The sequence below is a fragment of the Hippocampus bargibanti genome, linkage group LG08 (assembly GCF_051943395.1).
Source record: "Hippocampus bargibanti isolate YZ-2025 linkage group LG08, ASM5194339v1, whole genome shotgun sequence".
In the NCBI taxonomy this organism is placed as follows: Eukaryota; Metazoa; Chordata; class Actinopteri; order Syngnathiformes; family Syngnathidae; genus Hippocampus; species Hippocampus bargibanti.
In genome coordinates, this window is record NC_142741.1 from 12,127,149 (window position 1) to 12,415,506 (window position 288,358).

General features: G+C 44.9%; 3 protein-coding genes and 1 pseudogene across 3 annotated transcripts; 2 read left to right on the forward strand and 2 right to left on the reverse strand.

Moving 5' to 3' along the window:
- The first annotated feature begins 53,366 nt into the window (after nucleotides 1-53,366).
- On the forward strand, nucleotides 53,367-186,371 carry LOC148894551 (uncharacterized). The gene is made up of 3 exons (XM_089002593.1): nucleotides 53,367-54,535; nucleotides 184,248-184,744; nucleotides 185,953-186,371. The coding sequence occupies exons 1-3, from the start codon at nucleotides 54,171-54,173 to the stop codon at nucleotides 186,369-186,371; spliced, it is 1,281 nt and encodes a 426-aa protein (XP_088858719.1). The 5' UTR covers nucleotides 53,367-54,170.
- Nucleotides 110,890-170,749, reverse strand: efnb2a (ephrin B2a). The gene is made up of 5 exons (XM_089002702.1): nucleotides 169,939-170,749; nucleotides 146,497-146,780; nucleotides 117,738-117,830; nucleotides 114,487-114,597; nucleotides 110,890-112,392 (listed from the first exon to the last, which is right to left on the reverse strand). The coding sequence occupies exons 1-5, from the start codon at nucleotides 170,049-170,051 to the stop codon at nucleotides 111,986-111,988; spliced, it is 1,008 nt and encodes a 335-aa protein (XP_088858828.1). The 5' UTR covers nucleotides 170,052-170,749; the 3' UTR covers nucleotides 110,890-111,985.
- On the reverse strand, nucleotides 173,563-193,338 carry LOC148894553 (arginine and glutamate-rich protein 1-B-like). Its single transcript, XM_089002595.1, has 4 exons — nucleotides 192,786-193,338; nucleotides 189,591-189,816; nucleotides 186,986-187,069; nucleotides 173,563-174,964 (listed from the first exon to the last, which is right to left on the reverse strand). Exons 1-4 carry the CDS (start codon nucleotides 193,103-193,105, stop codon nucleotides 174,800-174,802), a joined length of 795 nt encoding a protein of 264 aa, XP_088858721.1. The 5' UTR covers nucleotides 193,106-193,338; the 3' UTR covers nucleotides 173,563-174,799.
- On the forward strand, nucleotides 181,495-183,026 carry LOC148894554 (general transcription factor II-I repeat domain-containing protein 2A-like; annotated as a pseudogene).
- Nucleotides 193,339-288,358: the final 95,020 nt, after the last annotated feature.

Below are 288,358 nucleotides of genomic sequence, written 5' to 3' on the forward strand. Positions count from 1 at the left end.
GCACCCCCCACAGAACTCCACAAGGGACGTGGTCAAACGCTTTCTCCATGTCCACAAAGCACATATAGACTGGTTGGGCGAATTCCCATGCACCCTCGAGGGCCCCACTAAGGGTGTAGAGCTGGTCCACTGTTCCGCGGCCGGGACGAAAACCACACTGTTCCTCCTCAATCTGAGGCTCGACTTTCCGACGGACCTGCCCCTCTAGGACCCCTGAATAGACCTTTCCAGGGAGGCTGAGGAGTGTGATCCCTCTGTAGTTGGAACACACCCTCCGGTCCCCCTTTTTAAAAAGGGGGACCACCACCCCGTCTGCCAATCCAGAGGCACTCTCCCCGATGACCACGCAATGTTGCAGAGGCGTGTCAGCCAGGACAGCCCCACAACATCCAGAGCCTTTAGGAACTCCTGTCGGATCTCATCCACCCCCGGGGCCTTGCCACATAGGAGCTTTTAAACCACCTGGGTGACTTCAGTCACAAGGATCAGAAAGCCCACCTCGGAGTCCACAGACACTGCTTCCTCCAAGGAAGGCGTGTTGGTGGAGTTGAGCAGGTCTTCAAAGTACTCTGCCCACCGGTTCACGGCATCTCGAGTCGAGGTCAGCAGCGCCCCACTCTCACTGTACACAGTGTTAGTGGTGCACTGCTTTCCCCTTCTGAGACGCCGGATGGTGGACCAGAATTTCCTCGATGCGGTCCGGAAGTCGGCTTCCATGGCCTCATCGAACTCTTCCCATGCCCGTGTTTTTGCCTCTGCGACCACCGAGGCCGCATTCCGTTTGGCTAATCCATACCTGTCAGCTGTCTCAGGAGTCCCACAGACTATATAGGCACGGTAGGACTCCTTCTTCAGCTTTACGGCATCCCTTACTACTGGTGTCCACCAGCAAGTACGGGGGTTACCACCACGACAGGCACCAACCACCTTATGGCCACAACTCTGATTTGCTGGCTCAGCAAGGGCGGTACGGAACATAGTCCATTCGGACTCAATGTCCCCCACCTCCCCCGGGACATGTGTATAGTTCTGCCGGAGGTGGGAGTTGAAACTCCTTCTGACAGGGGATTCAGCCAGACGTTCCCAACAAACCCTCACAACACGTTTGGGTCTTCCAGGTCAGACTGTCATCTTCCCCCACCAACGGAGCCTACTCACCACCAGGTGGTGATCAGTTGACAGCTCGGCCCCTCTCTTCACTCGAGTGTCCAAAACATGAGGCCGCAAATCCGACGATACAACTATAAAGTCAATCAGCGAACTGCGACCAAGGGTGTCCTGGTGCCACGTGCACATATGGACATCCTTATGTTTGAATAAAGTGTTTGTTATAGACAATCCGTGTCGAGCACAGAAGTCCAATAACAAAACACCACTCCTGTTCGGATCGGGGGGGCCGTTCCTCCCAATCATGCCCCTCCAGGTCACACTGTCATTGCCCACATGAGCATTGAAATCGCCCAGCAGAACAAGGGAGGGGAAGCGCTCTCCAGCACACCCCCTAAGGTCTCCAAAAAGGATGGGTACACTGAACTGAAGTTTGGTGCATATGCACAGACAACAGTCAGAACCCGTCCCCCCACCCGAAGGCGGAGGGAAGCAATCCTTTCGTCTACCGGGGTGAATCCCAATGTACAGGCGGCGAGTCGGGGGGCAATAAGTATGCCGACACCTGCTCTACGCCTCTCACCGTGGGCAACTCCAGAGTGGAAGAGAGTCCAACCCCTTTCGCGAGGGCTGGTACTGGAACCCAGGCTGTATGTGGAGGCAAGCCCAACTATGTCTAGTTGGAACTTTTCGACCTTGTGCACCAGCTCAGGCTCCTTTCCTGTAAGAGAGGTGACATTCCACGTCCCAAGAGCTAGCTTCTGCAGTCGAGGGTCGGACCGCCAGGCTCCCCGCCTTTGGCTGCTGCCCAGCTCACAATGCACCCGACCCCTCTGGCCCCTCCCATGGGTGGTGAGTCCTTGAGAAGGGGGACCCACGTTTCCTCTTCTGGCTGAGCCCGACCGGGCCCCATGGGTGTAGGCCCGGCCACCAGGCACTCGCCAACGAGCCCCATCTCCAAGCCTGGCTCCAGAGAGGGGCCCCGGTGACCCGCGTCCGGACAAGGGAAAACCAGATCCATTTGTCTTTCTCATCATACGGGGTCTTCTGAGTCGTACTTTGTCTGGTCCCTCATGTTGTCACCCGTGCAGCAGCATTTTTCTTTTTTTCCTGTCGCTCCTTTTCATTTGCACATGCTATGTTTAATTTTTCTAACAGTACTTCATCTGATGTGGTGGTGAGCAGGAGGAAAGGTTGCATGTCACTCTGTAACCCTGTAAGAACTGTGTGCAACCAATGTAGGATCATACTTCAAACCTGATTCGGCCACTTGAGATGCAAAAAGAATCATTTGACGAAGATCCATTGCACGGAGTAGAAAGTTCTGCGGGGAATCTTTATTAGTCTGCACTTCCGATGAGATCTGCTTGAACAATTCAGTGCCTCCTCTCTCCTGATAGTGAGATCGGAGAATCCTTCGTAAAGAAGGTAGGGTGAGGTTTTCTTTCCCTTCGAGGTAGCTTCTCAATGCAGACCTGGTGTTATGGCACGAACCACTGCATCGATGATCTCATCCCCCTGGTAGCCTTTACTGAGCCCTCTTTCTATCTGTCTGACCAAATTAGGAAATGTGAGTTTATCTTTTTGTCCGAGCTCACGTATTTGTCCAGATATCTTGAAATCTTTGCACCAGGGGGCAGTGTCTGGGGGCACTATGCTTCTCTTTCGCACTGCAGCTTCACCTTTTTCACTTCGTTTGGCTATTCCGAGTTCAAAATCTTTTATACTTTCAATCAAGTCCTTTACACGTAGCAAATCTGACATTCCTCCATCTTCTAGCTCTAATTCAGCTCTTTCAATGTAGTTTGACACAATATTAATTAGGTGGCCTCGAGTCTTTCATGTAAGTTGCTCTCTTTTCAGTCCAGATATTTGGATTTCAGCACATAACTCTGACAACTGTTGAAAATTCAGTCCAAATAACTTGCCTTTGATGTCCACCTGTAATTCCTCTAACTCCATTTTCGAGAGGGTACACGCAGTTTAACTGGCCGGATTCACTTCATAGTCTTCCAGTGCCTTCTAGTGGTGGATGTACGCACAGAGATGCAACCAGAGCACATGTAGAAAAAAAAAAACAGTAAACGGCGAGCCACTCCGACTGGGTTGATTGGGGATATTCGGCGCAAGCTTCTACCCACGGCGAGTAGACAACACTCGAACGCAAATATCCCAGCGGTGCCTCCAAAATGTTGTGCTCTCCACTATGGTAAATGAGATACGGTGTTGTGGGATCCAGAAAAAAAACCCACAAGACAAGCAGTGCGATACGTCTTGACTCAACAGTGGTTTACTTCGAATGCCCAGATCTAATGCAAACGTATGCGCACAACAATTTCCTGTCCAACGATCTAAATCGGTCCGACACGAAACACTAACCGAAGCAGGCGTTCCTTGTTTAAATAAACATTTTCGATATATATCATTTGTAAACCAATATAACTACGCGAATGTTACCAAAATACGAAATAAGATACTTTACAACCTGTCACATACAGTGCAGAGGTGCAGGGTCCGATTCCAGCTTTGGACTTTCTGTGTTAAGCGTGCATGTTTTCCCTTGTGTCTCGAACATATACACTGAATATACACAAGTGACTATAAACATCAGGAGAAACTGTGGGTACCCTTAGTGGTCTTTTAACAAATGTCAGAAGGAAAGAAAAGCGAATGAAACCAAAAATTCAGAAGATACAAAAAGGAGAGGAGTAGCAGTACCTTACATTGCAGGAGTTTCTGAAAAACGACAGTCCTTTGACAACACAAAATTCCTACTTATTTAAAAACGATAAACACTATAAGGAAAAAAATAGTGCATCCAAAAGATAGGCTGCCAAATGAAAAACAAAGTAATATAGTTTTTTCAATACATTGTAAGAATGAAAATTGTGAAGACCAGTACATTGGGGAGACTAAACAAATTCTAAAAAAAAGACTTTATCAACATCGCAGGGATAATACCAGTGGGCCTCAATCGGCAGTACACATGCACCTAAAAGCTAGCAACCACTCATTTGACGACAATGAGGTTAAAATCTTAGCGAAAGAACATAGATGGTTTGAAAGGGGAGTAAAAGAAGCGATTTTCATAAAACAACTAAATCCTTCACTAAACCGATATGGTGGTGGGAGGTTCAATTTGGATCGTTCATAAAACAGCCTGCTTAAGCAACATAGGATTAGTAATGCTGATGAGGTGATACCAGAGAAAATAGGGCAATCAGGCCAGTCGTTAGTCAGGACAATAGGAACAATCAGTCGAGCCGCAGGGAGTAGTCCTCTGCTCCCCCCAACCTGAGAGCAGCTACCTATCATAGCATAACAGTAGGGATATAAAAAAAAAATCCTCGTCTCACCCACCATGGGTGGTGTCTGTCCCCATTTCAGCTCGGGTCCTCTACCAGAGGCCAGGAAGCTTGAGGGTTCTGCGCAGTATCCGTGCTGTTCCCAGCACTGCGCTTTTCTGGACCGAGATATCCGATGTTGTTCCCGGGATCTGTTGCAACCACTCGTCGAGTTTGGGGGTCACTGCCCCAAGTGCTCCGACCACCACAGGCACGACTGTCACCTTTACCTTCCAGGCTCTCTCCAGCTCCTCTCTGAGCCCTTGGTATTTCTCGATTTTCTCATGTTCCTTCTTTCTGATGTTCCCATCACTCGGGACCGCTACATCCACGACAACGGCTTTCCTTTCCCCTTTATCTATGACCACGATATCTGGTTGGTTGGCCATTACCATCTTGTCAGTCTGTTTCTGGAAGTCCCACAGGATTTTTGCTCGGTCATTCTCCACCACCTTGGGAGGTGTTTCCCATTTTGACCTTGGGGTTTCCAGTCCATACTCCGCACAGATGTTTCGGTAGACTATGCCAGCCACCTGGTTATGGCGTTCCATGTAGGCTTTTCCTGCCAGCATCTTACACCCTGCAGTTACGTGTTGGATTGTCTCAGGTGCCTCTTTGCACAACCTACACCTTGGGTCTTGTCTGGTGTGGTATATCCTTGCCTCTATGGCTCTGGTGTTCAGGGCCTGTTCTTGGGCAGCCAGGATGAGTGCCTCTGTGCTGTCCTTTAGGCCAGCCCTCTCTAGCCACTGATAGGACTTCTTGAGATCAGCCACTTCTGCTATGGTTCGGTGGTACATCCCGTGTAGGGGCTTTTCCTCCCATGATTGTCCCTCTTCCAGCACCTCATCCTCTGTTCCCCATTGACTGAGACATTCTCTGAGTACATCATCCGTTGGAGCCTTCTCTTTGATGTATTCATGGAGCTTGGATGTTTCATCCTGGACAGTGGTGTGTGTGTGTGTGTGCGTGTGTGTGTGTGTGTGTGTGTGTGTGTGTGTGTGTGTGTGTGTGTGTGTGTGTGTGTGTGTGTGTGTGTGTGTGACGGGTGTCACAACAGTGAGTGTCTTCATCTCCACGATGCTGCCGTCTTAATAAGACCAGACGCGTGGATGTGTCTTTTTATTTCTTTTATTTCTGCAACACAGTATGGCAGAAGGGATGGGTGAAGTCGCATGAGTTTCGTCTAGTGATTAACATAAATCTCATCAAACTATGGGCGGGACTTGGTGCCACACTGTGCGCCGTTGCGTCACTTCCGTCATAATTTAATAATCTAGTGCACAACTGCGTTACATACACCCCACTTAAATTATGCAGAAGTGAGGCAACATACACACGGAAGACAATAGAAAGACCAACAGGCAAAATAGACAAGATTATCGGGAAAAAGATGTACAAGGAAGTCAATCATATGAATTATTCTTTAGAAGTGTGAAGGAATAGGGTGGTACAAAACCCATTCCCATCACAGACTAGTAGAAATGCCATTTACATTTCACAAAACATCACATAACTACTCCCGTTACTGGGTAGCCATAAAGATAATGGCGACAATTGGCACACAGCACAAGCTAAAAAAAAAAAAGAATCAAATGGTCATATTAAACCCATATTAATGTTGGCATCCCGACTCTCTGATAGGACATTTCACATATCAGCCTATCTGAGGGTTTAACTGTCCTACCACATTTTGTGAAATTGACGGGGCCCTGTGTGTCTTGTGGTTGTGTGCAAATGACTTCCTCAAGTTCAGTCTCATCTGGGGTGAGTCAGGAGTCGGGTGTGCTATATCAAACACCGGGTCTGTCGAAGGTTCAGTCTGTGTGTGGATGTCATGGCCTACTGACTGACTTCTCTCACTGACATCCCCTCGACATGCATCGGCCGTATCATGCTCTGTGGACAAGTGCTCATGTTCCTCTGCCTGAGCCGGAGACTGCATGACCCAGTTCTCAGTGTGCAGCTGAGTGTCCTCCTGATCATCTGGAACTGAGCTTTTGTCACTCCCACAATGTACGTCCCGAGAATGTCAAGAAGTCAACCAGGAGCAGCATACCATACCAGCTCCAATGCATACCAGCTCCATTGGAGCCAAAGTGCGGATATTCTCCAGGGGTGCCCGGGCGTCTGGTTCGAGGGTCTTACCCAAGATGCACCTCTGGCACTGCCTTACATGCTTCGTAATGTCTTTCTCCATCCCCGTCCAAAAGAACTGTTCACTAGCCAAAGAGAGTGTCCGAGAACAGCCCAGATGACCAGCCGTGTCATGAACAGCATAGAGGACTTGGTGTTTCAGAGACCCAGGTATGACAAACTGAACATCCAGGGTTCGGACATTGAGAGGGTGACCTCCTACAAGTACCTGGGTGTTACTCTCAACAATAAACTGGACTGGTCAACAAACACGGATGCCCTAATCAAAAAGGGACAGAGTCGCCTCTTCCTAGTCAGGAAACTGAGGTCTTTTGGAGTTCAGGGGTCACTCCTAAAGACTTTCTATGACTCTGTGGTGGCATCAGCCATCCACTATGGCATTGTCTGCTTGTCAGGCAGCATCACCACCCGGGACAGAAAAAGACTGGAGCGCCTTGTCAAGCGGGCCAGTTCTGTCGTGGGCTGCTCGCTGGACTCTCTGGAGGAAGTGGGCAACAGACGGACGCTAGCTAAACTAAAAGCTATTATGGACAGCCCCTCCTGCCCCCCCTGACAGCACTGGGTAGCTCCTTTAGCCAGAGACTATTACACCCGCGCTGCAAGAAGGAGAGGTACCGCCGCTCGTTCCTACCGACTGCTGTCAGGCTTCACAATTCTCAATGATCACATGTGAAAAAAACAACAACAAAAACTGGACACTTGTAAATATGGGTTCTCACAATACATCAAAATGCATTTCTTGATTCTGCACTATCTACAGTTTTTCTTATGGAACGGTTTTGCACATTTACATCTGCACAGTATACAGTTGACACTTTATTTTGTTATGCTTAGAATATCTTGTTTTCTATCCTTTCACCCCCACTCCTACCCCATCCCTTTTCAATTGCTGCTGTGGACTGCAAATTTCCCCATTGTGGGACGAATAAAGGTATTCTGATTCTGATTCTGATTCTGAAAGACTCTTCTGTTCATGTGGCGATCTTTCCTTAATCTGTAGAGTCCCGTCACGAAATTTCAGCTTCTTCCAGTGCCTCAGCAACAAAAGCACACAGCTCGTCTCAGCTGCCCTTTCATGTTTGGTGGGTCTCATATGTCGCTGCACATAGAAAATGACTCGGCTGACTGTAGAATCTTGGTGCTGTAGGTCACGTAACTGACTATGGGGATTGACAATTGAAGGGTCTTCTTCAGGTAGCTGTAGTGACAATGGGGTTGCTCCAGGGAGTCGAGAGGGACCACCAGTCTGATGGACGTCTAAAACTGCAGACACCTCATGCGCATCAATTGCACTCCCAGACGACTGATCAGGAGGTTCCCCCTGGGTAACTTCTCCATCATGGTCACCAGCCATGTGGACAGCCTGACAGTTGGTGGTGAAACGGAAAGCATCCTGTACAGTCTCATTCACGACTCCTTGGACTACATTGAGTAGGTATTGGTAGGGTTCTTTCACCAGGCGATGGCTCACTCAAGACTGAACGAAGGGTTTTCGACTCAGTGCACCAGCCACTATGTTGTTGGGCCCTGGGACAAACTTTAAGTCAAAGTCATATGCTGCTAGCTTCGACACCCACCTCTGCTCGCAGGCATCTAGTTTGGGCTTCCTCAGTATATATGTCAGGGGATTGTTGTCGGACCAGGCAGTAAAATGTCTGCCTTTTAGCCAGTGGGAAAACTTGTCACATACGGGCCACTTTAAAGCAAGAAATTCGAGCCGATGTGCAGGATAGTTCAATTGGGCTCGTGACAGCGTTTTACTGGCTAATGCCACTTGTCTCGCAACCTTGTCATCAGGCTGAAGCTGGGAGAGGATGGCTCCAATGCCGTCAAACGATCAGCATCGACAGCAAGGATGAAAGGTTTCTCAAAGTTAGGATGGGCCAACGTTACACTGTTTGACAGATCGTGCTTCAGAGTCTCGAAGGCAATTTGACATTCAGTGGTCCAGTCCGCCGGTATCACTGACTCAATGCATCCGATGTGGGTTTTGACCTTTGTCTGGCTTTACCACGGGTTTTCTGGCCTGAAAGGAGCTTGAAAAGGGGCTTGGCCTTGATGGAGCAGTCCTCAATGAAGTGCTGATAATACAACACCATTCCCAAGAAAGATCTAATTTTCTTCTGCGAGGGAGTTAGGCCATCATTGTCCATTAGGTCGGCCACCTCCACCCTGTTTATCGCTTCCACCTTTTCAGGGTCTGCCTGTACCCCTGACTCTGAGACGACATGGACAAGGAACTTCACAGATCTCCAAAGATAGTAAAACTTCTTCGGAGCAAGCCTCGGAACATGGTTCTTTAAGCGGGAGAAAACCATTTCCAGTCGCTCAAGCGCAATATCTTCTGTCGGACCAAAGACCACGAGATCGTCAAGATAGCACAGGAGGCTGGTGAAGTTCTTGTCCCCGAAAATGGAAAGCATCATCCGCATGAATGTAGCCGGGCTGTTCGAAAGGCCTTGTGGCATCCGGTTATATTCATGTAGGCCAAATGAGGACGAAAAGGCAGTGTACTTCTTATGGTCCTCAAACAGGGGCACATTATAAAATCCCGAGGTGAGGTCCATGGTGGAGAAGAAGACATTTCCTCCAAGTCCGGCAAGAGCCTCATCCTGATGGGGCAATGGGTGAGCATCCCGCTGTGTCCGCGCATTTAGCCATCTGAAATCCATGCAGATGCGCAACTCTCCATTCTTCTTCCACACTAGGACGAATGGAAATGCGTATTCACTCGTGGATTTCCGAATGATGCCCTTTTCTTCCATCTCATTGAGAGTCATTCTCAGCTTTTCATATTGACTGGCTGGCACTCTTCGATCAGGCAGGCGGAATGGTCTCTCATCCCGAGGTGTATCTTGTGAATTCAGAGGCCTCTCCACAGTTCATCCTGTTCCGTGAAAAGACTGCTTCGTACCTCTCAATAAGTTGGAAAAGTCTGTCCCTCCACGTATCGGAGACAGCACACGCATACAAGTCCAGATCATGTAGCCCAAGCTTGCCCAGTGCTATTTTGATGTCTTCTTTGGACCTTGGCCTTGCGGTGGCATTCTGAACAGATTGGGACAAAATTTGGATGTTGTCAGGTTCAGACAAGTCTTGTGTATCAATGCAGGGAAATACATCTGCGAGCTTTGTGTTTCTTCTCAACACCACTTTTTCAGTCGAGGGGTTGATGACCCTCACTGGTACCCACCCATCGCCCCACATCGGTGTGATAATCCTGCTAACCAGAATCTTCCTGGATCTGCACCTTAATTGGGTTGGTTCAACTTTGACCATGCTGCCAACTGACATCGGTGCGCAGGCGGGAAGCTTAGCCCAAACAAGATGTTCACTCTCAGGTTGCAACATCACACACTGCTGCCACATCACCGTGCCGACTTTGTCAGGTATCGTTCCATCCCTCTATTTCTCTGTGTTGGAAAACAGTGAGAAAAAGTGGTGGGAGTCAACATCAATAGTACTCCCGGGCTCTGACATGAGCCGCCAGTAGCCTTCAGTATTCCGCATCAGGTGAAGGATTTTCTTAATGGCATTGCTGCCAAGGATTATGTCGTCGGTTTGTCCAGGCACCACAAACATGGGCACAGCTATCTTGCAATTGTATACCACCATTTCCAAATCGCATATGGCCACATCCAACAATGACAATGTCATCTGCAGACTAACGTTTCATGTCAGGGTTGCACACTAGCAATCGTGCCATAGCCGACTCACTCAATGTGCATACAGTAGAGCCGCTGTCAATCATTGCGGTCAGGGAAATACCTGTGACAGTGGCAGTGGTGTAGAACAAACTATCCAACTTCAGGACCTTGTGTGTGCCTTGGAAGATAACCGTCTTCTCCGTGGGGACACTGGTAGTGAGGGACTCTAATATCGATTCAAGATCATCTGTCGAACTGTTGGGAGGGTCATGAACTTTATCCGCATCATACTCCCTTGGATGCGGAGACATTAGTTTCCCGACAGTGGTGATCTTGATGGCTGCACTTGTGTGGGGCAGTTGCGTCTGGAGTGATCGGGTGAAAAGCACAGAAAACAAAGTCTCTTTTCGCGACAGTGAATAAGCGCAGAATGGTCTGCGCTGGCACAGACAGCACATGGTAGCTTATTCAAACCGTCCACCATAGGAAGCCTTGACTTGCGTCTACCAGAGGCAGAGGGATTGTTAGCTCCTTGCAGCAAAACTCTTTCCAGCATGGAAAGATTTGCGGAGTCGGGTGGCCTGGCTGAATGGGATATTTTACCGTTGTCATGGCCCGCTGTATTCTGCAGCATTTCAACCTTATTGACATGAATGGGTGTTGCAGTCCTGGGATTCATTTCTGTCTGGTACTCATCCAGGATGGCTTGGACCTCACTTGCTGACCACTTATCTATAGTCTTTGACCTGAATGTCATGGAGAGGTCCTTGGATGGGCAATTTTTAATAAACATCTGTGTTACGTCGAGGGAAGAACAGTCCAAATCTTTGCCCTGTTCTCTGAGACGGTTGTCAGCAACTTCCGCAGCGTTGTTAAGCCTCAACCAATAGTCGTAGATGTCCTCCTTATCCCTGGGCAGTGTGGTGTAAAAGTCTGCTAGAGGGAGAGGTGAACAAGTGGCAGTAGAAAAATGCTTGCGGAGAAGGCTATAGATGGCATTTGGGTTCTGGGTTACATCGTCTCCACTGTTTCTTGTGCTAACCTTGACAACATCTTTAGCTCGACCGCTGATGTTCATGAGGATTTCCTCTGCCTGATGCTCAGGAGCTACTTTTGCTCTCCTAATGTAGTTCCTCATTAGGTCTTCCCACTCATCTACATTCATTTGATCATTGTGGTCACCCTTGAAAGTCTGGGGTTCGCGAACTTTCCTGTGCGGCAGTGTCAGAACTTGTGATGAATCAAGACTTTGTGTTGGTGTGTCAATGGGCGTGTCATGTAGGTGTTATTCATGGTAACGTTATGTGTTGGGATGAGGTGTGCAACAATGCTGTCTGCCAGCTGCTGGCGAATGTGTCTAATTATGTCACTCATCTGACCAACTACGTCAGGTGACTGGGGTAAGGGATCTGTCGCTGATGTGTCAGGAGTCTGTGCACTCCTCTGAGATGTACTGCACTGGGTCTGGGAAGGAACTCTGTCCCCACTAACATAAGTGGCCTCAGCTAGAACCTGCCAATTCCCCTCTACTACATCACTCTGGATGGGACTCCACAACTGTAACATGGTCGGGATGCCTCTACCTCTACCAATACACTTATTCAAAGGTGTGCTAAATGTCCCTTATAAGGAGCTCATTCTCAAACTTAACACAAAAAAAACTTACAGGAAAAAAAAGCACACCAATTGCAAAACAGCACCTCAGACAATTAACACACAATTTAAAGAACGGGGTCGACATACTGTCCACCGAGTGATAGGATGAAGACACTGTGCAGCATCACGGTCCCGGTCCGAAGTGGAGAGTCACTTGTGATCGACAGGTCACGGCACCAATGTGACGGGTGTCACAACAGTGACTGTCTTCATCTCCACGATGCTGCCGTCTTAATAAGACCAGACGCGTGGATGTGTCTTTTTATTTATTTTATTTCTGCAACACAGTATGGCAGAAGGGATGAGTGAAGTCGCATGGGTTTCGTCTGGTGATTAACATAAATCTCATCCAGATTGTTCTGGAAACTATGGGCGGGACTTGGTGCCACACTGCGTCGTTGCATCACTTCCGTCATAATTTAATAATCTCGTGCACAACTCCGTTTTATATATATATATATATATATATATATATATATATATATAGTAAAGTCTCGTTATATCGATATCGGATATATCGATAGTCCCGGTTATATCGATACTATTTCTATGCACGCATGGAGAAAATTACATGCAAACAGGGTCGGATATATCGATAGTCCCGGTTATATCGATATTTTTTCGGACTCCCTTGAATATCGATATAACGAGACTTTACTGTATATACCAGTGAGGATCAGTAGTTGTGAACAAAGAGAAGAAGCATTAGAAATGATTTAGTTTCAGTCAGTCTCTGCTCTCTGTAACTCACTCACCACACCATAGCTAATTCACCTGACGACAGATATGTTGACAGATGTTTCAAAGTCAACCCACACAGCCTGGCTGTGCAATGCAGTCTCCTCAGAATGGCATCCCATGAAGAAAGCAAAGATCGGTTGGCAACTTGTTTGGGGTGTATCCCACCTAATGCCCGAAGACAACTGGGGGAGGCTACAGCATGCCCACGACCTTCATGAGGACAACTTGATTAGAAAGTGAATGGATATCAGTCTTAATCTCAATAGATATGCTCCAATTTCTGCACCCCCGCCCACAAACAAAAGAAGCTACTCACAGTTGGTGAAATCTTGATGAAGTATTTACAAATAAATATACTAAATATGAGGTCTCATTCATCTCAATATATTTTTTAATTCTTGATCTTGCCGTATTTCCTACAAAATAACCTGGAGCATATAAAATGTGCAACAGCAAAATTAAGCAATCTCACATATTTTTAATTCATAAACACTCATTAATTACAGATCTCTCCCTTTCCTAGTCTCTTTTCACACACAATTATGCAGACTGGGCCAAAGGTTAATGTCCCCCCAGGGTTCCGCTGCAACCCAACCTTTGACCTACACTAAGATTCTGCTCTGTTACCAGCCTCGAGAGAGTATTATATGCTTTTCAACAGTTGGCAACTGTCTTTCATCGAATTCACTCAATCGAGAAAAACAAGCAAGAATACAAACACTGCTTATTTGTCTAGCCTAAGGGTCTCCAAATCAGGTACTCGGGAGACCCAATACAGCTAGTTTATCTGTTTGCCTGCTCAAATGCACCCGATTCAAATGATCAGCTCATCAGCACGCTCTGCACAAGCCTGTTTGTGATCCCCAGTTTAAACCAGGTGTGTTGGAACTCTGGAAATGTCTATAACAGACTGGAAATGGGGTCTCAAGAACCCAAATTGGAAACCCCTGGTCTTTTAAATCGATTTCTCAAGATTTGCTGTGGTAAAGAAAAAAATAACTGTCTCCCAAAAAATGGCATGGTATTGCACACAAGATTGTGTAACCTCTGTGTATGTACTGTTAGATGGCATGTTTGTGCCATAGCTACAATAGGAGGCTTTGTCTAACTATCGACCCGTTACACAGAGCTGGGCATTCCATCAGTATTGAGGGATGGTCTTTCAGTCCGTCACAGATGGATGCTCTGTTTCCTGAAAATAGACGATCTATGAGAACCTTAAAAACAGTGACAGACAAACAAAGCACTGTCGGAGTGGGATTTTCATCTGTCGGCGAAGTTGTCATCAGCAGGCCAACCTCCGACGGACTTCTCAGTGCATCACTGACGGACACCTGTATTGCCGGCGACTGACAGAAATACGGTGTGTCTATCTTGTGTGTTTGTTTCCATGTGTTAGTGAGTGCTTGTTTTTAAAAGGATCTCTACAGGGACTTGTGAGGTCCAGCTGTGATCGGAATGTAGGAAAACATCTAAAACTTTAAATTAGGAGATATAATGCAACCGTATAGTCTATTGATTTTGCTTTAGTTTTTCCAGTAAATTGGACTCTTGTAATTTTGCTTGTGTCCTCATTGTTCTATTACCTTGTATTTTGTAAACATCTTTTGTTGATTCCTCATTTTTCCTCAACCCTTGTTACCAATGATTTGTTTCAGACTTGTCGGCTCTGCGTTTTTAATAATAAGCATTTGTGTTATTTTGTCTGCGTCTGCATTTCCAACATCCTAAACATTATTCACATTGATACATTTTGTTGTGTGATAACTCAGGTTTTCCCAGCTCAGAAATGCACATGATGAGACTATGACCAAACTTAATCGGTGGTAGACCGATGAATTTGGATATCTATGCTTGTAAGCCAAAATCAGCTCGATGTTGTCCCTTTGACCCTGAAAAGGATAAATGATACAAAATCCATGAATATCAATTGTTTTAGGGATACAAATAACCTACGTCTGATTGATCTGTTGACTTGACTTTATGTATTGTCGTGGAACGTCAAAAGGTGAAACCTGACAGACAAGATAAGATCAGCAGCAGGAAAAGAACAAAGGAGTATATTGTTAGTTTTGTGTGCTTTTACCATGTCAATATGTTGGGACATTTTGCAACAACAGCTTTACTGTCATGCCACTATGGTAAGTCCGAAATACAAAATGAAGCAGATCCTAGAACAGCATCAGAGTCACCAGCATCATGATACAATATTAAATATGTGACCATCAAAATTATGTTCAAATGTACGGATTCTGAGATAAAAAAGCGGACCAAGATATTCATTTAACTTGTGATGTGTTTGACAACATGTCAATTGGAGATGAGGTGATGTCCAGCATTGGTTCTGTCCACACATCATCTCCCCAATCCCTTTATAACCGACCAATGAAAATCCCTGAAAAATTGAAACACATTAGACCGCGACTTAATCATGTCGATGGCTGTGTCATGAAACACACACGTTCTTCCTCTGAGCTGCTTTGCCAAATATATGCAGGAACTATATGGAGGAACACGTTGACTGGCCCAGACCAAGGCCGGACGATAATCATTTAGATGTCCAAGGAAAACGCCATCATCGATTAAAACGCAACGTGTCAAATGGAGATGTTTTCTTTTTAAACATGATGCCATTTCCAAATAATCTGTTTCCTTTCGATAGTGCATGTTCTTTTGATAACTATGAATACAATTGTTTGCTGCTTTAACAAGTCATTTCCACTGGTTTGTATTTGATGGTGAAAAACGTCAATGCGGTTCGTAGCTTCTGATGTAAAATGTGTCTACCAAAAGCTATTAATCAGAGACATGTTTTATATGAACCACACTTTGTTGTCATTGGAGATGAGAAAAAGGAGCTTGACTCTGTTATTGCTTCAACAACACGTTGAAGATTCATGTTTTGGCAAGGTGGTGGTGAGAATATGTCACCTCCATTCTTGGCAAACATCCCGGCGAATCTCTCTCGCATTCATGCGCCCTCTTCACGGAAGCGCTGCCGCTGCTGCACCCGCCACAAACTTATAGATCAGCTGGTGAAGCTAAAAAGCGATCTGAGACACATTTCACCCTCTGCTCATTACCGAATGCACGGAATTACTGCGTTGCGGTGTGCTCTCGACACCGTCGCCTCGTACTTGACGACAGTAATTGGCACACCCACTGCGCCAAGGCATTTCTACCCTATGTGCCTTTTTCTACCTGGGGTCGATCTTAATATCTTGAGGGAATTTCCCAGATCGGATGAGGCACCCCCGTCGTTGCTCCCACAAGGATTGCTTTGTTGAACGCCCGGTCATTGTCGAATAAAACCATATTTTGTGGGATTTTTTTTCCTTTCAAATGACTTAGATTTCCTGTGTCTGATGGTGACCTGGGCTGCTACTGATGAGTACAATGCTTTAGTTGAATTTCTGCCACCTGACTGTTCATTCCTGCATACCCCGAGGGCCTCGGGCCGTGGTGGGGAACGGTGAGCATTTTTAAGAATAATTTTAAATGCAAACATTACACATTCAACACATCAACCATCCGCTTCAAAGCAACCAATTTTGAAGTTTGCCGCGCATTCCCTGTGCTTTGCATCTACTGCACTCCGAAATACTACAACGACTTTTTAAATGACGTTTCAACCCTTCTTGCGGAAATGAGGTTCAAATATGATCATAACTTCCTCGTGTGGGATATCAATATCCATGTGTGCCGCCCATAAAAACCACTAGAAAAAGACTTTTTTTTCCAAGATGGCGCCTGAGTAGGCAGCCATCAGCAAGTGCTCTCATGAGCCTTGCTTTTTTTGTTGGTTTTGTCTTGTTATTGTGTTTGCTTTTGTCACTTTATGTTGTTGTGAGTCACGTGGAACGGATACATATTGTTTTTCAGCATTTTTGGCCATGACAATCATCAAGGAGGAGACTGTGCCGAGCGGTTGCGCCTTTCGGCAGCATGAATGTGCCAGTACTGTTTTTGAATGGGAGGAATGTCGGAGCCATTTGACTGTCATCGCTGGACAGCTCTGGGGCCATTGTGTTTTTTTGTGCCTGTAATGGGCAGCATCTTCACAGCCCCGCTTTGTTCAGCGGAAAGGTCGGTGCTGTTGGACAGTCTGCGGTTGGATGGATGCATGGCTTGAGGAGCCCGCGATAAGAAGAAAGCAGCGTCAGCGCAGAGCGCCGATGCGTATGTGGAACTGTCGCGACTTGGAATTGAAGCGGATTTATGTGGGACAGGAGATGTGAGTCAATGTCTTTTCCTCAATGGATGCTACAGCTTCGTGTTTGCTTTCAACATTTAGCTTGTAGTAGACGTACAAAAATTCCACCATGACGTCCCTGATCCACTGCTGACATGGATGCTTTGATCCTCTCCTCTTTCATCTACAACTGCTTCATGTCATCACAAAGAGGGTACAGCAAGTCCTGAAGAATGAATGACTGTGTCTTCGTGTTGTCATATTTGTTTTTTTGTTTTTTTTTCCCCAAGATGGCGACGCGTGAACACGCAGCGGCTCCCCTCTCCCGGCAAATTGGCCTTTTCATGTTTATTATGTTTGTTAAAGTCATTATAAGTGCCTTGCATGCTGGGTTGAGAGGACAATAATTTCATCTGTGCTGTATGTCATGCATATTAGCATATTTGACCATAAAGCTGACTTTCACTTTGACTTCCTAAGACTCAGTGACTTTTAATTTTGTGCAACATGTGACCAGCCGACACACAAATAAGGACATATTTTAGACTTGGTTCTTGCTTATGAACTCCCAAAATTGGAAGTCTCCGAAAATGGGATTTCTGATCACATGGCAGTCTTTTTTTATGTAGTCTTATCATGTGCTGTTATAAAATCTGTCATTCCTGGCTGGAGACGTCACATATTTAGCCGTCTCACTGCTAGCCAGTTGTCCGACGCATTTAATAAATTATGCGTATCACCATCTAACGCAGAAAAACTTGTTTTAACTTATCATATCGTGCCATCCTGGATTTGATGGCTCCTTCTAAATCTGTTCTCCCAAAACCTGAACCCAAGCCTTGGTATAATGACAAAACTTGCACAACTAGATAGGGGGTCGTAAAGTAAAATGTAAGTGGAAAAAAGACAATTGCAGGTCTCCTATCAAATCTGGAAAGACTGCTGGTCTAAATACCAACTCACAGTAAAAGAGGCTCAAAATGAGTATGTGTTGGACCTCATTCAGACTGACGGTCACAACTCATGTATATTAGTTGAAACCACCGGTTCTATACTCAAACCCCATTGGCCAACTTGCTCGGAACCTTCACCCGAGATGTGCAACAGATTCCTTCAATTATTTTTTTTAATAATAATAATAATACATTTAATTTACAAGCGCCTTTCTGAACACACAAGGACACTTTACAACAAAGACAACACACAAAACAGTAAAATCATGCATAAAGCAATAAATAATAAAACAGCATAATAAATTAGACCATGTAAGCAAGTTTAAAGAGCTGGGTTTTCAGGTGAGATTTGAAAGTAGGAAGGGAGTCAATGTTGCGGATGTTGGGTGGAAGTGAGTTCCAGAGTTTTGGAGCGGAGCGGCTGAAAGCTATGCACCCCATCGTTGTGAGACGGGCAGAGGGCGTGTAGAGGTGGAGGGAGGAAGAGGATCTGAGGGCCCGAGTAGGAACGGAGATTTGAATTAGGTCAGACAGATAGGGGGGGGCAAGGTTATGGATGGCTTTAAATGTAAACAGAAGTATCTTAATTCAATACGGAGTTTAACAGGGAGCCAGTGGAGCTGTTGGAGGACAGGAGTGATGTGGTGAAATGAGGGTTTTTTTGTGATGATCCGGGCTGAGGAATTTTGGACTAGTTGGAGTTTATGGAGACATTTTTGATTGACGCCGAAAAGAAGTGAATTACAATAATCGATACGGGAGGTGACGAGACTGTGGACGAGGATAGCAGTGGTGTGAGGGGTGAGAGAGGGACGGAGACGATTGATATTGCGGAGGTGAAAATATGCAGACCGGGTTATGTTATTTATGTGGGAGTGAAAAGATAGTGTGCTATCAAGGATGACACCCAGGCTCTTAACCTGAAGGGCGGGGGACACGGTACAATTGTCAATGGTGAGAGAGAAACTGTTTGCTTTGTGAAGGGTGGATTTTGTACCGACAAGGAGAAGTTCAGTTTTTTCGCTGTTTAGTTTGAGAAAGTTATGAGAAAACCAGGATTTGATTTCTGAGAGGCAAAGTGTAAGGGATGCAGGTGGAAGAGAGGCGTCGGGTTTATTGGAGAGGTAGAGCTGGGTGTCATTCGCGAAGCAGTGAAAATGAATTCCAAATTTGCGGAAGATATCACCAAGGGGAAGAAGGTTTATAATAAAGAGAAGGGGCCCCAGGACAGAACCTTGGGGCACACCAGAAGACACAGGGGAGGACCGTGAAGTGAATGAGGTAATTTGGATAAACTGTGAGCGGCCAGTGAGGTAGGAGTGAAACCAACTGAGTGGGGTGTGTGTCACGCCTAGAGTGGAGAGTCGGTTGAGCAGGATGGGGTGAGAAATGGTGTCAAAGGCCGCAGATAGATCAAGAAGGATGAGAATAGAGAGGGAGCCGGTATCTGCTGCTATGAGAAGGTCGTTCGTGATTTTTATGAGGGCTGATTCAGTGCTGTGGCGGGGACGGAAACCAGACTGGAATTGTTCGTAGAGGTTATTGTGAGTGAGGTGAGAGTGGAGTTGACAGGCGACGGTTTTTTCGAGAATTTTAGCGATAAATGGAAGATGCGAAATTGGATGTAGGTTATTGAAATCATTGGGATCTGAACCAAGTTTTTTCAGGATTGGTGTTACAGCTGCGGTTTTAAGAGGGACAGGAACAATTCCAGTGGACAATGAGGAGTGAATAATAGCTGAAATAAAAGGGAGGAGAGCAGGTAGACAAGATTTGATGAAGACAGTAGGGAGGGGGTCAAGTTGACAGGTGGAATTCTTGGACTTGGTGATGAGGTCAGAAAGTAAGGAGGGATGAGGGAGTTCAAAAGACGACAGCAGTTGATAGGGAGTAGGAAGGTTGGGGGAGGGGGGGATACAGAGGAGCCGAGGTGCTGGTGGAGCTTGTTGATCTTTTCAGTGAAAAACAGAAGTAGTGCGTTGCAGGTGTCTGAGGAGTGAAAGTGTGGGGGGAGAGAGATAGGGGGTTGAATGATTTTGTTGTATAGGGAAAACAGAGTCCGTGAATTCCCACTGTTAGCATCAATCAGTCCAGAATAGTATTCCGATTTTGCGCGTGTGATAGAGTCCTTGTAGTGGGTGAGGTGAGCTGTGTACATGTCCTGGTGGGTGGTGAGGCCGGTCTTTCTGTAAAGTCTTTCCAGCTGCCGAGTTTTCGCCTTGGTGGAGCGGAGTTGGGCGGTGAACCAAGGGGCGGATCGAGTGGATTGGACTGACCGGGATTTAACAGGAGCAAGGGTGTTGAGCATGTGTGCAAGGTCCATGTTGTATTGGGAAACAAGTTCATCAGGGGGGGAGTTGTAGTCCGGTTTGAGGTTGGCAGCCATTGCAGTGAGGGTGACAGTGTCAATGTGTTGGATGTTCCGATAAGTGATGATGCGCGGTGGCTTGGGGAGAGAGAGTGTGATGGGAACGTTAAATGAGACGAGGAAATGGTCCGTTACAGGAAGTTCGTTTGCTGTGCAGTTGGCGGGGGTAAAACCACAGCAGCATATTAAGTCCAGGGTATGCCCTTTTATATGCGTGGGGAAATCAGAGAATTGGTGTAAGCCAAAACTCTCCAATGAGGAAATAAAGTCTTTGGTGAGGGGATGGGTGGAATTGTCAATGTGTATGTTGAAGTCCCCAAGGATAATAATATTTGGTGACAGAGTGGAGAGGTGTGTGAGGACGGCTAAGAAGTCTTTTAAAAAGTCACGATGTGGTTTAGGGGGACGATATACAGTGGCTATAACTGTGGGAGATGGACCAGAAATTTGACATGCAAGGCATTCAAATGAGAGAGTTTCCGGGACTGGTACTTGAGTGACTTTCCAGATCTCGCGGTAAAATATCGCGAGACTGCCTCCGCGGCCCGAGAGGCGGGGTTTTGAGAGGTAAACAAACCCAGGTGGCGTCGTGTCGTTCAACTCGGAAAAGTCCCCCGCCGTTTGCCAGGTCTCATTCAAACAGAAGAAGTCCAGCTTACGGTCACTAAGGATGTCTTGGATAAGACAACCCTTACCCGTAAGCGAGCGGATGTTCAGGAGGCCGAAAGTGACGCTGGTGGTGTCATTTTGAGGGGTATTGGCCGACCTAGCCAGGCCGGCCAACACACGGTGTTGCACGGAGCGGCTGTAACCTCTGCGTGGCCGGCGGAAAGATGACCACAGGGAGGTGATATCCTTGGAGTCGTCGAGGTGAAAGTCTCGACGTGATCCGCGGTGGATATACCTCCGGGAAGGGCGGCGAGCGATTTCCGGGAATCGGAAAATCGCCTGTGGCACGCTCGTCCACCGGGAGCGGAGTTCAAGCAGCTCTGACGCCGAATATTGCAGCCGTCCAACGGGTCGTTGGAGGAGCGACATGATAGCAACCAGCAACGTCCAGAGACAGGCAGCGCCCAGGTTAGCCCTCAACAGCGGGTACAGGTGGGTGGAGATCGTACGTGTTCTCGTCCGTGTTCTCGTTCGCGGTCCGGATAAACGACCGGAATCACGAGACGATCCGACAGCCAAAGCGGATTGGAGTTCGACCATAAGTTCCTCTGGTGACTGTCGAGTATTTCCAGTGGTACAGGAATCGTAAAAAAACAAAAAGAAGCCAAAATGTTTGCGGGCGAACAGCGGCAGCCAAAAGCGCGCCAGCGTACATTCGACCCGGAAGTTTATTGATAAGGTAAGGTAAGGTTGATAACTGCTATGACTCTTGCTTCTAATACCACATTTGACCCCTTTGTCAATGTTCCATGTTCAGCTGTGCTAAATTCATTTGAGGCTGTGTCCTTAATGTCACATCGTCGTCGCCGTCAGGAGCGCGCCCCTCCCCTCCTGTCTCCTCTTCCGCTGCTCCTGGGAGCGGGCCCCTCCCTTCCTGTCTCACCCGGCTCACGCACCTGTTCCCCATTCCCTTAATTGTGCCTTCTGGCTATAAAAGCCACACCTAACGTTCGGTCGTTGTCAGACTATTTCTGGAAGCCCCCCGTCACCCTTCCGCACGCAGGTCTGTTTATGGTCATCCACCTTCCTTATTCACGACGTTCTGCTGTTTGATGTTGCCCAGTAAAGACTCTTTATTTGAATCACTGTCTCCACCGTGTATTTCGGATCCGATCCCCGCTACCTTCCGGCGTCCCTTGAGTCCTGTCACCCCGCCTCGAGTGGACGTGACCATCTCAAGGTTGAAAGGCTTGACATTGTACTACCACAGCTGCCAAATATAATGCTCCCATCGCTCTTCATGTTATGAACCCTTTCGGTTCTCCTGAACCCCACCCCAATGTATGTCCCATACCCAACACAATGAACATTAAATTATTATTGGCTAATCACACTCACACAGTGCCTGGTCAAACAGAAACCTGCCAGCCTATGAAAATCCAGGACCACAATGGACATCATCAAAGCTACTCACTTCCAGTCATTGGAAAATAAAATAATTAATCATGGTCTGAGTCATTTTGTCTCAGGCATTCATCTGATAAGACCATTTCATTCTACTGCAGCATCTGGCCGACATTAAGCTGTGGCCTAAGGATCTGGCCGAGGTACACAGCTTCATCACAAGCTGAGAGGTTTGGCAAATGGCTTCCAGACCACTTGGTTATATGCCATTTCATGTTTCCCTCAAGGGAGCATAATCTCCATTCCTTCTGTTAGCATCCACACGGAAGACCGCCTTGACCAAAGCAGTCGACATCAGGTACGCAGATGACACTGGGCTATCTTAGGGCATTGTCATGTTGGCCGTCTTCCAACAAGGGGCTGCTCAATGGACACTAATCTACAGATTTATGTCTTCCCAAAGCCACCATAGCCTGCTTACCTGCATCTCGGACGCCAGGAGGTCCCAGTTGGCTATGAGTTAACTTTCACACTTTTCTTGCTGCTTGTCGAGGTGGGCTTTTGGATCATAACTGTTATCAGTTCGAAAATGTTTTTAAGTTTTGAGCAAAGCCATAAAATAATAGTTTTTCATTTTATCTTACCCATTTTTTCAACTCAGCCAAACAGCATTCTCCTTGAGGGCATTTCAAATGTATCTTTAAAACATTTTTTGAACCTGGGAAACTGTCATGAAACTATTTGGTTGTCTTTTGCATGCACATTTCATGATTGGATTTTTTTCCTGGTTCATTTAACCAGTGTTTTCTGTTCATATTCTGTTGGTACTCTTTTTGTCCTTGTAATTAAACTTTCTTGATATAGAGTTTTGTTTGGTGTCTCCTAAAACATTTGGCTCGTTTCGAAGTTTGACACAAACAGTGGCTTTTGCAAAAAGAAACGTAAATAAGGAAAAATAAAATATGTGATTATGTGAATTCCTGGCTTATTTGGAGACACTACCTCCCGTAACAAAACCTACAATTCTACCTGTTGAGATATGTTTGTGAAAGTGTGTGGATATTTGAGAAGGAGTTGTGCAGTAAAATGAGGTTCAGGTTTAGGTGACCGAATTCATCTATTGACAGGTTCCCATACAAAGCTCAATGACAAAAACGAACACACTTGCACATTGTAACTAGAACCTCAGGTATGATCAAGCATTCTGTTGTTGATTTCAGTCACACAATAATGCTGTTTTGTTGTTGTTGTTGTTGTTGTTGTTTATTTCATTTTGTATGTGTGTTTGATGATAAGTCTGTCACTGTATGGCTGCTTTATTTGGTGGTTGTGTTTCGGCCATCTTATGATGAATTAATGTCATTTTCCAATGTCACATACTTTTCAACTCAACTGATGCCTACTTGTTGCCCTGTGTTGCAGAAGTGAGTGACAAAATAATATGCATCAATGAAAGCAGATTTTTGTTGTATTGATAAAATATTCAATGAAATGGTTCTACTTTTTGGACTACATTTGGACTATGGTAGATGTATGCCGTCTCTACTAAATTACTATCATTTTTGTTTACAGGTAATAAACAATATACAAATAAAGTTTCACGCTAACGGGAGCTGTAAATACATGTGTTTATTATATATATATATATATATATATATATATATATATATATATATATATATATATATATATATACATATACATTGTGATGTCACGAGAGGCTGTGTCCTGGAGGGCAAATACATCCCCCTAAAATGGCTCCACCCAGAGAGAGTTTTGGCCCCATCTGGTGGAAGGCAGCAATTAAAACCACACACCTGCAGCTGATCAGGGCGGGATTGGCAGGCAAGGCTCTTAAGGCAGAGAGCCTCTGAGTGTGGAGCTTGGGGAAAGACAAGCTCGATTGCTGTGCTCTGTGAAGAAGTTGATTGCTGCGTGGAACTCATTGCCAGTTGGGACCACACGACAGGACACTGGATTTGGACCTTGCTAAGGTGGCTAGGCGACATGAGGAGGACGTCAAGAGGGGTGAGCCAGCCTCTCATGATATCACATATGGTGGAGGATGCGGGCACTGGACAAGCGTTAGTAAGTGCATGGACATTGATGGTTTGTGTTATGGTTTTTCTAAATTGAAAATATCCTCAATTACAAAAAAAAAAAAAAAATGGAGGACATTTTGAAAACCCTGCTTGCAAGTCAGGAAGCCCAATATCAGGCCAATTTGGCTCTCCTGGAGGAGCAAACGAGAGCCAATGAACTGAAGGCAGAGGAATTGCTCTTGCAAAAACAAATGACCGCCAAGAACATGCCCCTGGTGAAGGCGGGGGATTTTTAAGCCAAGATGGGGGTGACGGATGATATTGAGGGGTACCTGCATACATTTGAAGCAACAGCCACTCGAGAAAAGTGGCCCAAGCAGCAGTGGGTGGGATTGCTTGCACCCTTCCTGACAGGGGAATCGCTGTGTGCTGTCCTGGACTTGACCGCAGAGAGAGCAGAAGACTACGACTATTTAAAAGCTGAAATTCTCAGCAGACATGGGCTCACCAAGTTCGGGATAGCACAGCGCTTCCACACCTGGACTTTCCAGCCAGACCAACCTCCACGGGCACAGATCTACGAATTGGCCCGCATCGCACGGAAGTGGCTGGAACCGGAAAGGAGCACGGCAGCTGAGGTGGTCGAGGCCATTGTCGTGGATCGCTACTTACGAGCCCTGCCCTATGAGGCGAAAAGGATAATCAGTCAGCAGTCGCTGACTACTGCGTGTCAAACAGTGGCAGCGGTGGAGCAGTACCAGGCCACAGCGGAGATGCTGCGAACGACCAAGAGGGAAACCGGCAACACATCCCCACCCCGGACTGAAATGGCCCGCCCAAAATTGCCCAAGCCCGCCAACACAGCCAAGATTGCTCCAGATGGTGTCAGAGGTCCACCCAGGCAGTGACGGACGCCCAGTGGCACTGAAACCAGACAATGCTACAGATGCGGAGAGACGGGACACATCTCATGGCAGTGTGGAAAACCAACGGAAGAGTCCATGCCGTCCGTTGACTCTTCCAGTGCCCACCCTGCTCATTATGCCTCCCTCCTGGGGGGGAGTGACAGCTCACTAACAAGGCCCCCCACCTGTCCGGTGACAGTGAATCAACAGGATGTTGAAGCCCTGCTGGACTCCGGAAGCCTGGTCACCTTGGTGCGCCAAACGCTGGTCGATCCAACCAGGTTGTCTCCAGAGAAATCCCTTCCAGTCTCCTGCGTCCACGGAGACACCAGAGAGTACCACACTACTGAACTCACCATGATCACAACCAAGGGAATCATCCGCACAGTAGCCGGTGTGGTTGACTCTCTCCCTGTCCCCCTCCTGATTGGACGCGACTGCCCGGCCTTTCACCCATTGTGGAGAGAAACACAGGAAAGACTGGCCCGACTACCTCGGAAGGGGAGAGGTAAGACGCGTGTAGTGAATACCCAAGCCTACCCCTCTGATTCACTCTCCCCAGCCTGTGCTCTCCTAGGGACAGCAGATGCACCACCGGAGACAGAGTCTGGCCCAGAGACCGCCGAGGAAACTCCAGCCTCAGAAAATCTCCCGGCTTCCAGTAGTGATGAGAACCCAGGGACTCAGAAGCTGCCTCCTCTAACAGGCCGGTATGGTACAGCCCAGTTTCAGGATCCATGAAGAATGTGCAGGTTTTAGAGGGTGTAGTACTGGGGGAAAGGACAAGCCCCACATATCCCCATTTTGCGGTTGATCGGGGGCTATTATACCAGGTGACGAAGCAAAATGATGAAGTACATAAACAATTTCTTGTACCACAACCACACCGAGCTGCAGTACTGGACTTGGCACACACACACACCTGCTAAGGGGACACCTAGGGGTCGAAAAGACAAAAGAGAGAATCTTGCAACGGTTCTTCTGGCCAGGGGTGCACAAGGATGTGGAGAACTATTGTCGTTCTTGCCCCGAGCGCCCAAGCCCACATACAGAAACCCGCTCATTCCCTTACCCATCATTGAGACCCCTTTTCAGAGGCTTGGGCTGGACATAGTCAGACCTCTACCAAAAAGTGCTAGGGGACACCAGTATATTTTGGTTATGATGGATTATGCCACTCGGTTCCCAGAAGCTGTTCCCCTCAGAAAGGCTACCACAAAGCAGATCGCAAAGGAACTGTTTGCTCTCGCCAGCCGGGTAGGGATCCCAAAGGAGATACTGACCGACCAGGGAAGCCCCTTTATGTCCAAGGTCATGAAGGACCTGTGTGCCCTGCTCAAGGTCAAGCAACTGAGAACCTCCATCTACCACCCACAGACAGATGGATTGGTAGAACGATTCAACAAGACACTCAAGGCCATGATGAGGAATGTTATCAAAGAAGATGGCCGAAACTGGGATCAACTGCTCCCGTACTTGCTGTTTGCCGTGAGGGACGTACCACAGTCTTATACCGGTTTCTCACCTTTTGAGTTGTTGTACTCTTACAGACCCCGGGGACTGCTGGATATCGCCAAAGAGGCTTGGGAAGAGCAGCCGTGCCGACAACGTACCCTCATCGAGCATGTGGGGGACATGCGGGAAAGGATGAGGGCCATTTATCCGATAGTGCGAGAACACATGGAAGCGGCCCAACGACAGCAGCAAGCCTCCTACAATAGACCTGACCAGCCTCGAGAGTTCAAACCAGGGGACAGAGTGCAGGTCTTGGTGCCAACCGTGCAAGAGTGCAAGTTCCAGGCGTCCTGGCAGGGGCCCTTTGAGGTCATCGAACGCGTGGGGGAGGTAAACTACAAGGTGAGGCAACCTGGTAAGAGGAAACCTGAGCAGATTTATCACGTTAACCTCCTAAAGAAGTGGCATGCCAGAGAGGCGCTGTTTAGTTGCCTACCCCCCAGCGAGGCGAAGGAACCGGCCAGAGAAGACGTCCAGATGGGTCCAAATTTGCCCCCACACCAACGCCAGATGACCCTCGAATTGGTTGAGCGTAACCAAGACGTCTTCTCCTCCATACCTGGACACACAGACGTGGTGCAACACGAGATACGCACCATGCCTGGAAAAACAGTACACCAGCAGTCTTGTGCGACTGTTCTGTCAACCACCAGTTTTCATTCTTGCCAGTTTTCATTCTTGCCTTGATCTTATCTCTCAGGTCAGGCAAGCCCCAATGAATGATGAAATTGGGAAGCCAGCCCCAATGAGTAAAATGCTGAGAGATAAGATCATGGCAAGAATGAAAACTGATGGTTGACAGAACAGTCGCACAAGACTGCAGGTCCCGACATACCAACCTGTGCACAGCCTGGATTGATTACAAGAAAGCATATGGCTCGATGTCACACACATGGATCACTGAATGCTTGGAGTTCTATAAGGTTAACAGGACCCTGAGAGCCTTCGTTGCAAACTCGCTGAGGATGTGGAAAACCACACTTGATGCCAATGGCAAGCAACTAACGCAAGTGTCCATCAAATGTGGCATATACCAAGGTGATGCACTCTCCCCACTGCTGTTCTGCATACGACTGAACCCCACACAACCAGGATCTACAGCAGTGACATCGGGATGTCATTCAGGATGGAGAAATGTAGTCGGATGATGACTAAGAGGGGCAAGGTAGTCCACACTGAAGGGGTCTCACTCCCTGAAGGAACAATAGCAGACATTGAAAACAGCTACAAGTACCTCGGTATACCACAGGCCAATGGCAACCTCGAACTAGCAACAAGGAAAGCGGCTATGACCAAATACCTCCAGCAAGTGAGGCAAGTCCTAAGAAGCCAGCTCAATGGCAAGAACAAGACCCGGGCAATAAACAGCTATGCCCTGCCAGTGATCAGATACCCTGCAGGAATAATATGGTGGCCAAAGGAAGAGATTCAGACCACGGATGTTAAGACCCGAAAACTCTTCACCATGCATGGAGGGTTCCATCCCAAGTCCAGCACCCTGAGACTGTACACAAGCCATAAGGAAGGAGGCCGGGGACAAGTGAGTGTGAAAGCCACTGATCAGGATGAAACATCCAAGCTCAATGAATACATCAAAGAGAAGGCTCCAACTGATGATGTACTCAGAGAATGTCTCAGACAATGGGGAACAGAGGATGAGATGCTGGAAGAGGGACAATCATGGGAGGAAAAGCCCCGACACAGGATGTACCACCGAACCATAACTGAAGTGGCTTATCTCACGAAGTCTTGTCAGTTGCTAGAGAGGGCTGGCCTAAAGGACAGCACAGATGTAGCGGTCCCGAGTGATGGAAACTCACAAAGAAGGAACATGAGAAACTCGAGAAATACCAAGGGCTCAGAGAGGAGCTGGAGAGAGCCTGGAAGGTAAAGGTGACAGTCGTGCCTGTGGTGGTCGGAGCACTTGGGTCAGTGACCCCCAAACTGGACGAGTGGTTGCAACAGATCCCTGGAACAACATCGGATATCTTGGTGCTCAGATAGTGCAGTGCTGGGAACAGCACGGATACTGCGCAGAACCCTCAACCTTCCTGACCTCTGGTAGAGGACCCGAGCTTAAAAAAATGGGAGACAGACACCACCCATGGGGGGTGAGACAATGCTTTTTTTATATATACACTGCTGCAGAATGAAATCTTGACACACTACAACGGGATGCATATAGCACACACAAAGTGACCTTTCATACTGTTTCCTAGAAATGCACTGTAATTATGATTTTGCTCCATGTATTATGTATGTAAACAAGTAATATAATTTCAGATACAAACCACACAGGCACTCCTACAAACTGTCCAAATTCCGAGACTCGTTTTGTGTGAGTTTTTGGCAATAAACAATACTCTCCTTTTGGCTATCTGTGTACTGCGAGCTCCCAATTTCCTGACAGCAGGTGCAGTGTCAAGAGCAGTGTGTCTAGTGCAGGTAGAACTCCTGTTCCTCAAGAGCCTGTCCATTTTAGATATCTCTCTACTCCAATTGATTCAAATGATCATGGCCGTTTCCGGCATTGATAGAACTTGCTGAATCACTTGAATTATCCACCTGTTGACACACAAGGACAAGATCATGGCACATGCCTTCTAGCTTTGTTGGTGTGCATTTTTATTGCACGCTGTGGTTCGGATAACACCGAATCACCCACACTAGCAAAGAAATTACAGTACAACCAAACCAAAAATGACAAGTGTGAAAGCAGCCATGGATGCTTCCCCCCAAAGATACAGATTAGACAGTGGCGGTCCGTGCATTTCACACCTATGCCTTCAGTGAAGTCCTGCTTAGTCCGACTTGAACAAATATCCCTCGTAATACCATAATTTATGACACAACGGCTGGAGATATCATTTACAAAAGCATACGCACGCAGTACTGGGCGTGGCATCACCCTAATCGTCTACAACACAGGCTATTTTCCGGAGCAATTACACATCAATAAATCTATCAGCAATTAGAACTTGTCACTATACGTGATACTGCAAACACTTAAAAATAAAAGACAATTTAAAATCATTTGTCCACAAAGTTTTATTAAGTCCACCAAGAATATGCAATATTTAACAAGATTTTACGCTAAATTACAAAATGTCAGCTTAATATAAGAAAAACAACAAGACGTTCACAAAACGAACTATTTGTTGAAAATAAAAGTAAACAAATCTTTTTCATTTGTTCTTGAGAATAGGCTTGCCTACATGCGACAGCGAGTTGTCCTCTCCTTCAGCCATTGTGGGTTAAAAAAGCGAGTAGATATACTTGGTTTTTCTGCGAAAGTTTCCGGGTCTGATCTGTTGTCAGCTTGGTTGATTTGCATAGCGCTGCCTCCGCTGAGGACTGAGGTAAAGTGAGTATCCAATCACAGGACGCGTACGTCATGTTCAACGCGAGGCCCTCTAGCTGGCCTTACTGTGCCAACTCGTGATCTGATTGGCTATCGCAACTGTATATCAACTACATGTGCCCATTCATGTACTGAATTCTGATTGGATTAAAAAGTCTGACCTAAAACTACAACACTGAAAGGAGCATAACCAAATGGATATAATATAACATCAAGAAAACAGTATGTAGAATAATTTTATATATATTCAGAAAAAATACTTTTTTAATTAAATTGACTTTTATTATAAATATGATAATGATGTCTGATTATGTTAGGCCAGCAGAGAAGGCCTTGCTGGCCCTGACGGCCCACCACTGAGATTAGATATTGTGATTCAATAATAAATAAAAATGCCTGCTTATTCATGTACATGTCTATCACTGTAAATCAAGGTGTTAATTTGTTGCCGTGGGTCACATTGTCGTTACGGTTTACTCTCGAGGGCCCTTATGAATTTGGGGAAACCATTAGAATGTTTCATCTCCTCAACATATTCCACACAAAATGCACAACAAATTAATGAATAACTAGTTTTCAAATCCGAAGTCCAGAATAATGGCTTTTGTAGTGTACATACAACGATTTGAAATTTTGGTTCGGACTTTAGCAAGCATCATTGCAGCCGAATAAAATTATGTGGCGGGCCAGATTTTTCCCCCAGGCCTTGACATTGACATGTGTACTGTAAACGAACACTCTTAAATCAGCTACACACACACACACACACACACACACACACACACACACACGCACACACACACACACACACACACACACACACACACACACACACACACACACACACACACACACACACACACTCACACACTGTGGGGGCTCCTTTTCTAAGGACATTTATGTGAACTGTTGATAAAGCTCCAACCAGGATGGATAAACTAACCTTCCATAAAGCCAGACCCGGCAAACCACCAGCTCTACGGGTGGCTAAATTATCCGCCACTGACAAAATGTGGAACACCACTGGGCTGAGTTTTTCGGCTTTTTCACAGAGCTGTGTAATCCCCTCACCGGGCCAGGAGATATTCTGCATTACAGACCGCTGATCGCCCCCTTTGCGAAACGGATTTAGAGCTGTGTTCAGATTGGAGTAAATGCAGCAAATGTTTAAAAACAAAGAACTGGCACATTATTAATTATTATTATTATTATTATTATTATTATTATTATTATTATTATTATTATTATTATTATTATTATTATTATTATTATTATTATTATTATCTGTATCATTTTCATCATTTAATTCTCTACCCAGTTATTTGGCTAAATAATACAGGAAAGGCAGGGGCTTTCTAAGGTGACAAGAGGCAGGCCACCTTAGTTTGGTCAAACAGAACGGAGTGAACAAAGCGTTTTTTTTCAGATTGCAATGACAGTGTGTTTGACGAGATATGTCAATGCCAAATCCTATAAATTGTTCCTCAAATTGAATTGAGAACATTGTAGACTGTACTAGTATTCCAAATCAAAACACATACTGTATATGTAAACACATAAAATTCCACTTTCTAATTCCAATCCGTCTCTGGCAGGGCATACAGTCCATGAATTCCTTTCAACCAAGACCCTAGACTTGTGATTGTGATTTTCCAAACAGCATATGATGTCTTCTTTGGCCTCTCTGAAATGGAAAACACATGGGAGACAGAACACCCCTCCCCCATATGAGCAGGTTAAAGACATGTACGCACTGGTTGTTGTCCACTACATATGACCTTGTTGTTTGTTGTACAAAGTAACTTTTTGCCACCAGCGAGCTGATGAGAGCTATCACACTGACATCAACACACATCTAATTATCTTATTGCAAATTGTCTGTGTGAACACATACTTTGACAGTAGCAATGTCCCACTTCCTCTCAAAATACAAACCTGGCTGTACTGCATATTTCCTCTAGTGATGATTTATCGGGAATGCAGTGTTCACAGCCAGTGTGAAGGTTATCGTCTTCGAGATCAACCCATGCAAGGCAGCTGGACCGAATCACTGCTCATGGAGGTGCAAGATGTCAGCACATCGCTTCACATCTGCTCATCAGTGACCGTGTACTGTTAAGGCGGATGATAACTGTTGATTGAACAAGTTGTAAATTATTGAACATTAATCCAACGATACAAAGGTAACTTCAGGCTTTGTTGAAAGTTATACCAAAAACAGTTCACGAGTCCGTCCGAGCAGTATATCAAATCATGTGCATGCCGAGCTTCGTCCAGCCTCCCCGGACCCCCACTAATCACACACAGACACAGACACAGACACAGACACACACACACACACGCATACACACGCACGCACACACACACACACGCACACACACACGCACGCACACACGCGCACACACACACACACACACACACACACACACACACACACACACACACACACACACACACACACACACACACACGCACACACACACACACACTTTCCTGATTGACTGAGGTACACCAGGTGTGACTTATCTCAATCAGAGCACCTGTTGTATTTTCCTTGTGAAGGCTGCAAAGGACAGGCACAGTTAAAAGCTCTGTTTTCCCCTTTTTAAAAGAGAAAAGAATAAAGCTGTGCAGAAAACAAGCCCCCGAGCAAACACCTCAAAAGGACATCCAGTATGCATGATTCAAATTGTTGAAGCTTGTTTTTGCTTTTTTTTTCAGTTTATTCCAGTCATTTTCTGTTTGCTAAGGTCAAATCCAAGATGCAAATTCATACATTGCATTTGCATCACAAAATGAAAACTCATAGAATATATTTAAAAAGCGCAAAATTAATTAACTGTAAATTGTTGTTCTTTTGACTTCAAGACGGCGCCGCGAGAGTGGCTGCCTTTCCAGCAGCTCATGTATTTCTTTTTTCTACTTTCATTCCTTTCATCACTTTGCTGCTGTGAAATGTAAATTTCTCCACTGTGAGACTAATAAAGGCAAATCCAATCCAATCCAATCCAATCCAATTCTTAACTCATTTACTCCCAGACGTGCAAAAATGTGTCCACTCCAGTGCCAGGGTTTTGGTCATTGTCACTTGAATTCCAGGGCCCATGGAATATTGAGTTTTAGGACTACATAAACATTCAATACAGCGTTAGAAACCTTACATGCTCTTCTTTCCTAAAAAAAGAGTTAATTCCTAAACATTATGGGTCTGGAGTCATATGAGCTTGAAATGAGAGCGGCTGTCGAAAATACAATGCAATACTACAAATTGGTTTATATAGCGCTTTAACTCGAGCTGGAGCTGGAACAAAGCACTAACATGAAAAAAGAAGTGGAAAAGAAGAAACATTGCCAGAAGCCATGGTTTTATCGCAGCAAAGCATCAAAAAACAAAACCGAAACAAATTTGGGAATGGCGCTCTTTGTCATATTTTCAATTCCCAAATACATTTGTGAATGGCAGTCAATGAGTCAAAATGCTCGAAATAAAATAAGAGAATAACCGCATTACTTAAAATGGCAGAAGATACTTTGACAATAAACTTGTTAAAACCCATTCCTTAATATTGTTTGTTTCGCCGTCATTTACTTTTGTGATTTACCAACAATGATAAATACGTCTGTCTAAGCTCTCGGTCGTACAGGAGTGGCCCATCGATGAAAAGGTTTAGTACAGATGACGGCTGAAGAAACCTTTTCATCAACAATGATAAATGCATATTGCTTTGGTTGCCTGTATGACTTTCATGGAACTCTCAGTTATTCTGTCATGTTTATTGTCTGTGTTTTTTTCCTTCAGAAAAATACAAACAAACAGTATCTAGGCATTGGATTGAAATTCAAAAATCAATCTGAACAGTTGAACATAGTGAGTCAAAACCCACTCAACTGGAGATAATCCCGCATTAAAGCCTCAAATCATGGGAGCAGCAATTCCCGAGGATGTGTCTTCTGTAGAGATGGCAAACACAAAATCTATACTTCTTCACAAAGTTTCGCGCACTGAAAATCCCTGTAAAAATGATGCTTTGTGGTATGTTTAGAGGTTCACTATGATGACAGCCATTGCAAAATATATATTTTCTGCAAGAGTTCAAATCAAAAAGACTCACTGGTGACGAGACATCACATGTACCTATTTTGAAATAGGGCCACAGTAAGCGCATTGGGAAAAGGCAAATGAATTGTGAAATATATTTGACAACAGTCTTTTGGAAGAAAATGCTTTGAAGGAATGGTCTGTCGTGATGGTACAGCTTGAAGTCACAACTCACACAGCTCAAAAAGTGTGTCTGTTTTGGTGGACTCAATATTGCACTCTGCTTTTTGCAGATGTGCCGTGTTGGCTCCTTCAAGCAGAGCTCTGCACCTCTCACTGGAGCATTTTGCAGTCGAGTGTGAAGTGGTTGGGATGAAAACCAGCATGCCCGAATCTGAAACAATGGTCCCCAATCGGAATAGGGTGGACTGCCCTCTCCGGGTCGGGGAGGAGATCTTACCCTGAGTGGAGGTGTTTAGGTATCTTAAAGTCTTGTTCACGAAAGATGGCAAAAGGGAGCGAGAGCTCGATATGTGGATTGGTGCGGTGTCTGCTGTGATGCAGACTTTGTATCGGTCTGTTGTGGTAAAGAAGGAGTTTAGCCAAAGGGCAAAGCTCTCAATTTACCGATCGTTCTACAGCCCAACACTCATCTATGGGTTGTGACCGAAAGAATGAGATCCCAGATACAGTGATACCTCGGTTTACGAATCCCTTGGTTTACGAACTTTTCGGTTTACGAACGTTACATTTATGAGAATTTTACCTTGGCATACAAACTATTTTCTGGGATACACACAGAGCTGCTATAATGAGTGATGCGTCGTTCGCGAACGAGCCCGTTCTCCTAACAAGATGGTGGCCGACTGTTTTGAAAAAAAAAATGGCGTCTTCGGTTAAAGCCACGTGATTGGTCAAGAATGCAGCAGTGAGGGGGGTTTAAACATTAAAGAGACAGGAAGACGACAGAGAGAGTGAGAAAACACACACACACACACACACACGAAAGGGAGACGACAGCGCTTGAAAAAAAAAACAAAAGTGAAAACAAAAACAAAAGTAAAAATGGTGAGGAAATGGATAGAAAACAGTGACATTTGGACTCATTTCAACTTTGAGTGTAGATTGGAATGTTAAAATATCCCATCAATAAGGCTCCACAAGTAACCCGCACAAGCCTGTACACTTAATGCAAAAAGCTATCAACCCAGATAAACATAACACAATTGATGAGGAAAAAGGTAAAATTATCGCAGAGAAAGCACATCCAAGGGATCATTCCTCAAGATGGTGAAAGAAGAAGGCTATGTCCCTCATCAAAGTCAAAGTCAGCTTTATTGTCAAATATGCTAATATGCATGACATTGGATTGGATTAGATTAGCCTTTATTAGTCTTGCAGTAGAGAAATTTACATTTCACAGCAGCAAAGTTATGAAAGAAATAAAAGTAGAAAAGCAAAACATAGGAGCTGCTGGAAAGGCAGCCACTCTCGCGGCGCCGTCTTGAAGTCAAAAGAACAAAAAAAAACTAAATAACAAATAACATGACATCACAAAGAAACAGAGACATTCATTCTTAAGCACTTTCTGTACCCTCTTTGTTACATAAAGCAGTTCCAGATGAAAGAGGAGAGGACCAAAGTGTCTTACACCAGTGGATCAGGGACATCATTGTGGAATGTGCACGTCGACTACAAGCTAAATGTTGAAAGCAAACACGCAGCTGTAGCATCCAGTGACGAAAAGAGATCGTCTCACATCTCCTGTCCCCCATAAATCAGCTTCAATTCCATCCCGCGACAGTTCCATATACGCATCGGCGCTCTTTGCTGACACTCCTTCCTTCTTATCGCCGGCTTCTCAAGCCATGTATCCATCCAGCCGCAGACTGTCCAACAGCACCGACAAAGCGGGGCAGTGAAGATGCTGGCCTCTTCAGGCGCAAAAAAAAACACAATGGCCCCAGAGCTGTCCAGCGATGACAGTCGAATGGCACCGACATTCCCCCCTTTCAATAACAGTACTGGCATATGCCAGCGTGCAAGGCACTAATAACGTGGCTAAAAGAGACACATTTATTATACATAAAATAAAGTGTATTTTGTGTAGTTTCAAGGCTTATTTAGTAGAAAATTATGTTTTATTGGGACCTGGGAACAGATTATTCTCATTTTAATGGTTTCCTATGGGAAATTAATGTTTGGAATACACACTTTTCGCCATAAACACACTTTCTGGGAACCAATTAAGTTTGAAAGCCAAGGTATCACTGTACATATTCTCGCTTTTTCGGCTGAAGAGGCTGTGGGAGGGGTGGGTGAGATCGCCGGCTCTGCGGGTGAGGCGGGTGTTGTAAATGTTCTGAAGGGGGGGGGGATACCGAGGATCTTCTCAGCTGTCCTCACGATGCGCTGCAAAGTCTTACGACAGGACACGGTGCAGGCGCCGTACCACACGGTGATATAGCTGGTCAGGATGCTCTCGATTGTACCGCGGTAGAAGGAGGTTGTTATGGGTTGGGGCTCCAACTCTTTTGAGCTTGTGGAGGACGCACAGGCGCTGGTGGGATTTCTTGGCCAGTGATGACGTGTTGTAGCTCCAGGACAGGTCTTCGGATATGTGCACTCCCAGGAACATGGTGCTGCTCACTCTCTCCACTGCAGCACAGTAAATGGTTAGTGGAGCATGCTGGGGGCGCACTCTCCTGAAGTCCACAACAATATCCTTCGTCTTCTCGACATTCAGACGGAGATTGTTGTCCTTGCACCACGTGGCAAGGCAGCTGACCTCGTCCCTGTAGGCTGTCTCCTCATCGATGTTGATGAGGCCCACCACAGTTGTGTCATCCGAAAACTTTATGAAGAGGGTGGAGCTGGTTCATGATGGTGAGCAGTAATGTGTGAACAGAGTGAAGAGGAGGGGGCTCAGCACACACCCCTGGGGGGCCCCTGTGTTCAGCGTGATGGTGCTGGAGGTGTTGTTTCCAAATCTGACTGCCTGTGGTCTCCCCGTCAGGAAGTCCAGCAGCCAGTTTCACAGCTGATCCCCAGTTTGCTCAGTTTGTCAGTGAGCTATTGGGGGATGATGGTGTTGAATGCTGAGCTGAAGTCGATGAACAACATTCTGACGTAAGAGTCTCTGGTCTCCAGGGTGTGCACTGTGTGGAGAGCAGTGGACATGGCATCATCGGTCGAGCGGTTGGGCCGATATGCAAACTGGAAAGGGTCATGGTTGGGGGGGAGGGCAGCCTTGATGTGGTTCATAACTAGCCGCTCGAAGCACTTCATGAGGATGGGAGTGAGTGTGACTGGGCTGTAGTCGCGGCAGGTGGGAGACGGCTTCTTTGGGACCGGGATGATGGTGATGGCTTTGAGGCACGTGGACACAACAGCCTGGCTCAGAGAGATGTTGAAGATGTCCGTGAAGACATCTGAGAGCTAATCCGCGCAGTCTCTCAGGACACAGCCAGGAATGCCGTCGGGACGCGGGGCTTTGCGTGTGTTGGTCCCTCTGAGGGATCGTCTCACGCTCTCCTGGGACAGTGGCAGCACCTGGTCGCCGGGAAGTGGTGGGGTCTTCTCTGCTACAGTGCTGTTGTCTGCCTCGAAGCGGGCGAATAAGTCATTCAGCTGGTTCAGCAGAGTGGTGAAGTTCTCGCAGATCTGTGGAGAGGGCTAATAGTCTGTGATGGTCTGTCTGCTGTCTCTGAAGTGGTTGGCGATCCTCCTGGAGTGCTGTCTCTTGGCCATCCTGATGCCACGTGACAGGTTGGCCCTGGCTGTCCTCAGGCCCAGCTCATCGCCAGCTTTGGAGGCAGCGTTCCTAGCCCTAAGGAGCCTGTGGACTTCACCCGTCAGCCATGGCTTCTGGTTGGCCCGGATGGTGACAGATCTGGTGCCAGTCAGGTCATCCATGCACCTCCTCATGTGGGATGTAACAGAGTCTGTGTACCCTTAGAGGTCTGCGGTGTTGTTGTAGGTGGCCGCTTGTCTGAACATGTTCCAGTCAGTGTTGGAGAAGCAGTCTTTGAGTGCCTCTGACGATGCATCAGGCCACACCCTTATCTGCTTCTTGACTGGTTTGACAACTTTAACAAGTGGACTGTATGCGGGCATTAACATGATAGTGGAGTGGTCCGAAGCTCCTAGGCGGGGGAGGGGGTAGGCTTTTTAGGCTCCTTTGTGTGTGGTGAAAACATTGTCCAGAATGTTGTTACCTCTAGTCGGAAAGTTAATGTGTCCATGAAGTTGTGGAAACACGCTTTTCGGGTTGGCATGGTTGAAATCGCCAGCCAGGATGAGGAAAGCATCTGGGTGGGCTGTCTGTTGCTCGCTGATGTGCTGGTAGAGTTATTTTAATGCCGCGCTCCTGTTGTTAATTGAGCTCGTGGGACGTGAACTGCTACCACCAGTATGGCACTAAATCCCCTCGGCAGGTAGAATGGCCGACATTTTATGGCCATAAGCTCCATCAGTGGTGAGCAGTGTTTGCATACCACCACAGCGTTATGGCACCAGGCATCACTGATGTAAACACAGAGTCCCCCGCCGCGAGACTTCCCCCCCTCTCGACGAGCGCTCTGCCTGCCCGGAAACTAGTTGGCTGGGCTAGCTGGATGGCACTGTCCAGTATGCTGTCGTTCACCAGTGTTTCCACAAACACAAGGACACAACACTCACCCACGGTCTTGGAAGTTGAACGGAGAAGTCTGATGTAGTCTTTTTTATTGTTCAGCGAACGTACGTTAGCCAGCGTGATGGTAGGAATGGTCGACTGGTGGGGGCTAGCCGCGAGACTAGTGCGGATACCTCCACACTTCCCCCTCTTCTGTTTCCTCATACAGCGCTTGTGGCGCCTCCACTTTGGGTTGGGTGCAAGAGTGGGGGTCAATGTATGAGCCGACTCCCTGAGCAATCCATACTTGCGTAGCACTTCTGCTTCAGTTGGTTTTGGTTTTAAAAATGAACTGCCGATGTCGAGAAGAACCTTACGGGAGTACGTAGGCCTCGGTTGTAGCGAAGTATATGGAGACGAACATTTACACGAGTGAGACAAACATAATAAACACGAACACACCAATTTGCCAAGAGAGAGAGGAGCCGCTGTGTGTACACGGGCCGCCATCTTGAAAAAAAAAGTGTTTAATGCTGATGAAACTGGCGACTCCATTCCATCAAGCCATCAACGACAATCACAAAGGTAAATAATGCGACTTTATCATATAGTACATATTATTTCTTTAATTTTAATACCATAGCACATTTATTTATTATACATAAAACAAGGTATATTTTTGTGTAGTTTTAAGGCTTAAAAAATTAAAAAGTAGAAAATTATGTTTTATGGGGACCTGGGAATGGATTATTCCAATTTTAATGGTTTCCTATGGGAAATTATTTTTTGTAAGCCAAGGTATCACTGTACCAGCGTGTCATGATGCTAAAAGAAATGTTAAATAATTTTGTGTTTCGTGGATTTTGGATGGGAGAAAGGTGCGCATTTCTCCCCATCCAAAATAGTTGAGTTGGGCGACCACTAATTGACTCTGAGAAGGTGATTGCAACCACCTGGGAATGGCCAATTGCCGCTGGGACCTGATTGGCCAGAAGCTCAGGTGAAGCACCTTTAAAGCCAGCCTGAGCCAGTCACTTCGAGGAGGAAGAAGAGGGACAAAGGACAAGCTGGAGAGCGGTGTTACCTGTGGTCTGTTGAAAGCTGATATCAACTTCAAATAAAGAAAACTCACAATACCCTTCCTGCATCTAGCTGAGTGAACTTTTATCCTCTTTCCACCTGCTTGCTGTCTCGCCGCGCGACAATTGGTGGCAGTGGTGGGATCGTTTCACCCTGCATGAAGAAGGTGGGATCGTTACGCCTTGCTGAAGTGGAAAAGATAAGAGGAAGCCGAGAGGAAGAAGGTGGGACGAGTAAGAAGTTGTGTAGCACGGGCCAACCAAACTGGACTGAAGAGTTCTGAAGGGGATCAAGGAAACCAGAAGCTTGAGTTGCCCCAAGAGGATGCCGTTCTTCTTTTCCATGAGGCGTCTGACAGTTGCGAAGCCAAGGATGGAACTGAGCAGAGTGAGATGGAACCAGTGGTGAAGCCTAAGACTCAGACAAGAGGTGATGTTGATTGAACAGATCTAGAGATCAGATGCACCCAACAAGTAAGAATGGACATTCGACAGTCGATCTAGTCAACATTGTCCTCCTCTGGGACTGCACCCCCAGGGCGCTGACTCTCGAACATCCAGGCCAACGAACCTTCCTCCCGCACAAGAAACTCCCAAGTTGGGTTACCTAACATGCCCAACCTCCACAGTTTCATCATCTAAGACAAGCTGCAATTCCAATGCTTTCTGAACCCAGAATTCCAGAAAGAAACGGAAGATGCAGAACGTCAGGAGCTGGAAGAGGATCTCCAGCGAGAATAACGGCAAGAATTTATCAGGGAGAGATTGGCACCCTGGACAGAAGGTGTTAATATTGTTGCATATGGGATCAAGTAAGCTACTGGCAAAGTGGCAGGGCCCATACGCTGTGACTAGGAGAATAGGACCTGTCACATATGACATTCTCTGCCCTGACAACAAATGTTATTGCTGATTATTTGACAAGAATGTCTGAACTCTGAGGAGAGGGGGTGAATGATGTCATGATGCTAAAAGAAATGTTAAATAATTTTGTGTTTCATGGATTACTATGGAATACTATCCAAGATGGCGCCGCGGATGGCAGCCTCGGTCACACGCTCCCTAGTATTGTTCCTGGTTTTGTCATTTTCATTTGTTTTTTGCGATCCTACGCGACTCAGTTACACGAGGGAAGAGTTACTGAGCATTGGGGAATCCACTCTTGGACTATTTTCACCGACACACCAAAATCTACAAGGTTTTTCGGGGCTGCTCGCGAGCGGCGTAGCAGCTCTGTACGGAGCTTTGAGACGCCGGCGTAGGAGGGGCAAGCGAGCCGGCGTTCTCGTCAAGCTTCGGCAGCGTGGATTTCGAACGCCGCTCCCATCGATCCACCTCGCTAATCTACGCTCACTACCAAACAAGATGGACGAACTTCTGCTTCTCACAAAGACCAATAAAACGTTCGCCCGCTCTGCTGCGCTGTGCTTCACTGAGACTTGGCTCAGTGACCGCCACCCGGACTCCGCGCTACACCTACCCGGATTCCGTCTCCTTCGGGCCGACCGTGATACGGAGCAATCGGGGAAATCCAAAGGCGGTGGACTATGCTTCTACATCAACGAAGAATGGTGCACCGATGTCACGATACTCGACGCACACTGCAGCCCTGGTTTGGAATCGCTGTCTCTCAACTGCAAGCCATTCTACTCGCCACGTGAGTTCGCTTCCTTTATTCTCGTTGCCGTGTACATCGCGCCACAAGCTAATGCTAACGCGTGTATACAAACGCTAGCGGACCATGTAAACCATCTCGAACTGAAATATCCAGAATCACCCCTGATCATTTTGGGCAATTTTAATCAAACACGTTTAAACCGTGAACTTCCCAAATATAAGCAGCATATTGACTGTTTTACCAGAGGAGAAAGCATTCTAGATCATTGTTACACAGCACTCAAAGGCGCATACCGGTCTGTTGCGCATGCAGCATTGGGTCTTTCTGACCACTATTTAATCCACTTAATTCCCACATACAAACAGAAACTCAAATGTGTAAAACCGGTAGTCAAGACAGTTAAAACATGGACAGATGAAGCAAAGTTATCGCTACAAGAATGCTTAGACTGCACTGATTGGAGCGTCTTTTAAACTTCAACGGGCACATTCGATGAATACACAGACACTGTAACATCATACATCAGTTTCTGTGAGGACATGTGTGTACCAACAAAGTCCTTCCGCTCATTCAACAACAACAATCCATGGTTCACTCCCAAACTCAGGCAGCTTAGGAAAGAGAAAGAATCCGCATTTAAAAGCGGTGATCGAGCAGTTTACAAACTCGCCCGAAACAGACTGACGAAGGAAATTAACATCGCAAAGAAACGTTATGCGGAGAGGCTTAACAAACAGTTCTCCGCTAACGACTCTGCATCGGTGTGGAATGGCCTGAAAGCAATAACAAATTATCGTTTACCTTCCCCCCAAGCAGTGTACAACAATGGTATGGCTGATGAGTTAAATACATACTTTTGCCGATTTGAAAAGGACACTCCCATTTCCCCGGTCTGCCCACCATTACCAGAAACTACCGTATCTCCGCCCTCTGCCCTACAGATCCACGAACTGGATGTTAGACGGCTCTTCAAGCAGCAGAAGATCAAGAAAGCTGCAGGACCTGACAGAGTGTCCCCCTCCTGCCTGAGAGTCTGCGCTGACCAGCTGGCTCCGGTCTTCACACAAATCTTCAACAGATCCCTGGAGCAGTGTGAAGTCCCATCCTGCTTCAAACAGTCTACTATCGTCCCAGTTCCAAAGAAACCAGCACCCTCGGGATTGAACAACTATAGACCTGTCGCTCTGACGTCTGTGGTCATGAAGTCCTTTGAACGCCTCGTGCTGAACCACCTAAAGAACATCACCGGACCTCTGCTAGATCCTCTTCAGTTTGCCTACCGGGCAAACAGGTCTGTGGAGGATGCAGTCAACATTGGACTGCATCACATCCTCGACCACCTTGACAACACAGGAACCTACGCAAGGATCCTGTTTGTGGACTACAGCTCTGCGTTCAATACCATCATCCCAGAACTCCTCATCCCCAAACTTCTCCAGCTTGGTGTGTCCCCCACGATCTGCCAGTGGACCCTCAGCTTCCTGACAGGACGGACACAACAGGTCAGACTGGGAAATATATCATCCACAACACGAACCACGAGCACTGGAGCCCCGCAGGGATGCGTCCTCTCTCCATTGCTCTTCTCTCTCTACACGAACGACTGCACCTCAACGCACCCAGCTGTCAAATTCATAAAGTTCGCAGACGACACCACGGTCATCGGTCTCATCAAAGACGGCGACGAGTCTGCGTACCGACAACAAGTGGAGCAGCTGGAGCTCTGGTGCAGCCGTCACAACCTGGAGCTGAACACGCTCAAGACAGTTGAGATGATGGTGGACTTCAGGAAACATCCATCACCACAGCTACCCCTCACACTATCCAACTGCCTGGTGTCAACCGTTGAGACCTTGAAGTTCCTGGGAATCACAGTCTCCCAGGACATGAAGTGGGAGGTCAACACCAACTCTATCCTGAAAAAGGCCCAACAGAGAATGTACTTCCTGAGGCTGCTCAAGAAGCATGGCCTGCCACAGGAGGTGCTGCAACATTTTTACACGGCTGTCATCGAATCCATCCTGTGTTCTTCCATCACCGTTTGGTTCGGGGCCGCCACAAAAATGGACAAAATCCGACTTCAACGGACAGTTAGGACGGCGGAAAAAAATCATTGGCACCGCCCTACCCACTCTCGAGGACTTGCACACTGCAAGAATCCAAACTAGGGCGCGGAAAATCCTACTGGACCCTCCGCACCCTGCCCACCACCTTTTCCAGCTACTCCCCTCAGGCAGGCGCTACCGATCCATGTGCACCAAATCCAGCAGACATTTAAACAGCTTCTTCCCCCAAGCCATTAACTCTTTGAACTCTTTCAACAGTAGCCAAAATGGAACTGTATAGTGCCACTTAGCAGTTTTTTTTTTTTTTTTTGACAACGATACTAGTGCAGCGTGTTCTACCGGAAACAAATTCCTTGTGTGTTCTACATACTTGGCAATAAAGATGATTCTGATTCTGATTCTGATTGGGAGAAAGGTGCGCATTTCTCCCCATCCAAAATAGTTGAGTTGGGCGACCACTAATTGACTCTGAGAAGGTGATTGCAACCACCTGGGAATGGCCAATTGCCGCTGGGACCTGATTGGCCAGAAGCACAGGTGAAGCACCTTTAAAGCCAGCCTGAGCCAGTCACTTCGAGGAGGAAGAAGAGGGACAAAGGACAAGCTGGAGAGCGGTGTTACCTGTGGTCTGTTGAAAGCTGATATCAACTTCAAATAAAGAAAACTCACAATACCCTTCCTGCATCGAGCTGAGTGAACTTTTATCCTCTTTCCACCTGCTTGCTGTCTCGCCGTGCGACACAGCGACTGAAATAAATTGTCTTCATTGGGTGTCCGGGCTCTCCCTCATAGATAAGGTGAGAAGCTCGGTCATTTGGGGGAAGCTCAGAGTTGAGCCGCTTCTCCTCCACGTAGATCAGATGAGGTGGCTCGGGCATCTGCTTAGGATACCTCCTGGACGGCTCCATGGTGAGGTGTTCCGGCCATGTCTCACTGGCAGGAGGCCACAGGGATGACCAAGGACACGCTGGGGAGACTGGTACCCCGCTGGCATGGCAATAGGATTCCCTGGAAAGAGCGAAAAGAAATCACTGGGAGATGAGAAATCTGGGTGTTCCTGTTAAAGCTGCTGCCCCCGCGACCTGATTCTGGATAAGCAGTAGATCATCCATGCATGTGTCAGCGTGGGCTCCTGCATACGTTTAACTCCATGATGTAGAACAACACATGCTTCCGTCGACTTTTTCCTATTGTCTCTAACAAAGTCCTGAATGCTCCCTATGACCTTAAGTAACTTAATCCAAGAATTCTCCTTTTCAATATTCATCGTCACACCTTCAATTTTTCACTTTCACAATCATTAACTTGACATACTCAATTCCCTAAGTTATGTTATTTGCATAATCCCAACCAGTTCATGATAAAATACATTGAGTTCTCCCATACTGCTCTGTAAACTGGACTCTTCAACAAACAAAAAGTCCTGAAGCAGATTATTTCTCTTCTGGAGAACCAGACGATTTCTCATCTGCATTAAGTCCCTGTCAAGGAAAACTGGCTCCGGTCTTCACACAAATCTTCAACAGATCCCTGGAGCAGTGTGAAGTCCCATCCTGCTTCAAACAGTCTACTATCGTCCCAGTTCCAAAGAAACCAGCACCCTCGGGATTGAACGACTATAGACCTGTCGCTCTGACGTCTGTGGTCATGAAGTCCTTTGAACGCCTCGTGCTGAACCACCTAAAGAACATCACCGGACCTCTGCTAGATCCTCTTCAGTTTGCCTACCGGGCAAACAGGTCTGTGGAGGATGCAGTCAACATTGGACTGCATCACATCCTCGACCACCTTGACAACACAGGAACCTACGCAAGGATCCTGTTTGTGGACTACAGCTCTGCGTTCAATACCATCATCCCAGAACTCCTCATCCCCAAACTTCTCCAGCTTGGTGTGTCCCCCACGATCTGCCAGTGGACCCTCAGCTTCCTGACAGGACGGACACAACAGGTCAGACTGGGAAATATATCATCCACAACACGAACCACGAGCACTGGAGCCCCGCAGGGATGCGTCCTCTCTCCATTGCTCTTCTCTCTCTACACGAACGACTGCACCTCAACGCACCCAGCTGTCAAATTCATAAAGTTCGCAGACGACACCACGGTCATCGGTCTCATCAAAGACGGTCGACGAGTCTGCGTACCGACAACAAGTGGAGCAGCTGGAGCTCTGGTGCAGCCGTCACAACCTGGAGCTGAACACGCTCAAGACAGTTGAGATGATGGTGGACTTCAGGAAACATCCATCACCACAGCTACCCCTCACACTATCCAACTGCCTGGTGTCAACCGTTGAGACCTTGAAGTTCCTGGGAATCACAGTCTCCCAGGACATGAAGTGGGAGGTCAACACCAACTCTATCCTGAAAAAGGCCCAACAGAGAATGTACTTCCTGAGGCTGCTCAAGAAGCATGGCCTGCCACAGGAGGTGCTGCAACATTTTTACACGGCTGTCATCGAATCCATCCTGTGTTCTTCCATCACCGTTTGGTTCGGGGCCGCCACAAAAATGGACAAAATCCGACTTCAACGGACAGTTAGGACGGCGGAAAAAAATCATTGGCACCGCCCTACCCACTCTCGAGGACTTGCACACTGCAAGAATCCAAACTAGGGCGCGGAAAATCCTACTGGACCCTCCGCACCCTGCCCACCACCTTTTCCAGCTACTCCCCTCAGGCAGGCGCTACCGATCCATGTGCACCAAATCCAGCAGACATTTAAACAGCTTCTTCCCCCAAGCCATTAACTCTTTGAACTCTTTCAACAGTAGCCAAAATGGAACTGTATAGTGCCACTTAGCAGTTTTTTTTTTTTTTTTTGACAACGATACTAGTGCAGCGTGTTCTACCGGAAACAAATTCCTTGTGTGTTCTACATACTTGGCAATAAAGATGATTCTGATTCTGATTCTGATTGGGAGAAAGGTGCGCATTTCTCCCCATCCAAAATAGTTGAGTTGGGCGACCACTAATTGACTCTGAGAAGGTGATTGCAACCACCTGGGAATGGCCAATTGCCGCTGGGACCTGATTGGCCAGAAGCACAGGTGAAGCACCTTTAAAGCCAGCCTGAGCCAGTCACTTCGAGGAGGAAGAAGAGGGACAAAGGACAAGCTGGAGAGCGGTGTTACCTGTGGTCTGTTGAAAGCTGATATCAACTTCAAATAAAGAAAACTCACAATACCCTTCCTGCATCGAGCTGAGTGAACTTTTATCCTCTTTCCACCTGCTTGCTGTCTCGCCGTGCGACACAGCGACTGAAATAAATTGTCTTCATTGGGTGTCCGGGCTCTCCCTCATAGATAAGGTGAGAAGCTCGGTCATTTGGGGGAAGCTCAGAGTTGAGCCGCTTCTCCTCCACGTAGATCAGATGAGGTGGCTCGGGCATCTGCTTAGGATACCTCCTGGACGGCTCCATGGTGAGGTGTTCCGGCCATGTCTCACTGGCAGGAGGCCACAGGGATGACCAAGGACACGCTGGGGAGACTGGTACCCCGCTGGCATGGCAATAGGATTCCCTGGAAAGAGCGAAAAGAAATCACTGGGAGATGAGAAATCTGGGTGTTCCTGTTAAAGCTGCTGCCCCCGCGACCTGATTCTGGATAAGCAGTAGATCATCCATGCATGTGTCAGCGTGGGCTCCTGCATACGTTTAACTCCATGATGTAGAACAACACATGCTTCCGTCGACTTTTTCCTATTGTCTCTAACAAAGTCCTGAATGCTCCCTATGACCTTAAGTAACTTAATCCAAGAATTCTCCTTTTCAATATTCATCGTCACACCTTCAATTTTTCACTTTCACAATCATTAACTTGACATACTCAATTCCCTAAGTTATGTTATTTGCATAATCCCAACCAGTTCATGATAAAATACATTGAGTTCTCCCATACTGCTCTGTAAACTGGACTCTTCAACAAACAAAAAGTCCTGAAGCAGATTATTTCTCTTCTGGAGAACCAGACGATTTCTCATCTGCATTAAGTCCCTGTCAAGGAAAATTAATACATTCTAATTTTAACATGACAGATCAGTGAGTGTAACAACTCTGTCAAATGTTAATGATTCAAATCGATCAACATGATGTCATAACAATTAAAAACAAATGTCCTCAAAATTATTCTTCACTCAGCTGTCAATCTAATAACAATTCTACAAACTGGGAAAATTGATGCTATTTGGTATAGTATATGTCTTGTGCTTACACATAACTACACTGTTGAGCTGTGAAGTGTTACCCACAATAGCCCCCAGTGGATGGAATAAATCCCATTGGTTCGTCATGGAGGCTTTTCCATCCCACGACAACAACGCTAAAATTACCTGTCGCACAAGATTTAAAAAGTAAATAAATACATATTTTCCACCTTCTCTGTGTGATATTGCACACGGGACACACAATGAGGTTTTCTTGGAAGGCCATGCCATCTGACTATCCGAAAAATACATTTTTGCGGCGTAGCCATAGCTAGCTAACTAACTGGAGGGAGATTAAAAAAGACAACCACTGATGTTAAGAAAGGATGTAAGTTATTATGTAACAAGGGGCTGGAGGACTCATACTCAACCCCAAAGGGCATCACAGTTGATATGCCCTCCACCCTTTGCAAAAAGAAATCGTGAAAGACTGTTTAACCCTATAGCTCTACAAGTAAGCCTATACATTCACCGTCTGCGCATATTTTTAGCAATTATCTTCAAACGTGTATTGTATTTTGAAAAAAATCTCTTATTTGACTTGACAGCACCTTTCAGGCTCTAATGGCGATGATAACATAAATCCAGATGTGAGAGGAGAATTAGAGGTCATGACGATGATATTTGTTTACAAACATAGTTGGAGGGCTGTGGCTTAATGGGAATGGTTCCTGGTGCTAGAACTAGTAAACTGTGCTTAATTCAGGCAGAATGGGAACAAGATTCAAAGCATGTGTACATGGAACAAAGACAAGGAGGCAAGCTGGGGACGAGAAATCCAGATAAGGCTATCATAAGCATATCATGTGCAAACTTGACATATAATGTTGAATATCCGGGGGTCTATGCTGCTAATCAGTTTGATCATATACAGCTGCTGGTGACTTCATCATACCAAACCTGCAATCACACAACACACACAACACAGGAGAAGGGAGTCTGAGCTCAGGTTGCAGAGGAGACCTGACAGGACCCCCCCCCCCCCCCCCTTTCTCCACCGACTGGCGCCACTTGGTACACGACACAGGTGATCAAGTGTTGTTGATGGAGGTCAAAGATGAGTGTCCTGCCAAAATCAGTTCCTTTACTTTCAAAGGTAACCAGGTACCGAAGGCCTCTGTGACACACGTCCAGAAGCTTGTTAACAGTGTACGCAGGTTATCCGTCAAGCATCTACGTCAGGATTTTAAGGTACTCTGCACTCATAAAATCACTTGAAAGCAGACAGAGTAAGGGACAAAAACTTACAAGGGCCCCTACGAGAAGACTGCGCACTCCAGGCCTTTTTATTCAATGTCTTAGTCTCCAATGGAATACATGGTGAGTAATGTGTTTCCAAGTGTGGGTTTGTTCGCCTGACGATTCCTCTCACTGAGTTCTCCTATGTTACAAATGGGTCATGACATCAATCACAAGGAGTTATATTGTGATTCGTGTTTTTCCAATAAGGTAGAAGCACCATAATAAGTGTCTGGATTTTATCACATATGATCCTGGATCTGCTCTCAATATATTTGCAAAATTATTATAAAAATATTTTGGCAAAAGGGGAAATAATGCTTGTAATATTTGCATGTTCAACTAGTGATGCCTGGCTATAAACCAAAGGAACATGCGCGCTGCTGCAAGTCAGTCTGATGAGAGCCTACGAGATCCACACATGTCAATTGCCTTCTCCTTCCAACCAACACAGCTGTCCTAATAAAGAACCTCAACTCTATTCAGAAGTTGTTTCATTTACCGAACCCGCTTACACAAAGCAACACATGGTGTCAGAATTGGTCTGAAAGACCAGAGGACGATAAAAGGACTTGGAACGGAAAATTCCACGGAGGAAAGATATTGAGCACAACCCACAGCAGGAAACGGCAGAAATAGAAGCTTTACGTCCACCTACAGCTATGCAGCTAACAGGTAATGTGGCTGAAAACTGGAAGAGATTTAAGTCACGTTTTGAACTGTCTTTGTCTGCAATTGGAGCTGATGAAAGCTATTCAAAGATGAAAGCATCCATGTGTTTGCACGTTGTGGGAGAGGAAGCTCGAGAGGTCTACAATAACTTCACATTTGATGCTGAGGATGACAAGATGAAGCTTTCAAAAATAATGGAAAAGTTTGAAGCTCACTGCATTCCGAAACACAATGTGACGTTTGAAAGGCACAGATTCTTCACATGTATACAGACAGTTGGAGAAGCTATTGACCAATATGCAAATGAGCTAAGAAACAGATCAAAGACATGTGAGTTTGGTGGATTAACAGAATCACTGATCAAAGACAGAATAGTGTGTGGCGATACACACAATAAACTGAGAGAAAGGCTACTCAGAGAATCAGATCTGGACCTGGAAAAAGCCTTAGCACTGTGTAGAGCCGCTGAGACTGTTAAGTCACAGGCTAAAGAGCTGCTAAATGATTCCAGCTGCAATGTGGATGCAGTGGAAAAAAAATGCACACAGATTCCACAAAAACAAGACTGCTGATATGAAAGCAAAAGTGAGACAACCCAACAAAAGTTCGCTGACGAAGCCTCTTGGATAGGAGGCGAAACGTCCGAAACCTTCACTTTTGTACAGATGACGGCTGAAGAAACCTTCTCATCGATGGACCACTCCTGTACGACTGAGAGCTTACACAGACGCCCAACAAAAATAGGATATTCAAAGAAAAATGTACTCGTGGTACGCAACACCCCTCAAAGCAGTGCCCAGCATATGGGAAACTATGTAAAAACTGACAAAGAAAATCACTATGGTCGTTGCTGCAGGAACCAATAAATCAAAGGCAAGGTAGATACAGTAGATGATCATTATGAAGTGGAGGAACTTTATGTGAATGCTGTAAAAGATGAAAGAGAAGAAAGAGATTGGATCACTACGCTGAAAGTGAACACCATTCATCTAAAATTCAAATTGGATACTGGAGCCAACGTGAATGTCATTTCAGACACTGATTTCATGAAAATCAGGCCGAGACCAAAAATACATAGGGCAAACATGAAAGTAACAGCTTATGCGGGTGCAGTCATACCCATGAAAGGAAAATGCATTGTGAATGTGACACACAAAGGCCAATTACATAAGCTATCTTTCATCATAGTTCCAAAGGATGTGCAGGGTCTACTAGGATTGCCGGCATGTGAGAGACTACACCTAGTGAAGAGAGTTTAGGATCAAAGCATCTTTTCACCAGTGGATCAGGGACATCATGGTGGAATGTGCACGTCGACTAAAAGCTAAATGTTGAAAACAAACACGCAGCTGTAGCATCCATTGAGGAAAAGACATTGACTCACATCTCCTGTCCCACATAAATCCGCTTCAATTCTAAGTCGCGACAGTTCCACATCCGCACTCTGCGCTGACGCTCCTTTCTTCTTATCACGGGCTCCTCAAGCCATGCATCCATCCAGCCACAAACTGTCCAACAGCACCGACCTTTCCATTGAACAAAGCGGGGCTGTGAAGATGCTGCCCATTACAGGCGCAAAACATCACAATGGCCCCGAGCTGTCCAGCGAAGCCACTCGAATGGCACCAACATTCCTCCCATTCAAAAACAGTCCTGGCATATTCATGCTGCCGAAAAGGCGCAACCGCTCAGCACAGTCTCCTCCTTGATGAATGTCGTGGCCAAAAATGCTGAAAGACAATCCGTATCCATTCCACACGATGCACAACAGTACAAGGTGACAAAAGAATCAGAACACTTGCTGACAGCTGCCTACTCGGGCGCCATCTTGGACTCCTTTATAAATAATACAAATAGAAATAATAATGAATGATTTCTTTTTTTACACTAAAACCATCAAATTATGTTCTGTACGCTCCGTAATTTTTGTCTTCTCATGTACCGAATTTGTTACGCTTGTCCTTGGATTTGTCACTGGCTGGCCTTCAACTGACATGCCTCAGCATGCATGAAATGCATTTTGCGATCGTTTGGCCATCACGTTGAATTTGAATGTACTTGCAGTTTTAACAGGGAAAATCAATAATGATGATTTTGAGAATACCTTTATTGTTTTTATCTTGATCTTGATGATAAAGCATTAGCCCTCGCGCAAATATGACTAGCTATAGCAGAGGCGGTTTCAGGGGTCGCCGGAGGGAAATCAGCAATGGCAAACAAACGGGTGCAGACACACGCACACACGCACACACACATGCTTAAATCCTACTTCACGCCATAATAGGCTGTTGCACATTTGAGTCCCATAAAAAAAACAAAAATAAAACTGTGGTTTCTCAATATTGTTCATGCCTGAGTTGTAAACAATTCACCAGTGTGAATATGCGCAGTTTGGAGAATGGATAAATAGATGAAAAAGAACTCCACAAAAACATTTCTTGACACAAAAATAGAAAGAAAGTTCTAAACGAGTTCTAAAATGTATTCTCTGATTCAGGTTAATGAGCTGTTTGCACAACAGTTTGCATAGATGTCGATCAGAAGTGGGCTCTCAAAAGGTAGACTGAGATAAAATCTTCTTCTTCTTTTCCTCTCGGCTTTTCCCCTCAGGGGTCGCCACTGTGAATCAATGTCCTCCATCTATCCCGGTTTTGTGCATCCTCTTCTCTCACACCAGCTACCTTCATGTCCTCTTTGACCACATCCATAAGCCTCCTCTTCAGTCTTCCTCTCGGTCTCCTGCCTGGCAGTTCAAGGCTCAGCACCCTTCTCCCGATATAGTCACTCTCTCTCCTCTGGACATGTCCAAACCATCTCAGTCTGGCCTCTCTGACTTTCTCTCCGAAGCATCTAATATGAGTTGTCCCTCTAATGTAGTCATTCCTGATCCTATCCAACCTGGTCACTCCCAAAGAAAACCTCAACATCTTCAGGTATGCTACCTCCAGCTCTGCTTCTTGTCTTTTCTTCAGTGGCACTCTCTCCAGTCCAAACACCATGGCTGGTCTCACCACTGTTTTATACACTTTTCCTTTCATCCTAGCTCAGCAAATAAGAAGGGGCTCAGAGCTGTTCTTAAATATGCGCAACAAATATTTCATAAAGAGAAAGTGGTGTGTGGCCTAAAAAGTAAAAAATAATACAGGTAAACACCCTACAATAACATGAGAGAAACAAAAAAGCACCTGCAAAGGGCAAATAAAATATAAACAGAAATTGTTTGTCACAAAAGAACAAGAAAACCAATTCATAATGAATACAAACCAAGAATACTGTATTTATTTGAGTATAACGCGCACACGTGGATAACGCACACACCTAATTTTCAATTAAAAATCTATAAAATGTTGTCTCACTTTTTCTCAGCTCGGTAACAGTATATCAATTAAAATATGAAGAATACTGAATCAAAACTCTGGATATTGGTAATTTTGCAAAACAGCAATGCTTACCTCACGTTACAGTGTGGGCGAGGCGAGGAAAGGAAACGAAGCGTAGCTAAAGAAATGATAATCAACAATTAAGAAAAAGTAATGCGCATGCTTTTTTTTCCCCCGAGAATCAAAACTGAAGGGCACCTGAACAACAGCTCGACCATGGAGAGATCCATGGAAATGCTGCCCCCTCCTGCAAGAGATAAAGCATTAAATATATATGAGATTTTTTTTTCCCAGGCCTTTACAATGTGCACCCAGACTTTCGAGTTCTTTTTAGGGAGAAAATTTTGCGCGTTATACTAAAAAAAAATACAGTAAACTAACAATACAAAATGGTAATGAAGCCACAAGGGGGCACAAGCCAGTGTCTTGTTGTGCCGGTCCCAAGCCCGGAAAAATACAGAGGGTTGTGTCAGGAAGGGCATCCGACGTAAAAAAAATTGCCAAAATAAATATGCGAATCAAAACACTGAATCCCATACCAGATGGGTCGAGGCCCGGGTTAACAACAGCCGCCATTGGTACTGTTGACCTTCAGGGTGCCAGTGGAAAATTGACTACTGTTGGTCGAAGAAGGACAGGAGGGATGTGTGCCCGGAGGAAAAGAGAGAAATGGAACACCAAGAGTATAGAACTAAGTGTAGGAACTTTGAATGTAGGAACAATGACAGGTAAAGGTGGGGAGCTGGTAGACATGATGCAGAGAAGGAAGGTAGACATACTGTGTGTCCAGGAGACCAGGTGGAAAGAGAGCAAGGCTAGAAGCTTAGGGTCAGGGTTTAAGTTGTTCTATCATGGTGAAGACAGAAAGAGAAATGAGTTGGGGTTATCTTAAAAGAGGAGTTTGTTAGGAATGTCTAAGAAGTAAAAAGAGTATCAGATAGAATGATGAGTCTGAAGCTAGAAATTGAAGGTGTGATGTTCAATGTTGTTTGTGGGTATGCCCCACAAGTACGATGTGAGCTGGCGGAGAAGGAGCAATTTTGGTTGGACTTTTATGAAGTCATACAGAACATTCCGAGAAGTGAAAGGGTTGTAATTGGTGGAGACTTCAATGGACATGTTGGAGCAAGAAACAAAGATGATGAGGAGATGATGGGCTGGTTTGGACTCCAGATGAGGAATGCTGAAGGTGGTTGACTTTGCTAAGAGAATGGAAATGGCTATTGTGAATAATTTCTTTCAGAAGAGACAGGAACATGAACAAGAGTGGAGGCAGAAGTACACAGATAGATTACATTTTGTGTGAACGGCGCCATCTAAACGAAATCAGTGACTGCAAAGTAGTGGTTGGTGAGAGTGTAGCCAGACAGCATAGGTTGGTGGTGTGTAGGATGACGCTGGCAGTGAGGAAGATGAAAAACCCAAAGGCTGTAGTGAGGACAAAATGGTGGAAGTTGAACAAGGAAGAGTGTTGCATGACATTTAGGAAGGAGGTAAGACAAGCACTGGGTGGGCAAGAGGTCCTTACAGATGACTGGCAAACTACAGCAAACATAATCAGACACACAGGTCGGAAAGTACTTGGTGTATTGAGTGGAAGAAAGGTAGATAAGGAGACTTGGTGGTGAAATGGAGAGGTGCGGGAGGGTATACAGAGAAAGAGGTTAGCAAAGAAGAAGTGGGACACTGAGAGAATGGACGAGAGTAGACAGCAGTACAAGGAGATGCAGCGCACGGTTAAAGTAAAGGTGGCAAAGGCTTGTATGCTCGGCTGGACAGCAAGGTAGGCGAGACTGATCTTTACAGGCTGGCAAGACAGAGAGACAAAGATGGTAAGGACCTGCAGCAGGTTCGGATGATTAAGGATAGAGATGGCAATGTATTAACAGGTGCCAGTAGTGTGATGGTAAGATGGAAAGAGTACTTTGAAGAATTGATGAATGAGGAAAATGAGAAGGAACAAAGAGTAGAAGACGTGACTGTTGTAGACCAAGACGTAGCAAACATTAGCAAGGATGAAGTGAGGAGGGCGCTGAAGAGGATGAAGGGGGGAAAGGCACTCGGGCCTGATGATTTACCAATCGAGGTATGGAATGTCTTGGAGAGGTGGCGGTGGTGTTCCTGACTGGGTTATTCAACAAGATGATAGATGGTGAACAGATGCCTGAAGAATGGAGACGACGTGTACTCGTGCCCATTTTTAAGAACAAAGGAGATGTGCAGAGTTGTACTAACTACAGAGGAATAAAGTTGATGAGCCATACAATGAAATTCTGGGAAAGAGTAGTTGAAACTAGACTAAGAGCAGAAGTGAAGATTTGTGAGCAGCAGTATGGCTTCATCCCAAAAAAAGAGTACGACAGATGCAGTGTTTGCTTTAAGAATGCTGATAGAGAAGTACAGAGAAGGTCAGAAGGAATTGCATTGTGTCTTTGTATATGTAGAGAAAGTGGAAAACAGGGTGCCCAGAGAAGAGCTGTGGTATTGCATGAGGAAGTCTAGAGTGACAGAAAAGTAGGTCAGAACGATGCAAGACATGTATCATGACTGTAGGACAGTTGTGAGGTGTGCTGTCGGTGTGACTGAGGAATTCAAGGTGGAGGTGGGACTCCACCAGGGGTCAGCTCTGAGCCCCTTCTTATTTGCTATGGTGATGGACGGGCTGACAGACGATGTTGTGATCTGTAGGGAGAACAGGGAACAGGTGGCTGAGAAACTAGAGGTGGGGAGATATGCCCTGGAAAGGAGAGGAATGAAGATCAGTCGCAGTAAGACGGAATATGTGTGTGAATGAGAGGGATCCAAGTGCAAGAGTGATGCTCCAGGGCGAAGAGATAAAGAAGGTGGAGGATTGTAAGTACTTGAGGTCAACTGTCCAGAGCAATGGAGAGCGTGCAAAAGAGGTGAAGAAGCGTGTCCAGGCAGGCTGGAATGGCTGCAGAAAAATGTCAGGTGTGATGTGTGATAGAAGGGTTTCAGCTAGGATGAAAGGAAAAGTGTATAAACCTGTGGTGAGACCAGCCATGATGTTTGGACTGGAGACAGTGCCACTGAAGAAAAGACAGGAAGCAGAGCTGGAGGTGGCAGAGCTGAAGATGTTGAGGTTTTCTTTGGGAGTGACCAGGTTGGATGGGATCAGGAATGAGCACATTAGAGGAACAACTCATATTAGAGGCTTTGGAGAGAAAGTCAGAGAGGCCAGACTGAGATGGTTTGGACATGTCCAGAGGAGAGAGAACGACTATGTCGGGAGAAGGATGCTGAATCTTGAACTGCCAGGCAGGAGACCGAGAGGAAGACCGAAGAGGAGGTTTATGGATGTGGTCAAAGAGGACATGAAGGTAGGCAGTGTGAGAGAAGAGGATGCACAAAACCGGGATAGATGGAGGACATTGATTTATTGTGGCGACCCGTGAAGGGAAAAGCCGTAAGGAAAAGGAGAAGAAGAAGAACAATACGAAATGGTGACCACGAGAAAGTGGAGAGGAAAAATAAGGCAGAGAAAATAAACGGCCAGTCAGTTGTTGGCAGATGCTTGATTGTGAATCATGACAGGTGACTCGGTTATCTATTTGGTAGGCTTTCTGGTCACCTCACTGGGAAGGTGTACCAGGCTTGTCCCAGCGGAGGTGGCGAGGACAACCCAGCAGGCTCAAGGACAGTTTCTGCCATCAGACAGTCCGGAGACTCAACTCCCTCCCAGCCCTGCTCACCCTGCCCCTTCCCACTGCCACACTCACCGAACTCTGAGGAGTATACGCTACATGCTGTACTATCATCCTGAACTCTATTTTTTGTTCTCATTTTTTTCTGCAAGACCTCACTTCAAACCTTTCTTGTTTGTTTTTGCATTACTACATTACGTCACTTTACATACATCACTACATCACTTTCCAGATCACACTACCTCACTTTACATTCAGAAATTACATGTATTGTCCGTTGTCAATTGTATGTCTTTTTATCCATGTTAAAAGTGCCTTGCATGCCTTGCACACTGGGTCCGAGAGGACATTAATTTCATCTGTGCTGTATGTCATGAATATCTAAACTAAATCAGTGACTGGAAAGTAGTGGTTGGTGAGAGTGTATTCTTTCAGCATAGGTTGGGGTGTAGGATGAGCGGAGTAGAAGATGAAAAACCCAAAGGCTGTAGTGAGGACAAAATGGTGGAAGTTGAACAAGGAAGAGTGTTGCATGACATTTAGGAAGGAGGTAAGACAAGCACTGGGTGGGCAAGAGGTCCTTACAGATGACTGGCAAACTACAGCAAACATAATCAGACACACAGGTCCGTCTGTGTAAGCTCTCAGTCGTACAGGAGTGGTCCATCGATGAGAAGGTTTCTTCAGCCGTCATCTGTACAAAAGTGAAGGTTTCGGACGTTTCGCCTCCTATCCAAGAGGCTTCGTCAGCGAACTAAAATGTGAGACTTTTAGTTCGCTGACGAAGCCTCTTGGATAGGAGGCGAAACGTCCGAAACCTTCACTTTTGTACAGATGACGGCTGAAGAAACCTTCTCATCGAAAGACACACAGGTCGGAAAGTACTTGGTGTATTGAGTGGAAGAAAGGTAGATAAGGAGACTTGGTGGTGAAATGGAGAGGTGCGGGAGGGTATACAGAGAAAGAGGTTAGCAAAGAAGAAGTGGGACACTGAGAGAATGGACGAGAGTAGACAGCAGTACAAGGAGATGCAGCGCACGGTTAAAGTAAAGGTGGCAAAGGCCAAACAAGAGCCCTATGATTACTTGTATGCTCGGCTGGACAGCAAGGTAGCCGAGACTGATCTTTACAGGCTGGCAAGACAGAGAGACAAAGATGGTAAGGACCTGCAGCAGGTTCGGATGATTAAGGATAGAGATGGCAATGTATTAACAGGTGCCAGTAGTGTGATGGTAAGATGGAAAGAGTACTTTGAAGAATTGATGAATGAGGAAAATGAGAAGGAACAAAGAGTAGAAGACGTGACTGTTGTAGACCAAGACGTAGCAAACATTAGCAAGGATGAAGTGAGGAGGGCGCTGAAGAGGATGAAGGGGGGAAAGGCACTCGGGCCTGATGATTTACCAATCGAGGTATGGAATGTCTTGGAGAGGTGGCGGTGGTGTTCCTGACTGGGTTATTCAACAAGATGATAGATGGTGAACAGATGCCTGAAGAATGGAGACGATGTGTACTCGTGCCCATTTTTAAGAACAAAGGAGATGTGCAGAGTTGTACTAACTACAGAGGAATAAAGTTGATGAGCCATACAATGAAATTCTGGGAAAGAGTAGTTGAAACTAGACTAAGAGCAGAAGTGAAGATTTGTGAGCAGCAGTATGGCTTCATCCCAAAAAAAGAGTACGACAGATGCAGTGTTTGCTTTAAGAATGCTGATAGAGAAGTACAGAGAAGGTCAGAAGGAATTGCATTGTGTCTTTGTATATGTAAAGAAAGTGGAAAACAGGGTGCCCAGAGAAGAGCTGTGGTATTGCATGAGGAAGTCTAGAGTGACAGAAAAGTAGGTCAGAACGATGCAAGACATGTATCATGACTGTAGGACAGTTGTGAGGTGTGCTGTCGGTGTGACTGAGGAATTCAAGGTGGAGGTGGGACTCCACCAGGGGTCAGCTCCGAGCCCCTTCTTATTTGCTATGGTGATGGACGGGCTGACAGACGATGTTGTGATCTGTAGGGAGAACAGGGAACAGGTGGCTGAGAAACTAGAGGTGGGGAGATATGCCCTGGAAAGGAGAGGAATGAAGATCAGTCGCAGTAAGACGGAATATGTGTGTGAATGAGAGGGATCCAAGTGCAAGAGTGATGCTCCAGGGCGAAGAGATAAAGAAGGTGGAGGATTGTAAGTACTTGAGGTCAACTGTCCAGAGCAATGGAGAGCGTGCAAAAGAGGTGAAGAAGCGTGTCCAGGCAGGCTGGAATGGCTGCAGAAAAATGTCAGGTGTGATGTGTGATAGAAGGGTTTCAGCTAGGATGAAAGGAAAAGTGTATAAACCTGTGGTGAGACCAGCCATGATGTTTGGACTGGAGACAGTGCCACTGAAGAAAAGACAGGAAGCAGAGCTGGAGGTGGCAGAGCTGAAGATGTTGAGGTTTTCTTTGGGAGTGACCAGGTTGGATGGGATCAGGAATGAGCACATTAGAGGAACAACTCATATTAGAGGCTTTGGAGAGAAAGTCAGAGAGGCCAGACTGAGATGGTTTGGACATGTCCAGAGGAGGAGGTGGCGAGGACAACCCAGCAGGCTCAAGGACAGTTTCTGCCATCAGACAGTCCGGAGACTCAACTCCCTCCCAGCCCTGCTCACCCTGCCCCTTCCCACTGCCACACTCACCGAACTCTGAGGAGTATACGCTACATGCTGTACTATCATCCTGAACTCTATTTTTTGTTCTCATTTTTTTCTGCAAGACCTCACTTCAAACCTTTCTTGTTTGTTTTTGCATTACTACATTACGTCACTTTACATACATCACTACCTCACTTTCCAGATCACACTACCTCACTTTACATTCAGAAATTACATGTATTGTCCGTTGTCAATTGTATGTCTTTTTATCCATGTTAAAAGTGCCTTGCATGCCTTGCACACTGGGTCCGAGAGGACATTAATTTCATCTGTGCTGTATGTCATGAATATTAGCATATTTGACAATAAAGCTGACTTTGACTTTGACCTTTGACTTTGACTTATTTAAAAGGGGGCGTTTACCTGTTTCAACAGCAACGGCCATAGGTCAGTATCATCCAATCAAAATTGCGCTTTCTGCCAACTGCCACCCAAACAGAAAATGAACAGCGAAAAAGCGAGAATATGTACAGTGATACCTTGGCTTACAAACTTAATTGGTTCCCAGAAAGTGTGTGTATGGTGAAAAGTGTGTATTCCAAACTTTAATTTCCCATAGGAAACCATTAAAATGAGAATAATCTGTTCCCAGGTCCCCATAAAACATAATTTTCTACTAAATAAGCCTTGAAACTACACAAAATACACCTTATTTTATGTATAATAAATGTGCTATGGTATTGTCATTAAAGAAATAAACTCTACTGTATAATTCACTTGTTTTATTTACATTTGTGAATGTTGTTGATGGCTTGATGGAATTCAGTGGGAGGGAAAGTCACATTCCATTAGGACTGGAAGAAGGAGAGTTAGTCTATCTTTCATAGGCTTATGCCCAGGGACGGACGTCTCTTCCTATGTAATGAAAGTCCAGTTAGGCATTTTTTTTTTCCAAAAAAGGCCCGTCTAATCAGCATTAAACACTTGATGAGGAACGTAGCCTTCTTCTTCCACCATCTTGAGGAATGATCCCTTGTAAGCTACGGTAGCTTTATTGTCGGAACTGGCTGCCTCACCATGACACTGAATCCCTGTACGACGCTTAAAGTTCTCGAACCATTCGTGTCTCGCCTTGAAATCCTCAATAGATGACGAAGTGCCAGGTTGCCTCTTCACGATATCTGAGTGAATTTGCCGCGCTTTCTCTGTGATAATTGCTTCACTCACGCTGTCGCCGGCTAGCTGCTTTTCGTTAATCCAAATTAACAGAAGTTTTTCAACCTCTTCTATTGCCCGAGACCTTTGCTTAGACAACACGGAAACACCTTTACCAACACAAGCACCTTTTAAAGCTTCTTTGTTCCGAAGGATGGTAGCAATGGTCGACTTAGCATACTGATACGGGGCCGCTAAGTCACACAAACACACACCTCGTTCGTGTTTCTTGATGATCACCTTGTTCTGCTCGACCGTAATTTATGTTTTGTGTCCTGGTGGGACCTTTTTCGGTCCCATAACAACCGAAGTATCTGTGATAACGAATCCTTGGAGACAAATAGGGTGTGGAAAAGTAGTCCGGCAGCTACAGTGGCGCAGTTCGGCCGTGTGGTTTGGTGTTCTTCCGTCGAAAACTAGTCCGCCAAAAATTAGTCCGCCAGCCATCGTAGCACTCCGTGTGTTTCCCGAAAAATAGTTTGTATGCCAAGAATATATTATCGTGAATTTAACGTTCGCAAGCTGAGACGTGCGATAGCTAATGCGTTCGTTAGCCTGTATTTAGGTTTATCGGCAAGACATATGCAATAATCAAAAGAGCCATATATGGCTCGTGAGACATAGCTTCCCGACACCTGATCTCCTCAATGATGTGACAGAGAAACAGTTTCATCGACAAAATAATATTGACAATTGACTTCTCATGTGCCAGAGGTGCCCCTCTCTCCCCACTATGGAAACAATGTAGGGTTAGCGCATGCCATCTTCAATGTTATTCAGAGCTAATTGTGCCTCAATCTGTGCGCCCCAGGTTGCCATGGATGTCTCCCAAAACTCAGAAAGCTTCAGAATCACTTAATTTACTGACACTTATGAGCTAATCTTTGGTCACCATTATGGTGGCGAATGAATGGAAATGCAGGTGTGTGGCAAAAGACATGACTAAACTCACATAGACAGCAAGTTAACTTGAAGTATGGCATAAAATACCACCCTGCCCTGTCCATTCCCCTAAACTAATACTTCCATTGTTGAATTATATCAACAGGCACCGCAATCATATTAATGTTTTTTTTAAATATAGATTTTATCTTAGTTGGAAGCAAAACAAAAATGTGTGTCTGAAGTTGCTCCACAGAAAATGTTTCTCCAAAAGATAATTAATGTTACGCACTGTCACGTCTGCACGAGGCAAAAAAACAAAACGACCTGGTCGGACAAAAAGGAGCTGGATCTGAAGTACTCGATGGAGGCTGTAGATGAGTTCAAAAGGTTTTACTGAGACACACAGGGGAAGACCAAACAAAACGACAGCACAAAGGGAGCGTGACCAACCTGGCATACGGCAGTGGAGAATCACGAAAGGGAATACATCGGCGAATACAGAGGCTAACCGGGTGACTTTTCTAATCACAAGGCACATTAGTGAATGGAAATGAGGTGTGCAAGTCGGAGGAACAGGGAGGGGAGGGCCGCACACCTGACGCCAATCAGGATGTGACACGCACAATGGAAATTTAAGATGGTGATGAAAAGAAACCCAATTGTTCATTTCAAATATTGTCATATTTATATTGTTAGTAATAGCCTTGCTTCGGGTCACTGGGACTGACTTGCGAAAAAAAAATGCTCACAAATTTTCTAAGTTTCTCCTCAAATAGACATTTATTAGCAAAATTACTCCATAAAAACTAATTAATCTTGTCCACTCCACGATTTGCATTAATATGTTAACTTTCCACCCGCAATGTGGCAAAGTACACTGCAATGAATGAACACAATTGGAATATGATACCTTTTTTGAGATTATTTTTTTAGACAAAGGGCTCAGATAAAGGAGATACATGCTTGTGCAGTTTGGATTGCCGCTTCTTTATGGAAAGTTTTTTTTTTTTCTTCAGCTAGTGGTTTTTCACCCCACGGAGTCTGGGAGTTGAAGATGTTTATGGGGGTTGGGGGCGGGGGGCTTTCCATTGGGAATGCTCCAAAAGTAAATATGCTACATGTGTGCTAATACATGTGTGATTACTGCCAGACATAAGTCAGTCAAACATAAGTCAGTTAACCTTATCTGAGGTGTTAAAGAGGCATTCTGAGTAATGAGCATGATTCCCTTATTGGCATGTGTATTATTGTCTCATAAATATATACATAGTCCCTGATGTCATAATATAATCGAGACATGTCAGCCCATGGGAGATTACACCCCGCACCCTCACATGCGCAAGTAGATGATCAGAGAGTGAACACACACACAAGCACACAGACTGCACTCAGCAAAATAAAAATCTCATTATGCTCATGAACCTGAAGGTATGAGAGCAGTCTCTCATCTCAACCCGTGGTCTGGAATATTAAATGGCATTCTGCTTCTCTGCAACTCCCTGGCTCCCCCCGCTCTCTCTTCCCCTCTGCATACATATGCCCGCAACCCTCCCCGCTCACTTGCCTTTGGGATCAAACATACTCAGCACCCCAGGGGCACAGGCTGGAAATGAATCGAAATTACAGCACTCATTTTCCCAGGCATACATTATTATTCCTTTGGTGTCTTTATTTATTTATGTCTCTGTATTGCTGCTTAGCAGTGCCTGCAATATTTTCGCAGATGGTTGGACTGTAGGTAACATTAAGGGATAAACAAATAGACAATAGAGAGAAACACATAAAATTGGATAGATGCTTTGGATTTTAAATTAATTAACAAGGTTGGATCATATCTCTTGAGTCATTTTTAATCGGGCACAATAACCAGTGTTTCATTCTGTGAAAAGATCCCCATTGTGCACAGAAAAAACAAATATTCATTTATTTTTTTAATTTTCTAGGATGTTCAGGTAGCTTCTTGTTAGCTTATGTCATGTTGCTTATGGTGCCACAAACGGCACATTGTAAATGTGATAAATGGTAAATCAGCTAACTAATAAATAATGAGTTCTTATTAAAAAAAACAGCATCAGTGATGGATCAAGGAGGATAGAGTATTGATCTTAAATTATAACTGATCTCAGTTGCACCCAGTGCTATCCTATCTGCACAATCTGAAGCTATGACCAGTCCCTATGGCAACTAATGTAGTCCACGCTGTTCGGTTCTAATTCTTGTTTCTCATCTGGTTCGGTGTTCAACGAAGTTCTGTGATAAAAATATCAGCGAGGACGACAGATGGTGAACAAAACACTACTTTATTCTAGTGAAACAAAAAGAAGCACATGTCTCGTTGGAGCGAGGAGCTAAAAGCACAAAGAGAAGCACAAAAAGCACAAAGAGCACAAAGAGAACGAGCCCTCCCGCTCGGACTAGTTTTAAATGTACACCGCAGCGATCTGTTGTCCAATCAGCTACGGACAAGTTTTGGAAGTCACACAGCAGCGATCTGTTGTCCAATCAGCTACGGGCAAGTTTGTTGGGGGAACATTTAGACTGAAACTTGATACTTGTTACATCCTGATTTCACAACTATTCAACGAATGAGTTTAACAATCCATGTTGTAGACTAAACTAAACATGCAATAACATAATATGTACTAAGTCAGACATGGAATAACATAATATGTTTACTAATCTAAGCATGAAATAACATAATATGTTTACTAATGTGCATAAGCACTCTATCACACGCGTGTCATATTGTGTGTGTGTGTGTGTGTGTGTGTATATGTGTGTGTGTGTGTGTGTGTGTGTGTGCGTGTGTGTGTGTGTGTGTGTGTGTGTGTGTGTGTGTGTGTGTGTGTGTGTGTGTGTGTGTGCGTGCATGTGCGGGTGTGTGTGTGCGTGTGTGTGTGTGTGTGTGTGTGTATGTGTGTGTGTGTGTGTGCGTGTTCGTGCGTGTGTGTGTGTGTGTGTGTTGCAGTTGGTACTGCAATGTGTCTGTGGAGTCATCATAACACACTTTCCTTGCCCATCCTACTCCTCAAATCTCCATTGGCTGCTCTTAGTTCACACTATGGGCTGAGTAGGCATTGTGTAATTATTGACTAGTTGCCATGGACCTCGTATGGCTCGATGAAATGTGGTTCATGTTTCTCCTTTCAGTCATTCATCTTCCGATCCGCTTATTCCTCACTAGAGTCGCGGGCGTTGCTGGAGCCTATCCCAACTTTCGTTGGGCAGGAGGCGGGGTACATCCTATGCTGGTTGCCATTCAATCCCAGGGCACACAGAAACATTCACACTTACACCTAGAGGAAACTTGGAATGTTCAATCAGCCTTCCAAGCATGGTTTTGGAATGTGGGAGCAAACCAGAGGACCCGAAGAGGCCTCGGGAGAACATGCAAATTCCATACAGAGTCCGGAGCAGGGATTGCACCCACAACCTCTGCACTGTGAAGTCAACACCTGACTACCGGGCAGCCATATCATTGGTGTGATAGATGGAAATGAGTTAGGGCATGAGTTGTAACAATGAGTATGAACATATACCCTATGAGAAAAAAAATATTCTGATGACATGATATGGGTAGTTCTTAAAAAACGTTAATTATCCAGAAATTCCGAACATTATCTCACAAAATATAACTGAGTTCATTCATTAACATTGATTCAAGTAGAGCACAATCCATAATAATAGGGGGACATGGGAGGAAACTTGAATACCTGGAAATAACCCACGCAGGCAAGAACATGCAAACTCATATATTTGAACTGGCGAGCTCTGAATTGTGAGCAGTCACTTACTCACTACTCCCAAAAACAAAATGCACTTATTTATGCTAAACTACTGCTAAATGCTAAACTACATCAAGTAACAAATAGACAGGCAGACAGAAAATTATTAAAATGTTTGACTCAATTTGATTTGATACTATTTGTACATTTGTACTATTTGTATGGGGCGGCCCGGTAGTCGAGTGGTTAGCACACCGGCTTCACAGTGCATAGGTCGCCGGTTCGCATCCCGGTCCGGCCTCCCTGTGTGGAGTTTGCATGTTCTCCCCGGACCCGCGTGGGTTTTCGCCGGGTCCTCCGGTTTCCTCCCACACTCCAAAAACATGCATGGCAGGCAGATAGACCACTCCAAATTGTCCCTAGGTGTGAATGTGAGAGTGACTGTTGTATGTCTTTGTGTGCCCTGCGATTGGCTGGCAACCAATTCAGGGTGTCCCCCGCCTCGTGCCCGAAGACAGCTGAGATAGGCTCCAGCAACCCCCGCGACCCTAATGAGGAATAAGCGGTACGGAAAATGGGATGGGGTGGGGGGACCGCGCTTTCTCTGTGATAATTGCTTCACTCACGCTGTCGCCGGCTAGCTGCTTTTCGTTAATCCAAATTAACAGAAGTTTTTCAACCTCTTCTATTGCCCGAGACCTTTGCTTAGACAACACGGAAACACCTTTACCAACACAAGCACCTTTTAAAGCTTCTTTGTTCCGAAGGATGGTAGCAATGGTCGACTTAGCATACTGATACGGGGCCGCTAAGTCACACAAACACACACCTCGTTCGTGTTTCTTGATGATCACCTTGTTCTGCTCGACCGTAATTTTGTTTTGTGTCCTGGTGGGACCTTTTTCGGTCCCATAACAACCGAAGTATCTGTGATAACGAATCCTTGGAGACAAATAGGGTGTGGAAAAGTAGTCCGGCAGCTACAGTGGCGCAGTTCGGCCGTGTGGTTTGGTGTTCTTCCGTCGAAAACTAGTCCGCCAAAAATTAGTCCGCCAGCCATCGTAGCACTCCGTGTGTTTCCCGAAAAATAGTTTGTATGCCAAGAATATATTATCGTGAATTTAACGTTCGCAAGCTGAGACGTGCGATAGCTAATGCGTTCGTTAGCCTGTATTTAGGTTTATCGGCAAGACATATGCAATAATCAAAAGAGCCATATATGGCTCGTGAGACATAGCTTCCCGACACCTGATCTCCTCAACTGATGTGACAGAGAAACAGTTTCATCGACAAAATAATATTGACAATTGACTTCTCATGTGCCAGAGGTGCCCCTCTCTCCCCACTATGGAAACAATGTAGGGTTAGCGCATGCCATCTTCAATGTTATTCAGAGCTAATTGTGCCTCAATCTGTGCGCCCCAGGTTGCCATGGATGTCTCCCAAAACTCAGAAAGCTTCAGAATCACTTAATTTACTGACACTTATGAGCTAATCTTTGGTCACCATTATGGTGGCGAATGAATGGAAATGCAGGTGTGTGGCAAAAGACATGACTAAACTCACATAGACAGCAAGTTAACTTGAAGTATGGCATAAAATACCACCCTGCCCTGTCCATTCCCCTAAACTAATACTTCCATTGTTGAATTATATCAACAGGCACCGCAATCATATTAATGTTTTTTTTAAATATAGATTTTATCTTAGTTGGAAGCAAAACAAAAATGTGTGTCTGAAGTTGCTCCACAGAAAATGTTTCTCCAAAAGATAATTAATGTTACGCACTGTCACGTCTGCACGAGGCAAAAAACAAAACGACCTGGTCGGACAAAAAGGAGCTGGATCTGAAGTACTCGATGGAGGCTGTAGATGAGTTCAAAAGGTTTTACTGAGACACGCAGGGGAAGACCAAACAAAACGACAGCACAAAGGGAGCGTGACCAACCTGGCATACGGCAGTGGAGAATCACGAAAGGGAATACATCGGCGAATACAGAGGCTAACCGGGTGACTTTTCTAATCACAAGGCACATTAGTGAATGGAAATGAGGTGTGCAAGTCGGAGGAACAGGGAGGGGAGGGCCGCACACCTGACGCCAATCAGGATGTGACACGCACAATGGAAATTTAAGATGGTGATGAAAAGAAACCCAATTGTTCATTTGAAATATTGTCATATTTATATTGTTAGTAATAGCCTTGCTTCGGGTCACTGGGACTGACTTGCGAAAAAAAAATGCTCACAAATTTTCTAAGTTTCTCCTCAAATAGACATTTATTAGCAAAATTACTCCATAAAAACTAATTAATCTTGTCCACTCCACGATTTGCATTAATATGTTAACTTTCCACCCGCAATGTGGCAAAGTACACCGCAATGAATGAACACAATTGGAATATGATACCTTTTTTGAGATTATTTTTTTAGACAAAGGGCTCAGATAAAGGAGATACATGCTTGTGCAGTTTGGATTGCCGCTTCTTTATGGAAAGTTATTTTTTTTTCTTCAGCTAGTGGTTTTTCACCCCACGGAGTCTGGGAGTTGAAGATGTTTATGGGGGTTGGGGGCGGGGGGCTTTCCATTGGGAATGCTCCAAAAGTAAATATGCTCCATGTGTGCTAATACATGTGTGATTACTGCCAGACATAAGTCAGTCAAACATAAGTCAGTTAACCTTATCTGAGGTGTTAAAGAGGCATTCTGAGTAATGAGCATCATTCCCTTATTGGCATGTGTATTATTGTCTCATAAATATATACATAGTCCCTGATGTCATAATATAATCGAGACATGTCAGCCCATGGGAGATTACACCCCGCACCCTCACATGCGCAAGTAGATGATCAGAGAGTGAACACACACACAAGCACACAGACTGCACTCAGCAAAATAAAAATCTCATTATGCTCATGAACCTGAAGGTATGAGAGCAGTCTCTCATCTCAACCCGTGGTCTGGAATATTAAATGGCATTCTGCTTCTCTGCAACTCCCTGGCTCCCCCCGCTCTCTCTTCCCCTCTGCATACATATGCCCGCAACCCTCCCCGCTCACTTGCCTTTGGGATCAAACATACTCAGCACCCCAGGGGCACAGGCTGGAAATGAATCGAAATTACAGCACTCATTTTCCCAGGCATACATTATTATTCCTTTGGTGTCTTTATTTATTTATGTCTCTGTATTGCTGCTTAGCAGTGCCTGCAATATTTTCGCAGATGGTTGGACTGTAGGTAACATTAAGGGATAAACAAATAGACAATAGAGAGAAACACATAAAATTGGATAGATGCTTTGGATTTTAAATTAATTAACAAGGTTGGATCATATCTCTTGAGTCATTTTTAATCGGGCACAATAACCAGTGTTTCATTCTGTGAAAAGATCCCCATTGTGCACAGAAAAAACAAATATTCATTTATTTTTTTAATTTTCTACGATGTTCAGGTAGCTTCTTGTTAGCTTATGTCATGTTGCTTATGGTGCCACAAACGGCACATTGTAAATGTGATAAATGGTAAATCAGCTAACTAATAAATAATGAGTTCTTATTAAAAAAAACAGCATCAGTGATGGATCAAGGAGGATAGAGTATTGATCTTAAATTATAACTGATCTCAGTTGCACCCAGTGCTATCCTATCTGCACAATCTGCAGCTATGACCAGTCCCTATGGCAACTAATGTAGTCCACGCTGTTCGGTTCTAATTCTTGTTTCTCATCTGGTTCGGTGTTCAACGAAGTTCTGTGATAAAAATATCAGCGAGGACGACAGATGGTGAACAAAACACTACTTTATTCTAGTGAAACAAAAAGAAGCACATGTCTCGTTGGAGCGAGGAGCTAAAAGCACAAAGAGAAGCACAAAAAGCACAAAGAGCACAAAGAGAACGAGCCCTCCCGCTCGGACTAGTTTTAAATGTACACCGCAGCGATCTGTTGTCCAATCAGCTACGGACAAGTTTTGGAAGTCACACAGCAGCGATCTGTTGTCCAATCAGCTACGGGCAAGTTTGTTGGGGGAACATTTAGACTGAAACTTGATACTTGTTACATCCTGATTTCACAACTATTCAACTAATGAGTTTAACAATCCATGTTGTAGACTAAACTAAACATGCAATAACATAATATGTACTAAGTCAGACATGGAATAACATAATATGTTTACTAATCTAAGCATGAAATAACATAATATGTTTACTAATGTGCATAAGCACTCTATCACACGCGTGTCATATTGTGTGTGTGTGTGTGTGTGTATATGTGTGTGTGTGTGTGTGTGTGTGTGTGTGTGTGTGTGTGTGTGTGTGTGTGTGTGTGTGTGTGTGCGTGTGTGTGTGTGTGTGTGTGTGTGTGTGTGTGTGCGTGCATGTGCGGGTGTGTGTGTGCGTGTGTGTGTGTGTGTATGTGTGTGTGTGTGTGTGTGCGTGTTCGTGCGTGTGTGTGTGTGTGTGTGTGTTGCAGTTGGTACTGCAATGTGTCTGTGGAGTCATCATAACACACTTTCCTTGCCCATCCTACTCCTCAAATCTCCATTGGCTGCTCTTAGTTCACACTATGGGCTGAGTAGGCATTGTGTAATTATTGACTAGTTGCCATGGACCTCGTATGGCTCGATGAAATGTGGTTCATGTTTCTCCTTTCAGTCATTCATCTTCCGATCCGCTTATTCCTCACTAGAGTCGCGGGCGTTGCTGGAGCCTATCCCAACTTTCTTTGGGCAGGAGGCGGGGTACATCCTATGCTGGTTGCCATTCAATCCCAGGGCACACAGAAACACTCACACTTACACCTAGAGGAAACTTGGAATGTTCAATCAGCCTTCCAAGCATGGTTTTGGAATGTGGGAGCAAACCAGAGGACCCGAAGAGGCCTCGGGAGAACATGCAAATTCCATACAGAGTCCGGAGCAGGGATTGCACCCACAACCTCTGCACTGTGAAGTCAACACCTGACTACCGGGCAGCCATATCATTGGTGTGATAGATGGAAATGAGTTAGGGCATGAGTTGTAACAATGAGTATGAACATATACCCTATGAGAAAAAAAATATTCTGATGACATGATATGGGTAGTTCTTAAAAAACGTTAATTATCCAGAAATTCCGAACATTATCTCACAAAATATAACTGAGTTCATTCATTAACATTGATTCAAGTAGAGCACAATCCATAATAATAGGGGGACATGGGAGGAAACTTGAATACCTGGAAATAACCCACGCAGGCAAGAACATGCAAACTCATATATTTGAACTGGCGAACTCTGAATTGTGAGCAGTCACTTACTCACTACTCCCAAAAACAAAATGCACTTATTTATGCTAAACTACTGCTAAATGCTAAACTACATCAAGTAACAAATAGACAGGCAGACAGAAAATTATTAAAATGTTTGACTCAATTTGATTTGATACTATTTGTACATTTGTACTATTTGTATGGGGCGGCCCGGTAGTCGAGTGGTTAGCACACCGGCTTCACAGTGCATAGGTCGCCGGTTCGCATCCCGGTCCGGCCTCCCTGTGTGGAGTTTGCATGTTCTCCCCGGACCCGCGTGGGTTTTCGCCGGGTCCTCCGGTTTCCTCCCACACTCCAAAAACATGCATGGCAGGCAGATAGACCACTCCAAATTGTCCCTAGGTGTGAATGTGAGAGTGACTGTTGTATGTCTTTGTGTGCCCTGCGATTGGCTGGCAACCAATTCAGGGTGTCCCCCGCCTCGTGCCCGAAGATAGCTGAGATAGGCTCCAGCAACCCCCGCAACCCTAATGAGGAATAAGCGGTACGGAAAATGGGATGGGGTGGGGGGACTATTTGTACAAATTGTCTGTATTATTTGTATATGTTAGCCAACGCCCACCACTCCCCCAATTCAAAAACCATGAATGTCAGATTAATTTAAGACTCTAAATTAGTGGTGTCAAACATACGGCCCGCGGGCCGGAACTGGTTCCCCCAAGGAGGTTTAATCAGGCACGCAGGATATTAAAAGTGGAAAAAATACATAAACGACATGGAATTTATATTTTTTATCAGAATCAGAATCATCTTTATTGCCAAGTATGTAGAACACACAAGGAATTTGTTTCCGGTCGAACACGCTGCACTAGTATCATCATCAAAAAATTGCAAAGATGCACGATACAGTTCAATTTGGGCCACTGTTCAAAGAGTTAATGGCTTGGGGGAAGAAGCTGTTTAAATGTCTGCTGGATTTGGTGCACATGGATCGGTAGCGCCTGGCTGACGGGAATAGCTGGAAAAGGTGGTGGGCAGGGTGCGGAGGGTCCAGTATGATTTTCCGCACCGTAGTTTGGATTCTTGCATTGTGCAAGTCCTCGAGAGTGGGTAGGGCGGTACCAATGATTTTTTCCGCCGTCCGAACTGTCCGTTGAAGTCGGATTTTGTCAATTTTTGTGGTGACCCTGAACCAAATGGTGATGGAAGAACACAGGATGGATTCGATGACAGCCGTGTAGAAATGTTGCAGACCTCCTGTGGCAGGCCATGCGTCTTTAGCAGCCTCAGGAAGTACATTCTCTGTTGGGCCTTTTTCAGGATAGAGTTGGTGTTGACCTCCCACTTCATGTCCTGGGAGACTGTGATTCCCTGGAACTTGAAGGTCTCAACGGTTGACACAAGACAGTTGTATAGTGTGAGGGGTAGCTGTGGTGATGGATGTTTCCTGAAGTCCACGGTCAGCTCTACTGTCTTGAGCGTGTTCAGCTCCAGGTTGTGACAGCTGCACCAGAGCTCCAGCTGCTCCACTTGTTGTCGGTACGCAGACTCGTCGCCGTCTTTGATGAGACCGATGACCGTGGTGTCGTCTGCGAACTTTATGAATTTGACAGCTGGGTGCGTTGAGGTGCAGTCGTTCGTGTAGAGAGAGAAGAGCAATGGAGAGAGGACGCATCCCTGTGGGGCTCCAGTGCTCGTGGTTCGTGTTGAGGATGATATTTTCCCCAGTCTGACCTGTTGTGTCCGTCCTGTCAGGAAGCTGAGGATCCAATGGCAGATCGTAGGGGACACTCACACTGGAGAAGTTTGGGGATGAGGAGTCCTGGGATGATGGTATTGAACGCAGAGCTGTAGTCCACAAACAGGATCCTTGCGTAGGTTCCTGTGTTGTCAAGGTGGTCGACGATCTGGTGCAGTCCGATGTTGACTGCATCCTCCACAGACCTGTTTGCCCGGTAGGAAAACTGAAGAGGTCCGGTGATGTTCTTCAGGTGGTTCAGCACGAGGCGTTCAAAGGACTTCCTGACCACAGACGTCAGAGCAACAGGTCTGGAGTCGTTCAATCCCGAGGGTGCTGGTTTCTTTGGAACTGGGACGATAGTAGACAATTTGAAGCAGGATGGGACATCACACTGCTCCAAGGATTTGTTGAAGATTTGTGTGATGGTGTTATGAGGTGCAATTCAAGGATTGTCCACTAAGCGGTAGAGTGGTGCTGCTTCGATCAATGTAGAAGAAAACAGTGGTGTTTTTTTTTCAACTGCGGTCATTTTTTTTAACCGCGGTTTCAACACACAACTGGCAAGTGGCAACCTCGCTCATTTCCCCTGTCTGACAGATGTGTTTGTGACCAGACCTATTGCGGATGTGAGGCGGTGCAAAGACAATTTTGCAGGATTACTGTGAGAGTTTCAGAAACTTTTTCAGGTATTTGGTGAACTTCAGACAGAATTTTCAGTTTTTCGCTCACATTTCACAGTTAAAGCTTCTGAACTACCGGTTGAAATCCAGCTAGAAATAATTGATTGGATTTTGGTCAACAGCAATGTGATGCAGACTTGAAGGGCAAATTTGCTTCCATAGGTTTGGACACATTGTATCGGTATCTACTACCATGGTACCCCAAACTAACAGCCCTGGCTGCTAAAGTTTTGTGCATGTTTGGAACAACCTACCTTTGTGAACTATTCGACCGTGTGGTTTGGTGTTCTTCCGCCGAAAACTAGTCAGCCAGTCATTTTGGTGCTCTGTGTGTTTCCCGAAAACCAGTTCGTATGCCAAGATTATATTCTCGCGAATTTAATGTTCGTAAGGCAAAACGTTCATTAGCTAAAGCGTTCGTAAACCGAGATATCAATGTACATGTACCTGTATATAGTTTCAGAGTTCCATCCTATGTGGAGTACAGTAGTACTGCTACTTTAAAATGTCACATCAATCAAAATGTTGAAGTTACGAAACGCCCCAACAGGAAATTATAATAGTATAATGTTACAAAAGAAATTTCAAGATACAGAAGCAAAAATACAGTATGACCTTTCGCAGCTCAGAGCAGAGTTTCCTGAACGCAACATAATTATGGCTGCTCTGCCATTGATTATGACTAAGCATTGTCTTGAAGAAGTCCTGGCATCCCATTTTCTAAAAAACACTCCTGTTTTGTTTGTTTTTGTTTTTGGGGGGTGTGTTAGAACTAATTAGGGCATTTACATGGAAAACACCACTCTGCTTTCAAAATTTCCTGTTCTGAAATTTCTTCCAGAACCAGTTAATTTCATAAGTAGAGGTATCACTTGTATGCAGGTCTTTTCCAGACACAGTATGTCAGTTTCCTCCTTTATTCGAAAATATGGATGAAGGAAGGATTAATAAACACTGAATATCGTCCCGTCCGTGTGATTGTGAATGTACATGTCTTGAAAATGAAAAGCAGCTTGTTTGTTGTGATATCTTATGGATAAATATATCATCCAGAAAAAAATGATTTAAAATATTGCAGATAGCATCACATCCTGAGAGATCGCTCTCCTCCACATCAATTTCACACCAATCATTTTTTCTTCCCATTGTCTCAGTCTTTTTCTTTTTTTTCTCACCAACTTTCACTCAAAGAAAAAGTTGCTGCTTTGTGTGGAAAGGGTACATGATGTCAAAGTTCGAAAGGGAGATCAGGGGAGTGGGTGGTAGAAGGCCCTGAGGCACAAAAATCTCTCTCCAGCCACTATACCCCATTTACTGGTTGCACAAAGCATTTTCCAAAGTTGACACACTTGCACAACTATACTACATCTATTTGTTTTTTTTTCTCAGTAACATTCAGTGTTTTTTTTACTGCGCATCAATATTAACGCTTTCATCAACCCTGGAATGGTTTGACTGTGATCATGTTAAAAAACGTTGAAAACGGAAGCGTTCCGTGGCTGCCTTCAAATGTTTGTGCATCACATTAGCTAAGCAATGCTGTCATGTGTGGTGATCGCAGGGATCTATAGTTGGGCATGGAAAGAAAACCACCAGATCTCTTACTCATCTCGTTTCGTAGCAAAAAAAAAAAAAAAAAAAAAAAAAAAAAAAAAAAAAAAAAAAAAAAAAAAAAAAAAAAAAAAAAAAAAAAAAAAAAAAAAAAAAAAAAAAAAAAAAAAAAAAAAAAAAAAAAAAAAAAAAAAAAAAAAAAAAAAAAAAAAAAAAAAAAAAAAAAAAAAAAAAAAAAAAAAAAAAAAAAAAAAAAAAAAAAAAAAAAAAAAAAAAAAAAAAAAAAAAAAAAAAAAAAAAAAAAAAAAAAAAAAAAAAAAAAAAAAAAAAAAAAAAAAAAAAAAAAAAAAAAAAAAAAAAAAAAAAAAAAAAAAAAAAAAAAAAAAAAAAAAAAAAAAAAAAAGGGGGGGGGGGGGGGGGGGGGGGGGGGGGGGGGGGGGGGGGGGGGGGGGGGGGGGGGGGGGGGGGGGGGGGGGGGGGGGGGGGGGGGGGGGGGGGGGGGGGGGGGGGGGGGGGGGGGGGGGGGGGGGGGGGGGGGGGGGGGGGGGGGGGGGGGGGGGGGGGGGGGGGGGGGGGGGGGGGGGGGGGGGGGGGGGGGGGGGGTCGAGTTTGGGGGTCACTGCCCCGAGTGCTCCGACCACCACAGGAACGACTGTCACCTTTACCTTCCAGGCTCTCTCCAGCTCCTCTCTGAGCCCTTGGTATTTCTCGAGTTTCTCATGTTCCTTCTTTCTGATGTTTCCATCACTCGGGACCGCTACATCCACGACAACGGCTTTCCTTTCCTCTTTATCTATGACCATGATATCTGGTTGGTTGGCCATTACCATCTTGTCAGTCTGTATCTGGAAGTCCCACAGGATCTTTGCTCAGTCATTCTCTACCACCTTGGGAGGTGTTTCCCATTTTGACCTTGGGGTTTCCAGTCCATACTCCGCACAGATGTTTCAGTAGACTATGCCAGCCACCTGGTTATGGCGCTCCATGTAGGCTTTCCCTGCCAGCATCTTACACCTTGCAGTTATGTGTTGGATTGTCTCAGGTGCCTCTTTGCACAACCTACACCAGACTACGGTCCACGGGCCACATACGGCCCGTTAGGCTTTTTAATCCGGCCCGCCAAACCTGCCCAAATTATAGTAAAAACAGCATCTGAAACTCATTACAAAAAGTTAGCGGACAACAGGGCAGATAACTGAAAAGTTGCCTGCCCCATCTTTCACAACCTGAAGCACAATGAGACAACTAATCACATTAAAAAAACATTGTACCTACTACAAATGCTACCTTGCTTAATTTACGGTAAATGCGCATGGCTAGATTTTGCTGCAGTAGTCGATTGTCATTGTGGTGCACAATGCAACGTTTGCAATTACTTCCTACGAGCCACTCAGCCCCTTTCATGAGTCTCACGTACACTTTACAGTCACGGTTTAACGTAAATTTACGTTTTGTAGCGTCACATATGTTGTTAGCTTCTATTGAATCTTTCTTCTGGGCTGAGGTTCTGTGCATCTATTTTGGAAAATGATATGCAATTGGACGACTTTATAACGCTTGCGAAAGTCCGGAAGAAAGCAGCATGCTTCTGATTGGCTGCCGTGCCGAGTATGCAAATTTCACTGCAGGTTGCCTATGTCTGTGTGCTCGGCGACGGTACATGTGTATTGTTTGCGCGTGAAGGCGAGGGCGTCAGTGAGGAGTTTGTTGAGCGCGCGGTCAGGACAAACCATCGATGATTTGGCGGAATTTAACACAAGTAGGTATTATTGAGCTTGAATATTTCGTTGTGGAATAATATGTTTTGAATGTTGAAAGTGATTCCATTTTTCAATAAATGTTGATTTCTTTAACTTTGCCCCTTCAATGAAAACCTATTAAAAACAGACGCAATCTTGATGAATCACAGTGCATATGTTATTTTAATCTATTTCCATTTCCTCCTCCAAGTATCTGCGAAATAGTATGTAAACGCCATATTCCTTGAGACAAATTTATTAACTGATCAGGGATATTTTTCACATTTGAAAGACAGTTAATAAATTGGGTTGTTACTGTGCTATGAGGTTTGTACACACGACATTTAAAGGACAACCGGCACCATTTTTTTGTGTTTCCCACTGACATTATAAAAACGTTTTATAGCATCTATAATACCCAAAACAGGCAGGCTGATATTTTTAGTTACATGAAAAACACCAATAAAAATGACTTCAAAATGAATCCGGAAATGGCCAGTTTCAGAAGGTCCCACCCCTTTGTTCGTGACGTCACGCCATGACGTCTTGCCTTGCTCGAGAATCAAAACAATGGCTTCAGATTCGGAGAAGATGTTTTCTTGTTACTCATCCAGTTATGAATATGATTCAAATAGTTCTGAAGAGGAAAGCATAAATGTTTGCAAATGATTCAAGGAGTCCTCCCATATCAATTCGAGCCGCCAATGACAGCAATGTAGCACCCAGAAAATGCAGAAGATTGCGCCCAAGCTCCGTTGGAAATGGGCTGATTTGTCAGCTGGGAATTGGTGTCAGCGAATCTCAAATAGTTGTCTTGGTGCAACACACAACGATTCACCATGGCATTATTTATGTGTTTTCCTTCTAATTTCACCATCAACACGAAGTTTTCAGACCAAACAAAGTACCCAAAATGCATTGTGTGTCGCTTTCTCGGTCTGGGGCGGTCCAAACGTGACGTCACATGGGGATCGTCATCAACTCGAAAACAAGACTTAGTGAATATTCAGCACAAGTCTTAGAACGTAAACTATAGCTATATGCTGTGGAATCTTTGTAAAATACGCTCAGTCAAAGTCATTTGAAGTGATTTTATAAATTATGGACATAACTTGTCTGGAGGCGTCGGTTGTCCTTTAATGCTTTAGGTTTAGTATTTCTGGCCCAAACACTCCCTCCAAATGCTCCTGGCCCAGCCCCTCTGTCAAATTTTAGAACCCAATGCGGCCCGCGAGTCAAAAAGTTTGCCCACCCCTGACCTACACCTTGGGTCTTGTCTGGTGTGGTATATCCCTGCCTCTATGGCTCTGGCGTTCAGGGCCTGCTCTTGAGCAGCCAGGATGAGTGCCTCTGTGCTGTCCTTTAGGCAAGCCCTCTCAAGCCACTGATAGGACTTCTTGAGATCAGCCACTTCTGCTATTATTCGGTGGTACATCCTGTATAGGGGCTTTTCCTCCCATGATTGTCCCTCTTCCAGCACCTCATCCTCTGTTCCCCATTGTCTGAGACATTCTCTGAGTACATCATCCGTTGGAGCCTTCTCTTTGATGTATTCATGGAGCTTGGATGTTTCATCCTGGACAGTGGCTCTCACACTCACTAGTCCCCGGCCTCCTTTCTTACGGCTTGTGTACAGTCTCAGGGTGCTGGACTTGGGATGGAGCCCTTCATGCATGGTGAGGAGTTTTCGGGTCTTAACATCCGTGGTCTGAATCTCTTCCTTTGGCCACCTTATTATTCATGCAGGGTATCTGATCACTGGCAGGGCATAGCTGTTTATTGCCCGGGTCTTGTTCTTGCCATTGAGCTGGCTTCTGAGGACTTGCCTCACCCGCTGGAGGTATTTGGTCGTAGCCGCTTTCCTTGTTGCTAGTTCGAGGTTGCCATTGGTCTGTGGTATACCAAGGTACTTGGAGGCAGCAATACGTCTGTGTAAGCTCTCAGTCGTACAGGAGTGGTCCATCGATGAGAAGGTTTCTTCAGCCGTCATCTGTACAAAAGTGAAGGTTTCGGACGTTTCGCCTCCTATCCAAGAGGCTTCGTCAGCGAACTAAAGTCTGACTGGTCGTATCGGCCCCATTTATATATCCCTAATGTCCAGACATGGTGGCGCCGGACACAGCTATGATAGGTCCCTACTCTCAGGTTGGGGGGGGCAGGAGACACCTCCCTGTGGCCCCACTGATTGTTCCTACATTCCTGACTAACGACTGGCCTATTACCTATTACCCCCACTCCCCCCGGTATGCTGATGAGGTGATACCGGGGGTAGTGGGGGTAATAGGCCAGTCGTTAGTCAGGAATGTAGGAACAATCAGTGGGGCCAAAGACTTCTGTTTTTAGCGCTCTGTCCTCTTTTATAATTACTTTACAATCCAAAAAGGCTAGTTGGTTCTCTTTAATGTCCTCGCGAGTAAATTTAATGTTGATGTCTACCGAGTTAAGGTGATCTGTGAAGGATTGAATTTCTTGTTTTTTTAATTATGACGAAAGTATCGTCCACATATCTAAACCAGTGTCTAGGTTTTGTCCCGGGGAAGGATTTGAGGGCCTGTTTCTCCATCTCTTCCATGTAGAGATTAGCCACTATGGGTGAAACTTGTGAGCCCGTAGCACAACCATGCATGTGTTTGTAAAATGTTTCCCTAAATTGAAAATACGTAGTATAAAGGCAGACTTCCAATAATTGGCAGATGTGCTCCGGTTTAAGTTTGGTTCTTTCATGCAAAGAACCGTCCGCCAGCAGTCTCGTCCTTCCCACTGAGACTGCTGCTGGGGTGGGGACAGATGTAAAGAGAGAGGTCACATCGTAAGATTCCAATGTTTAAGTACAATACATTGGGGCGACTAAACAAATTCTCGCCTTCAAAAAAGTACAGATGACGGCTGAAGAAACCTTTTTATCGATGGACCACTCCTGTACGACTGAGAGATTACACAGACGTTCAGCTAGTCTCAATTTTGGTTAATTGAGACTACTCGACAAATATCATTGACCCTATTGTCAACAAACACACCCAAAATATTTCCCTAAGTCCTGGCTCTTGTTAGCGGGCCTGGAGTCACTTTGTTTTGCTTGGTTTGAGACACTGAAGGCTTTTCATGCTCCATGGGGGTGAGGCAGAACAGCTTGCAGGTTCTGGAACAGATCTTGGCCCGGAAAGAGGACCATTGTTTAGATGACATCTAATCTGTCCACCACACTACAAGTAATTCTTTTCACACAGAATTACTTGTATAAAACGTTACTTTACACTTTGCACCACAAAAAGACAATACATGAGATGTTGATATTGATGAAACTCAGTCAAAAAGTCACTCTCTCAAGTCTCAGACTCCACTCATGCCTATCAATAGAATTATTTTAACACATGCATACTGCTTTGTGTACATACGCATCTCTTAGTTAAGGTATGAAGATGTTCCTCACCCCTCATGGGTGGTGTCTGTCCCCCATTTTTTAGCTCGGGTCCTCTACCAGCTTGAGGGTTCTGCGCCGTATCCGTGCTGTACCCAGCACTACGTTTTTCTGGACCGAGATATCTGATGTTGTTCCCGGGATCTGTTGCAACCACATATCCCTGCCTCTATGGCTCTGGTGTTCAGGGCCTGCTCTTGAGCAGCCAGGATGAGTGCCCCTGTGCTGTCCTTTAGGCCAGCCCTCTCTACCCACTGATAGGACTTCGTGAGATCAGCCACTTCAGTTATGGTTCGGTGGTACATCCCGTGTCGGGGCTTTTCCTCCCATGATTGTCCCTCTTCCAGCACCTCATCCTCTGTTCCCCATTGTCTGAGACATTCTCTGAGTACATCATCCGTTGGAGCCTTCTCTTTGATGTATTCATGGAGCTTGGATGTTTCATCCTGGACAGTGGCTCTCACACTCACTAGTCCCCGGCCTCCTTTCTTACGGCTTGTGTACAGTCTCAGGGTGCTGGACTTGGGATGGAGCCCTTCATGCATGGTGAGGAGTTTTCGGGTCTTAACATCCGTGGTCTGAATATCTTCCTTTGGCCACCTTATTATTCATGCAGGGTATCTGGCAGGGCATAGCTGTTTATTGCCCGGGTCTTGTTCTTGCCATTGAGCTGGCTTCTGAGGACTTGCCTCACCCGCTGGAGGTATTTGGTCGTAGCCGCTTTCCTTGTTGCTAGTTCGAGGTTGCCATTGGCCTGTGGTATACCAAGGTACTTGGAGGCAGCAATACGTCTGTGTAAGCTCTCAGTCGTACAGGAGTGGTCCATCGATGAGAAGGTTTCTTCAGCCGTCATCTGTACAAAAGTGAAGGTTTCGGACGTTTCGCCTCCTATCCAAGAGGCTTCGTCAGCGAACTAAAGTCTGACTGGTCGTATCGGCCCCATTTATATATCCCTAATGTCCAGACATGGTGGCGCCGGACACAGCTATGATAGGTCCCTACTCTCAGGTTGGGGGGGGGCAGGAGACACCTCCCTGTGGCCCCACTGATTGTTCCTACATTCCTGACTAACGACTGGCCTATTACCTATTACCCCCACTCCCCCCGGTATGAGGTGATACCGGGGGTAGTGGGGGTAATAGGCCAGTCGTTAGTCAGGAATGTAGGAACAATCAGTGGGGCCAAAGACTTCTGTTTTTAGCGCTCTGTCCTCTTTTATAATAACTTTACAATCCAAAAAGGCTAGTTGGTTCTCTTTAATGTCCTCGCGAGTAAATTTAATGTTGATGTCTACCGAGTTAAGGTGATCTGTGAAGGATTGAATTTCTTGTTTTTTTAATTATGACGAAAGTATCGTCCACATATCTAAACGAGTGTCTAGGTTTTGTCCCGGGGAAGGATTTGAGGGCCTGTTTCTCCATCTCTTCCATGTAGAGATTAGCCACTATGGGTGAAACTTGTGAGCCCGTAGCACAACCATGCATGTGTTTGTAAAATGTTTCCCTAAATTGAAAATACGTAGTATAAAGGCAGACTTCCAATAATTGGCAGATGTGCTCCGGTTTAAGTTTGGTTCTTTCATGCAAAGAACCGTCCGCCAGCAGTCTCGTCCTTCCCACTGAGACTGCTGCTGGGGTGGGGACAGATGTAAAGAGAGAGGTCACATCGTAAGATTCCAATGTTTAAGTACAATACATTGGGGCGACTAAACAAATTCTCGCCTTCAAAAAAGTACAGATGACGGCTGAAGAAACCTTTTTATCGATGGACCACTCCTGTACGACTGAGAGATTACACAGATGTTCAGCTAGTCTCAATTTTGGTTAATTGAGACTACTCGACAAATATCATTGACCCTATTGTCAACAAACACACCCAAAATATTTCCCTAAGTCCTGGCTCTTGTTAGCGGGCCTGGAGTCACTTTGTTTTGCTTGGTTTGAGACACTGAAGGCTTTTCATGCTCCATGGGGGTGAGGCAGAACAGCTTGCAGGTTCTGGAACAGATCTTGGCCCGGAAAGAGGACCATTGTTTAGATGACATCTAATCTGTCCACCACACTACAAGTAATTCTTTTCACACAGAATTACTTGTATAAAACGTTACTTTACACTTTGCACCACAAAAAGACAATACATGAGATGTTGATATTGATGAAACTCAGTCAAAAAGTCACTCTCTCAAGTCTCAGACTCCACTCATGCCTATCAATAGAATTATTTTAACACATGCATACTGCTTTGTGTACATACGCATCTCTTAGTTAAGGTATGAAGATGTTGTTGTACCTATGCAAAAGATGATGGAGGCAGAAAGCATACACATACACTGTGCTCACAATAAATCCTCTCCAAGGTTCATCTGCCTGCACACATTTACATACACCCACACAGTCTCACTACCTTAAACACTTGCAGATTTTCTTCTGAGAAATTAGCATTTCGTGAAACTGTGAATATATTATTTTGCAACTATCTTCAATCCTATTGATTGTCATTGTTTGTTACTGACCATCAACATTTTTCACTTAGGGCAGTTTCACATAAATTTAATCCTGATGCTCTTATGGTTCAACAACAAATGTTTTAACATTGATGGATGGATAGTCTTATCATGTGTCTTTTTTTATTGGGTTAAACATATGCTAATGAGGTTTAAGACTTACTTTGTCTAAATATATCGGTTTAAAGGACAACCGATGTCTCCGGACAAGTTATGTCCATCATTTGTAAAATCGCTTATAATGACTTCTACTGAGCGTATTTTACAAATGTTCCACTGCATATAGCTATAGTTTACGTTTTAAGACTCTGAATATTCCGGAAGTCTTGTTTTTGAGTTGGTGACGAGTCCTCACCCTATGTCACTGAAGGAACGCCCCTGACTGAGAAAGGACATACCTCGCATCACCTCAATGCATTTTGCAGTACTTTGTTTGGTCTGAAAACTTCGTGTTGATCCGTGTTGATGGCGAAATTAGAAGGAAAACACATCAATAACGCAATGGTGAATTGTTATATGTTACACCGAGACAACTCTTTGATATTCATTGACAAAAATTCCAAGCAGAAAAATAAACCCATTTCCAACGGAGCTCTGGCGCCATCTTCTGCATTTTCTGTGACACTACACATCAGTCTTGATCCCTCAAAATGACCCGGAAGACCTTTAATCGATTGCAAACATGTATACTTTCTGATAGGACTATTTATATATGCACATTCTAAAACATTCAATGTTTATTAAAACAACTCATTTATGTGTATAAGTTTAGTCTACGTTGTTATATATATGTATATGTATATGTATAAATGTGTGTAGTTTGCCTTATAACTTCATGTATTTTTAGTGTATACACTCATATCATGTTTCAGTCTAATGTTCCACGCCTTAAGTCACAGCCGATTGGCTCCCTTTGAAATGAGGTCATTCCCGCTAAGGTATAAATAACATCTGTTGGAGGAACAGCCGCCCCCTTTCTTCACTGGTCCCTTTCTCTCTCTCTTGCTCGGCGCTCTGACTGAATAATAAATATTATTTTTGTGTATCACCTTACCTCCTGCTGATTGAATATTTTGACGAAACAAATGAAGAACTGAACCGGGAAGAAGAACAAGATTTAATCTGAAAAGATTCATAATCTAACACTTTCCTCTCAGAATTATTTGAATCATATTAATAACTGCATGTGTAACAAGAAAGCATATTCTCCGAATCTGAAGCCATTGTTTTGATTCTCGAGCAAGGCAAGCCGTCTTGGCGTGACGTCACGAACTGGGGACGGGACTTTCTGAAAATGCCCAATTCGCAGCTCAATTTTTTGCAGATTTTGGACACTTTAAGTCATTTTCATTGGTGTTTTGCATTTGAGTAAAAATATCAGCCAGCGTGTTTTGGGTATTTTAGATGCTATAAAACGTTTTTCTGATGTCAGTTAGGAAACAAAAAAGTGATGTCGGTTGTCCTTTAAGTCACAGGTGTCAAAGTCAAGGCCCGCGGGCCAAATCTGGCCCGCCACATCATTTTTTTTCGGCCTGCGAAAGCAAATCAAACTTGTTAAATTCCATGATGATTGCTAAAATCTGAGCCAAAATTTCATATTTTTGGATGTCAACCACAATAAAAGTCATTATTCTTGACTTCAGATTTGAAAACGAGTTATTCATTCATTTGTTGTGTGCTCTATATGTAATATTTAATGGGATTTAAACATTCTAATGGGTTCCCCAAATTCATAACGGCCCTCGAGAGGAAACCATAACTACAATGTGGCCTGTGGCAAAAAATGACTTTGACACCCCTGCTTTAAGTGGTATATACAGTACTGTATTTACAAACAGATAATAGACCAGCAGAAGCATTTGCAAAGGTGTGTAAAATTATTGGCACTCTTCCCATGATCTTTTTTCTCTCCTCAGTTTTCCCCCTTTTAAATGGTTAAGATCATCCAGGGTACCTGAAGTAAACAAAAAAATGAAAACATTTTTAAAAAGCTGTTTTTTGGGGGGTGATTTTTATTTAAAGGGGAAAATATCAGCTACCTGACTGGCCCTGTGTGAAAAAGTACTTGGCTCATTGTTCATTCATGAACTAACTGTGGCTAATCGCATTAAAATGGGAAGCTGAGCTCCTTTACCCTGAGCACATCCACGCCTGATTACCTCCAGACCTGTTCACAAATCCACCTAAGTATGACCTATCTGGTGGGAGGAGCCACATGATCTCAAAAATCTGCAGCAAATAACCCAGCTCCTAACAAATAAAATAAATGAAACTGTAATTCACATTAAGAGTCGAGAATCGCTGATGGAGCAGTGGCGCAGTGTGCAGGCAGCATAGGATTGGTTTCTACTCAGTGATGGTGTGAATGTGTATGTGAATGCTTATTCGCCTCTATATGTGCCCTGTGACTCACTGGCGACCAGTTCAGGGTGTCATACCTTCTGCCTGAAGTCAGCTGAGACGGGCTACAGTACTTTCCTGCGACCTTGTTCGGTAAAAGATATTTTGGATGCATGAAATAAAAATGATAAGCACATTGAGAGAGCACACACTTGTTTAGGATTAAACCGGTGTCTGTCTGCTATAAGCAGAGATAGCAAAGATAGACAAATGAAGCACAGTTAGTTCTGTAACACAGTGAGTCACACTGAGACAAAATATGTTAATTAAAATACTGTGGTGGTTAATTCCTCCTTTAGCTGGTTTCATAACAATAGGAGCAGAAACTAATGACTATTCACACTCAAAGTCATAAAACTTAGAGTGTCATGCCAGGCGTGTTTTTGGAATGTGGGAACAACGGGGGTGCCTAGAGAAAACCCACGCAGGCACGATGAGAACATGCAAACTCAACACAGGAAAGCCGGAGCTGGAATTGAATCCATGATCTGCATGTGCATTATGGGGTAGAGGAGCAAACCACTCTCCTGCGGGCCCTCCTATCTTAATTTATTCAGAATAAGATTGAATAATGTTTTTGACGAAGAAGCAGAATGCTTTAAAATAAATACAATACATTCTGAAGAAGGTAGGCTGGGGTTCAAAATGTGTTTTTATGGACCTGAGCAACAACTTACTTAGCAGAATCAGCCATTTTTGCATTTTACATTCATCTCAAATGCTTTGAGGTTAGAACTGGAACAATCTGAGTGGGATAAATCCCACTTTGAACCTCCCTCAAATGTAGCATATATTCAACTAATGAAGCAAATTGTCATAAAAGCCGTGGAAGTCCTTTGGGGTAACTTCCCCATGGTCCCGGATATGTTTGTGTTTCAGCTCTTTGATCTTGATTTGCTTTGGATGGCTTCATGTGCAACTGTCAGGGATGGAAGTTTTGATTTGGTGGCATGAAGGCCAGTCAACACCGGTGTATTTTAAAATCAATTGTTCCTTAGGTGGTATCAGAAAAGAAAACAAAAACATGATCACTGTATCGATGAAAAGGTTTCTTCAGCCGGCATCTGTACTTCTTTGCAGGTGTCGGATCTTTCGCTTTTTATCCAAGATGCTTCGTCAGCGAACTAAAGTCTAACTGGTAGTTTTTGTCACGGTTTGCAAGGTGGTGATGGCAGTTGTGGATCCCAAAAAGCATACAGGAGGGAGCAGCAGGTTGTATATGAAAAATGGTGTTAAAATAAAGTCAACAGGAACAAAAATCAAAAACATTAAAATCATCTGAACAAAAAAATACAAAGTATCGAGGGAAGAACCAGGGTAAAAGTCTTCCAAGATGAAACAAACACATGCACAGCATATAATGCATACACAATGCACAAAGCATACAATTGCATACAATGCATACAATGATGACCCGACGCCGAATGGTCATGCCGGGACTGCCACTGATTGTAACGACCAGCACCTGCGAGGCTGCAGGCAGGGCTGACAATACTACCCGTTGGTCACCAATCCGAACATGGCAGTCTGCCACTGATCGGGACGACCAGCACCTGTGCAAGTGCAGGCGGGGCCGACAGCGCCACCCGTTGTTCACCAACCAGATCATGACAGAATGACCCGATCAACCATCGGATCCCACAGGTACAACGGAACGGTCTCATTTCCACCCTGTGCCTGACAGTGCAACGTCCACGTTAGCCCACGACGCGTCGAGTTTGATTTGCATCACTCGACGAGCCGTAACTGATAGAGTGCTTATGCACATTAGTAAACATATTACGTTATTTCATGCTTAGATAACATATTATGTTTTGCCATGTTTAGCTTAGTACATATTATGTTATTGCATGTTTAGTTTAGTCTACATGGATGTATGAAGCTTATTAGTTGAATAGTTGTGAAAGCAGCATGTAACAAGTATCAAGTTTCAGTGTAAATGTTCTCCCAACAAACTTGTCCGTAGCTGATTGGACAACAGATCGCTGCTGTGTGACTTCCAAAACTTGTCCGTAGCTGATTGGACAACAGATCGCTGTTGTGCCTTTTCAAAACTAGGTTGAGCGGGAGGGCTCTCTCTCTTTGTGCTTTGGTTCTCGTTGTGTTTGTGTGCTTTTAGCTCCAAGGAGAGATGTGCTCCTTTTTGTTTCACTACAATAAAGTAGTTTTTTGTTCACCATCTATCGTCCTCGCTGATATTTTTATCACAGAACTTCGTTGAACACCGAACCAGATGAGAAACAAGAATTACAACCGAACAGTAACGTCCACGTCAACGTCCGGCCGAGACCTCTTTCCAGGTGGCCGTGCAGGGTGACACTGGGTGTCTGGCAGTGCACGCCTACGTCTAGCCACGCGTCGTCGTGCATGTTGAATTGAATCGCATCCACGACGAGCCATGAAAAGTCCGCGTCCACGTCAGTCCGAGACCCCACTCACCGATGGATCCCGAAGCCGCTAAGGACTGGTCTAGTTTCCCCGGTGCCGGGCAGTGCACGTCCATGTCGAGCCGATGCTTCGTCCCGTGAGTGTGTGAAAAGGGTCACACTCATGTCCACGACAAGCGGTGCCGCTTGCACGTCCACGTCAACGTCCGGCCGAGACCTGTTCCCATATGGCCGTCCGGGGTGCCACTCTGTGCCTGGCAGTGTGACGTCCGCGCTGAGCCATGTGTCGTCACGTGAATGTGCGAGAGGGATCGCACTCACGCCCACGACAATCAGTGCCGCGTCCACGTCAGCGTCAGGCCAACTCCCGTTTCCATCAGGTCGCCGCCCATCATATGCTGGAGAGGCAACGGTTGCCGTCTCCACCATTGTTTCCTGGCGAGTTGGACCTTTTGGGAGACCGTTGGGACTTCTAGAAGCAGTCCCTTGAAGGGGGGGTACTGTCATGATCTGTTTGGCGCCCAACGGGTGGCGCTGTCGCCCCGCCTGCACCTGCACAGGTGCTGGTCGTTACAATCAGTAGCAGTCAAAAGGACTCCCGCCACGACCATTCGGCGTCGGGTCATTGTATGCATTGTATGCAATTGTATGCATTGTGCATTGTGTATTCATTGTGTGCTGTGCATGTGTTTGTTTCATGTTGGCAGACGTTTACTCTTGGTTTTTATTTTGATACTTTGTATTTTTCTGTTCAAATTATTTGAACGTTTTTTTCAAACCATCTATTTTCTTTCGCGAAAATTTTAAACGCATTGTCGTCAAATGAGTGGTTGGTAGCTTTTAGGTGCACATGTACTGCCGATTGAGGCCCACTAGTATTATCCCTGCAATGTTGATAAAATCTTTTTTTTGAGAATTTCTTTAGTCTCCCCAATGTATTGCTCTTTACAATTTTCATTTTTACAGTGTATTGAATAAACTACATTACTTTGCTTTTCATTTGGCAGCCTATCTTTTGGATGCACTAATGTTTGCCTTAAAGTGTTTATCGGTTTGAAATAAGTAGGAATTTTGTGTTGCCAAAGGACTCGTTACGTCTGTGTAAGCTCTCAGTCGTACAGGAGTGGTCCATCGATGAGAAGGTTTCTTCAGCAGTCATCTGTACAAATGTGAAGGTTTCGCCTCCTATCCAAGAGGCTTCGTTTAGTTCGCTGACGAAGCCTCTTGAATAGGATGCGAAAACGTCCGAAACCTTCACATTTGTACAGATGACTTCTGAAGAAACCTTCTCATCAAAGGACTCTTTGTAGTTTTTCAGAAACTCCTGCAATGTAAGGTACTGCCTCCTCTCCTTTTAGTATCTTCAGAAGTTTTGATTTCATTCCCTATTCTTTCTTTTTGACATTTGTTAAAAGCCCACTAAGAGTAACCACAGTTTGTGAGTGCTCTCCTGATATGTTTTGACTCCTTTTCTCTACCTTTGACGCTTGTTGGTATTAGTTTAGCCCGATGCTGCAGGGTTCTGATAACTCATAGTTTGTGTTGTAGAGGGTGGTTACAATCGAAAAGTAAGTATTGGTCAGTGTGCGTGGCCTTCCTAAAGACTTCTGTTTTTAGCGCTGTCCTCTTTTATAAATACTTTACAATCCAAAAAGGCTAGTTGGTTCTCTTTAATGTCCTCGCGAGTAAATTTGAAGTTGATGTCTACCGAGTTGAGGTGATCTGTGAAGGATTGAATGTGTTGTTTTTTGATTATGTTTTTGATTATGATTGATTGATTGATTGATTATGTTTTTTGATTATGACGAAACCTAGTTCCTAGGTTTTGTCTCCGGGAAGGATGTGAGAGCCTGTTTCTCCATCTCTTCCATGTACAGATTAGCCCAGGGGTGGGCAAACTTTTTGACTCGTGGGCCTCAATGGGTTCTAAAATTTGACAGAGGGGCCGGGCCAGGAGCATTTGGAGGGAGTGTTTGGGCCGGAAATACTAAACCTAAAGAATTAAAGGACAACCGACGCCTCCGAACAAGTTACAGTAAAGTCACGCACGGAGAAAATTACATGCGCGCAGGGTCGGGATATATCGATAGTCCCGGTTGTATCGATATTTTTCGGACTCCCTAGAATATCGATATAACGAGACTTTACTGTATGTCCATAATTTATAAAATCACTTCAAATGACTTCGACTGACCGTATTTTACAAAGATTCCACAGCATATAGCTATAGTTTACGATTTAAGACTCGCGCTGAATATTCATGAAGTCTTGTTTTCGAGTCGATGACGATCCCCATGTGACGTCACGTTTGGACCGCCCCTGACCGAGAAAGCGACACACAATGCATTTTGCGGTACTTTGTTTGGTCTGAAAACTTCGTGTTGATCCGTGTGGATGGCAAACTTAGAAGGAAAACACATAATGTGATGGTAAATCGTTGTGTGTTGCACCAAGACTACTATTTGATACTAGTTGACACAAATTCCCAGCAGACAAATCAGCCCATTTCCAACGGAGCTTGGGCGCCATCTTCTGCATTTTCTGGGTGCTACATATCTGTCATTGACAGCTCGAATTGACATGGGAGGAATCCTTGAATCAATTGCAAACATTTATGCTTTCCTCTTCAGAACTATTTGAATCATATTCATAACTGGATGAGTAACAAGAAAGCATCTTCTCCGAATCTGAAGCTATTGTTTTGATTCTCGAGCAAGGCAAGACATCTTGGCGTGACGTCACGAACAAGGGGTTGGGACCTTCTGAAACTGGCCATTTCCGGATTCATTTTGAAGTCATTTTTATTGGTGTTTTTCATTTGACTAAAAATATCAACCGGCGTGTTTTGGGTATTTTAGATCCTATAAAACGTTTTTCTGATGTCAGCAGGAAACAAAAAAACTGGTGCCGGTTGTCCTTTAAACGTAGTGTGTACAAACCTCATAGCACAGTAAGAACACTACAACCCAATTTATTAACTGTCTTTCAAATGTGAAACATATCCCTGATCAATTAATAAATTTGTCTCAAGGAATATGCAAGATATGGCATTTCCAGACTATTTCGCAGATACTGGGAGGAGGAAATGGAAATAGATTAAAATAACATATGCACTGTGATTTATCAAGATTGCATTTGTTTTTAATAAGCTTCAATCGACGGTGCAAAGTTAAGAAATCAACATTTATTGAAAAATTGAATCACTTTCAAAACATATTATTCCACAACGAAATATTCAAGCTCAATAATACCTACTTGTGTTAAACTCCGCTAAGTCATGGATGGATTGTCCTGACCGCGCGCTCTACAAACTCGCCACGGACGCCCTCACCTTCACGCGCAAATAGTACACGTGTACCGTCGCCAAGCATGGCAGGCTACCTGCAGTTGAAATTTGCATACTCGGCACGGCAGCCAATCAGAAGTCTGCTTCTTTCTTCCGACTTTCGCAAGCGTTATAAGGTTATTTGCATATCATTTTCCAAAATAGATGCACAGAACCTGAGCCCAGAAGAAAGATTCAAAAGAAGCTAACAACATGTGTGACGCTAAAAAAACGTAAATTTATATCAAAAAAAAATTTATATCAAACCGTGACTGTAAAGTGTACGTGAGAGCAAGGTAACATTTGTGGTAGGTACAGCCTTAATTAATCAAAAAAATCTAATACTTTGTGACGGTGTTTTTTTTTGCGATTGCTGGTCTTATCGTGTTTCAAGTTGTGAAAAACGGGGCAGGCAACTTTTCAGACTTGTGTGACCCTTTGTCCGCTACCTTTTTGTCACGAGGTTCAGACACTGTTTTTACTATAATTTGGACAAGTTCGGCGGGCCGGATTAAAAAGCCTAACGGGCCGTAGGTTGCCCATCCCTTGCTTAGCCACTATGGGTGAAACTGGTGAGCCCATAGCACAACCATGAATTTGTTTGTAAAATGTTTCCCTAAATTGAAAATATGTAGTATTAAGGCCAATATGTGTGTGTGTGTGTGTGTGTGTGTGTGTGTGTGTGTGTGTGTGTGTGTGTGTGTGTGTGTGTGTGTGTGTGTGTGTGTGTGTGTGTGTGTGTGTGTGTGTGTGTGTGTGTTTGTGTGTGTGTGTGTGTGTGTGTGTGTGTGTGTGTGTGTGTGTGTGTGTGTGTGTGTGTGTGTGTGTGTGTGTGTGTGTGTGTGTGCGAGCGTGTGTGCGTGAGCGTGCGCGTGCGTGCGTGCATGCGTGTGTTTGCATTAAACAAAGCTCATCTCAGGCCAATCACACACATCAGTGCAGATGAAAAGGTAAAGGGTGAACTAAGAAAGGGAAACTATTGTTTTTGGCCAGATTCTTTGTCCCCTGTGCCCACCACATTGCACCTAACCTGACGTGAAGCTTCACAGCTGGACTCAGAGTAGCTAATTTGACCATTTATATGTATGTATGCAAAATCCTTTCCTGTCTGCTGTTACAATAGTGATAATGAAACCAGGCTGCATGAATAATTTGTCTCTTTTGTCTATACATGCATTTTAATGCGGATCTAACCCTTTGTGCAGAGTCCAGCTTCAGGAAAGCAGTAGTTCCATTGCCATACTGTACATGTAAATGTGATACAGGTTAAAAAAATCCATGCAGAGAATCCCATTTTTTTTATAGTCTGTGAGTCATTTGGGAGTTTGGCTTCATTAATGGGTGACCTTTGATTGCACTACAATAACATGGTTTACAAATCATTATGATGAGATAATACAAATTCTGTCAGATTAGCAGATGAGTTGGAAAAGCATTGCAATGTTTTCGACACTACTTTAACTTCGACAATAATTACAACAAGAGGAGCTAGGACTCCAAATTTAGGCTTGGCAGCTGCTCCATTTGAGATCGTATTGGCAAACTATAACGACTCAACCCAGCAACCTTCTTCGAAAGCTAAGGTATACTTAAATGATTAAAAAAGCAGTAAAGCTGAATTTGTGGTGAGTTGGTGAATTATGAGTATTAGTTTCAACCATTACTCTCATCTAAGAAGCAGAGCCAAAAGTAAGAAACAACATGAAATTATGTCTATTAAAAAATAATAATCATTATAGTTTGACAAAAAAAGCTCAGGTGGAGAAGACTCACCAAAGAATGTGTGGTGAAGATAAAAAGTTGGGGAAAAATGCTGCAACAATGACCCAGTGGTAAGCTTCCCAGACTTCTCAAAATGAAACACCCATTAAAAAGCCAGCAATGCCTCATTCCCTCCAACCATCATTCCACCATACAGCGCATGAAAGCAGACAAGATAAAACAGAAACGTCAAATAAAGAAAAAAACACATCAGAAAGTTGTCTTTGCCTTCTGCTCCTCTTCCTCATCAAAGTGCGTAAGATGTGGGGAGATGATGCACTGCTGTGAGAAAGCCACAATTTGTGTTCTCGTTTTTCATCTTGGCTTGTCAGACTCCCTCCACCCCACACCCGTTTTTTTTTTTCCATAAACAGCAAACACCGGTTATGTATGATAGTGGCGATCTTTTCATGTCGAGCTTCACTCCTAAACAAGGATTTTTTGGGGCAAAATGTCGAGGAACTGTGGCTGTAAATAGTGTATCTAATGTGAGGGTGAGCTATTTATTGTACACATACAAAACTGCACTATTAAAACTCGGCTCAGGCGTTCAATCTTGTTCGATTTTGATCTTGAGTGAAATCAAATGCTCAAGCACTGAGGCCAGGAGCCAAAAAAACGATGTAATCTAGACTTGGCCAAGGACACAGAATATCTGATTGGTTGGATGTCCTTGTTATAATCTGATTTGTTGCTTGATGTAGAGGATTGTAGACTCAGGTTGGAGAGAATGTGGCAGTGCCTCGTAAATTAATAGTGTGAACAGGCATTGGTAAAAGTATAACAGAGCCGAAGTGCAAGAAGATACCTTACTCGTCTGGATGTATTTCCACAATGCAATATTTCACCGACTGTCTCCATTACTTTCTGTACAGGACGGTCAGTTAGATATATTGGTCAAGAAAACTAAAGGGTGTCACACCTTTGGTTTAGTTTGTTACAAAGTCCTCATATCGCTGACAAGAAGCAAACCTCTTAATTATGTTCTCCATTTGACAGTAGCTCTGCCAATTGGGCAAAATCTCACTGAGCAGTCCCATTTAGATAACTGTGTTAGAGACTCATCGTTACAGCTTTGACTCTTTTTTGTATATAACTTCCAGTGGGATGTTCACACTTTTATTTTCTCCATATATTTGAAGACTTTTTAAACATATTTCAAATCATAACTTAGAAGGAACATCTGTCAAATGCTGACCCAAGATGATGCAATGAGCAATAGTTTAATCATTCAGCTATCCTCTCAAGATTCATTCACAGTTTATTGCTGTTACCATATTTAGTGCAATTCCAAAGGGTTTAGGGCAGGGGTGCTCACACTTTTTCAGCATACGAGCTACTAATAAAAACAACCAAGAAATATGATATACCCACTACAATTTTTTTTGTATTTGGACAAATAAATAAGTGGAGCCGAATAATGCAGTCAAGGAGGTAGCGCATTTCCTCATGTTGGGGTACTTTTCCTCTGTGAGTAATTTCCAGAACTGTCCATGAACCCTGGACTTCAGCAGTGAGAACACTCACAATCTCCGATGTCTTTCCACATTTGCTGGGGTTAAATCCTCAGCCATGGCTTCACAGTGCCGTGTAACTGTATGTCTTGACAGCTGCAGAGATTTGATTGAAAATAATATCTCTTTTTAAAGTCTCGGAACAAGGAGTCAGCTGCTTCAACGAATGCTTCTTTTACCATCTCTCCATCTTGGAAGGACTTATTGTTTTTAACGATGGCGTGACTCACCCGGAATGATGCTTCGGTGGCGGCTTTCGCTTTTGAAGTATGTTGAGTGAAAAATGACTGCTGTCCGGACAACTGGGATTTTAGTTTGTCCACCTTTTTCTTTCTTAGCTGGCTTTTCGGCGGGAAGTCAATGTCGTATTTTCCATGAACAGTCCGAAAATGCCGCTCCACATTTTCCCATTCCGTATGAAAGTACAGTGAAACCTCAGCTTACGAACACCTTATCTTACAAACGTTTCATCTTACGAACATCAAATTTATGAAAATTAAACCTTGAAATACGCACTATTTTCATGATACACACCCACCACGGCTGGTGGAGTGATCTTCGACGGAAGCACACGACCGAACAGCGCTCCAGTTGGCGCGACTTTCCAAACCCCCTCTCATTGAATGCACACGTCGATCGCCTCCTTGGAGCTTTTTGCTGATAATTTTACTATTATGGGATCAAAAAAAAACCACCACAGGCTCATCTTCAGCCCAAGAAGACACAAAATAAAATCACCGTCGCTGAGAAGTAGGAGATAATTGAAAAACACGAACAAGGTGTGCGTTTGTGTGATTTAGTGGCCGAGCACAGCTACGCTAAGTCAACCATTGCTACCATTTTCCGGAACAGCGAAGCCATCAAAGGTGTGTCTGTTGCAAAAGGAGTTTCCGTGCTGTTAAAGCGACGGTCTCGGGCAATCGAAGAAGTTGAAAAACTGCTGTTAATTTGGATTAACGAAAAGCAGCTATCCGACGACAGCGTGAGTAAAGCTATTTTATGCGAGAAAGCACGGCTAATTCACACCGATATCGCCATGCGCCAACCTGGAATTTTGGCGCTTATTGAGGATTTTAAAGCCAGCAACGGATGGTTCGAGAACATCTGAGGGCGAGGAGGAGATGGCTGCAGCATCAAGTGAGCTCATAAAGGCAATGTTGGCAAAGTGGAATAATGTGCAGGCTTTTACCGAACAGTTCCACCAAGAAAGGACTGTGGCTATGACAATCATCATAGCTTTTTCGCTGTTCATTTCCTGTTTGGGCGGCAGTTCGCGGAAAGCGCAATTTTGAATGGATGAGCCGTTGATGTCGAAAAAGGTAAACACCTCCTTTTAAATAAGTCGGACTTGTAAAACATGTTGAATGTTGAATGGACAGAAGGATTCGCCTTTGTGGAGAGAAAAAGTTCTGCCGTGATTCAAATTTGAAATGATACGATACCATGAATGAAACAGTTGAATATCAGCGGCACTTTGACAAGCCCCATGTAAAGTTAGCATCAATATACTTCTGTGAGAGACAGCAGCAAGCAAGTGTGCAAGCTAATGAGCAGTGTGCAGGCTGGCTCGCAGTAGCTTTGCCTATGGACACGGAAAGTTGACTTTCATTCCGATCGTTTGTCTGATTTTTTTACCAATCATGAGGAACGGAAAACTATTAATATTAATGGTGTATTATTTTAAATAATATATTCTGACATTTTGTTGAAACCGCGTGCATGTGTGTTTGCATGTGTGGGAATGTGTGTGTGTGGCTCTCACTGAACATTTTCTAAAATTATATATACTTAGAAATACATTTCTATTTTATTTTTTTTTACTTTGATGGCTCTATTAGTCAAAAAGGTTCCCGACCTGTGGGCTAGGCAATAAATTAGACATTTTCAAACTTAAAATGGCACTATGCCTTATGGCCCTCCAAATAATTTTATGTGGGTGAAAGACAAAACAAACAAAAAAATCCTCCTGAACCAGCCCTGGGTTCCATGCTGTTTTTCAGTTGTTCAATCAGTTTATTGATCATATCACGCTAACGTCTCCAAAGGTTCTTGTATTTCATGTGACATTACATAAGCTCCTTGCTAATGCCTCTGACGACATTACTGACTAATTGTTTGGATCGATAGTGGATTATAAAGGAGTGCAACTAGAACAAGTATTTACTACGGTATATTATACCATTGTGTCGGTCGGTGGACCACTCCTGTACGACTGAGAGTTTACACAGACGTACACCATTGTGTGTTACTCCCCGTGGCCTTACTGTGAGGTTTTGTCACAGCTCTTCTTCCTTTTGTCTATTTATTTTTCTCTTGCTCATTTATTTTGGCAAGTACACTTCCGGGGACCTTCTGTTTGTCTTTTTCCTTGATTTATCAGGCTGGACAAGGTGAATTCCAAAACAGTGCTGCATCACCATTTAATTTTGGTTGTGTTTTTCACCAATGACTCCCTGCCCCGCGCGGCTCTGCGTTTTTCTCCATGGACTACTTGACACCTATCCTTCATGTCGGTCCATCTTCTCGTTGTCAGTTCTGCAACACTCAGCACGAGTTTCACCTTTTGGTTTTTGATCCACCATTGTGTTCTGAGCTTGATCATTAGACATTAATCAAACACTTGATTTAACCTCTGCCCACTGCCTTGCTTGTATACACAAGTGCATTTAACTTGTTATCTATGACACTTATCTCAAGAAATGTCGTATTTGAGCATTCCTTACAGTTGCTTGTCACATCTCGTCGCCGTCCTGGGCGCGCCCCGCCCCTCCTGTCATCTCCTCCGCTGCTCCCTGGAGACGGCCCCTCCCATCATCACGCACCTGGGTTCCCACAGCTGTTTGTCATTCCCGTAATTGTGCCTTCTGACTATATCTACCCATTGCGCTATCCTGTCTCCGTCGGAATATTTCGGAAGTCACCCCCATTACTACCTTGCTGTCAGGTTCGCTATTTCTTCCATTGCCTTTACGCACATTCCCCACTTTATGAGTTTGTTGTTTTGCATGCGTGTTCCAGTAAAAGACTTTACCCTGATCTCTGTCTCGCCGTTGCATTTCGGATCCAAGCCTTCCCTCCTTCCCTCGCCACTCGAGCCCGGCGTCCTTGCCTCGAGTATCGTAACAGAATATTCCGACCACCCATGGATCCCGCCGGCGAAGACAGATTCCTCACCGCCCTCTCCATGCAAGCGGAGCGTTCGAGCCAGATGGCGCAAGCCATCGCGGAACTCCGCCAGATCACCACCTCGCTGGCTCAACGATTCGAGACGGTCGAGGAACGTCTGGCAGCCCTCACAATTCGGTCCTCCCCGTCCGCGGGTGGGCACCCGCTCCCGCTACCCAACCCCTCTCGCTACGCAGGCGAAACCGGGCGTTGCGCGCAATTTCTCATGCAATGCGCGCTCGTGTTTGAACAACTGCCGCAAGCCTACGCTAGCGATGAGGCTAAGGTAGCTTTTATCACCAGCCTGCTCAGGGGAGACGCCGAGACGTGGGTGCTGGCCATCCGGGAGTCTCGACCGGAGCTGTGCACCTCCTACCCGGACTTCGTGGCAGAGATTCGCCGGGTATTCCACCATCCGGTCACGGAAGTTGAGGTAGAAGGAAGACTCCTCGACTGCGTCCAGGGGTCCCGCTCGGCTGCAGAGTACTCCGTCGCCTTCCGGATTCAGGCCGCTGGCAGCGGCTACGACGACCGAGCGTTGAGGGGGGTGTTTCGTCGCGGGCTTAACTCCGATCTCAAGGACGAACTGGCTACACGCGACGCTGGCACCACCTTCGACGACTTGGTCGACATAGTCATCGGCCTTGATCACCGCCTTCAGGAGCGACGGAGGGAGCTGAGCGGTCGGCGGCCCGACGAGCCACGAACCCGGTCGTTGAGAACCAACGCCGGCAGCGAGCGCGTGCGACGTCGGGAGATTTCCCCCGAACCCATGCTGATTGGTGGGGGGAACGACCGCATCGAACCCGGGGCTCGCCGCACCCAAGGCCCCCAACCAAAGACCTCCGGCACATGTAAGTCCCTGTCGAAGAAACGACATAGGCGACCGCGGGAGGCAAAACCCCCTACCCCCGTAACGCGATTGGAGCTGGAAAGTGAATTGACTGGGCCTTCCAGCTCCCAAGCAGTGCGGGCATTAGTGGACTCGGGGGCCGACGGGTGCATTATCGATCCCGAGTTGGCAGACTCATTGGGCTGCCAACTTATCGACCTCCTGCCCCCCAAGGAGTTCGTGGACCTGGACGGAGGACTATTAGCGCGAGTCACGCACATCACGGCCCCGCTCAAACTTCGGGTAGCGGGGAACCATGTGGAGCACCGCCAATTTTTAGTCATGCCCTCCCGGAATGCGCCATTGGTATTGGGTCTTCCCTGGCTCAATACCCACGACCCATCCATCTCCTGGGAGGGTCCCACCATTCAGGGCTGGAGCCCCTACTGCTACGCCAACTGCCTACGGTCGGCTACGGCAGGGCAAGATCCCTCCCGCGTTGGCCCGCCCGAGGCCATCTGCCTCAAGGGTGTGCCACAATGTTACCATGACCTGCGGGAGGTGTTCAGCAAGGACAGAGCCCAATCCCTGCCACCCCACCGACCGTATGACTGTGCCATTGACTTGCAGCCAGGGGCTCCATTACCGGACTCCAGACTTTACCACATTTCACAACCGGAACGGGAAGCCCTGAGCACTTACATAGACTCCTCTCTAGCGGCGGGACTCATTCGCCCGTCGCGTTCCCCGCTGGGCGCAGGGTTTTTCTTTATCGAGAAGAAGGACGGATCCCTGCGCCCATGCGTTGACTACCGGGGCCTGAACGACATCACCATCCGTAACAGATACCCTCTCCCCCTCATGGATTCGGCCTTCGCGCCCCTTCAGTCCGCCACCATGTTTTCTAAATTAGACCTTCGCAGCGCCTACCATTTGGTCCGTATCCGTGAGGGGGATGAATGGAAAACAGCATTCAAGACACCTTTAGGGCACTTCGAATACCTGGTGATGCCGTTCGGGCTCACGAACGCGCCCGCCGTTTTCCAAAATCTGATAAATGATGTGCTCAGGGACTTCCTCAATGTTTTCGTTTTTGTTTACCTCGATGACATTCTTATTTTTTCCCGCTCTGCAGAAGAACATCGGCAACACGTCCGACGGGTCCTGGCGCGGCTCCTGCAAAACCGGCTCTACGTGAAGGCAGAGAAGTGCGACTTCCATGTCCGCTCTCTGTCGTTCCTGGGGTTTGTCGTGGAGCAGGGGCAGCTCAGGGCCGACCCCGCCAAAACCAAAGCGGTGGTGGAATGGCCGACCCCTAAGACGCGCAAGCAGCTTCAGCGGTTTTTGGGGTTTGCCAACTTCTACCGCCGCTTCATTCGCGGGTATAGTCAGAAGGCACTTCCCCTCACTAACCTCACGTCCACCAAGCTCCCTTTCAGGTGGACTCCCGATGCTGAGGGGGCATTCAACCGCCTCCGTCGTGCCTTCACCAACCCCCCTGTCCTGCGTCATCCCGACCCCGAGCTTCCGTTCACGGTCGAGGTTGACGCATCCGAGTCCGGAGTAGGGGCCGTCCTTTCCCAGCGCTCTCCCACCGACCAGAAGCTACGCCCATGCGCCTTCTTCTCCCGCCGGCTCAGCCCCGCCGAGGCCAATTATGACGTCGGCAATCGGGAACTGCTGGCGGTCGTCCTGGCCCTGCAGGAATGGAGACACTGGCTTGAGGGAGCTAAACACCCCTTCACCGTCTACACGGATCACAAGAACCTGGCGGCCATCCGGTCTGCCAAGAGACTTAACTCGCGACAGGCCCGATGGTCACTCTTCCTCACCCGGTTTAACTTTTCTCTCACCTACTGCCCAGGGTCACAGAACACCAAGCCCGATGCCCTATCCCGCATCCATGAGCCGGCAGAAAGGGAGGAGACCACCACCAACATCCTGCCGGCCCAACGCATCCTGGGTGCCCTGAGGTGGGAGGTTGAGAGAAAAGTTCAGCAAGCCCTGGGGACGACCACCATCCCCAGGGGCTGTCCTAAGGATCGCCTGTTCGTCCCCGCCCCTCTTCGCACGGAGGTGCTCGTCTGGGGGCACACCTCCAAGATTGCCTGTCACCCGGGGGTCAACAGGACGATCCAACTCATCGCCCAACGGTTCTGGTGGCCGGGGTTCCGAAGGGACATCACCAGCTTCGTGAAAGCCTGCCCGACCTGCGCTTGTGGGAAAGCTTCCCACCAGCCCCCGGCAGGACTCCTCCAACCGCTACCGGTGCCGTCCAGACCCTGGTCTCACATCTCCGTCGACTTCGTGACAGGCCTCCCCCCCTCCCGTGGCAAGACGGTCGTCCTCACCGTTGTGGACCGATTCTCCAAGTCGGCCCACTTCGTCCCGTTAACCAGGTTGCCGTCCGCCATCGAGACGGCTCAACTCCTGGTTAACCACGTCGTCCGTCTCCACGGGATTCCGACGGACATCGTGTCGGACCGGGGACCGCAGTTCGTGTCCAAGGTATGGAAGCGTTTCTGTCGGTCCCTAGGGGCGTCGGCGAGCCTGTCATCCGGATACCATCCCCAGACCAACGGACAGACGGAGAGGAAGAACCAGGACCTGGAGGCGGCCCTCCGGTGCGTGTGCCTCCACAACCCGGCGTCGTGGGCCCTGCACCTACCCTGGGTGGAGTACGCCCACAACTCCCTGGTCTCCGCAGCCACAGGTCGGTCCCCATTCATGTCCGCCTGTGGCTATCAGCCGCCCTTGTTCCCCACACAGGAGGGCCAGGTGGAGGTCCCGTCTATTGAACATCACCTCAGACGGGCCCACCGAGTCTGGAAGGAGACCAGGGACGCCCTGACACGCACCGCATCCCGGAACCAGCGGTTGGCGGACCGTCATCGGAGACAGGCACCCAACTACCAGGTCGGGCAGGAGGTGTGGCTGTCCACGAGGGACCTTCGGCTGGCAGGGTCTTCAGCCAAGCTGGGCCCACGCTTTACGGGTCCCTTCCCCATCGAGGCCATCCTCAGCCCGGTCTCGGTGAGGCTCCGGCTGCCACCCACCATGAGGATCCACCCCGTCTTTCACGTTTCCCTCCTCAAGCCAGTGGAAACCAGCTCCTTAGCCCCCACGCCCACCCCCCCACCTCCCCCCCGGATGTTGGCCGACGGACCGGTCTACACCGTGCGGGAGATACTGGATTCCAGGCGCATGGGCAGAGGAGTGCAGTACCTGGTCGACTGGGAGGGCTATGGACCGGAGGAACGACAGTGGGTCCCACGTGCCTGGATCCTCGACCCATCTCTCATCCGGGCGTTCCATGCGGCTCACCCTTCCAAACCTGGTGGGCCGCCAAGAGGCGTCCGTTGAGGGGGGGGCACTGTCACATCTCGTCGCCGTCCTGGGCGCGCCCCGCCCCTCCTGTCATCTCCTCCGCTGCTCCCTGGAGACGGCCCCTCCCATCATCACGCACCTGGGTTCCCACAGCTGTTTGTCATTCCCGTAATTGTGCCTTCTGACTATATCTACCCATTGCGCTATCCTGTCTCCGTCGGAATATTTCGGAAGTCACCCCCATTACTACCTTGCTGTCAGGTTCGCTATTTCTTCCATTGCCTTTACGCACATTCCCCACTTTATGAGTTTGTTGTTTTGCATGCGTGTTCCAGTAAAAGACTTTACCCTGATCTCTGTCTCGCCGTTGCATTTCGGATCCAAGCCTTCCCTCCTTCCCTCGCCACTCGAGCCCGGCGTCCTTGCCTCGAGTATCGTAACATTGCTAGAAAATGTGTACATGTTGGTATGTTCTACCCCACTCCATAGTGTAGTTTCTCTCATCATTTCTGATGTTGTGAACTTATTTAAGAACAGGCTTTCCTGTATAGCCCAACAACTTGCCATCACAACTCAGTCAACAAACATAAAAAACTAACAACATAGCACTCTTTTGTTGCCAGCGATGGAATACAATTGTTGGTGTGTGTGTGTGTGCGTGCGCGTGTGTGCGTGTGTGTGTGTGTGTGTGTGTGTGTGTGTGTGTGTGTGTGCGTGTGTGTGTGTGTGTGTGTGTGTGTGTGTGTGCGTGCGTGCGTGCGTGTGTGTGTGTGTGTGTGTGTGTGTGTGTGTGTGCTTGTGTGAAGGTATTTTGACAAGAGGTAGAATAAATGAGGAAAAATTTATCACTAAGCATATCTAACTGGATTATGTTCCACAAAAATATTCGTTTTGCCCTGTTTTGTTATTGACAAAACCAAAAAGTAAGGGTGTGGCCTATATAAATTATTATTTTGATATTTGATAACTTGCTGAAGCCCAAACCAGCCGTCTTTGGACAATTTACACCATCATCTGGTTGCCAGCTAATTGGAGGGGGCCTCATTCCAACTTCACACAGGAAGGGTGGAACCTGGAATTGAACCCTGAACCTGTACACCAGGGATGTCAATCTCATGTTTTGTCGCGAGCCAAGTTTCAGCTTCCTTTGGAGGGCCGATGCAAAATCTCAGCTATTTATCTCCCATGACAATTTGACATTTCGGTACAGATTTAAGCAAGGATAATGAAAGTTGACAGAGATGATTTGCTCCTGCGGGCCACATAAAATGACATGGTGATGTGCTTCCCATTGGCCAAAGGTGGCTTATCATACATTGATGGAAAATGAATGAAATTAGATCCATAACATCACAAAGCGAGAGCATTTCCATAGGAAAAAAACATTATTTTTTTAATTGAAAAAGTTTGCATTGTGTAACAGACTGGTGGAATGTGTCGTATATCCTCACTTTGATTTTTTTTCTTCCGATTTTAAAATGAAAACCATTTTTCACAACTTGCTTAGCTCATTTCTTGACAAGAAAGGAGAAAATGGGTACAGCCACTCAGTAACGATGACAGGACAAAAAAAAAACAAGTCTCAAAGAATGAAGAAGCAATTCAAATATAATACTGTGTTACTGACAAATTGAAGAAAAAAAGGCAAAAAAACTAAGTCAATAAATATTTATGATCCATACTATGGCACAAATATGCAGCAGTCGGTTTGGCAAATGTTTGCTCATTTTTTCCCAAACCAAATTACTATGGAAACAGTGCAAAAGGGAAGGGAGTGGGGAGGACACTTTTCATTGAGCACTAGCTAAAATACATAGCAAAAAATTCAAATTTTATACAAAACCTTTTACTTTAACAGTTTATAAAAATGTTTTCTTGTGTTTTCATCAATATTTACATAGGCTATTTAGCAAAAAGTAGTATGCTCTGTTTTACCAAAGTCTAATTATTTTTTTCTGAACTATTGTTTTATTATTTCATAAAAAGCTGAATAAGGCTATTGTAACAACCCAGGATCAATATACAGTACAAACATGAATGTATTTACAGTTTGTTATCTATAGAAGAGTGGTGCAAAATTTCTGACTGAGGGGGCTGAGCACACGAGCAAGGCATTTTACAAGAACGTGACGTGCTTTTCCTCTCCGACTTTTGTAGACTCTCACGGACTCTCACAGCCACTCATTCATGTTCATATAAAATCCGCTCAATGTAAGGAGAGTGTTATTCAAGTGACAGTGAAGAAAAGGATGCCAGATTCAAGGAAACTAAATAAGATTGTCATATTCTGCTGCAGTTCAACACCAACTCAAACAGTGTGTATGTTATATGTGTGTTTTGTTTCCCACATCTCTTTTAAATACCTGTTCGGATGTCATACACTTTTAATTGCTGATTTTTCATGGTGAAAGCCTTTGCACAGCGGTAAAACAAAAATAGTTGGAAATAATATGCAGGGAATGAAAGTAACAGCAGGTTTGTTTGACACAATTTGTTGTTGAACAGTAATGTCATTTGGAACATCTTTCAGTGGTTAAGAACACTTCCAATAGGTGTTTTTTTACGTATATATCAGAATCGATTAAAAAAATAAATAATTGCATATTTGATGATTCTGTAGCCTCTTGGAGGCACAAACCTCATACTAGGCTTGGCTTTTCGGTTACATTTTTATGTGATGAGGAAGATGGGGTGGGGGTTTGTACACTTATAAAACGGATATCATGATGAGCTGAAGATTTGCGAAATCAGTGAAAACAGAAACTCGAAAAGTCACACGCATATGCATGAAAAGACGACATAAAGGATGTGCGTGAAGGGGCAGGTGTTGTTGAGATACAGTATATGCTACACTAAGTGAGTAACGAGAGACGCAGCTACTCTACTCTATGAGAGCCAAGAGTCCGAATTCCCTCACCTGGCCCTGCTTCGCCTGAAGTTCTCAGGAAATTGCAGGACTCGACGCATATCAAATAATAAAATATCGAAATTGCATAATGTGCACGTATACCACAATATATTATCACCTCTTTCCATTCCAACACCTGACTGTGGCTGTCTATCATAAATAAAATATCATATTTATATGTGTTTTCCATTTGAATTTTTATAAGGTATACTTTGTAAAATATTGTTTTTAAAGTGGGAAAACGTAGAAATGATGATGGGGATGGAAAAGAACAGCGGCAATAGGTGAGTGTGTACCTGCTTTCATCAAATGTGAGCAATGATCATATTTCTTTGGGCTCAAAATACCCTGGTCCTCAGATGTTCAGGGTAAAACTTACAGTACCAGGGGCTGTTCCTCTGTTATATGTTGACTATACTTCACCCGATGAGAAAAAAAATTACATTAAGGCAAATTGCAGTTCTTATTGCCCTAAACAATTTCCCGTTTAAAGCTTGGGTTGCGGGGAGTTGAGGTGAAGTTGTTACTGTTCACAAATGCCAGGATACAGCTTTTCTCCAATCTCCTCTTGTTGCGGTCTATCTGTTTAGTGCTATGAAGAGCGCAGGTACCAAAACAGGGTTAAAAGTGCTGCTCTTTATTTCAAAAGCCCTCCACTCTTGGGCATGTATTTTGAACTGACCTGTTCCACAAATTTCCCAACCATCTTGAACACACTCGCTACTTTACTTGTGTTTGAATGACACATACAAAATGAGGTAGAAGGAAGACTCCTCGACTGCGTCCAGGGGTCCCGCTCGGCTGCAGAGTACTCCGTCGCCTTCCGGATTCAGGCCGCTGGCAGCGGCTACGACGACCGAGCGTTGAGGGGGGTGTTTCGTCGCGGGCTTAACTCCGATCTCAAGGACGAACTGGCTACACGCGACGCTGGCACCACCTTCGACGACTTGGTCGACATAGTCATCGGCCTTGATCACCGCCTTCAGGAGCGACGGAGGGAGCTGAGCGGTCGGCGGCCCGACGAGCCACGAACCCGGTCGTTGAGAACCAACGCCGGCAGCGAGCGCGTGCGACGTCGGGAGATTTCCCCCGAACCCATGCTGATTGGTGGGGGGAACGACCGCATCGAACCCGGGGCTCGCCGCACCCAAGGCCCCCAACCAAAGACCTCCGGCACATGTAAGTCCCTGTCGAAGAAACGACATAGGCGACCGCGGGAGGCAAAACCCCCTACCCCCGTAACGCGATTGGAGCTGGAAAGTGAATTGACTGGGCCTTCCAGCTCCCAAGCAGTGCGGGCATTAGTGGACTCGGGGGCCGACGGGTGCATTATCGATCCCGAGTTGGCAGACTCATTGGGCTGCCAACTTATCGACCTCCTGCCCCCCAAGGAGTTCGTGGACCTGGACGGAGGACTATTAGCGCGAGTCACGCACATCACGGCCCCGCTCAAACTTCGGGTAGCGGGGAACCATGTGGAGCACCGCCAATTTTTAGTCATGCCCTCCCGGAATGCGCCATTGGTATTGGGTCTTCCCTGGCTCAATACCCACGACCCATCCATCTCCTGGGAGGGTCCCACCATTCAGGGCTGGAGCCCCTACTGCTACGCCAACTGCCTACGGTCGGCTACGGCAGGGCAAGATCCCTCCCGCGTTGGCCCGCCCGAGGCCATCTGCCTCAAGGGTGTGCCACAATGTTACCATGACCTGCGGGAGGTGTTCAGCAAGGACAGAGCCCAATCCCTGCCACCCCACCGACCGTATGACTGTGCCATTGACTTGCAGCCAGGGGCTCCATTACCGGACTCCAGACTTTACCACATTTCACAACCGGAACGGGAAGCCCTGAGCACTTACATAGACTCCTCTCTAGCGGCGGGACTCATTCGCCCGTCGCGTTCCCCGCTGGGCGCAGGGTTTTTCTTTATCGAGAAGAAGGACGGATCCCTGCGCCCATGCGTTGACTACCGGGGCCTGAACGACATCACCATCCGTAACAGATACCCTCTCCCCCTCATGGATTCGGCCTTCGCGCCCCTTCAGTCCGCCACCATGTTTTCTAAATTAGACCTTCGCAGCGCCTACCATTTGGTCCGTATCCGTGAGGGGGATGAATGGAAAACAGCATTCAAGACACCTTTAGGGCACTTCGAATACCTGGTGATGCCGTTCGGGCTCACGAACGCGCCCGCCGTTTTCCAAAATCTGATAAATGATGTGCTCAGGGACTTCCTCAATGTTTTCGTTTTTGTTTACCTCGATGACATTCTTATTTTTTCCCGCTCTGCAGAAGAACATCGGCAACACGTCCGACGGGTCCTGGCGCGGCTCCTGCAAAACCGGCTCTACGTGAAGGCAGAGAAGTGCGACTTCCATGTCCGCTCTCTGTCGTTCCTGGGGTTTGTCGTGGAGCAGGGGCAGCTCAGGGCCGACCCCGCCAAAACCAAAGCGGTGGTGGAATGGCCGACCCCTAAGACGCGCAAGCAGCTTCAGCGGTTTTTGGGGTTTGCCAACTTCTACCGCCGCTTCATTCGCGGGTATAGTCAGAAGGCACTTCCCCTCACTAACCTCACGTCCACCAAGCTCCCTTTCAGGTGGACTCCCGATGCTGAGGGGGCATTCAACCGCCTCCGTCGTGCCTTCACCAACCCCCCTGTCCTGCGTCATCCCGACCCCGAGCTTCCGTTCACGGTCGAGGTTGACGCATCCGAGTCCGGAGTAGGGGCCGTCCTTTCCCAGCGCTCTCCCACCGACCAGAAGCTACGCCCATGCGCCTTCTTCTCCCGCCGGCTCAGCCCCGCCGAGGCCAATTATGACGTCGGCAATCGGGAACTGCTGGCGGTCGTCCTGGCCCTGCAGGAATGGAGACACTGGCTTGAGGGAGCTAAACACCCCTTCACCGTCTACACGGATCACAAGAACCTGGCGGCCATCCGGTCTGCCAAGAGACTTAACTCGCGACAGGCCCGATGGTCACTCTTCCTCACCCGGTTTAACTTTTCTCTCACCTACTGCCCAGGGTCACAGAACACCAAGCCCGATGCCCTATCCCGCATCCATGAGCCGGCAGAAAGGGAGGAGACCACCACCAACATCCTGCCGGCCCAACGCATCCTGGGTGCCCTGAGGTGGGAGGTTGAGAGAAAAGTTCAGCAAGCCCTGGGGACGACCACCATCCCCAGGGGCTGTCCTAAGGATCGCCTGTTCGTCCCCGCCCCTCTTCGCACGGAGGTGCTCGTCTGGGGGCACACCTCCAAGATTGCCTGTCACCCGGGGGTCAACAGGACGATCCAACTCATCGCCCAACGGTTCTGGTGGCCGGGGTTCCGAAGGGACATCACCAGCTTCGTGAAAGCCTGCCCGACCTGCGCTTGTGGGAAAGCTTCCCACCAGCCCCCGGCAGGACTCCTCCAACCGCTACCGGTGCCGTCCAGACCCTGGTCTCACATCTCCGTCGACTTCGTGACAGGCCTCCCCCCCTCCCGTGGCAAGACGGTCGTCCTCACCGTTGTGGACCGATTCTCCAAGTCGGCCCACTTCGTCCCGTTAACCAGGTTGCCGTCCGCCATCGAGACGGCTCAACTCCTGGTTAACCACGTCGTCCGTCTCCACGGGATTCCGACGGACATCGTGTCGGACCGGGGACCGCAGTTCGTGTCCAAGGTATGGAAGCGTTTCTGTCGGTCCCTAGGGGCGTCGGCGAGCCTGTCATCCGGATACCATCCCCAGACCAACGGACAGACGGAGAGGAAGAACCAGGACCTGGAGGCGGCCCTCCGGTGCGTGTGCCTCCACAACCCGGCGTCGTGGGCCCTGCACCTACCCTGGGTGGAGTACGCCCACAACTCCCTGGTCTCCGCAGCCACAGGTCGGTCCCCATTCATGTCCGCCTGTGGCTATCAGCCGCCCTTGTTCCCCACACAGGAGGGCCAGGTGGAGGTCCCGTCTATTGAACATCACCTCAGACGGGCCCACCGAGTCTGGAAGGAGACCAGGGACGCCCTGACACGCACCGCATCCCGGAACCAGCGGTTGGCGGACCGTCATCGGAGACAGGCACCCAACTACCAGGTCGGGCAGGAGGTGTGGCTGTCCACGAGGGACCTTCGGCTGGCAGGGTCTTCAGCCAAGCTGGGCCCACGCTTTACGGGTCCCTTCCCCATCGAGGCCATCCTCAGCCCGGTCTCGGTGAGGCTCCGGCTGCCACCCACCATGAGGATCCACCCCGTCTTTCACGTTTCCCTCCTAGAAAATGTGTACATGTTGGTATGTTCTACCCCACTCCATAGTGTAGTTTCTCTCATCATTTCTGATGTTGTGAACTTATTTAAGAACAGGCTTTCCTGTATAGCCCAACAACTTGCCATCACAACTCAGTCAACAAACATAAAAAACTAACAACATAGCACTCTTTTGTTGCCAGCGATGGAATACAATTGTTGGTGTGTGTGTGTGTGCGTGCGCGTGTGTGCGTGTGTGTGTGTGTGTGTGTGTGTGTGTGTGTGTGTGTGTGTGTGTGTGTGTGTGTGTGTGTGTGTGTGTGTGTGTGTGTGTGTGCGTGCGTGTGTGTGTGTGTGTGTGTGTGTGTGTGTGTGTGTGTGTGTGTGTGTGTGTGTGTGTGTGCTTGTGTGAAGGTATTTTGACAAGAGGTAGAATAAATGAGGAAAAATTTATCACTAAGCATATCTAACTGGATTATGTTCCACAAAAATATTCGTTTTGCCCTGTTTTGTTATTGACAAAACCAAAAAGTAAGGGTGTGGCCTATATAAATTATTATTTTGATATTTGATAACTTGCTGAAGCCCAAACCAGCCGTCTTTGGACAATTTACACCATCATCTGGTTGCCAGCTAATTGGAGGGGGCCTCATTCCAACTTCACACAGGAAGGGTGGAACCTGGAATTGAACCCTGAACCTGTACACCAGGGATGTCAATCTCATGTTTTGTCGCGAGCCAAGTTTCAGCTTCCTTTGGAGGGCCGATGCAAAATCTCAGCTATTTATCTCCCATGACAATTTGACATTTCGGTACAGATTTAAGCAAGGATAATGAAAGTTGACAGAGATGATTTGCTCCTGCGGGCCACATAAAATGACATGGTGATGTGCTTCCCATTGGCCAAAGGTGGCTTATCATACATTGATGGAAAATGAATGAAATTAGATCCATAACATCACAAAGCGAGAGCATTTCCATAGGAAAAAAACATTATTTTTTTAATTGAAAAAGTTTGCATTGTGTAACAGACTGGTGGAATGTGTCGTATATCCTCACTTTGATTTTTTTTCTTCCGATTTTAAAATGAAAACCATTTTTCACAACTTGCTTAGCTCATTTCTTGACAAGAAAGGAGAAAATGGGTACAGCCACTCAGTAACGATGACAGGACAAAAAAAAAACAAGTCTCAAAGAATGAAGAAGCAATTCAAATATAATACTGTGTTACTGACAAATTGAAGAAAAAAAGGCAAAAAAACTAAGTCAATAAATATTTATGATCCATACTATGGCACAAATATGCAGCAGTCGGTTTGGCAAATGTTTGCTCATTTTTTCCCAAACCAAATTACTATGGAAACAGTGCAAAAGGGAAGGGAGTGGGGCGGACACTTTTCATTGAGCACTAGCTAAAATACATAGCAAAAAATTCAAATTTTATACAAAACCTTTTACTTTAACAGTTTATAAAAATGTTTTCTTGTGTTTTCATCAATATTTACATAGGCTATTTAGCAAAAAGTAGTATGCTCTGTTTTACCAAAGTCTAATTATTTTTTTCTGAACTATTGTTTTATTATTTCATAAAAAGCTGAATAAGGCTATTGTAACAACCCAGGATCAATATACAGTACAAACATGAATGTATTTACAGTTTGTTATCTATAGAAGAGTGGTGCAAAATTTCTGACTGAGGGGGCTGAGCACACGAGCAAGGCATTTTACAAGAACGTGACGTGCTTTTCCTCTCCGACTTTTGTAGACTCTCACGGACTCTCACAGCCACTCATTCATGTTCATATAAAATCCGCTCAATGTAAGGAGAGTGTTATTCAAGTGACAGTGAAGAAAAGGATGCCAGATTCAAGGAAACTAAATAAGATTGTCATATTCTGCTGCAGTTCAACACCAACTCAAACAGTGTGTATGTTATATGTGTGTTTTGTTTCCCACATCTCTTTTAAATACCTGTTCGGATGTCATACACTTTTAATTGCTGATTTTTCATGGTGAAAGCCTTTGCACAGCGGTAAAACAAAAATAGTTGGAAATAATATGCAGGGAATGAAAGTAACAGCAGGTTTGTTTGACACAATTTGTTGTTGAACAGTAATGTCATTTGGAACATCTTTCAGTGGTTAAGAACACTTCCAATAGGTGTTTTTTTACGTATATATCAGAATCGATTAAAAAAATAAATAATTGCATATTTGATGATTCTGTAGCCTCTTGGAGGCACAAACCTCATACTAGGCTTGGCTTTTCGGTTACATTTTTATGTGATGAGGAAGATGGGGTGGGGGTTTGTACACTTATAAAACGGATATCATGATGAGCTGAAGATTTGCGAAATCAGTGAAAACTGAAACTCGAAAAGTCACACGCATATGCATGAAAAGACGACATAAAGGATGTGCGTGAAGGGGCAGGTGTTGTTGAGATACAGTATATGCTACACTAAGTGAGTAACGAGAGACGCAGCTACTCTACTCTATGAGAGCCAAGAGTCCGAATTCCCTCACCTGGCCCTGCTTCGCCTGAAGTTCTCAGGAAATTGCAGGACTCGACGCATATCAAATAATAAAATATCGAAATTGCATAATGTGCACGTATACCACAATATATTATCACCTCTTTCCATTCCAACACCTGACTGTGGCTGTCTATCATAAATAAAATATCATATTTATATGTGTTTTCCATTTGAATTTTTATAAGGTATACTTTGTAAAATATTGTTTTTAAAGTGGGAAAACGTAGAAATGATGATGGGGATGGAAAAGAACAGCGGCAATAGGTGAGTGTGTACCTGCTTTCATCAAATGTGAGCAATGATCATATTTCTTTGGGCTCAAAATACCCTGGTCCTCAGATGTTCAGGGTAAAACTTACAGTACCAGGGGCTGTTCCTCTGTTATATGTTGACTATACTTCACCCGATGAGAAAAAAAATTACATTAAGGCAAATTGCAGTTCTTATTGCCCTAAACAATTTCCCGTTTAAAGCTTGGGTTGCGGGGAGTTGAGGTGAAGTTGTTACTGTTCACAAATGCCAGGATACAGCTTTTCTCCAATCTCCTCTTGTTGCGGTCTATCTGTTTAGTGCTATGAAGAGCGCAGGTACCAAAACAGGGTTAAAAGTGCTGCTCTTTATTTCAAAAGCCCTCCACTCTTGGGCATGTATTTTGAACTGACCTGTTCCACAAATTTCCCAACCATCTTGAACACACTCGCTACTTTACTTGTGTTTGAATGACACATACAAAATAATGCATTTGTGGATGATGAATTAACCACCGGTGTGCACACAGCTACACAGGATCTGAAAGCCACACGTGATCAATCCCAACATATTTTGACACAGGATACATGCTGGATACACCTTCAAGTAACATGAAAGGAAGATGGCAGATGGAATAAGAATTAAAAAAAAAAAACATCAACAACAACAAAAAAAACCTGTTGATTTTGAAGCATGTGTGTAGTTAGGTGGGTGAAAATGTGGCTGGCAGAGTGCTTGGGCGATATCTGCGTGCCAGTCAAGAAAGTCCCAGAGAGCATGGGTATAAATATCTATCCCCCTTTTCTTTGTTTGCCTGGGGAATCCAAATAGTCATTCAAACCAGTGAAAATCAAATCAAGGCAGCAACTTGGCCAGTTCATGGTCAGCCTCCATCTCCTCTATTACTTTTCGTTCAACCTCAAATCTTTGCCTGTTCCCAGCTCATTTTCTATTTTTTTCCAAACGGCAATCACTATCATGGGAAAAGGAATTTCCATTTCCACATTGCCGTTCGTCCTTACCATCAAAACAAAAGAAAAATAACACTTGCGATCTCTCGAACCTCTCCGACCTCACATATCAAGCTCCCGAACACGCCAGCGCCACTTGTGCACAAACCAGAAAAGGGATAAAAGATTGGAAAAAGATACTGAAAGTTATTCCTCATCTTCCCCAAAGCCAAACCGAGTAACAGCAGCAGCAACTTTCTCAAGACTGCCAATCGCAGTCAAACTTGTTGTGAACATACCAGAGGAAGTAGGTATAATCTAATGTTGACAACAAAAATACGACTGACAAAGTATGAGAGGAGAGGGATTGGCAGAATGACAGAAAAGGGTCAGGGAGGTTGTTTGCAGGTATTGGGGCTGTGCTCGCTGAAAGCCTGAACCTGCCACTGTCTACCCTGCGAGTGATCCAGAATGTCTCATGTTTCTAAACTTTCTTATTCAGACTTTGTAATAGATGTTGGCGGGGCTCTGCGGTGGCATCTCTTGGACGATGTACACTGGGTGGCCGTAATCACCACTGACTTTTTCGTAGTGGGGGCAAAACACGCTGTCAGCAGTCCTGAGCGGGATGATGATGTCGCTGGGCTCTGAGCCATTATTGTTTCCGCCACTGCCGCTTCGCTTCGGCGTGGCTAGAGTGCTCAGAGACAATGTGGCCGCATGCTGTGGCGAGTGCTTGCGGTGACGCCGCCGGTACTTGAGCAGTAGCAGCACCAGCATGATTATGATGATGATAAAGATGACACTGCCTGAGGCGATGCTGACAAAGATGGCCACCCCAGAGCCGATGATATTGGACGACTTCCCGCCTGTGTTGTTTGCATCACTTTCTCTGGATGCTGCGCCTGATGGAAAAAGGAAGACAGGCGTGAGGGTGGAAAGGACAGAAAAGGCTTGTTTTTCATGGAACCTATGTTCCTCCATTTTAGAGGTTCAGTCTTTTAGGACTGGCTTGAAAGTGTTGCAAAAATTCAAGGCTCAACTTCAGAAAACAGACACACCCGAATTGGTCATGTCCTGAGCACTCAGAAACTGTGAGATCATTTCAGTTGAGAGAAAGTGTTAAAATGGCCTCTGCCTAAGATGGCTCAAAGGTTTGCTGCTTAACTCATATTCTACAAATGCAACAGTAGCTAAAATGGAACTGTATAGTGCCACTTAGCAGTTTTTTTGACGACGATACTAGTGCACCGTGTTCTACCGGAAACAAATTCCTTGTGTGTTCTACATACTTGGCAATAAAGATGATTCTGATTCTGATGAATCAGAATGCCGTGCTCGGACAAATTGAGGCGCATAGAGCATGCAACATTACCATAAAGAAAATTTTGGACTTAAAATCCCCTTCATTGTAAGGTAAAAACTCACAAAAACTGTTCAAACTCAGATGATGTTTCAATTGCATTGGTTTTGTGCACCAAAACCAATTTACATTTGGAATATTGTTCCTCAATCATGTCTTGGATGTGTTTGAAATTCCCAAAAGCACGTCAGATGTGGTTTATGCTTTCACGAAAAGAAAACAGGGACAAGAGACCTCTTATGTTTCGTTTCATTTTATTTATCTATGTATTCATTTTTGTAATGTATCCAGGGAGACATGTCAGCACGGTGACTCTTGTACGAGACAGACCGAGAGTGAGGATACTTATATTGAAGGCTTTTCTATGAAGGTCAAATTAAATGGGTTGCCATCCGGCCTACGAAGAGTGCTGCCTGAAAACGAGGACAAAAAAGCCACTTTAATGCTCGGTGTATAATTTGAAACTAACAACCCAGAGGGTATATATATATATATATATATATATATATATATATATATATATATATATATATATATATATATATATATATATATACTTGAAACTAACAACCCAGAGGTTATATATATATATATATATATATATATATATATATATATATATATATATATATATATATATATATATATATATATATATATATATATAAAACCTCTGGGTTAGTTTCAAATTATACACCGAGCATTAAAGTGGCTTTTTTGTCCTCGTTTTCAGGCAGCACTCTTCGTAGGCCGGATGGCAACCCATTTAATATATATATATATATTTTTTTTTAATTAAAATAAAAAGATACATTTCCTGTCTTTCCGAACCTCTAAATGATGAAAAATGGTTGCGCCCAGGACTAAAGGCTGGGTGTACACAGGTCCTGCCTGGTCTCCAAGCTTTCTGCTGATCTCTCGAGTGATCTATCTGCAGTAGTATTGAGGTAAGAGCTGATACAAGTTGGCAGGCAGCCCAAAGCAAGAACCCTTCTGCTGTCATACAAGGAGATTATACTGCCTCATACATTCTGCTCTAATGCCCAAATGCTCCTGGTCGCAGCTGACCTGAAGGGTGCCTTTTTTTACAATAGCACAAGATATTAATAAATGGCAAAATACAGTTGGAGCAAAGCATTACTTTTGGAGTTCATTCATTCATGTATTCATTCATCTTCCGAACCGCGTCATCCTCACTAAGGTCGCGGGTGGTGCTGGCGCCTATCCCGTCTATCTTCGGGCAGTCAGCCGGGGACACACTGAACCGGTTGCCAGCCAATAACAGTGCATACAGTAATTAACAACCCTTCATACTGACGATTGGTTCTTTTTTACTGAAAATGTCACTTCAATGATGGATTGCAGTACATGGGACTGGACCAGCATCATGATGACTTTAAAGTCCTTGAGAGTGAAGAGGCCAGAGATGCCTAGAATGTTAATGGCCAACAGTCAATTACAAAGGGATTAATTGGGGTGCATTCTTTCAGAATCAGAATCAGAATCAGAATCATCTTTATTGCCAAGTATGTAGAACACACAAGGAATTTGTTTCCGGTAGACACCTGTTGTTTCAATAAATTACCCTCTCTGTTATCATGGGTGCTGATTTTAAAATGGCGGAAGATGAACTCACCTGGCTTTTCCAGCACTTCATTATTTTTGTGGGTGTCCTTGCTGTCTGGGTGCTTAGGAGAGTAGGGAACCCTGGTGGGTTTGTCTTTGGGTGAAATAGGATCAGTAGTATCTGAGAAATCACAATTAAGGTGTCGTTTTGAGTTTTCAAGTTCAGTTTTCTAGTCACCAAAAAGCATACAATTTCCTCAAAAGCCGACAGTGCATTTTATAATTTGATGTGACTCATATATTCATTAATATTTAGATTTCTTGGACATAGTATTTTCAGTGATCTGAAAAGTACTTTGTTGGAGCGGTTGTGAAAGTGCTATATAAATAATGTCGTATCGAGTTGGATTGCATGGTAATGTAGTGAATTCTATTCCCTTTTGTGTAACTCTACTGGATGCATATCACACCCTCCACCACTATTGTAACTTTTATTTTGTGCACCCTGCAATGCGGCACACCCTATATATGCAGACTATTTTAAAATCTTCTAAAACCTTCTTCAAATTTCTATTCCCTCTTGTTCCCTCAGATCCTCTTTCTCCCTGCACCTCTGTGTGCCCCCCCCCACTGCGTGTCTCAGCACGATGGGGGACAGAGCTTTCAGCTGCTCTACCCCCAAACTCTGGAACTCACTTCTTCCCAACATTCGTAACATGGATTCTCTTCCCACCTTCAAATCCCATCTCAAAACCCACCTATTTAAAATTCCATTTTCTGTGTAGCTCCATCTCTTCTTTCTATTTATAATTGTATTTTATTTATTACATTCTATTTATAATGGTATTTTATGTATTATTGTATATATGCTTGTCTGTGACTGTAAAGTGTCCTTGAAAGCTTTGAAAGGCGCTTAAAATAAAATGTATTATTATTATTATTATTATTATTATTATTATTATTATTATTATTATTATTATTATTATTATTATTATTATTATTATTATTAAAATGGACAATTCATTGAATGTGCACCTTATACTTCAATGTGCCTCTTAGTGCGGAAAATATGGTACTCACAGGTCTACTTAAGCCAAAATGACTACAACAACAAAAATATTAATAGTATATCACGATGATTAGGGTTAAAAACCACCACTGCGGTTTTCAGGATTTGTGTCGTGTGGAGGTGTGATTGTTGTATCTTAGGTATGAACTGATGATTATTTTAGGGTCCGATTCTGTTGTCTTTCGACCCGTTTGTCTACCACCCATCATGTCATTGTCTCAACTTCATTCAACTCAACCCAACTCAACTGCAGATGAAAAGGTTTCTTCAGCCGTCATCTGTACTTCTTTGAAGGTCTCTGACGTTTCTCTTCTCATCTAAGAGGCTGTGTAAGCGAACTAAAATTTGCTGGTAGTTTTGGTCACCTCCTGTATTTTGTTCTTCTACTTTCATTCCTTTCATAACTTTGCTGCTGTGAAATTTAAATTTCTCCATTGCGACACTAATAAAGGCAAATCCAATCCAATATCCCTACAGTCCAGAGGTGGCAGTGCCATACCTCTGCTATGATAGGTGCCTGATCTCAGTTTGGGGGGAGCAGAGGACTAACCCTGAGGCTACACTGAATACTTCTATTGTCCTGACTGATTACTTCTATTGTCCTGCCTGATTATGGGGTCTATGACTGGCCTGATTGCCCCATTTGCTCTGGTATGACCTCATCAGCATAACTAAGCCTATGTGGTTTTAGAAGTCTGTTTTAAGAATGATCCAAATTAAACCTTACCCCGCCATGGCGATTTAGTGAAGGGTTCTGCTGTTTTATAAAAATAGCTTCTTTTATTCCCCTTTCCAACCATCTATTTTCTTTCGCTAATATTTTAACCTAATTATCGTCAAATGAGTGGTTACTAGATTTTAGGTGCATATGTACTGCAGATTGATTGCCCACTAGTATTATACCTGCGATGTTGATAAAGAGTTTTTGAGAATCTGTTTAGTCTCCCCAATGTATTGCTCTTTACAATTTTCATTTTACAGGGTATTGAATAAACTACATTACTTTGTTTTTCATTTGTTTATCTTTTGGGCCAAAACTACCAGCAAACTTTTGTTCGCTGACGAAGCCTCATGGATGAGAAGCGAAACGTCCGACACCTTCAAAGAAGTACAGATGACGGCTGAAGAAACCTTTTCATCAATGGACCACTCCTGTATGACTGAGAGCTTACACAGACGTCAACTCAACTGCATATAGCACTTTCAAACAGCCAATGCTGCATACAAAATGCTGTACATGCAGGGACTATCATAAATCAGTCACAAAGAGAATGGAAAGCACCAAGAGGTAAAACGAAGACTACACTGTCTTGTCAGGTGTGATCCTTATGATTGCCAATCAGCTCTCTCCACTAAAGCTTGACCTGTCCTTGTGTGCATTGATTTGTTGTCAGGATGTTTGTGTTTAGTTCGGCTTTCCTTCAGTAAGTCTCTGATCCTTGTAGCATGGCCTTTACTGGGAATTCTAGCCTTCTGTGTCACAGACCATCATTATCAAGGCTTGACTGCTTTCCTGCACATGCACTATAACTGTATATCTTCTTCACATGAGCCGTAAGCGGTTACTTGTTTCAAACTGTGACATTTGTGTCATAAATAAAGTACAGTACTCGGCTATTCGCACGGGACAGGGAAAGCTGTGAATTGCAAAACGCCGTAACCCAAATCCTCCGTAGCCCAAAAAAATATCTATTGTATGACATAGTTTAAACTTCAAATGGATTACAAACCATAATCCCAAGAGTTTAATATAATTTTATGGATATTGAAAGAAGAGCGATTGCATTTTCCGATATACGTAAAACATCGGGTGACAGTTTATATTAAAGCATAAACGGTGCGCTATTTTCAACACTGTGCCACAAGCAAATGTGACAGCCTCTGGGAATTGCAAAAAAGCACCTGATTCAGGAAAAAAAGAATTAATTAATAGGATCCGGTTTTATGATGATGCCAGTGTGTGTCTGGTGCTTGTGATAACAGTTTGTGTATATATATAAAAAACATTATAATTGCGGGGGTTCAAAACTGCTGATGTTTTCACGACGTGCAAGCTCGCACAATTGTTTGAATGAGTCTTACTCCTGATTCCATCCCTCCCGCGAAGTCAATGATGCTTTAGGACCACTGTCGCGTGTGGCATTACATTTGTCGATTGTTATAGGTTTTTTGTTTTTCTATTTCACTGAACAAACGCTGACTTGTGACAGTCTTTTTGTTCGTTCCTCTAACGAGAATTTATTAATACTCACTTTGTCCTACTTTCATGATCATCTTCATGGACTTGGTCTGACATACTCCTCCGTGCTGGTTGTCGATTCCCTCCATCGTTCCGTTTGAAGTAGCTACAGGACAGAGGGAGAGTGAAAAAAAGGTTAGCATAATCACTGCAGTTTTAGCCTGCATTGCTAAAAAGAATACCGGTTTATCTTTGGGGGGACGGCTCATTCAGAAAAGCAAGCAAAGAGGTGAAAAGACACAAAATTAATCCATGAACTGCGTCGGTAGGCCCCGAATGAATGATGATGAGCATTGAGCAAATCCCACTCTTGATAGTTGATTCTTAAAAATTAATCAAAATCACATAATTTGATTCACTATACCCCGCGATTGGCTGGAACCCATTCACAGTGTCCCCTGCCTACCGGTTGATGACGGCTGGGATATGCTCCAGCACCTTCCACAGCCCTTGTGGGGATTAAGCGGAACAGAAATTAAATGAATATAAAACAGAGAGAAAAATATGACCCTCTCCATTTTTTCAAGAACCTATCAACAAATGTGTTGATATTTAATGTGCATAATGTGTATTGGTGTTAAATTTGCCGAGCCCTCATAAGTATGGTTTCAAGAGCCAAAGTATCCACCACTCAGTCTGGTTGCTATTATCTGGTTTGTAGTCTCGAATGGCTGGTAAGAATAACTGCAGTTGGTTGGTGGTTTAAGTGAAGAATGGGGGGAAGAAGAGCACGGGAGGGGTAGAGCTTGTGGTCTATCAGGTCAGTAACATCAAGGCTAACGAGCTGCCAGGGCTTAGCAGCTTGGCTTCTTGCCAGAGTGCACTGGCCCGCATTCACTACATCTGCTTCCACCATACTTGAACAACCCCCGCACCCTTGCTCTGCCTGCTTCTTGTCCCAAGAACCCATTCTTTATCCCCTCCTCTAAACAACTACACCCCACCTTTACGACTGCCTTTTTGCTCATCGCACCTCCCTATTACCACCACGTTTCACTCCCATTACTGATATTTTTTTCACTCAAGATTGTTTTGTGAGCACAACAGAGCTTGTAGAAAGATGCTGATTTGAAAAATTAAGCACAGTGTCTCTCCCCATTTGCCTTGGTTTTCTTTGTTTTTCTTATCTCTGCTACTATTTTGATCTGGATCGCAATGCTGTGATCGATGCAGACACAAAGAGGGTGTTAACAAGGGCTCCCTCCCTCCTTCCATTCTCCCTCCTTTTTCCCAAGGCCTCTCTCACTCAGTGACCTATGGCTTTCTAGTAGTGGTCCAAAAGCACACAGCTCCTTTAGGGCTTATCTTCTTCTTCTTCTTTTCCTTTCGGCTTTTCCCCTCAGGGGTTGCCACAGCGAATCAATGTCCTCCATCTATCCCGGTTTTGTGCATCCTCTTCTCTCACACCAGCTACCTTCATGTCCTCTTTGACCACATCCATAAACCTCCTCTTCGGTCTTCCTCTCGGTCTCCTGGCTGGCAGTTCAAGATTCAGCATCCTTCTCCCGATATAGTCGTTCTCTCTCCTCTGGACATGTCCAAACCATCTCAGTCTGGCCTCTCTGACTTTCTCTCCAAAGCCTCTAATATGAGTTGCCCCTCTAATGTGGTCATTCCTGATCCTATCCAACCTGGTCACTCCCAAAGAAAACCTCAACATCTTCAGCTCTGCTACCTCCAGCTCTGCTTCCTGTCTTTTCTTCAGTGGCACTGTCTCTAGTCCAAACATCATGGCTGGTCTCACCACTGTTTTATACACTTTTCCTTTCATCCTAGCTGAAACCCTTCTATCACACATCACACCTGACATTTTTCTGCAGCCATTTCAGCCTGCCTGGACACGCTCCTTCACCTCTTTTGCACGCTCTCCATTGCTCTGGACAGTTGACCCCAAGTACTTAAAATCCTCCCCCTTCTTTATCTCTTCTCCCTGTAGCATCACTCTTGCACTTGGATCCCTCTCATTCACACATATATTCCGTCTTGCTGCGACTGATCTTCATTCCTCTCCTTTCCACCTCCACATTGAATTCCTCAGTCATACCAACAGCACACCTCACAACTGTCTTACAGTCATGAGACATGTCTTGCACCGCTCTGACATACTTTTCCGTCACTCCAGACTTCCTCATGCAATGCCACAGCTATTCTCTGCGCACCCTGTCATACGCTTTCTCCAGATCTACAAAGACACAATGCAATTCCTTCTGACCTTCTCTGTACTTCTCTATCAGCATTCTTAAAGCAAACACTGCATCTGTTGTATTCTTTTTTTTTGGCATGAAGCCATACTGCTGCTCACAAATGTTCATTTCGGCTCTTAGTCTAGCTTCAACTACTCTTTCCCAGAGTTTCATTGTATGGCTCATCAACTTTATTCCTCTGTAGTTAGTACAACTTTGCACATCTCCTTTGTACTTAAAAATGGGCATGAGTACACTTCGTATGCATTCTTCAGGCATCTGTTCACCATCTAAGATCTTGTTGAATAACCGAGTCAGGAACACCACCGCCACCTCTCCAAGACACTTCCATACCTCGATTGGTAAATTATCAGGCCCGAGTGCCTTTCCCCCTTCATCCTCTTCAGCGCCCTCCTCACTTCATCCTTGCTAATGCTTGCTACGTCTTGGGCCGTCTTGTGAGACTAATAAAGGCAAAGCCAATCCAATCCAATCCAACAGTCACGTCTTCTACTCTTTGTTCCTTCTCATTTTCCTCATTCATCAATTCTTCAAAGTACTCTTTCCATCTTACCATCACACTACTGGCACCTGTTGATACATTGCCATCTCTATCCTTAATCACCCGGACCTGCTGCAGGTCCATACCATCTTTGTCTCTCTGTCTCGCCAGCCTGTAAAGATCAGTCTCACCTTCCTTGCTGTCCAGTCGAGCATACAAGTCATCACCGGCCTCTTGTTTGGCCTTTGCCACCTTTACTTTAACCATGCGCTGCATCTCCTTGTACTGCTGTCTACTCTCGTCCATCCTCTCAGTGTCCCACTTCTTCTTTGCTAACCTCTTTCTCTGTATACACTCCTGCACCTCCCCATTCAGCCACCAAGTCTCCTTATCTACCTTTCTTCCACTCGATACACCAAGTACTTCCCGACCTGTGTCTCTGATTATGTTCGCTGTAGTTTGCCAGTCATCTGGACGGACCTCTTGCCCACCCAGTGCTTGTCTTACCTCCTTCCTAAATGTCATGCAACACTCTTCCTTTTTCAACTTCCAACAGTTTGCCCTCACTTCAGCCTTTGGTTTCTTCATCTTGCTCACTGCCAGCTTCATCCTACACACCACCAACATATGCTGTCTGGCTACACTCTCACCAACCAGTACCTTGCAGTCACTGAATTCCTTTAGATGGCGCCGTTGACAAAAAATGTAGTCTACCTGTATACTTCTGCCTCCAAAAGCCATTTCCATTCTGTCATGATGCCAAAATAAATGTTAAATAATTTTGTGTTTTCTGGATTTTGGATGGGAGAAAGGTGCGCATTTCTCCCCATCCAAAACAGTAGAGTTGGGTGACCACTAATTGACTCTGAGAAGGTGATTGCAACCACCTGGGAATGGCCAATTGCCGCTGGGATCTGATTGGCCAGAAGCTCAGGTGGTACCTTTAAAACGAGACTGAGCCAGTCACTTCGAGGAGGAAGAAGAGGGACAAAGGACAACCTGGAGATCAGTGTTACCTGTGGTCTGCTGAAAACTGATATGAACCACAACTTCAAATAAAGAGAACTCACAATACCCTTCCTGCATCTGGCATCTCAATACCCTTCCTGCATCTGGCATCTCACTTCTCGGGATGTTCTGTATGACTTCATCAAAGTCCTACCAAAATTTCTCCCTCTCCGCCAGCTCACATCCTACTTGTGGGGCATACCCACAAACAACATTAAACAACCTTCAATTTCAAGCTTCAGACTCATCATTCTATCTGATACTGTTTTTACTTCGAAGACATTCCTAACAAACTCCTCTTTTAAGATAACCCCAACTCTATTTCTGTTTCTGTCTTCACCATGATAGAACAACGTAAACCCTGACCCTAAGCTTCTAGCCTTACTCCCTTTCCACCTTGTCGCCTGGACACACAGTATGTCTACCTTCCTTCTCAGCATCATGTCAACCAATAACAACCAGTCATTGTTCCTACATTCAAAGTTCCTACTCCTTAGTTCTATACTCTTGTCTCTCTTTTCCTCCGGGCACACCTCCCTCCTCTCCTTCTTCAACCAACAGTAGTCAATTTTCCACTGGCACCCTGAAGGTCAACAGTACCAATGGCGGCCGTTGTTAACCCGGACCTCGACCGATCCGGTATGGTATTCAGAGGTATGATTCGCATATTTGTTTTGGCTATTTTTTTTTTACGTCGGATACCCTTCCTGACACAACCCTCTGTATTTATCCGGGCTTAGGACAGGCACAATAAGACACTGGCTTGTGCCCCCTTGAGGCTAAATTCCCTTTAGGAATTCCTTTACATTCCTTTAGTCACGGTTTGCAAGGTGGTGATGGCGGGTGCGGATCCCAAAAAGCAGGCAGGAGTGAGTAGGAGGTTGTTTGACAAATTGTATTAAATTAAAGTCAGCAGGAACAAAATGTAAAACATCAAAATCATCTGAACGGAAAAAATACAAAGTAGCAAAAGAAGACCAAAAGTAAAACCCCGCCAAGGTTAAACAAACACGTACACGATGCATGCAGCAACCAAGCAGCAAACAAACAATGAACCGGCCCCGGATGATCGTGCCAGGTGTCCTTTTAAGTGTCATTGATTCTTCTACTCTTGCCGGCAGCACCTGCGAGGCTGCCGGCAGGGCTGACGTCGCTACCCGCTGGTCGCCAATCTGATCGGGACGACCAGCACCTGCGCAGGTGCAGGCGGGGCCGACAGCGCCCCCCGTTGGTCGCCAACCAGATCATGACAGTACCCCCCCTTCAAGGGGCTGCTACCAGAAGTCCCATCAGTCTTCCAAAAGGTCCACTCGCCAGGAAACGGTCGGTGGAGAGGGCAACCGCTGCCTCTCCAGCATACGACGGGCGGCGGCCTGATGGGAACGGGACTCGGTCTGGGGTGGACGAAGACGCGGCACGGATCGTCGTGGGCGTGAGTGAGATCCCTCTCGCACGTTCACGCGACGGCGCATGGCTCTGCGTGGACGTCGAACTGCCAGGCGCAGAATGGCACCCCGTACGGCCGTATGGGACCAGGTCTCGGCCGGACGCCGACGTGGACGTGAACTGCCCGGCTCCGGGGGAACGAGACCAGTCCAGAGCCGCTCCGGGATCCAGCGGTGAGTGGGGTCTCGGACTGACGTTGACGCGGACGTTGCACGGCTCGTCGTGGATGAGACTCAATTCGTCATGCACGACGACAGCGTGGCTGGACGTGGGCGTGCAATGCCAGTCACCCAGTTTCACCCTGGACGGCCACCTGGAAGGAGGTCTCGGCCGGACGTTTACGTGGACCTTGCGGCTCGTCGAGTGACGCAATTCAAACTCGACGAGGCTTGCGCTAACGTGGACGTAGCATTGCCAGGCACAGGGTGGAAATGAGACGGGTCCGATGTACCTGCGGGATCCGATGGTAGGCCGATTCATTCAGTCACGGTTTGCAAGGTGGTGATGGCGGGTGCGGATCCCAAAAAGCAGGCAGGAGTGAGTAGGAGGTTGTTTGACAAATTGTATTAAATTAAAGTCAGCAGGAACAAAATGTAAAACATCAAAATCATCTGAACGGAAAAAATACAAAGTAGCAAAAGAAGACCAAAAGTAAAACCCCGCCAAGGTTAAACAAACACGTACACGATGCATGTAGCAACCAAGCAGCAAACAAACAATGAACCGGCCCCGGATGATCGTGCCAGGTGTCCTTTTAAGTGTCATTGATTATAACGACCAGCACCTGCGAGGCTGCCGGCAGGGCTGACGTCGCTACCCGCTGGTCGCCAATCTGATCGGGACGACCAGCACCTGCGCAGGTGCAGGCGGGGCCGACAGCGCCCCCCGTTGGTCGACAACCAGATCATGACACCTTTAGGGCAGGGGTGGGCAAACTTTTTGACTCGCGGGCCGCATTGTGTTCTAAAAATTGACAGTGGGTCCGGGCCAGGAGCATTTGGAGGGAGTGTTTGGGCCGGAAATACGAAACCTAAAGCATTAAAGGACAACCGACGCCTCCGGACAAGTTGTGTCCATAATTTGTAAAATCACTTCAAATGACTTCGACTGAGCGTATTTTACAAAGATTCCACAGCATACAGCTATAGTTCACGTTTTAAGACTTGCGCTGAATATTAATGAAGTCTTGTTTTCGAGTTGTTGACGATCCCCATGTGACGTCACGTTTGGACCGCCCCTGACCGAGAAGGCGAGACCCAATGCATTTTGCGGTACTTTCTTTAGTCTGAAAACTTCCTGTTGATCCGTGTTGATGGCGAAATTAGAAGGAAAACACATAAATAACGTGATGGTGAATCGTTGTGTGTTGCACCAAGACAACCATTTGATATTCGCTGAACACAAATTCCCAGCTGACAAATCAGCTCATTTCCAAAGGAGCTTGGGCGCCATCTTCTGCTTTTTCTGGGTGCTACATTGCTGTCATTGACGGCTCGAATTGATATGGGAGGACTCCTTTAATCAATTGCAAACATTTATGCTTTCGTCTTCAGAACTATTTGAATCATATTCATAACTGGATGAGTAACAAGGAAGCATCTTCTCCGAATATGAAGCCATTGTTTTGATTCTCGACAAGGCAAGACATCTTGGCGTGACGTCACGAACAAGGGTGTGGGACCTTCTGAAACTGGCCATTTGCGGATTCATTTTGAAGTCATTTTTATTGGTGTTTTTCATGTAACTAAAAATATCAGCCTGCCTGTTTTGGGTATTTTAGATTCTATAAAACGTTTTTCTGATGTCAGTGGGAAACAAAAAAAACATGTGCCGGTTGTCCTTTAAATGTAGTGTGTACAAACCTCATAGCACAGTAAGTACACTACAACCCAAATTTATTAACGGTCTTTCAAATGTGAAAAATATCCCTGATCAGTTAATAAATTTGTCTCAAGGAATATGCAAGATATGGCGTTTACATAGTATTTCGCAGATACTTGGAGGAGGAAATGGAAATAGATTAAAATAACATATGCACTGTGATTTATCGAGATTGCGTCTGTTTTTAATAAGTTTCCATCAAAGGGGCAAAGTTAAAGAAATCAACAACAATTTATTGAAAAATGGAATCACTTTCAACATTCAAAGCATATTATTACACAACGAAATATTCAAGCGCAATAATACCTACTTGTGTTAAATTCCGCAAAATCATGGATGGTTTGTCCTGACCACGCGCTCTCCAAACTCTCCACTGACGCCCTCGCCTTCACGCGCAAACAATACACGTGTACCGTCGCCGAGCACACAGACATAGGCAACCTGCAGTTGAAATTTGCATACTCGGCACGGCAGCCAATCAGAAGCCTGCTTCTTTCTTCCGGACTTTCGCAAGCGTTCTAAGGTCGTGCATTTGCATATCATTTTCCAAAATAGGTGCACAGAACCTCAGCCCAGAAGAAAAATTCAAAAGAAGCTAACAACATATGTGACGCTACAAAACGTAAATTTACAGTAAACCGTGACTGTAGAGTGTACGTGAGACTTATGAAAGGGGCTTAGTGGCTTGTAGCAAGCAATGCAAACCTTGCATTGTGCACCGTGATGGCAAATGACTACTGCAGCAAAATCTAGACTGTAGATTTGTCATACATTATACTCTTTCATAACGGCCAGTTTCAGTGCAAATCAAACAGACACACTTCCCTTTGAAGAAATATTCACTATCCCACCGTGTCTGAAATTTTCTGCACGCACTTTCTACCTTTTGCTTCTTTGGTTCTGCCATGTTTAGTAACGGGTAAAAGTTGCCTTGATCAACAGTAGCTCCCCTCTGGTGTTAAAACGTAGAAGTACGGGCAAAATTTGAAGTCCGGGCCATATTCCATTCTGTTTATAAAATTTATTGCGGGCCAATTAAAAATGGACTGCGGGCCGCAGTTGGCCCGCGAGCCGTAGTTTGGACACCACTGCTTTAGGGCTTGTGTGATTTTTGTTTGTGTGTGTGCGCGTGTGAGTGTGTGTGTGTGTGTGTGTGTGTGTGTGTGTGTGTGTGTGTGTGTGTGTGTGTGTGTGTGTGTGTGTGTGTGTGTGTGTGTGTGTGTGTGTGTGTGTGTGTGTGTGTGTGTGTGTGTGTGTGTGTGTGTGTGTGTGTGTGTGTGTGAGAGAGAGAGAGAGAGAGTGCACGCTTCATAAGCCTGTTAGCACAACACACAAGAATTTAACAATCCTGTTGGACATCATTAAGTGACACTGTTGACTTGTCAGTCACTTAACACCGAGTGGGGCATGTTTTTACAGTTGTGTTTATGGTATAGCGCATTTGTGCGGACAGGTGTAAGGCAATAAATAAAAAGAAAGAGTATCAGATATAACTGCACCGTTTTGCAACCAAAAGGAGGCAATGAAAGTTTGTTTCATTTGAGTCACAACGCACGGCAGGGAAACATATTGTTCCTGTTACGTACAGGGTAAAAGCTGTTCTGCCAGGCTTGTGTTTGTTTAATGGACTCAGACAAGAGCATGATGATTTGATTGAAAGACTGGCGAGTTAATTCTTCTTTATTGGACCTGTTTCAAAGCAAATTAATCCCAAATGGATTGCATTTTCAATGAAATGCATGTAACAAGACTTGCATACAGTAATGACAAGATGATAGACAAGAAGGTGAAAAGAGAAATCTACTGGTCTGCGTTTTGCAGAGCTCGAGTGAACCCTGTAGATGAGTGTAGAATGTGATTTATTTAAAACTTTCAACACGGGTAGAAGTTTAGTGGTTGGAAATTGTATGGATGCATTTGTATGCACACACAATTGAGAAAAGAAAAGCCATCACATGGAGCGGACATCAGGGAAAATCCCCAAAGAGCAGCATGAAAAAAGTCATGTGAAGTCTCAAGTGACTTTACCAACAGACACGATGCAGTACAACACCAAATACTGTATATTCAGTTTTATTTTTGGCCACATCCAATAGATGGAAGGACGAAGAGGTCGTCCAACTTTAATGTAATTAATGTTTTGCCTTTAGTTCTGTTAGCTATGATGTAATTTATTTTTCTTCTGTGAATGGCACTGTTTCTTGTTACTTATTGGGCTATAGTCCAGTGTGCAATCTGCCTTTTTTTGGGTTTTGGATTGGGAGGGTTTTTTGGGGTGGATTTGATGGATGGATGGATGAATCTCGGTTGGTGGATAGAGGGCAAGGTGGGTAGGGGGGCAGGTGGATTGGGTGGATGGATGGGTGGGTGCCTCTGGATGTCATACAGTCTGTCATTAAAACCTTAATACTTTCTCACTTGAACCTTTCTACCTGCACAGTACATTTTTCTTGGTCTCACGTCACATCACGTCACAAATGGTTTCCACAAAATGACCCAAGTCAACCTGCGTGTCCTTATTCATTTCCTTTTTAAGGCACCAGTGAAATGATCAAGAGCATTTATTGAACATCTTCCCGAACTTCCTGCCTTCACCCCTTGAATTTGATTTCACATCTTTTACTTCATTTTTTCACACTTGTGAAATTGAAAGAGTGGAACAAGCATGAAACATTGAACTAGAGAAGGGGTCTCAAACTTGCAGCCCGCGGGCCAACTGCGGCCCCTGAAAGAATATTTTACGGCCTGCCTTGACATGAAAGATTAATGTTAATGCGGCCCGCATGATTGATATGAATGAAACTTGTGGGTGGAGCTGAACAAACCGCTGAACAAACCATGGAACAAACCACCATTTTGGAGCTCCAGAGGGAATTTAATCACCGATTTGCAGACTTCAAGACGCACAACGCCACATTTCAAATCTTTGCCGACCCATTCTCTTTTAATTTGCAAGATGCCCCTCCTGTATTCCAAATGGAGCTCTGTGACCTACAGTGCCACTCTGCACTCAAAGCCAAGTTCAGGGATGTGAATGGAAAAGCAGACAAGCTTGGGCAATGTTTGAGAGAGTTAACCCTCAGCTTCCCTGAACTTTCCCAAATGTTCAAGCGGACCATGTGTCTTTTTGTGAGCACATACTTATGTGAGAAGCTCTTCTCCAGCTTGAACTTCAATAAGTCCAAGTACAGGTCCAGACTTACTGATGAGCATCTTCAAGCCCTACTCAGAGTGTCCACTGCCTACTCCCTCAAGCCAAATGTGGCTCGGCTTTGTGAAAAGAAGCGCTGCCAGGTCTCTAGCAGCAAGAGTGTTCATGTTCGATATTTTATTTGTTAAGAAAGTTAAAGGTTAAATAACTGTGAATACAGACATTTGAAACTTTATTAAAATAATTAGTTTCCTGTGTTTTTTTTTCAGTCGTCTGTATCTGCCTTGTGATCATTATAATTATTTTATTTATTTATTACTGGTTAATTTATTTTTTATTCATTTTTCCATGTATTCATTTAATTCATTTTTTGTGTGTTAAAAATAAAGATTTTGAGAACATTGGAATGTTTTAGCTGTTCTTTTCTTGTGAAAATCCTGATGCGGCCCAGCCTCACCCAGACTCTGCCTCCAGCGGCCCCCGGGTAAATTGAGTTTGAGACCCCTGAACTAGAGTCTAGTACAGGGGTCGGGAACCTATGGCTCGCGAGCCATATATGGCTCTTTTGATGATTGCATCTGGCTCGCCGATAAATCTAAATACATATTCTCGCTTTTTTCTGTTCATTTTCTGTTGGGGCTGCGGTTGGCGGAAAGCGCAATTTTGATTGGATGATACTGGCCGTCAGTTGAAACAGGTAAACGCCCATTCAAATGAGCCCGAGGAGTCAAAATAAAGTACACTTCAGCTTGAATACACCGAGGGTTTGCCTTTGTGGAGAGAAAAGGTTCTGATTCTAATTTGCAATGAAACAATACCATCGATGAAACAGTCGAATCTCAATTACATTTTAACAAGCCCCATGTTAACGTTAGCATCAATATACTTCTGTGAGAAGTATATTGCATAGCAAGTGTGGAAGCTAATGAGTCGTGTGCAGGCTAGCTAGCATTAACTTTGCGTATGGAGCCGGCAAGTTGACTTTCATTCGTTCCGCTGGATTTTTACCAACATGAGGAACAGAAAACCATTCATGTTAACGGTGAGTACTATCACAAAGTTATTTTGAATATCAAATTCTGACATTTTGTAGAAAAGTGGCCGCCCGTGCGTGTGTGTGCGTGTGTGTGTGTGTGTGTGTGTGTGTGTGTGTGTGTGTGTGTGTGTGTGTGTGTGTGTGTGTGTGTGTGTGTGTGTGCTCGCTCGCGTGTTGTGGCTCTCACTGAAAAACATTTCTAAATATTTTACTTTTATGGCTCTCTTAGTCAAAAAGGTTCCCGACCCCTGGTCTAGTAACTAGACCAGCCATGGGCAAACTACAGCCCGCGGGCCACATACGGCCCGTTCGGCTTTTTAAACCGGCCCGCCGAACTTGTCAAAATTATAGTAAAAACAGCGTCTGATAGTCTGAAAAAGTTAGCGGATAAATCAGACAACTCTGAATAGTTGCCTGCCCAGCCATAAAGAAAGACGAGAAATCGCAAAAAAAAAAAACATTATGCAAAGTATATAGTTTTTTCTAAAATTAAGGCTGTACCTACCACAAACGCTATGTTACTTAATTTAGGGTAAATATGCTGAAGGTTTTATTGCAGTTGTGTTTTGCCATCATGGTGCACAACGCGTTCATTGCGTTGTCTCCTACGGGCCACTGAGCGCCTTTCATAACTCTCAAGTATCGATGAGAAGGTTTCTTCAGCCGTCATCTGTACAAAAGTGAAGGTTTCGGACGTTTCGCCTCCTATCCAAGAGGCTTCGTCAGCGAACTAAAGTCTGACTGGTCGTATCGGCCCCATTTATACGATACGACCAGTCAGACTTTAGTTCGCTGACGAAGCCTCTTGGATAGGAGGCGAAACGTCCGAAACCTTCACTTTTGTACAGATGACGGCTGAAGAAACCTTCTCATCGATGGACCACTCCTGTACGACTGAGAGCTTACACAGACATAACTCTCAAGTACACTTTACAGTCAGGGTTTAATGTAAATTTACCTTTTATAGCGACACATAGTTAGCTTCTTTTGAATCTTTCTTCTGGGGATAAGGTTCTGTGCATCTACTTTGGAAAATGATATGCAAACGCACGACTTTGCTTCGGCTTTCCCAAGCGTTCTTGGGAAAGTCCGAAGCAGGAAGCAAGCATCTGAGTGGCTGCTGTGCCGAGTATGCAAATTTCAACTGGAGGTAGCCTATGTTTGTGTGCTTGGCAATGGTACACGTGTACTGTTTGCTCATGAAGGCGAGCGAGGGCGTCCGAGTTTGTCGAGTGGTCAGGACAATCCATCCATGATTTTGCGGAGTTTAACGCAAGTAGATATTATTGAGCTTGAGTATTTCGTTGTGTAATAATATGTATTGAATGTGATTGCCTTTTTCAATAAATGTTGATTTCTTTAACTTTCCACTTTCGATTGAAACTTATTAAAAACAGACGCAATCTTGATAAATCACAGTGCGTATGTTATTTTAATCTATTTAGATTTCCTCCTCCCAGTATCTGCAAAATAGTATGTAAATGCCATATCTTGCATATTCCTTGAGACAAATTTATGAACTGATAAGGCATTTTCTTCCACATTTGAAAGACAATCAATCAAAAACATCCCTTTCATCCCTTTGCTGATGTGAAATGTAAATTTCTCCACTGCAAGACTAATAAAGGAAAATCCAATACAACCCAAATTGGGTTGTAGTGTTCTTACTGTGCTATGAGGTTTGCACACACTAGATTTAAAGGACAACCAACATCACTTTTTTGTTTCCTAACTGACATCAGAAAAATGTTTTATAGCATCTAAAATACCCAAAACATGCAGTATGATATTTTTAGTCAAATGAAAAACACCAATAAAAATGAATTAAAAAAAAACGAAACCGGAAGTGGCCAGTTTCAGAAGGTCCCGCCCCCTTGTTCGTGGTGTCACGCCAAGACGTCTTGCCTTGCTCGAGAATCAAAACAATGGCTTCAGATTCAGAGAAGATGCTTTCTTGTTACTCATCCAGTTATGAATATTATTGAAATAGTTCTGAAGAGGAAAGCATACATGTTTGCAATTGATTAAAGAATTTATTCCGTGTCATTTTGAGACATCAGGGGGCGAGGGGATGTCGCACCCAAAAAAGGCAGAAGATGGCGACAATCTTCCGTGTGGAAATGGCTCAACATTTTTGTCACAACACACAAGGATTCACCATTGCGTTATTTATGTGTTTTCCTTCTAATTTCGGCATCAACACGGATCAACATAAAGTTTTCAGACTAAATAAAGTACCGCAAAATAAATTGCATGATCAAAGGACTGCTACAGTGTGTCCTTTCTCAGTCAGGGGCGTTCCTTCAGTGACATGACGTGAGGACTTGTCACCAACTCAAAAACAAGTCTTCAGGAATATTCAGCGCGGTCTTAAAACGTAAAATATAGCTATATGCGGTGAAATCTTTGTAAAATACACTCAATAGAAGTCATTTGAAGCGATTTGAAAAATTATGGACACAACTTGTCCGGAGACGTCGGTTGTCCTTTAATGCTTTAGTATATCCGGCCCAAACATTCCCTCCAAATGATCCTGGCCCGACCGCTCCGTCAAATTTTAGAACCCATTGTGGCCCGCGAGTCAAAAAGTTTGCCCACCCCTGAACTAGACTCAAGCATGCAAGCATGAAACAAGCATGAAACATTGAACTAGAGTCTAGTTCAGTGTTTCATGTTGTTCCACGAGACCAGGGTTGTCAAACTCAAATTCACAGAGGGCCAAAATTTAAAAAAAAGAACGTTGTCGAGGGCCAATGCCATTTTTTTATTAATTTGTTGATGTTTTTATTATATTTGAGATACAGTACACTACTGTATTAACCATCCTAATATATTACAATTGATTTTTTGCTTAAATACTGAAACCAGAACAGGTTTAAGAAAATAATAACAATTAAAACTGAAAAAAATATCAGGCTTAAATATCTTTAACTTTATTCATTTTAATTGTAACTTAAATGTTTTCATCACAGACCATCAAGGTCAACACCTCAAGAAAATATATCTTTGAACAGACCAGTAAATACAATAATATGTTTCCATTTTAGTTTTTTTCACTGTTGAGTCACTCTGATGATGCACATGGGTCCAAGCCAGACAATTGGCATCACTTTTTACATGGAAGCAATGTTCCCTCTAATTTTTCATGTGTCTGAGCAGACACACAAGCTCCCTAGCACACTGAGAACCACTGTGATCAGATGTGTACGCTGTGGCCACACATGAACGGTGCGTATGGGCAGGGCATTAAATTACATTCCAAAATCGTACAAAAAAATGGGTGGTGTCTGTCCCCCATTTTAGCTTGGGTCCTCAACCAGAGGCCAGGAAGCTTGATGGTTCTGCACAGTATCCGGGCTGTTCCTAGCACTGCGCTTTTCTGGACCGATATATCTGATGTTGTTCCCGGGATCTGTTGCAACCACTCGTCTAGTTTGGGGGTCACTGCCCCGAGTACTCCGACCACCACAGGCACGACTGTCACCTTTACCTTCCAGGCTCTCTCCAGCTCCTCTCTGAGCCCTTGGTATTTCTCGAGTTTCTCATGTCCTTTCTTTCTGATGTTTCCATCACTCGGGACCGCTACATCCATGACAACGGCTTTCCTTTGCCCTTTATCTATGACCACCATATTTGGTTGGTTGGCCATTACCATCTTGTCAGTCTGTATCTGGAAGTCCCAGAGGATCTTTGCTCGGTCATTCGCTACTACCTTGAGAGGTGTTTCCCATTTTGACCTGGTTATGGCGTTCCATGTAGGCTTTCCTTGCCAGCATCTTACACCCTGCAGTTATGTGTTGGATTGTCTCAGGTGCCTCTTTGCACAACCTACACCTTGGGTCTTGCCTGGTGTGGTATATCCGTGCCTCTATGGCTCTGGCGTTCAGGGCCTGCTCTTGAGCAGCCAGGATGAGTGCCTCTGTGCTGTCCTTGAGGCCAGCCCTCTCTAGCCACTGATAGGACTTCTTGAGATCAGCCACTTCAGTTATGGTTCGGTGATAGGGGCTTTTCCTCCCATCATTGTCCCTCTTCCAGCACCTTATCCTATGTTTCCCATTGTCTGAGACATTCTCTGAGTACATCATCCGTTGGAGCCTTCTCTTTGATGTATTCATGGAGCTGGGATGTTTCATCCTGGACAGTGGCTCTCACACTCACTAGTCTGCGGCCTCCTCTTACACCCTTTGAGGAATCCTTCATGATCAGGATTGTTTTCATTTGTGCTGCTAGGTGCTCGTGGAGTGCTGTGAGTTTCCATAGCCAGTAGGTGTGGATCAAATACGGGCCTGGTGCCATCCAGTTTTTCATACCTGAGACTCTTTCTTGTATACCTGCCGCTGTGATGGTAACTGGGTTCTGTTCAGGGAGGTTGCTGTGCTCCTCTTTCAGAGTCACCAGCCATTGTGCACTGCTGTTATGTGCGACCTCCTTCTCCCATATGCCTTTCTTTCAGTTCTGCTTTGCTGTTAGAACCCTGCCACTGAGCGTACACTTTTGCAGGTTGTGTTATTCTTCGGGCCTCATTCTCTTTCGTGTACCTCTTTAGGCGACTGGACAAGGCCTGGAGCCTTTGTTTGGCAGTTTCGAGTGCTTCAGGTATGGTTATTTGCATGTACCTCTTGGGTATTGGCCTTTTATTCACACCTCTCTGGATTTCCGTCAATTGACTCACATCTTTCCGAGCCGCCTTGATCTTGGCCTCCAACCGTCTTTTCCATGGTGGGTAATGAATCTCGTGGCTCTCATGGTTGCTCTTGTAGCCGAGCATCTCTAGGATCACTGATGCTGAGGTGTATATCAGCTCATTGGTTTCCGTGATCGTTCCGGTCGGGATCATTCTCAGTGCTGCATTCACAGTTTCCATGAGACTTTCAGGTGGTACTTCACATAGCCGTTGTAATCGGTTTCTTGGTTGCCCAGTTTTCATTCTTGCCATGATCTTAACTCTCAGGTCAGTTGCTGCCTCGCTCAGCATTTCATTCATTGGGGCTGGCTTCCCAATCTCATCATTCATTGGGGCTTGCCTCCCAATCTCTGGTTGAACCTCTTCCTCTGATGTGGCAGCCTGGGGCCCTTCACCTCGGAATTTGTATTGTACCTCATCAATCTCAAGTTGTGATAGCAATTGCCGTTTGTGGATATTGGAACACTGAGCTACTAGTTGTTTCCTGGTCGGGATCTATCTATCTATCTATCTATCTATCTATCTATCTATCTATCTATCTATCTATCTATCTATCTATCTATCTATCTATCTATCTATCTATCTATCTATCTATCTATCTATCTATCTATCTCGTTGTGTGTTGCACCAAGACAACTATTTGATATTCGCTGACATAAATTCCCAGCAGACAAATCAGTCCATTTCCAACGGAGCTTGGGCGCAATCTTCTGCATTTCTGGGTGCTACATTGCTGTCATTAACGGCTCGAATTGATATTGGATTGGATATGCCTTTATTAGTCTCACAGTGGAGAAATTTACATTTCACAGCAGCAAAGTGATGAAAGGAATGAAAGTAGAAAAACGAAATACATGAGCTGCTGGAAAGGCAGCCACTCTCGCGGCGCCGATATGGGAGGACTCCTTGAATCAATTGCAAACATTTATGCTTTCCTCTTTAGAACTATTTGAATCATATTCATAACTGGATGAATAACAAGAAAACATCTTCTCCGAATCTGAAGCCATTGTTTTGATTCTCGATCAAAGGCAAGACGTCTTGGCGTGACGTCACGAACAGGGGGGTGGGACCTTCTGAAACTGACCATTTCCGGATTCATTTGAAGTCATTTTTATTTGTGTTTTTCATTTAACTAAAAATATCAGCCTGCCTGATTTGGGTATTTTAGATGCTATAAAACGTTTTTCTGATGTCAGTGGGAAACAAAAACAAAAAATGGTGCCAGTGCCTTTAAATGTAGTATGTACAAACCTCATAGCACAGTAAGAACACTACAACCCAATTTATTAACTGTCTTTCAAATGTGAAAAATATCCCTGATCAGTTAATAAATTTGTCTCAAGGAATATGGCGTTTACATACTATTTCGCAGATACTTGGAGGAGGAAATGGAAATAGATTAAAATAACATGCACTGTGATTTATCAAGATTGCGTCTGTTTTTAATAAGTTTCCATCGAAGGGGCAAAGTTAAAGAAATCCACATTTATTGAAAAATGGAATCACTTGCAAAATTCAAAACATATCATTACACAACGAAATATTCAAGCTCAATAATACCTACTTGTGTTAAATTCCGCCAAATCATAGATGGTTTGTCCTGACCGCGCGCTCAACAAACTCCTCACTGACGCCCTCGCCTACACGCACAAACAAAACACGTGTACCGTCGCCGAGCACACAAACATAGACTACCTGCAGTTGAAATTTGCATTCTCGGCACGGCAGCCAATCAGAAGCCTGCTTCTTTCTTCCGGACTTTCGCAAGCGTTATAAAGTCGTGCAATTGCATGTCATTTTCCAAAATAGATGCACAGAACCTCAGACCAGAAGAAAGATTCAAAAGAAGCTAACAACATATGTGACGCTAAAAAAACGTAAATTTACATTAAACCGTGACTGTAAAGTGTACGTGAGACTTATGAAAGGGGCTTAGTGGCTCGTAGGAAGCAATGCAAACGTTGCATTGTGCACCGCAATGACAATCGACTACTGCAGCAAAATCTACGGCCATGCACATTTACCGTAAATTAAGCAAGGTAGCATTTGTAGTAGGTGCATTCTTGATTTAAAAAAAAACTTTATACTTTGTTACAATGGTTTTTTAATGGGCCTCACCCCTCTTGATATATATTAGCAAGGTCCAAATCCAGTGTCCTGTCGTGTGGTCCCAACTGGCAATGAGTTCCACGCAGCAATCAACTTCTTCACAGAGCACAGCAATCGAGCTTGTCTTTCCCCAAGCTGCACACTCAGCAGCTCATGTATTTCGTTTTTCTACTTTCATTCCTTTCATCACTTTGCTGCTGTGAAATGTAAATTTCTCCACTGTGAGACTAATAAAGGCATATCCAATCCAATCCAATCCAATCCAATCCAATACAGTAAAGTCTCGTTATATCGATATTCAAGGGAGTCCGAAAAAATATCGATATAACCGGGACTATCGATATATCCGACCCTGTTTGCATGTAATTTTCTCCGTGCGTGCATAGAAATAGTATCGATATAACCGGGACTATCGATATAACCGGGACTATCGATATAACCGAGACTATCGATATATCCGATATATCCGATATATATATATATATATATATATATATATATATATATATATATATATATATATATTTACTTGGTCTAACTACATTATATCAATTCTAAAATTAGATATTAAGTAATGCATTTCTGTTTTATTTTATTTTGTGCGCTACATAGATGTTCTTGTGCGCGCTTGCGCACGCGCGCAGTTTAGAGGGAACATTGCATGCAAGTCCGTCAATCTCTGGAATCAGGCTCTGCGCAGAGGAAATCCTCAGGACTGAATGAAGGTGTCCATCGGTGAGACAACTACTATGTGGTTTTTTGTTCATCTTCATTAACGACAACAGTTGCTCACACAGATATGTGCTCCCGAACATAGAGAATATTTGCACAGCCTTTGCATGGAGTTCGGGCAACGTGTCAGGGAGTTAAGGTGGACATTACGCAGCACTGACAGAGTCATATTTTGACTTGAGCGTGTCATGACATTGCAGCTCAATAAGCTCCATTTGGAGATTGTTTGGTGTGTTGTTCACACTAAAGATAAAGGGGTTGCAAAAAAGTACAAATCTACATTTTTGGGCTTCAAAGTCGCCAAATTGTCGCACATAAATGACAACACTTCGTGCGGCGAGTATAGCCAATGCCGTGGCATTTTCGGCAATCAAAAGAGACAGTTCCGGGACTCATAGAAAAATGCTGCCGCAATTGCGGGACGATTGCCACACATGGAGGCTGCCACACATCGAGCCTGCTCCATTTTCCTTCCGTTCATATTTTTAAGACACAAACCGAAAGTGTCGCGGACGGCAGTGCCACTACTATCACTTAGCTTCCTTCTCCACATCGAGAACTCCCGCCCCCAGCACAGGCTGCTCTCCTATTGGCTGCGCCTAGTGTCGTTATAGCGTTTTGACACTCGTATTAAAAATGTTTTAAATCGGGTGTCAAGGCGTCAAACGCCACCCTTGCGCGACACTGTCGCGCAAGGGTGGGCTCTGTCGCTGACGTCGCACATACACAATGAATGGCTCCGTTGACGCCACCCGGCGCTTGACGCTTTCAAAGTATAGGCATCTTTAGCGGTACGTGACCAGCGCCCGTGTAGCAGAGCCATTTTCAGTTTCAGACGCTAGCTCGTGTGTAGCAGACGAGATTGAAGTGTTTGTGTTAAAAGGTAAAAATGGGAAGCAGAAGAAGATTGATGCCTTTTTTACATTGCATACATAATACAGTAAGATGTAAGCGTTGCAGTTTCCCTGTTGTGTTATGTACATGCCCACTGTACTGTATATGAATGCAATCGTTTTTTGCAACAATGTTTTTTGTTTTGTCTGCTGAAGCGTGATGATTTTGAAAATTACTGTACATTCCATACTGTGTATTAAAGGACAACCAATGTCACTTTTTATTCAAATGCAAAACACCAATAAAAATGACTTCACGCCAAGACGCCTGGCATTGCTTGTGAATCCAAACAATGGCTTCAGATTCAGATAATATGCTTTCTTGTTACACATCCAGTTATGAATATGATCCAAATACACTGTAGTTCTGAAAAGGAAAGCATATATGTTTGCAATTGATTAAATAATTATATGTTCTATTTTGAGGCAACATTGGGGGAATATCTCTCACCCATATTTCTTATATGGCGCTTGGATGCCCTCTTTTGGCGGCTTTTGTTAATGCAGTTCGGTGCAGGACGGATATATCGACAGTACGGTTATATCGACATTTTTTCTAACTCCCGAGAATATCGATATAACAAGACTTTACTGTATTTGAAATCATCTCGCAGCCCCAATATAATTGTAGTGTGGGCCACAATTGGCCCACGGGCCTGAGTTTGACATGTCTGCACTAGATAGTCAATTGTCAGATGTGATTTTAAGGACATTATTCACAAATGTGAAAAACGTGGAGAGTCTTTACTGCCAGAGCTTCCGGGTAGAGTGAACGCTGGCGCGAATGGCTGCCGGTGCTCACCCGCACAAAAAAATTCCCATGAATGTTAAGTGTCCTTGAGAGTTTTGAAAGGCGCTTAGAAATTAAATGACTTATTATATTATTATTATATACAGTAAAGTCTCGTTATATCGATATTCTAGGGAGTCCGAAAAATATCGATATAACCGGGACTATCGATATATCCGACCCTGCGCGCATGTAATTTTCTCCGTGCGTGCATAGAAATAGTATTGTAATAAGCGGGACTATCGATATAACCGATATCGATATAATGAGACTTTACTGTAGTTAATTGAGACAATCAAGCTAACCTTAAATTGCATTTTCCTCACTTAAGAAGAAATGCCGGCGATTTACTTGATGCCAGACACCTTAAATTTTGGTTGGTTCTGTGGTTTATCTTTTCATAAAGACTGGAATTTACTTTGCTTTGGTTGTTCTATGTTGTGCGTTTGATAAACACACAGGAGAACAAAGGCAGCGCGATCGGAGAGTGATGTGATTCCCGAAATAGAAATAAGCAGAAGGACAAATTGTGTTGCACACAGAGAGAGACAAGATGATAAGACCCAAGCACAACCAAGACAGCTAATATCTACTGGTACATAAATATAAAGCGTAATTGCCATCCGTAGGGTCGCTAAGGAGCGTGAAGCCATCATCTCAGTGTCGGGGTTGTGACTTGGTTAATTGCCATCACTACTCCTTGCCAAATCACCTGTGATAGGGGTGACTGAGCATTCATGGATCCCAAATGACCCGGAGAAAAAAAGCTCGGCCAAAAGATCGATCACCCCAAATATCAACCTTGTCTAATAACAAGCATCAGATGAGGAACAAATCAACAATGTATTACTAGCATGAGAAATTGTTGCATCGTATATGAAAGGTTTAAAATCCAATCACTTGAGAATTTGATCCATCCATCCATTTTCCAGACCGCTTCATCCTTGCGGGGAGTGCTGGAGTCTATCCCAGCCATCTTCAGGCACTAGACGGTGGACACCCTGAATTGGTTGCCGGCCAATTGCATTTTTTTTTTACAAATCCATCACGACATACACAGTTTTGTTCGTTTGAGATAAAGAAATATTTAATTTGTGGACCTTCCATTTGCTTACTTTACATGCAAATGACTCTTTTCTATGTGATATGATTCCAATTTGTGTTCTCCCTTTGAAACGTGCTGAATTTGCTAGTTTTCGTGAGATCTTTTTTTAGCTGCTCCCTTTTGTTGTTTTTAACTTCTGTCACTCGACTTACTGTCATTCTTTCAAGACGACTATCACAGAACTTTAATTGTTCTCCCCGATGCTCGTGTACTGTAATCTTGCTAACAAAGGCTCTCATCTTCAGGCCATGCGGCTGCAAACAATCACATCAAATCAATTTGCTCCCAACTGGAGCAGCAAGTGTGGCCACTTAAAGACACATTCACAGACACTGGCGTGCGTGAAATCATATTGTGCACAATTGTAGGCACAGTGACAGAAATATCTGCAGACATAAAGCTGCCTGTTGGACAGATGCAACATATGTGTCAAGCACACACGCACACAAATGTACATGCACACACGCTCACACGCACACACCTACAGATAGATGCACGGACACAAATCACAGATTTAATTTTAGCAACAAGAAATAAACTTGAACGTCTGTAAAAATGAGATCTGAAGCATATATTTGCATCAATATAGTTGTCTGTGTAGGTCGATCTGTGTAATATAAGTCTAGCCTTTGTGCAGTTTATCAGCATGAAGCAGTGCTAATCCAATTGGTTGAGATCCAGATCTTTTGAATGGATGTGGGTTCCTTGGCAATTGAGAGAGGACATGTAGGATTAAACGCTGGTTAATTAATTATGTATCAAGTGCTCTCTCCAAAAGACTAATCAAATCCTTGCAGAAAATCTTGAGTGTGAGGCTCCAAATAATCGACACTCCAACATGCATACAGACACCTTTTTTTCCAGGTCTGTATCCATAATTAAACATACAGGTAACATCCGATTTACGACCGGAGCGAGTTACGACCACCCGTACTTATGACCACGACGGCCAGACCCTTTTTTTTTTTTTATTCTACGGCTGGGACCGCTACGGTGGCAGCCCAGCAATCGCTGTCAAAAGACCTTATGTAGCATTGCGGCTGCGTTGCCAGATCCGCTCAAGATTCACCATGCCTCGTTTATCTTAACAGAGAATATTACAGCATTGCACAAAATGAGGATACAAAATAATTGTTTCTTCACAAACGCGTACGACAATTTTGGCCAGCCAGCGCGTGATGGCACCGGCGGGGGAGAGTGTCCACCGACGCCAAGGCGGGTGGGTGTCAGTAGCTCGGGTCGAGGGTCCCCCGACGCTGGCCAAGGCGAAACCCGAGGCGGGTCGGCCATCGGCGCTCGGGTGCGCGGGATCGGCGCGACGAGAACGCCGCGTCGGCCCCACGCCGCCACCACCTCTTTGAGACTTTTTTCCTCCGGCGTCCGCCTAAGTACGAGCGTGTGTGTTGGGCAACCTCTACTGGCTTCTCTGTTAGCAGGGAGAGCTATTTTTCAAAAGCGCGCATGCGTGGGAAGCCGTGTTTATTTGGGTCAGCAGAACGACACAGTAATAAAAATCGATAATACGAAATATAAAATGATAAAAATGACACTAAAAGTTATAAGATTTATAATTGTTTGGTATATAATAGCATTCTATAGAAAATGTTCTTTAAAAACAACAGATTGACATTGTATACTATTCTGCCGTATAAACCTCGCGTCGGCCATTTTGAATGCATTTCGACCGTTTGACTTACGATTGTTTTGTCGGAACGGAACCTGGTCGTATGTCAGATGTTACCTGCATTTGACACAATAACTACTGTTGTATCACAAGCAATTACACCAACAAGCAAAGACTGTCCCTTCCGCTCTGCATCTCCTTTCATTTTTGTCTTATTTTTGTTGTTTGTTTATTCTTTTATGTGTTGCCACTAGGCTTTACTCAATCCAAAAAAAGGATGATCACTGAGTTCACAGCATTGACGCCATTGTTCAAATGCAGTCAGCTGCAACAGCTGCAGAGCTCAAACAAGAGATAGATTAAAAGGGCAATTAACAGAAACATTTGACTCACTTGAAAAAAAGACCAACATCTCCTTTTGTCTTTCAGATGATACATGAGCATATTTTGAGGGGTGGATGTCGGATGAGGGCATTTAGCATGCAATATGAAAAGCCATGATTGTCAACCCTTTGTTTTACTGCCGGCAAGATGCATTTTGTAGCAAGCTTCTGTAAATTGATGAAAAGGTTTCTTCAGCCGTCATCTGTACTTCTTTGAAGGTGTCGGACGTTTCGCTTCTTATCCAAGAAACTTCGTCAGCAAACTCAAGTCTTACTGGTAGTTTAGGCCATATATATATATATATATATATATATATATATATATATATATATATATATATATATATATATATATATATATATATATATATATATATATATATATATATATATATATATATATATATATATATATATATATATATATATATATATATATACAGTAAAGTCTCGTTATATCGATATCGGTTATACACTGCTTATTACGATATTATTTCTATGAACGCAAGGAGAAATTTTACATGCCGCAGGATCGGATATATCGATAGTCCGGTTATATCGATATTTTTTCCGACTCCCGAGAATATCGATATAACGAGACTTTACTGTATACACACACACACACACACACACACACACACACACACACACACACACACACACACACACATATATATATATATATATACGAGCGACTGGCCGTATATATGGCCGCTAATATATATACATATATATATATATCCCTACTGTCCAGGCATGGCGGTGCCGGACTCTGCTATGATAGGTCCCTGCTCTCAGGTTGGGGGGACCAGAGGTCTACTCCCTGCCACTCCATTGATTGTTCCTATTGTCCTGACGAGCGACTGGCCTGAATGGCCCACTTCAGTATTCTTAATCCTATTTTGCCTAAGTAGGCTGTTGTACGAACGATACAAATTGAACCTCACCCCACCAAACCGGTTTAATGAAGGAATGAAGGATTTAGTTGTTTTATGAAAATGGCTTATTTTACTCCCCTTTCAAACCATCTATGTTCTTTCGCTAATATTTTAACCTCATTGTCGTCAAATGAGTGGTTGCTAGCTTTTAGGTGCATATGTACTGCCGATTGAGGCCCACTAGTATTATCCCTGCGATGTTGATAAAGTCTTTTTTGAGAATTTGTTGAGTCTCCCCAATGTGCTGGTCTTTACAATTTTCATTCTTACAACGTATTGAATAAACTACATTACTTTGTTTTTCATTTGGGAGCCAATCTTTTGGATGCACTAATTTCTGCCTTAAAGTGTTTAGCGGTTTGAAATAAGTAGGAATTTTGTGTTGCCAGAGGACTCTTTGTAGTTTTTCAGAAATTCCTGCAATGTAAGGTACTGCTACTCCTCTCCTTTTTGTGTCTTCAGAATTCAGAATTCTTTCTTTCTGACATTTTTTAAATGACCACTGAGGGTACCCACAGTTAATGAGTGCTCTCGGTTTTGTCCCCGGGAAGGATGTGAGGGCCTATTTCTCAATCTCTTCCATGTACAGATTAGCCACTATGGGTGAAACTGATGAGCACAAAGCACAACCATGAATTTGTGTGTAGATTTTTTCCCTGAATTGAAAATATGTAGTATGAAGGCAGATTTCCAATAATTGGCAGATGTGGTCCAGTTTAAGTTTGGTTCTTTCATGCAGGGAAACGTCCGCCAGCAGTCTCGTCCTCACCACTGAGACTGCTGCTGGGGTTGGGACAGATGTAAAGAGAGAAGTCACATCGTAAGATACCAATGTTTCGTCAGGTTCCAATATGAGGTCTTTGATTCTCTCTACAAATCCTGTGGTGTTCTCTACGTGATATTCTGTGTTACCAACCAACGGATAAGATAGTCTTTAAATATTTGGCTACATTGTATGTAGAGGAGTCAATCGATGAGAAGGTTTCTTCAGCCGTCATCTGTACAAAAGTGAAGGTTTCGGACGTTTCGCCTCCTATCCAAGAGGCTTCGTCAGCGAACTAAAGCTGACGAAGCCTCTTGGATAGGAGGCGAAACGTCCGAAACCTTCACTTTTGTACAGATGACGGCTGAAGAAACCTTCTCATCGATGGACCACTCCTGTACGACTGAGAGCTTACATAGAGGAGTCAATGCTACAAACAATGGGTCTGAGGGGAAACCCATTTTCATGTATTTTTGGCATCTTCAAATAAGAACAGATGACGGCTGAAGAAACCTTTTCATCGATGGACCACTCCTGTATGACTGAGAGCTTACACAGACTTCTGGAAATAGAAAATTATTATTTGCTCATGCTGTGATAATGCTCTGTGTGAGGACGCGCAATCTATTGCCACGCACAGCTAAGGGCACGTATCTTGTTGCAGTCGCGGCTTGCATCTGAACATTGTGTGCAGAGAGAAAGATGCCACAAGCTGCACTCCAGGCAGTGCAACGATATTCACCATTACCGTCCCACATCTGTTTCTGTTTGTAGTAGATGGGACGCCTCCTCATTGTTTAGTCACTCCCGTTAACCATTCAAAAGATTGTCAAATCTAATCCCAAACTAATGACATTGAGTGGCAGGACAACACAGAGCATTGAGGCAGAAAATGCCAACATCAGGTTGATGTTGGCATTTTCTGCCTCAATGCTCCATGTTTTCCGACAGGTAACGTCCGACTTACGACAGGGTTCCGTTCCGACAAAACGGTCATAAGTCAAACGGACATAAATTGAAACGCATTCAAAATGGCTGACGCGAGGTTTATATGACAGGATAGTATATGATGTCAATTTGCTGTTTTTAAGTAACGTTTTCTATTGAATACTATTATATACCAACATGTTCACCGTTCATTTATAAATCTTATAACTTTTAGTGTCATTTTAATCATTTTATAGTTCATATCATCAATCTTTATTACTGCGTCGGCGCACACGCTTTCTGCTGACCCAAATAAGCACGGCTTTCAACGCATGCGAGCTGTCCAAAAATCGCTCTCCGTGCTAACGGAGAAGTCACCCAACACACACAGGTGGACGCCGAAGCAAAAACGTTTTACCGGTTGCCCTCTCCCCGGCCGTCCCCCGCGCCGACGTGCGGCACGACCCAGGGTGAACGGCGACTCGCCCAACCCGCCCAACCCACCATCTCGCCACGCAGCAGGACGACCGTGACACCGACGCGGCGTTTGCGGCGCGGCGATCCCACCCGCTCGAGCGCCGACAACCACCGAGTCCTTGGACACCCCCCCCCCCCTCCGATTGTTATGCGAGTGAGAAGATACTGTCATGCTGGAGAATATTATCATACGCGTTTGTTAAGAAACAGTTATTTTGTATCATCATTTTGTGCAATGCTGCTCCGGCAAATAAACATCCTACTTGTTCGATATTGTCACGTTCGGATTGACAGCAGCTATATACATATACAGTGAGACCTCAACTTACAAACACCTTATCTTACAAACTTTTCGTCTTACAAACTTTTCGTCTTACAAACGTCAAATTTATGAAAATTAAACCTTATAATAAGCACTATTTTCATAATACACACCAACCACGGCTGGCGTAGTGATCTTCGGCGGAAGCACACGACCGAACAGCACCAGAGGTTAAGTTACCAACAGTCCTTGTTGAAGGTGACTCTCCTTCCATAAGCCATCAACGACCATCAAAAAGGTAAATAAATCTTTATTTTACAGCACAGTTTATTTCTTTAATTACAGTCCTCATGTAATGCGCCTCTCTTTCCAAACAGCGATTCCCTTTGACCTTCGACCTCCAACGCCATTCCATCAAGCCATAAATGACCATCACAAATGTAAATAAAGTGACTTTATGATACAATGCAGTGTATTTCTTTCATTACAATACAAAAGCACATTTATTATACATAGAATAAGGTATGGTGTGTGTAGTTTTAAGGCTTATTTAGTTGAAAAGTATATTTTATGGAAACCCGTGAACGGATTATTCCCATTTTAATGGTTTCCTATGGGAATTTATTTTTTGAGATACACACTTTTCGCCTTACACACTCTGTCTGGGAACCAATTAAGTTCGTAAATTGAGGTCTCACTGTATACTGTAAAAGTGTTTTTTGTGAGGCACGTCAGGAAGAAGGTAAGAGTTGGGTTATTGAGCTTGTGCTTGTCGGTTCTCTTAGATCGTCAGTATCAAATTCAAGGCCAAGGGGCCAAATCAGGCCCGCCACATTATTTTATTCGGTTTGCGAAAGCAAAGCAAACTAGTGAAATTCAATGATGCCTGCTAAACTCAAAATGTCAAATTGTCCCTTGTAAACCACAATAATAGTCATTATTTTTAACTACAAATTTGAAAACTAGTTATTCATTAATTTGTTGTGCGCTTTTATGTAATATGTGGAGGGGATGAAACATTCTATTGGCTTCCCCAAATTCATAATGGCCCCCGTGAAGAAACCATAACTACAATGTGGTCCCCGGCAGAAAATGAGTTTGACACCATTGTCTTAGATCGTTGAGCGCACACACGAGCATTTATTTTTTTTAGTGTTTGTGTTTTGTTAACCATTTTGATCGTTGAGCCCGCACATGAGCATTTTTTTTTTTTGTGTGTTTGTCGTGTTTGCGTTTTGTTAGCCGTTTTGTTTTTTGGTTTTGTTTTTTTCCCTGTAACAAATGATTGACAATAGTACTTTGTTTCACTTCACTTTACTTTTTTAAGGGGTGCCCCTGCACATGTTACACAGGAGTGAAAACGGGGAGGTTTCTGTGGGAAGTTTCCTACATTCACTCTTAATTGAATTGCTGAATACAATCGGACATTGTTTTGATTATTTACTATTTCTAGCAATTCTCTCCCTATCCGAAAACATCACTTCTTCTTCACCTTTCGACTCGAGACGAAGAAATATTGCCTTCCTCTACAGGGATCAGCACACAGATGGTGGTGGCAGAGCCTCACAGATGGTCTTATCTTCAATACACCCCCACATCCCCCTCTGCACAACACAGATGGTTCAGTCCACCTCCCATATTAAAACCCAAGAGGCCTTCACTAAACCCCGTCAAAACTTCCCCAAGGATGTTAGTACGTCGCAGGTGACCGGGAAAGTGGACTGACCCGCGTAACTCCCAGCGTGAATTATTACACGCCAAGAGGATAAAAACAGCTGGGTCAAAGTCCCAAAACGAATCTCTCGGTCGCATCTAAACACAAAGAAACATTTGGCGAATGTTTAAGATCACAGTTGAGATATGACTGATACTTACAGATGATGTAATAGTCTTTTCCCCTGAAGAACTCCAAGCCCCAAAGGTTGGGGCTGAACTCCTGAAACTTTAGGGTGAACTTGACATCCTGGTCAGGCTTGACACAGTTAAGGAGTGGCGTGTCAGCCTTGGTAATGGTGCAGCTCTCAAGCTGTTCCCTGGGCACCATATACACTTTGAAATACTCTACTCCCTCACCCACCCCACCATCCACTCGGGGGCACACAATGTCCAATTTATCACCAATCTGAGGGTAGAGTACCACACCTTGGCCTGGCACAAATCTGAAAGAACAAAAGAAGGACGGCATTTCAGTGTTGCACATGACTTGGCATTCATTAAGTTTTGCTGCATTTGTTATGGACTTTTATGAAAAGAATCATCATCAACATCATAATCAGATACATGTCCAAACATCTTATAGTAATAATAATAATAATAATAATAATAATAATAATAATAATAATAATAATACATTTGATTTCTAAGCGCCTTTCAAAACTCCCAAGGTCACTTTACAGTCACAGGATCAGTTTTTTTCCTGTGGGAGAGCAGCGGCAGCCACATGCGTCACCGTTCACTCAACCCGGAATAACTCAAATAGATAGAAAGCTAGCCTGCTAGCTAATAGATAGCCAGCCAGAAAACTAGCTCGGTAGATAGCTAATAGATAACTAGCTAGCTAATAGATAGACAGGCAGATAGCCAGCTAGCGAGATAGATAGCTAATAGCCAGAAAATAGATAACAAATAGATAGCCAGCTAGATTGTAGTGACTGTCCATGAATTTAGCTGCTTAACAGAAAAGAAATACGTACAAATTTCATTCAACGTTTTGGAAACTTTACCATGTACGGAATTGCAGGACACGAAGCAACAAAACAATGGGGTGGAAAAAAAGCCTTGCTTTGTGTGGCAACATTTTAACAACAGCAACAGTAGCATGAATACATCGGCAGGAAGCCTGGAGGCCTTTGTCTGGGAGTGTAATTAAATTTCCCCTAAATATTTCCCAAACGTAAAATAATAGCGCCATTTAGTCTCAAGTATGAAGAGGCCTGCAGCATTCCGATGATCCACATTTTGTTAATCACGTTGAATTGAGAGTGAGTCTTTATTTTCTGTGTGCCAAGCTTAAGTCAAATCAAATCATATCAGGCATGATACACATATATTTGGGTAATAAAAGAAAACATGTTTCATAAAGGACACAATTGTAAAAATATCATTCGTCGGCATAGTTCAAGGAAGTTAATGACATGAAGAAGGGCTGGTGAAAGCAATGATGACTTTTCATGCCTCCAAACAAAGATTATCCTTTAGTTTCATAAATTGTATTTTATGTGCGAGGTGGTGTTGACAGTTTAAGAAGTATTGAGACAAAAACATTGCAAGCGCAGTTTCATCAAAAAGAAAGGAACCACCGAGTCATATTCCCGTGTCCATACATAGACACAAACATTTTAAAAACAACAGCTATGTTTTCCGCATCTCCGGGGGAAAAATCACACACACAAGTTTAAAAAAACGATTTTCAGATGTGCGTGTTAAAAGTCACATTTGCGTCTGTCACCCCACTGAACTAAACAAAAAAGACTCTGGAGGAAGAGCTGGTCTCCCTCTAAACCAGGGGTCCCCAAGCCCCAAGCCGCGGACTGATACCGGTCCGTGGGTCATTTGATACCGGACCCCGAAGAAAGAATAAATAATGTACATAATTTCCGTTTTATTTATTATCTGAGTCCGAACTATGTTTTATTTTGAAAAATGAAAAGTCACCGCTTGCAGCGCATTTCCGTGACAAGGAATGGCTCACAAAACTCACTTACTTGTGCGACATATTCAACCTGCTCAACGAACTCTGTCACTTCAGGGAGAAAATTGACAACTGTCTTCAAGTTGGCTGATAAAGTAGCTGCATTTAAAGTGGATTTATGGGGACGGCGCGTGAATAGCGGTGTATTTCACGTTTCAAACTTTGGCGGGGTTTTTGGAAGAGACTGAGCCCGAGCCTTCATTCCCCCAGCTGATGCACGAGCACCTGTCTTTGCTATTAAAAGAGTTTGAGCGCTACTTCCCAGCCACAAAAGACCCACAAAGTGACAAGGAATGAATCCGCAACCCATTTGCCAAGAAACGAGCTGAATCCAGCATGCCTGAGGAAGAACAACTGCTGGAGTTCGCAAATGATGGCGAATTTAAAAGTATGTTTGAGACAACAACTCTGCCGGTGTTCTGGATTAAAGTGATGGCAGAATACCACAAGATCGCCACAACAGCGTCGTGAGTTTTTTTCTTCATGCGCTTTGCACTTGTTTTTGTGGTGTATCTTATTTTGAAGGCACGTTTAAACATTACCATGGTGACCATTGAGCGTTAAGAGGCAGAGACGATGTTACATATGTTGTTGTTGGCGTGATGTTACCAGTACTCTGCTAATAAACTTGGAAAAAATACACAATGGATTCACCTTTATTATTACATTTAAAAGAAAGAAAAAACAGTTTCCATGCCTGTTGTATCATTTTATTTTGTTGTATTTGTCCGCCGGTCCGTGAAAATATTGTCTGACATTAAACCGGTCCGTGGCGCAAAAAAAGGTTGGGGACCACTGGTCTAGACAGATAATGAAGACCTTTTCGAAAGTAGGCACCCTAGACAATGTTATCAAGAGGTCCTTTGTTCAAGACAAAAGTTGCAGTGGATATTTTCAAAAAAAGAAAATATGCATCAAATTGCAGACAAAAAAAGTAACCGCAGAACTCACATGCGGCTGCACACACTATGGCTAATCAGTATCTGACTTTACAAGATTATGCTCAGATGGAGACAACTCAAGAGCAGTCGGTCCAGACATACTTGACTGTCGATATACGTGTATGTGTGTGTGCGCACGCATGTGTGTACGTGTGGGCGTGTGTGTGTGTGTGTGTGTGTGTGTGTGTGTGTGTGCGTGTGTGTGTAGGTGTGTGTGTGTGTGCGTGTGCGTGTGTGTGTGTGTGTGTGTGTGTGTGTGTGTGTGTGTGTGTGTGTGTGTGTGTGTGTGTGTGTGTGTGTGTGTGTGTGTGTGTGCTCTCGTTTATATGTGGTTATGCGGACAAAAACCTGTTTACACAGTCACGTCTTGGGGACCATTTGACGTATGGGGACAAAAAACCTGGTCCCCATAAAGAAAACATAAAAAAAGTTTCAGAAAGGGTGGTCCCCAGAAGTGATGATCCCAAGTGGTCCCCAGAAAGCATAAAAACGTGTGTGTGTGTGTGTGTGTGTGTGTGTGTGTGTGTGTGTGTGTGTGTGTGTGTGTGTGTGTGTGTGTGTGTGTGTGTGTGTGTGTGTGTGTGTGTGTGTGTGTGAGTGTTATTCACAAGTGGAGAACACCCACATAAACATTACTGAAAGCTATTAAATGCACTTAGAAGTTAAAAGGACAAATTTGGCTTATTATTCCTGTAAAGTTGAGTTGGAATGAAATAAAATAATTATGACAATGTATGTGAGTCCTAACAGATCAAAGTTTAGGGCTTTATAAATTTATGAATTTGTAAATGACACTTTCAGAAGTACTGAGAAATTCTAAAATGTTGCAATTGGGGTCTTTAGATTTTATGCTTTAACATTGGCCCATCACATAAATACACATTGACTCCATGGGAAAAAAAAATAAGTTTTTGGGGGGCCTGCTAAATAGTCATTTGCCACTGTGCAAGTTGGCACTCAATCACACAAACACTCACATACTTGAGCTGTAACGGTCTCAACGGTCCGCCTCAACTGTTCGATTGCGTCCCATCACTTTGTCCGCACACGTAACGCATTTTCTCATTCATGAATGAGACACTGCATTGTGTAAAATAGCAAGAACAATCAGAATCAGAAACATCTTATTTGCCAATTATGTAGAACACAAGGAATTTGTCTCCGGTAGAACACACTGCACACACTGTATCAGCATAAGAAAAATTGAGGCACGATGCAGTTCTATTTGAACTACTGTTTAGAGAGTTAATGGCTTGGGGGAAGAAGCTGTTTAAATGTCTGCTGGATTTGGTGCGCATGGATCGGTAATAACCACGTAGTGGTTATGCTATCCAGCGCAACCCTTTTGTTTGGCTAACAGCTATCTTTACAGCCCTCTTTTTTCATGTTTCATGCACTACACACAGCAGGAAGTTAAAGACACTCATGACTGTCATAAGATACCTGTTTCTAGTGCCAGGGGTGAGCTCACAGCTTCGCTGAAATTACTGTACATGGAAAACATCAATCTCTGTACATCGCATGAGACTTATTCCATAACTGGCTTTTATTTAGGTGAATATTGCCTACCATATTAAATCATTACATTTTAAAATCACGGGGAGGGAGCATACACATATATAAAAAGTACAGGTTTGTGAAATATAGGCTTTCTTTAAGTGAACATAAAGCTGACCTGAATTCATGCACTCATTGTTTGTTCCTTTCCTTGAATGGAAGAATGTTTCTTTTTTTTCTCCCTGTCAGCATACACCGCTTGCAGAGACAGAAAGAAATGTGCTTCTGATAATTGTGTGTGAAATAAAAATAATAATAAAGTAATACACAGTTAATCATGATGGATTATGGTAAAAAACGGAGGTACATTTTATTACATTTCAATTCCTATGTTCAGTATACTTGAGAATGTAATGCTAATTACACTTAAAACAGAGTACTGTATTTTCCAGTGTATAAGGCGCATCCAAAAGCCATTATTTTCTTCAAAAGATGGCCTTGTGCCTTCTACCCCAGTGCGCCTATTATGTGAAATAATATTGAGCCACAACAGGATTTCCAACTACTGTCAGCAGCCTGTGACTCCATTTCCCCCTGTAGAAGAAGTAGTGCGCGGTCAATGCTGGGATATTTAAAACGTAAGCCCAGCCTCTACTGTAGCGCCTTATAATGTGGTGTGCCTTATACAGTGATACCTCGGCTTACGAATGCTTTAGTTAACGAACTTTTCGCCTTACGAACATTAAATTCGCGAGAATATAATCTTGGCATACGAACTAGTTTTCGGGAAACACACGGAGCACCACAATGGCTGGCGGACTAGTTTTCGGCAGAAGAACACCAGACCACATGGCCGAACAGCGCCACTGTGGCTGAGGCTGAGTCCACTCAGTGCAGACGTGGTTTGTAATGGAGTGGATACTTTTGCTTTTTTGGGACAGAAAAAGACCCCACCACAGGCTAGTGTTAAGCCAAAGAGGACACACAATAAAATTACGGTCGGGCAGAAGAAGGAGACCGCGTCCAAGTACCATTGCTATGTGTGACTAAGGGTGTTTCTGTGTTGTCTAAGCAATGTTATCAGGCAATGGTAGAGTTTGAAAATCTTCTGTTGATTTGGATGAAGAAAAAGCAGCTAGCAGGGGACAGTGTGTGAGGGTATTATCGTCGAGCAAGCACGGCAACTTCACTCGGATATCATCAAGAGGCAACTACATCACTGACCACCACAAAGGTAAATAAAATGACTATTATACAGTACAGTTTATTTCTTTAATTAGAATACAATAGCACATTTATTATACATAAAAGAAGGTATATTTTGTGTAGTTTTAAGGCTTATTTAGTAGAAAGTTACGTTTTATGGGGATCTGGAAACGGATATCCCCATTTTTAATGGTTTCTTATGGCAAATAATGTTTGACAGATGAACTTTTCGCCTTACACACTCTTTCTGGGAACCAATTAAGTTCGTAAACTGAGGTATCACTGTGTATGGAAAACTTGTTTAAACACGTCATTCAGCTCTGGGTAGCTCTGGGTAGCTCCTTTAGCCAGAGACTATTACACCCGCGCTGCAAGAAGGAGAGGTACCGCCGCTCGTTCCTACCGACTGCTGTCAGGCTTCACAATTCCCAATGATCACATGTGAAAAAAACAAAAAAAACTGGACACTTGTAAATATGGGTTGTTGCAATATATCTAAATGCATCTCTTGATTCTGCACTATGTACAGTCTTGTTTATAGAACGGTTTTTGCACATCTACATTTGCACAGTATACAGTTGACATTTTTATTTTGTTATGCTTAGAATATCTTGTTTTCTATCCTTTCACTCCCACCCCAACCCCATCCCTCTTCAATTGCTGCTGTGGACTGCAAATTTCCCCATTGCGGGACGAATAAAGGTATTCTGATTCTGATTCTGATTCTGATTCATTCATTGAAGATGCGCCTTATGGTCCAGTGCGCCTTATGCCTCTGAAAATACTGTACTTAATAATTTTTGCTCAAACAATCACAATTTCAGTGGCATGAAAATCAACAACACAATAATCTATCATGAGAGTTCCTGAGAAAATATATAATCACGGAAAACTTGTGTTCGTGACAGTCCTAACTGTATCTAATGACTCCTTGGAGAAGCCATTAGTTGAAGTTGGCCGTCCTTCATAAAAAGATTGCTGCCAAGAGTGCAGAACTAAGGAGTTGCCTGCACCTGATACTCATTTTATTTATAAGTTATTGAGTTACAATTGACATTGTTTACTCTTTAGATTTGTACATGTTTTTGATAAAAATTGTAGGCAACCTTGTCTGAGTATTAAGTCCTGTATTCGATATCAATTCTAATTTCAAGAGAGGTGTTGTGTCCGGAGGAACGTCAACGTATTTATTGTGCCACCATGTTAGTCTACCTGCGGTCGTGACGTCACCGCTGCTTTTCGACCTGTCGCAACATTCTGTAGCAGTGTGACATATGCTACATACCCCCCCTCCCTGAAGGAACCAGAAAAACTCTGTAAACAAGGGAAACCGGGTAGACTGCCGGTTTCCCTGCTTAGCCATGTGGGTTATTCTGCCACGCAATAGGCTAAGCACTGGCTAGGGTCTGAAGATTCAAAATCGGTGATTTAATTGTCCAAATACCGAGGGCAAAGGCGAACGCGAGCTGGCCGAGGCTCTGGCCCCACGGGCACGGCTGGTTCACCACGCTCTTCAAGGCGTCCACCGGTGTTCTCGGATGTGTGTCGGCACGTCAGTAGTCTTTGCCTGAGAAGCCCATATCTGCAACAGCCCTGTCGTTCGAGGAGGTCGGTGATGCCACTCTCCTTAGGCAGCTAGCATGCCAACGCGACCTGTCAGCCAGACAGAAGGTGGACGGTCCGAGTTGGGCGGTAATCTGGATTGGTGCTGTCTAGAATGAGTCCAATTTGTGAGAGCAGCTCGGCCGGAAAATGCGGACCCAGTCCGACACAGTAAGTGTGGGTTGCTTCGTCCGGCGCTTCTCGTTGGGCCCTCTGCGGGCTGAGGAGGAGTAGGGAAGGCCGTTTGCTTGGTTGGAGCTTTCTACACAACCGTTGGCCTGGGGGTGAATTGTGGTACCCGCATTGTCAGAGATGGAAAAGCCGAGTGCACATAACAAGTCCAAGCCCAAGAGGTTGGCGCCATGACGGGATATTTGGAAGGTGAAGGGGGCGAGAGTCCTCGAGCCATAACGCACTGTGAAGGTGGCAGTGCCCACCATGCCAATCTTAGTTTGGCCATAGCCAAACAAGTCCTCAGCGTTGGCCTTGATCGGGAGATGAGGAAATAGACATCGAACTGTGGACACATTCAACAGTGACCTGTAGGCTGCAGTGTCGAGCAGGAGTGGTAAGCTCACTCCATCCAGTTCCACTGTGCACCACTTGAATGGCATGGCACGCGAGCCCACGCAGTGCATGGTGAGCGGCGTGACAGGTATGTTGACGTGGGAGCAGAGTGGCACATCCTGGCGAAGTGGTTCCTCTTTCCGCAGTGCTGGCATCTCTGTCCAATGGCTTTGCAAGTTGGCGCACGTGTGGGGTGCCAGGCAGACCCGCAGTTGGCACAAGGTCTGCGTGTGTTGGCCCCTTGATGTCTGACGACATTTACCTCGGCACTGTCGTAGGTGAAGGTGGGAGCAGAGCGGCACATCCTGGCGAAATGATTCATCTTCCCGCAGCGTTGGCATCGTTGTCCGGTGGCTCTGGAGGTGGGTGCACGTGTGGGGTGCGAGGCAGACCCACAGTTGGCACAAGGCATGCGTGCATCGGCCCCTTGACGTCTGGCCACATTTATCTCGGCACCGTCGTATGTCGTACCTCCAAGAGTACACAGACTCTGTTACCTCCTACATGAGGAAGTGCATGGATGACGTGACTGTCACCAGATCTGTCACCATCCTGGCCAACCAGAAGCCATGGCTGACGGGTGAAGTCCACAGGCTCCTCAGGGCTCGGAACGCTGCCTACAAAGCTGGCGATGAGCTGGGCCTGAGGACAGCCAGGGCCAACCTGTCACGTGGCATCAGGATGGCCAAGAGACAGCACTCCAGGAGGATCGCCAACCACTTCAAAGACAGCAGTGACAGCAGGAACCTGTGGCGTGGGATACAGACCATCACAGACTACAAGCCCACTCCACAGACCTGCGAGAACTCCACCACTCTGCTGAACCAGCTGAACGACTTCTTCGCCCGCTTCGAGGCAGACAACAGCACTCCAGCACAGAAGACCCCACCACCTCCCGGCGAACAGGTGCTGACACTGTCCCAGGACAGCGTGAGGCGATCTCTCAGAGGGACCAACGCACGAAAAGCCCTGGGTCCCGACGGCATTCCTGGCCGTGTTCTGAGAGACTGCGCTGTGGAGCTCACAGATGTCTTCACGGACATCTTCAACACCTCTCTGAGCCAGGCTGTTGTGCCCACGTGCCTCAAAGCCACCACCATTATCCCGGTCCCGAAGAAGTCGTCCCCCACCTGTCACAATGACTACCGCCCGGTCGCACTCACTCCCATCCTCATGAAGTGCTTCGAGCGGCTAGTTATGAACCACATCAAGGCTGCCCTCCCCCCCACCCATGACCCCTTCCAATTTGCATATCGGCCCAACCGCTCGACCGATGATGCCATCTCCACTGCTCTCCACACAGCGCTCACCCACCTGGAGACCAGAGACTCCTACGTCAGAATGCTGTTCATCGACTTCAGCTCAGCATTCAACACAATCATCCCCCAACAGCTCACCAATAAACTGAGCAAACTGGGCATCAGCACCTCCCTGTGCAACTGGCTGCTGGACTTCCTGACGGGGAGACCACAGGCAGTCAGAGTTGGCGACAACACTTCCAGCACCATCACGCTGAACACAGGGGCCCCCCAGGGGTGTGTGCTGAGCCCCCTCCTCTTCACTCTGCTCACGCACGACTGCTCACCATCATCACCCAGCTCCAACCTCTTCATAAAATTTGCGGATGACACGACTGTGGTGGGCCTCATCAACAACGATGAGGAGACAGCCTACAGGGACGAGGTCAGCCGCCTGGCCACGTGGTGCAAGGTCAACAATCTCCGTCTGAATGTGGAGAAGACGAAGGAGATTGTTGTGGACTTCAGGAGAGTGCGCCCCCAGCATGCTCCACTAACCATCGACGGTGCTGCAGTGGAGAGAGTGAGCAGCACCAAGTTCCTGGGAGTGCACATATCCGAAGACCTGTCCTGGAGCCACAACACGGCATCAATGGCCAAGAGATCCCACCAGCGCCTGTACTTCCTCCGCAAGCTCAAAAGAGTTGGAGCCCCGACCCCCATCACGACCTCCTTCTACCGCGGTACCATAGAGAGCATCCTGACCAGCTGTATCACCGTGTGGTACGGCGCCTGCACCGTGTCCTGCCGTAAGACTCTGCAGCGCATCGTGAGGACAGCTGAGAAGATCATCGGTGTCTCTCTCCCCCCACTTCAGGACATCTACAACACCCGCCTCACCCGCAGAGCCATCCGGATCGCTGGCGATCCCACCCACCCCTCCCACAGCCTCTTCAGCCTGCTGCCATCGGGTCGGAGACTGCGGAGTCTCCGAGCCAAGACCAGCAGACTCAAGGACAGTTTCTGCCACCAGGCAGTCCGGAGACTCAACTCCCTCCCAGCCCTGCCCAGCCTGCCCCTTCCCACTGCCACACTCACCGAACTCTGAGTACACGCTACATGCTGTACGATCATCCTGAACTCTATTTTTTGTTATTTCTCATTAGACAAGACCTCACTTCAACCCTTTCTAGTTGTTTGTTTTTGCAATCACGACATTATGTCACTTTATGTACGTCACTTCCTCCCTTTACATATGTGACTACCTCACTTTACATACGTCACTACCTCACTTTCCATACGACACTACCTCACTTTACATACAGAAATTACATGTATTGTCTGTTGTCAATTGTATGTCTTTTTTAGCCACGTTATAAGTGCCTTGCATGTCTTGCACGCTGGGTCCGAGAGGACATTAATTTCATCTGTGCTGTATGTCATGCATATTAGCATATTTGACAATAAAGCTGACTTTGACTTTGACTTTTTGACTTTGTAGAGGTGGAGTCGTAGGTCGAGGTGGCGTCTGGGAGTGGAGGAGTTGGAGCAACAATCTGTGCCAACGCGGGAGAGTGTGAAGGTGTGGGTGGGTTCATGAACCGAGCCGTTAATTGTGCTGCGTTCTCCAATTGGAATGCCATTTCCACAGCATTCGATAGTGGGAGGTCATCAGGGGACAATAACAGTTTCTCCCGTACCTCTGGATTAATCGTGTGCTCCGCTAGTTGATCTCTAATCATTTCCTCCTCCAAGCGGCCGAATTTACAGAGGCCCGCTAAACACCTCAAATCGGCAACGTAGTGGCGTACCGACTCGCCTGTTCGTTGCCGTCATTGACGGAAGGCAATCCACCGTACAATCACGCTCTGCGGTGGGGCGAAATGTCTGTCCAACAAAGCGACACAATCTTTGTATTTCTGCGCGGGTCCGAGTGTCCGAAAAATGCGCTGCCCCTCACTTCCCAAGCTGTGCACTAGCATAGCTGTTAGCCGTGCGTCGCTTGCCTCGTTTAGTCCGATCGCCGTCAGATATGTCGTGAAAGAGTCATACCAGCGGGACCACGGGACTGGTGGCTCACCGGGGAGCGCGAGAAACGAGGGGAGGGGAGCTGTGTAGGAGTCCATCTTCGTCACCAATGTTGTGTCCGGAGGAATGAGAGGAGAAGAGTTGCTTTGTCAATGTGCCACCTTTATGGTGCCACCATGTTAGTCTACCTGTGGTCGTGACGTCACCGCTGCTTTTCGACCTGTCGCAACATTCTGTAGCAGTGTGACATATGCTACAAGAGGGAGATTGACGCTGCATCTTTCTACGGCCTGTGAGTCCACTTACAAAAGATACCATGAGATTTTCTGAAATCCCAGACTGAACAGCAAAGAAAAGCATTTTTTTTTTTCCTTCGACTACTACAAACACAGACACTGCTATGTGTGCTGTGTGACAAGGGAGACCTCACGCAGGGGACATGTAGCAAGGCACAGATAATTAATAATTAATAACGAGCACACATTGAAATTGGGAGGTAGCGGGTGGTGAATCAATGAAGAAGAGTATTTAAAAACAGTTGTGGTTTGTCACTCGCAAATGAACAGATACCAAACTTGCATTATTTTCTCGATTCCGCTCGAACGAGTATGCTACATGTTTTTCTGGCTGCCGGAAATCACATGGGCAAGTAAACACACAACATACATACAAAGAACGAACATAGTCAAGCACAACGGCTAAGTAGGCCGAGTGGATACTTTTCCAGCCCCCAAGGACACACTCAGTGGCAGAGTACTGATGGACACAGGGACAAAGAGAGGCAGGATGTTGTCAGAAGATAAAAACTTAAGAATGAACGTTTTCCTACAACTTTCTGTTTTCATTACAACCGGTGTGTTTTTTTTTTTTTTTTTTTTTTTTTTTTGGGGGTGGGGGGGCGCGGGGGTTACTCAATTTCATTTCCCACAAAAATCACAACCTCTTCACACAGAAAAGACACCAAGATATCGACCAACATCCTACGTACATACACAGAGGAAAAAAAGGTCTTTGCTGATAAGACATTTCATTGCACACTTTCAGGCAATGATTCTGGGTGTCAGAAACCTACCCAGTTTGCATGAATGCTATCTCAACAGCAAGTGGGCAACTTGCTGAAGATCAAATGTTTCCAGAGATAACGCAGAGAAGCTTAATCATACACTCACCGCAGACAAACGAGAGCCAAAGAAAACTTCATTGTCTCAGGTTCATTTTTGATGCTGTTTTTGTCAGAGTCAAACACTCTGTATCCTGTGTGATCTCAACAACCCAAATATGAAACATAAGTATGGTTTCATTCCAGAGTGAACTGACAGGAAGATATGATGTGCAATATTATATAAATCTTCACAATTGAAAAAGTCAAGAAGATTGTTTGAAACTTTTTTTCAAAAAAGGTCAGAACTAAAGGTGAGTTAGCAAATACAATTGAGAATGCAAGGTGTCACCAATGATTAATTTCTTTCTGCACCCCACTTATTATACTGCGGTTCCTCCCTTGCCTGTTTTCAACGTGTGGGAGTGTTACACATAATAATATTACTTGTCCGATGATCTCACTTCCATTCTGTGATATTTTAGGATGGTTTCTGACTGTAGTGCAAAAACAGTTACCAGACCTCCAGTCAAAAGAAGACATTTTTCAGGTTTACAGGAAAAACATTCACTTGAATTACTTGTCGTTCCAATTAACAACTCATCAACATGACGGCCGATATGGAGCAAATTACACGACATACTTTAACAACAATATCAAGGTGAGTCTCGTAAAAGATTATCGGATGGAGACGTCACCAAGCCACATATCAATAACTGATGCTTTGATGAATTTTGTGTGACAGAACAAAAATACTGGTGAAAAAAAAATGAATATAAATATATTGCTTTCCTAATAAAAAAAATTTATATATATATATATATATATATATATATATATATATATATATATATATATATATATATATATATATATATATATATATATATATATATATATATATATATATATATATATATATATATATATATATATCAGTGGCGGTCCGTGCATTTTACACCTAGGCCTTCAGTGAAGTCCTGCTTAGTCTGACTTGAACAAATATCCCTCGTAATAGAAATAGTAATAGAAAATTTAAAATTATTTGTCCACCAAGTTTTATTAAGTCCACCAACAATATGCAATCTTTAACAAGATTTTACGCTAAATTACAAAATGTCAGTTTAATATAAGAAAAACAACAAGACGTTCACAAAACGAACTATAGTAAAGTCTCGTTATATCGATATTCAAGGGAGTCCGAAAAAATATCGATATAACCGGGACTATCGATATATCCGACCCTGTTTGCATGTAATTTTCTCCGTGCGTGCATAGAAATAGTATCGATATAACCGGGACTATCGATATATCCGATATCGATATAACGAGACTTTACTGTATTTGTTGAAAATAAAGTAAACAAATCTTTTTCATTTGTTCTTGAGAATAGGCCGACATGCGACAGCGAGTTGTCCTCTCCTTCAGCCATTGTGGGTTAAAAAAGCGAGTAGATATACTTGTTTTTTCTGCTAAAGTTTCCGGGTCTGAGCTGTTGTAGCTTGGTTGATTTGCATAGCGCTGCCTCCGCTGAGGGCTGAGGTAAAGTGAGTATCCAATCACAGGACACGTACATGTCATGTTCAACGCAAGGCCCTCTAGCTGGCCTTACTGTGCCAACTCGTGATCTGATTGGCTATCGCAACTATATATCAACTACATGTGCCCGTTCATGTACAGCGCACAGACACCCTCACTGTTGATTCTGAAGGCGTCGGTCCGATTTCATGCAGCCTGGCGACACAAGCTAGCTGAATTCTGATTGGATTAAAAACTCTGACCTAAAACAACAACACTGAAAGGAGCATAACCAAATGGATATAATATAACATCAAGAAAACAGTATGTGGAATAATTATATATATATTTAGAATAAAAACTTTTTTAATGAAATTGACTTTTATTATAATTATGATAATGATGTCTGATTATGTTAGGCCAGCAGAGAAGGCCTTGCTGGCTCTGACGGCCCACCACTGAGATATATATATATATATATATATATATATATATATATATATATATATATATATATATATATATATATATATATATATATATATATATATATATATACACAAGCTGTAAGCAAGGAGGCCGGGGACTAGTGAGTGTGAGAGCCACTGTCCAGGATGAAACATCCAAGCTCCATGAATACATCAAAGAGAAGGCTCCAGCGGATGATGGACTCAGAGAATGTCTCAGACAATGGGGAACAGAGGATGAGCTGCTGGAAGAGGGACAATCATCGGAGGATAAGCCCCTACATGGGATGTACCACCGAACCATAACAGAAGTGGCTGATCTCAAGAAGTCCTATCAGTGGCTAGAGAGGGCTGGCCTAAAGGAAAGCACACAGAGGCACTCATCCTGGCTGCTCAAGAGCAGGCCCTGAACACCAAAGCCATAGAGGCATGGATATACCACACCAGGCAAGACCCAAGGTGTAGGTTGTGCAAAGAGGCACCTGAGACAATCCAACACATAATTGCAGGGTGCAAGATGCTGGCAGGGAAAGCCTACATGGAGCGCCATAACCAGGTGGCTGGCATAGTCTACCGAAACATCTGTGCGGAGTATGGACTGGAAACCCCAAGGTCAAAATGGGTAACACCTCACAAGGTGGTGGAGAATGACCGAGCAAAGATCCTGTGGGACTTCCAGATACAGACTGACAAGATGGTAATGGCCAATCAACCAGATATCGTGGTCATAGATAAAGGGCAAAGGAAAGTCGTTGTCATGGATTTAGCGGTCCCGAGTGATGGAAAAATCAGAAAGAAGGAACATGAGAACATCGAGAAATACCAAGGGCTCAGAGAGGAGCTGGAGAGAGCCTGGAAGGTAAAGGTGACAGGCCTGTGGTGGTCGGAGCACTCGGGGCAGTGACCTCTAAACTCGACGAGTGGTGGTTGCAACAGATCCCGGGAACAACATCAGATATCTCGGTCCAGAAAAGCGTAGTGCTGGGAACAGCACGGATACTGCGCAGAACCCTCAAGCTTCCTGGCCTTTGGTAGAGGACCCGAGCTAATAAGCACTATTTTCTATTTTCACAATTTTTTACTATTTTCATAATACACACCCACCACGGGTGGGTGTATATATATATACAGTAAAGTTTCGTTATATCGATATTCAAGGGAGTCCGAAAAAATATCGATATAACCGGGACTATCGATATATCCGATCCTGCGCCGAACTGCATTAAACAAAAGCCGCCAAAAGAGGGCAGCCAAGCGCCATATAAGAAACGGAGCTGGCCATTAGCTCCCTTTTTTTGGGTCAGAGATGTTCCCCCAATGTTGCCTCAAAATGGCACATATAATTCTTTAATGATTGTAAACATGTATGCTTTAATCTTCAGAACTACAGTGTATTTGAAACATATTCATAACTGGATGTGTAACAAGAAAGCATATTATCCGAATCTGAAGCCATTGTTTGGATTCACAAGCAATGCAAGACGTCTTGGCGTGAAGTCATTTTTATTTGCATTTGAATAAAAAGTGACATCGGCTGTCCTTTAATACACAGTATGGAATGTAAATAATTTTCAAAATCATCGCGCTTCAGCAGACAAAACAAGAAACATTGTTGCAAAAAACGATTGCATTCATATACAGTACAGTGGACATGTACATAACACAACAGGGAAACTGCAACGCTTACATCTTACTGTATTATGTATACAATTTAAAAAAGTCATCAATCTTCTTCTGCTTCCAATTTTTACCTTTTAACACAAACACTTCAATCTCGTCTGCTACACACGAGCTAGCGTCTGAAACTGAAAATGGCTCTGCTACACGGGTGCTGGGCACGTAACCAAGTCACCTGACCAAGTCGACCAATGGCGCGACTGATGGCGTGACACGTAACCAAGACACGTGACCAAGTTGACCAATGGCGCGACCGATGGCGTGTCACGTGACAAAGTCACACGGCCAAGTCGACCAATAGCGCGACCGATGGCGGCTCATGTGACCAAGTCGACCAATGGCGCGACCGATGGCAGCTCACGTAACAAGACACGTGACCAAGTTGACCAATGGCGCGACGGATATATCGATATAAACAACAAAAATGGCCGGCGGGGGATGAAAAGGAGCACCGTAATAACTGAATTATCATAATAACCGGGTATCGTACTAAACGGTACTAATTATACATAAAAAGACTAGAAATGTGCAAGGGAAATGAAAATAGTATCGTAATAAGCGGTACTATCGATATAACCGATATCGATATAACGAGACTTTACTGTATATATATATATATATATATATATATAGTGAGACCTCAACTTACGAACTTAATTGGTTCCCAGACAGAGTGTGTATGGCGAAAAGTGTGTATCTCATCTCATTTCAACAGAGAGAGAGAGAGAGAGAGAGAGAGAGAGAGAGAGAGAGAGAGAGAGAGAGAGAGAGAGAGAGAGAGAGAGAGAGAGAGGTGGATAGATGGATGGATGGATGGATGGATGGAGGGATGGATGGATGGATGGTTGGATGGATAGATAGACATAGATAGGCTGCTATAAATGATACAAAAGTAATGTATTTTTAACTGTCTGGCACGTGCGAGCAGCTTCATTAATGGCTTATTCAAAACCCAAGGGTATAAGTCGTCGTACTACAGTAGGTGTGAATTTATTTTACGACTGTTGGAACGTCTGTGTTTTATACTTCCCCATTCTGTGTTTTACTTAAACATACATTCAATACAAAATCTCGTTCGCAGGGTAGGAAGCATCTGTAAAATTTCTCAAATTATCGTGCTCCTCCCTCATGCCTGCATTTTTGGGGTCCGCCACCACCACCATACAAATCATGACAGGAGGTACCAAGTCGTCCAATGTCTAACATTTGCCCTAATTAGATCTCTTACTCTGGGATGGCAGTTTAACACACTAGGTCTCTTCTCCTCAAAGGCAGTTTAACAGGCTGGGTCTGATCCCCTCAAATTGACCACATATTCTTTGTGCTCCATCGTGTATGGCCATGTGGTCACACATGTCCAACCAAGCATACAACAAGACGAAATGTTTTAAAACGTGGAAGCATTGTGTTTTCTTATTCTCTTACAGACAGGCATGTGCATTCAAAGCTGAGAGGTCATATTAAGTTCACCTTATACAGGTAGCATCCGACTTACAACCGGCTTGACTTACCCGTACTTACGACCACGACCACCAGACCCTATTTTTTTTTTTTATTCCACGCCTGGCACCGCAACGCGGGAGCAGCCTGGTAATACGTACGAAAGCTAGCCAGCATCTCACTCTCGAACACAATCGACCGCGCGATGGCACCGGAGAAGGGAGTGCCCACCGACGCCGGCCACGGTGCGGCCAGGACTAGAGCTGAGACGGGCCGGGCGTCGGCGTGTGGGACTGCCACGATGACAACGGGGTGGGTGTTGACTGACGCCGGCCACGGCCCAGCCAGGACTAGAAGCGAGGCGGGTTGGGCGTTTGAGCTCGGGAAGGCTGTGACGAGAACGCCGCGTCAGGCCCACGGCCGGCGCCACCTCTTTGAGACAGTTCGTTCTGCTTCAGGGTGAGGTGGTGGGTCGGGTGCCTCGGCGCTGCAGACAGCCGCGGGATCGAGCCACGCATAGAGTGGGATAAGGCCAGGGAGAAGGAAACCGGTAGAACACCAGCAACCTAGACCCATGCCCGCCAGGTTGTTTGCAAGTCATTTAGCACTGAGTCTCTATTCAACATTTTGAATGGATTTCGACTTACGACCATTTTGGCTTACAACCGGTTGGTTGGAACGGAACCAGGTCATAAATCGGATGTTACCTGTAAAGGTTTTAATGTATTTTATGTTTGGCCTGAAAGTCATCCAGAAGCCAAATATGTATTACCTTTGGTGAGTAATCTGTAAAAACAGAGAACAAGAGATAGCGACAGACACAGAGAGAGAGAGAGAGAGAGAGGGGGGGGGGGGGGGGGGAGGGGGAGGGATGAATAGATAGATAGATAGATAGATAGATAGATAGATAGATAGATAGATAGATAGATAGATAGATAGATAGATAGATAGATAGATAGATAGATAGATAGATAGATAGATAGATAGCACAATCACACTATTCAGCACTGTAGTTCATTCCCATTGCTATCGCAACCCCACACCAAGCACCAATGGTGGATTTCCAACACAATGATACGATAGGATGGAGAGGGAGACCACTCAATCACCCTGGAGGCCATGGCTAAGAAAGGGAAGAATGAAGACAATGTCTTCCCATCTCAGCATTGCCAACTCAGCAGTCTCACCTGAACTTCGCATTTTTAAGAAATCTCCGTTAATACTGTCTTGGCCTTTTCTCTATGTATGCATATTGACTTCATTCACAATTACGTACTATGTCATGCACTATGTACTGTGGTGTTTGTTGACCTATTTCCGTAATTAAACTAATAGTTTAGGGCTAAGTTCTTGAGGTATATGTTCTGGATCGAGTGGTTTTTGTGACGGACCTCCAGTTGATTCCTGTTTTTGGCAAGTGAAAAGAAGTCAAGTCAATATATGACAACACGCCTCCTTTTCTTTGGTACCAAATTGTATTACAGTGAAAGTCCTCTGCAACAAAAAATACATGTGCAAAAACGACCTCTCGTGTGAAATAATCTAAATGCATTAAATATATTCCATCTATACTGCTTCCCCAACAACAAAAAGTCCCCTTGTTGCATCATACAAAATATTTTTTTCCACCTTTGCCTTGCAACGAGGTTCACTGCAATGAAAATAAGCCGACCGCAAAAGTCTAATGCGACCTCAGCCTGCCTCAGCGAATCCTACTGCTAGTCGTAGTGAAAGTCTCGACTTACGAACCATTCATCTTACATCCAGCCTCTCGGTGCTCATTGTGTTTGTATTTCAATGTACCTTCCGTTTTTATACCTGTATTGCACATGCTGTACACTGTATGCACGTGCGAAGATCTCAGATGACATTGTGGTCTGATTCATCAATTATTGGGCAAACTTGCAGCCCTCTGAATCATTCGGTGGCAATTGGTTCCAACCCCAAATCGCACGGATCAAAATGTTGAAGTTGCTGAGAATGGTGTGGAGCACAATCAAACATACTCTTGTGTCATCAATCCCCCATCTGCCTCCCATCCTCTCTTGCCAACAGAGAAGCCAAGCTGCGCTTGATTCTCTCTACACATGCATGTATATTTTATGTGAAACCAAAATTATTCATCTGTGTAAGGTAAAATATTACTTCTAGAGTTTGCCAATGTGTTGACAAAAATCACTTCTTGTTGTAAACATACATGTACTTTCAAGGCAGAGCTGCTGACATTATAATTGAATTTCCAGCCTTTTGGTTCACTTGATGCATGTGCCAAACGGGGGTGAAATTCCGCGTGACAAGTCCTGCAAGTGTGGGTTAACATCTGAGTGACACCAGAGACATGAAAGAGCATTTGTTTAGCTGCCATCTGTTTGTCTAACTACCTTTGCTCCTTTCAGTTGGGTGCGCATGTGTGACATTTTTTTCTGGAGGCAGGGGGGTGAAAAGTGTAGCGCCATTTTATCAGCTAATGAATTTCAACCAATGGATTATTGTGTTAAAAAAACAATGGCCACTCTGGTGTATTCCCTCAAATCTTTTCCCCCAAGCCTCAAAATCATGTGAAAACAAAGGAGAAGGATGGGATGGTAAATATCTACCCACTGATCAAGCACAAGTGTTTGAATCCCGGCTGCAACGCAAGGTTTCATTAAGGAGATGGACAAAGAAGGCAATGCAAGGTATAGTGAAGGTTAATCCACTCTCAATTATTTTGCAGCGCTGTGGCTTTCGCCCTCTGTGGTACGAAGGGACAGAGGTCTTTATGCTGACTGTCACCCTATCCCCTCTTGTCCTCTCTGGCTCTGTCTACACTCCCTGCACCTTTCATCCAGTAAGCCAGGCCTACAGGACCTGAGCAGCCCGAGACATAATTACCCTCCTGTTCCCGAGGGGCCCCGATGCTTTTTTTATCTACTCTGTTTAATTTCACTCTGTTTTTTGGGGGGGGATTGGTTTCAATACATGATCCAAATCATTATCTGGAATGGCTATCATAAAACAGCCACAAAGGCGACCTTGGCAATCTGAACACTCCGTCAAACACCACATGGTTTATCGATGAAAAGGTTTCTTCAGCCGAATTCAGATGACGGCTGAAGAAACCTTTTCATCGATGGACCACTCCTGTACGACTGAGAGCTTACACAGACGTACCACATGGTTTAATTAACTGACCTTTTAGTTTCATCACTCAGCAAATATTCACCATTACAGCGAGACAGTTTTGCTACATTGAAATGGCAGAACCTTCTCCTTATTGATTGCAGAGGAAAAGGGCGTGGGGGAATACATTTTGAAACTTTGACGATTTTTTTTCTCTGAAAAGTAGGGTCAATGAAGGAGGGGGGGTCATCACTATAACCTTCACAACCAAGGCTCTTTTCACTCATTCGCGATGGACCTGTGTCTCTATGCAGAAGTCCGACCCCCAAAACAACAAAGAAACCCACTGAGGTGCCCCCGCCACAGCCCGGTCACAAAGAGCCTTTGGGCTTTTTCGTAATCTCTTAATGAACTGCAGAGGAGGAGAGGGAGCACTCTTTTTACATAAACCATGTAAAGCAGACCTCGCTTTTGTTTCTCCCTCCCGACTACAAAATGGATTAGGAGGAGGCAGGCGTGTGTGTGTGTGTGTGTGTGTGTGTGTGTGTGTGTGTGTGTGTGTGTGTGTGTGTGTGTGTGTGTGTGTGTGTGTGTGTGTGTGTGTGTGTGTGTGTGTGTGTGTGTGTGTGTGTGTGTGTGTGTGTGTGTGTGTGTGTGTGTGTGTGTGCGTGGGTGTGTTTTCGACTGTGGTGAGAATGTGGAGGTTGGGTGTTTCCTTTTTTTCTTGGGAGGTTCATGCATAAGCGCAGTCCACATAACAATAGGGTTTAATCGACATTGCCAGTCTTGTGGGTATTTTTTTTTTATGTACACACGTAGCACTTATAGAGAAAGCTGTAGAACTAGCCTCGAGTTTCCTTTATCCACCGCCCCACCGACACACAAAGCCATTAAACTGGCCTCGAGCCCTCACACTTCAAATGTTCCTCCTCCTTGAATAGTCAAAGAGGCAGACTAAGACAAATTAAACGAGGGACTGAGCAAAAGCCAACATTTGGTTTGTCCGGCATATTGCTGACCTGCTCAACAGACATATTTTATAGACATGATGACTTTGCATCAACTTCCAAATTAAACGATGATTGGTTTCATTGTTTGTCATATTTTGTTTTTCCAGTATGCATTTTCTATTATTTAAAATGGCTGGAAGGATGGCCATGTTTTGAGTTTCATGTTTTTTTTTAGTAGATAAAAAACTATCTTGAAGCAAGTTACAATTTTGAGCGTCCAGATATTTCGACTTATGAATTTTAAACTACACCTCAGCACTCAGTGATTCTTTCTTTGTTGTTGACATTTTGCTCCACTGGCATACTACCGCCCACACCCATAACATAATTAAATCAATGATATCACAGCCTGACCCTTTAGCCCTGAAATAACACACAGGACAAAAAGAATGTGCACATGCACGCACTAATTCAGCGAAATGTTTGCTGCTTTAGTGACAGTCGGGGGAGCTAAAATTCCTAGGTCGGACAAACATCACATGTTCAAAATAAAAGTTGACAACCACAAAATGTTAAAAACTCCCTTTCCTGAAAACGTTGATTTTTCATCGATTCATTTTCTATATTGCTCATTGTGTTCTGAGTCAAAAGGACAAGAGTAGGTCATACACACAACAGTCTACTGCTCAGACACTGCATGAGAACAGTGAATATGGTGTGAATTGCAGGGGAAAAAACTATCATGGATGAGCTTAAAAGTGAAAAGTGCTTGATCTGTTGGATAGTCAATAGCTTTACATCTATAGAGACACAGTTGGCTGTGGAAGTTGAGACAAAAAAGGAGCCTGGCGCTTGCTGTGAGCAGAGCACAAAGCTTTACCCCCTCCATCAAGCAAATACTCTCTGGGCACCCCACAAAAAAAAAACATCAAACGTGTCTGTATAGATATGATTTACACTCACTTTACTTTCATTAATAATGTTAGAATACTTCAGAGAAATTCACCTTTCATATTGAAATTTACCACTAGTTACTGGACACAGATGACCTCTTAACAGCTAAATAGTCCCATTGGTTATTACAGCATCTACTGGAGATTGATCTGGAGTTGGTGTTGGGTGATCCCAAAAAAAAAAAATAATAATAAAAATAGCAGACAGCTGGAACTAAAAATATTTTGCTGTGATAAAACATGTGTTAGACTCCTGAGTCGTTTTGATTTTATTGAATCATCAAATATGGTTTGCGCAGATCCAGCACATTGTCAATGGTAAATTGTGAATTGAGGAATCACTGATAGATGTGGGACACCACAGATATCCTTACTTAAAAGAAGTGCACCTTGGCTCAATTTATGGGCCAATAAATTAAAAGATACTAGAAGTAGAAAAACACAAAGGTAAGATCTTAACTCAATACTTCTGCATCAATACTGCGTAAGTTCCCCAAAATGAAAATGCTGTTTTATTTTTTTCATGAACACAATGAAAAACAAAGCATTATTTAGCATTTTTTTATCAAACTAATTGTTTCTGAATGACATCTAGTGGCTCCCGCGGAACCAGAGCGAAGAGCCGAGGTAAGCGGCGCAAAGTTTATACCTGTACCTGGGTGCATTTCCCAGGTGTCTACCAAAATCCATCAACAGCAAAAAAATATACATTTGACCTAAATTTAAAAAGCATTAGAGACTATTGTCCAATTAAGTGACATGCCGTTAGTCAGCAATTCGAACATTTAATGGAGTTGGTGGAAATTGTTTGGGGTTGTATTTCGCAACCAGGGTCGTACAAACATGATCAATGATATTATACACGCAAACACAGACAACAAACAGCTATCCATGCATACCGATGTTAACGCACGGCCCGTCGGGTCACAAGCGTTCTCTCTAAATAGCCGAAATGTCATCCACGATCCATGCAAACAACCAAAATAATACACGAGACATTATGTAATGGATGCAATTGTGTCCTTAAAATTATGTTTAAAGTTTGGATAATTTACTTTAAATTACCGGTACTTCCCCACAATCTAATGCGCAGCCAGAAATTGGCACGTCGTTAACGTTGGACAACCCCTGGAAAAAAGACGGAATAAAACTAGTTGGTACTTATTTATGTATTCCTAAATTAAACAATCAAATATAATTTATTTATTGTATATTACATTTAAAGATAGCTTATTCTCTAACTATTCTGTGCAATTCTAGTGGCTGTGTGTGCGCGCGTGCGTGTGCGGACTCGTTTTGTTGCACAGCCTTGTGCTTGCGTCTGCAGGCGTGCGTACTTACTTGGTATTTGTTGTGTTCCAATAAATAGACTCCAAAACTAGCGACCGACACAAGTGTAGTCTGAAGACAAGAACTAGAATTCCAAAATAATATCTCCACATCGAGTCCCCCATGGTTTCACTGGTAGGTGAATCTTCGGGTGGCTGCACGATTTTTGTCAAAATAAATACACCTGTCCCAAAAATCTATTCGAGCGACAAGTACTCCCAATTGGAAAGAAAAACTCGCTTATTCGACTTTGTATCCCGATCCAGTGGATATGCACGCTGACCACAGACTCCGACGCGGTCTACAGCATCGCGGGGAGAAAGACCAGATTCACAAAGCCAAGACACATAGTTTATTCACTGGCGCTGCGTATATTCTCCTCTCCTCAGAGCGCAGACTGAAAGCCGTCGCTATACATTCCTCAGCGCGAACAAGTGTTGTCTTTAGAATAAAAAAATATATAAATCCCCTTTGTCCAAGTCCAGCAAATCGCATTAAATCCAAAGCAGCGGCAACAGCAGAGTAAACGGTAGAGAAGCGTAGTGGAATGCAATATCCCCTGTTTTGGATGACGCTGGTGGTGATGAGCAACAATTTGTGGCTAAAGGCAGCAGAAAAAACGGCAACGGACGAAACAATGGTGATGGTCAAAATGAAGTAAAGAATCAAACATGAGAATGAAATAAATCAAAAGAGCTGATGTGAGGGTTTTCATCAGAGAGGTCCACAAAAAATGGGCTCCAGCGGTCAAATGTAGCAGATCCGTTCCAAAAGGCCGCGAGAACGAGCGGAACACTCAGCTTAGCTCCGAAACCTGGATAGAAAGTAACTGAGAGACCGCGGGCTCATATATTAGGTGGAGTCCGGTTCACCATGACCCCGCCCATGAGCGCAGCCGATTGGTCTCTGGGCAGGAAGTGAACACAAGTCGGCTGTCAGTCAAGCAAGGCGACAGGTTCAGGGCGACCGAAGGAGGAGGGAGAGGAAGTAGGACAACGTGACTCAATTGACCAATGCAATGGAACCGATTTTCAAGATTAAAATATGTATGACATTTCTCAGAGCGAGACACTAATAGATCAATTAAATTCAAGTTACGTCACGTAATGGCAAGAGTTTCCACAATTACACAAGATAAACATGAAAGCTAAAAAATAAAAGAAAATAATGTTCAAATTGCCTCTGATCTCATAACCTGGGCAACGTCGACAATTTACCGGTGGAGCGCGAAGCACAACGATGCAAAGTGCCCCCCATGAGTGTAAGAGAAAGGGGGAGGGAGGGATTAGGGAGCGAGAAATAGAGGGCGAGAGAGAGAGAAAGAGGGTGGGGGAGGGGAGACAGAGAGAGAGAGAGAGAGAGAGAGAGAGAGAGAGAGAGAGAGAGAGAGAGAGAGAGAGAGAGAGAGAGAGAGAGAGAGAGAGAGAGAGAGAGAGAGAAGAAAATGTAGACATTGAAGACAGTCGAGTTTTTTCAAAAGGCAAGAGCACCCACTAGTGGAAATGCCACACCCAATAAAAGCATAAAACGGGTACAGGACTTAATGTAATTTAAATTTGCGTATGTGTATCAAGCTTTACAAAAAAGTAGTCGATTGTATTATGTATGAAATACGTTTTTTTAATTGGACAAGGCAATTCACTAGTAATTTCGAGAGTAATGTTGCCTACGACATAATGTTATAACGTTATTCAATTCATTTTTACCCTGATAAGATTTTTTTTATTCAATGAGCGAATTCTTTTTTTTTGGTGAAGACTCAAGCAGCCTTTGCTCACACTGAATTTTATGTCGTTGATCTACATACACTTCGACGATCTCGCAAAAACTCGCGCGCTCACTAGCCAAACTTTGTTCAAAGTCTTTCATTAGACCGCAGCTCCGGCGTTCCAACGTGTGAAGGAAGGTCTGAAACTTTTTAACAACTTAATTTGATCAATGTCGTTAAAAAGCAGCCGCTGTGGATTGCGTTGTTTGTCCACCCAATAATCAGGCTGACGTTAACACAAGGGAGATAATTTAGGTGTCGGATGCCTCTTGTCCTGCCCTGGAATAAACACAAACAAAGCCACTGGTAATGTGGCGGCTTGAGTAAAACCCACTAATGTTTATTGCATCCGTTTGCTTGACCGACCGGTTATTTAATTGAATTGAGAGCGGTATTAAAGGGAAACACGAACAATTATATTAGAAGATAAAAGTTACAGTCGAACTTTGAGCAACATTTTCCGTTTTGTCTTCAGACCAAAATCAAGCAAATATATAGTTTTCGTGTGAAGTCAGGAACTCAGAACCACCTTTGGGCGCATTGCCACTTGACTTTAGTCTTATTTTTTTGAGACCATATAACCGTATGGTATGCATGCCTAATTCCATGCACTTATTTGTGGTTCAAGTCTACACGCGTGTAATTGTCTACTTATGAAGACATTGCCAAAAGCTAGTTTGCTAAATTTTTACGAGTTTGGTTGATCACCTACTTACAAGTCGGAATAGGTCGTCATGCCTGGTGGTAAATGGCATGCCTGACAAAGGAATAAGGCTGTGAGACACGCGGACAAAAGTTTTTTTTGCTTTGAATTTATTTGTTTTCAACACGTGTACTCAATTTCACATTTTGTGCATAAAAAATACGGAATTATTATCTACGAAAGGATTGTCTAATTGTTCAGAATTGCCACTGCTGTGAAAGCGCTAGGATGTATTGTACAGTATAGTATATCCACTATTGGATACGTCTGTGTAAGCTCTCAGTCGTACAGGAGTGGTCCATCGATGAGAAGGTTTCTTCAGCCGTCATCTGTACAAATGTGAAGGTTTCGGACGTTTCGCCTCCTATCCAAGATATATATTTATTGGATAGTATAATTCAGTCGATATTTATATATTATGAATTTTGGTTGTGGGGTTCAGCAAAGGAAATGACAACTACAGTATTTTTACTCGGTCTCGCTTCGACTGAGCACGGAAAGAGCAGTGGAGGCTTTGAGAACGACGGAACGGTAGCGCCGGCCGGTCTTGTTTTTGTTTCTCCAATGACAGTTCAAGTGCGTCGAAATAAACACGTCGGTATTTTAGTGTTAAAGGTTTCATTAAAACGTCAACACTGTTCAGACCTCCATCGGACGAATGTGTAGAAATATGTGCATTTGGGATTCAACAGAGTACAAAATATATAATTTGCCTAAATAGAGACGTAGACCTGGCAGTCTGCTTCACGGGCCATGAAAGATCCCAAGCCAAGCAAGGAACACAGGTCAAATAACACGTCAAATAACAACCCTCCTCCATAAGGTAACCATGTCAAATAACAATCCACCTCTATAATGTAACCCAAAACAATATACCAAAGGATGAGAGAATACCTAGAATATAGCACACATTTGGATTTTGAACATGTATGGCAAAATGTGTTTTACAATGTTATATCAGGTCAATACAAAAAAAATCTTGCACAACAAAATGGTTTTGGAGTGACCTGTCACCATGTAAGCAACATCATTTTGGGAAAAATGTGTTTAATATAAGGCAAGCGCATGTTGAATTGAGGATTAGATGGCCAGTGATGTTATTTAATTGCATATTTTGGGTTATGGACAATGAATTTTGTGATTTTTTTTTAAGAACAACAATAAAGATGTCTCAATGGGTTTATTGGTCAATTCTGGCAACAACTGAAAAAGTTACAAGGACACCCAACTAAATCATTATACCCACCTGAGGTCAACTCATCTCACACACACACACACACACACACACACACACACACACACACACACACACACACACACACACACACACACACACACACACACACACACACGCACACGCACACGCACACACACACACAATCTGACCTCAATCCATACCTTACCTGAATTTGGCCATCCTCTACCCTTCCAGTAATACCAAGCGATGCAACTATCCAAATTAATTTACATAACAGGGCTAAAGAACATAAACGGTATAGGTTGACATTTCTGGAAAAAAAGTTATTACTGTGGGACCTGTTTACTGAGAGGTGATTGTTTTGAAACATGAAGGGTTGAAAGGGAATAAGCATGTCACGGGGGATTCACAATATGACATCACTCAGAAAGAACAGCTGAGTCTCCACTTTTTACACTACTTATCACTTATGAGGGCAGAAGAACAAAATTAATCTAATATTGCATCGAAGTGTCGGTTCTCGACAGCTCGGGTGTGAGGCTTCATTTTAGTGATACTGAATGAATTCCAATGAGGACAATAACAAAATAACAAGACCAGTGCGAATTCAACATAGATAAGCCAAATTATACAGATAATTGAGATTTTAAAACAGAAAAAATAATCAACGCTCTGCTGTGATTTGTTGCCAGAGTCGTATTTTTTAAGCCTAAAAAAAATAAATAATGCCAGTTCCCAAGCTGCACGCGACACTTTACAGTCACTGCGAGTCACTGGACGTTATAATTATTCCTCTTCTTCCGGGACCATTTGCTGCTATGATTTCAGCAATTACTCATTACACTGAGTTAAGACTTACTTTACGGTCATGTTAAAGCATTTTTCATCAAATATTCATAATTACTAAAAAAAACTAATTAAAAAACCATGACAAAAGCACAAACTTGAGTTTTTATGTGTGGCTGGAGGAAAAAAAGAAAGAACAGATTGAGGCAAGGGAGTAGTCAGGTCCATCAAGGTCTCGATGTTCTTCTATGCCATAGTGGCAAGATGTGGGTGGACCTTCACAAGGTTGCAAGTTTAAACACTAAGTTGCACCACTTTCATTTCCGTCGTTCAGCACTTCCAAAATGAAGCGAGTCGCTGACATATGACTGAAGTTGATGAGGAGCAGCGCTGGATGGGGATGAAGGGAATCACTCCTTCATTCGGTGGCCTTGAGGGAAAAGGAGAGCTTCGGTCTGGACTTGCCCTTGCCAAGGATGATTTTCTGCTCCTCCTTCTGTTGCCTCTGTCGGTCCTGCTCCAGTTTCATGCGCTCCTCATGAATTTTTCTTTGCTCCTCCACAATGCGCAACTGATCTTCAGCCTGACAGAAAAATAACGTAATCCCAAATTGAAAGATGTCAATACAAGAAAAACAAGCCATTTTGTATACAGTTGAAAGCATTAGTTTACATACACTATAAAAAGACAAATTTCCCCTCATTGTCCGACATGAAATTGTGCTATGGTGCACATATATATATATAGTGAGACATCAACTTACAAACACTTCGTCTAACAAACGTCAAATTTATGAAAATTAAACCTTATAATAAGCACTATTTTCATAATACACACCCACCACGGCTGGCGGAGTGATCTTCGGCGGAAGCACATGACCGAACAGCATCAGAGGTTAAGTTACCAACAGTCCTTATGGAAGGTGACTCTCCTTCCATAAGCCATCAACGACCATCAAAAAGGTAAATAAAACTTTATTTACAGTCCTCGTGTAATGCGCCTCTCTTTCCAAACAGCAATTCCCTTTGACCTTCGACGTCCAACGCCATTCCATCAAGCCATAAATGTCCATCACAAATGTAATGTTATGATACAATGCAGTGTATTTCTTTCATTACAATACAATAGCACATTTATTATACAGAAAATAATGTATGTTGTGTGTATCGATGAGAAGGTTTCTTCAGCCGTCATCTGTACAAATGTGAAGGTTTCGGACGTTTCGCCTCCTGTCCAAGAGGCTTCGTCAGCGAACTAAAGTCTGACTGGTCGTATCGGCCCTATTTATATATCCCTAATATCCAGACATGGTGGCGCCGGACACAGCTATGATAGGTCCCTACTCTCAGGTTGGGGGGGCAGAGGACCCCTCCCTGTGGCCCGACTGATTGTTCCTACATTCCTGACTAACGACTGGCCTATTACCCCCACTCCCACCGGTATCACCTCATCAGCATAACGACCCTCATCAGCATTACGAAAGTTGCCTAACCTGTTTTGCCTAAGCAGGCTATTGTATGAACGATCCAAATTGAACCTCACCCCACCAGACCGGTTTAATGAAGGATTTTGTTGTTTTATAAGAATCGCTTCTTTTACCCCCCTTTCAAACCATCTATGTTCTTTCGCTAAGATTTTAACCTTATTGTCGTCAAATGAATGGTTGCTAGCTTTTAGGTGCAAATGTACTGCCGATTGAGGTCCACTTATATTATCCCTGCGATGTTGATAGTCTTTTTTTTTAGAATTTGTTGAGTCTCCCCAATGTACTGCTCTTTACAATTTTCATTCTTACAATGTATGGAATAAACTACATTACTTTGTTTTTCATTTGGTAGCCTATCTTTTGGATGCACTAACGCTTAACGTGTTTATCGGTTTGAAATAAGTAGGAATTTTATGTTGCCAAAGGACTCTTTGTAATTTTTCAGAAACTCCTGCAATGTACGGTACTGCTACTCCTCTCCTTTTTGTATCTTGAGAATTATTGGTTTCATTCCCTATTCTTTCTTTCCGACATTTGTTGAATGACCACTGAGGGTACCCACAGTTAGTGAGTGCTCTCCTGATATGTTTTGACTCCTTTTCTCTACCTTCAGTGCTAGTACTAGCACTGATATGTTTTGACTCCTTTTCTCTACATTCAGTGCTGATGAGGATGAGGGTTGTTATGCTGATGAGGTGATACCGGTGGGAGTGTAGGAACAATCAGTGGGGCCACAGGGAGGGGTCCTCTGCCCCCCCAACCTGAGAGTAGGGACCTATCATAGCTGTGTCCGGCGCCACCATGTCTGGACATTAGGGATATATAAATAGGGCCGATACGACCAGTCAGACTTTAGTTCGCTGACGAAGCCTCTTGGATAGGAGGCGAAACGTCCGAAACCTTCACATTTGTACAGATGACGGCTGAAGAAACCTTCTCATCGATGGACCACTCCTGTACGACTGAGAGCTTACACAGACGTATGTTGTGTGTAGTTTTAAAGGGCAACCGACGTCACTTTGTTTTTTAACTGACATTAGAAAAACGTTTTATAGCATCTAAGATACCCAAAACACGCAGTATGATATTTTTATTCAAATGCAAAACACCAATAACAATGACTTAAAGTGTCCAAATTCTGCAAAAAATTGAGCTGCGAATTGGGCATTTTCAGAAAGTTCCGCCCCCAGTTTGTGACGTCATGCCAAGACGTCTTGCATTGCTGGAGAATAAAAACAATGGCTTCAGAGTCGGATAATATGCTTTCTTGTAACACATCCAGTTATGAATATGATTCAAATAGTTCTGAAGAGGAAAGCATACATGTTTGCAATCGATTAAATAATTTATTCCGTGTCATTTTGAGGCAAACAGGCGGGGTGGAATGTCTCACCCAAAAAGAGGCAATAAAATGGCCACCGAGCTGTGAGGAATGAATCAGCCCGTTTCCACAGGCTGATAAATTCTTCAATGGAGCTTGGACTCCCTCTGCTGGCGGCTTTTGGATGTAAAATAAGGTTTTAAAAAAAAAAACAGTACAGCAAAATACATTGACGTGATGGAAGGACCGCAACAATGCGTCTTTTTTACGGTGAACGGCGGTCCTTTTCTGACGTCACGTGAGGACTCGTCACCAACTCAAAAACAAGACTTCCTGAATGTTCAGCGCGAGTCGTAAAATATAGCTATATGCGGTGGAATCTTATTAAAATACGCCCAGTAGAAGTGATTTGAAGCCATTTTACAAATTATGGACACAACTTGTCCGGAGACGTCGGTTGTCCTGGCTTATTTCGTTGAAAAGTATATTTTATAGAAACCCGGGAACGGATTATTTCCATTTTAATGGTTTCCTATGGGAATTTTTTTTTTAGATACACACTTTTCGCCTTACACTCTGTCTGGGAACCAATTAAGTTCATAAGTTGAGGTCTCAATGTATATCTTTGGAATGTCAGATTCTTATATTTTTAGAATTCACTATTGTATCGAGTAACGGGACAACACTTTAACTTGTATTTAAACATAAAATCACCGCCGCAAGCCCGATGACGGGTTTTTATCCAAGTGTAGTTTATTTGGGATTGTTTGCAGATTTAAAAACGACACTCATGCTAATGCTTTATCATAATGAAATAACCAGGCAACGAGGGTGATTGCTCGACCCCCCCCCCCCCCCCCCCAAACCACAATATGAATGGTCTGTGGTTCTTTTAAGCTCTAATTTCGGAGTAAGTTCAAATAGAAGAACAAGTAAAGAAACAGGGTGAGATTTTTTTCTTTATCGAGTGAGAAAGATCTGCTCTGCAAAAAATGCAAGGCTAAAACTTTTAAGCGAATTTTACTATGGAAAAATATGGACGAAATGGAAGTTGGCTAAACTCAAGCAGCACATTCAGCAAAAAGTAATTTGAATGATGTTGGAATTGTACAAAGACTAAAGATGGGGAAATGGATCAGTATAATACTGTGGGAGAATGCAAATGACTGGAAGAATAAGAATAGGTTGTCATAAAGAAAAAATGTGACCTTGAGCAAGTTAAAGATCTAATTAACTATATTTTACTTGCGATTAAATGAATGCACCAAATATTGGATTTATGTTAATTTTCTATTCAATATGTTATAATATAGTGTTTTTCAATGTAAAAAAACTTACTGTAACAATACCACACTTAATTGTATAAATAAACTTATTTTCACATTTTTAGGTAGTGGTGTGCTCTGGGATATTTTCAATGAAAGAAATGTGCCTTAGCTCAAAAAAGATTGTAAAACATTGCTGTTAGAGAACTCCTTTGAGTGACTCACATATTAATCAGGCTTTTTCTGGTTTAGTTTGAAGTACAAGTTTCAGTAACTCCACTTTTTTAAATTGAGGGAGTAATCAAATTATTTTCCCGGGAAATTAGATTTCTGATGTATCTTCAGTGAAAGTCCTGTAGCCCATTCATGGTGATGTATGAAAGCTGCAGTAAACTAAAAGGAATGTCAGTGATAGAGGAATTTAAATAAATTAATTTTCCTGGGTTGTGTCATGTCCTGAATAGTTTAAGTTAAATATACATATTTTGTTGAGTGTGTTCCATTTGGGGAAATATTTTATACCAAAGAAACTTTGTTTCTTGGCCCATGTTTACCACAGTACACTGAACCAAACTGGAGGTTTGCACTACAGAAGGCTGCTGTTTTTCTACTGCATTTGGCCACATAAAGAACATTGAGTTTTTCTTCAACAGTGTAGTACCAAAGAAATACATCCCCACTTTTTTTTTTACAACTTTAGCTGTCATCCCAAATATGACCTGTGAGCAACGGGGGTGGGAGAGGCAGGCCTTGGACAGACCAATTACAATCGTCATTGCATCTGCAAAGTTCTGAAACGTAACAGTGTGGCTATTAGGCTTGAATTCAATACCACTCAAAACAAATTTGTAGTGATATTATGAAGGAGCTTCATACCATCGGGGGTCGCTGCTGTGGAGATTCAGTTTGCAAAAAAAAAAAAAAAAAAAAATCTGCTGTTGGACCTGGATGAATACTGATAAAACTTTGGACTCACATGTATATCTTAGAGATTGTTTTACAGTAGCTGTATGTGCAAGTCCCCCAGCGTTGCCAGAGCTGCAAAGACACTTTATAGTTGCTCACAGTTCTAATTAAAATATTAAATGTGTAAAGTATTGTTTTAAATCAGGGTCCAATGCCAGCTTTGTCATTTCCTCAACTTAAAGCAGTTTAATGTTTGTCCCTGACCTTCAGGCAACGGAAAAATGCACAAGACTTGTGCATATCCACAAGCTTGAGTTGCTGATATCTCAGCTGATTTCTTGATGTTCCTGTGATGTTGCATAAAGAGACGTAAAACCTCAAGAGTAACTGTAAGGCAAATGCCGTCAATAAACCATCCCAATAATCACAAAGGTCATCATCTGGTTTTCTACAAAGTTTAAAAGTAGAGTAATCTTACGAGATGGAAAATCATGACTTTGAAGAAAATAATGAAATGGTTTGAGTAAAATCATTTTCTCATCGTGGCTGTTGGCAAAACTGAAATAATTCTAGCAAATGACATAAAATTAATGAAAAAGATACATTTGTTTTCATTTCCGATATTCAGGGTTACACCAGTGTCTGAAATAACGTCTGCTCGGACGCCCGAGGCATGCAACTTTTATGTCGGGCGTACAACTTATAGAAGGTTCCCGCCTACGTGGCCTTTTTCAAGGGGGGGAAAAAAACAAAGATTTTTTTTCAACTCAAACGTTTGCTTTATTCCAATTTCGAAATCTTCGTTCGGTTTGGAAATTTTGGAATTTCTGTTTGTTTGGTAATTTGCATACTCTGCAGCCAATCCGAAGCCTGCATCAAATAACTTCGTGCTTTCGGGTGCATTTGCATATCATTTTCCAAAGTAGACGCACAGAGACCACAAGAAAATGGATAAGTGGTTAGGCATCAAGCCAAAACCTAAGCCCCAGAAGAAAGATTCAAAATAAGCTAACAAAATGTATGACGCTACAAAACGTAAACGTACATTAAAAGCATGTGATACAGCTGCAAATAAGTATTTGAACACCCGTGTATCATCTAGAATTCTGACCCTGAAAGACCTGTTAGTCCGCCCAGTAGAAGTCCATCTGCACTCCATGCATCATCCTGAATCAGATGCACCAGTTTGCGGTAGTTAGCTGCATATAGTCACCTGTCCACTCCACGCAACCAGTAAGACTAACTTGTAACATTGCGAAGACCAAAGAGCTGTCCAAAGACACAAGAGACAAAATTGTACACCTCTACAAGGCTGGAAAGGGCTACGGAGCAATTGCCAAGCAGCTTGGTGAAAAAAGGTCCACGGTTGGAGCAATCATTAGAAAATGGAAGAAGCGACGGTCAATCTCAATCGGAGTGGAGCCCCGTGCAAGATATCACCTGGTTGGGTCTCAATGATTCTAAGAATGGTGAGGAATCAGGCCGGAACTACACGACAGGAGTTGGTCAATGACCTGAAAAGAGCTGGGACCACCATTTCCAAGGATACTGTAGGTCAGACCTGGGCAAATTACGGCCCGCGGGCCACATCCAGCCCTTTGTACGTCCCTGTCCGGCCCGCGTGAGGCCAATCATAAACGCCATAAATTAAACAAAAAAATGATGTAACTTTTATTTTGAAAAGCGTTAGGTCATTACGTATGCACGACGTAGACTCTACGTCTTACGTGTATATACACGAGAGTCTTACGTGTATACACGGAAGTGAGTGAAGGCGATTCTGTTCGCCAGGTTACCCTCAAGGCTCAAGATGTCGGCACACCCCAAGAAAAGAAAAGTTGATAACGAATGCCGTATTTTCAAGACATGGACTGCCAAATATTTCTTTACAGAAATTAAAGGTAAAGCAGTGTGCTTAGTCTGTGGTACAAAGGTTGCTGTGTTTAAAGAATATAATTTGAATCGCCACTACACGACCAAGCATGAAGATAAATACAGAAATCTGTCTGGTGAAGAGCGTGCAAGGGTGTCTGATGCATTGCTTGCAAAACTACAAACCCAACAAGGATGTTTCACTAAACTTCACACTCCCAGAGATGCAGCCGTCATTTCATTTATGTCATTTCTCACAAAATCGCCAGAAAAAGTAGGGCATTTTCCGACGGAGAGTTTATTAAGGAGTGTTTATTGGCCTCTGCTGCGCTGATGTGCCCAGAGAAAAAGGGCACGTTTGAGAACGTTTCACTCTCCCGACGCACTGTAACGAGGCGGATTGAGGACATCGCGGGAAACTTAGAGCTTCAGCTGAAGAACAGAGCGGCCGACTTTTACTTTTTTTCTCTGGCTTTGGATGAGAGCTGCGATGTACGTGACACCGCCCAGCTGCTCATCTTCTTACGTGGGATAACCGCCGACTTTCAAATCACGGAGGAGTTGGCAGCCATGCAGTCAATAAAAGGGACAACCACTGGTAATGACTTGTTCAGAGAGGTAAATGCATGTATGGCCATGTTAGGACTGAAATGGGACAAGCTTGCAGGTGTGACAACAGATGGTTGTCCAAATCTAACCGGGAAAAATGTTGGACTTTTAAAGAGAATGCAGGATAAAGTGACAGAAATGAACCCTGATCAGAAATTGACATTTTTGCATTGTATCATACACCAGGAAGTGTTGTGTAAGACAGTGTTAAAAATGAAACATGTCGTTGATGCTGTCACTAAAATAGTTAATTTCATCAGAGCGAGAGCTTTAAATCACAGACAGTTTGTTGCTTTGTTGGAGGAAAATGAGGCTGAACATGGTGACATAAGCTATCACTGCACTGTTAGGTGGCTCAGCCTTGGCAAGGTTCTGAAAAGTGTCTGGGACCTGAGAGACCAGATTCAGGAGTTCTGTATTCAGAAAGGTCATGACGTCCCAGAACTTTCAGATAACGACTGGTTGGCAGACCTCGGATTCGCTGTGGATGTGACTGCACTAATGAACGAACTAAATGTCAAAATGCAGAGCAAGGGCCTTTTTGTGCATGAGATGTACAGTGCAATGAAGGCTTTCATGAGAAAACTATAGCTTCTCTCAAGCCAAGTGAAGGTCAACATTCTGACCCACTTGCCAACACTTAAGGAAGCCAAAAGATCAGGTGATCACCTCCAAAAGTACTCAACCACGTTAGAAGCATTGCATGCAGAGTTTTCAAGGCGATTTCAAGATTTCAAAACTCTTGCTCGTGAAATGTACATGGTTTCTTCTCCCTTCAAATGCAGTGTGGATGATGCACCAAGTGAAGTTCAGATGGAACTCATTGATCTGCAGTCTGACACACTTCTGGAAGATCACTTCAAGTCAGTCTCACTGGACTGGGGCCACGTATTGTGAGATTTTGGGGAACAACCTCCTTCTTGCACTCAGAGCATTGAAGATGGGTCGTGGCTGGGTCTTCCAACACGACAACGACCCGAAGCACACAGCCAGGAAAACCAAGGTGTGGCTACGTAAGAAGCATATCAAGGTTCTAGCATAGCCTAGCCAGTCTCCAGACCTGAACCAAATCGAAAATCTTTGACGGGAGCTCAAACTCCGTGTTTCTCAGAGACAGCCCAGAAACCTGACTGATCCAGAGAAGATCTGTGGAGGAGTGGGCCAAGATCCCTCCTCCAGTGTGTGATAACCTGGTGAAAAACTACAGGAAACGTTTGACCTCTGTTATAGCAAACAAAGGCTACTGTACCAAATATTAACATTCATTTTCTCGGGTGTTCAAATACTTTTTTGCAGATATATCACGCAATTAATCGGTTAAAAAAAATCATGCATTGTGATTTCTGGATTTTTCTTTTTAGTTTATCTCTCTCACATTGGACATGCACCACGATGAAAATTTCAGACACCTCCATAATTTTCTAAGTGGGAGAAATAGCCAAATAACAGGGTGGTCAAATACTTATTTTCTTCACTGTACATGTACAGCTGTATATATTTTTTTAATCGCTGCGTACGGTCGGATTGATCAAAGCATAACGTGCGCATGTGCAGTAAGCATTTCCGCTTGTTAGTGTATGAACGATGCTAATGTAGGCACAAGGGGTCACAAGCAGGTGTCTTGTTGTGCCGGTCCCAAGCCCGGATAAATACAGAGGGTTGTGTCAGGAAGGGCATCCGACATAAACATTTTTCCAAAACAAATATGCGAATCAAACCTATGAATCTCATACCGGATCGGCCGAGGCCTGGGTTAACAACGGCCGCCATTGGTACTGTTGACCTTCAGGGTGCCAGTGGAAAATGGACTACTGTTGGTCGAAGGAGGAGGGAGGTGTGCCCGCAGGAAAAGAGAGACATGGAACGCCAAGAGTATAGAACGAAGAGTAGGAACTTTGAATGCAGGAACAATGACAGGTAAAGGTCGAGAGCTGGTTGACATGATGCAGAGAAGGAAGGTAGACATACTGTGTGTCCAGGAGACCAGGTGGAAAGGGAACAAGGCTAGAAGCTTAGGGTCAGGGTTTAAGTTGTTCTATCATGGTGAAGACAGAAAGAGAAATGGAGTTGGGGTTATCTTAAAAGAGGAGTTTGTTAGGAATGTCTTAGAAGTAAAAAGAGTATCAGATAGAATGATGAGTCTGAAGCTAGAAATTGAAGGCGTGATGTTTAATGTTTGTGGGTATGCCCCACAAGTACGATGTGAGCTGGTGGAGAAGGATAAATTTTGGTTGGACTTTGATGAAGTCAAAGAGTGTTGCATGACATTTAGGAAGGAGGTAAGACAAGCAGTGGGTGGGCAAGAGGTCCTTACAGATGACTGGCAAACTACAGCAAACATAATAAGAGACACAGGTCGGAAAGTACTTGGTGTATCGAGTGCAAGAAAGGTAGATAAGGAGACTAGGTGGTGGAATGGGGAGGTGCAGGAGTGTATACAGAGAAAGAGGTTAGCAAAGAAGAAGTGGGACACTGAGAGGACGGACGAGAGTAGACAGCAGTACAAGGAGATGCAGCGCACGGTTAAAGTAAAGGTGGCAAAGGCCAAACAAGAGGCCTATGATGACTTGTATGCTCGGCTGGACAGCAAGGAAGGTGAGACTGATCTTTACAGGCTGGCGAGGCACAGAGACAAAGATGGTCAGGACCTGCAGCAGGTTCGGGTGATTAAGGATAGAGATGGAACTGCATTAACAGGTGCCAATAGTGTGATGGCAAGATGGAAAGAGTACTTTGAAGAATTGATGAATGAGGAAAATGAGAAGGAACAAAGAGTAGAAGACGTGACTGTTGTAGACCAAGACGTAGCAAACATTAGCAAGGATGAAGTGAGGAGGGCGCTGAAGAGGATGAAGGGGGGAAAGGCACTCGGGCCTGATGATTTACCAATCGAGGTATGGAAGTGTCTCTTGGGGAGGTGGCGGTTGTGTTCCTGACTGGGTTATTCAACAAGATCATAGATGGTGAACAGATGCCTGAAGAATGGAGACGAAGTGTACTCGTGCCCATTTTTAAGTACAAAGGAGATGTGCAGAGTTGTACTAACTACAGAGGAATAAAATTGATGAGCCAGACAATGAAACTCTGGGAAAGAGTAGTTGAAGCTAGACTAAGAGCAGAAGTGAACATTTGTGAGCAGCAGTATGGCTTCATGCCAAAAAAAAGAGTACGACAGATGCAGTGTTTGCTTTAAGAATGCTGATAGAGAAGTACAGAGAAGGTCAGAAGGAATTGTATTGTGTCTTTGTAGATCTGGAGAAAGCGTACGACTGTGCCCAGAGAAGAGCTGTGGTATTGCATGAGGAAATCTGGAGTGACGGAAAAGTATGTCAGAGCGGTGCAAGACATGCATCATGACTGTAGGATAGTTGTGAGGTGTGCTGTCGGTGTGACTGAGGAATTCAAGGTGGAGGTGGGACTCCACCAGGGGTCAGCTCTGAGCCCCTTCTTATTTGCTATGGTGATGGACAGGCTGACAGACGATGTTAGACAAGAATCTCCTTGGACCATGATGTTTGCAGATGACATTGTGATCTGTAGCGAGAACAGGGAACAGGTGGAAATATGCCCTGGAAAGGAGAGGAAGATCAGTCGCAGCAAGACGGAATATATGTGTGTGATTGAGAGGGATCCAAGTGCAAGAGTGATGCTACAGGGAGAAGAGATAAAGAAGGTGGAGGATTTTAAGTACTTGGGGTCAACTGTCCAGAGCAGTGACGTGCGGTGAGGTTCATGGCTGGTGAGGCACTTACGTCATCAATGACATCACCGCTCGTCTCTACTTAGTATTTGAACGGTAAATGTGAAAATTCAGCGATTTTGAAAAAAAATCCTAAAACGGTGAAGTTAAATGGACAAGAACTTTAAAGTACAAATCACTAAATACATCTAACTGTTTAATTTATTTTTTCATTTGATATTTCCATGACAGCTTTCCATGATGACAGGTGAGGCACTGCCTCACCTGCCTCCACTGACTGCACGTCACTGGTCCAGAGCAATGGAGAGTGTGGAAAAGAGGTGAAGAAGCGTGTCCAGGCAGGCTGGAGCGGCTGGAGAAAAATATCAGGTGTGATGTGTGATAGAAGGGCATCAGCTCGGATGAAAGGAAGTGTATAAAACAGTGGTGAGACCAGCCACGATGTTTGGACTGGAGACAGTGCCACTGAAGAAAAGACAGGAAGCAGAGCTGGAGGTAGCAGAGCTGAAGATGTTGAGGTTTTCTTTGGGAGTGACCAGGTTGGAGAGGATCAGGAATGAGTACATTAGAGGGACAACTCATATTAGAGGCTTTGGAGAGAAAGTCAGAGAGGCCAGACTGAGATGGTTTGGACATGTCCAGAGGAGAGAGAGTGACTATACAGGGAGAAGGATGCTGAGCCTTGAACCGCCAGGCAGGAGACTGAAAGGAAGACCTAAGAGGAGGTTTATGGATGTTGTCAAAGAAGATATTAAGGTAGCTGGTGTGAGAGATGAGAATGCACAAAACCGGGATAGGTGGAGGACATTGATTCGCTGTGGCGACCCCTGAAGGGAAAAGCCGAAGGGAAAAGAAGAGGAGTGCAAGAACGATGCTAACTATTCCAGGAATGAACAGTTACTCTGGATTCCAGAAAATACCCGTACCACGCGCATGCCCAATTCATCTAAAGGAAGCTAACAACGGGCACTGTCGATCGCCTGTTCTCGTGTTTTGAATGAACGTTGAGTACAGTACTTAATATTTTGACTATTTTTATTCATTGTTTCTATTGGAAACCGCAATTTTCATTATTAACTCGTAAGCCGCAATGGGATCAGGAAAACTGTAGTTTTTACAGCAAAACCGGAGTGGTTGGCAGTTATGCTACTATGATTGGCAACAGGCACTTGTGTATGTGTTGAAAAATAAATAGGTATACAGACCGTTGAAAAAAAGAAGCATTTTAAACCTGGATTTAAACACCTATACACGTTCCTGGTACATTATCAATCTTGATTAATGCGTATTTATGAGGGGCGGGGGGGAGCGTGTCAAATTATTGGGAGTCTTGACCTTATTAAATTATAGTAATATATATACACTTTTGGTTTCAATTGTATTATGTGTCAAACTCTCAGTTTATCAATGAGGACATCAAAAACAAGAACATTTTGATAACATACCAGTTTTGCCTGGGCCTCTGCGATCTTACGATTATTCTCCTCCAAGATTTTTTCAAGCTCCTCCCGCTTAGATTTTTCTTCCTCCTAGATGGATGACACAATGTCATGTTAGCATACATACAGGCTACAGGTGCACTCATACGCCACACATTCATGCACACCCATTTCACTTTTTAAACCACAAAAAAGTTTTTAATCTCTTGCATATAACCACTGCGTATCACTCTTCGCAGCCACCCCAAATTGTTCTAAATTTAGAGTAGGGCCCCAAATGGAACCCTGTACCCTCCCATTTTTTTTCTAATAAAATATGAAGTTTAACCCCATCTGGAGCATTCTGTCGTACCGTGAAACAACTGACAATTTGAAAAGAAAGCGGACGAAATCCACTCATCACACTCAAAGAACACGTATCAATGACAGACAATCTAGAAGAATATACAAAAACTGTCCTAAGCAAGAAAAATACTAAAATAAAATAGGGAATAGTTTTGGCTCACCAATGCATGTATACCTACGTATTTTCCTTGCCTGTGTACCTACACAACCGGTGAAACCATTCCGCATAAAACAGTTGTATTTTTACTGTCTCGTCCGGACTGTGTTGCCCCTGCAGAGAGAGAAACGCTCCTGGGGTGGGCGTGTAGGTAGATAGGTGTGGGGAACTCTGCCAGACCGCATCCGCGGTACTGCTCTTTATTACCCATTTCTGCATTGCTAAGCCTGCAGCCACAGCTCGCAATTCATGTTCTGTTTTTCCATTTCTGTGCAGCAGCACATCCCCGGATGATAGCGGAGAACGGAGAGACCAGCACTAGATGGTGTTTGTGTGTGGGGGTGTGGGTTCACGAAGAACCGGACCACGGTAACACTTACAGAACAGGACACAAGTTCACAGCTGAGCTGAAAGGCTGCAGGCCAGCTCAGGTCAAGTGCTAGTTAGGAAAGTGGTTACAAATAACAATATCAATCTTAACAAACAGTCCTATAGAGGAAGCAAGTCATGAGTAAAACACAGTACGTTTTTTGTTCTTATAAGGGAAGAAAAAATGCATCAGTGTTATAAGCAATTAAATGTAAAACAAAAATTTAACTTGTTATACAGAAGACAATTTATTTGTGTCAAAAATAAGAAAGAAAAGATGTCAAATTAAAAAGACCTATATGGAACGTTCTTTTTTAAAAAAAATATAAAAAAGCAATGCTAATTACACAAAAACGCAGTGAATACAGTGAGTGAGTAGACGGAAAATCTGGTTCGAAACGGCTGCGGCGTGAGCACTTGACCAGGCCTTATTTTAAATGAATATGGGTTCCAGATTAATTCCAAGTGGCAAAGATGGTACACAGACTGCAGCTCTCATCCTAAAAATAGCTGGCGATTCTGCTCCATGTGCAAGAAGGGGTCATTAGGCTCATTTGGTTTTGTCTGCTAAATCGACACTCCATCACATTTAATGCCTTTGGTGGTTGGACTGAGAGGAAACAAATCTCTGCTTTTTCCTTTCAACAAATTTTAAGAACTTTATCATGATCTTGATTTGATTTAGTGCGTTGACTTTGAAATAATTTTCCAAATGCTGGTAACAAAGGAAATGTAATACGGCATCATTATGTATCTCCCGACACACTTTATTACATCTGTTAAAATAAAGGTTATTTTTGAATTTAAGTAATTGTAGAATTAATACTATCACGGTCAAACTGATAATCTTTAATAATATAATGGTGTCAGATAGGAAAACAATTTGATTGTTGCATTTAATAGAGTAAAATTTCTTTGGATACATGCACTAGATTTTACATTCAATGTATTTTGAAGGAAAGATGTATAATGGCTTTTCTCAGTATCCACTTGTTTAGCTCTCTCCAATTGAAAGACACTTAAAAATGAAATGTATTATTGTTATTATGATACGGGATTATTGCACAACTACAAAATCATTGTGATTTTGCATACCCTTAGCCTGTATGCTAAATGTAATGATAAAATTAAGCATGAAAGTTAAAGCATCTTCCTGAAGATGCCACTTTGATAGAGTTTAATGTTTCCACAAAGCATCAAGGCTTGCCGGTGTGGTTCAGAACAGAAACCCAGATTCAAAGTGCTATTCAACTGTTGCCTTTGTAAATGGGATGGTAATAGCTGTGATATGTAAATACAATGATTTCAAGCAGCGTGTAACCACCAAGTAAATTCTATGCAGAAATTGAATCAAGACAAAAACTATTAACCCTCCCTGATGATTGGGATGATTCGTTGATCGTCACCATCAAAACTCCAGTGTCGAGGATTGAATCCAAGCAGCAGTGCGCCAGAAAATTTATCAGTAGACAGCCTTCACAGCTTTCAGAAGACAATGGAAGCAAAATGTTTGAAACTGACCCACAATGTCAAGCTTGTTGGAAATAGGGCTTAACAGTCCCATTGGCAGTGAATGTTCTAACAAGGGTCAGTTATCATCTCTCAACAGGACACTGGAAGAAGGGCCTTCCAAATACACATTCTCCACCCAGTCTCAGATGGAGAGGGTGACCGGAGGCTAATCGGTTGGGGTAGTAAAGAGAGAACGGAGGGGCTGCGTTCCAAACGACCGAGCGTTACCTCTCTGGCTTTTTGTGCTGCCAACTCAGCATGTCGCTGTCTCTCCAACTCCTCCAGCAGCTGTCGCTCCATGATGCGCTTTGCCTCCTCGACGCGACGCAACACTTCCCGCTCAATCTCGTCCTTACGCTTTTCCAGCTCCTCTTCAACCCGCTTGGCCACCAGCTCCTCCACTCGCCGAGCCGTCTCCTCTTCGATAAGCTTCTCTTCAATCTCCTGCTGCCGACTACGAGACAGAGAAGCAGTGGTGAAAATGACTGATGGATGATGAGAGATATGCTCCAATTTTTCCAAGAGGAAATCACCTGAATAGAAATCAGCTATCCCCAAGCTCCTAATTTGCCCATCATAAAAATGTAACTGCCAGAAAAGCATAGATGCAACACCAATAAAATCATGCAACAATTATTTATTGCAGTAGTTTTAACTTGAAACTGGGGAATAACTTACGATCGAGATGGAAAAATCAGGGGAGAAAATGTTACTCAGTGTATTTTAGGCCAATTTCGTCCGTGAATGAACCCCAGCGGGGAGAAAAAAAAAACATTCACCGCATGCACACACACTTGCAAACCTCCACCGATCTAATATTTGGCTTTCAAACTGATTTAAACGGGGATCGGGTACTCCCCAACTCCTCAGTGCATCGCAGTGCATTTTTTTCAGGGGATTTTTTTTATTAATGGCATGCAAATGTGCAAATAAACAAAGTAAAAGAAACAACACTGCAAAAAGAGCAGAATAAAATCAAAAACACTGTCTTTGAACATTGTCCATGAGCTGTTCACTATTCTAAAAAAAAAAACAAAGAAAGAGTGCCAACAACTAGCGATAACAATGTTCTTCTCTCAGAGAAAGACTCCTTCATTAGAAAAAGACGCTACAGCGCAGTCAGGACGAATAGGCGCAGCAGCAAAATATTGTTTTACAACACCGTTCTTTAAACTCTGAAGGTTTTAATTTTTGTTTCATTCTGCAGTAAGTAAAGTTTTGCATTATAAAAAAAAAGCTGACTACATTGTACTTCGCAGATTTCACCTATCGCGGGCTATTTTTGGAATGTATCTCCCGCGATAAACGAGGGTTCACTGTATCTTTTTTAAATATTTTTTAACAACAGTCTTTACAGCAGAAGATGCTTGCAAATGATGCGCACAAATGGGTTGATGTACACTGTATATTGATAGCCCTGATTATGTTATTTCCGGGCTTCACGAATCATAAGGAACTGGCAATGTCTTACGACTGTTTACAAATGTACATGACTTTTTTGCAAATACCACTGATTCACTAACACGGACATGTTCCAAATTTCCCTGTGACAAGAAACCTCTGGGGAAAATGTTTGTAAACTTTTATGGACATTATCTAATCTCCAAATTGGCTATTTCGCTCTACTCAGTGACAATATGGGATGAATATACGTGCGTGACAACTGACACCTTTCGACCAGTTTTACATTTTTGTGTGATCACATTAGACAGGTCTGTTTTAGACTCCTCTCTGAAAAATAAGACCTGACTGTTAAAACATGTGCAGCGGAATATCCGATCGCTTTATTTTGAATGTGATGATTTCCACCCATCCATCTTCTGATGCACTCATCCTCGCAAGGGTCATGAGGGCCAGGGGTGCTGGAGCCAATCCCATCTGTCGAGAGGCAGTTGATGGATGGGATTGGACACCCTGAACTGGTTGCCAGCGAATCCAAGGGCACTTGGAGACAAACAACCATCTGCACCACACCCACACATAGGGATAATATACAGTGTTCAATCAACCTGGCATCCATGTTCTTTGGAATGTGGGACGAAACCTGGGGACGTGGAGAAAAGTGAACATGCAAACTCCACACAAGGAGGCCAGAGATGGAATTTAACCCAGTACCTCTGCACTGTGAGGTCAACGTGCAAACCACTGTACCAACAGGACCCATAACTTAAGACTAAATAAAAACCTTTATTGGTCTCACAATGGATAAATTCCCCATTGACAGCAGTAAAGGTATGAAAGGAAGAAGTAAAATAACAAAATATAGGAGCTGCTAAAGGCAGCGACTCTTGCGGCACCATCTTTAAGTCAAAATAAAATAATACGACAACACCTACAGTCAGTCATTCAAGCTTAATCACTTGTTTTGCATACATTTTGTTGTCTGAAGCAGTTACAGATGAAAGAGAACTTTAGGATTTCCATGCACTAATTCAATATTTAACAGATGTGCAGCAGAATGTCATCTTTACCCTCAAAAAATACTGGTGTTTTGCTGACACATGCAAACTTTGCATAACAACCAATTTGAAGTTGCCAAAAAGTGTCAACTAACCTCGCAGCTAAGCAAAAAGGTAGACGAGGCTCACACTGCAGAAACGGCGTTAATCGCATATTCGTTTCTGTCCCCTATTTTGACTGAAAATACATCCGTTCCAAGTCCTGAAAGAGCTGCACAATGCTGGACACAGTCAGTAACTCCCAAATAATGTTGACAAAATTGTAACACTGCTTTGTTCACTTCCAGATTCTTCCACTGACAATGGTATTGATGGTGGGAAAAATATATTAATTAATCAATATTGATTTTGTCGTCATATCCATTGTTAACGATTGAAGCAATTTGCGAAACAACCCACTAATCAATTCAGTGACCGATTCTAATGAAACAAATAGGTAAAATGGAATTAGGACCGTCAGCCACGTGGTTAGCACGCAGACTTCACAGTGCAAAGGGCGTGGGTTTCCTCCGGGTCCTCCCACATTCCAAAAACGTCCATGTTAGGCTGCTTGAACACTCGAAATTGTCCCGGGGTGTGAATGCGACGGTGACTAGTCGTTTGTTTCTGCGTGGCCAGCAATTGACGGGCAACCAATTCAGGGTGTCCCCCGCCTACTGCCCGAAGACGGCTGGAATAGGCTCCAGCACCCAACCCTCGTGTAAGATGAAGGAAGATGAATGCACGACTCAATGAATTACGACCGATCAAATAAAATATTACAAAATATTGCTGAAACAATGTTTAAACTTAACCGCGTTGTGTAGTTGATTGCATGCAATCGAGGCCTTCTAGCTATGTGCTAAAGGCTCGCGTTGTCAAAAAGAACAAGGCTAACTCAGCAGGTTAGCATAGCATGTAGCTGTCTCTGTCGCTGATATGGAAGTGACGACCACCTGTTTATTGTCTTGTGCAATATACTCACATTTTTCTTTGCCGTTCCATTTCAGCTTTTCTTTCCTCCTCCTCTTTTCTCTGCTTTTCGTCTAAGGCATTCCTTTTGCTCAATGTCCTTCCGAAAATGTCGATGCGCTCAGGCGGGGATGGCGCTCTGTCCCTGCGAGATGAGGTTGTGGCAGAACGGGAACGCGAACGAGAATCTCTGCGTCTGTTCCTCTTCGATTCTCTTGACTTGGAGCGCTTCTTTGGCCTGTCTCTGGATCTTGACCGACTCCTTTTCTTGCTGTGCTTACTGCTTTTGGAGTGTTTGGACCGGGATGAACTTCGGCTTCGAGAGCGGCCCATGTTGACCACTCCACTCGTCGGGTGCTGACCAAGACGTACAACTAATGGATGGAAAGTATCTAGAAGTGTGTATAACAAACGACTATCTTAAGTTATTGTTTAGAATTAACAATCGTAACCACTTAAAATCGTTGTTTAGCAGAAATTATCATTCGAAAGCTGTTGTATGCAGCTTGCTAGCTTGGAGCAAGCAAATATGGCGATTCGACGAATACTATCTTCCCGTCATGCACAGCGGGGTTCGTTTCGATTCGGCTTTTTCCGGAGCCACTCCTCTGAACCGCTTCGGGAGATTTTCGTACTCGCGTCTCTGTGGTACGTGTTAAAATAATGTGAGCGTTACAAAAGTGTAAATTAGAAGTAAAAAAACACACAAAATGTTTTCATTGTTTATTTATACATTCAATTTGTATAAAAATGTATTTTGTTTTTTTACATTGTCTTTTGTTTAACCTTACAAATGAATTGTCTGTATTGTGTCAATAGTTGCTTTATAGTGGTCTTTTACGTAATCCTAAATTGCAACGATCACTTGCTCTTATCCAAGAATAGTCAGTTTACCAACTTGACTGAAATTTACATTCATATCTTGTTTTTTTGTTGTTGTTTTTTTTGCAGGACGCTTTGGACTTTCGTTGCTACTATCTGCCATGTTTATTGTTTTGCTATTCTCGAACGTATTAGATCACGTGCACTGCGAGACGCGCTATTGATTTTTCGAGTGCTGGCAGAAAATGACATCGATTGAGGTTATTCGTAGTTTGGTCACTTTCCAAATCGGGGCGTATGGTATTGTTACAAAACTGTGAAAAATGAGAGCGGCAAAAAGAAAAAATCAAAAACCTTTTTTTGGAAACTGGGAGATTTGGCTCTCGACTCGTGAGGCGTGGGTATTGTCGTCAAAATCGGGAGTCTTTCGACCAAGTCTTACGATTTGGTCGAAAGACCAACGGTTCACTCTTTTCGAGGTACCGAATCAGTTAAGATGCACATTCACCAAACCCTTTATGAGTGGGGAGAGAAAAAAAATATCACATACACACACACACACACACACACACACATACACACACACACATACACATATATATATATATATATATATATATATATATATATATATATATATATATATATATATATATATATATATATATATATATATATATATATATATACACACACATATATATACATATATATACACACATATATATACAGTAAAGTCTCGTTATATCGATATCGGATATATCGATAGTCCCGGTTATATCGATACTATTTCTATGCACGCACGGAGAAAATTACATGCAAACAGGGTCGGATATATCGATAGTCCCGGTTATATCGATATTTTTTCGGACTCCCTTGAATATCGATATAACAAGACTTTACTGTATATATATATATATATATATATATATATATATATATATATATATATATATATATATATATATATATATATATAGAACTGACTGACAGACAGGAGGTTTTTTTGAGAAGTCCAAAAAAAAGACCCAGGAGATCTCCATGGACTTCATGGTGACATCGCTCCTCGTTGGCTTCCGCATGGAGACACAGATCGCCAATGGAAAAACATAATTTACAACCTCATAAACATATTTGCATTCATTCATTTTCTGATTGATGCACTCACTTATCCACAAGGGTCATGGGTGTGCTCAAGCCTCTCCCCGCTGCTATCAGACAGTACTCGCTAGGGAGGGTAGACTCTGAACTGGTTGAGAACCAATCACAGGGCACACAGAGACAAACAATCATTTGCGCTCACCATCACATTTAGGGACAATTTAAAATGTTACATTTGTCCAACATATTTTTTTTAATGTGGGAATTGTCACATCCGCTCGAGGAGTGGTGACAGGACTCGAGGGACGACAGAAGGTGGTTGACGTCGGATCAAAAATACACGGTGGAGACAGTGATTCCAAAAAAAAGAGTCTTTACTGAGACACATATGGCATGAAAAGAAAAATAGGCAAGGTAGAGGGCAATGACAAAAACAGACCTGCGTGTGGAGGAGTGACGGACTTGCTGGAATACACCGACAACAACTGAACGGTAAGGGTGGCTTTTATAGACAGAAGGCACAATTAAGGAAATGGGGAATAGGTGCGTGAGTCAGGAGAGCCAGGAAGGGAGGAGCCCGCTCCAAGGAGCAGCGGAGGAAGAGACAGGAGGGGAGGGGCACGCTCCTGGCGTCGACGAGGATGTGACAGGAATAAACCGGAATACTTGGCAAAAACGCACTTAAGCCCAAAGAGAAGATGCAAACTCCACACAAAAAGGTCAATCAATAGAGATCAATAGTGGCTTCTTGTATTGAGGAAGAAGAACAGTAAGTGTTGTATCTCATGGCTAGCGGAGTGATAGTGACAGTTGAACATGCAGAGATTTTCAATGACTGCTGTTCGATGAGAAGGTTTCTTCAGCCGTCATCTGTACAAATTTGAAGGTTTCGGACGTTTCGCCTCCGAAACCTTCAAATTTGTACAGATGACGGCTGAAGAAACCTTCTCATCGATGGACCACTCCTGTACGACTGAGAGCTTACACAGACGAAATGACTGCTGTTCAAAATCTGTGAACTGGCTTACTTTTTGGTACTAAGGTTTCTTTCCACATTCTAACATCATGCATGGCAGGTTAATGGAATACTATAAGTTGTCCTAAAGTGTGTGTGTGTGAGCACGGATGGTTGTTCGACTATGTATATCCAATTGGATAGGCGCCACGACGCCCAATGACCCTTGTCAAGATAGGTGCATCAGAAAATAGATGGATTGCTCGTGTCCCACATGGCGTGGCATTGTTAATATGTGCTTGTGGACATTGTGAACAGATGTTTGTGTCCAATGAATCTCATTTCAAACATTTTATTCTAGGTCAGGGGTTGGGAATCTATGGCTCGTGAGCCATATCTGACTCTTTTGATGATTGCGTCTGGCTCGCCGATAAAACTAAATACATATCCAAACTAAATACTTATCCTCGCGTTTTCGCTGTTCATTTCCTGTTTGGGCGTCAGTTGGCACAAAGCGCAATTTTGATTGGATGATACTGACCTGTGGCCGTTGATGTTGAAACAGGTAAACGCCCCCTTTTGAATAAGCCTGACGAGTAATAAAAAATGACAAGTATCATACACTTCAGGTTGAATGGACCGAAGGATTCACTTTTGAAAAGGTTCTGTTGTGATTCTAATTTGCAATGAAACAATTCCATTAATGAAACGGTTGAATATCAGTGGCACTTTGACAAGCACCATGCTAACGTTAGCATCAATATACTTCTGTGACAGCAGAAAGCAAGTGCGCAAGCTAATGAGCAGTGTGAAGGCTAGCTAGCAGTAACTTTGCCTATGGACCCGGCGAGTTGACTTTCATTCCGATCATTTGGCTGGATTTTTTTTTACCAATCATGAAGAACGGAAAACTATTCATATTAATGGTGAGTATTATCACAAAGTTATTTTGAATAATACATTCCGACATTTTGTTGAAATCACGTGCATACGTGTTTACGTGCGTGTGTGTGTGTGTGTGTGTGTGTGTGTGTGTGTGTGTGTGTGTGTGTGTGTGTGTGTGTGCGTGCGTGTGTGTGCGTGTGTGTGTGTGTGTGGCTCTCACTGAAAAGCATTTCTAAATATTTTACTTTTACTTTTTGGCTCTCTTAGTCAAAAAGGTTCCCGACCACTGTTCTAGGTGATTTGATACCTGTAAATAGTTTGACACTATTAAAATGTATTTTGTTACTAAAAAATATTTCCACTGAGTTGTATCCATCCCATGTTGGCCTAGATTTTCATGGGCTACTCTGGTTTCCGCCAACATTCTACAAATATGCATGGCAGATTAATCGATGAGAAGGTTTCTTCAGCCGTCATCTGTACAATTTTGAAGGTTTCGGACGTTTCGCCTCCTATCCAAGAGGCTTCGTCAGCGAACTAAAGTCTGACTGGTCGTATCGGCCCTATTTATATATCCCTAATGTCCAGGCATGGCGGCGCCGGACACAGCTATGATAGGTCACTACTCTCAGGTTGGGGGGAGCAGAGGACCCCTCCCTGTTGCCCCACTGATTGTTCGTACATTCCTGACTAACGACTGGCCTATTTCCCCCACTCCCACCGGTATCACCTCATCAGCATAACGAATGTTGCCTAACCTGTTTTGCCTAAGCAGGCTATTGTATGAACGATCCAAATTGAACCTCACCCCACCAGTCCTCTGCTCCCCCCAACCTGAGAGTCCGAAACCTTCACTTTTGTACAGATGACGGCTGAAGAGACCTTCTCATCGATGGACCACTCCTGTACGACTGAGAGCTTACACAGACGTATGGCAGATTAATGGAACACTGATCGGTCCCTGGGTGTGATTGTGAGTGCACATTGTTGTTCTCACTTACATAAGGATAAATGGATTTGAAAATGGATGAATGGATGATTTTATCCAGATATTGGCATTGAGAGAGACCAGTTTTTGGAAGTGTTCTGAAAAGTACTGGAGATTATGAACTATACATTTGAAATATGTTGTTGAGTAACACCACAGTGACTTTAACATTTGTCTGATTTGCCTCATGGGCAAGTCAGGTCTCCCACAGCTCTCCTAAAGAAGAAACAACAGCTCTCCTGAACAGTCTCTTCAGTTTGGTAAAATTTCACCCACTCCTCCCCTCTGCACACTTCCAGTCCCTAGCCTGAGGGTTAAAAAAAAGGTCTGATTCATGGCAATGTATGTGTGGGAGGGCTTACTTGCAGTTCCCCTTCCTCAATAGTATTTTATTCCGTGACCTCTGGGCTATCAACATGACAATGTGACAATAGCAAGCCTTTTCTAAAGAGATCCTGCGTTTGTTAAGTGTTTCCTGTTGAGGACAACCGCAGGGCTGTGCAACTGCCACTGAGTGAAGTGGACCAACTATGATCGCTCATGTGACATCGAGAGACTTTTGGATTAATTTAAGATCGAAGACCTTAATTGTTCATCTTTGAATTTCACAGCAGATGAATTAGTCATTTGAGTAGGAAGCAACATTGATTGGCACTAAAAGGGGAAAAAAATTCCCTGAAATCTCAGTTGATTGTGAAATGTACACCTCGCAGGAGTCTGGGGAAAATAGGGTATTTGCTTGTCCTTTATGACTAAATAATTTAATGAAAGAATGAATGCATATGTGAATGGATATAGATGAATGGATGAACGGATGAATAAATGAAATAATGACAATAACAACTGACCAGGTTGGATAGGATCAGGAATGAGTACATTAGAGGGACAACTCATATTAGAGGCTTTGGAGAGAAAGTCAGAGAGGCCAGAATGAGATGGTTTGGACATGTCCAGAGGAGAGAGAGTGACTATATTGGGAGAAGGATGCTGAGCCTTGAACTGCAAGGCAGGAGACCGAGAGGAAGAACGAAGAGGAGGTTTATGGATGTGGTCCAAGAGGACATGAAGGTAGCTGGTGTGAGAGAAGAGGATGCACAAAACCGGGATAGATGGAAGACATTGATTCGCTGTCGCGACCCCTGAGGGGAAAAGCCGAAAGGAAAAGAAGAAGAAGAAGAACAACTACAAGACGAGAAAGCATATTATAGCTTTTTGTTTTATTGCCAAACTTATTTTTAGGCTTGACGTCTGGGATTCACTGGTGAAAGGACACTTTCTCTCATATTTCATCTATAACTGCCTCAAACAACATAGAGTATGCAGGAAAGCGGTTAAGCGCGAATGACTGTCTGTGTTCGATGTGTTGTGTTTGAGTATTTTGTTGTTAGTATTTTGTTTGTTAGCGGCGGTACCTCTCCTTCTTGCAGCGCGAGTGTAATAGTCTCTGGCTGAAGGAGCTACCCAGTGCTGTCAGGATGGGCAGGAGGGTGTGGGAGGGGCTGTCCGTCATAGCTTTTAGTTTAGCTAGCGTCCGTCTGTTGCCCACCTCCTCCAGAGAGTCCAGCGAGCAGCGCAGGACAGAACTGGCCCTCTTGACAAGGTGCTCCAGTCTTTTCCTGTCCCGGGTGGTGATGCTGCCTGACCTGCAGACAATTCTATAGTGGATGGCTGAAACCACCACAGAGTTAGTTATTATGACTTCAAGATGACACCATGAGAGTGGCATGCCTTTAAAGCACCCACTATGGTTTTTTTCTTCTGCTTTATTACTTTCATAACTTTACTGTTGTAAATTTAAAATTCTCCATTGTGAGACGAATAATGTGCCAAGCCCGGATAAATAGGGTTGTATCAGGAAGGGCATCCGACGTAAAAGCTTGGCCAAAACAAACATGCGGATCAAACCTCTAAAGATGGAGGACACTGATTTGCTGTGGAAAAGAAAATTGCATGGTTGATTAATTAAGCCAGCGTGCTGATCACTCAACTACATGGGCCGATCGATTAAGTCTCCTATTTCTTTTTTTAATTATCGCTCAAAATGATAAGAGGTGACTTTGAGTATTTTTAGCTTGAGTTTGCCTTTTAAATGAATCAAGTTTCTGATTTCTTGGACGGAGTATTTTAATTACGTAAAGTTCTTTCTAATAGCTGCAACACACGTGAAAGGCCTACAAGAATAAATATTTATTGTATTGTATTGTATTGTATTGTATTGTATTGTATTGTATTGTATTGTATTGTATTGTATTGTACTCCCACTAGTGTACCTGCATCTAGTGGATCCTTTTTTTATTATCTGTTGTCTTTGCCAACCTTTCTCTTCATGACATGTTTTGAAAAAGACAAAACTGGAATTGGGTGACAGGATATCTTTTACTTCGACTTGGTGTCACTTCAAAATTACGATTACCCAGAGCTATCAAAATCCATAAGTTATTTAAAATGCGTGCGCACACACACACACACACACACACACACACACACACACACACACACACACACACACACACACACACGCATGCACGCAGGCACGCGCACACACACATGCACACACACACACACACACACACACACACACACACACACACACACACACACACACACACATACACATGGTGGGGACATGGTGTGCAAAAGTTTTGACCCGTGGGAACTCAATTTCAAACATGAAAAAAACACATTTATGAAACTCATAAAAATTAGATTTTAGGACCCACATTTTTTTAGCCTGTGCTCACTCAGAAATCAGGTTAAGATGGCATAATTCTTGATTTAATTTTTCCAGGTTTTTCGCAACTCCGTGGGGACTTAACGAATCATGTCAAACCAAAACTACCAGCAGATGGCGCTAATTTTTTTCATGAGACGTTATTTAGAGCCTGTAAGGACAGCAATTGTGTTTTGCAGGAGCCGTGATCGTATATTTTTTGACAATTCTAAATTTTGAACACATAAATTGTGAAGTGTTTTGTACACATGCACAACTGGGTCCAACAGAACAATCAAGCACCAGATGTAGGTCTGCCAGGTTCTGTCACAACCAAAAGTTTGACTGCATCCAGTATTGGACTTTTCAATGTGCTATTCTTTCTTATTTATCTGTGAATTACAGTCCATTGGTGCTGCCATCCAATTTTTGTTTCATAAATGTGCTGAGTACCAACACTAGGTGTGCTCTTTGTGTAGTTTTTAGATTTGTATGTTTAATCTATAGAAAATATATAATCCTATAATCCTTATATCCTATAATGTAAATTTCTCCACTGTGAGACTAATAAAGGCATATCCAATCCAATATCTTGTCTTTTAATTAGATATTGACTAACAACCTGTGAACATCGGACCTAAATGACAATGTTTTAATTTTCTCAATTTTCTATCTAAGTTGCTAGAACAAACATACTTTTTCTTGCATATTTATTGGATTGGATTTGCCTTTATTAGTCTCGCAGTGGAGAAATTTACATTTCACAACAGCAAAGTTATGAAACAAATGAAAGTCGAAATGCAAAATACAGAAGCTGCTGGAAAGGCAGCCACTCTTGCCGCGCCGTCTTGAAGTCAAAAGAACAAAAAACTAAATAACAAATAACATGACAATTATAAAATAGATTGAAGAGCATCAAGTAAACTAACACTGCTCACGTACCAATTTCAACCGATCTTTTTAATAATTGAAATACATCAACCTGAAATTTCAAACATTCAAGACATTGTGGTAAGAAAATAAATACAAATTGCTTTCATATTAACAACTGCGTGTAAAACGTTCAAGATTGAAATAAAAGTGCTGGACAAAATTGGTGTGTCCAGAAGCTAAGTCGACAAATATTCAAGAAAAAAACACATATGTTGAAATAAAAGCTATTGTCTCTGTGTATTGTCTCTTGTATTGAAATGTGCCAGAAACAAGTGCACATGACACATATAACATACATAAAAACAATGAATTGTTCCAGCTGCCAAACCTAACTTTTCCTTAGTTTCGGACCTAACCTTACCTGCATTTTGCAGACATTCTCATTAATTTATCAATGCGGTTTTTCACGAAATATTTAACTCCCTTCCAAGTTCTCCCTTTTAATTCTTCTGGTGAAGCCTTAATGCAGTTCATGCATTCGTCTTTGCCTGGAACCTTGAGAGACCTGATGGAGTCCAACAAGGTTTTCTCTGCAGTGTGGATTTCTTCTTCTGTCGACTTTTTTACTTTCATTTTTACTTTTTCCTTCCCTATATAAAATAAGACAGTCAATTAATATTCCTCCAAAAGTTAAGACACAGGCCAGTGCTGTCTAAAGTCATCATTGGTCTGTTTTGTAACAGTTTTGTAGTTTTTATACATCAAATGATAACACATTCACAAGCCACTAGATAACAGTTTACCTTCAGAGATCTTCACCAGCTCCGCCCTACCATCCAATTTACCTATTAGTAGTAAACACAGAATACATATATTGAGTTCTACAAAATCAGGAATATGTACTTCAGTGCTATGTTCACAGTGCAGATCTGAATGCAATTCAGATTTTTTTGGGTGGGATCAATTTCTTTTGTAAGGGTTCACATTACATGAAGAAATGCTTATCTATTTACTACTAAGAAAACATGATTTTAAAGATTCCATTCCGATTTCTATACACCTTCGACGTTAACTTGAAGTCGTTCAATACTAAATATCCCATAGAATCAGTGACGTGCAGTCAGTGGAGGCAGGGGAGGCAGTGCCTCACCTGTCATCATGGAAAGCTCTCATGGAAATATCAAATGAAAAAAATAAATTAAAAAGTTATATGTATTTAGTGATTTGTACTTTAAAGTTCTTGTCCATTTAACTTCACCGTTTTAGGATTTTTTTCAAAATCGCTGAATTTTCACATTTACGTTCAAATACTAAGTAGAGACGAGCAGTGAGGCACCAGCCGCCTGACCCTCACCATGGATTGCGCAATCACTATGCTTACTGTGCTGGCTTGCTCTGCAGTGAGACCGCATTGCTGTACTTCTGCATATCGCTATTAAAGCGTTCAAACACGTTTAGTATATGAACTAAATTTCTACAGTTTAGCTGGTGTATATAATGTAGAGTCATTGTACATTATAAACACTGTACTACAGTGTTTATTTTGTTTTATTTTTATCAAAACGCTGTGCGTAGGTGAGGCACACAGTTCTCCCGCCTCATGACAGGCAGGGGGCGCTTGTGATTCCAGAGATACTTCTTACTCCACGTCTGCAGAATAATAGAATTAGAGACAGAAAGCTACAGTAAACAGTTATGGATTACATATCTAAATTGAAAGAATTTTCTAAACTGGACTTTCAATCGAAGCAGGAGGTAATAATTAAAGGAAGACCAACACCGGAGCTAAAAGGTTTGCTTCAGACAACGGGACACACTACTCGCTCTTTTCAGGCGGACTGGTACACACGAAAAGGCTGGCTGTGTGGATGTCCAGCAAGAAACCGCCTTTTCTGCTTTTCCTGCCTTCTGTTCTCAACTTGTGACAATGTCTGGACTCAAATGGGATATTGCGACCTGAAAAATTTACAACGGAGCCTCATCAAAAATGAGCGAAGACTCAACATCAGCATCCACAATGCTAAGGTAAAGGAGAACCGGGAGATTTTAAAAGATCTCATCAATGCCACCTGCTTCCTTGCCAAACAACAGCTGGCATTTCGTGGAAATGATGAAAGTAAATGCTGTCATCGTGGCAACTATGTTGAACTATTACTTGCTTTCGCTCAGAAAGATGACCGGCTAGCGAGTCATTTTGGGACATCCACTATATTTTCTAGCCTGTGAAACAGAATACAGAACGATTTAATTGAAGCAGTTGGTGATGTCATTAGAAATGACATTAAAAAGGAGATCGGTGTTTGTTGCTGTAGAAGTACACGAGATTGTCATTCTCAGCACTGAAAACATACAGTCGGAACAGGACTGATCAAGGACGACTTTCTTCACTGGCAGTGATCTCCGTTGAGACGGAGAGACTTTTAAAACTGAAGAAAGATAAGGAAGGCTTCTACAAAGAAGTTATCGATGCCTTTCTTCAGAAGGAGCGGCGCATGGACTAAAGGTAACACGATAAAAACGTTTTTTTAATTGTTTTTTCTATGCTACAGTTTGTATATATAAAGAATGCTGACATGAAATTTTAAACAAAATACGTTAACTGTTGCCAATCAAATGGTGAATAAACTACTCTGTAGAGTTCATATGTTTGTAAATCTGACTATGTTTGACAATGTCAAACAATTTTTTTTCCAAGATGGCGGCGCGTGCACACGCAGCGGCTCCTCTCTCTCCCGGCAAATTGGTTTTTTCGTGTTTATTGTGTTTGTCTTACTCGTGCAAATGTCCGTCTCCGTTGGCCTCGCTACACCCGAGGCGTACCTACTCCCGTGAGGTTCTGCTCGACATCGGCAGTTCATTTTTAAAACCTAAACCAGCTGAAGCAGAAGTGCTACGCAAGCATGGATTGCTCAGGGAGTCGGCTCATCCATTGAGCCCCACTCTTTCACGACCCCCACTCCTGCACCCAACCCAGAGTGGAGGCGCCACAAGCGCTGTATGAGGAAACAAAAGAGGGGAAAGCGTGGAGGTATTCGCATTAGGCTCGCGGCTAGCCGCCACCGGCCTTGCATTCCTACCATCACGCTGGCTAACGTGCGCTCGCTGGACAATAAAATGGACTACATCAGACTTCTCCGCTCAACTTCCAAGACCGTGGGTGAGTGTTGTGCCTTTGTGTTTGTGGAAACATGGCTGACCGACAGCATACCGGACAGTGCCATCCAGCTAGCCCAGCTAACTAGCTTCCGGGCAGACAGAGCGCTCGTCGAGGGGGGGAAGACTCGCGGCGGGGGACTCTGTGTTTACATCAGTGATGCCTGGTGCCGCAACGCTGTTGTGGTATGCAAACACTGTTCGCCACTGATGGAACTTATGGTCATAAAATGTCGGCCATTCTACCTGCCGAGGGAATTTAGTGCCATACTGCTGGTAGCAGTTTACATCCCCCCGAGCTCAATTAACAACAGGAGCGCGGCATTGAATGAACTCTACCAGCACATCAGCGAGCAACAGACAGCCCACCCAGATGCTTTCCTTATCCTGGCTGGCGATTTCAACCACGCCAACCCGAAAAGTGTTTTTCCACATCTCCATGGACACATTAACTTTCCGACGAGAGGTAACAACATTCTGGACAATGTTTTCACCACACACAAAGGAGCCTACAAAGCCTACCCCCTCCCCCACCTAGGAGCTTCGGACCACTCCACTATCATGTTAATGCCCGCATATAGGCCACTTGTCAAAGTCGTCAAACCAGTGAAGAAGCAGATAAGGGTGTGGCCTGATGGGTCGTCAGAGGCACTCAAAGACTGCTTCTCCAACACCGACTGGAACATGTTCAGACAAGCGGCCACCTACAACAACAACACCGACCTCCAAGAGTACACAGACTCTGTTACCTCCTACATGAGGAAGTGCATGGATGACGTGACTGTCACCAGATCTGTCACCATCCTGGCCAACCAGAAGCCATGGCTAACGGGTGAAGTCCACAGGCTCCTCAGGGCTCGGAACGCTGCCTACAAAGCTGGCGATGAGCTGGGCCTGAGGACAGCTAGGGCCAACCTGTCACGTGGCATCAGGATGGCCAAGAGACAGCACTCCAGGAGGATCGCCAACCACTTCAAAGACAGCAGTGACACCAGGAACCTGTGGCGTGGGATACAAACCATCACAGACTACAAGCCCACTCCACAGACCTGCGAGAACTCCACCACTGTTGTGCCCACGTGCCTCAAAGCCACCACCATTATCCTGGTCCCGAAGAAGTCGTCCCCCACCTGCCACAATGACTACCGCCCGGTCGCACTCACTCCCATCCTCATGAAGTGCTTCGAGCGGCTAGTTATGAACCACATCAAGGCTGCCCTCCCCCCCACCCATGACCCCTTCCAATTTGCATATCGGCCCAACCGCTCGACCGATGATGCCATCTCCACTGCTCTCCACACAGCGCTCACCCACCTGGAGACCAGAGACTCCTACGTCAGAATGCTGTTCATCGACTTCAGCTCAGCATTCAACACAATCATCCCCCAACAGCTCACCAATAAACTGAGCAAACTGGGGATCAGCACCTCCCTGTGCAACTGGCTGCTGGACTTCCTGACGGGGAGACCACAGGCAGTCAGAGTTGCCGACAACACTTCCAGCACCATCACGCTGAACACAGGGGCCCCCCAGGGGTGTGTGCTGAGCCCCCTCCTCTTCACTCTGCTCACGCACGACTGCTCACCATCATCACCCAGCTCCAACCTCTTCATAAAGTTTGCGGATGACACGACTGTGGTGGGCCTCATCAACAACGATGAGGAGACAGCCTACAGGGACGAGGTCAGCCGCCTGGCCACGTGGTGCAAGGACAACAATCTCCGTCTGAATGTGTAGAAGACGAAGGAGATTGTTGTGGACTTCAGGAGAGTGCGCCCCCAGCATGCTCCACTAACCATCGACGGTGCTGCAGTGGAGAGAGTGAGCAGCACCAAGTTCCTGGGAGTGCACATATCCGAAGACCTGTCCTGGAGCCACAACATGGCATCAATGGCCAAGAAATCCCACCAGCGCCTGTACTTCCTCCGCAAGCTCAAAAGAGTTGGAGCCCCGACCCCCATCACGACCTCCTTCTACCGCGGTACCATAGAGAGCATCCTGACCAGCTGTATCACCGTGTGGTACGGCGCCTGCACCGTGTCCTGCCGTAAGACTCTGCAGCGCATCGTGAGAACAGCTGAGAAGATCATCGGTGTCTCTCTCCCCCCCCTTCAGGACATCTACAACACCCGCCTCACCCGCAGAGCCATCCGGATCGCTGGCGATCCCACCCACCCCTCCCACAGCCTCTTCAGCCTGCTGCCATCGGGTCGGAGACTGCGGAGTCTCCGAGCCAAGACCAGCAGGCTCAAGGACAGTTTCTGCCACCAGGCAGTCCGGAGACTCAACTCCCTCCCAGCCCTGCCCAGCCTGCCCCTTCCCACTGCCACACTCACCGAACTCTGAGTACACGCTACATGCTGTACGATCATCCTGAACTCTATTTTTTGTTATTTCTCATTAGACAAGACCTCACTTCAACCCTTTCTAGTTGTTTGTTTTTGCAATTACGACATTACGTCACTTTATGTACGTCACTTCCTCACTTTACATATGTCACTACCTCACTTTACATACGTCACTACCTCACTTACCATACGACACTACCTCACTTTACATACAGAAATTACATGTATTGTCTGTTGTCAATTGTATGTCTTTTTTAGCCACGTTATAAGTGCCTTGCATGTCTTGCACGCTGGGTCCGAGAGGACAATAATTTCATCTGTGCTGTATGTCATGAATATTAGCATATTTGACAATAAAGCTGACTTTGACTTTGACTTTGACTTTGATCAGTGCCTCACCAGCCATGAACCTCACCGCACGTCACTGTTCATCAGTGTGAACTGTGGGTCTGCATCTGGCTGGTGAGAAGTTGAATATCAGGTTCCATTCTAGTTACAGCCAGTCTCAAGCACTGATGCAAATGTTCTTTTGTCAATCTTGATCTCATCGGAGATTTCAGCAGTTTCATGCTTTAAAAGCTTTTCTTGCAGATATACGTGCTGCCAAAAACTGTGGACATTTTTATTGCGTGTTTTTTGATGTTTGGATATGTGTCGTTTGGGAGGGTGGCATAGAAGTCAATGAGACTGTTGGGCTGTCTTTCAGAACATCACAGTTCTCTAACTCAGGTCCAACTTCTTCATGGTTTGGTACACTTGGTAAAAAATATCCTCTCCCGTGGTAGTCCCTTTGAGACTTTGGAGGGCTGGCAGCTCCTCGCATATCTCAAAGTTTACGCTTACTCCACGAATAAAAATGAGCAGTTGCGCTGTGTCGTGCACGTCCGTGCTCTCATCCAGTGCTAATGAAAAAAAATCCAATTCTTTCGTCTTCTGCTGCAGCTGGACATATACATTAATCCTGATTTCTTCACCGCGTCTGGTGATTGTACTCGCCGACAGACGAGCATTATATGCATCTTTCTTCTCGGGACACAACTCCTCCGCGACAGCATCCATACATTTCTTAACAAAGTCTCCGTCAGTGAAAGGCTTACCGCTGCCCTTTAGCAACCCGAAAGCTGGCCCGAACGGATGCCTTCTTCAGCTGAGCTTGGCGTACAAATGTATTCTGCTGAGATAGTAGTCTACTTTTTCACTTTGAGAGTTTGTCTGCTCGTATTTGGCCTCGCAAGCTATCGTACTTGTCTTTGTGACGGGATTCATAGTGTCGGCGAAGATTGTATTCTTTGAATACCTCCACCGCCTCTTGACAGATGAGATAAACAGCCTTTTCTTTGCATTGAACATAAAAATAATCGTTTGTCCACTGCAGGTTAAATACCCTGCATTCTGAATAATTTTTTCTCTTACCTAACCGTTGCGCCATTATTCCGTTCTCTCTTTGACAGGAAGGTTTACAAAAGAAAACGGGGCTGGGACCAAATAGAGCATCAAACTGAGTGCACCTGAATGTACTACAGGACTCCTCTCCACTTTGTCATACGTCACTTTCTTGTGTCGCTTCGTATTGTGACCGACTCCTTTAGCACTCTATTGTGAGCAGGTGTGTTTGTATTGTTCAATCACGATTTTAAACAACAGACATTGATAAAAATAGGAACAGATAATGATAATGATCGAAAACCGACCTTTGACTTGTAAAACGATTTTTTATTTTTCTGGAGGCCAAATTGGAATAACATCTAATAGCACCTCTGGTATTGTTCAGGGGGCCGGGCCAAATGTACTGACGGGCCGGATACGGCACGCGGGCCGTAGTTTGGTGACCACTGGTTTAGCACGACTCACTGATTGACTAAAACCCCCCGAGAAACTATGTGGCAGGCAGCCATCACAACTCTTATGGCAGGAATGACATTTGGCTTTACTATATACTTGCTCAACGAAACATTTCCTTTATGACAGCACCACACCAAGTCAGCATTAATGCAAGAAAGAAACCAATGATACCAAACGTATTTTCAAAATAGCAGAGGTAGGATGAGCTGTAAGGCTGGTATGCTAAAACAAACCCAGTAGTGCTGTGTGCAAATCGAGCTCAAGCCAAGACAGTTTGTTGTGATGTCTGCCAGCTCACTGAAATGAAGTGACTGACTCTGGCCCCATCTGTCACATCAAAGAGGAGATACGCTTCGGGTTGCTTCATAGCACCCTTTATTGACCAGCTAACACTGGCCCTGCTTTAGGTAAACAAGCGGGACCGCTAGTGTGAGATTGACTGTCATTTCTCATCCTCATGACCTCATCCTTTTCTCAGCAACCCCCCCCCCCCCCTCACTATAATATCACTTCCTCTTCGCAAAGAGTTATTTTAGATTACAATAATCTTCTGCAGACAGTGACGTAGAGCGACTAAGACACGAGAGTAACAAAATGGTGGAACAAGCTCGGGGTCATTTGCTAATTCAATTTCAGGCAAACGTTATTCAAAATTACAGTATTGAAAGAAACTACAGCACAGGCCGTATCAATAAGTGTTGCCTCTTGCTTATGTGATAACAGAGGATAACAGTGGAACAAAAATTCATGGATCTGAAATCAAAGGACTCCAAATTTAACAGACAAAATGAGGTTGAAACAATTGTGTCTGGCTGAAAAATAAAGCCACCTCCTAAATTATCCACAGTTTGCTGACACAATCAACTGCCAGAGGCTGACACTATTTTTCAGAATCTGTGAGTTTGTTATCATAGATACAAATCATACTTTTTTCTGTACCCATTTGATGTGTACATGTATGCGAAACTCAAATTTTCAAGATTAAAGTTTAGGTCGGCAGATAATAATAACCACTTTTTGGTTTGTTTGAAGACTTAACCTGTTGGATGCTTGTTAGTCGTAGCAAGACGGAATATATGTGTGTGAATGAGAGGGATCCAAGTACAGGAGTGATGCTACAGGGAGAAGAGATAAAGAAGGTGGAGGATTTTAAGTACTTGGGGTCAACTGTCTGGAGCAATGGAGAGTGTGGAAAAGAGGCGAAGAAGCATGTCCTGGCAGGCTGGAACGGCTGGAGAAAAATATCTGGTGTGATAGAAGGGTTTCAGCTAGGATGAAAGGAACGGTGTATAAAGCGGTGGTGAGACAAGCCATGATGTTTGGACTGGAGATAGTGCCCCTGAAGAAAAGACAAGAAGCTGAACTGGAGGTTGCAGAGGTGAAGATGTTGAAGTTTTTTGGGGGAGTGACCAAGTTGGATAGGATCAGGAATGAGTATATCAAAGGGACAACTCATATTAGAGTCTTTGGAGAGAAAGTCAGAGAGGCCAGATTGAGGTGGTTTGGACATGTCCACAGGAGAGAGAGTGACTATATAGTGAGAAGGATGCTTAGCCTTGAACTGCCAGGCAGGAGACTGAAAGGAAGACCTAAGAGGAGGTTTATGGATGTTGTCAAAGAAGATATTAAGGTAGCTGGTGTGAGAGATGAGGATGCACAAAACCGGGTGAGATGTAGGACATTGATTCGCCGTGGCGACCCCTGAAGGGAAAAGCCAAAAGGAAAAGAAGAAGAATGCACACTTCTGACACACTCAGATTATAAAGTAACAATAATAATAAATGTTTTCACAAGTTCGCATTTGTTTCTGATCATCAATTCACATGTACAATACTGTCATTGATCACCCCCCCCAGTTTGTTTAATTAACTAACAACACATATTAAAATACCTAGCAAAAATGTTTTCTAAATTTGACACAGCAAAAAAAGCTAATTTCACTACTGTAATTAAATAAATACATAGATATAGCTATCTAGCCAGCCAGCGCTACAAAAGCTAGCTAAAAAGATCGTTAGCTAGCTATATTGTCTAGCTGACTGGCTATCTATTAGCTATCTAGCTATCTGGCTAGCTATATAGATATCTAGCTCACTGGCTAGCTGTCTAGATCACTGGCTATCTATTAGCTAGCTGGCTAGCTTTCTATCTATTTGAGTTACTTCCTTGTTGAGTGACCGCTGGCGCGTGTGGCTGCCGCTGCTCATCCATAGAAAGGAACTTATCCCGTGACTGTAAAGTGACCTTGAGAGTTTTGAAAGGCGCTTATAAATTAAATGTATTATTATTAACAAGGGCGGCCCGGTAGTCGAGTGGTTAGCACACCGGCTTCACAGTGCAGAGGTCGCCGGTTCGCGTCCCGGTCCGGCCTCCCTGTGTGGAGTTTGCATGTTCTCCCCGGACCCGCGTGGGTTTTCTCTGGGTCCTCCGGTTTCCTCCCACACTCCAAAAACATGCATGTCAGGCAGATTGACCACTCCAAATTGTCCCTAGGTGTGAGTGTGAGAGTGACTGTTGTATGTCTTTGTGTGCCCTGCGATTGGCTGGCAACCAATTTAGGGTGTCCCCCGCCTCGTGCCCGAAGACAGCTGAGATAGGCTCCAGCAACCCCCACGACCCTAATGAGGAATAAGCGGTACGCAAAATGAGATGAGATGAGATTATTAACAACAACACCTTTAATCTGTGATCTATGTTGCATATTTGACAATAAAAACTGAGTTCACTAGACTTCACTTAATTCGACTACATTTATGGTCATAATTAGGGCTGGCAACTCTGATGTGATTGCAGTTGACAGATAGCAGTTCTATAAGAGTGACATATGTCTCAATTTAGCTAGCTAGCAGAGTTAAATAAATTGAACAAGAATAATAATTCATGACTCGGTCAAATAACTTAATGTTTTAAGTATTCACTGAGAAATGACTCGACAATATAGATGATTGTTTTCTTTTACATTTGAACTAAACTGTAGTTGAAAGATGGTGAAACTTAAAGCATACGAGAGGAAATTGCTTCAGTCAGCCGGTACTGAGGGAAAAAAAACATTTTCAATCCCTTTGTTCTGACATGAATGTGATATGACTGCTCGCTATGGGCCTCAATGGAGGCTTACAGTATTTAGTGAAATGCCTGTACAGTTACCATCTGGGCTTTCAGCCTGTTAGTCACTGAATTAAATGTTACACCACACACAATCACTTTCTAGCCCTAATGACTACCGTTCAAGTTATTTCTCACACATCCCGGAATGACAAGCTGTTTTCACATTCATCCTCTAAGCAGTCCTTTAAACTTAACTTTTACCAGAATCAGAAAACCTTTATTCATCCCACAATGGGGAAATTTACAGTCCACAGCAGCAATTTGAAAGGGGATGGGGTGGGGGCGGTGAAAGGATAGAAAAACAAGATATTCTAAGCATAGTAAAAAATGTCAGCAGACTGAGATGTATATTGTAAATGTGCAAAACCGTTTCATAAAAAAATGTTAATAGCGCAAATATCAAGAAAAGGTATGATGATATAATTATGTAGCTGTATTGCATCAACCTATATTTACAGTATAAGAGTCCATTTTTTTGAAGCTCTACCATTAAGTCCGTGATGGGAAGACAGTATGAAACCGTGTAGCTACATTGTATTGTTACCAATCAAAGTACAGCACACACAAGCCCAGATTTCATAATAAATTATTTGGCAAATTTCATTAGACTTTTTTGTGCCCTTTGCTTTCTCAACTGCAACAAATACAGAACTTAAGTTGAGAAAGCAAAGGACACATGCTCTATCAGAGAAAAATTAAGCCACTAGTTGTTAAACTTTGATACACTACGTACACTAAAATACTTCATACATACCAAAGGCTCTCTCCGTCCCTGTGTTTGCATTTGTGATCTTAACATGGAAAAAAATATGCACATCTGCAGAGACCTTAAAGTTTGCCTCTGCACTTTAGTCCGGTCTTCATTGTGAGATGTGCTTCAGGGTAGCAATTCAGGACAAAGTGGACCATAAAGGGAGTGATTTGAGGCCCAGAGATATTGCCCGGGGAGAAATAGTCAGGTGGTCTTAAAAGAGAGAATTTCATTGTCGTTAGGTTGCCCACATGGCCACGATCACATGGGAGCAATAAACCATTTCTACCTTAGAGCAGTTTGGGCCAAATTCTTTGACATTAATGTCATTCCTATAATGAAAGGAAACGAAAATGTAGGTGTGTGCACAATTTGTCTTTCACAGTATACTGTAGAAATGGAAGGTTTTGGACCAAAAAGCAGAGCATAATAATTTTGGGGAAACACGTGGTCATGCTTAATTGAAATAAGTAATCTTGTCTTTTTTGATAAATTGTTGTTAAAATGCAAAGCTTACGCTGGAATGTTTTTTTAACTGGACCTCTACATTTCACAGTGCTGAGGTTGTGTGTGCTAAGGTTGAGTTTGAATCCCGCTCCGGCTTCCCTGTGTGGAGTTTGCATGTTCTCCTTGGGCCCATGTGGGTTTTCTCCGGATCCTCCGGTTTTCTCTCACATTCCAAAATCATGCATGGCATGCTGATTGAACACTTGAAATTGTCCCTAAGTGTGAGTGTGAGAGTGTGGTTTGTTTCTGTGTACCCTAGATTGGCTGGTCACCAATTCATGGTGTCCTCTGCCTCATGCCTGAAGACTGCTGGGATAGGCTCCAAAACCCCTCGCGGCCCTGGTGAGCATTAAGCAGTCTGAAAGATGAATGAATCCCTGCTGTTTTAGGACAGCAGGCAGGGGACACCCTGAACCGGTTTCCAGCCAATCGCAGGGCACTCAAAAACAAACAAAACAGTGAAATTCCTCTTCGCGATCGAAACTACACGTTGCAGGTAAGACTTTGATTACCGGTAGTCTTAAATACAGCAGACAGTATATGGCTGGGACTGCATATGTTATAATGCCACATTTTCTTTGATATTTTTATCTCCCTCAATAATGTAATGAATTCAAAATGAATTGAATAGTTTTGTCAATAATTTTTAGATGAGTGAAAAAAAACAGATTAATTCGTGATCAATTAATTTAGCTCTGTAATTAATTGATCATACACATTTTTTCATCGCCTGACAGCCCTAATTAAAATCACTTTTAGTTTGACATCTTCGCCTAGTGTCTTATGTGTGGATTAATGAACGCGTGTTCACATGTACTTCAGAGAGAAGGAAACATAGGACTGGGCGTTGATTCTTGTAGCAGGGATGGACAGGTCATTTGTCTTTTTTCCCAGAGACTGCTATATTTATATCTATTGTTTTGAACAAGGAACAACCTTTTGTGTGTGTGTGCGTGTGTGTGTGCGTGTGTGTGTTTGTGTGTGTGTGTGTGCGTGTGCATATGCGTGTGCGTGTGTGTGTGTGTGCGTGTGTGTGTGTGTGTGCACGCATGCAACTTTGTCTCTCTGTATGCTTTACTGGCTTGCCAGTTGGACTTTGTCCAGTGATGAAAATAACAGTGATCCATTTTCTGTACTGTTTACCCTCATTAGATCGCGGGTGAGCTCCAGCCCATAGCAGCTGACGTTGGTCAAGAGTCAGTGATATGTCCAAGACTAATTGATAGCGCTACACTCAGCATTAATTTCCAGCTGTGCTGATGGAGCGATTGATGTCCCTCTGCGAGAATGTCATATTTTAACTTGGTCTAAGCTTGGTGCGTGGTCTACCCGCGGGTATGACTGGCGTTCCGGGGGATTTCTTTTCACAAAAATAATTATGATAATAAGTGACAGCAGATGCGTATGTGGAACTGTTGCGGCTTGGAATTGAAGCAGATTTATGTGGAACAGGAGATGTGAGACAATCTCTTTTCGTCAATGGATGCTACAGCTGCGTGTTTGCTTTCAACATTTAGCTTGTAGTCGACGTGCACATTCCACCATGATGTCCCTGATCCACTGTTGGAAAGACGCTTTGATCCTCTCCTCTTTCATCTAGAACTGCTTCATGTCATCACAAAGAGGGTACAGCAAGTCCTGAAGAATGAATGTCTCTCTGTGTCTTTGTTTTGTCATATTGCTGTCATATTGCATCTATGCTGTCATATTATTTGTTATTTAGTTTTTTTTGTTCTTTTGACTTCAAGACGGCGCCCCGAGAGTGGCTGCCTTTCCAGCAGCTCATGTATTTTGTTTTTCTACTTTCATTCCTTTCATCACTTTGCTGCTGTGAAATGTAAATTTCTCCACTGTGAGACTAATAAAGGCAAATCCAATCCAATCCAATCCAGACCAGGTGCCATGGTCTGCGACTCCACATGCCTTTAAATGCATTTCAAATGTTACTTCGTAGATTGGTATGCGTATGTTTTTTTTTTTTTAATCGAACAAGGCAAACATATTACCATAGGTACAGGGGGAACTATTCGGAAAAAAGCAATGAAAAACTTTTTTGCTCAGTGATTTTACCAAATAAAATCATCCGCATTCTGATGGTTTTATTTCGGCAACAACATGATGTAATAAAATTCAGTGAGTTCAAAACACCTTTTTTATTTTTAGTTTGTAGACAAGACTGTGTTTTGTGTTTACACAAGTGAGCAGACCACCCCTATTGTCGTGTAGGTGATTGCATATCAAAACCATTGTGAGACCTGAGTGTTTTCACACCTGCACTAAAGTGAGCAGTCTGCACTGGGTCACTCGCAACACACGGCCACACACACACACACACACACACACACACACACACACACACACGCACACACACACACACACACACACACACACACACACACACACACACACACACACACACACACACACACACACACACACACACACACACACACACACACACACACACACACACACACACACACACACATCAAATTCTACACATTTCCCATTGGCCACCCTGGCTCTTCTCTCAATTTATTTTCTAAACACCACCTCTCCTAAACGTTTGTTTAACAAATTCCTCTTTTCCTGCAAAATACATCAACCTCCTCTGTCACCCTATTTCTCTTGTGTTTTTTTAAAAGTTATCTCTGTTTTTGCCACTCGACTGTACCAATTGTGAACCAGGTTAAAGTAACAAGAAAAACCATCAACATCATAAACAAGACATATTATCTTGATAATTACACTATATGTGACGACTAAATATAATTTAATTTGGGTTTAATATACCATGTTTTGTTCTCTGTCTTATGGTGTCACGTTCTGGTTGGCGACCAACTGGTAGTGCTGTCTGCCCCGCCCTCAGTTGCACAAATATTGGTCGTCTCCATCAGTGGCAGTTAAAAGGACTCACGGCACGACCTTTCGGTGTCGGGTCATTGCATTGTGTAGTGTATGTGTTTGCTGCACCCTGTCAGGTTTGTTTCATTTAGGCAGAATTTACTCTTGGTTTTCTTTGATACTTTGTACTTTTCTGTTCAGATGACTTTGACTAGATTTTGTTCCTGCTGACTTTATTTTAATACAATTTGTCAAATACATCCTGCCTGTTTTTTGGGATCCACCACCACCTTGCAAACTGTGACAGACCATCGGATCCCGCAGGTACAACGGACCGGTCTCATTTTCACCGTGTGCCTGGCAGTGCGACGTCCACGTCGAGCCATGCGTCGGCGCGTGTTTGTGTGAGAAGGGTCGCACTCACGCCCACGACAAGCTGTGCCGCGTCCATGTCCACGTCAGGCCGAGACCTCTTTCCAAGTGGCTGTCCAGGGTGACACTCGGTGTCGGGCAGTGCACGTCCACGTCCAGCCACGCATCGTCATGCATGTTGAATTAAGTCACATCCACGATGAGCTGTACCACGTCCGTGTCCACATCAGGCCGAGACCCCACTCACCACTGGATCCCGCATTTGCTAAGGACAGGTCTCGTTTCCCTGGTGCCGGGCAGTTCATGTCCACGAGCCGTAACGTTCGCGTCAGCGTCCGGCCGAGACCTGTTCCCATACGGCCGTGTGGGGTGCCACTCTGCGCCTGGCAGTGCAGCGTCCACGTCGAGCCATGCGTCGTCACGTGATTGTGCGAGAAGGGTCGCACTCACGTCCACAACGATCCGTGCCACCTCCACGTCCACGTCAGGCCGAGTCCTGTTTCCATCAGGCCGCTGCCCATCATTTGCTGGAGAGGCAACCGTTGCCGTCTCCACCATTGTTCCCTGGCGAGTTCGACCTTTTGGGAGACTGTTGGCACTTCTGGAAGCAGTCACTTGAAGGGGGGGTACTGTCACGATCTGGTTGGCGACCAACGGGTGACGCTGTCGGCCCCGCCTGCACCTGCACAGGTTTTGGTCATTCCGATCAGTGGCAGACTGTAACGTTCTTGTTGGCGACCAATGGGTAGTGCTGTCGGCCCCGCCCTCAGTTGCACAGATGTTGGTCGTCTTTTGGTTGGTTGGTCACGACCATTCGGTGTCGCGTCATTGCATTGTGTAGTGTGTATGTGTTTGCTGCACCCTGTCAGGTTTGTTTCATCTTGGCAGGCGTTTACTCTTGGTTTTCTTTGATACTTTGTACTTTTCTGTTCAGATGACTTTGATTTTTTAGATTTAATTCCTGCTGACTTTATTTTAATACAATTTGTCAAATACATCCTGCTGCTGCCTCCTGCCTGTTTTTTTGGATTCTACCACCACCATGCAAACCGTGACATATGGAAGTAAAACAAGTTTAATAATACCACTCCCATATAGCCGATTCATCTCGAGAATCACTAGAGAATGTGCAAAATGTTCAAAATTCTTGATGTTCATTAAACAGTAGGATTCATGTATCATTTCAATCACTAGAATAATATCTGTTTTTCTTTTTACCTGTTTAAGTCCCCAACACCAATACACTCTATTTGTACAAATCTAACTTAAATATCTTACATCATACAAAACTGATTTACCGTGAAAAAAACAAATACAAATTCACGAAAGTGCCATTTAACTTTATGTTTGCTTCCTTTTGACTACCTCATAATTATTCTTCTGCCAGACAGAAGAGGACAGTCCACCCAGGGCAGTGAAATGGCGGTGTGTCTTTTTGTGGGGTGATGTTGAGCTTTGACAGCAGGTTGACAGATCATGTTTTCTCCTGAGTGATTACAGTTAACTCCTGTTGAGGCACACTATTCCAGCTAGGGGTTTTCCACACAATAAGAGGGACAGGTGAGGAGGAAAGAAAGGCAGATGCAATGCCTTATACAGATTGTTTGTATGCTTGTGTGTGTGCATGTGATTGACAGCCACAGATACATTCCACTACTGTATGGTTGCGCCTGTACAGCAATCAATGGAAGGGTCTCTGTTAACCCACCTGGTTGTCAGTATAAACACAGATTATTGTGAAGTGAACCCGGATATTCAGTCACAACCACATTTGTGTTTGAACTGGCCGTAGTTTGTTTTCAGGATCTTGCTCTCTCATTAAGGTCTTTGTAGTCTACAAAGTACATGCGTATGTTAATGATATCCACAGGATTTCTTTTAAGTGAACTGAGCCATCAGAATCAGTTAATCAAAAAGAATCGTACAGAGTAAAAGATATCTGCTTCCCTTGATGTTAGTCATTGTAAATACAGTAACACGATTGTATAAATATTGTTAAGAATGCTGATAGAGAAGTACAAAGAAGATCTGAAGGAATTGCATTGTCTTTGTAGATCTGGAGAAAGTGTATGACAGAGTGCTGTGGTATTGCATGAAGAAGTCTGGAGAGACAGAAACGTATGTCAGAGCGGTGCAAGACATGAATCACGACTGTAACACAGTTGCGAGTTGTGCTGTCGTTGTGACGGAGGAATTCAAGGTGGAGGTGGAAATCCACCAGGAGTCAGCTCTGAGCCGCTTCTTATTCGCTATGGTGATGGACAGGCTTATAGACGACGTTAGACTAAAATCAAAAAGTCGATGATGTTTGCAGATGACATGTGGTAACAGGTGTGGGGGGAAACTAGAGAGATGGAGGTATGTCCTGCAAAGGAGAGGAATGAAGATCAGTCTCAGCAAGAGGGAATAGAGTGAACCCATTGGCTTACGAACTTTTTGGCTTACAAACATGAAATTTATGAACATTTAACCTTGGCATGCAAACTATTTTTCCGGATACACAGGGAGCGCCACAATGAGTTATGTGTCGTTCGCGAACGAGCCCGTTCTCCTAACAAGAAAATGGCAGCCGACTTGTTTTTGTCCTTGATTCCTAGCCCCCGGTCTTCGGTTAAAGCCACGTGATTGGTCAAAAACGCAGCAGTGAGGGGAGGGGGGGGGGTTAGAGAAACACAGAGCTGCAAATATTAAATAGATAGGCAGACGACAGAGAGAGCAAGAAAACTCTGGAACTCACTCCCAACATTTGTAACATCGATTCTCTTCCCACCTTCAAATCCCATCTCAAAACCCACTTATTAAAAATTGCATTTTCTGTGTAGCTCTAGCTCTTGTTTCTATTTATAATTGTGTTTCATTTATTGTATTCTATTCATAATCATATTTTATTTATTAGCAATCAACAACTATCATAAAGGTAAATAAAATGACTTTATTATACAGTAAAGTGTATTTCTTTCATTACAATACAATAGCACATTTTTTATATAGCGATACCTTGGTTTACGAACCCCTTGGCTTACGAACTTTTCGCTTTACGAACGTTGAATTTCTGAAAATTTTACCTTGGCATACTAACTATTTTTCTGGATACACACGGAACGCCACAATGAGTGATGTGCCCGTTCTCCTAACAAGAAAATGGCAGCCAACTTGTTTGTGTCCTCCATTCCCCGCCCCCAGTCTTCGGTTAAAGCCACGTGATTGGTCAAGAATGCAGCAGTGGGGGGGAGGGGTTACAGAAACACAGAGCTGCAAACTTGAAATAGATAGACAGAGAGGGAGTGAGGCCGTTCTCCAAACAAGAATACGGCAGCCGACTTGTTTTTGTCCTCTATTCCCCGCCCCCAGTCTTCGGTTAAAGCAACATGATTGGTCAAGAACGCAGCAGCAGGGGTGGGGGGGTTACAGAAACACAGAGCTGCAAACTTTAAATAGATAGACAGAGAGGGAGTAAGGCTATTCTCCAAACAAGAATATGGCAGCCGACTTGTTTTTGTCCTCTATTCCATGCCCCCAGTCTTCGGTTAAAGCCACGTGCTTGGTCAAGAATGCAGCAGTGAGGGGGGGTTAAACATTAAAGAGATAAGCAGACGACAGAGAGAGAGTGAGAACATGGATAGAAAACAGTGAAGTTTAGACTGCAAGGTTAAAAATAGCCCATCAATCAGGCTCCACAAATAACCCGCACAAGCCATCTGCACACCTGATGCTCAAAGCTATCAACCCAGCTAAACAGAACACAATTGATGAGGAACTAGGTAAAATTGTCGCAGGCGTTCCTTCAGTGACGTAGGGCAGGGGTCGGGAACCTATGGCTCGCGAGCCATATATGGCTCTTTTGATGATTGCATATGGCTCGCCGATAAAACTAAATACATATTTTTGTTTTTTCGCCGTTCATTTCCCGTTGGGGCCGCAGTTGGCGGAAAGCGCAATTTTGATTGGATGTCACTGAGCTAGGTTGGCCGAAAGCGCCATTTTGATTGGATGATAGTGGCCGTCATGTTGAAACAGGTAAACGCCCCTTTAAATGAGCCCAACTAGTGCACTTCAGTGTGAATGCATGAGAGGAGAGAAAATGTTCTGATTCTAATTTGCAATGAAACAACACCATCGATGAAACAGTCGAATGTCCGTGACATTTTAACAAGACCCATGTTAACGTTAGCATCAACATACTTCTGCGAGAAGTCGATTGCAGATAGCAAGTGTGGAAGTTTATGAGCCGTGTGCAGGCTCGCTAGCAGTAACTTCGCCTCCTGACCGGCAAGTTGAATTTCATTCTGATCGTTTGCCTGGATTTTTACCAATCACGAGGAACGGAAAACCATTCATGTTAACGGTGAGTACTATCACAAAGTTATTTTAAATAATACATTCTGATATTTTGTTGAAAAGTGGCGGCGGGTGCGCGCGTGTGTGCGCGCACGCATGCGAGCGTTTGTATGTGTGTGTGGCTCTCACTGAAAAACATTTCTAAATGTTTTACTTTTATGGCTCTCTTAGTCAAAAAGGTTAACTTAAAAACAGACTTCCGGAATATTCAGAGTCTTAAAACGTAAAATATAGCTATATGCGGTGGAATCTTTGTAAAATACACTCAGTAGAAGTCATTTGAAGCAATTTTACAAATTATGGACACAACTTGTCCGGAGACGTTGGTTGTCCATTAAGGTGCTTTCACATCAAAAGTACCGGAAACCTATTTCCTGGAAAATCTCGGGTCAAAAGGTTTGGAGCATGTGTGTATTTCACATTCACACATCAGCTGAGGTCCCTCCAACACCAACAAAGGGACCATATTACGTTAGTTCAAGCGATCCATTCATTATCTATTAGCTTTGGCAAAATAACATTCCGATTTTCATGAAGCCAATTGCAGCTGCTGCAAACCAAGCTCAAGGATGTTTTTAAAAAGGCAGCAGGAGAATAATTGGGTTTGGCTGTACAGTACTTTATTGAAGTACTTACAATGTACTCACATTAAGTTTGGATCAATGCTCACCCATTAAAGTCCTAATACTCTGTATCTGAAATGGACAGCTGGGAAAGTTCACAATCCACCACATCAGGTTCACTCATGTCATTGTCAGAGTTTTGTTGCTGTGCAGCTCCTCAAAAATCTCTCATCTCATTTTCCGTACCGTATTCCTCATTAGGGTCGCGGGGGTTGCTGGAGCCTATCTCAGCTGTCTTCGGGGACGAGGCGGGGGACACCCTGAATTGGTTGCCAGCCAATCGCAGGGCACACAAAGACATACAACAGTCACTCTCACACTCACACCTAGGGACAATTTGGAGTGGTCAATCTGCCTGCCATGCATGTTTTTGGAGTGTGGGAGGAAACCGGAGGACTCGGAGAAAACCCACGCGGGTCCGGGGAGAACATGCAAACTCCACACAGGGAGGCCGGACCGGGACGCGAACCGGCGACCTCTGCACTGTGAAGCTGGTGTGCTAACCACTCGGCTACCGGGCCGCCCGCTCCTCAGAAATGATGCTGGGTTTTGCGAAAGCACTAATAACAGTGCAAGCAAACACGTTAGCACAAGCATCCACAATCCAACCACAAATTGTGGTGAAACTCACTCGATTCTGCCTTCCAGTCTAAGTAAAGCTGTGTACGACATCACTCCTATGCAGCTCACAATTTCACTTAGGCCGTTTCTGCCCATTTCAATGTCAACATTGCAAAACAGTCATAGGTAACTACATGTCATTTGTTTCGCTTACCTCCACTATGCTGGTCCCCTTGTACTCTTCAGTGTGTCGCGTCCGCTCGAGGAGTGGTGACAGGACTCGAGGGACGACGGGAGGTAGTAAAGGTTGGATCCAAAATACACGGTGGAGACAGAATTCAATAAGAGTATTTACTGAGACACATGAGGTAAACAAAACAGAAAATCAGGCAATGGAGGAGAACAACGAAAACAGACCTGCGTGCGGCTGGGTGACGGGGAACTTCCGAGAATACACCGGCACTAACCGAACGGTATGGGTGGCTTTTAGTCAAAGTCAAAAAGTCAAAGTCAAAGTCAGCTTTATTGTCAAATATGCTAATATGCATGACATACAGCACAGATGAAATTACAACAGGTGAGTAACAGGTGAGTGAGTCCGGAGAGCAGGGAGGGGAGGGGCCCGCTCCAGGAGCAGAGGAGGAAGAGACAGGAGGGGAGGGGCACGCTCCTGGCGCCGACGAGGATGTGACACAGTGTATTTCAAAATGTCAAGTGTGCTTGTCCCTCAACACTTGCAATAACCCAAGCGGGCAAGTAGGAATTGTAGAGATTGGTCCAAAGAACAGCCGTAAATATAAACCAAATGAAGCCGGCAGAGCAGCAGTAAAAGGGGTGAAAACCTCAAAGAAAGGGTATTTATTTAATGTTGCCTAGAAAATGACACTTTATAGAGAAGAAGGAGCGGCCGACTTTTCTTAGTATTTCGTGGGATGTTACTGTGCCACGGACGGCCCTCCCCAGATGGATGGTCCCATTTCATAAAACAAAGACACCGACCACCGTGGATTAGTTGATTTTGAATTCTCTCACGGCTGCTCAATTCCTATGGTCATCCGGATAGCTGGTAACTTGCAGTTTAAACAGTGCTTTGTAAGCGTGTCGAAGGTGCTATATTTGGGATGTTGTTTTGCACAATGCACATACTATTTAGTATATATACCGATCAACGTCCGCAGTCTTCAGTTGCGTCCGACTTTCCTTTATGTAAGTCACATTTTGGCAAAACATCAGTCAGTCATGAAGAACCCTCATCAGAGTCACTCAACAGCATTTACAGATTTTTGGAACTCGATGCATGCACCAGCATTATTAGGGGCCCAATCCTTTTCTGAGAAAATGTAGTACTTGCCTTGTGGTCGTGAAAATACTGTGCTTAAAAACCTCAAAATAAACTGGTTACGATTGATGGCAACAGCTACATTACGTTTATTGTGGTCACAAGGGAATGAGCAACCTCCATAGACAAGACAGGGGTTGCATTGCAAATTAAATAGGGGGATCACACCATACTGTGCAACAGTCACCAGTGATGGATAAGATGGATCAATCACCTTCTCTGACTTTAATCAGGACATCAGTCAGCAAAACAGAAGCAGATTGTGGTGAAAGTTGAATGGGCTTTTGGAGGGGGAACTGCAGGCATAGCTCTAAAACCGGTTTATTACCACATTTAAACAATTATGAAAATCTTGATTTGTTTATGGAAAGAAAATTTTACATGCTTATGACACAGTTCAGCCCTTTTACAACGTGTTTTGGTTTTTGTTTGGGAGCGAATTTGTGTTAAGGAAAGTGCATTCTGAAATTTTCTCCAGCCAAAACCCATCTGTTTAAAATTGCATTCACTGTTTTGTTTAAATCTGCAATTTATTATTCATCATTTTATTCATGGTTTTATTGTTCTGTGTATTATTCTTTTAATTGTAAAGTGTTACAGGGTGTTCTGAAAAGCATTTGGAAATTAAATTATTATTATTATTGTCTAATTGCTGAATGAATTTGTTTTCTAAGGGGCATTTGCACCATCTAATGATGGGGTGTCAAACTCATTTTTAGCGGCCGGCGACATTGTAGTTATGGTTTACTCTTGGTGGCCGTTAATAATTTGGGGAAGCCATTAGAATGTTTAATCCCCTCAACATATACCATATATAGTGCACAACAAATTAATGAATAACTAGTTTTCAAATTTGAAGTGAAAAATAATGACTGTCATTGTGGTTTACATGGGGCAATTTGAAATCTCGGTTCGGAGCAAATATCATGGAATTTTGATTCGCTTTCCTGGGTCGAATAAAATGATGTGGGCCAGATTTGGCCTCCGAGCAATGACTTTGAGACCTCTGATCTAATGACACAGAATATGGTGTAGCCTATATTTATGTCACAATTTTTAGGTTTTGTCCTTTCATCTAAAAAAAAACATGTTCTTTTTTGTTTTTTTGTTTTCATGCTTTGAGTACTTGTTTTGAGTACGTTGTCAAGAGGAAGTAATCTAGCTAATTGTAGCAACAATATGATTCAACAGTTCGGCGTTGCTGGACACAAAAACATCACCATTGTGGTAAGAAGCCCAACTTAAAACAAAAAACAAAACAAAACAAAAAAAGGCAATCAATATATTGAATCAACGCTGCTATTATTTTGAGCTTGTTCGCTGCAAAGTGCTCCGGCGTAAGAGCTGTCAGAGTATGTTTGGGCCATTTTGCTATCAATGTCAAAATGCATAGTGCGGCTGAATGCTCACTTTCTAATAAAAAAAAATACTTGATGGTGCTGACACTGTATGACATGGTGCCTTATGCCTGCATTTTACCGTGGCGCCAGAGTTAGAATCACAGCGTCAGCGGTTAGTGAGAGCCATCAAATCACTTTTCAAAGGCAGTTTTAAATGACATAAATGACTATGCACACATTGAGGCTGACAGCCGGACACAGTTGCCAATCTTACTGATCACTTTTTTTGTTTTGTTTTTTTAAACGAAGTTTTCTTAAATGTGTTGTTTTAGCCAGAAAACTCTCGACTGTGGTTTTGGCACATGGTCTCATAAACCAAAAATTATGGGCAGAGATTTGTTTGAATGTGAAAACCACATCTGTAAATGATAGTACATTTTCGAAACGTACCCAAACATATGTCAAAAAATATTACAAATTAAATATTAAAAATGTTAACTTGTTTGTTGATTGATTTCATACAATTTGTTGAAGTCAGATATTTTTCAAAAAGCTCATTCAAGAGTTTAGAGAAGAAAATTCTGTTACATTTAAGTTAAAATGTCTACTGCCTAAGAATGAACACCACTTTGTACCTCAGTGCCCAAATACCGAATGATTCAAATTTTAAGTCAGAGATCTGAATTCCAAAATATTCTATATCTGCATCCCAAATTTAGAGTGACAGGGTTTTCAATGTTCCGAAAAGAACAATGGTGGAGACAATGGGATACAAAGAAAAAGAGATAGACTATACGAATCCACTGAGGCATTGACATACAGCATTGAATTACCCTGTCAAGTTAACCTGACACATGATGTCTTCATCCCTTACAGTGGCAATACAGATGGCATGAAAGCACTAGCGTACAAGATGCAATACATTCAGTTCAACACAATTGGGATAGTCTGAGCCATATTCAAGTCTCATTCTTTAACTTCACCGTTTATATAAAAGTAAACTGAGAAACACAGTACTCCTGTTTTCAATTGCACAAAAAAATGCAGGAAATCATGAATGCATGAAAGTCCCCCCCCGAGTGTGTTTTCAGTGTTGACTCAGAAGGTCCGTCCTATTCGCTAGTTCTTGAGCTTTCACACGGCACCAGCTCATTGCTTACAACGTCACCATAAACTCAGTCATCAGGAAACATCCATTGTTGGAGTGCAGAACAGGGACAGAAAACTGATGTTGATTGTGAACTATGTGCATGTGTGTGCGTGTGTGTGTGTGTGTGTGTGTGTGTGTGTGTGTGTGTGTGTGTGTGTGTGTGTGTGTGTGTGTGTGTGTGTGTGTGTGTGTGTGTGTGTGTGTGTGTGCGTGCGTGTGCGTGTGCGCAAATGTGTGTGTGATGGCGGGGACGGCAGAAGGGGTGTTTGCTGGTGATTGAAATGTTTCTCTTCCTGTTTGTAGGTTCTCATGAGTGCTCTTTTTCCCATGCTGTGAAATTCACACACATACATTATTATGCTTTCCTGTGTGCCTACGTTAGAAAACATGTAGTGACAAAAAGAATAAATATATTTTAAAAAAAGCAGAAAGGGTTGCATGCAATGCCAGCATCTTTGGTCCAAAAAAGGGCTCAGCGAGATTGGGTTCTATATTTTAGTTTAGGATGAAATTGCAGTATCCTTAGTCAACCTATGTATCATTCGAACAAACAGTATATTTACAAGCACTAAAATAATAAAGTACATAGGGCTGTAAGTAAATAAATAAACATACATTAAATAACACTACCTCTGTGTAAACTGTCAGTTGTTCAGGAGTGGTCCATCGATGAAAAGGTTTCTTCAGCCGACTGTAAAGTGTCCTTGAGAGCTTTGAAAGGTGCTTGAAAATAAAATGTATTATTATTATTATTATTATTATTATTATCTGTACAGTGATACCTCGGCGTACGAACGCTTTGGCTAACGAACCTTTCGCCTTGCGAACATTAAATCCGCGAGAATATATTCTTGGCATACAAAATAGTTTTTGACGGACGAACAAAACCACACAGCGGTGGCTAGCAGACTAGTTTTCGGCATATGAACACCAAACCACACGGTCGAACAGCGGCTAGCGGACGTGTTTTCCACACACCCATTGAGTGCAGACATGGTTTGCTATCGAATGGAGTACTTTTCTTACTATGAGACCACCACAGGCTGGTGTTAAGCCAAAGAGGACACTAAAGAAAATTATGGGCCAGCAGAAGATGGAGGTCATCAAAAAACACAAACGAGATGTGCGTTTGTGTGACTTAGTCTCCCAGTACCAGTATGCTAAGTCGACTATTGCTATGTGTGGCTAAGGGTGTTTCTGTGTTGTCTAAGCAACGGTCTCAGGCAATAGAAGAGGTTGAAAAACTTCTGTTGATTTGGATTAACGAAAAGCAGCTAGCAGGGGAGAGTGAGTGAGGGTATTATCCCAGAGAAAGCACGGCAACTTCACTCGGGATATCATCTAGAGGCAACTACATCAAGGACCATCACAAAGGTAAATAAAACAACTTTATTATACATATTATATATAATATATATATACATATTAAACTATAAGATATATACATATTAAACTATACTATACATTATATTATACAGTAAAGTCTCGTTATATCGATATTCAAGGGAGTCCGAAAAAAAAAAATATATATATATATATATATATATATATATATATATATATAATATATATAATAATAATATATATATAACCGGGACTATCGATATATCCGACACTGTTTGCATGTAATTTTCTCCGTGCGTGCATAGAAATAGTATCGATATAACCGGGACTATTGATTTATCCGATATCGATATAACGAGACTTTACTGTCGTTTATTTCTTTAATTACAATAGGACATTTATTATACATGAAATAAGTTATATTGTGTGTAGTTTACAGGCTCATTTAGTAGGAAAAAAATGTTTTATTGGGACCGGGGAACTTATTATTTTCATTTTTAATGGTTTCCTATTGGAAATAATTGTTTGGCAGACGAACTTTTCGCCTTACACACACTTTCTGGGAACCAAGTTATCACTGAGGTATAGAGGTATCACTGTACTTCTTTGAATGTGTCGGACGTTTCGCTTCTCATCCAAGAGGCTTCATCAGCTAACTTAAATTTTTGCTGGAAGCTCTGGCCCTATATATCCCTAAAGTCCAAAGGTGGCGGTGCCAGACCTCTGCTTTGATAGGTCCCTGCTCTAAGGAGTCAAAACAGATCAGGAGAGCATCACGAACTGTGGTTTCCCCTTGTGGCTTGTATTAGTATTAAGTATTATTCCACACCACTATTTACAATCCACTTGCCCACTTGTTTTTATTTGTCAGTCATGGCCAAATTTTATGGAGAGTGATGAAGTTAATTTGAGTTCAGGCCGTGAGTGTGTCTGCTGGGAACAGAAAAAGAGATCGAGAGTCTGTCACTCATCTGTGAATCTTCACGAATGACCAATCACCAGCCACTGTCAGGTGGGACAGAGGCTTTACTGAATATATGATTTTGTAATCTGAAGGAGATCAATCAGGTCAAATTTATTTATATATTCTGTACTTAGTCACAACAATATAGCTCTACTCAGCGTAACCAGAGAAGCGGAGCAAAGAAACATTTGGTGGATGCTGAAATGTAAAAATGTTTTATGGCTCAGAGAGAAATTTAGATTTGAGACTCTTGGTAAACAGGAAGAGTATCTAGAAAATATGACTGCGACAACCAAAGGTGATCAGAAAGACAGGCAGGAAGATACTGTGTTTCTCCTGGTAGGAAAGAGGAAAAACAGACTTGCTGGCGAAACAAGAAAATACAGGAAGGTCTTGAGGGGAAAAGGTGAGCTAAGAATAATTGCAATCCTCAGAGGAAGGAGGTGAGGAGACAAGAATATAGCTGCAACGTAAGGCAAAGTTAGAGGTGGCACAGGCCACACAAGAGGCTTATGATGACTTGTAGACCAGGTTGAACAGTTAGCGGTGAGAAAAGGAACTGTACAAGTTGGTCGGACAGAGAGACAGCAGTGTGAAAGATGTGCAGCAGGTGAGGGTGTTCAAAGGACAGAGATGTAACTGTGTTCACTTTGTGCTAGCAGGGTCATGGATAGATGGAAAGAATACTTTGAAGAGTTGATGAATGACTAATTGGTGATGAAAAAAAGAATAAATGGCCTAATAAAAGGTACATCAGAAAGAAACTAAAGAAGATGAAAAAAAAGGGCTTGATGACATCTCCGTGAGAATATTAACGTGTATGGGAGAGACGGCAGTCATGCTTTTGACAAGGTTAATTAATTGAATTCTATAGGAACTTTTTGAGTCATCCGATAAAGTTACAGGAAAAAAATAATGATGGCTACGACTCAGGGTAGTAGTGAATATCTGTGAGCATCGGTATGATTCAATGCCAAGAAAGAGTATCACAGATGCCTTATTTACCTTGAGATAAAATCATCCAGAGAAGTTCCGAAGGAATGCCAGAGAAGTATGTCAGTCGGACAGGAATTAACATGGTCAGTGGTGGGAAAACTATGGCCCTCGGGTCGGACTCAGCCCATTGGTGTTTTTAATCCGGCCCGCCAAAGATTGGTACTCAATTAAGGCTGTCTATGATTGCATCCATTTCATTAGACTTATTAAACACAGGCCTTTCAATGCCAGGTGAAGCTACTTCTGAATGTTTCGTACTTTATATCCCGCTTCATTTAATCAAATACATATAACTTTCCCTACTGCGTCATTACTCTCTCCCTCTTTCTTCGTCTCACCTTTCCATCCTGTACTCTCCAACTTGACGTAACTGCCTCACCTGGCATTGAAATGTCAAGAAAGTCCAAATGAAATGAATGAAATAATTCACATTGAATCTTACTATGTGCCAACCTTTGGAAGGTAGTATTAAAAAGACCAACATACCAGATCTGGCCTAGTTTACCCACCTCTGGTCTAATGGCCTGAGGAGTCATAAATTGTGTGTATTCCAAATACAGAACATTATACCGTATTTACACGACCAAAGGGTGCACCGTGTGAAAAGGCGCAGTCTCATTTATGTGTGCCATTTCTGTATTTAACACACACATTGGGCGCACCGGATGAAAGGACGCAAGTGTAACCGGCCTAAGGCCTAGGGGATACCTGGGTCGGTCCAACGGCGTCACAGGCAGGTAGCACTGTGAACGACGAGGAAAAGACGACATGAGACAACCGTGTTAATCAGCTTCACACAGCGGCATTTATGACAACTCATTTACTCATCAAAACATCAATTCAGCAATTTCAATATCAGAATACATTCATATGTAGATCTATACATTCAACATCTATGCATTGTATATATCCTCCATATTAGCACATGCTTATGCACGTCTGCACGCTCATGTGTGTTGTACTGGGAAGTACAATTGACATCCCAAAAATCCAAATTCATCAAAGCCAGTGAACGACGAGGAAAAGACGACACGAGACAACCGTGTTAATCAGCTTCACACAGCGGCATTTATGACTAACTGCGCATGCGTGAGCTGAGCCTAAATCGTCTTCCTCTGTTCCATTCACAGGCGCGTAGCGCCCTCTCCTGACTTGGTAGTCTAATCGAATAACATACAGTAACGGAGGTCGTTTCTAACCCCCTACACAAGTTTTATATACCGGTACATATCCTCTACTGCCATACGTACGTCCGCCTCACAACAACACACAGGCATAAAAGTGTGCGTATTTAAAAAAACAGATCAGGAGCAATACTGAGTTTGGTAGTGCTTTATTTATTAATTACAAAGGAATAACATTTTGTAATCATCACTCAATAGGCGTCGGCATGGTAAAAAAGAGCACATTACCGGTACCGACTTTTCTGAAAGCTCGAACCACCGTGCTAGCAGACACGTCAGCCCAAGCATCCACAATCCATTGGCAAACTATGGCGTAACATCCAGCCCTTTTCGTTTGCCTTAAGAATGACGCCTGCTGGAAATGTCTCTTTAGGCAAAGTATTTCTTTTAAAAAATCATTTTCCCTCCGTTAGCATGGCAGCCTTTTCGCCAGCTTTTCAGAATAATTTGCCGGCCGTTGCTGCGCTACAGTAGTCCTGGTGCGGATGGATAAATCACAGTTTCATAAAACGCCAGCACCAAGACGGACCTGCTTGGAAATGTTCAATTTTCATTTCCTCCGCTAGCGTTACTGCTCTGAGTGGGATGGTGACAGTCGAAACGATCCTTCCGCTCGCTCTTAGCTCGCCGATCCATTGCTCGAATCTTTCCTCCAACTCCGGCTACCTTGCCTTATGTCCGCGTATTATGTCACGGCCGCTCCATTCCCATGTTCCTCGGCGTAACTGATAGCCTTCAGTTTAAACTGAGCTTCATAACCATATCTCTTTGCCATTTTCAGAATCAGAATCAGAAAACCTTTATTCGTCCCACAATGGGTGTTGTGTAAAAAAGGAAATCACATGTTAAACTTGGCTTTACATGCAGTAGAGACTTGAAAGGGTTAATCCGATCAGCCGGTGAGTGGGTGTGGCTGTGGAGTTAAATGCTGTCTGAACCAGGTGGCTCTTGTTAGCCAAGGGAGACACGCCGCAGTAAGACAGTTGTGACAAAGAGATATTCCCTCCGCCTGAGGGTGAAAACCCCTAAGGGAAAAGTGGATGAACATAAGATTCTCTGCTATGGCCTACATAACATTGCTGAGGTGAACCAGCCTGTCTCACCCAGGCAATTGCAAAAATTCTTCCCTGACGTTGCCGCTGATGAACTAGTACGGCCAAAGAAAATAGACCTCCTGATCAGTCACCGCGAGGGTCGACTTGTTCCCCAGCCAACCAAGATTGTAGGGGACCTCGTGCTCTGGGATGGCCCACTGGGCAAGACTGTTGGAGGAACCCACCCCAACCTGAATGAGGGTATCGACCTGGCTGTGTACCGCTCGGACACTCACTTTGCAAGGACTATGAGGTCTGCCTCGAAGGCATGTAAAGAGACAGTCTTTGTCCAAGAAGCGGAGGAGAGAGCACTTGCCCAAAGCCTCACAGCTACAAACAAGGAGGGCCTCGAATGGTTCAAGTGGTACAGCATTGGAGCATCCCGTATTCCCCTATGTGGTGGCTGCAAGTGCGGCAAGTGTTCCCCAGGAGGGAAGGAAATGACCTTCAGGGAAGAAAGGGACCTGGAGAAGATAAAGGACTGCCTCACTTACAAACACAGGGATTCTCCCCATTGGGACGCAGCGTATCCTTGGAAGGGTGACCCAGCAACACTGCCAGAAAACTGTCAAGCAGTTGAAGCGACCTTCAGGAACACTGAAAGATGTCTGGAGAAGGAACCTGTCTGGAAAGCCGCATACAAAGAACAAATTCATGAAATGGTTGCCAGAGGAGCTGCTGTCAAACTCTCTAATGAGGAAATCAATAGCTGGACCGGACCAACACGGTATAGAAGTCATCTGGTTGCACCTGATCCTCACTCCACTTCAACCCCTGTGAGAATAGTGTGGAACAACAGCCAAGAATTCCGAGGGATGATAACCAACAATCCCCTGTACAATGGTCCCGATGTCCTCAACCCAATACGGGGAGTGCTTCTGAGGTTCAGGAGTGGACAACACGCTGCACTGGGAGATGTGAAAAAAATGTATAACTCAGTGTGGCTGAAGGAAAAGGAAGTCCACCTACACCGCTTCCTCTGGAGAGACCACCCAGAAGATGAAATAGAGGTTTTTGCAGTTGTCAGGGTAAACATCGGTGACAAACCAGCTGGTTGTATCGCCCAAGTCGCCATGAGGGAAACCGCCAACCGTACCCAGTTCGCTGACATGGTTGAAGGATGCCGCGTTCTAACTGAGGATAGCTACATGGATGACACCTTGACATCACATGATGAACCTGAAACCCTGCAAAAAATCACCAGAGGGGTGGAGGACATTCTGAGAGCGGGGGGTTTCTTCCTTAAGCCATGGGTCCTGTCACACCAAAGTGGGAGGAGTAGTCCACCTGCTGACATCGGGGCCAAAACAACAACTCCCAGGACCTTCGTGCTGCCAAACCAAATGAAGGATGAGGAGAACAAAGCGCTGGGTGTTGGCTACAAACCCGAGACAGCGACGCTTCGGGTGATAACCTCCATCAACTTCGCCAGGAAAAGAGGGAAAGTGGGAATGTGCCAGCATATTATGAGCGATTTGCCACCAGAGCGCTCACAGTGTGCCAATCCATTCAAATACACCACGCTTGACCTCTTAGATCCTTTCAAAATCAGGGATGCTGTCAAGAAAAGAACCAGAAAGAAGGTCTGGGGCATCGTGTTCTGCTGCATGGCATCAAGAGCAGTTCATGCAGACCTTGTTGAAGACCAATCATCTGAGAGCTTCCTCCAAGCTTACTCTCGTTTCGTAGCCCTGAGAGGCCATCCAAAAAGACTCTGGTCTGACCGAGGAACACATTTCCTTGGAGGTGAACCTTCCTTGAACGAACTGTACAAGCACCTGGCCAGCCTGCAGAGAGCTTCCATCAGTACAAAGCTGCCGAGAATGGAACAGAGTGTTCGTGGGAGTTCCACCCGGCTGACGCACCTCATCGCAACGGAGCTGCTGAAGCCGCAGTAAAGCTCTTAAAGAGAGCCCTCATGAGCCTCGGTGCAACAGCAGGCTCATTCACCTGGAGCGAACTCCAAACCCTCTTTTATCAGGCAGCTAACCTAACAAATGAAAGACCAATTGATGCGAGGGCGCAATTACAAGAGGATTCAGTTGAGTACATCACACCCAACAGTCTACTCCTCGGACGGACCGGACAAGGAGGCGATACAGGAGAAATCGACTTGTGTATCCATCCCTGGCGCCGGCTCAGAGCCATTCAGATCAGCGTGGACATGTTCTGGTCAAAATGGCGTGAACTTGCTGGACCAAACCTATTTGTGCGGCCAAGATGGCACCACACGAAGAGGAACGTTGAAGCCGGTGACATTGTGTGGATCGCTGACCAGAACGCTCTATGAGGGCAATTCCGGCTTGGACGGATCCAGGCCGTATACCCAGACAAGAAAGGACATGTTCGAACAGCAGATATGAGAATTTGTGCCGGCCTGCCTGCCCCACTGGCAGTCAGGCAACGCAGGAAGGACTTGCCGCTGCAAACAACCGTAATCTTACGGAGAGACGTCAGGAGACTGGTGGTCCTCCTCCCCGTTGAAGACCAGCATGGCCCAGCTAGGCCTGACACTGGTTTCCTTGACTGACATCACTCTAGTTCTGCAGGCACTGCCCCAACGTCATTGCCCTCACACCTTCAGGGCTGGTAGGTGCAAGCCTAGCGCTGCCACCAAGTCCCACACTTGCACATACACGAAGTAAGAAGATGAAAACACGCACATAACCATACTCTGACAGTACACCCGCTCTGTCAAGGTAGGCGCCCGAACATTGACATTGACATCATCTCCTTCGTGTGCAGTAAATAAAAATGGACTTTTATCTGATGTGGGGAAAATAAAAAATAAAATAAAAAAATGTAATATGATAATGTTGGGTGACCTCTCTGATTCATCAGTCGGTCAAGTGGGAGGTGTGTAAAAAAGGAAATCACATGTTAAACTTGGCTTTACATGCAGTAGAGACTTGAAAGGGTTAATCCGATCAGCCGGTGAGTGGGTGTGGCTGTGGAGTTAAATGCTGTCTGAACCAGGTGGCTCTTGTTAGCCAAGGGAGACACGCCGCCGGTGAGTCCACATGTTGCATTTCCACGTTCAACCTTTCTGTTGATTTAAACTAAAATAATGTCAAAGTAGTGATTGAAATGATTGTGAATATGTTGCATTCATATCCTGTGTTTCTATTTGTAGGTTTATGACCTACTTCACTGCTCGTCTACCAAACAAAAAGAACCAATGTATTCAAAACTCAATCAACAATAAATAACGAGAGTGAGTTGAGTTGTATCAGTGTGTCTCTCTGGCATCCCTTTCGGTGGGAAAACGTGGAAACGTAAATTGACCGAACAATGGGGAAATTTCAGGGTTGTTAAAACAGCAATGTTCTGCATAAAGCACATACCTGTTCGTTTATACACAAACCACGCCCACACATCCCGTCACATGTTCTCTCCCACGTCCTCCTCATGCAATGAGGGCAATAAACAATCAGACCTGATGGTGTGGTAGTAGCGGGGAACTTCCTGAAATACTCTGACAAAGACAGTAAGGTAGGAGGGGCTTTTATAGCCAGAAGGCACAATCAAGGGGATCAAGAACAGGTGCGGGAGCCGGGTGAGTCAGGAAAGGAGGGGCCGTCTCCAAGGAGCAGCGGAGGAGGAGACAGGAGGGGAGGAGCGCGCTCTGGACGGCGATGACGATGTGACAATCGAGAAGAACGGTGGGGTTACCATAGATTTCCGGCTTGATGGAAATCTATTCTACATCAGGAGGCTCCAGGCAATCACGAAAGTAAGATCAGAGCAAGTCATCGAACTCCAATATGCAGATGACTGTGCAGTTGTGGCCCACACACCAAAAGCACTACAAGCTAGTCTCTCAGCTGCTGCAGATGCCAATGGTAGACTGGGCCTCTCTGTCAATGTGGAAAAGACTGAGGTAATCTGTCAGTGGGCATCCATTCCTCCAGTTCATCCACCAACATTCACCATCTCCAATGAGCCACTAGCAATAGTGGACTCTTTCAAATACCTGGGCAGCTTTCTCTCTGACGACTGCAGCATCGACAGGGAGATACAAAACCAGATCAAACAGGCATCAGCATCTTTTGGCAGACTTAGGAGGAGAGTCTTTCAAAACAAAGATCTCAAACTCCACACCAAGACTGCAGTTTTTCGGGCTGTTGTTGTGTCAACCCTCCTCTACAGCTGCGAAGCATGGACCATGTACAGTCGCCACCTCAGGATGCTTGAGGATGCACACATCAAGTGCCTAAAATGCATCCTTGGGCTATCCTGGAGAGACACAGTCCCCCACATGGAATACTCTGCAAAACCAACTGCACCAGTGTGGAAGCTACAGTCACACAGCACCAACTTCGCTGGCTAGGCTATGTGATCAGGATGCCAGAAGAGCGCTTGCCACCTAAGGTGCTTTATGGCCAGCTCCATGTCGGCCGTCGCCTGGCAGGAGGCCCCAAAAACCGCTATACAGACCAGGTGAAGACTGCCATGAAAAAATGCGGCCTGAACCTGACCGACTCAGCTGGAGGACATTGCAGCTCAACCATCCATCTGGTGGCAGCTCCTCCCACAAGGCATACAGAAACTTGAGGAAGACCGAGGTCACCGACGAACCAGGAAACATCAAAGGAGACATCATGCCAATGCCATACGCACAACCCCAGTCAATGCCTTCACCTGCTCTGCCTGAGGCAAGCAGTGTGGCTCACGGAATAGGTTATACAGTCACATGAAATGGTCCCACAAGAAGAAGTAGAGCACGACTATCACCATCGGACACGATGGACAACCTTAAGCAAGAAAGACATTGTAGCAGTAGAGGAATGAGCATGCTCACCATACCATTTATATGTGAAAATACGTATAAGTAACACGAGGCCTACAATTGGTGCGTTGCATGTAGCATTCAATGACACAGCCTTATGCCAACAATGTGGCACACTAGCATCGAGAGCATCCGGCATATTTCGTTCCGATAATGATGAAACTACGGTGACATAGATTGGTCTCATAAATCGTATTTTCGAGACTGTGTTTGTCACCACCTTCACCATGGTTAATGGCCCAGTGCAGCCAGCATTACAAGATGATTTTTATAAAATCAAATTAAATTGATACATGCAGCTAATACTGCAGCCCCAATTCTTCAATTGTAAACGCCAAAACACGTGCAGCGATGCATTTGGGTCTCCCCATTTACGCATTTTGACAGCAGCTGGACCAACTTTGTAACTCCACTGCACCAGCACTGGCGCACGTCTATCACGATTGGCCCATATTGCTACGTGCTCTGAGCCTCATATGACATACTTCTTTTAGAATAGCTAAAGACACAAATTTAGTTAAACAGCAATTGAAAACTGTTTGTTTTGCTTGAAAGGTTTTAACTTTCCTCGTAATTTGATGGAAACTGCTGAGATAATATAATCGAATAATCATTTACCCATGATACATTGCAGTATTTACATCAAACGACATCCACATGAATGGTTGCATTATGGAGTGAGAGAACAGGAGTAAAACCCTAAAAGATATTAAACACAAACATATTTTCATTTTTTTAAGAAGCAACGGAGTGACAATTTGTTTCAGCAAACTGCTGTTAACGATTCAAATTTAGTGGATAAGGGACATTATTTCAGAGCTGTTGAAGCACATTGGAAATCTTCCAATCAAAGAATTTTAAGTGGACACTAATGAGAAATATTGTGCCAAGTCTGTTCTCTTTGTCATCTCTGTACCGTAGCATATCAAAATAGCACAGCATTTATTGTGTAGTAACTTAAGAAAATGGAAATACAGTAAAGTCTCGTTATATCGATATCGGATATATCGATAGTCCCGGTTATATCAATACTATTTCTATGCACGCACTGAGAAAATTACATGCAAACAGGGTCGGATATAGCGATAGTCCCGGTTATATCGATATTTTTTCGGACTCCCTTGAATATCGATATAACGAGACTTTACTGTAGTTTGTTTATTGGATTGGATTGGATTGGATATGGATAGTCTCACAGTGGAGAAATTTACATTTCACAGCAGCAAAGTGATGAAAGGACTGAAAGTAGAAAAACAAAATACATGAGCTGCTGGAAAGGCAGCCACTCTCGCGGCGCCGTCTTGAAGTCAAAAGAACAAAAAAAACTTAAATAACAAATAATATGACAGCATAGAGACAATATGACGAAACAAAAACACAGAGAGACATTCATTCTTCAGGACTTGCTGTACCCTCTTTGTGATGACATGAAGCAGTTCTAGATGAAAGAGGAGAGGATCAAAGCGTCTTTCCACCAGTGGATCAGGGACATCATGGTGGAATGTGCACGTCGACTACAAGCTAAATGTTGAAAGCAAACACGCAGCTGTAGCATCCATTGACGAAGAGATTGTCTCACATCTCCTGTTCCACATAAATCTGCTTCAATTCAAAGCCGCAACAGTTCCACATACGCATCGGCGCTCTGCGCTGACGCTCCTTTCTTCTTATCGCGGCTTCCTCAAGCCATGCATCCAACCAGCCGCAGACTGTCCAACAGCACTGACCTTTCCGCTAAACAAAGCGGGGCTGTGAAGATGCTGCCCATTACAGGTGCAAAAAAACCACAATGGCCCCTTTGGTGTCCAGCGATGGCAGTCGAATGGCTCCGACATTCCTCCCATTCAAAAACAGTACTGGCATATTCATGCTGCCGAAAAGGCGCAACCGCTCAGCAGAGTCTCCTCCTTGATGAATGTCGTGGTCAAAAATGCTGAAAAACAATCTGTATCCGTTCCACACGATGCACAACAACACAAAGTGACAAAAGAAAACACAAAACAAGACAAAAACAACCAAAAAAAAGCAAGGCTCATGAGAGCACTTGCTGAGGCTGCCTACTCGGGCGCCATCTTGGACTCCTTTCCTTTCCTTTATTTTGGGGTAAATCGCTATACAAACATCTTTAAAGATCGCTTCCTAATCTTTGTTTATGTTTTGGACTTCCTGATACGTCATATCCTGCCTTCCTTTACATTATGTCGCATCTACATTACGTCACATCCTATCGCATCACACACCGTGCACCGTATAAATGCTCTCCCATTGCGTTCGTCTCTCTCCTCTCCATGCCTCCTCCTTGGCCAACACCGCGATGTCTCCGCTTTCTTCAAGATTAAACCAACTTTCTGTTCAACACCTAGCTTCCTGATGATTTAACCATCCTCGGCCATCAACGCCCGTAGAAGCAATGAACCAGGGACGAACGATCAACATAAACCCATTATTATTGGTGCCGAAACCCGGGATCCTAGCTGATGGCTTGGAGACTGGGGGAAAGGAGTGGGCCATGTGTTGCTTCCAGTGAATGAAGCTCTCTTTTTCCTTCGAGAGTGTTCGAGTGAGCAGTCCCTCCCTTCTGGTGTCTGTCTCTCATGGATTGTTTTTACGGGTGAGTTTCATCGTTAGCATGCATCTATGTTGAGTGAATGTATTGTGGAATTCTTTTGGCCAAAAGTAATTCTATTAATGGTTAATTTGCGTATCTTCAGTTAGTAATGCGAATTTCCATCGGGTCAAGGCGGACCATCCTAATGCAAGCCCATGTGCGGAGTTTTCGCACGTGACTGATTGACGCTATTTCGGGTCATATCAAGTTTGATGCCGCATGCCCGGCCGACGGACCGTAAGACCAGGATCTTCCAGAAAAAGATTATTCAGAAGGGGTGAACTTCTGGAATTTTTTTTAGTGCGAGGGCTGAAGAAAGATTAATTTATTAATCTGCTTCGGACGATTATGTGTTATTTTTTTGTTTAATTCCAGCTGCAATAAATCGTGGATTACTGTAACATTAATGCATTCACCAACACTAGCGCGTGGTCAGCACTGCGAGCCGTTGCTATGGGGTTTCCCAGGGAGTTTCATTGTCCAGAGGACAGTCCGTGGGTACAGAGATGGGTCGGCTGAGGGGGGGGGGGGCGTTTGGAGGAGCGGTCTTTGTGTGGGACTTTTGTCTTCCCTTTTGTGTGCTTTGTCTTTTGTCTTTTTGTGTTGCATTGTATTTGTGTATTTTTGTGTATATGCGTGCGTTGTGTGAGCTTCGCTAAAACAAAGGGGGGGGGGGGGGTTGGCTGCCAGCAGAGAGAGCTGGCACCCCAGTCCTCCCTCCCTCCTCCTTCCTTCTCTGCCCGAAAGGGGGGGGGGGATTATATTCTAGGATTGGATTGGATTGGATTGGATTTGCCTTTATTAGTCTCACAGTGGAGAAATTTACATTTTACAGCAGCAAAGTGATGAAAGTGATCGGCAAATTAATTTGTTCGCGAATAGGTAAATAAACGGAAATAAAATGAATAAAGCGCTTGAGTTAACATTCACAAACGTATTGTGCAAAAACATTGTTCCAGCCTGCATAAAATCTGCCGCGCAGTTCTCTTTTCTCCTTTCACTGGACGAGAGAATGTGCCCTGGGGAAAGAGCCTTGTCATTATGAGAGGACTCGACGGGGGTGCCGAAAAGGCGCAACCGCTCAGCAGAGTCTCCTCCTTGATGAATGTCGTGGTCAAAAATGCTGAAAAACAATCTGTATCCGTTCCACACGATGCACAACAACACAAAGTGACAAAAGAAAACACAAAACAAGACAAAAACAACCAAAAAAAAGCAAGGCTCATGAGAGCACTTGCTGAGGCTGCCTACTCGGGCGCCATCTTGGACTCCTTTCCTTTCCTTTATTTTGGGGTAAATCGCTATACAAAAATCTTTAAAGATCGCTTCCTAATCTTTGTTTATGTTTTGGACTTCCTGATACGTCATATCCTGCCTTCCTTTACATTATGTCGCATCTACATTACGTCACATCCTATCGCATCACACACCGTGCACCGTATAAATGCTCTCCCATTGCGTTCGTCTCTCTCCTCTCCATGCCTCCTCCTTGGCCAACACCGCGATGTCTCCGCTTTCTTCAAGATTAAACCAACTTTCTGTTCAACACCTAGCTTCCTGATGATTTAACCATCCTCGGCCATCAACGCCCGTAGAAGCAATGAACCAGGGACGAACGATCAACATAAACCCATTATTATTGGTGCCGAAACCCGGGATCCTAGCTGATGGCTTGGAGACTGGGGGAAAGGAGTGGGCCATGTGTTGCTTCCAGTGAATGAAGCTCTCTTTTTCCTTCGAGAGTGTTCGAGTGAGCAGTCCCTCCCTTCTGGTGTCTGTCTCTCATGGATTGTTTTTACGGGTGAGTTTCATCGTTAGCATGCATCTATGTTGAGTGAATGTATTGTGGAATTCTTTTGGCCAAAAGTAATTCTATTAATGGTTAATTTGCGTATCTTCAGTTAGTAATGCGAATTTCCATCGGGTCAAGGCGGACCATCCTAATGCAAGCCCATGTGCGGAGTTTTCGCACGTGACTGATTGACGCTATTTCGGGTCATATCAAGTTTGATGCCGCATGCCCGGCCGACGGACCGTAAGACCAGGATCTTCCAGAAAAAGATTATTCAGAAGGGGTGAACTTCTGGAATTTTTTTTAGTGCGAGGGCTGAAGAAAGATTAATTTATTAATCTGCTTCGGACGATTATGTGTTATTTTTTTGTTTAATTCCAGCTGCAATAAATCGTGGATTACTGTAACATTAATGCATTCACCAACACTAGCGCGTGGTCAGCACTGCGAGCCGTTGCTATGGGGTTTCCCAGGGAGTTTCATTGTCCAGAGGACAGTCCGTGGGTACAGAGATGGGTCGGCTGAGGGGGGGGGGGGGCGTTTGGAGGAGCGGTCTTTGTGTGGGACTTTTGTCTTCCCTTTTGTATGCTTTGTCTTTTGTCTTTTTGTGTTGCATTGTATTTGTGTATTTTTGTGTATATGCGTGCGTTGTGTGAGCTTCGCTAAAACAAAGGGGGGGGGGGGGGTTGGCTGCCAGCAGAGAGAGCTGGCACCCCAGTCCTCCCTCCCTCCTCCTTCCTTCTCTGCCCGAAAGGGGGGGGGGGGGGATTATATTCTAGGATTGGATTGGATTGGATTGGATTTGCCTTTATTAGTCTCACAGTGGAGAAATTTACATTTTACAGCAGCAAAGTGATGAAAGTGATCGGCAAATTAATTTGTTCGCGAATAGGTAAATAAACGGAAATAAAATGAATAAAGCGCTTGAGTTAACATTCACAAACGTATTGTGCAAAAACATTGTTCCAGCCTGCATAAAATCTGCCGCGCAGTTCTCTTTTCTCCTTTCACTGGACGAGAGAATGTGCCCTGGGGAAAGAGCCTTGTCATTATGAGAGGACTCGACGGGGGTGCCGTCGAGTACCGTCCACTTGAAACAAAAAACTAAATTAAATAGGCAGGCAAAGTATACTGAGTGAACAAATAAATCAGCCAACATACAAATGAATAAACAGAAACCGAACTTAAGTGAATTTGGGGGCAAAAGCAAAGTATTTTTGTTAGATTGGACGAAGTGTTTTCACTAAGAGAATTGAACACCTTGAAGTCAGGATTCCAATGTTTTTGTCTGCGATCGGGACGAATAATTTTGAAATCCTGATTTGGGCGAATGCAACATGAAATGGAAATTGTATAAAATGACAGTTCAATTGGAAAAAGTGAATAAAATAGTCAGTAAATTAGGCTAAATGACAGGAACATTTACCTTGAATTGGATGGAAATTGGCAAGGTAAATGTAACTAGATTCGCTGGTGATTAATTACTTAAAAGAGATTCACCAGTTGGTATCGTTGGACTTTTCACAGAAGAAAAGTTTATGGATTTATTAAGATAATGATTGTTACATGATCATTACACTTGTTTTGACCTGACAATTGTTAATCCCCTGAAGTCAAAGAACAGATGATTTGATTCATATATACGATACGTATTGGATAAGGTTGCGTTGCAAAATTTGATGACTAAACTTTTTTTTCATTATGCTTTTATGCAGTTGATGTGAACCGCAACAATTCGCAGACAGAGCTGGGATGGGGGTTGAGAAATTGTTCAATTTGCAGGACGAATTGATGAACTGGGAGATGCACAAGCCATTTGCATCCACCCATTTTGTGATTTTCTAGGCAGAAGGCTGAATCACAGTCGTAGCATCGAACTGCATTTTGATTCTTGATGTCTTGATGTCTAGAAACATTTAATCTCTGTTACAATTGTCATAGGAGATCCAATAAGAGAGGCCGCAACGGCTGGTGGGATGCACCTGCACAACTAGAGTTTGGCACACCCCACTGATGATTTGGGATCGATGACAGAGCCCCTATTGAAAATAGTTTTGATTTCCAAAAGTATCGTGTTTGGCATTTATTCAAATGCATGACAATTTTTATTTTTTTCACATATTTCTCATCCAACCATCTAGCGAGCGACGAATTGTTACAATTAGGTTTGGTCGAACGAAAGGTATTCGACATTGGAGATGGGATGGCGGAAATCCAACGTTTATTAAGACAGCCACAAATGCTAATTTATCTTCTGGCTGCCTTTGCGTACAGTGATGACATTTGTCAGTTCAAAAGTAGTTATAGTTACGACTAAAAAGGCAGGGTAACCTGTTGAGATTAATTTGATTATGAATTATCATTATTATTATGAAATGAATGCAGTGTACATTAAAGTAATTGACTGCGGTGCACATTAGAGGAATTTCTCACCGTTCAGGTTGGTAAGATTGAAATTGGCAAATGACTTGAGTGGGCACCGATGTCAGTGAGAGATTCAGGCGGAATCAAATATTATATTGTATAGGGTCTCCACGCTAACCAGCTTCTTTCAGAATTGGGAGAAGGAGATTCTTCAGGAGAACTCCTGGTGCATCTGTGCCAGGGTGACCGGAGATGAAGCTGGGTTGCGCGGATGGATGCCCTATGCAGAAGCGAAACTGACTGCCAACCGGTGCCCTCCAACAGAATGACAAAAGGCGAGTATGTTGACCATTTACGCGGATTGCCATAATGTTGCTGACCATGTCAACTTGTGCTAAAGAATTGTGGAAGGTTGTCCTCCACCCATACAATGTGGCGACATGCCAAGATTTGGCCTCCAAAATTTTGGGAAAATGATTGACAAATGGTTTTATACAAATTGATAATCTGTGCAATGTCGATGATGGGTCGTGTTCCACACAGACACGTTCCCTGTTGGCAAATTGAGACTTTTCATGTCTCAACAGGGGGGAGTGACGATAGCTCAGATCATCATTGCCAAAATTTTCACTTTTGGTAATGTGTGATGTTGGCTGCAACGCAGTGACGTGCGGTGAGGTTCATGGCTGGTGAGGCACTGACATCATCAATGACGTCAACGCTCGTCTCTACTTAGTATTTGAACTCCCCTGCCTCCACTGACTGCACGTCACTGCTGATGAACATACATAGGTAAGATCACTTTTCTGACTTGAATGAGTCATTCTGAGCATAAACAAATACAGTAAAGTCTCGTTATATCGATATCGTTTATATTGATAATACTGCTTATTACGACACTATTTTCATTTCCCGTGCACATTTCTAGTCTTTTTATGTATAATTAGTTCCGTTTAGTACGATTCGTGGTTTTTACGATAATCCGGTTACTACAGTGCTCTTTTTCATCTGCCGCCAGCCATTTTGCTATGTTTATATCGATACACGCCATCGGTCATGCCATCGGTCGCGCCATTGATCGCTCCAATGGTCGCGTCATTGGTCGACTTGGTCACGTGACTTGGTCACGTGAGTTTGTTACGTGACCAGCTCCCGTGTAGCAGAGCCCTTTTCATTTTCAGACGCTAGGTCATGTGTAGCAGACGAGATTGAAGTGCTTGCATTAAAAGGTAAAAATGGGAAGCAGAAGAAGATTGATGACTTTTTTAAATTGTATACATAATACAGTATGGAATGTAAGCGTTGCAGTTTCCCTGTTGTGTTATGTACATTCCCACTGTACTGTATATGAATGCAATCGTTTTTTGCAACAGTGTTTCTTGTTTTGTCTGCTGAAGCGTGATGATTTTGAAAATTACCATACATTCCATACTGTGTATTCAAGGACAACCGATGTCACTTTTTATTCAAATGCAAAACACCAATAAAAATGACTTCACGCCAAGACGTCTTGCATTGCTTGTGAATCCAAACAATGGATTCAGATTCGGATAATATGCTTTCTGTATAATCATAATAAAATCTACTGGGATAAAATCCATCTTTACAGCCATACTGGTAGTGAAATGTATTGTGCTGTGTAGGTGCTGTATCACTTAGTTCTTTCTCACCTGCTTCCTTTGTGGTTTTCACAGGGAAGTTGATGAGAGAGAGCTGCAAACAGCGGTGTCTACAAGCCTACAGGAACCTACAAAAGGATTATAAGGATGGAACACAAGAACTTTAAGAGACTGCCTATATGTGTTAGAGAGATTCTGCTCCGACAACTGAGCTGAACTTTTATCTGTTAAAATTGTGCATGGCACAACAAAAAGTTAACAAAGAGTTATTTAGTTATTATTTATTTCATAAATAGTGTTATTTATTTCCTGATTTTTTTTTTAGATGAAGAACTCAGAGAGGGTTATTTAGTTATTATTTATTTCATAAATAGTGTTATTTATTTCCTGATTTTTTTTTTAGATGAAGAACTCAGAGAGGGTTATTTAGTTATTATTTATTTCATTAATAGTGTTATTATTTGTTTCATGACTTTTTTCTGTAAAGAACCTGGAAAGGGTTGTTTGGTTATGTGTGGCTTTCTGGAAAACTATTTTTTTAAGCTCCCCTACTATCGTCACACTTTTTCTGTTACGAACTGACACCGGCCCCCCATCACAGAAGGGAAAAGTTATGTGGCCCTCACAGAAAAAGGTTTGGGGACCCCTGTGCTAAACACTTGTAAAGTGGGGAAATTGGCGGGTAGATGGATCTAGACCAGCCTGGATGACTATACTTAAACAGTGGAGCAGACAACCAAGGCAACTTCATCCCGCTCCTTAAATCTGTGTCTCATTGAGGACAAAGGTTTCCAATTGTGTGCCCATGTGTGTGTATCTATCTCTTTTTCCTTCTCTCTCCCTCTCTCTCTCTCTCTCTCTCTCTCTCTCTCTCTCTCTCTCTCTCTCTCTCTCTCTCTCTCTCTCTCTCTCTCTCTCTCTCTCTCCTTGCTTTGCTTTTCAAGAATTTCAGGCAGATAATGTGACATGCCGGTGTAAAAATATCCTCTTTGTCCCACCATCTTCAAGGTTATTTTCGACTTATTATGTAGTACCAGGTTGAGTTATGTCCACCTTATTTTACTACTCCTGTTTTTCCATCTACACCATGACGGGCGGGGATAATTGGTTGACTGTTTCAAAATCTCACAAGGCTTTCACTGTGATTATGGCCAATCACTTTTGTCCATCCATTCCCTTCGTGTTGTCTCTTGTCAATTCTGTCCTTGATAGAATGTAACGGCGCTGCAGTAGCTGCCGGGAAAACCGGCACTTTAGATTCGATATATTGTAGTCATTTTCCCAATTGCCCTATTACTGTTCTCACTTTGACTCGTCCAAAATGCTATCAGCTCTCTGTCTCACTTTCTCTTCTATTTTCTATCTCAGTGTGTCTCTTCCTCTCTACTACTTTAACTACCTTTGACGACCTCAACTGTTTTTGGCAAAGGGGTGACCTCAGGTGTTATTCTGTTTTGTTTTGTTTTATACAAACAAAAACAAATACAAGCGAATTTAGTTTTTTTCCATGTTTACAGTTTTTTTTTCAAATCAGACTATAGGAGGAATGGGTGTTCAATTTAAAACAGACGCAAAGGCAGTAAGACAGTATAAAAAGTGAAGGACAGCACTTTATTGTCGCTGTCGAGCAGAAACCTTATATTATTATCAATTCAAAATATTATCAATATTATTATCAAAGTGACAACTTTTCGAGGAAGAAAATGCCAGCTTGCTCGAGCTCCCATGACATTGTTTCAGGCCACTTCATCGCGCTCCTTAAATCTGTGTCTCATTGAGGGCGAAGGTTTCCAATTGTGTGCCCATGTGTGTGTATCTATCTCTTTTTCCTTCTCTCTCTCTCTCTCTCTCTCTCTCTCTCTCTCTCTCTCTCTCTCTCTCTCTCTCTCTCTCTCTCTCTCTCTCTCTCTCTCTCTCTCTCTGTCTCTCTCTCCTTGCTTTGCTTTTCAAGAATTTCAGGCAGATAATGTGACATGCCGTGGTAAAAATATCCTCTTTGTCCCACCATCTTCAAGGTTATTTTCGACTTATTATTGTGACGACGCTCAAGTGCAAAGAGGCAGAACTCGAGCGACGGAATCTTGGCGATAGGGAAGGACCCGAAATACACGGCGTGACAGGCTTGGATGGATCAAGAGTCTTTACTGGAACATGCATCAAATAATAACAAACAGGGAAGAGTGGAGGAAGAGAACTAAATGACAGCAGACCTGGCAACACGAAAGTGGAAACGGCAATGACCAAAAATACTCCGACGGAGACGGTAGTGAGCGACAGACAGATATAGGCAGAAGGCACAATCAGTGAATGACAATCAGCTGTGGGAACCCAGGTGAATGATGATTGGAGGGGCCGTCTCCCAAGATTGGCGGAGGAGGTGACAGGAGGGGCGGGGCGCGCCCCAGATGGCAACGAGATGTGACAGTGACCCCCCCTCAAGGGACGCCTCTCGGCGGCCCACCAGGTTTGGATGGGTGAGCCGCATGGAACGTCCGGGTGAGGGATGGGTCGAGGATCCAGGAACGTGGGACCCATTGACGTTCCTCAGGTCCATAGCCCTCCCAGTCGACCAGGTACTGCACTCCTCTGCCCCTGCGCCTGGAGTCCAGTATCTCCCGCACGGTGTAGACTGGTCCGTCGTCCAATATCCGGGGGGGAGGTGGGGGGGCGGGCGTGGGGGCTAAGGGGCTGGTCTCCACTGGCTTGAGGAGGGAAACATGAAAAACGGGGTGGATCCGCATGGTGGGTGGGAGCCGGAGCCTCACCGAGACCGGGCTGAGGATGGCCTCGATGGGGAAGGGACCCGTGAAGCGTGGGCCCAGCTTGGCCGAGGACCCTGCCAGCCGAAGGTCCTTCGTGGATAGCCAGACCTCCTGCCCGACCTGGTAGCTGGGTGCTTGCCGCCGATGGCGGTCTGCCACCCGCCGGTTCCGGGATGCGGTGCGTGACAGGGCGTCCCTGGTCTCCTTCCAGACTCTGTGGGCCCGTCTGAGGTGATGATCGATAGACGGGACCTCCACCTGGCCTTCCTGTGTGGGAAACAAGGGCGGCTGATAGCCACAGGCGGACATGAATGGGGACCGACCTGTGGCTGCGGAGACCAGGGAGTTGTGGGCGTACTCCACCCAGGGTAGGTGCAGGGCCCACGACGCCGGGTTGTGGAGGCACACGCACCGGAGGGCCGCCTCCAGGTCCTGGTTCTTCCTCTCCGTCTGTCCGTTGGTCTGGGGGTGGTAACCAGACGACAGGCTCGCCGATGCCCCTAGGGACCGACAGAAACTCTTCCATACCTTGGACACGAACTGCGGTCCCCGGTCCGACACGATGTCCGTCGGAATCCCGTGGAGACGGACGACATGGTTAACCAGGAGTTGAGCCGTCTCGGTGGCGGACGGCAACCTGGTTAACGGAACGAAGTGGGCCGACTTGGAGAATCGGTCCACTACGGTGAGGACGACCGTCTTGCCACGGGAGGGGGGAAGGCCTGTCACGAAGTCGACGGAGATGTGGGACCAGGGTCTGGACGGAACCGGTAGGGGCTGGAGGAGTCCGGCCGGGGGCTGGTGGGAGGCCTTTCCACGGGCGCAGGTCGGGCAGGCCTTCACGAAGAGGGTGATGTCCCTCCTAAACCCCGGCCACCAGAACCGTTGGGCGATGAGTTGGATCGTCCTGTTGACCCCCGGGTGGCAGGCTATCTTAGATGTGTGCCCCCAGATAAGCACCTCAGTGCGTAGAGGGGGGGGACGAACAGGCGATCCTTGGGACAGCCCCTGGGGATGGTGGTAGTTCCCTGGGCTTGCTGGACTTTTCTCTCAACCTCCCACCTCAGGGCGCCCAGGATGCGCTGGGCCGGCAGGATGTTGGCGGTGGTCTCCTCCCTTTCTGCCGGCTCATGGATACGGGATAGGGCGTCGGGCTTGGTGTTCTGTGACCCTGGGCAGTAGGTGAGAGAAAAGTCAAAACGGGTGAGGAAGAGTGACCATCGGGCCTGCCGTGAGTTAAGTCTCTTGGCCGACCGGATGGCCGCCAGGTTTTTGTGATCCGTGTAGACGGTGAAGGGGCGTTTAGCTCCCTCAAGACAGTGTCTCCATTCCTGCAGGGCCAGGACGACCGCCAGCAGTTCCCGATTGCCGACGTCATAATTGGCTTCGGCGGGGCTGAGCCGGCGGGAGAAGAAGGCGCATGGGCGTAGCTTCTGGTCGGTGGGAGAGCGCTGGGAAAGGACGGCCCCTACTCCGGACTCGGATGCGTCAACCTCGACCGTGAACGGGAGCTCCGGGTCGGGATGACGCAGAACAGGGGGGTTGGTGAAGGCACGACGGAGGCGGTTGAAAGCCCCCTCAGCATCGGGAGTCCACCTGAAAGGGAGCTTGGTGGACGTGAGGTTAGTGAGGGGGAGTGCCTTCTGACTATACCCGCGAATGAAGCGGCGGTAGAAGTTGGCAAACCGCAAAAACCGCTGAAGCTGCTTGCGCGTCTTTGGGATCGGCCATTCCACCACCGCTTTGGTTTTGGCGGGGTCGGCCCTGAGCTGCTCCTGCTCCACAACAAACCCCAGGAACGACAGAGAGCGGACATGGAAGTCACACTTCTCTGCCTTCACATAGAGCCGGTTTTGCAGGAGCCGCGCCAGGACCCGTCGGACGTGTTGCCGGTGTTCTTCTGCAGAGCGAGAAAAAATAAGAATGTCATCAAGGTAAACAAAAACAAAAACATTGAGGAAGTCCCTGAGCACATCATTTATCAAATTCTGGAATACGGCAGGCGCGTTCGTGAGCCCGAACGGCATCACCAGGTATTCAAAGTGCCCTAAAGGTGTCTTGAAGGCTGTTTTCCATTCATCCCCCTCATGGATTCGGACCAAATGGTAGGCGATGCGAAGGTCTAATTTTGAAAAAACGGTGGCGGACTGAAGGGGCGCGAAGGCCGAATCCATGAGGGGGAGAGGGTATTTGTTGCGGATGGTGATGTCGTTCAGGCCCCGGTAGTCAACGCATGGGCGCAGGGATCCGTCCTTTTTGTCGATAAAGAAAAACCCTGCGCCCAGCGGGGAACGCGACGGGCGAATGAGTCCCGCCGCTAGAGAGGAGTCTATGTAAGTGCTCAGGGCTTCCCGTTCCGGTTGTGAAATGTGGTAAAGTCTGGAGTCCGGTAATGGAGCCCCTGGCTGCAAGTCAATAGCACAGTCATACGGTCGGTGGGGCGGCAGGGATTGGGCGTTGTCTTTGCTGAACACCTCCCGCAGGTCGTGGTAGCACTGTGGCACGCCTTTGAGGCAGATGGCCTCGGGCGGGCCACCGCGGGAGGGGTTACGCCCTGCCGTAGCCGACCGCAGGCAGTTTGCGTAGCAGTAGGGACTCCAGCCCTGAATGGTGGGGCCCTCCCAAGAAATGGATGGGTCATGGGCCTTGAGCCAGGGGAGACCCAAGACCAAGGGCGCGTTCCGGGAGGGCATAACAAAAAATTGCCGGTGCTCCACATGGTTGCCTGCCACTCGGAGCTTAAGTGGGGCCGTGAGATGGGTGACCCGGGCTAATAATCGGCCATCCAGGTCGACGATCTCCTTAGGGGGAAGGAGATCTATAAGTTGGCAGCCCAACAGGTCGGCCAAGTGGGGGTCGATGATGCACCCGTCGGCCCCCGAGTCCACTAGTGCCCGCACTCTTTGGGAGCTGGAGGGGCCAAATAGTTCACTTTCCAGCTCCAACCGTGTGACTCGTGTTGTGGACTTAGCCCCCAGCGGATGCCGTTTCGGCGGGGACTTACATTGGCCGTGGGTCCTAGGCTGGGGGCCTCGGGTGCGACGAGCCCTCGGGTTGGCGCGGTCGTCTCCCCCCCCTATCACCATAGGTTCAAGGAGTCCCTCCTGGGGCTGCGCGCGGTCGCTGCCGGGTGTGGTCGACCGAGGTCGGCTTCGGGGTACCTCGGGCCGTCGGTCGCTCAGCTCCTTTCGCCGCTCTCGGAGACGATGATCCAAGCCGATGACAATCTCGACGAGGTCGTCGAAGGTGGTGCCGGCGTCGCGGGTAGCCAACTCGTCCTTTAGGTCGGAATTCAAGCCGCGACGAAACACCCCCCTCAACGCTCGGTCGCCGTAGCCGCTGCCAGCGGCCTGGATCCGGAAAGCGACGGAGTATTCTGCGGCCGAACGGGCCCCTTGGACGCAGTCGAGGATTCTCCCTTCCGCCTCGACCTCCGTCACTGGATGGTGAAACACCCGGCGTATCTCGGCTACGAAGTCCTGATACGAGGCGCACAGCTCCGGTCGGGACTCTCGTACCGCCAGCACCCATGTTTCGGCTTCACCCGCGAGCAGGCTGGTGATGAAGGCTACCTTAGCCTCATCGCTAACGTAGGCGTCAGGATGTTGTTCAAACACGAGCGCACACTGCATGAGGAATTGAGCGCAGCGCTCGGTTTCGCCTGCGTAGCGTGAGGGTTGGGGTAGCGGGGGAGTGCGCCTGCCCACGGGCGGGGGGGAAGGAACAGTGAGGGTGGCGATGCATGTTTCCATCTCCTTGAGGCGTTGAGCCAGCGAGGAAGTGGCGTAGCGCATTTCCTCAATCGCCTGGGCCAGCTGGCTCGAACGCTCCGCCTCTTGCACAAGGGCGGCAAAATACCTGTCATCGCCGGCGGGGTCCATGGGTGGTCGGAGTATTGTGTGACGACGCTCGAGTGCAAAGAGGCAGAACTCGAGCGACGGAATCTTGGCGATAGGGAAGGACCCGAAATACACGGCGTTACAGGCTTGGATGGATCAAGAGTCTTTACTGGAACATGCATCAAATAATAACAAACAGGGAAGAGTGGAGGAAGATAACTAAATGACAGCAGACCTGGCAACACGGAAGTGGAAACGGCAATGACCAAAAATACTCCGACGGAGACGGTAGTGAGCGACAGACAGATATAGGCAGAAGGCACAATCAGTGAATGACAATCAGCTGTGGGAACCCAGGTGAATGATGATTGGAGGGGCCGTCTCCCAAAATTGGCGGAGGAGGTGACAGGAGGGGCGGGGCGCGCCCCGGATGGCAACGAGATGTGACAATTATGTAGTACCAGGTTGAGTTATGTCCACCCTATTTTACTACTCCTGTTTTTCCATCCACACCATGACGGGCGGGGATAATTGGTTGACTGTTTTAAAATCTCACAATCTTTCTTTTAAACAATGTCAATGTTTGATACCCCACAGACCATTGCACACTCAGATAAAAATAAACAAACAAATAAATAATATACATTTGATAATATTCAATACTCTAAAACAGTGGTGTCAAACTCACATTTGTCGTGGGCCACATCGCAGTTACGGTTTCCCTTGGAGGGTCATTATGAATTTTGGGAAACCATATGAATGTTTAATCACCTCCACATTTTATTTACATAGCACACAACAAAATAATGAATAACTAGTTTTCAAATTTAAAAGACAACCGACACCATTTTTTGTGTTTCCTAACTGACATCAGAAAAACTTATAGCATCTAAAATACCCAAAATACACAGGCTGATATTTTTAGTCAAATGCAAAACACAAATAAAAATGACTCAAAGTGTCCCAAAACTACTTCAGGATGACCTCAGAAAGTTTCAGTTTCAGAAGGTCCTGCCCCCTTGTTCGTGACGTCACACCAGGACGTCTTGCCTTGCTCGAGAATCAAAACAATGGTTTCAGATTCGGAGAAGATGCTTTCTTGTTAATTATCCAGTTCTGAATATGATTCAAATCAGAATCAGAATCAGAATCAGAATACCTTTATTCGTCCCGCAATGGGGAAATTTGCAGTCCACAGCAGCAATTGAAGAGGGATGGGGTTGGGGTGGGAGTGAAAGGATAGAAAACAATATATTCTAAGCATAACAAAATAAAAATAAATAGTTCTGAAGAGGATAGCAAACATGTTTGAAATCGATTAAAGAAGTCCTTCCGTCTCATTTTGAGGCGTCTGGACTCCAATGTAGCGCCCAGAAAATGCACAAAATGGTGCCTCAGTTCCGTTGGAAATTGGCTGATTTGTCTGCTGGGAATTTGTGTCAAATAGTATCAAATAATATTCTTGGTTCAACACACAACGATTCACCATAGCGTTATTTATATTTTTGCCTTCTAATATCGCCATCAACACGGATCAACACGAAGTTTTCAGACCAAACAAAGCACCCAAAATGCATTGTGTGTCACTTTTTCGGTCAGGGGAGTTCCAGACGTGACGTCACATCAGGCATCGTTATCAACTCGAAAACAAGACTTCCTGAATATTCAGTGTGAGTCCTAAAACGTAAAATATAGCTATATTCCGTGGAATGTTTGTAAAATACGCTCAGTAGAAGTCATTCTATAAATTATGGACACAACTTGTCTGGAGGCATCGATTGTCCTTTAACGATAAAAATAATGACTGTTTTTGTGGTTATATTTGCTTTCCCAGGCCGTATAAAATGATGTGGCGGGCCGGATTTGGTGTGGTGGTCATAGTTACACTGACACTGATTAAAATAGTGCAAACATTGAGCCAGTGGAACCCATGCATTTTAAAGTCCTTTCTATACGTCACCACCGAAAACACCTGTTCTATGTCATTCTCACAAACTGATTCTGAAAGATTTTAAGCCATGAGCGATATGAATCAATTGAACAATTCTGTCTTCTGTCTTGGTTGTGTTCCAGCTACAGCTGGAGTGAATGGAGTTTCCCTCCAGCGGGTGCACCTTGTTCCCTCATTGGTCTGGCTTAGTATTTAAGGACTCTGACTACTGCTTCTCTTTGTCGCATATTTGACCTTACTGGCTGGCTTGCTTTTAGTGTTGTTTTCTAAGACTTTGTGATCATGTCTATAGGCGGTTAGTCACTCTTGTTTTTTATCGTTCCATCCTGTTGTATTTTCTTCATTTGAGATAACACTTATTAGTAGTGATGGGAAACTGAAGAGTTATGAAGCAATGAGGCTTTCCGTCCAAATGGTTCGCTCCTGGGTTGAAGCATCATGAGGCTTAATTTGTTCTATTGCGCCATCACGTGGAAAATATCAGAATCAGAATCAGAATCAGAATACCTTTATTCGTCCCACAATGGGGAAATTTGCAATCCACAGCAGCAATTGAAAAGGGATGGGGTAGGGGTACATGTCATAACTGAGAGAGTGGTTCAAATGATCCCATGGATTGGATTTTTTTTTGTGAAAAATGACATGGAGTTGTGATGTGAGTGAATGTGCGTCATTTACTTGAAAGAATAATTGCTTTAAAACACATGTTTCATTCAAGTTCTTTAGAACAATGTCTACACTTCACCTTTTGATGTCACGGCACTCGAGGCTTGAGGGCAGGGCTCGAGTGACGAAAGGAAAGCGAGGAGGCTGGATCCAAAATACACAGCGAGACAGATACTCGTGAACAAAAAGTCTTTACTGAGGCATGCATGAAAAATAACAGCAGGGAGAGGTAAGTGAGAGATCGGTGACGGCAGACCTGACGGCATGGAAGTAGCAATGGTGGCTTTCAGAATACTCCGACGAAGACGGTATTGCGCGATCGGTAAATATAGTCAGAAGGCACAATCAAGGGAATGACAAACAGCTGTGGGAACCCAGGTGCGTGATGATGGGAGGGGCCGTCTCCAGGGAGCAGCGGAGGCGGTGACAGGAGGGGCGGGGCGCGCCCCGGGCAGCAACGAGATGTGACAGTGCCCCCCCTTCAACGGACGCCTATTGGCGGCCCACCAGGTTTGGAAGGGTGAGCCGCATGGAACGCCCGGATGAGAGACGGGTCGAGGATCCAGGCACGTGGGACCCACTGTCGTTCCTCCGGTCCATAGCCCTCCCAGTCGACCAGGTACTGCACTCCTCTGCCCATGCGCCTGGAGTCCAGTATCTCCCGCACGGTGTAGACCGGTCCGTCGGCCAACATCTGGGGGGGAGTTGGGGGGGGGGGGGGTGGGCGTGGGAGCTAAGGAGCTGGTTTCCACTGGCTTGAGGAGGGAAACGAGGAATACGGGGTGGATCCTCATGGTGGGTGGCAGCCGGAGCCTCACCGAGACCGGCCTGAGGATGGCCTCGATGGGGAAGGGACCCGTGAAGCGTGGGCCCAGCTTGGCTGAAGACCCTGCCAGCCGAAGGTCCCTCGTGGACAGCCACACCTCCTGCCCGACCTGGTAGCTGGGTGCCTGTCTCCGATGACGGTCCGCCACCGGCTGGTTCCGGGATGCGGTGCGTGTCAGGGCGTCCCTGGTCTCCTTCCAGACTCGGTGGGCCCGTCTGATGTGATGTTCGATAGACGGGACCTCCACCTGGCCCTCCTGGGTGGGAAACAAGGGAGGCTGATAGCCACAGACGGACATTAATGGGGACCGACCTGTGGCTGCGGAGACCAGGGAGTTGTGGGCGTAATCCACCCAGGGTAGGTGTAGGGCCCACGACGCTGGGTTGTGGAGGCACACGCACCGGAGGGCCGCCTCCAGGTCCTGGTTCTTCCTCTCCGTCTGTCCGTTGGTCTGGGGATCGTATCCAGACGACAGGCTCGCTGATGCCCCTAGGGACCGACAGAAACGTTTCCATACCTTGGACACGAACTGCGGTCCCCGGTCCGACACGATGTCCGTCGGAATCCCGTGGAGACGGACGACGTGGTTAACCAGGAGTTGAGCCGTCACGATGGCGGACGGCAACCTGGTTAACGGGACGAAGTGGGCCGACTTGGAGAATCGGTTCACTATGGTGAGGACGACCGTCTTGCCACGGGAGGGGGAGAGGCCTGTCACGAAGTCGATGGAGATGTGAGACCAGGGTCTGGACAGCACCGGTAGCGGCTGGAGGAGTCCTGCCCGGGGCTGGTGGGAGGCTTTCCCACAGGCGCAGGTCGGGCAGGCCTTTACGAAGAGGGTGATGTCCATCCTGAACCCCGGCCACCAGAACCGTTGGGCGATGAGTTGGATCGTCCTGTTGACCCCCGGGTGACAGGCTATCTTGGAGGTGTGCTCCCAGACGAGCACCTCCGTGTGAAGAGGGGGGGGACGAACAGGCGATCCTTAGGGCAGCCCCTGGGGATGGGGGTCGTCCCCTGGGCTTGCTGAACTTTTCTCTCAACCTCCCACCTCAGGGCACCCCGGATGCGCTGGGCCGGCAGGATGTTGGTGGTGGTCTCCTCCCTTTCTGCCGGCTCATGGATGCGGGATAGGGCATCGGGCTTGGTGTTCTGTGACCCTTGGCAGTAGGTGAGAGAAAAGTTAAAACGAGTGAGGAAGAGTGACCATCGGGCCTGACGTGAGTTTAGTCTCTTGGCCGACCAGATGGCCACCAGGTTCTTATGGTCAGTGTAGATGGTGAAGGGGTGTTTCGCTCCCTCAAGCCAGTGTCTCCATTCCTGCAGGGCCAGGACGACCGCCAGCGGTTCCCGGTTGCCGACGTCGTAGTTGGCCTTGGCGGGGCTGAGCGGAGAAGAAGGCGCATGGGCGTAGCTTCTGGTCCGTGGGAGAGCGCTGGGACAGGACGGCCCCTACTCCGGACTCAGGTCCGTCAACCTTGACCGTGAACGGGAGATCCGGGTCGGGATGACGCAGAACAGGGGGATTGGTGAAGGCCAGACGGAGGCGGTTGAATGCCCCCTCAGCGTCGGGCGTCCACCTGAAGGGAATCTTGGAGGACGTGAGGTTAGTGAGGGGGAGTGCCTTCTGACTATACCCGTGAATGAAGCGGCGGTAGAAGTTGGCAAACCCCAAAACCCGCTGGAGCTGTTTGCGCGTCTTCGGGATCGGCCATTCTACCACCACTTTAGTTTTAATGGGGTCGGCCCTGAGCTGCCCCTGCTCCACGATGAACCCTACGAAGAACAGAGAGCGGACATGGAACTCGCACTTCTCTGCCTTCACATAGAGCCGGTTTTGCAGGAGCCGCGCCAGGACCCGTCGGACGTGTTGCCGTTGCTCCTCTGCGGAACGAGAAAGAATGAGAATATCGTCAAGATAAACAAAAACAAAAACATTGAGGAAGTCCCTGGGCACATCATTGATCAAATTCTGGAAGACGGCGGGCGCGTTCGTGAGTCCGAACGGCATCACCAGATACTCAAAATGCCCTAACGGTGTTTTAAATGCGGTTTTCCATTCATCCCCCTCCCGGATGCGGACCAAATGGTACGCACTGCGGAGGTCTAATTTGGAAAAAATGGTTGCTGATTGAAGGGGCGTGAAGGCTGAGTCCATGAGGGGGAGGGGGTATTTGTTACGGATGGTGATGTCGTTCAGACTCCGATAATCGACACACGGACGCAGGGTTCCGTCCTTCTTGTCAATAAAGAAGAACCCTGCGCCCAGCGGAGACCGTGACGGCCGAATGAGTCCCGCCGCGAGGGAGGAGTCTATGTAAGTGCTCAGGGCTTCCCGTTCCGGTTGTGAGATGTGGAAAAGTCTGGAGTCCGGTAATGGAGCCCCTGGCTGCAAGTCAATAGCACAGTCATACGGTCGGTGGGGCGGCAGGGATTGGGCGTTGTCCTTGCTGAACACCTCCCGCAGGTCGTGGTCGCAGTGTGGCACGCCCTTGAGGCAGATGGCCTCAGGCGGTCCACCGCGGGAGGCGTCTCGCCCTGCCGTAGCCGACCGCAGGCAGTTGGCATAGCAGTAGGGGCTCCAGCCCTGAATGGTGGGACCCTCCCAGGAGATTGACGGGTCGTGGATATTGAGCCAGGGGAGACCCAATACCAACGGCGCATTCCGGGAGGGCATAACTAAAAATTGGCGGTGCTCGACGTGGTTCCCCGCGACCCGGAGTTTGAGCGGGGCCGTGAGGTGGGTGACTCGGGCTAACAGTCTGCCGTCCAGGTCGACCATCTCCTTTGGGGGGTGGAGATCGATCAGTTGGCAGCCCAACGAGTCCGCCAGCTGGGGGTCAATGATGCACCCGTCGGCCCCCGAGTCCACTAGGGCCCGCACAGTTTGGGAGCTGGACGGGCCGATTAATTCGCTGTCCAGCTCCAACCGCGTAACGGGGGTCGTGGATTTGACCTCCAGAGGTCGCTGTGGTCGCCGTCTTGTCGGGGACTTGCGTGGACCTGAGGTCTTCGCCTGGGGGCCTTGGGTGCGACGAGCCCCGGGGGTAGTGTGGTCGTTCCCCCCCCTATGATCATGGGTTCGGGGGATTCCTCCAGGCGCCGCACACGCTCGCTGCCGGGAGATCTGGACCAGCTGCGTGGCTGTCTGGGCCGTCGGCCGCGCTGCTCCCTCTGTCGCTCCCGAAGGCGGTGATCCAGGCCGATGACTATGGCGACCAGGTCGTCGAAGGTGGTGCCAGCGTCGCGGGTAGACAACTCGTCCTTGAGATCGGCGTTCAATCCGCGACGAAACACCCCTCTCAACGCTCGGTCGCCGTAGCTACTGCCAGCGGCCTGGATGAGGAAGTTGACGGAGTATTCCGCGGCTGAACGGGCCCCTCGGACGCAGTCCAGTAGTCTCCCCTCAGCTTCGGACTCCGTCACCGGATGATGGAAAACCCGGCATATCTCGGCGACGAAGTCCGGGTACGAAGTGCGCAGCTCCGGTCGGGACTCTCGGATGGCCAGCACCCATGTCTCGGCTTCTCCCGTGAGCAGGCTGGTGATGAAGGCTACCTTCTCCTCATCGCTAACGCATCGCTAACGCATATGGATGTTGCTCAAACACGAGCGTGCACTGCATTAAAAACTGAGCGCAGCGCCCGGTTTCGCCTGCGTAGCGTGAGGGAAGCGGTAGTTCAAGAGCGTGCCTACTCATGGGCGGGGAAGAAGGGTTGTGAGGGCGGAAATGCGTGCCTCAGCCGCCTCGAAGCATTGAGCCAACATGGTGGTAATTTGGCTGACTTCCGCGGTGGCTCGGGCCAGCTGGCTCGAACGCTCCGCTTGCACGGTCAGGGCGGCGAGGAATCTGTCTTCGCCGGCGGGATCCATGGGTGGTCGGAGTATTATGTCACGGCACTCGAGGCTTGAGGGCAGGGCTCGAGTGACGAAAGGAAAGCGGGGAGGTTGGATCCAAAATACACGCCGAGACAGATACTCGTGAACAAAAAGTCTTTACTGAGGCACGCATGCAAAAATAACAGCAGGGAGAGGTAAGTGAGAGATCGGTGACGGCAGACCTGACGGCATGGAAGTAGCAATGGTGGCTTTCAGAATACTCCGACGAAGACGGTATTGCGCGATCGGTAAATATAGTCAGAAGGCACAATCAAGGGAATGACAAACAGCTGTGGGAACCCAGGTGCGTGATGATGGGAGGGGCCGTCTCCAGGGAGCAGCGGAGGAGGTGACAGGAGGGGCGGGGCGCGCCCCGGGCGGCGACGAGATGTGACATTTGAAATATCAGCACGTAGAAAAAATACATAAAAACGAGGAATACACAATAGTTTACAATACACTTGTTATTCTAATTTGTACCTTTTTAGGAGAGATCTGATCAAAGACAAGGGATGTTCTCTTCTTTTTCATTGCGGACGGTGCATCCAATGCAGAACAAATCTGATTGATTTGAGGTGTGAAGATGTTGTAGTATATGCCACACTGCCATATGACGTCGCCGCAGTGTTGTAAAACAGGGTCGTTGACGGCAACAAGTTAAGATGATGTAGATGAAATAAATACCTTACACCAGGGGTGCTCATTACGTCGATCGCGATCTACTGGTCGATCGCGGCGGTAGTACTGGTCGATCGCAGCGTGACAGTAAAAAAAAACATTTGTCAGCCTATCAAGCGTCCCGTCACTTGATTGACATACAGGGCAACCATTCAGATGACAACTGAGATTTGACCATTAGGTCGCCGTGCATGCGTAAACAACGGCGCTAAACGCAGCAAAATTTACAAGCTAGTCAGCGAATTACCTCGTTTAAGCCCTTGCTAAAACATATGGTGATCAAAATGAGTGAGAAAGCTCGACCAAGTAAGGGGGCAAAACATATTACTTTCATACGGAATGGGAAAATATGGAGCGCCATTTTAGGACTGTTCATGGAAAATACGACATTGACTTCCCGCCGAAAAGCCAGCTGATAAAGAGAAAGGTGGAAAAACTAAAATCCCAGTTCTCCGGACAGCAGTCATTTTTTCACTCAACATACTTCAAAAGCGAAAGCCGCCACCGAAGCATCGTTCCGGGTGAGTCACGCCATCATTAAAAACAATAAGTCCTTCCAAGACGGAGAGATGGTAAAAGAAGCATTCGTTGAAGCAGCGGACTCCTTGTTCCGAGACTTTAAAAATAAGGCAGATATATTATCTTCAATCAAAGCTCTGCAGCTGTAAAGACATACAGTTACACGGTGTGGAAAGACATCGGAGATTGTGAGTGTTCTCACTGCTGAAGTCTAGGGCTCATGGACAGTTCTGGAAGTTACTCACAGAGGAAAAGTATCCCAACATGAGGAAATATGCTACCTCCTTGACTGCATTATTCGGCTCCACTTATTTATGTGAGTCAACCTTTTCCTACATGAAGATCATTGGGTCCAAATACCGTTCCATGATAACTGATGAACATTTGGAAATGTGCTTGAGGCTGGCTGTCACTAGCTACTGTCCGGACTATGCATCCCTGGCTGGTTCAATTCAGTGCAAGTCATCAAAGTAAACTCAGGTAATTACAAAAAATGTTAATAGTTATTTATTATGTTATGTATATGTAGTTATTATGTGTTATTATGTGTTTCGCGCTTATTCAGTTATGCAAGGTACATCAACATACATTGTACATACAAAGAAACCGTAATACATTTGAAAATAATTATGTTTTGCATTTTTGTAGTTGGTAGATCATTTTGACTTGGTTGTTTTTATAAGTAGCTCGTATGCTGAAGTGTGAGCACCCCTGCCTTACACAGACAACTCGTCTCCTCTTGTTCCTCCGACACAACATTGGCGACTTGGATGGGATTCCACGCAACTCCCCTTCCCTCGTTCCTCGCGCACCCCGGTGAGCCACCAGTCCCGTGGTCCCGTTGGTATGATTTGTTTTCGACGTATCTGACGGCGATCGGACGAAACGACTAAACAAGCGATGCACGGCTAACGGCTATGCTAATACACAGCTTAGGTAGTGAGGGGCAGTGCAATTTTCGCTCTCTCGGACCCGCACAGACATACGGGGATTGCGTCACCAGACATTTCGCCCCCCCTCAGGGCGTGATTGTCTGCCAGATTGCCTTTCGTCAAAGACGGCAACTCACGGGCGAGCCAGTACACCACTAAGTTGCTGACTTGAGGTGTTTAGGGACCCTCTGTAAATTCGGCCTCTTGGAGGAGGAAATGATTCGGGATCAACTAGCGGAGCACACGGTTGATCTCAAACTACGGGAGAAACTGTTATTGTTGCCTGACGACCTCCCATTATCGAAGGCTGTGGAGATGGCGTTCCAATTGGAGAGCGCAGCACAATTAACGTCTCGGCTCGTGAACCCACTCACACCTTCACACTCTCCCGCTTTGGCACAGATTGTTGCTCCATCCCCTGCACTCCCAGACGCCACCTCCACCTACGACCCGACCTCTACGCGCGCCCGCTTGCAAGGCCACCGGAGAACGATGCCAACGCTGTGGTAAGATCAACCACTTTTCCACGATGTGTCGCTCCGCCCCCACGTCGACAAACATATAATCACTCTCTCCGGGCCGGTGGAGCCGGACCACAATCCACTCCCTGGGCTCCTGCGCCATGCCATTTAAGTGGTGCACAGTGGAGCTGGACAGAGTGAGCTTGCCACTCCTGCTTGATACTGCAGCCTCCAGGTCGCTGTTAAACGTGTCTACCGTTCGGCGCCTATTTCCTCGTCTCCCAATCAAGGCGCACGCCGAAGACGTGTTTGGCTACGGCCACATCAAGATTGGCATGATGGGCACTGCCACCTTCACAGTGCGCTATGGTTCAAGGACTGTTTGACAGACGCCACTTCGGGCCCTCCTAAAGCAGAACACCCTTTGGTCATTGACACCAGCATGCGCGGCAGCTGTTCGACAACTCAAGACACAGCTCACCTCCCCACCAGTACTCGTCCATTTTGACCTAGACCGCCCACCATTCGTGACTTGTGACGCATCCAACACTTCGGTTGGGGCTGTGCTGTCCCAGCTCCATCATGCACAGTCGCTCATTTCAACTGAGCAATAGTACTCGGTCGGGGAGAGGGAGGCCCTAGCCTGTGTGTGGGCATGTGATAAGTCTCTCATCTCATCTCATCTCATTTTCCGTACCGCTTATTCCTCATTAGGGTCGCGGGGGTTGCTGGAGCCTATCTCAGCTGTCTTCGGGCACGAGGCGGGGGACACCCTGAATTGGTTGCCAGCCAATCGCAGGGCACACAAAGACGTACAACAGTCACTCTCACACTCACACCTAAGGACAATTTGGAGTAGTCAATCTGCCTGCCATGCATGTTTTTGGCGTGTGGGAGGAAACCGGAGTACCCGGAGAAAACCCACGCGGGTCCGGGGAGAACATGCAAACTCCACACAGGGAGGCCGGACCGGGACGCGAACCGGCGACCTCTGCACTGTGAAGCCGGTGTGCTAACCACTTGACTACCGGGCCGCCCGTGATGTGATAGGTGTCACATGTAACTGTATGGCCGTCACTTTACACTCCGCACTGACCACAAGGCTCTCACAGCCTTGTTGGAAACAAGCGGACCAGGGCATAAGCCGCTGCGGCTGTATAGGTGGACTGAGATATTGCAGGCTTACCACCAGGCCACCCAATTCACACCAGGAAGAGACAATGTCGTGGCTGATTTACTTTCCAGTACCACCCTCGGTCCTACACCGGACACTCAACAAGATTCCTTTGAACGCGGTTTGATCCTCATGCTCCACACGTCCCTCCAATCGACTGTGTCACTGCAAGAACTGCAGGCTGCATTCACGGAAGACCCAACACTGACCAAGCTCCGGACTTTCATTCGAGAGGGCTGGCCTGCTAAGGTCCCTGTGAAACTTGCACCCTCCCACCGGGTCAAGGGTGAGCTCTCATGTTGGAACGACGTCTGCGTGGCTCGGGGACATGGTACGGTGGTTCCACTCACCTTGAGGCCCCACATCCTGACCATGGTTGACGAGGGACATCTGGGTATCGTGAGGGTCAAGCAACGCCGCAGGGGCCTATTCTGGTCAGGTATAGACAGCAACGTACAAACTATGGTCAAGGACGCTTCAGCATGCCTCACAAGCGGCAAGACTGGCTAACCCCCCGATTGCCCATTGCAGCCCATCACAAACTCTTTATTGATAAGAGTCCTGTCATATGGCCGACAACACCAGTGGGACGCCTTGAAGAGTGTGGTGAACCATCCGTGCCTGTGGCACCAGAGCCTCGGCCAGCTCACGCCACCTTTGCCCGCGGTATTTAGATGACTACATCACAGACTTCTAATGTTCTGATCCCAGCCGGTGCTTAGCCTATTGCGTGGCAGAATAACCCACAAGGCTAAGCGAGGAAACCGGAAAGCTACCTGGTTTCCCGAGTTAGAAGAGTTTTTCTGGTTCCTTCAGGGAGGGGGGTAAATGTAGTATATGCCACACTGCCACACCGCGGCAGTGTTGTAAAACAGGGTGGTTGACGACAACAATGTAAGATGATGTAGTTGAAATAAATACCTTACACAGACAAGTCTCCTCTCGTTCCTCCGACACAACAGATGTGAGTTGGGTGTGTCAGTGTCACCTGTCAGTTTATTATTGTCTTGGTGCTGCTTATATGCTAAGTTCTCAGAAATGTGTATTTCGTTGAACTCAAAACAATCCAGCAGACAGATCCCCATTTTGAAATTTTCAAAAGTGGCATGTAACTGACATGAAGGATGTCGTGGTTCGTGATGTCCAGCAGACAGCTGTTACACAAACAGCTGTGGCTTTTATGACCCGTTCTTGGACTGCAGCGCATTGTTTTTCATATATGATTCTGGTATGATTCTTTGAGAAAGTGTTTTCAGAATAAGAAAGCCTTTAATAGCCCAACCATTGGGAAATTACCTGCTTGGAATTGCATCCATTGGGCTGAGCGCATGAGTATATTTTCTGAATCCTTTGTCATCCACAACTGAAAATGGCTGAAAATCACTCGCAACCATTTTACCCAGCTCCTCATCCATTGGGTTCTGTTTAGCTGGGTTGATAGCTTTTTGCATAAAGTGTCTCAAGGAGCTCTGGGTTGTACATCTTGGAAGTTGTGATATTGCAGCAGCAAAAGATGCAGGCAGACACACTAGAAACTTCATTAATAGCTGGTCTACAAATTGTACTGATGGTTGAACTGTTACTATGTGCCTGTGCAGGTTATTTGTGGGGCCTGATTGATGGGATATTTTAACCTTGCACTCTACACTCTGCCTTTGAATCTTATCAATAAAGTTGAAACGAGTCCTAATTTCACTGTTGTCTATCCATATTCTCACCTTTTCACTTTTGTTTTTTTCTTTGTACTGCTATTAAGCTCTGTCCTCTCCCTTTCCTGTTTCATGTGCTAATCATAGTGTGTTTGTTTCTCTAACCCCTCCCCCTTCTCCTCACTGCTGCGTGTGTCTGTAATTCTCCCCTCCCTCCTCTACCACGGATCTTGACCACTCACATGCATCTTTCACTGAAGACTGGGGGCGGGGAATAGAGGGCGAAAAAAGTCGGCTCCCACTTCCAGCTCCTTGTTAGGAGCCGGCTCTCGTCGTTCACTTGAGAGATCCAGCTCTAAGAACCGGCTCGTTCACTAGTGACACATCAATAGTGGTCACAAGTGTAATCAACACATGTCTTGAATCGCGCTTAGCATTTTTTTTCCCGTTAACTCGGCAAACGCATCGTAGCCTTGGCACAGTAGGTTCACATCACTATCTTATTAGTCTCATGAAGCAGAAATTCCAAATTCACAGCAGCAAATCCACAAAGGAAGGGCAGGGGTAAAAAGAAGAACGAAGAAAAAATAGATGAGCTTCTGTAAAGGCAGCAACTCTCTGAGTGAAATCTTTAAATGACAAACAACACCTCCCATCAACTTGCGTCCATAATTTGTAAAATCACTTCAAGTGACTTCTACTGACTGCATTTTATAAATATTCCACCGCATATAGCTATATTTTACTTTTTAAAAGTCACACTGAATATTTATGAAGTCTTGTTTTCGAGTTGATGTTGATGAAGTGACGTCACATTCGGTACGCCCCTGACTGAGAAAGCGACATACAATGCATTTTGGGTACTTTTTTTCATCTGAAAACACATCGTTGATCGCGAAATTAGAAAGAACACGACATGATGTGATGGTGAATCGTTGTGTGGCAGCCAATTGCAGTAACACGCACAAAGAAGGTGTAAGTTTATGATAGAGTGTTTTTATACACATCCATAAACATCCTGTGTTATTTCATGTTTAGTTTATTCTATATGGATGTATGTAGCTTATTAGTTAACTTGTTGCGTATGTAGAGTGTAACAAGTATACATTTTCAGTCTAATGTTCTCCCAACCCCCTTTCCGTTGTTTAGAGGCTTGGTCGAGATGATGTCATCACTGCTGTGTGAGTCAAACTAGGTTGAAGGAGCAGGCTTTGTGCTCTTGGCTTCCCGCTCCGACGAGAGATGTTCTTCTATTATTTTACTAGAATAAAGTAGTCTTTTCTGTTCACCATCTATCGTCCCCGCTGGTATTTCATCATGAAACTCCGTTGAACTCCAAACCAGAAGAGAAACAGTAATTAGATTCCAACAGTTTACACAAATTCCCAGCAGACGAAGCAGCCATTTCCAACGGAGTAGAGCAGTAGAGCATCAGCGGAGGCGAATGAGGAAGTTAACCAGAGTTAGAGATTCGGCGCTTGGAAAGCGGAAGTTTGATGCATGTTTACTCATTTAGTCACACTTCATGCGAATAAAGTAATACTTTTCTGTTCACCATCTATCGTCCCCGCTGGTATTTCATCATGAAATTCAGTTGAAATAGTTAGTGAACTGTGGTGAATTAAAAAAAATGGGTGCAATCTTTTTCTAAGAAAACCCCAATCCACCAGGATACGAAATTCATAAAAAAAAGTGGGGAAGATGAAAATATTTCCAGAGGACGCTTTGAAGGTGTTTTCAGAAACCCCAGCTGTATTCCTGAATCTGCTGATGATGATATGTTGACCAATTTAAGCAAACTGGGAAAAATGAAAAAGCTATGTCTTTAAAGATGGCCGCTGATAAATAAACTCCCTTACAAGGACAAAGGAGCACATGGTCTTGAAATCGCCATTACTAAGACAGACATGAAATTAACCACTGCAGGAAGAAGGGCGGGCTGTTGGCTGGAGGGTTTGAGCTTGCGCGCGGGGTCCTCCACCACTTCCTCTAACGGCTGCCCTCACTGTCCCCCGCCCTCCTTCCCACCCCTTGCTGCTTGTAGAAGACCAGATGTGTTTTCAGGAAAGGAGCACACTGGAGCACACACGTCCCCTACTGGGGAGACTCAGTCGTTACACCAATATTTTTTTTCCAAAAGAAATGACTTCATGTATTGCTGACTTTAAACATCCTGTGACTTCTCAAATTCTATTGTACATTGACGACGTCTTAATTGTCTCACCGACTAAAGACGAAAACAAGACTGTATCAATCGCTTTGTTCCAAAATCTAGAATGTACAGGTAACAAAGCTTCTTTGACTATGTTACAGTTTTGCCAAAAAGAAGTTGAATTTCTAGGGAAAAAAAAGATGATGACATTTCTACGACCTGACTTGGAAGACACACCTTTACCTGACAACATCCACCTGTATGTTGATGGCTCTGCATCTAGGTCAGATGCAGGGGGTAACAGCGTGGGTTATGCTGTTGTGACGTGTGCTGTTGTGTTGAAATTATTGCTGACGGTTCATTACCAAACACGTATTCAGCGCAAGCAGCAGAAATTGGTGCATTGACTCAAGCGTGTAAATGGACAGAAGGAAAGACGGTGACGATTTTTATAGACAGCCAATATTGTACCTTCAAAGAAATCCGATGCATCATCCGTTGCGAAAGCATTATGCAAACATATTATTCCAGAACATGGCCTGAATGTCTGTTTTTGGTTAAATTATATATGAAAATAACACCCACTAATAACGGTTTAATGCCTTTTGAGATCTTGCACGGCACACCTTTCATCCTCCCATTATGGGAAGGTGTGCCCTGGCAAGAGAATGGATCAGATCCATGTGCTTTGTTGGCAAAATCGTTGTGGGAAATGTTTACAACAAAAGAGGTCCACAGCATGTGTACTGCCACAGTCCTCTTTGTTCCCTCCACAGGAACAGAGGCGGCGTCCCCGGAGACGAGGTGCTGATCAAGGCAATCAGGAGGAAGACCTGGTCTGCACCAAAGTGGGAAGGGCCATTCACAGTGCTGATCACAACGCAAACTGCCATCAAGGTGGAAGACAGGCGGAGCCAAACTACTCACTAGCTATGGGTTTGGTCCACATCATGTTGCTGCACGGACTTGTGGGGGCAATCCAGATGACACACGTGGAGCCTCCCACTCCATCAGCCTGCGAAATTCGACGACGTCAGATAAGTGCCCAAACATGGCACATCCTGTAGCCTGCTTTCCACTACAGGCTGCAGGAATAGTCTCATTTCCCCTTAGCGTACTCGTGAACAAAGCACGACAAAATGGAAGCGATTATCCTCAAGATTCTTGGTACGCTCGCATCAAGTTGGGGAAGGCTTGGACCACTGGTTGGGATTCTGTTGTGGTCCAATTCCAAGCCCAACACAAAATGGGTTCGAGATAGTTGTGCCCAAGAAGCAAAACGAACTGTCGTCAAGATAGCTCGCGGGAACTGGTTAGGAACTGGAACTGGCACGATGACAGATGTGCAACTTGCTATCGTAACCCACAATAATGCAGGATGCATGGACTTGAGACTCTGTCCTGAGTTTCGTGAAAATCACATTGGTTTTTCCGTAACTATATGCATGATGTCATCTGTGGCATCACCAGTCGTGACATCGCCTTTCCAGCATAAACCACACATCAGACTGAAAGCCTAGGTGGAAACACCTGACAAAACGGCCCAAAGTTCAGGTGTCATGGACGCGTTATATCAACCGTTTGCAGGAGAAATACATGACTGGAATCCATTGTTATCAAACACGTGGTATTGTTATGCTACACTAATTGCTAAAGAAAATAGGAAAAGTAATTGTTTTGTATGCTCTTATATGCCTCGTTCTGTGACACATAAACGCGTGCATTTGAAAGTATTCAGACATAAAATGGCTAGAGCTGCATATATGTTAATATCTTTATATAGACCTGATCAACATTTTCCGGTTCTTCGCAATGCTTCGAGAGGAGAGTTTGTTCCAAGTTTAGCTACCATTTTGGTAACTGAAAATCAGGTTATGACCGAGAGCGGGTTGCGGCTACCAGTATGCGTTGCAATGTACAGTACGGGTCAAAATTTGTGTTTTATAGATGAGGATAGATGTTTATATGTGCTACCGTTAAACACTAATGTCACTGTTTTGCCCGTATCTTCACATCTTTGGTGGTTATGCGGTTGGAAAGTGTATTCTTTTATTCCTCTGCGAACCTACGGTTTGTGCGCACCTAATTTAAAACAGAATCTTTACTTACAGACAGTGCATTGTAGGTTTCAAATACCTGACATGTTTAGGCGTCTACTTCCGCCTGCGTCAGAGTGTCAGAGTGGACACTCTGACGAAGGCGGAAGTAGACGCCGAAAAATGTCAGGTATTTCAAACACCTACAATACACACACTATATACACTGTCTGTAAGTAAAGATTCTGTTTTAAATTAGATATCAAGTAGACAGGATGAACTTAATACAACGATTGTGCGCACCTTTTACTGTAACTGACAATACTTTCATCGTTACAAGTCGTCCCGTGCACCATAATGTGAAAAGAAGAGTATCGTTTAAACTCCATGATTCAATCTGGGGAACTGAGGTTCCAGAACAATTCAAACACCATAGCACGGGTAGTAAGGTAATGTTAGCTCTTTTTCCTCAAATTGGAGTGGCTAAAAACATGCTATGAAATGAAACAATTGATTACAGATTTCAAATGTTTGTAAATGCCAGCTTGAAAGTGGATGAAATGCAGAACACCGAAATTGCAGCAATTAGACAAATGGTGCTGCAAAATAGAATGGTTTTGGACCTTTTGACAGCCCCACTAGGGGGCGTCTGTGCTATGGTGGGTGACATTTTATGTACATACATACCCGAAGAAGCGAATTCCATAAACATGACTAATGCTTTGTCTGTTATCAGGGATCTCAGATTCTATGGCCAAATGTCGACAGCCTGATCACCCTGTGGAGCTTTGAAATGCTCACACATTGCAAATGGAGAGCACACACACACAGCAGTAAAGTTATGACAGAGGTTTTTCGCCTTCTCCATGGTATAGAATGGTTCCCTGTGCCGTTAGTTATGAGGTGCATGCATGAAAACCGTTTTGGAAATGTATGTACTGATGTTTAAATGTGCAACAGGGGGGAATGATAGAGTGTTTTATACACATCCGTAAACATCCTGTTATATTATGTTTATCCATCCATCCATCCATCTTCTGCCGCTTATCCGGGGTCGGGTCGCGGGGGCAGCAGCTTCAGTAGGGAAGCCCAGACTTCCCTCTCCCCAGCCACTTCTTCCAGCTCGTTCTGGCGGATCCCGAGGCGTTCCCATGCCAGCTGGGAGACATAGTCTCTCCAGCGTGTTCTGGGTCGTCCCCGGGGTCTCCTGCCAGTGGGGCATGCCCGGAACACCTCACGAGGGAGACGTCCCGGGGGCATCCTAATCATTTCCCCGAGCCACCTCATCTGACTCCTCTCGATGTGGAGGAGAAGCGGCTCGACTTTGAGCCCCTCCCGGATGACCGAGCTTCTCACCTTATCTCTAAGGGAGAGCCCGGACACCCGACGGAGAAAGCTCATTTCAGCCGCTTGCATCCGGGATCTCGTTCTTTCGGACACAACCCATAGCTCGTGACCATAGATGAGGGTTGGGACGTAGATCGACCGGTAGATTGAGAGCTTTGCTTTTTGGCTCAGCTCCTTCTTCACCTCGACAGATCGGTACAAAGTCCGCATCACGGCAGACGCCGCACCGATCCGCCTGTCGACCTCTCGATCCCTTTCACCCTCACTCGTGAACAAGACACCCAGATACTTAAACTCCTCCACTTGAGGCAAAATCTCCTCCCCGACCCGGAGAGGGCACTCCACCCTTTTCTGACTGAGAACCATTGTCTCAGATTTGGAGGTGCTGATTCTCATCCCAGCCGCTTCACATTCGGCTGCGAAACGCTCCAGCGAGAGTTGGAGAGCTCCACTTGAAGGCCCCAACAGAATCAGAATCAGAATCAGAATCATCTTTATTGCCAAGTATGTAGAACACACAAGGAATTTGTTTCCGGTAGAACACGCTGCACTAGTATCGTTGTCAAAAAAAAAAAAAAAAAGCTGCTAAGTGGCACTATACAGTTCCATTTTGGCTACTGTTGAAAGAGTTCAAAGAGTTAATGGCTTGGGGGAAGAAGCTGTTTAAATGTCTGCTGGATTTGGTGCGCATGGATCGGTAGCGCCTGCCTGAGGGGAGTAGCTGGAAAAGGTGGTGGGCAGGGTGCGGAGGGTCCAGTAGGATTTTCCGCGCCCTAGTTTGGATTCTTGCAGTGTGCAAGTCCTCGAGAGTGGGTAGGGCGGTGCCAATGATTTTTTCCGCCGTCCTAACTGTCCGTTGAAGTCGGATTTTGTCCATTTTTGTGGCGGCCCCGAACCAAACGGTGATGGAAGAACACAGGATGGATTCGATGACAGCCGTGTAGAAATGTTGCAGCACCTCCTGTGGCAGGCCATGCTTCTTTAGCAGCCTCAGGAAGTACATTCTCTGTTGGGCCTTTTTCAGGATAGAGTTGGTGTTGACCTCCCACTTCATGTCCTGGGAGACTGTGATTCCCAGGAACTTGAAGGTCTCAACGGTTGACACCAGGCAGTTGGATAGTGTGAGGGGTAGCTGTGGTGATGGATGTTTCCTGAAGTCCACCATCATCTCTACTGTCTTGAGCGTGTTCAGCTCCAGGTTGTGACGGCTGCACCAGAGCTCCAGCTGCTCCACTTGTTGTCGGTACGCAGACTCGTCGCCGTCTTTGATGAGACCGATGACCGTGGTGTCGTCTGCGAACTTTATGAATTTGACAGCTGGGTGCGTTGAGGTGCAGTCGTTCGTGTAGAGAGAGAAGAGCAATGGAGAGAGGACGCATCCCTGCGGGGCTCCAGTGCTCGTGGTTCGTGTTGTGGATGATATATTTCCCAGGCTGACCTGTTGTGTCCGTCCTGTCAGGAAGCTGAGGGTCCACTGGCAGATCGTGGGGGACACACCAAGCTGGAGAAGTTTGGGGATGAGGAGTTCTGGGATGATGGTATTGAACGCAGAGCTGTAGTCCACAAACAGGATCCTTGCGTAGGTTCCTGTGTTGTCAAGGTGGTCGAGGATGTGATGCAGTCCAATGTTGACTGCATCCTCCACAGACCTGTTTGCCCGGTAGGCAAACTGAAGAGGATCTAGCCGAGGTCCGGTGATGTTCTTTAGGTGGTTCAGCACGAGGCGTTCAAAGGACTTCATGACCACAGACGTCAGAGCGACAGGTCTATAGTCGTTCAATCCCGAGGGTGCTGGTTTCTTTGGAACTGGGACGATAGTAGACTGTTTGAAGCAGGTTGGGACTTCACACTGCACCAGGGATCTGTTGAAGATTTGTGTGAAGACCGGAGCCAGCTGGTCAGCGCAGACTCTCAGGCAGGAGAGGGACACTCTGTCAGGTCCTGCAGCTTTCTTGATCTTCTGCTGCTTGAAGACCCGTCTAACGTCCAGTTCGTGGATCTGTAGGGCAGAGGGCGGAGATACGGTAGTTTCTGGTAATGGTGGGCAGACCAGGGAAATGGGGGTGTCCTTTTCAAATCGGCAAAAGTATGTATTTAACTCATCATCCATACCATTGTTGTACACTGCTTGGGGGGAAGGTAAACGATAATTTGTTATTGCTTTCAAGCCATTCCACACCGATGCAGAGTCGTTAGCGGAGAACTGTTTGTTAAGCCTCTCCGCATAACGTTTCTTTGCGATGTTAATTTCCTTCGTCAGTCTGTTTCGGGCGAGTTTGTAAACTGCTCGATCGCCGCTTTTAAATGCGGATTCTTTCTCTTTCCTAAGCTGCCTGAGTTTGGGAGTGAACCATGGCTTGTTGTTGTTGAATGAGCGGAAGGACTTTGTTGGTACACACATGTCCTCACAGAAACTGATGTATGATGTTACAGTGTCTGTGTATTCATCCAATGTGCCCGTTGAAGTTTCAAAGACGCTCCAATCAGTGCAGTCTAAGCATTCTTGTAGCGATAACTTTGCTTCATCTGTCCATGTTTTAACTGTCTTGACTACCGGTTTTACACATTTGAGTTTCTGTTTGTATGTGGGAATTAAGTGGATTAAATAGTGGTCAGAAAGACCCAATGCTGCATGCGCAACAGACCGGTATGCGCATTTGAGTGCTGTGTAACAATGATCTAGAATGCTTTCTCCTCTGGTAAAACAGTCAATATGCTGCTTATATTTGGGATGTTCACGGTTTAAACGTGTTTGATTAAAATCGCCCAAAATGATCAGGGGTGATTCTGGATATTTCAGTTCGAGATGGTTTACATGGTCCGCTAGCGTTTGTATACACGCGTATTAGCTTGTGGCGCGATGTACACGGCAACGAGAATAAAGGAAGCGAACTCACGTGGCGAGTAGAATGGCTTGCAGTTGAGAGACAGCAATTCCAAACCAGGGCTGCAGTGTGCGTCGAGTATCCTGACATCGGTGCACCATTCTTCGTTGATGTAGAAGCATAGTCCACCGCCTTTGGATTTCCCCGATTGCTCCGTATCACGGTCGGCCCGAAGGAGACGGAATCCTGTCAGGTGTAGCGCGGAGTCCGGGTGGCGGTCACTAAGCCAAGTCTCAGTGAAGCACAGCGCAGCAGAGCGGGCAAACGTTTTATTGGTCTTTGTGAGAAGCAGAAGTTCGTCCATCTTGTTTCGTAGTGAGCGTAGATTAGCGAGGTGGATCGATGGGAGCGGCGTTCGAAATCCACGCTGCCGTAGCTTGACGAGCACGCCGGCTCGCTTCCCCCTCCTACGGCGGCGTCTCAAAGCTCCGTACAGAGCTGCTACGCCGCTCGCGAGCAGCCCCGAAAAACCTTGTAGATTTTGGTGTGTCTGTGAAAATAGTCCAAGAGTGGATTCCCCAATGCTCAGTAACTCTTCCCTCGTGTAACTGAGTCGCGTAGGGTCGCAAAAAACAAATGAAAATGACAAAACCAGGAACAATACTAGGGAGCGTGTGACCGAGGCTGCCATCCGCGGCGCCATCTTGCTCAATCATCAGTACAACATCATCTGCAAAAAGCAGAGATGCTATACTGAGGCTACCAAAACGGAAACCTTCAACGCTTCGGCTGCACCTAGAAATTCTGTCCATAAAGGTTATGAACAGAATCGGTGACAAAGGGAAGCCTTGGCGGAGCCCAACCCTCACTGGAAACGATTCCGACTTACTGCCGGCAATGCGAACCAGACTCTGACATCGGTCATATAGGGACCGAACGGCCCGTATCAGCCGCTCCTGTACCCCATACTCCCGAAGTACCCTCCACAGAACTCCACGAGGGACACGGTCAAACGCTTTCTCCAAGTCCACAAAACACAATTAGAGTGGTTGGGCGAATTCCCATGCGCCCTCGAGGACCCTGCTTAGGGTGTAGAGCTGGTCCACTGTTCCGCGGCCGGGACGAAAACCACACTGTTCCTCCTCAATCTGAGGCTCGACTTTCCGACGGACCCGCCCCTCTAGGACCCCTGAATAGACCTTTCCAGGGAGGCTGAGGAGTGTGATCCCTCTGTAGTTGGAACACACCCTCCGGTCCCCCTTTTTAAAAAGGGGGACCACCACCCCGGTCTGCCAATCCAGAGGCACTCTCCCCGATGACCACGCAATGTTGCAGAGGCGTGTCAGCCAGGACAGCCCCACAACATCCAGAGCCTTTAGGAACTCCGGTCGGATCTCATTCACCCCCGGGGCCTTGCCACCGAGGAGCTTTTTAACCACCTCGGTGACTTCAGTCACAAGGATCGGAGGGCCCACCTCGGAGTCCCCAGACACTGCTTCCTCCAAGGAAGGCGTGTTGGTGGAGTTGAGGAGGTCTTCGAAGTACTCTGCCCACCGGTTCACGACGTCTCGAGTCGAAGTCAGCACCGCCCCACTCTCACTGTACACAGTGTTAGTGGTGCACTGCTTTCCCCTCCTGAGACGCCGGATGGTGGACCAGAATTTCCTCGAAGCGGTCCGGAAGTCGGCTTCCATAGCCTCACCGAACTCTTCCCATGCCCGTATTTTTGCCTCGGCGACCACCGAGGCTGCATTCCGCTTGGCTAGTCGATACGTGTCAGCTGTCTCAGGACTCCTTCTTCAGCTTTACGGCATCCCTTACTACTGGTGTCCACCAGCGCGTACGGGGATTGCCTCCACGACAGGCACCAACCACCTTACGGCCGCAACTCTGATTTGCCGCCTCAGCAAGGGAGGTACGGAACATGGTCCATTCGGACTCAATGTCCCCCACCTCCTCCGGGACATGTGTATAGTTCTGCCGGAGGTGGGGGTTGAAACTCCTTCTGACAGGGGATTCTGCCAGACGTTCCCAACAAACCCTCACAACACGTTTGGGTCTTCCAGGTCGGACTGGCATCTTCCCCCACCAACGGAGCCTACTCACCACCAGGTGGTGATCAGTTGACAGCTCCGCCCCTCTCTTCACTCCAGTGTCCAAAACATGAGGCCGCAAATCCGATGATACAACTATAAAGTCAATCATCGAACTGCGACCAAGGGTGTCCTGGTGCCATGTGCACATGTGGATACCCTTATGTTTGAATAAAGTGTTTGTTATAGACAATCCGTGTTGAGCACAGAAGTCTAATAACAAGACACCACTCCTGTTCTGATCGGGGGGGCCATTCCTCCCAATCACGCCCTTCCAGGTCCCACTGTCATTGCCCACATGAGCATTGAAATCGCCCAGCAGAACAAGGGAGTCCCCAGGGGGAGCGCTCTCCAGCACACCCCCTAAGGCAGGGGTGGGCAAACTTTTTGACTCGCGGGCCGCATTGGGTTCTAAAATTTGACAGAGGGGCCGGCCGGGCCAGGAGCATTTGGAGGAAGTGTTTCGGCCGGAAATACTAAACCTAAAGCATTAAATGTGGTGTGTGCAACCCTCATAGCACAGTAAGAACACTACAACTCAATGTATAACTGTCTTTCAAATGTGAATAATAGCACGTATCTGTTAATACATTTGTCTCAAGGATACATAATACAAGATATTGCATTTACATACTATTTCGCAGATATTAGGAGGAGGAAATGGAAATAGATTAAAATAACTTACGCACTGTGATTTAAAAAGATTGTGTCTGTTTTTAATACGTTTCAATCAAAAGTGCAAAGTTAAAGAAATAAACGTTTCTTGAAAAATTATATTAACTTTCAACATTCAAAACGTATTATTACACAACGAAATACTCAAGCAGCTTGAGTAAATAAACACATAAACACACAAATAAACACAGCAGTTGAGTAAACACAGCAGGAAAATTCGGTGGGAACAGTGTTGTTGATCTCCCTGTTTTGTCAGTGCATCAAAGTCTGGAGTAAGTTTTGTTGTCGCGATTCTCAGGATAGATCCGAGGTGTTGGTCAGTTATCCTGGATCTGTGACGGGATTTGTTCATGTTCATAACACTGAATGTCTGCTCACATACATAAGTCGAGCCAAACAAGGCCAGCATCTTCTGTGCCGTCCTCCGTAGGTTTGGGAAGGTAGCTTCGTTCAGTGAAGCATAAAAGTCATTAATTTTAAGAGTGTTGAACTTTTCCTTCAAGGTGGCGTCAGACTGAAGATCAATCAGTTCCAATTGCACCTCATGTGGTCCTGTTTCAGGGTCTTGTGAGAAGGGACAAGACACGAGATTGTCACGTTGCGGCTCGTCGAGTGACGCGATTCAAACGCGACGAGGCTTGAGCTAACGTGGACGTAGCATAGCCATGCGCCGTCGCGTGAACGTGCGAGAGGGATCGCACTCACGCCCACGACGATCCGTGCCGCGTCTTCGTCCACCCCAGGCCGAGTCCCGTTCCCATCAGTCCGCCGCCCGTCGTATGCTGGAGAGGCAGCGGTTGCCCTCTCCACCGACCGTTCCCTGGCGAGTGGACCTTTTGGGAGACTGTTGGGACTTCTGGAAGCAGCCCCTTGAAGGGGGGGTACTGTCATGATCTGGTTGGCGACCAACGGGGGGCGCTGTCGGCCCCGCCTACACCTGCACAGGTGCTGGTCGTCCCGATCAGATTGGCGACCAGTGGGTAGCGACGTCAGCCCTGCCGGCAGCCTCGCAGGTGCTGGTCGTTATAATCAATAACACTTAAAAGGACATCTGGCACGATCATCCGGGGCCGATTCATTGTTTGTTTGCTGCTTGGTCGCAGCATGCATTGCGTACGTGTTTGTTTAACCTTGGCGGACTTTTACACTTGGTTTTCTGTTGCTACTTTGTATTTTTTCCATTCAGATCATTTTGATGTTTTACATTTTGTTCCTGCTCACTTTATTTTAATACAATTTGTCAAACAACCTCCTGCTCACTCCTGCCTGCTTTTTGGGATCCGCACCCGCCATCACCACCTCGCAAAAACCGTGACAGAGATGAAGTGACTTTTCAATGTTTTCAAAATCAGAGAATCGGCGACTGAATTCTGTGTGCAGGTCATCCAGTGATTTGCTGTAGTTCTTTGCATATCGTGTCGCCTCTTTCTGAGTGTCAAGTGTAGCGAAATGAGTGAAAGATGCGTTCGCAACTTGTCTGGAGAATAAAAGGATCTTAGATTTGAACGCAGTAACATGTTTGTACATGTCGTGCACAAATTGATCTTTCCCCTGCAGTTTCACATTCAGCTCATTCAAATGTGAAAATACGTCCACAGCAAACGCAAAATCACAAAGCCACTTCTGGTCTCGTAGCTCAGGAAATTCGTCAGATTTCTCTTTGAACTCCAAAAATGCGCTGATCTCTTCTTTCAGGTCCCAAATGCGTTGAAACACTTTGCCCAAACTTAACCACCGGACACGAGAGTGGTAAAGTAGGTCCTGATGATCCGCATCAATTTCCTCCAGGAACGTAATGAACTGACGATGCCGGAGTCCCCTTGCACGTATAAAGTTCACAAGTTTTACGACCGGATTCACAACATGGTTAAGCTGCAATACAGACTTGCAAAGTGATTCCTGACTCTACAGTGAAGAAAAATAACATCCTGTTCAGGATTTTCCTCTTTTACTTTATCCTGGATTCTTTTCATTAGCCCAACGTTTTTTCCTGTTAAATTTGGTGATCCATCTGTCGTGACGTTGGCAAGTTTTCTCCAAGGTAATTTATGTTTTTCGATGACAGCAGACACCTTGTCGTACAAATCCTCCCCCCTCGTTGTTCCATTCAAAGACTCCATGGTCAAAAACTCCTCCGTTATCTCAAATCTGTCATTTATTCCTCGGATAAAAATTAGGAGCTGCGCTGTGTCTTTGAAATCATTACTTTCATCCATTGCGAGGGAATATAACTGAAATAACTCTGTTTTTTTGTTTAGCTGGTTCGCTATATCATCGTCAATTAGTTCCACACGGCGAGTCACAGTCCAACGTGATAAACTGATTTTTTCAAACTTGCCTTGACTTTCCGGACACAGGACACCTGCAGTCTCCACCATACAATCTTTCAAAAACTCGCCTTCGGAGAAAGGCTTGCTAGCTGCTGCTAATTTGAATGCCAGCAAAAAGCTTGCCTTGGTAGTTGACTCCTGGAGCGCAGTTTGTCGGTGAAAAAAAATTTGCTGGGAGAGTAAATTGGTTGTCATCCTCTCAGCCGTAGCTGCCCGTTCTTGCGCCGACAGCTTGCTGGCATAATTGGCGTGCTTAGTAGCAAAGTGGCGTCTAATATTGTACTCCTTAAAAACCGCGACACTTTCTTGGCATATCAAGCACACAGCCTTTGATCGGACTTCTTTGAAAAAATATTTTGTTGTCCATTCTGTTTTAAACACTCGGCACCCACTGTCAACTTTTCTTTTCTTTGATAAACTCATGTTTTCTCGAGGGGCGAAAGCTTTACGTAAACTGAAGAGAGTGCTCGTCTCGGAGTCTCGGAAAGGCAGAGCGGCAAAGTAGAAGGGGAAAGAAAAAGCGCACCATCTGCTGGGAAAACGTGGGCATTACAGGGGAAAGTAAATGAACAAGGCATTACAGGCATTAAAGGGGAAAGCGCATGAACAACGTTCGCCGGTATATTTTGATATGATACTGAAAGATGATCGGCGGGCCGGATTAAAAAGCCAAACGGACCGGATATGGCCCGCGGGCCGTAGTTTGCCCATGTATGCCCTAAGGTCTCCAAAAAGGATGGGTACACTGAACTGCTGTTTGGTGCATATGCACAGACAACAGTCAGAACCCGTCCACCCACCTGAAGGCGGAGGGAAGCAACCCTTTCGTCTACTGGGGTGAATCCCAATGTACAGGCGGCGAGTCGGGGGGCAATAAGTATGCCGACACCTGCTCTACGCCTCTCACCGTGGGCAACTCCAGAGTGGAAGAGAGTCCAACCCCTCTCGAGAGGGCTGGTCGGAAAATCCGTCGTCTCGCGCCTGGCCCGTACCTTGAGCTTTAATTCAGTACGTGAGTTGCTTCGCGCGAGAATTGTCTAGCCACGATCGCGTCTGTTTGTATGCACCGCATCGTATGCTGTTTTGCACCCTCGTGTGCCTTTTATTTTGTTAGTTAGTTTGGTTGGGTGGATTTCCGCCGCCCGCCCACTCGCCTTGCTGCTTTTGTCACTTTTGTTTTCCAAACCTTTTACCGGGTCCATGTCATCTTGGACCCGCGCTTTCTGTTAATAAATCTTCTGCCTGCACCAACGCCTCTGTCACCTGCTTGGCGATCCACTACCACTCCCTACGTTCCCACTCGTCAGCTGCCACTGTCGTCGCCGGAACGTGACATCTTGAGGTCCATAGACAGGTGTACCAAACAAAACTCAAAGAAGACACAAGTAGGAAACATTGGGGAGAACTTGCAAATGTTACACTTTGCGAAATTGTCCTTTTTCAACCGGTGAAGAGAAGGGGAAGTTTCTAAGATACCACTTACTGCGTTTGCTTTGAGAGATACATCGTCGACACATCCGGATGTGGAGCTGACTTTGTCTGACCTTGAGCGGAAACTGTGTCAGCACATCCAAAGAATTGAAATACAAGGTAAACGAGGGCGAAAGGTTCCCATTCTCCTGACAACTGAAGTGCAGACATCCATGACGTTACTTGCCAATACCCGTCATGAATGTGGGATACTGGATGAAAACGCATTCTTTTTTGCAAGACCACAAGACCCCAGTCACTTCAGAGGATCTGATGTAATTCGTCAGATAGCCCTAAACTGCGGGGTAAAAAATATGGAAGCATTGTCTTCCACAAAATTGAGAAAGCACATAGTCACAATGTCCAATGTTCTCAATTTAAAAGACAATGAAATGGACGATCTGGCAGACTTCCTCGGCCATGATATCAGAGTGCACCATCAATTTTATCGGCTTCCGGAGGGGACATTGCAGCTTGCAAAAATTAGCAAGGTACTCATCGCTATGGAAAACGGAAGTTTGTCCCAGTTTCAGGGCAAGAATTTGGATGAAATTGAGCAATTTGTATTTATTTTATTAGCACAATGTCTTGAATGTTTGAAATTTCAGGTTGATGTATTTTTTTATTATTAAAATATTTAATTATTAAAAAGATCGGAGGCTGCCATTGAAATTGGTACGTGAGCAGTGTTAATTTACTTGATTCTCTTCAATCTATTTTATAATTGTCATGTTATTTGTATTCAGATTTTTTGTTATTTTGACTTCAAGTCGGCGCCGCGAGAGTGGCTGCCTTTCCAGCAGCTTCTGTATTTTGCTTTTCTACTTTCATTTTGTCACGGTTTTGCGAGGTGGTGATGGCGGCTTCGGATCCCAAAAAGTAGGCAGGAGGGAGCAGGAGGTTGTTTGACAAATTGTATTAAAATAAAGTCAGCAGGAACAAAATGTAAAACATCAAAATGATCTGAATGGAAAAAATACAAAGTAGCAACAGAAAACCAAGTGTAAAAGTCCGCCAAGGTTAAACAAACACGTACACGATGCATGCTGCAACCAAGCAGCAAACAAACAAAGAATCGGCACCGGATGATCGTGCCAGGTGTTCTTTTAAGTGTCATTGATTATAACGACCAGCACCTGCGAGGCTGCAGGCAGGGCTGACGTCGCTACCCGCTGGTCGCCAATCTGATCGGGACGACCAGCACCTGTGAGGTGTAGGCGGGGGCGACAGCGCCCCCCGTTGGTCGTCAACCAGATCATGACAGTACCCCCCCTTCAAGGGGCTGCTTCCAGAAGTCCCAACAGTCTCCCAAAAGGTCCACTCGCCAGGGAACGGTCGGTGGAGAGGGCAACCGCTGCCTCTCCAGCATACGACGGGCGGCGGCCTGATGGGAACGGGACTCGGCCTGGGGTGGACGAAGACGCGGCACGGATCGTCGTGGGCGTGAGTGCGATCCCTCTCGCACGTTCACGCGACGGCGCATGGCTCTGCGTGGACGTCGAACTGCCAGGCAAAGAATGGCACCCCGTACGGCCGTATGGGAACAGGTCTCGGCCGGACGCCGACGTGGGCGTGAACTGCCCGGCTCCGGGGGAACGAGACCAGTTTAGAGCCGCTCCGGGATCCAGCGGTGAGTGGGGTCTCGGACTGACGTTGATGCGGACGTTGCACGGCTCGTCGTGGATGAGACTCAATTCGTCATGCACGACGACAGCGTGGCTGGACGTGGGCGTGCAATGCCAGTCACCCAGGGTCAGTATGCAGATGATTGTGCTCTGCTGGCCCACAGCCCAGCTGCCATGCAAAATGCCCTTGATACCATGTCCTCCGTCTACCGATCACTCGGTCTCGTGATCAATGTAACCAAAACGGAGGTCATGGCAAAAGAGAGTTCTCCAACCCCAGCGTTCACCCTCAGTGGCACACCCCTCAAGGTTGTCCAACAATTCAGCTACCTCGGCAGCATTCTAACACCCTCCTGTCTAATTGATGATGACGTCCAGGCCCGCATCCATCAAGCCTCCAAAGCTTTTGGCAGATTGCGTACTCGTGTGTTCGAAAACAACCACTTAAGAACTCCAACAAAAGTCGCAGTCTACCAAGCAGTGTGTGTGTCCACGCTGCTATATGGCGCAGAAGCCTGGACCGTCTATCGACGCCATGTGAGACGCCTTGATGCATTCCACATCAGGTGCCTCCAACGAATCCTTGGCATCACCTGGCAGGATCGTGTTCCACACACCGACATCCTTCAACGCACTGCCTCCACCAGTATCGAGGCCATACTGGCAAAGAGGCAACTTCGGTGGGTTGGACATGTCATCCGGATGCCTAGCTGCCGCTTGCCTCGACAGGTGCTTTATGGACAACTCTTGTCAGCGAAGAGGAACCCTGGTGGTCCTAAGCTGCGATACAAAGACCAGCTTAAACAGACTCTAAAGAACTGCAACATCAAGCCCAGCGATCTGGAGTCTGCTGCAGCGAACAGGCCACTGTGGCGCTCCTTATGCCACAAAGGGGTGACACAACTTGAAGACAAGCGCACCCAGAGGAGGATCGTGCGGCACGAGCAAAGACACCTTTGTGCTGCTTCAGTACCGCCTCGCCAGCCCGGTCCTGGCCTCACATGTCCTGAATGTGGCAGAATTTGTGGCTCCAGAATCGGGCTTCATAGTCACCTACAGTGGCATCGCCGCCAGCGCCAATAACCACTGTCCAATACCCCACAAAGCAATGGAAGCGACGTCATCCTCGACTTCGATGGACTGCCAAGAGAGAGAGTGTGTGTGTGTGTGTGTGTGTGTGTGTGTGTGTGTGTGTGTGTGTGTGTGTGTGTGTGTGTGTGTGTGTGTGTGTGTGTGTGTGTGTGTGTGTGTGTGTGTGTGTGTGTGTGTGTGTGTGAGTGTGTGTGCGCGTGTGCATGGAAGATAAGTATTGTTCTTGCTTCTTATTGGAAAGCTTTGAAAATTGAAGAGGTTGTAGTCTGTGGACCCATTAAAGGAAGTTTCATTCATTTTTGATCTGACTGACACAAGAATTAGTGGTACTACTGTAATTATAGTTTTTTATTGGTTCTTCACCTATAAGCATTGAAAAAATATTATATTACATATAATATTGCATAGGGTGAGGAATTGTCCCAGTGCAAATTCTTCATCACTACATTCCTGTCATTCCAACAATTGCTGACACAAAGCAATAGATTCTGTTTTATTCAGCTCTCACACAGGAATGATTGCCTTGTTAACCAAGGGTCAGGTATGGAACTCCTCCTCATTTCTCTAGTTTCTTTGAAAATGTCCCTTTAACTACTCTGTATTACAGAAGCAATGCCTGTGAATAGGTGGAGTCATTGTTTCGTGAGGATGTAACTCCTAGTTGACGTCTGAGTCTTCAATTAATTGTCGTTAGCTGGGAAGAGGGTGGTTTGGCCTTACAAACAAACGTTCTTGGCGTAAGGCTTCAACATCGGAAAGAAGGAAAATGGTGATGGCAGAGGTGTGCCGCTAAGAGGAAGCTGAAAGAACTGCACAGGCTGTCTCTCTTGCCAAGCAGGGACAATGGATGAGGGGGGAAGGCCTGGAGAAGAGAAAGCTCAGCTGGAGGGATCTCTGGGAAATGGAGGCAAGCAACATCAGCTTCATCATCAGAGCTATCAATGATGTGCTCCCATCTCCAAAAAACCTCCACCAATGGTATGGCGAAGATCCAACCTGTGACCTCTGTCGAATTCCAGGAACTCTCAAACACATCCTGACCGGTTGTAAGACCAGCCTCACACAAGGCCGCTACACCTGGAGGCACATCCAGGTCCTGAAGAGTTTGGCAGTTGTCCTTGAGAGCATGAGGAATACCATCAAATCCTTGTCAATGCGAGCCACCACGTCCAGCACAGCACCATTGACTGTCATCCGAGAGGGACAGAAAAAGCCCAACCATCCTACTGCCAAACCAGAAGTTGGACAGTGGGAGATGCGGGTTGACATTGGCCAGCAATTGGTTTTGCCAGCGGAGATTTCAGCCACCACCCTCAGACCAGACTTGGTGCTCTGGTTCCCTTCACTGAAGGCTGTCTACATCGCAGAACTCACAGTCCCGTGGGAAAACTCAGTTGAAGAGGCCTATGAGTGCAAGAAGCTGCGCTACACAGAACTCGCAGTGGAGGCGCAACAGCGGGGATGGAAAACCAAAGTATATCCAATTGAAGTTGGATGCAGAGGGTTTGTGGCTTCCTCCACCATCAGGCTGCTAAAAGACCTGGGTATCCATGGACAGGCTCTGCGGCACACAGTTAAGTCACTCTCTGAAGCGGCAGAAAGAAGCAGCCACTGGCTCTGGATGAAGAGGAAGGACCCTTGTTGGGCTCATAGGTCAGCAACCTAAGACCCCCCCCCCTACCAGCTTCTGAACATCTGATTGGGCATGGGACACAAGCGCAGGCGTGATCAACCTGTCGCTGGCCACCATCGATGAGGGTGTCTAGTGATTAAAAGGCCGAAACACCCAATGATTCTTTGGCACACTACTGACGATGTGTCCCAAATTCAAAACCTGCCATCCATGAGGCACAGCTCCCAAACCACTCTCAACATCAAGGCTAATCTCATGTGAGGACCATCCATTGCCACAAATGGACAGAATAACATCACCTTCAGTGTTTCATGATTCTTCTTCTTGATTTCAAAATAACACAATATGAAAAATAAAGCGGATGACGGAGTTTTCCCTGGGGGCTTTTTAACCATATGTGTGTGGCTATAAATGTGTGTGGCGGGAAAACCATGCAAACTCTACATGCAGAATAGAACAGTGCACTGTAAAGTTGATGTGTGAACCAGTTGACCACCGTGATTGATGACAAGGAGTAATTACAACCGTCTCTGCATTTCAACAGTAAAGTGCTTTGTTGGGACCATTTGACCTTTTTATAAAGACAGCAATATGCCCTAATTATTTCAAGTCAATACCCACCCATTGGTCATTCCAGGCCAGACATGGATTGCATTGTAAATAAGATGCTTTATCCCATGCCCATCACTATCAAAACAGCCATTAGCATTTCCGTTGTACATAATCACTGCCTTTAAGAACACAAGAGTGAAGGTCCTCTCGGTCAGTTTCCCATACATTGTTATAAAGTGGTTTAGGCACGCCCTCGCGTCATTCAGGAAAACGCCATACCATGTGTTTGTCAGTGAGTGCACAAGCAGCTCATACATCTACAAAATCCCAAACTGCCAAAATAAAATGTTTTGTTGACACACAAACGCATCGAGAATTGTTGGTACAGTTATTTACACATTCTCACTGTCTCACTGGATTCAACGACCTCCAATGAATGGCATGAATCGCAATATTTCCTGGGAACATGATGTGAGCACACAACTACATATAGAATCCAGAAAGAAAAACAATTAAGTCATCAGGATTAGTTCTGTGGGTGCGCCCCATTGATGATTTGAAGAAGGAAATTCAGAATCAGAAAGCCTTTAATTGTCCCACAATGGGGACATTTGCAGTCCACAGCAGCAATTTGAGAGGTGTTTGGGGGGGGAGATAAAAACAAGATATTCTAAGCATAATAAAAAATGTCAGAAGACTGAGGTGTATCCTGTAACAAGAATGCAAGAATGTTTCATAAAATTGCTCTCCAGATAGAAAAACATAGTTATCTAAAATATTGAGAATAAAAGTCCATGTGGAGTTCCACACGATAATGACATTTAAAATATTTGTGGATATATTTTATTCATATATTTCTAAAATATAACGGGTCAGAGATTTATCAACACCCCGAAGCTCTAGTCCAGGGGTCGGGAGCCTCTTTGACTGAGAGAACCACAAAAGTAAAATACAGTAAAGTCCCATTATATCGATATTCAAGGGAGTCCGAAAAAATATCGATATAACCGGGACTATCGATACATCCGATCCTGCGCCGAACTGCATTAAACAAAAGCCGCCAAAAGAGGGCAGCCAAGTGCCATATAAGAAACGGAGCTGGCCATTAGCTCCCTTTTTTTTGGGTGAGAGATGTTCCCCCAATGTTGCCTCAAAATGGCACATATAATTCTTTAATGATTGTAAACATGTATGCTTTAATCTTCAGAACTACAGTGTATTTGAAACATATTCATAACTGGATGTGTAACAAGAAAGCATATTATCCGAATCTGAAGCCATTGTTTGGATTCACAAGCAATGCAAGACGTCTTGGCGTGAAGTCATTTTTATTTGCATTTGAATAAAAAGTGACATCGGCTGTCCTTTAATACACCGTATGGAATGTTAATAATTTTCAAAATCATCGCGCTTCAGCAGACAAAACAAGAAACATTGTTGCAAAAAACGATTGCATTCATATACAGTACAGTGGGCATGTACATAACACAACAGGGAAACTGCTACGCTTACATCTTACTGTATTATGTATACAATTTAAAAAAGTCATCAATCTTCTTCTGCTTCCCATTTTTACCTTTCAACACAAACACTTCAATCTCGTCTGCTACACACGAGCTAGCGTCTGAAAATGAAAATGGCTCTGCTACACGGGTGCTGGGCACGTAATCAAGTCACCTGACCAAGTCGACCAATGGCGCGACTGATGGCGTGACACGTAACCAAGACACGTGACCAAGTTGACCAATGGCGCGACCGATGGCGTGTCACGTGACAAAGTCACACGGCCAAGTCGACCAATAGCGCGACCGATGGCGGCTCATGTGACCAAGTCGACCAATGGCGCGACCGATGGCGGCTCACGTAACAAGACACGTGACCAAGTTGACCAATGGCGCGACGGATATATCGATATAAACAAAAAAAATGGCCGGCGGGGGATGAAAAGGAGCACCCTAATAACCGGATTATCGTAATAACCGGGTATCGTACTAAACGGTACTAATTATACATAAAAAGACTAGAAATGTGCAAGGGAAATGAAAATAGTATCGTAATAAGCGGTACTATCGATATAACCGATATCGATATAACGAGACTTTACTGTATTTAGAAATGTTTTTCAGTGAGAGCCACACACATACGCACGTGCACACACACACGCAAACACGCACGCACGTGATTTCAACAAAATGTCAGAATATATTATTTAAAATAACTGTGATATACTCACCATTCATTTGAATATTTTTCCGTTCCTCGTGATTGGTAAAAAAATCCAGCCAAACGATCGGGATGAAAGTTAACTGGGCCTAAACTACTGCTAGCGAGCCTGCACACTGCTCATTAGCTTGCACGCTTGCTTTCTGCTATCTTTTGCAGAAGTATATTGATACTAATGTTGGCATGGGGCTTGCCAAAGTGCCACTGATATTCGACTGTTTCATTCATGGTATTGTTTCATTGCAAATTAGAATCAAGGAAGACCTTTTTCTCTCCACAAAGGGGGTGTTTACCTGTTTCGACATCAATGGCCATAGTTCAGTATAATCCAATCAAAATTACGCTTTCCGCTCAAACAGGAAATGAACAGCGAAAAAACGAGAATATGTATGTACTGTGTTTAGTTTTATCGGCGAGCCAGATGCAAAAGAGCCATATATGGCTCGCGAGCCATAGAATCCCGACACCTGCTCTAGTCGATACAAATTAAGATGTAGTGGATTGCATTGTATTCCCTTTAGCGTAGTGAGTCCAGAGGACAACCTCAGCCACTCTGTACCTTCCATTCTATGCCACTTATAATGCGGCATGCCCTATATATGAAGACAGGTTTAAAACAGGCCATTTATTAAATACGCCGAAGCGCCTTACGGTGTGGAAAATACATTGATTACATTCATGAGCCTGAGCTGATCTATCTGTTTCCTAGATTCTCTGAAACCAAAAATACATATTGTGGATGTCTTCACGTAAAGCACACAACTGCACATAAAGAACCGCCCCGTTCCACAACACGGGTTGCCCATGGCGCCATCTTAAAGTCAAAACAACTAAAAAACTAAATAACAAATAATTTGATACAACACAAAAGACGCAGAGAGTAATTCAATCTTCACCACTTTCTGCTCCCTATTTGTTGTATGAAGCAGTTCTAGATGAAAGAAGAGAAGTGTTATTTTCACCAGCGGATCAGGGACTTCATGGTGAAATGTGCATATCTGCTACAAGCTAAATGTTGAAAACACACACAAAGCTGTAGCTCCTGCCCTACGTAAATCCACTTCAATTCCAATCCGTAACCTTTACACATACGCATCGAGATTCTGCGCTAACGCTCTGTTCTTTGCATCGCAGGCTCCTCAAGCCATGCTTCCATCCAGCCACAGACTGTCCAACACCTCCAATCTTTCTGCTGAACAAAGAGGGGCTGTGAAAAGCCTACCCATTCAAGGTGCAAAAATGCACAATTGCCACAGAGCTGTCCAGCGGTGACAGTCAAATGCCACAGACATTCCTCCCAAATCAAAAACAGTGCTGGCATATTTCTGCTGCCAAAAAGGCACAACCGTTCAGCAGTCTCGTTCATGATGAACGTCAACACCAACACACACACATAGAAAAAAAAATCCTCGTCTCACCCCCCATGGGTGGTGTCTGTCCCCCAATTTAACTCGGGTCCTCTACCAGAGGCCAAGAAGCTTGAGGGTTCTGCGCAGTATACGTGCTGTTCCCAGCACTGCGCATTTCTGGACCGAGATATCCGATGTTGTTCCCGGGATCTGTTGCAACCACTCGTCGAGTTTTGGGGTCACTGCCCCAAGTGCTCCGACCACCACAGGCACGACTGTCACTTTTACCTTCCAGGCTCTCTCCAGCTCCTCTCTGAGCCCTTGGTATTTCTCGATTTTATCATGTTCCTTCTTTCTGATATTTACATCACTCTGGACCGCTACATCCATGACAACAGCTTTCCTTTGCCCATTATCTAGGACCACGATATCTGGTTGGTTGGCCATTACCATCTTGTCAGTCTGTATCTGGAAGTCCCACAGGATCTTTGCTCGGTCATTCTCTACTACCTTGGGAGGTGTTTCCCATTTTGACCTTGGGGTTTCCAGTCCATACTCCGAACAGAGTTTCGGTAGACTATGCCAGCCACCTGCTTATGGCGCTCCATGTAGGCTTTCCCTGCCAGCATCTTACACCCTGCAGTTATGTGTTGGATTGTCTCAGGTGCTTCCTTGCACAACCTACATCTTGGGTCTTGCGGCCGCCGCACCAGACATCCCCGACGAACTGAAGAGGAGGAAACGAGGATGTCGGGCCGGGAAAGATCGCCGCAAAAGAACGAGGAAATACCGACACGTTCTCCCGTCCGTCATCATGGGGAATGTGAGATCGCTCCCGAATAAAATGGACGAGCTGGCGGTGCTAACGCGGCACCAGAGGGAGTACCGGGAAGCCAGCTTGCTACTCGTCACGGAGACATGGCTATCGGCAATCACTCCGGACGCCCACGCAAAGTTGGAGGGCTTCCAACTCGTACGAGCGGACAAAAAGAAGGCAGCGGTAAGCAGAAAGGAGGGGGGATTGCTGTATTTGTGAATGACAAATGGTGCAACCCTGGGCACATCACGGTGAGGGAAAAACTCTGCACTCGCGACATCGAGCTGCTAGCCGTTAGCCTCTGGCCGCATTACCTGCCACTGGAATTCTCACACGTCATAGCCGTGACGCCGTACATTCCCCATGGCAAATGTCGGCGCTGCCTCCGATGCCCTCATGACTGTTGTAAACAAGCTGCAAACCCAGTCCCCCAACGCCTTGTTCCTCATCTCAGGGGACTTCAATCACGTTTCCCTGAAATCCTCCCTCCCAACATTCACACAGTATGTAACTTGTGCCACCAGAGACAATAACATATTGGACCTATTTTATTCAAACGCCAAGGATGCATACAAACCCTCCCCCTTCCCTCCTCTCGGAAGAGCAGACCACAATATGGTTTATCGCCAGCCTGTGTACAAACCCCTTGTCCAGAGGCAACCAGCTG

Excerpts from the sequence above, each read along its gene's own strand:
- LOC148894551 (XM_089002593.1), top strand. The coding sequence starts at position 54,171 with ATGAACAAGAGTGGAGGCAGAAGTACACAGATAGATTACATTTTGTGT. Across the intron at positions 54,536-184,247 it reads AAGGTAGATAAGGAGACTTG|GTGGTGGAATGGGGAGGTGC; the intron begins GTGGTGAAATGG and ends TAAGGAGACTAG. Across the intron at positions 184,745-185,952 it reads ACCAATCGAGGTATGGAAGT|TGTATAAAACAGTGGTGAGA; the intron begins GTCTCTTGGGGA and ends GATGAAAGGAAG.
- efnb2a (XM_089002702.1), bottom strand. The coding sequence starts at position 170,051 with ATGGGGGACTCGATGTGGAGATATTATTTTGGAATTCTAGTTCTTGTC. Across the intron at positions 114,598-117,737 it reads GATCATGAAAGTAGGACAAA|ATACTACTGATCCTATTTCA; the intron begins GTGAGTATTAAT and ends GTGATTTCTCAG. Across the intron at positions 112,393-114,486 it reads TGAAGTGCTGGAAAAGCCAG|GCGCAGCATCCAGAGAAAGT; the intron begins GTGAGTTCATCT and ends TTTTTCCATCAG.
- LOC148894553 (XM_089002595.1), bottom strand. The coding sequence starts at position 193,105 with ATGGGCCGCTCTCGAAGCCGAAGTTCATCCCGGTCCAAACACTCCAAA. Across the intron at positions 189,817-192,785 it reads ATGGAACGGCAAAGAAAAAT|TCGGCAGCAGGAGATTGAAG; the intron begins GTGAGTATATTG and ends TCTGTCTCGTAG. Across the intron at positions 187,070-189,590 it reads CAGCACAAAAAGCCAGAGAG|GAGGAAGAAAAATCTAAGCG; the intron begins GTAACGCTCGGT and ends TCATCCATCTAG.